The sequence below is a fragment of the Dendrobates tinctorius genome, unplaced genomic scaffold (assembly GCF_039654945.1).
Source record: "Dendrobates tinctorius isolate UK_male_01 unplaced genomic scaffold, ASM3965494v1 ptg000094l, whole genome shotgun sequence".
In the NCBI taxonomy this organism is placed as follows: domain Eukaryota; kingdom Metazoa; phylum Chordata; class Amphibia; order Anura; family Dendrobatidae; genus Dendrobates; species Dendrobates tinctorius.
The window spans coordinates 1,676,314-1,914,169 of record NW_027361762.1 but is presented as its reverse complement, the minus strand read 5'-3'; the positions used below and the strand labels follow the sequence as shown (position 1 = coordinate 1,914,169).

The following is a 237,856-nucleotide window of genomic DNA, read 5'->3' as shown; positions in this document are numbered from 1 at the left end:
GGCGCTGCCATCATCGTGTATGGTTGTCTAGAGAAGGACATCCCTCTTGTCCTTGTACTTGACCACCAGCAGGTGGTCGCTACATTGGGCCCTGCTCTCACCTTTTCGGAGCATCTGCCCAAGTAGCGTCTTCGGGAGGCCTCTCTGATTTTTGCGGACAGTACCGCAAGCTGCGGTACCTCGCGCAGAGAGGGATTTGTAGAGTGGGACACTGGTATAAAAGTTATCAGTGTAGAGGTGATACAGTTGTGGCCAAAAGTATTGACACCCCTGCAATTCTGTCAGATAATACACAGTTTCTTCCTGAAAATGATTGCAAACACAAATTCTTTGGTATTATTATCTTCATTTAATTTGTCTTAAATGAAAAAACACAAAAAGAATTGACGTAAAGCCAAATTGGATATAATTCCACACCAAACATAAAAAAGAGGGTGGACAAAAGTATTGGCACTGTTCGAAAAATCATGTGATGCTTCTCTAATTTGTGTAATTAACAGCACCTGTAACTTACCTGTGGCACCTAACAGGTGTTGGCAATAACTAAATGACACTTGCAGCCAGTTGACATGGATTAAAGTTGACTCAACCTCTGTCCTGTGTCTTTGTGTGTACCACATTGAGCATGGAGAAAAGAAAGAAGACCAAAGAACTGTCTGAGGACTTGAGAAACCAAATTGTGAGGAAGCATGAGCAATCTCAAGGCTACAAGTCCATCTCCAAAGACCTGAATGTTCCTGTGTCTACAGTGCGCTGTGTCATCAAGAAGTTTTTAGCCCATGGCACCGTGGCTAACCTCCCTAGATGTGGACGGAAAAGAAAAATTGACAAGAGATTTCAACGCAAGATTGTGCGGATGTTGGATAAAGAACCTCGACTAACATCCAAACAAGTTCAAGCTACCCTGCAGTCCGAGGGTACAACAGTGTCAACCCGTACTATCCGTTGGCGTCTGATTGAAAAGGGACTGTATGGTAGGAGACCCAGGAAGACCCCACTTCTTACCCCGAGACATAAAAAAGCCAGGCTGGAGTTTGCCAAAACTTACCTGAAAAAGCCTAAAATGTTTTGGAAGAATGTTCTCTGGTCAGATGAGACAAAAGTAGAGCTTTTTGGGCAAAGGCATCAACAGAGTTTACAGGAGAAAAAAAGAGGCATTCAAAGAAAAGAACACGGTCCCTACAGGCAAACATGGCGGAGGTTCCCTGATGTTTTGGGGTTGCTTTGCGGCCTCTGGCACTGGACTGCTTGACCGTGTGCATGGCATTATGAAGTCTGAAGACTACCAACAAATTTTGCAGCATAATGTAGGACCCAGTGTGAGAAAGCTGGGTCTTCCTCAGAGGTCATGGGTCTTCCAGCAGGACAAGGACCCAAAAAGCACTAGAAAATGGTTTGAGAGAAAGCACTGGAGACTTCTAAGGTGGCCAGCAATGAGTCCAGACCTGAATCCCATAGAACACCTGTGGAGAGATCTAAAAATGGCAGTTTGGAGAAGGCACCCTTCAAATATCAGGGACCTGGAGCAGTTTGCCAAAGAAGAATGGTCTAAAATTCCAGCAGAGCATTGTAAGAAACTCATTGATAGTTACCGGAAGCGGTTGGTCGCAGTTATTTTGGCTAAAGGTTGTGCAACCAAGTGTTAGGCTGAGGGTGCCAATACTTTTGTCTGGCCCATTTTTGGAGTTTTGTGTGAAATGATGTTTTGCTTTTTGCTTCATTCTCTTTTATGTTTTTTGATTTAAGACAAATTAAATGAAGATAATAATACCAAAGAATTTGTGTTTGCAATCATTTTCAGGAAGAAACTGAGTATTATCTGACAGAATTGCAGGGGTGTCAATACTTTTTGGCCACAACTGTAACTGTCATGATCCAGGGTGGATCTGACAGATTAAATGCACAATTAACCTTTTTTTTCCTGTGAGCTGTTTTGCTCAGGGTTGGTTTTGTCCCCTGGTGGCCAGTATGGTCATTGCACTTGTGCTTAGAGATAGTTTTGCCCCGGTGGCCAGTATGGTCATTGCACTGGTGTTTTTTGCCCCTGGTGGTGGTTAGAGTAATTGCACGGGAATCACTAACAGGTGTGTTTGCTCTATAAAGGTGTGTCAGTAGTGCTCACTCACGTTGGTGATATTATTATTGTTGGGCTTTCCAACCATCCTGGGTGAAGGAAGGAGCTGGATGGGGAGCTGGAGGAGAGTCCAGGGCGGCTCATTCAGAGTCCTGGAGAGGCAGCTATGGTGTCAGCGAGGAGTTCGTGTAAAGCGTGGTGGAGTGGCAGCTATGGTGTCAATTAAGAATTCTTGCAAAGCTTGGTGGAGTGGCAGCTATGGTGTAGAGCTGCACTCAGTTTGCTGGACTCGGTTGCTGGACAGCTGCACTCAGGTGCTGGACTCTGTTGCTGTAAAGCTTCACCCAGGTGTTGGACATGGTGGAGGAAGATGCACTCAGGTGTTGGTCTCTGTTGCCAGGAGCAAGTGCATCAGAGCAAAGCTAAGTGTTTCCCTGTTTGTCACTTTTCCTCATGTTGGTGTTAGTGCAGCGGTGGGGCCAGTGCCTGCGCCACCCAGCTCCCTAGCAAGGGATAGGTGTAGGGTGTGCCAGGGCTACAGGTTTCTGAGCGGCGCCTGGTGCGGAAACGGCATAGGGAACGTTAGGAGCGTTAGGGACACTGACTCAGGGGAGTGCAGGAGGTCTCCACATCCCCCCGTTCCCTATCGCAGGGCCCTCTGTTGTAAATGTTTCCCTATCCCCTTTGTCTGGTTGTATTAGTTACCGGCCTGCGGGCCGTGTCACACTGGACAATTACACGTGCCGCGTCCTGTTGTTTCAGTTACCGGCCTGTTGGCCGTGTCACACAGGATGGGGCACATGACATTATCACCAACCCATACAATTTTTTTCTGGGGAGCCTTGGGCCATGTTCGGACCTGTGAGCATTTGCTGCTGGGCCTCACTGAGGTGAGTGAGGAGCTGCATGGTGTGTAAGCAGTTCCAGCAGCAGTAATCAGGGTCTGGGGCCCTTCCCTCTGACTCAACCGGAAAATCAAATAGTGGCTGGCAATGAAGCCCCCTAGAGTTGCTGCTGGGGAGCGGGACTTGCTCATACAGGCGGACGCACCCAAACAGGTGGGTGGAGTTGGTGTCCCCATGGTGCTGTCTGGGGCTCCCCGAGGTGAAGGGGTACGTCCCGGTAGTGAGCAGACTGGTGTTATAGTCCGTGGGGCTCAGGCCAAATCTTCCATACCACGGAAGAATCCGCCCCCTCCTGGTCGTGTGGAGGAAGGCGACCAGGGAGTGTATTTTTCCTCCATATCCAAGACCCCTCCCTCTCCGGTGTGAGCAGCAGGTGTGCTGCGGGGGAGTAGGGGCAAATCTCAACCCTCGCCATTAGCCAACCCTGGGAGGCGCAGACCTCGTGGTGTAAAGGGTTGGATGGTGGTGTTCCCTTGGTGAATAGCAGGGGTGTGAGTGTGGTGATACAGGGGGACGCCTCTGTTGTCAATTTGTCGATCCCAGGATGAGTTCACCGAATTATGACAAACTAATGTGTGGCAATAAATGTTCAGGTCCGGACCTGTGTGTGAACGAGCATGTATGGGTTCCACCAAAAAACATCTATTGGAAGTGTGTTGTGGAGTCTTACCAGCGCATATCAAACATACACATATATAACTCGTTCCCCAGGACGGCGCTTTGGAGATGTGTGGTGCCTCCAGAACTTATATTGCCAATACCAGTGGTGTGTTTGTCATAAACCTGAAGTGCAGGTGGTTGCTGGGGTGAACTCTGGATCTGGGCGTCCCCTCTGTAGGTGGCTCCTGTCATGGTCACGTGTGTCTGGACGCAGCGAGTACCACAAGGCGAACCCATAAGACACCCGTGACCCTGGATACACCGCCTCCAGTTGGGCGAATTTAAATAATAGGACGTGCAGCTGGATACACCGCCTCCAACTGGCGAATTTAGATATTACACGTATACATACAGCAGTCTGGAAACCCTGCCTCCAGTAAGGCAAATTTAAAAAATAAAGGGGGAACCTGGGTAAGGCTGGTTTCACATTTGCGTTAAAACAACGCTGCGCCCTGCGTCGTTAAGCCCCGCCCTGAGCCGGCTCCCTGCCCGCCCCATCCGGGATCACCGCCTACTTTCGCATTTGCACACATGCGATCGGCGCACCCTATCTTTAGCATAGGGTGCGCAGATCATGCGCTGCCAGTGTGAAAGTAGCGTGCTGCACACTTTTGACGGTGCGCCGTGCGCGCCGAAATGCAGCATGTTGCATTTCGGCGCGCACGGCGCACCGTCAAAAGTGCGCAGCACGCTACTTTCACACTGGCAGCGCATGATCTGCGCACCCTATGCTAAAGATAGGGTGCGCCGATCGCATGGGTGCAAATGCGAAAGTAGGCGGTGATCCCGGATGGGGCGGGCAGGGAGCCGGCTCAGGGCGGGGCTTAACGACGCAGGGCGCAGCGTTGTTTTAACGCAAATGTGAAACCAGCCTAACATTAACAATGGTGGGCCCTGCGATAGGGAATAGGGAAGTGGAGACCTCCTGAGCTCCCCTGAGCCAGTGTCCCTGCACTCCTAACGTTCCCTATGCCGATTCCGCATCGGGCACGCAACAGGAACCTAAAACCCCTAGCTCGCCCTGACCTAAACCCTCACTAGGGAATTGGTCGGTGCGGAAACTAATCCCACTACTGCACTAAAACACACATGAGGAAAGATGACAAAACAGGGGAAACACCACTTAGCTTTGCTCTGTTGCGTACGCTCCTAGCAACAGAGCCCAGCACCTGTGTGCATCTTCTCCTCCACCCGGATCCATCACCATAACTGGATCCTTCACCATAGTGCAGCCTTGGAGCAGAGTCCACCACCAGTTGCAGCTGTCCAGTAACAGAGTCCCAAAGATGAGTTCAGCTCCTGCCCAAAAAGTCCAGCATGCTTGAGTCCAGCTCTCAGCAACCAAGTCCCGCATGCTGAGTGCAACTCTCTCCATAGTCGTCACTCCACCCAGCCATGCAAGCACTTCCTGCAAACAACATAAACTGTGACTCCACCACGCCATGCCAGCCCTTCTTGCAGACCACCTAGCTGCCACTCGTCCCCTCTGGCTGGGCTGCGCAGGACTCATGTTCAGCTCATTCTTTCACCCAGGCTTCCTTGTGAATGACTAACACACAATATCACCAACAGTGATTGAACCCACCTGGCTCTCTTTTATAGAGCCTAACACCTGATTTGTAATTAAGTGCACATTAAACCAAAGAAACTACAGTGCACTACCACTCACCACCACCGGGCAACTTAGAATGAACGACACCACGTGTAATAATTCTAATGGCCACCGGGGGCAATCAACCCACTTTGGCACCTAGCCAAAGGAAAAAAAAAGTTCACTTATCCATTTAAACTGTCAGATCCAAGCTGGATCATGACAGCTCCCTGATGAGTAGTTGTCTCGAGGGTTCAGAGGCCCCTCATTAAGGGGAGGTTACTGTCATGATCCAGGGTAGATCTGACAGATTAAATGCACAAGTAACCTTTTTTTTTCCTGTGAGCTGTTTTGCTCAGGGTTGGTTTTGTCCCCCGGTGGCCAGTATGGTCATTGCACTTGTGCTTAGAGATAGTTTTGCCCCGGTGGCCAGTATGGTCATTGCACTGGTGTTTTTAGAGATAGTTTGCCCCCGTGGTGGTTAGAGTAATTGCATCAGAATCACTAACAGGTGTGTTTGCTCTATAAAGGTGTGTCAGTAGTGCTCACTCATGTTGGTGATATTATTATTGTTGGGCTTTCCAACCATCCTGGGTGAAGGAAGGAGCTGGATGGGGAGCTGGAGGAGAGTCCAGGGCGGCTCATTCAGAGTCCTGGAGTGGCAGCTATGGTGTCAGCGAGGAGTTCGTGTAAAGCGTGGTGGAGTGGCAGCTATGGTGTCAGTGAAGAATTCTTGCAAAGCTTGGTGGAGTGGCAGCTATGGTGTAGAGCTGCACTCAGTTTGCTGGACTCTGTTACTGAGAGCTGCACTCAGTTTGTTGGACTTGGTTGCTGGACAGCTACACTCAGGTCCTGGACTCTGTTGCTCCAAGGCGGCACTCAGTGCTGGATGCTGTTGCTGTAAAGCTTCACCCAGGTGTTGGACACGGTGGAGGAAGATGCACTCAGGTGTTGGTCTCTGTTGCCAGGAGCAAGTGAATCAGAACAAAGCTAAGTGTTTCCCTGTTTGTCACTTTTCCTCATGTTGGTGTTAGTACAGCGGTGGGGCCAGTGCCTGCACCACCCAGCTCCCTAGCAAGGGATAGGTGTAGGGTGTGCCAGGGCTACAGGTTCCTGAGCGGCGCGGAACCGGCATAGGGAACGTTAGGGACACTGACTCAGAGGAGTGCAGGAGGTCTCCACGTCCCCCCGTTCCCTATCACAGGGCCCTCCATTGTAAATGTTTCCCTATCCCCTTTGTCTGGTTGTATTAGTTACCGGCCTGCGGGCCGCGTCACACTGGATAATTACACGTGCCGCGTCCTGTTGTTTCAGTTACCAGCCTGTTGGCCGTGTCACACAGGACAGGGCACGTGACAATAACCTTTATCCAGCAGTGGGTGCACCAAATCCCACACAATTTTCCCACTCACTCCCAGGTCAGGAGGACACTCAGGGGGTTCAAACCTGGTGTCCTTTCCTTCGTACACTTTAAACCTGTGGGTGTACCCTGAGGTACTCTCGCACAGCTTTTAGAGTTTGATTCCATACCTGGCCCTCTTACTGGGCAGGTATTGACTGAATCCGAGCCTGCCCTTAAAATGGACCAAGGACTCATCCATGCAGATATTCCTTTGGGGCACGTACACTTCAGCAAACTTTTTGTTGAAGTGTTCGATGACCGGCCGAACTTTGAACAGAAGGTTAAAGTTGGGGTCATCTCGTGCGGGACACTGTGCATTATTGTTATAATGCAGAAACTTGTGGATGGCCTGAAAACGCACCCGGACCATGACCATTCGGAGCACTGGAGTGTTGTATAAAATATCAACACTCCAATATTGTGGAATTTCAGGCTTCTTCAGGATACCCATGTGGAGGACCAGGCCCCAAAACTGCCTCATTTCAACTGCGTCCACAGGAGACCAGTTAGTATAGGATGAACGCGGGTTTTGCTCCAAAAATTGCCGAGCGTACAAATTAGTTTGCTCCACCATGTGGTTAACAAAATCCTCAGAGAAAAAGACTTTGAAAAAGTCAATTTCTGTGAGGCCGATGGTGTCAAACTTGATTCCTGATTCTGCCACAAAATCAGGAATCAGTGGCTCGTAATTTTCGGGGGGCGAGGTCCACACAGGGTCTGCTGAATCAGCTGTGGGCATGGTGGGCGCTGCCTCATCGTCTGTCCTGGAGTGTCTGCGTGGCGGTTCCGCAGGACCCGAAGAGGAAGATGAGGGGAAAGAGGAAGAGGATGAAGAATCCGAAAAATAAAGAAAAGTCGGATCGTCATCCTCGCTATCAGTATCGGAAGCAAGGTAAGAATATGCCTCCTCCATTGAATAGCGCTGTTGGGAGGAACGTGATGGGCTGGACATTTTTTTGTGTAAATATGGTGCTTGGGTGTACTTTATTTATAACTGTGTATGTGGTGGGGGGGCTAGTGATTGGTGCACACTATCCTGTAAGAAAAAGCTAAAAGGAAATGGGGAACAAAATACCTGTGAAAAATAGTCTAAAACAGCAGGTCCTAGATATGATAAGTGAACGGCGTCACTTATCAAAATTTAGTGGCTGCTGGATGTGTGCACAGGGGTGGCTCAAAGGGGGGGAGGTGAAAAAGAAAAATGGAAAACAGCCGGCACGAACTTTGATAAGTGAATTGCGTCACATCAAAATTCGGTGGCTGCTAAATGTGCACACGGAAGCGGCACAAAGGGGGGTAAAAAGAGGGGGCTGGGGGGATTGGGGTGGATGAATAGAGATCGGGCAGGGATCAACAGTTAGGGTTGTAGTTAAGTGGCACAAAAGGGGTGAAAAAATTTAAAACGGCAGGCACAAGCTCTGATAAGTGATGTGCGTCACTTATCAAAGTTTTGCGGCTGCGGGATGTGTGTGCGGAGGTGGCGCAAAGGGGGCTAAGGAAAAAAGCGAGCACGAGTGTTGATCGATGAACTGCGTCACCGATCAACGCTCGGCGGCTGCGCACGGAGGTGGCGCAAAAGTGGGGTGGAGGGGGGTAAAAATAGGGGGATGGGGGATTGGGGTGGATGAAGAGAGATTGGGCAGGGATCAGTTAGGATTGTAGTTAGGTGGCACAAAGGGGGGTGAAAAAAATGAAAAACAGCAGGCACAAGCTCTGATAAGTGATGCGTGTCACTTATCAAAGTTTTGCGGCTGCGGGATGTGTAGGAGGAGGTGTCGCAAAGGGGGCTGAGTGAAAAAAAGCGAGCACGAGTGTTGATCGGTGAACTGCGTCACCGATCAACGCTCGGCGGCTGTGCACGGAGGCGGTGCAAAAGGGGGGGTGGAGAGGGGTAAAAAGGGGGGTCAAGGGGGGTAAAAGGGGGATGAAGATAGATTGGGGGGGTGAAGATAGATTGGGCAGGGGATCAGGTATCAATTAACACTTACAGTTGTAGTGTTCTTTCTTCTTTCTTCTGCAGGGATTGTGATGCTACAAGCTGTGGCACCACAATGCCCAGCACAGGAGCTCTTGCTGCGTCCGACCTCTCTGCAGGAATCCTCAGCTAGAGTGAGGACCCCTGCAGACAGGTTAGACATGTCAGAGGCAGGTCAGGGGCAAGTCACAGAGCGGTCACATCGCTGCTGTGACCTGTGATTGGTGGGATTGAATGATTACAAAGATCCCACCAATCCCTGCTCTGCCTGGTGACCATGGTAACTGCCCAGGATCAGAGCTTACAGCTCCGATTCCTAGGCAGGTCATGGCCAGGTCATCACAAGGGCACAGAGCGGTCACAGCGTGACCGCAGCTGTGCCCTGTGGCTGGCACGATCGCCGATCTAATCGATCGCGCCAACCACTTCCTGCAGGCCCTGCTGGGCCTGTTCTAGGCTCCGGCCTAGGATTGGTGCTATTACAGCACCGATCCGGGCCGGTATCGGCAGGGCACAGCGGCGATATTGCGCCGCTGTGCACTGCGATTGGCGAGATCGATTAGATCGGCGATCTCGCCAATCTGGGGCTTTTGGGGTCCTAGGATCGAGTACAACGGTACTCATTCCTAGCCTAGGATCCTGTTGTTTCAGCCAATCTGATTGGCTGAAACAAAGAGAAGCGCTGTGATTGGCTGTTCTGAATTGAACAGCCAATCACAGCTCACAGAGGGGCGGGCCAGGGCGGAGACTGCGCGGGATGCCAAGGCCATCTATCCTAAGGTAAGATGGCATCGGCATTTTAATGCAATCACCGCGATTTAAGTCGCGATGTCGCATTAAAGGGCATGACGTAATATTCCGTCCATGGGTATTAGGTCCAGGGTCACATGGACGGAATATTACGTCCATTGTAGGAAAGGGGTTAATAAACGTCAAGTTTAAAGAATCATATCTCCTGTGGTCGCTGGATACAACTCTTCTTAAAAAACAGTTTGGGTTTGAGTACCAGAACAGTACCTGGACCTAATTCACTTGAAAGGGGGGGGGGGGGGCAAATCCAATATTTGCCATGCAATTCTGGTGCTTTGCCTGGCTCTTCCCATTTGTCCTGTAGTGGGGGTAAGTGGGGTTCATATTTGTGGGGTTGATGTCACCTTTGTATTGTCCGGTGATGTCAAGCCCATGGATTAGTATTGGAGGGGTGTCTATAGCTGTGGCAAAAATTAAGAGACCACTGCACAGTTTTATAAAAATCAGCTTCTCTACATGTCTGACAGTCATTTAATTCCAGTGTCATTTGAATTCCAACCAGAGTACACCTCATTCTACTTAATGTGCTTCTGACTAGGTGATAATAATAATAATAATCTTTATATAGCGCCAACATATTCCGCAGCGCTTTACAATTTAACAGTTTCAAAACACAAGTCATAAGTAACAATGATAAAACAATACAATAATTAAAGCAAAATTAGACGACCCTGCTTGTGAGAACTTACAATCTATAATGAGGTAGTGGAGATACAAAGTACAGGTGTGTATTTACAGTGATGTATTTACATTGATGGTCCAGGCATCTTGAGGGAGTGAGGGATGGATGGAGATAGTGAATGGGCTACACACGCACACTTACACATAGGAATGACTTTGATTAGTGAACGTGATAGGCCGCTCTGATCAAATGTGTTTTGAGGGAGCGCCTGAAACTTTGCAAATTGTGGATAGTCCTGATTTCTTGGGGTAGAGCATTCCAGAGGATAGGAGTAGCACGGGAGAAGTCTTGGAGTCGGGAGTGGGAGGTACGAATTAGTGCAGAGGTTAGTCGAAAGTCGTTTGCAGCATGCAGCGGTCGGTTAGGTCGATGGACAGAAATGAGGGAGGAGATGTAGGGGGATGCTGCACTGTGGAGAGCTTTGTGGGTGAGAACAAGTACTTTGAATTGGATCCTATAATGAATGGGCAGCCAATGTAAGGACTGGCGAAGAGCGGACGCGTCCGAGTACCGATTAGTCAGATAGATGACCCTGGCTGCTGCATTAAGTATGGACTGGAGAGGGGATAGTCGAGTGACGGGGGGGGGGCAATTAATAGAGCGCTGCAGTAATCCAGGCAGGAGTGGATCAATGCTACAGTGAGGGTTATTGTTGTTTCGATGGTGAGAAAAGGGCAGATTCTAGAGATGTTCTTTAGATGTAAGCGGCAGGAGCGGGCAAGAGATTGTATATGGGATGTGAAGGAGAGATTGGTGTCAAACATAACACCCAAGTAAATTAAATTCACCGCACACTCAAACAGACTTTATGCAACTAGGTGTTCATTTTATTACATGTGGGAGCCAAACAGGAATATAGCACACAGTGGAAGCGATATAAATAAAAGACGTTTCGGCTCAGCCCGAGCCTTTATCATATTATCGCTTATTCCAATATTGGAGGTTTGTATAGGGTGCAGAAGGAGAGGAGAATCTTGTCAGGGATTTTCTATGTTCCAATTAGAAATCGTCCAGACCTGAATAAGTAAGATGCTTCTTTATTTGGTCATGCCGGCATGGAGAGAGAATGACAGCCACACCAGGTGTGGGCCTTCCTCTGTCTAACTAAATACATATTCTTAAGAGTTTAAATAGCAAAGCCGAAAGGGTGTTGTAACATATTGCGTTTGCAGAAATGGCACATACAATTTGCTTAGCTGTTAGCTATCCTTATCTGCGCTACCAGAGAAGTCACGCAGGACATGGAAAACCAGCTAACGTTCACAAAAAGTAACACCCAAAGGTAACACCCATATATACGTAAGCTAAGAAGAGTTTCAAAGTCTAGGCAAATTAAATGGCTTATGCAATCATGTGTATATATTGTATATATATATACTCATACACATATGTATATAGATATATATATATACATATAAATACACGCACATAAAAGAAAGGACTTTATTACAATTATTATAACATTCCCTCAGCTTGTAATAAAATCATTTATCTGTACACATTGGAGACAGATTTCTTTTTGTCAGATTTCACAGAAGATCTTCATACATTCTAGTGGGAGAGTAATATGTTCAGTAGATTTATCATTAAGTCCCCAAATTTTCATTCTTTCTTTGGATTCCAAGGTCTCCATTCCTTGATGCATAATTTTTGTTATGGCAGAGTCAATCAGTCTTTGAACAAGTCCTCTAATGCATAGAATAGCACAGCATCCACAAACAATCAGTACTCCGGCCACGATGGTAAGAGATGTCAACGCAGAAATGAATACTCCGGACCATTTCCCAAACCATCCATCAGTCCAGGAAGTGAATATGTCGTCATATCCAGAGTTCTCAGCTAATTCATTAGACAAGGCAGTCAGTCCATCAAGAGCTTTGGAGATACTCCTATCAGGATCTGTATTAAGGATAAAGGGTGCAACAAAATCCTCCAAACATTTTATATACACCTCCCTTTTCTGCTAAGAGCTTGTCTAATGCCATCCTATTGTACCAAGCTATGAGAGAAGTTGGTCCTAATTGCTCAGCTGTCCCTTTAACTGCATCTCGGGTATAATTAACAAATCTCTGCTGGTTATAGTATAAGTAGTTTATCCAATCTACATTCATTTTTATAATCACCCACCAAATTATGGATTCCCACCAGGCTGCTACCTGGTTCCTAGCCTTGTACTCGTTGGTCACTCCCCTGGGAACTCCAATGTCATCTCTGTAGATACTAGAATGGAAGGATCCTTGCGGAGTTTCACGCTTCTGTCTCTTCCCACTACGTACCTTTGGCCATATCCCTGTAGACAACAGGTGGAACGGCATGATTAGCTGGACCACCGCACAATCCCTTCGGGAACCATGTGGTAGTCTGGCTCTTATGCTTTTATCACCGCATAACCACCATATATCCGCTCTCAGGGTAGTGTGGTCTGACCATATGGCTGAGCACTTGGCCCTGTGGGAGACAATGATCCATTCTCTACAAGAGTCGCCTTGGAGCTCTCCGAAGTCGTGCCCATGCCCTGGAAGACTAAAACAAGTATAGTTACCAGGATTAGCAATCACCTGTGGTGGGATATCCGGTTTCTCAAGTGGAGGATATAAAAATGATAACATTTTACATTTTCCTTCCCTTTCTGAGCAGACATAAGTTTTACTCTATAACTTAATTTTTTAAGCTTTCTGCAATATATTTAAGGCATTCTAACCATTCTTTCTTCTCACAGTCTCTCTCTAGAGCTAGTTTATCTTCATAAGTTAGGTTAGACAATCTAACTATGAACCCTATGGACTCTGTTATGGTTCTCTCTGGCATAGCTTCTTTGGGTCTATGTATGCTATTATTCTGAACTTCTATGTAGAAATATCCTATTGGGTCTGTTCCTGACATATCAGCTCCTATAAACTTTGATCCCTCATCTTAGGGTTTTTTTAAAAGTTCTCAGTGGCTGATTACAATTATACTTATTTGTGTAAGGGGATCTCCTTTTTCCTAATGGAGAATCAGGCTTTAAAATCTATATAGCCATAAGGCTTATACCTATAGTCTCGGCTACAATTGTTCATGCTGCTTTATTCCAGTCATACACATCCATCCCCTCTGCTATTAGAGCTCATAACACAAACATACTTATCAGACTCTGCTAGTTTCACAGCTTGTTCCCTATCTCTGTATCATTTATACAACAGACAGAAATCCACTAACATGGCAGCCTCCTGCCCAATTTCAAAAGTAAGATTTAAAAGTCCTAAATCTGAAACCATTCTACCACCCTGGACTTTCCTCTCCTGCTGGGTCTGTTACCCTCCAATCTCCCATCACTATGGTCACGAAGAATATACATGTGACTAACCCTGATGTACACATCCTAGATCTGACCGTCTTGTCCGGGTAGGGGGATGAATGGGAGACTTCACCAGTTTGAGACAAGCTTTCCCTTGTGTAAAACCTCCCTTTGTAGCTGGACTTTGACAAGCAAGTCAGATCCTACTCTGTCCCTACCTGTCTGACAAGTTTACAGTATGAGAGATGGATCCAGGATCTCCACTCAGCAATCTTGACCACAGTAGGAGAAGTCTACTGGACTTGGTAAGGACCTTCCCACTTAGGATGGTGCTGGTGTTTCTTCTTTATCACCTTCACATGGACCCAGTCTGCAGGTTTCACAATCTCAGGTTTTGTTAGTGGGTTTCCTGGAACAAAACTACGAGTAGAAACTTCTTTGTGAGTTAATATCTTAGCCATATATTCTGCTAATGTACAATCAACTTCCTCATCTATCCTTTTAAAGGATTTTAGCTGAGGTAACAGAAAAGATCTCCCGTATATGACTTCAAAGGCTGTCAGCACTACAAATGTCCGTGTGACATACATATTTAGTACAACCAATAGGAGACAGTGCAACCAATTTTTCCTGTTTCCTGCATGGTCTTTGCCAACCTATTTTTCAAGATCCCACTGTGTCTCTCAACCAGTCCGGCTGAATGAGGATGACAGGCACAGTGGTTTCCCAACTCAATTGACAATGTTTTAGGTAATAATAACATTACTTAGTTTACTATATATTTTCTGGAACCCCAAATCTGGGTATGATTTCCTTTAGAAGGGTCTTCGGTACCATTAATGCACAAGGGTGGACAGCTTCAATCCACCTGCTGAAAGCATCCATAACAAGGCCGGACTTTTTCCCTCACACTTGTTCAATAAAATCCATACAAATGTGTTGGAATAAGTATTCAGGGTGAGGACATCGTCCTCTCTCTGGCCTCAGGTTCCCTTAGGAATTTTTATTTTTTTTTTGCACAAGTAATGCAGATTAAATAAAAATTTTTAATATTTCGTAAAGCTTTAATAGTTAGTAAAGCCATACGTCATAAATACATAAGATGTGATCTCTACCATCCCTCCTGTTGAGACATAGCTTATGCCATGGCTCAATACTGTGACATATCTTAGGAGGTTACTGGGCAGTTTATACATATAGGTCATCTTTAAAGATAACCCCTTTTGTTACTAATTTTTTTTTTCTTTTTTTTTTTTTAAGTACCAATAGCATGTCATCCACATATAAGAGCATCTGGCTACCTTCTGGTGACTCACATTGAGCTAGGTTAGCCGACATTACCTGGAAAACAATAGTAGGTGATTCACAGTACCCTTGTGGGATCCTGGTGAATGTATACTTGCTCCCCTTATATGTGAATGCAAACCAAACATGGCTATCTGGATGTACCAGGATGCTGAAGATGACATTACTGAGATCACTGTAAAGACCTTATATTCCGGCCTCCAGTCATTCAGCAGAGTATGGGGGTCTGGCACTGTGGGGGCTCTTGTTATCACAGCCTCGTTTACAGATGGGGGCGCCCTCCCTACTGGAAACAAGGCCGTGTTACAAGGTGAGCTGGCACAGGGTACAATCACCCCTTTTATCATTCCCACATCTATAGGTCATGAGGACCACAAAGATTCTGGGTATGTGGTCAATTCTTCCTCTAATTCTAGGAAAGGATCAGCATTTCTCACTCATTCCCCCGCCTCGCTGCAGGTGGACACTGGGTTTAGAAATGGTGTTCCATTTTAGTACTTGTGAATATGCCTGCAGTCTGGCATTGTAAAATGAGCCATCACCCAAATCCTCCCATTGTTACTTTCCTTACACTCCAACAAAATCAACAAGGAATTTCCATGATCTACCTTTACATCTGGAGAGGGAAACATGTGGCACGGTGCCTCTAAAAAGTAAAAAACAACAATTTAATTAGTTCTGACAGTTTACAACTGATGGCACAGTTCCCTTTATAATTCCAGTATATGGTGTGCAAAGAACAATCTAGAGCATGAAAATTCTCATATTTTACATCAGGACCCCTGAAATACCTGTAGTACATGGTGCAGTGTAGTTCTTCAGGTGTATGTACATTTGTATACCGTTATCTATTGCTTCCCTGATGAAGGACTCAGTAACTGAGGATGGTCCTGCAGTTATTAGATCTAGACTGTAATAATATCTAGATTCCCCATACCCCTGGAGCACCATTGTCTCAGCCATGGATTTTACCTATAGTCCTGCAGCAGTAGGAATTATTCCCAGGCTCAGGGCTTGCATCATATCCCTCCCACACAATTAATAATATAATCTGTGTAATTGCATTTTTACCTGTGCTGTGGGCCCGGTGTCTCCACAGGCGTAGACAATGGTTCTCTGTGTCTTACCACTCGCTCCTTTTACCATTATGCAGGCAGCAGACAATCCAATAGTCGGTATCTCTTCTGGATGTACTAAGGTTCTAGTGGCTCCTGAATCAACAAGAAAAGTGACCTCATGGCTTCCCACAAGGAGAGTTACTTTTGGAAATACAGTGTTTTATAAATGTATTTCTACTTTAGCCAAATTAAATATTTCCTCTCATTACACCTTTCTTGTACCAAATGTTCACATTTTATGAAACTAAGTTTATCATCAAATACAACCCATCTGTCAAAAGACACATTCAGGGTCTCCTAGTGGCCCCTTCTTATCTCAAAAACACAAACACATTCCACAACAATCCTCATGCTCACAGCTTATCTCCCCACCTCAGGACTGTGTGCTCTGGGTGGTGCCTACTCCTTGTTTGTCAAGACTAAAAAGACATTGACAGGGATCTACAATGTTTACTCTCTATTTGTTATAATATATAAGAGTTAGGCCTACATTGCACATCTGATCTGAAGACTGTTCTCTCTGGATACCTGATAAGAAAGGACCATATCCAGTCTCATTCCAGGGATACCTTCTTGGTACAATCTTAATAATTTTCCAGCCATCAGATGGAATGGACAATAACAATTCTGCCTTACAATGAGGACAAGATCTTAAAATATATTTATCTATGGGATAAAGTCCCATAATGATGTTACATAAAATTCTTAAACACAAGAAAAAGACAAAAAACAAAATAAGGACTATACTAACTATAAACCCTGGAGCACAATGGATTTTTAACCCACTTATAAGAAGTTTGACAAATATCAGTGAAATTCTCATGTCAACAAGAAGATAAGAAACCAATAGCAACAATTCAATTACTGCTACTAATATCCAGGATCTAAATAATGCTCACTGATTACACAATGTCCTAGGTATTTACCAGCTTGTATCTCTATATCTCTATATCTTGCCATCTCCGTCCAATGAAGGCCTGTAAGGGGTGAGTGTGACAACACAGTGTAACAAACATGAAAGTCCCCAAGGAATGGGGTCACGATGATAAATGTGGTCACTGATATGAACGAGATAAATATGCTCACAGTGACTTCTGACCAGTGTAACAGTACAAACACACAACGTACAACAGCTTCCACAGTTGGGGACTGGACTTACACACATACACAGAGACAAAAGACAACAGATTAAAGTTCCCTCGCACTCCTATTCGTGAAGTGCTGAGATAAAGTCCAATGACACCGCCTCTTTATATACAGAGACGTTCCCATCCTTAATATCAGGTATTCAGAGCACCACAGGCGCAAACTCTCCTCAGTGAAACGAGGAGGGTTCAGTCACTCTGTGTTATTAAAAGAAAAACGTATAACAAAACAACATAGAATATTCTCTATGGGGATCAGGTGACGTGTACCTAGGTGATTTATACCACTATAATAACCTGTGATTTGTCTCCAGTCCACACATGACTGTTGACCACGCCTACTGGACTCCCTTATACAGTCAGGATTTTATATTGCAATCCTCATACATTCACTCAAGATAACATTCAAGGAGTCTCATGTGTAACATAAAACATGTATTTATGGCGTTTTAGTTCTATGTAATTTTAAAAGACAGACAAAACAGCACACTTAACAGAAAACAACATTCAAAAAAGTACAGAAGACAAACAATACCGGTAAAAATTCATCTTATACCGGATTCCTTAACCCCTTATTAGCCCTTTTTTTCTTTTTTTTTTTTTTTTAAAACAGCACCCCCTGACATATTGAAAACTTCTGCCAGGTAGTTTATTAACCCTTCAGGTGATTTTCAGGAATTATTGCAAAGTAGTATAGCAGGATACAGCAAGTTGTCAGCTATAGTGGACAGCCGACAACTGCTGGATCGTCACCTGTGTGGGGATGATATTCTCTTATATCTCAGGTCAGTAAAAAGACATATTGGCTGTCATTAAGGGGTTAATCTAACGAGAATCTCCCTCGATTCTCCCATCTAGATCAATTTAACGTGCACACGGAGTTTTTATTCCACAGTAGCCTTCTCACACTGGCTTTGTACCCTTTCAAAAATAAAAATAAATTAAAAAAATAAAGATTATTGTTATTCAGCGGAATATCTTAAAAGAACAAACAACAAACCCCAATCACTATGGAGCTTCGCAACTTACAGGAGTTATTATAACTCCAATTGCATGTAAACCTCCAACTTACAGGAGCCTCTCACAAACCCCAATTGGAAAAGTCTACCAGTTCCCTATTCAATTCCTAAAATAACATTCATCCCATTCAAAAATAAAAAAATAAAGATTACTATTATTCTTCGGAATATTTTACAAGAACAACAAACCCCATTCCTATGGAGCTTAGCAACTTACAGGAGTTCTTATAACTCCAATTGCATGTAAACTTCCAACTTACAGGAGCCTCTCACAAACCCCAATTGGAAAAGTCCACAATCACAGTCCCCATTCAGTTTCAAGAATAACAGTCATAAAATAAAATAAAATTAAAAATTAAAAAACAGAGATTATTATTATTCTACGGAATATCTTACAAGAACAAACAAACCCCATACACTATGGAGCTTAGCAACTTACAGGAGTTCTTATAACTCCAATTGCATGTAAACTTCCAACTTACAGGAGCCTCTCACAAACCCCAATTGGAAACGTCTACAATCACAGTTCCCATTCAATTCCAAGAATAACATTCATACTGGATTAACAAGGTTACTGAATATAATGAAAATTATTAAATGTTCTTACCTGTATTCAGATACAGACGATTCCCAGAGATCCTTAACCCCTTTCTGCCATCCGACGTACTATCCCGTCCATGGGACCTGGGCCCCTATGCCCATGGACGGGATAGTACGTCGGCGCGATCAGCGGCGCCCACGTGGTGAGCGCCGCTGATCGCGGCCGGGTGTCAGCTGATTATCACAGCTGACACCCGGCACAATGTGTCAGGGGCGGTCACGGACCGCCCCCGACACGTTAACCCCTTGCACACCGCGATCAAACATGATCGCGGTGTACCGGGGGTTAAAGGGAAGCATTGGCAGGGAGGGGGCTCCCTCCGTGCTTCCCTGAGCCCCCCACGGCAGCGCAATGTGCAGCGCTGCTGCGGGGGACTCCTTTCCTCCAGGCCCCCGAATCCAAGATGGCGACGGGTGCCTTCGGGGGCCTGAGGAAGCTGGCTTCCTCAGTGCCTGCAAAGCGCAGGCATGAGGAAGCCTTCTGCAGTGCCTGTGTCAGATCGCTGATCTGTCACAGTGATCTGTGATGTGACAGATCAGGGATCTGTCACAGGACAGTGATGTCCCACCTGGGACTATTTAATAAAGTAAAAAAAAAAAGAAAAAAAAAGTGTTAAAATAATTAAAAAAAACTCGCCAAATAAATTAGAAAAAAAAAATTCCCCCAATAAATCCATTTTTTGGAAATAATAAAAAAAAAAACAATAAAAGTACACATATTAGGTATCGCCGCGTCCGTAATGACCCGCCCTATAAAATTGTCCCATTAGGTAACCCCTTTAGCGAACCCCTTAAAAAATAAAAATAAAAAACGAAGCAAAAAATAATGATTTATTATCATACCGCCAAACAAAAAGTATAATAACGCGTGATCAAAAAGACGCATATAAATATCCATGGTACCGCTGAAAACGTCATCTTGTCCCGCAAAAAACGAGCTGCCACACAGCATCATCAGCGAAAAAATAAAAAAGTTATAGCTCGCAGAATAAAGCGATGCAAAAATAATTATTTTAAAATAGTTTTCATTGCATAAAACCGACAAAAAACATAAAAAAACGACCTAAATGAGGTATCGCTGTAACCATACTGACCCAAAGAATAAAACCGCTTTATCAATTTTACCGCACGCGGAACGGTGTAAACGCACCCCCCCAAAAGAAATTCATGAAACGCTGGTTTTTGTTCATTCTGCATCCCAAAAATAGGAATAAAAAGCGAACAAAAAATGTCACATGCCCGAAAATGGTACCAATAAAAACGTCAACTCGTCCCGAAAAAAATAAGACCTCACATGACTCGGTGGGTCAAAATACGGAAAAATTATAGCTCTCAATATGTGGTGATGCAAAAACTATTTTTACAATAAAAAGTGTCTTTTAGCGTGCGACAGCTGCCAAATATAAAAACCGCCATAAATAGTAAATCAAACCCCCCGATATCACCCCCTTAGTTAGGGAAAAATAATAAAATTAAAAAAAAAGTATTTATCTCCATTTTCCCATTAGGGTTAGGGCTAGGGTTAGGGCTAGGGTTAGCGTTAGGGCTAGGGTTAGGGTTAGGGCTAGGGTTAGGGCTAGGGTTAGGGCTAGGGTTAGGGCTCAGATTAGGGTTAGGGGTGTGTTGGGGTTAGGGTTGGAGTTATAATTGGGGGGTTTCCACTGTTTGGGCACATCAGGGGCTCTCCAAATGCAACATGGTGTCTGATCTCAATTCCAGCCAATTCTGAGTTGAAAAAGTCAAATGGTGCTCCTTCCCTTCCAAGCTCTGCCATGCGCCCAAACAGTGTTTTACCCCCACATGTAGGGTATCAGCCTACTCAGGACAAATTGCAAAACAATTTTTGGGGTCCAATTTCTCCTGTTACCCTTAGGAAAATAAAAAATTGGGGGCAAAAATATCATTTTTGTGGAAAAAAATGATTTTTTTATTTTCACGTCCGAGTGTTATAAACTTCTGTGAAGCACTTGGGGGTTCAAAGTGCTCACCACACATCTAGATAAGTTCCGTGGGGGGTCTAGTGTCCAAAATGGGGTCACTTGTGGGGAGTTTCAATAGTTTAGGTACATCAGGGGCTCTCCAAACGCACATGACACCCGCAGACCATTCCATCAAAGTCTGCATTCCAAAACGTCACTGCTTCCCTTCCGAGCCCCGACGTGTGTCCATACAGTAGTTTTCTCCCACATATGGGGTGTCAGCGTACTTAGGCCAAATTGGACAACAACTTTTGGGGGTCCAATTTCTCCTTGGGAAAATGAAAAAATTGGGGACTAATTGATCATGTTTCTGGAAAAAATACGATTTTTTTATTTTCATGCCCTGGCATTATAAACTTCTGTGAAGCCCTTGGGGGTTCAAAGTGCTCACTTCACATCTAGATAAGTTCCTTAGTGGGTCTAGTTTTCAAAATGGGGTAATTTGTGGGGGGTTTCCACTGTTTAGGTACATTAGGGGCTCTCCAAAGGCAACATGACACCCGCAGACCATTCCATCAAAGTCTGCATTCCAAAACGTCACTACTTCCCTTCCGAGCCCCGACATGTGCCCATACAGTAGTTTTCTCCCACATATGGGGTATCAGCATACTCAGGACAAATTGGACAACAACTTTTGGAGTCCAATTTCTCCTGGTACCCTTGGGAAAATAAAAAAATGGTGACTAAAAGATCATGTTTGTGGAAAAAATACGAATTTTTTATTTTCACGCCCGGGCATTATAAACTTCTGTGAAGCCCATGGGGGTTCAAAGTTCTCACCACACATCTAGATAAGTTCCTTAGGGGGTCTAGTTTCCAAAATGGTGTCATTTGTGGGGGGTTTCCACTGTTTTGGTACATCAGGGGTTTTCCAAACGCGACATGGTGTCCGATCTCAATTCCAGCCAAAAACGTCAAATGGCGCTGCTTCCCTTCCGAGCTCTGCCATGCGCCCAAATAGTGGTTTACCCCCACATGTGGGGTATCAGCGTACTCAGGACAAATTGCACAATAACTTTTAGGGTCCTGTTACCCTTGGGAAAATAAAAATTGGGGTGAAAAGATCATTTTTGTGGAAAAAATATGATTTTTTAATTGTACCGCTGTACGTTATAAACTTCTGTAAAGCCCTTGTGGGTTCAAAGTTCTCACCACATATCTAGATAAGTTCCTTGGGGGGTCTAGTTTCCAAAATGGGGTCACTTGTAGGGGGTTTCCACTGTGTAGGTACATCAGGGACTCTCCAAACGTGACATGGCGTCCAATCTGAATTCCAGCCAATTTTGCATTGAAAAAGTCAAACGGCGCTCCTTCCATTCTGAGCTCTGCCATGCGCCGAAACAGTGGTTCCCCCACATATCAGGTATCTGCGTACTCAGGACAAATTGCACAATAACTTTTGCAGTCCAATTTCTCCTGTTACCCTTGGTAAAATAAAAAAAATTGAACCTGAAGTATTTTTTTTATGAAAAAAAGTTAGATGTTCATTTTTTTTTAAATATTCAAAAAAATTCCTGTGACGCACCTAAAGGGTTAATAAACTTCTTGAATGTGGTTTTGAGCACTTTAAGGGGTGCAGTTTTTAGAATGGTGTCACTTTTGGGTATTTTCTATCATATAGACCCCTCAAAGTGGCTTCAAATGTGATGTGGTCCTAAAAATAAAATGGTGTTGTAAAAATGAGAAATCGCTGGTCAACTTTTAACCCTTATAACTTCCTAACAAAAAAAAATTTTGGTTCCAAAATTGTGCTGATGTAAAGTAAACATGTGGGAAATGTTAGTTATCAAGTTTTTTGTGTGCCGTATCTCTGTGATTTAAGGGCATAAAAATTCAAAGTTGGAAAATTGCGAAATTTTCAAAATTTTCGCCAAATTTCCGTTTTTCTCACAAATAAACGCAAGTTATTTGAATGAAATTTTACCACTAACATGAAGTACAATATGTCACGAGAAAACAATGTCAGAATCACCGGGATCCATGGAAGCGTTCCAGAGTTATGACCTCATAAAGGTACAGTGGTCAGAATTGTAAAAATTGGCCCGGTCATGAACGTGCAAACCACCCTTGGGGGTGAAGGGGTTAAACTATAAGAAATCCGTCACTTTCCCTCAGACCGCGATAACTGTTAATGCCCCTGTTGATGCCTAATGTCAAGGCGGAGGACTTACTTAAGGAGTCCCAGACTCCCCCGTGCACGGTTTACAGTACTCACCGGTGAGGGAAAGGTGTTGGATTCCCGGACAACGCACCAAAATGTCAGGGATTTTCTATGTTCCAATTAGAAATCGTCCAGACCTGAATAAGTAAGATGCTTCTTTATTTGGTCATGCTGGCATGGAGAGAGAATGACAGCCACACCAGGTGTGGGCTGTCCTCTGTCTAACTCAATACATATTCTTAAGAGTTTAAATAGCAAAGCCGAAAGGGTGTTGTAACATATTGCGTTTGCAGAAATGGCACATACAATTTGCTTAGCTTTTAGCTATCCTTATCTGCGCTACCAGAGAAGTCACGCAGGACATGGAAAACCAGCTAACGTTCACAAAAAGTAACACCCAAAGGTAACACCCATATACACGTAAGCTAAAAAGAGTTTCAAAGTCTAGGCAAATTAAATGGCTTATGCAATCATGTGTATATATTGCATATATATATATACTCACACACATACACATATGTATATAGATATATATATACATATACATACACGCACATAAAAGAAAGTACTTTATTACAATTATTATAACAAATCTCTCAAGAAGAAATACCAAGATAAATGGCAAATGTGTGCTGAGAGAAGGAAGCGCTCCCGCGCCTGTCAGAGGTGGCGCTTCCTTCCTTTATTTATATCGCTTCCACTGTGTGCTATATTCCTGTTTGGCTCCCACATGTAATAAAATGAACACCTATTTGCATAAAGTCTGTTTGAGTGTGCGGTGAATTTAATTTACTTGTAATTAGGACCTACTGGTCCGTTGCACCTGCACCTCGTCTATATTTGACTAGAGTGCACGCTAACTACCCAGTTTAAACATAACACCCAGACAGCGCGCCTGCTGCTTGGGTGTTATTGTGGTACCACCCACAGAGAGGGAAATGTCAGATTTAGGGAGGTTAGTAGACGGCGGGAGCAGAACAAGTTCAGTTTTGGAGAGGTTGAGTTTCAGACAGAGTGGACATGATGTTGGAGACTGCGGACAGACAGTCACTGGCGTTCTGTAGTACAGCGGGGGTAAGGTCAAGGAATGACGTATATAGTTGTGTGTCATCAGCATAAAGATGGTACTGAAAGCCAAATGTGCTGATGGTCTGTCCAATTGGGGCCATGTAGAGAGAGAAAAGAAGGGGGACAAGGACTGAGCCCTGAGGTCCCCTGACTGCACGAGGAAGAGGAGATGACGTGGAGCCAGAGAACAAAACACTGAAGGAGCGGTCAGAGAGATACGAGGAGAACCAGGAGAGAGCACTGTCCTTAATGCCTAGTGACTGGATCCTAGAGAGTAGGAGATGGTGGTCAACAGTATCGAAAGCTGCAGATAGGTCAAGAAGAATGAGCAGAGAGTGGTCACTGTTACGTTTTGCTGTCAGAAGGTCAATGGTCACTTTGATGAGTGCAGTTTCAGTCAAATGTAGGGGGCGGAAGCCGGACTGTGAAGGGTCTAGAAGGGAGTGAGTGGAGTGGTAACGGGTAAGGCAGGAGTAAACTAGGCACTCCAAAAGTTTGGAGATAAAGGGGAGATTGGAGACTGGTCTGTAGTTGTTTGTGCAGGATGTGTCGAGAGCGGGTTTCTTTAGTAATGGAGTAACAATGGTGTGTTTGAAGGAGGATTGGAAAATGCCTGAGGAGAGGGAGAAATTAAAGATTGTAGTTAGGTGGGTTGTGACAACTGGAGAGACTGGAGGAGATGTGAGGGAATGGGGTCGGAAGTGCATGTAGTCGGACGAGAAGAAGAGAGGAGTCTGGAGACTTCTTCTTCTGTGATGGGATCAAATGTGGAAAGTGAGCCAGGGGCGATGCAGGAAGGGATGGGAGTCACAGCACTTGGTGGTTGGGAGCAGATTTCCTGACGGATATTATCTATTTTTTCTGTAAAGTGGGAGGCCAGGTCATCAGCACAAATGTCTGTGATAGGGGCTTGTGCTTTTGGCCTGAGGAGGGATTGAAAAGTGTCAAAAAGTTTCTTGGGGTTGTTGGCTAGTGAGGAGATCAGGGTGGTGAAGTAGGTCTGTTTGGCGAGGTGAAGGGCAGCGTTATAGGTTCTTAACATAAATTTGAAGTGGATGAAGTCTTCTTGTGTGTGGGTTTTTCTCCATAGGTGTTCAGCACTCCTAGAGCATCGTTGGAGAAGTTGAGTTCGCGATGTGAGCCAGGGCTGTTTTACTCTGTGCTTGGAGGTTCTGAGGGTGAAGGGAGCTACTTGGTCAAGGGTGCTTCTAAGAGTGTCGTTGTAGTGCTGAACAGCTAGATTAGGACAGGAAAAAGAGGAGATTGGGGACAGTGATGAGTGTAGGGAATCTGAAAGTGTCTGAGGGTTAATGGCCTGTAGATTTCTGAATGTGTGGTAGGTAGGAGTGAGCTGGGGTGGGAGAGAATTTGTGAGCGTGAAGGAGAGAATGTTGTGGTCAGAGAGTGGAAGCGGTGAGTTATTTAGGTGGGAGATTGAACAGAGCCGGAAGAAGACCAGATCAATGGTGTTACTGTCCTTGTGTGTCTCAGAGGTTGAAAGCTGCGAGAGGCCTAGAGAGGTGATTAGTGATAGAAGCTGGGATGCAGATGTGGAAGTAGTTCTGGTAATGGGGATATTGAAGTCTCCCAGGATAAGGTTTGGAATTCTGAGGACATGAAGTACGGCAGCCAGGCTGAAAAGTGGTCAAGGAAGTGGGTGGGTGAGCCTGGAGGCCGGTATATGACCGCTACTCTGAGGGAGAGGGGACGGAAGAGTCTGATGGTGTGGACCTCAAAAGAAGGGAATATGAGTGATGGAACTGGGGGGAATGACCTGGAAAGTGCATTGTGGGGCAGGAGTATGCCGACTCCACCACCATGTCTGTTTGTGGGTCTCGGGGAATGAGAGAATTGTAAGCCACCATAGGAAATGGCAGCAGGAGAGACAGTGTCAGAATCCTGAATCCAGGTTTCAGTGAGGGCCAACAGATTAAGAGAGTTGTTCAGAAAGTAGTTGTGTAGGAAAGGAAGCTTGTTACAAACAGACCGTGGATTCCAGAGGGCACAATTAAAAGATGGAGATGAGGGAGTGCAAGTAATATTAATTAGATTATTATGGTTTCGATATGAGGTAGGGTAGAGGTTGAGGTTGGGGGATGGTGGACCAGGGTTGGGGGAGTTGTCCCCTGAAATCAGTAGGAGTAGGAAGGTAAAGAGCAAATAGTTGTTCGAATTGTAAGTAGTTTTTTTCTGTGATGTGTTTGGGCAAGATGGGCTAAGATTTCTCAGGAAGGTGAGGAGTGCATGGAAGCTGTACATGGGAGAGGGAAGTATAGAGGGGCTGATGTGTATGTGTCATGATGGAGGGGGGATGGGGTGGTGAATGTGGATGGCAAGGGAACACAGGAGGATAGAAATAAAGCACATGGATAAAAGAGAGCAAAGTGTGGGTTACTGACTCCTGCCCTGACTAACTGCCATGTATAACTGCCGTTTTCTTGATGCTTTGCTTATAGGATGCTTGCGTGCTGCACCCCACACTGCGTGCTTCCCCTTAGGAACTGCTACATATATAGGCTACACTACAGGGTCAGGACAGAGGGATTGTGTGAGCTGGTTGGGTATAATTTGTCAGCTGGGGCCAGCACTCCAGGGGGTGGTTAGATGATCAAAGGCACTAGACCAGGCTGTGTCAATATGCTATAGCACCTTCCACCTGATAAGATCTAGAGAGGCCCCAGTCACGGATCTAAAGCAGTAAGTATTACATACAGTGCAACAAATGAATTATACCAAAGCTTTAGCAAGCACATTAAAATATGCAGCAAAATGGTAAAGCAGCAGAAGAGAGACAGCAAGCAGAAGTATGGTGTTGTACCATTTGGATATATTGCAGCAGAAAATAGAGGCAGCAGAGGTGGGAAATTGTACCATTCAGGCTGCTTGCTAGCAGTGAATGGAGTAAATACATGCAGGGTGGATCAGTTGATTACCATTTGGATATATTGCAGCAGAAAATAGAGGCAGCAGAGGTGGGAAGTTGTACCATTCAGGCTGCTTGCTAGCAGTGAATGAAGTAAATGCATGCAGGGTGGATCAGTTGATTACCATTTGGATATATTGCAGCAGAAAATAGAGGCAGCAGAGGTGGGAAGTTGTACCATTCAGGCTGCTTGCTAGCAGTGAATGGAGTAAATACATGCAGGGTGGATAGGTGATCTCCTGAACCAAGTCTTATTTAATGAAGGAAAGTATTAAAAACCCTGCTGTGGTGTTAACAATCCTCTTGCAATGGAACAAGTGCTAGTAATATCCCAAAAGTAATAGGAATGAAAAAATAACTTTTAACCATGCCAAAGGAGTTGAAAAGAAAAGTCTTGAGTGAGGAAAAGAAGGGCTCAATTCTGGCTTTACAAGCAGAGGGATACAGTGAGCATCATGTTGCCTCCATCCTTAAAATTTCTAAGACAGCAGTCCATTACAACAAGGTCAAGCAGCAGACATTGGGGACAACAAAGCTACAGACCGGCAGAGGGCGAAATCGACTCTCCGCTGTCCGGGATGACCGTCATCTTATTCGAATGTCACTCGGCAACCGCAGGATGACATTAAGTGATCTACAAAAGGAATGGCAAATGGCAGCTGGGGTGAAGTGCATGGCAAGAACAGTTTGTAACAGGCTCCTAGTGGCAGGGCTCAAGTCATGTAAAGGTAGAAAAAAGCCTTTCATTAATGAGAAGCAAAGGAGAGCCAGGCTGAAGTTTGCCAAAGACTATAAGGATTGGACCATAGAGGACTGGAGTAAGGTAATCTTCTCTGAGGAGTCTAATTTTTCAGCTTTGCCCAACACCTGGTCGGCTAATGGTTAGATGGAGACCTGGAGAGGCGTTATTTTGACCATTTCTCATTTTCTGAAAATAAATACAAAATTTAGTGCTTGGAAATTCAAAGTCATGTTGTCAGTAGTTTATAGAATAAAAGAGCAATTTACATTTTACTCAAAAATATACCTATAAAGAGAAAAATTGGACAAACTGAAAATTTTGCAGTGGTCTCTTAATTTTTGCCAGAGCTGTAAAAGACACTTATCCATTACTAATCCTATAATTATATGGTAAATAAAGACATGCAAAAATGAAGTCCTTTAATTGAAAGAATGACACAGACCTTTAATGAATCTAAATTAAACCATACCCAGGTCATCACCCATTCCACTGAAGCCATTGTCTCCTGTAATAAAAAAACAATCCCTCACCTCTTCACCGTTCTGTCCCACACCGTAATCCATGTCTGGGTATAAACAATTTTCGTGTCTCCCATTTTTTTCCTCATAGATTGTAAGCTTGCGAGCAGGGCCCTCATTCTTCTTGGTATCTGTTATGATCTATGTGATTATTGTTGTGCTGTAATGTCTATTGTCTGTACAAGTCCCCTCTGAAATGTAAAGTGCTGCGGAATATGTCGGCGTTATAGAAATAAAATTTATTATTATTATTATTCAACCTGGAAAGTGCCAAGATGCGACTGTCCAGGCTGAGAACCACTGATGAATGAGCTGCTTTGAGCACAGCATCGGTGGTGACTAGAGTTGAGCGAAACGGGTCGGTCAAATTCAAAAGTCGGCGACTTTCGCTGAAGTCGGGTTTCATGAAACGAAACGCGACCATAGCGTGAGGTTGGCCACGAGGTCGGCAACCCGAGCGCCAAAGTCGCGGTTCAAATGATGCTTCCAGCACCCTTTTTCAGCCAATGATGGAGGACGCATACTGTGGGCAACGCGATGACATAGGCATCGGTCACCACCATCTTTGAGAAGGGCATGCAAGTGATTGGCTGACTTTGTGTGGCGTCACAGGGGCTATAAAAGGGCGTGCACACCGACCGCCATCTTACTTCTGCCGATCTTAGCATTTAGGGAGAGGTTGCTGCTGCTGATTCAGAATAAGGGAGAGCGTTAGGCAGGGAAGAAGAATCAAAAAACTGCTTCTGCTGTTATCGATTTCCACTGTACAACACAACAATTTGTGTGCAGTGACAGGGGAGGCTATATTTTTGTGCATCAGCTCTGTTGGTTATTAGGCTGCCTTATAAGGCTCCCTGATAGCTGCATTGCTGTTTGCTGTGCAAACTGCTTTTTTAAAAGCAAAAATACTTTTCTTCCTCTTTTCTGCACAGTTACCAAACGTTCATTTTTCCACCCTCTTGTGTGCAGTAGTCCTGCTTATTAGGCTGCCTGCGTCCATACTTGGACTGAGAGCATCATTGTCAGCCTCCTAAAATCTCTAGTGAGATCCAAATTCTCACCAATACTACATACACCCTCCACTTTGTCATACACCATCCAATTTCAGCCTGTTACATTGAGGTATAATCTCTACTGGGCCTGAGACAATAGTTCAGCGTCCTCAAATCTCTAGTGAGATTCAAATTCTCACCAATACTACATACACCCTCCACCTTGTCATACTCCATCAAATTTCAGCCTGTTACATTAAGTTGTAATCTCTACTGGGCCTGAGACAATAGTTCAGCGTCCTCAAATCTCTAGTGAGATTCAAATTCTCACCAATACTACATACACCCTCCACCTTGTCATACACCATCCAATTTCAGCCTGTTACATTGAGGTGTAATCTCTACTGGGCCTGAGACAATAGTTCAGCGTCCTCAAATCTCTAGTGAGATTCAAATTCTCGCCAATACTACATACACCCTCCACCTTGTCATACACCATCCAATTTCAGTCTGTTACATTGAGGTGTAATCTCTACTGGGCCTGAGACAATAGTTCAGCGTTCTCAAATCTCTAGTGAGATTCAAATTCTCACCAATACTACATACACCCTCCACCTTGTCATACACCATCCAATTTCAGCCTGTTACATTGAGGTGTAATCTCTACTGGGCCTGAGACAATAGTTCAGCGTCCTCAAATCTCTAGTGAGATTCAAATTCTCACCAATACAACATACACCCTCCACCTTGTCATACACCATCCAATTTCAGCCTGTTACATTGAGGTGTAATCTCTACTGGGCCTGAGACAATAGTTCAGCGTCCTCAAATCTCTAGTGAGATTCAAATTCTCACCAATACTACATACACCCTCCACCTTGTTATACACCATCCAATTTTAGCCTGTTACATTGAGGTGCAATCTCTACTGGGCCTGAGACAATAGTTCAGCGTCCTCAAATCTCTAGTGAGATTCAAATTCTCACCAATACAACATACACCCTCCACCTTGTCATACACCATCCAATTTCAGCCTGTTACATTGAGGTGCAATCTCTACTGGGCCTGAGACAATAATTCAGCGTCCTAAAATCTCTAGTGAGATTCAAATTCTCACCAATACTACATACACCTTCTACCTTGTTTTACAGTACCATATAGCTGGTGGTATTTTGGGTACATTTTCACAAAAATGAGGAAGTATGGTGTAAGAGGCCGTGGAAGTGGGCGGGGGTTGCCAGCTGGTCCTGATGGTGGTGGTGTTGGTGGTGCATCTGTTGGTAGTGGCAAAAGCACAATAGCACCTAAGGCAGGAGGTGTTGAGCCTGCGTCATCGTCTGGCTCCACAAGGCCTCGAAGGCTCCCTTTTCTGGGAGTAGGTAAACCGCTTTTAAAGCCGGAGCTTCAGGAACAAGTTTTGGCTTACATTGCTGACACAGCCTCCAGCTCTATCGCATCTTCTTCTGAAGTTTCAAAAAATAAAAGCACTGAGTCGTCAGTGGAGGCTCCTGGTCAGGAACACCACCTTTCCTTGTGTCCTTCATCCCTACCAAAAGTGAAGGATGCGGCAGGCCACACTGCAGATTACTCCATGGAGCTCTTTTCACATACCATGCCTGGGTTAGCAAGTGAAATCGTGAATTCCCCAGTCCAAGATGAATCTGACATGGAGTGCACTGATGCACAGCCACTGCTAGATTTTTCTGCTGATACATTCACTCAGAGCACTACATTGTCCTCACAGTGTACTGAGGCAGAACCAGACCCTGATTAAACTCAGGTGCCCCTTCCCGCATACTATACCACCTTACACGGTGACACAGAGGAAGGTGCACATGAAATTGAAGAGGAGGTGATGGATAACCCGGTTGTTGACCCAGATTGGCATCCATTGGGGGAAGAGGGTGCCGCTGCCAATAGCTCAGAAGAGGAGGAGGAGGATCGGCAGCAAGCAACGACATTGCAACAGCTGTTATCTGGCAGGACCGTAGCAGTCCAAAAACGGGTTACAAAAACCAAAAAAGTTGCAGGACAGCTTGGCCAGATGCTCAAATTAGCACAGCGTGCAAGGCCTCAAAATGTCTTCCATAGTAGGAAGAGTGCAGTGTGGCACTTGTTTGAACAAAATCCTAATGATCAGGCAAAAGTTATCTGTAAGAAGTGCGCAAAGACCTTTAGCCAAGGGAAAAGTCTGAGAAATTTGAATACCAGTTGCATGCTTAGACCTTTAACCACCATGCACTTGCAAGCGTGGACGGACTACCAAACCTCACGTACCACATGTGCACCTGCTCCGAATGAAGGTAGTCAGAAACGCTACATCGCTTCCCCCACTGTAAGCCCACCGGTTAGCACACCACCAGCAGCAAATGTCGAGGTATCGTCGCAAGGGCAAATCAGTCATGGAATCACAATGTTATTGCTACGAAAGACTGAATCTAGGCCATCAGCAACACCACCAACACCATCACCATCACCATCCCTCTCTCAGTCCGCCATGTCCACCGCTAGTTCCACCATATGCAGCTCTCAAGTCCAGCTCACCCTACCAGAGACTCTGAGTAGGACAAGAAAGTACTCATCCTCTCATCCATGTACACTGGCTTTAAATGCCCACATTGCCAAACTAATCTTGTTAGAGATGATGCCCTACCGGTTGGTTGAAAGCAAAGCTTTCCGCGAGCTCATGGCCTATGCAGTACCATGCTATGACCTACCCAGTCGGCACTTCTTTTCGCGAAAAGCCATCCCAGCCCTCCACGTGCATGTGAAATACCGCATTGTCCATGCACTCAAGCAATCAGTGAGTGGAAAGGTGCACCTCACAACAGATGCATGGTCCAGTAGGCATGGCCAGGGCCGTTACTTGTCCATCACTGCGCACTGGGTTAATGTTGTGGATGCAGGGTCCACAGGGGACAGCGGCGGTGGGACAGTGCTGCCTAGCCCACGGTATAGAAAACAGTTGACTGTAGGCTTTCGACCCTCCTCCTCCTGCAGAAGCGAAAGCTCGTCCACAGAGCGCAGTCGCACTCCATCCGCAGCTGCCAGTGTTGCACACGAGGTGTCCCACTATCGAACAGTTAGTGGTAAGCGTCAGCAGGCTGTGTTGAAGATGATGTGTTTGGGCGACAACAGACACACCGCGGAGGTACTGTCCGACTACTTGCAGCGACATACTGAGTCATGGCTGGGCAGTCTACATCTTGTGGCAGGCAAGGTAGTTAGTGATAACGGCCGGAATTTTGTGGCAGCCATAGCCCTTTCAAAACTCAGCCACATACCTTGCCTGGCTCACACCTTGAACCTGGTGGTGCAGTGCTTCCTCAATAATTATCCAGAGTTAAAAGCCCTGCTCCATAAGGTACGAAGACGGTGCTCGCACATCCGCCGGTCGCCCGTACACTCCAGTCGTATGCAGAAGCTGCAGCGATTGCTCCACCTTCCCAAGCACCACCTAATTATCGACATTGCAACAAGGTGGAACTCCACTCTGCACATGGTTGAGAGGCTGTGCGAACAGAGGCAGGCTGTAATTCATTTGTGGGAGGATACACGGTCAGGCAGTTTGCGGGCAGACATGGAGTTGTCTGGTGTGCAGTGGTCGAAGCTGAAACCTCTGTAAAGTCCTTCAGTGTTTTTAGGAATGCACATGGCTGGTAAGTGCAGACGACGCCATCATAAGCATGAGCATCCCACTTATGCGTCTGCTCCTGCAAACTTTGACGCACATTAAGGTGCAAGCGTCTGCAGCCGAGGAGGAAGAGGAAGAGGGAAGCCTTGATGACAGTCAGCCAATGTCTGCTCAGGGAAGTCTCGTGGACGAGGTGGAGGAAGAGGAGGAGGAGGATGTTGGGGATGATTATTTAGGGGAGGAGGATGCTTCTCAGGGGGCAAGACAAAATGTTGGCGTGGCAAGGTCAGGTACAGGGTTTGTGCGTGACTGGAGGGATGTTGATTTGCCAGAAAGTGCTCCTCCACAAAGCACTCGCAGTGCATCATTGACACCTGGAACATTGGCCCACATGTCTGATTATGCCTTGCAGATTCTAAAAAGGGACCCCCGCATTGCCAAAATGATGAACGATGACGACTACTGGTTGGCCAGCATCTTGGATCCACGCTATAAAGGCAAATTCCAAAACATCATGCCACAGGAGAACCTAGAGCTAATATTGGCTAACAAACAAGCAACTCTGGTAAACCGTTTGTCTGAGGCATTCCCAGCACACAGCGGCGGTGATGTTTCTCCCACGAGCCGTACGGGCCGGGGGCAGCTTGGCAGAGGTGTTCATGGTGCACACAGCAGAAGTGGCGTTGGAGACAGGGGTTTCATGACAATGTTGTGGACTGATTTTTTTTTAATTAAAATGAACCATGCATGGGTTTCAAAAGATTTTGTCCCACCCTCCCCTGCTGACACGTAGGTTGCCAGAAAAATGGCTCGCTATTGTCCTCCTCTTCGGCGGACTTCTCCAATTACTCCATTTGCAGCTGCTGAATGTCCAATAACATATGCCATTTTTTCCACCTCCCTAACTGGACTGCCTCCCCCCACAAGGCCGGGGTCACCACCTGGCGCATGCACCCGTGCGAGTGCCGTTGCCCTGGACAGGTGGGTGGGCACACTCTTGGGCAAAGGCACTGGCACAGGGTCCCTCATAGTACAATCAAGTGTCTCTGACGGTGGGGGTGCACACCAGCCGTCAGACACCCCGGCGTACTATGAGGGGCCCTGTGCCAGTACCGCCGGCCACGAGTGGGCCCCCCCTGCTTGCGCAGGGCACCAGCACTTGCAATACTTCCCTCTCCCTGCTCCACCACTGTGTAGTCTGGCCTGTTAAATACTTTGTCGGACTCCGGAAATATACACGCAGATTTTTAATGTTTAAACTATGCTATCCAGTGATACTGTACCCTTTCTCAACTTTCTACAATCACGTCGAATCCACACTGGGCCTGAGAACTTCTGAGTTTGCCTCCTGATTAGAGATGAGCGGTGTTCGAGTCGACCTGTTGGCCAAGTTAAAATTCCAGCTGTATTGGGCGGTGTTCGAGCCGTTCGTCAAACTCGAACACTTTGCTTAAAATTCGGCTGTTCGAGGTTCCGTTCGAGAACGGTTCGTTCACCAAAAGCGTAACTTCATTTTCACATCAATAATGGTTTCAATGTTAATTGACTGTTTCATGGCATAGTAGCGGTGTGTGGTAGCAAGCAGTGTAGTGCATCTGTTAAGGAGCTACACCGTGTGTGTTTCTAATAATTTTTTACCGCATCTTGTCCAGAAAATCCTTTAGGGCCTTGTAGCACTGTCTGCTACTCAGCAGCGGAGCCCACCAGTGAACCTAGCTATGTCGCCTGTTTATGAAAGAACCAGTTTTTGACTGCATTTAGCAGAGTTAATACTTTGGGACTAGTAACTGTGTCAGCTACTCATCAGAGGAGCCCACCCGTGAACCAAGCTGTGCCGCCTGTTTATGTAAGAACCATTTTTTAACTCCATTTAGCCCAGTGAATACTTTGGGACTAGTACCGGTGTCTACTGCTCAGCAGAGGAGCCCACCTGTGAACCTAGCTATGCCGCCTGTTTATGTAAGCACTGTCTGCTACTCAGCAGAGTTGCCCACCCGTGAACCAAGCTATGCCGCCTGTTTATGTAAGAACTGCGTGCTACTCAGCACAGGAGCCCAGCTGTTAAGCAAGCTACAGCACCTGTGGCTTGGACACTTAATTTTTCAATTCTTTCTGGAATGCCGGTTGACCTGCACTTACTGGGAAATCCTCACTCGCGGGGAAGAATTGGAATCCCAGATCCCCATCACTAATGGTGTTCAGCGGGTTATCTGCACCTGTAAGCGACACACGCTGGTCCTTTCAGTGTAGCGCTCATGCAGCCCCGGACATGTAAGGGCATGACAGACCTGTTATTGCTCGATCTCACGTGCCAAAACCTCGCGTGTCCCTCTAGTAAGCTTGACGCGTACCGCGGGGGCATGCCGGAGTCTCGTTCGTTAACGGAATTAAGCTGACAAATCGCTAGCACAACTAAAAACGGACATCCACCACTACCCACTGAATCGACAAAGCTTGCAATCTGTCCATCTTTTCTGTAGCTGGCATGGTTGAGGTTTCCCGGGTGGAGTCCAATTAAGCCACAGGCTCCACTCCTGGTGGTGCCCTTCTGGACATTCCTTTAAGGTTCAGCTTTGCAGCCATACTGCCCCCGGAAACCAAACACTTTGCCTTCATGGACACTGTTCGGAGGTTCGTGGGAATAACGCCTCCCGATCAGCATTTGGCATAATTTATGGTGGGAAGTCCGACGGTATATGATCGTCTTCGATTTCAGATTTTTATTTTTTTTTGTATGTTACATTTTTATTTCAGCCTTTCTTGACTTCATAAGGGCATGAGATGCCTATATCTGTGTATCCTCCTCCTCCTTTTACTCCTCCACCTCTTTTCTATATGTAGTTGCCCTTTTCCATATGTTATTTTTGTACTCTGAGCATTTTGTCTGCTTTGGGACACCTTTTAAGGTGTTTTGTAATTGTTTTCTATGTGTTTGTATCTGTTTGTGCTTGCCTGCCATTGCTTTCAATGGTGTTCGACGGTGGTCGACGAACTTGCCCCCTGTTCGACGAACCAAAACGAACTCGAACACTAGCGGGGTGGCTCAACACTATGCCTGATATCTTGACGTACATTTTTAATGTTTAAAATATGTTATATATACCTGTATCTGGTGATACTGTACCCTTTCTGCCAGGAAGTCCTCCTCCACCCACCGCTCTAAGTGTATCATTGACACCTGGAACATTGTCCCACATGTGTGATTATTTCTTGTGGATCTTCTTGTTATATTGTGGTGTGATCCATCCTGAGTGTGTGACAGTCTGTGGGTTAGTCCTGCAATTTAGATGTACATTTAAAAATTGCCCCAACACTAGTGGATACAGCTCTACGCTTGTGATACATTACCCATTTCCTGCTTTTTATATTCTGGTCTAATCCAAACGGACCAAGTGAGAGTTATTTTCAGACTGTGGAAATAAATACTGAGATTGACAACAATGACCCCTACACTGTGTACAGCTGTACTCTTCAGATCCATTACCGTTTTACGGCTTTTTATATTGTGTTGTAATCCATACTGAGCCTGAGAGAGTCTGTGTTTGCCTCCTGAAATATCTACAGAGATTTGGAATGTTTAAACTATACTATATATACCTGCTATCTGATGATATTGTACATTTTTTCTACTTTTTATATTCTTGGCTAATCCATACTGAGCCTGTGAGCGTCTCTGTGTGACTGATGGAATATATAGGGAGATAGACAATTATCCTTTGACTGTATAGAGCTGTACGCTTCTGATACAGTACCTATATCTGATGTTATTTTGGGTACATTTTCTCCAAAATTTTGAAGTATGGTGTAAGAGGACGTGGGCGTGGGGGGGCCAGCTGGTGCTGATGGTGGTGGTGCATCTTCTGTAGTGGCAAAAGCACAATAACAGCTAAGGCAGGAGGTGTTGAGCCTGCGCCTTGGTCTGGCTCTGGAACGCCTGGAAGGCTACCTTTTCTGGGAGTAGGTTAACCACTTTTAAAGCCGGAGCATCAGGAACTGGTTTTGTCTTACATTGCCGAAACAGACTCCAGCAAATATGCCCTCCTCTTCTGAAGTTTCAAAAAATGCAAGCACTGAGTCGTCAAGTGCTGGCTCCTGGTCAGGAAGAACCCCTTTCCTTGTGTCCTTCACCCCCACCTACAGTAAATGATGCAGCAGGCCACACTTCACATTAGTCCATGTAGCTCTTTCTATCATACCATGCCTGGGTTATCAAGTCAAATTGTGAATTCCCCAGTCCAAGATGAATCTGACATGGAGTTTGGGTGGCCAGCCAGTGCAATGGGGTTAATCGGTACCAGGCCGGTGTCTCAGAGGGATGTGTCACGTTGGTGGTGATGACCCGTTCCGTGGCCCTGGGCGTCCATGCAAAGGGGTGAATAACGTTTATAGGTGAATGATACGTGACGCCACCTGTGGTTTCTGATCAGATTGACCCACGCTGCAGTGTCGCTTCTCTAGGACAGATGCAGCTAAGACGTAGAAGCCCTGCACAGGTAGGGCCGTAGTCGCAGGGCAGATGAAAGAGTTGGTAGATGGTGTGCAGTGCAGGATGTAGCAGAGCCGTGCGCCAGGCGCAGGAGAAAGATGACAGACACAGTCGTGCAGTTCCTTTACCTGTAGTTGGTAAGTGCCGACCAGGACCCAGAGTACAGATGGAGGAGTTGGTCAGCCTGGAAGCAAATTTGGAATTCTCTCTCTGCAGATAGGTAGTGTGGCCTCCGTTCTAGCGCTTATCTGAGGTACTCACAGTACTGAGTTCACTGAAGTTCCCCCTGTTGACTCTCTTTTGGAACTTTCTCGTATGGCAGGCAGCCATAGCCTTTTCCTTCTGGCTCACACACGTCGCTGCTGGGGCCTCCCAGCCTTAGTTGGGAACAGAGCATTTACAGCTGCTACTTCCTCCGGTTTCTGCTGCAGGACCGTCAGTGTCCCTACAAACTCGGAGACCGGAATCCGGACCATGCGCTCCAGCTTGGAGTGAGCCTTAACTCAATTCATCCTCCAGCTCCCCTTTTCATGTCCAAACACTTCCCCTTCCCTTCACAGACTGCCCTAACTTACCTCCTCCCGACCACAGAGAGCAGCTCCTCAGCAGTCAGGTTCAGAGGTCTCCCTGCTGGCCTGGAGTGGGAACTGTGTTGTGTGTTGGTTGAACTGCTAGAGAGATCCTTTGCTGCTTCCAAGCATGACATCACACTCCCTAGGAGGAAGGTAATGCCACTGTGGCGACCGTACTCCCGGGGGCGTCACAAGTGCACTGATGCCCAGCCACTGCTAGATGATTCTGCTGGTACATTGACCCAGACCACTACTTTCCCCTCGCACTCTACACAGCCAGAATCTGACCCTGATGAAACTCAGGTTCCCCTTCCCGCATACTATACCACCTTACATGGTGACAAAGAGGAAGGTGCAGATGAAAGTGCAGGTTACTTGAGCAGGTGGGGGGGGCATACTCATGGGCGATGGCACTGGCACAGGGCCCCTCATAGTACGCAAAAGTGTCTCTGCCAGTGGGAGGGCCCTCCACCCGCCGTCAGACACACCGCTGTTATGAATGAGTCACCGTAGGAGGCAAAAGCAGAAATACAAGCTAAGTCCAGAAAACCAGAGAAGTTGGCAACTATCAGATTGCAGACCCCTGAACCTATCAACACAACTAGCAGTAGCCGTGGGGGGTTCCTACGATGCCCTAGACCCCTCGATCACAGCCGGAGAATTAAATAAGCCTAAAGAAAGAAAGGGGAAATCTAAACTGCCCCAGAGCAGACCCCAAAGCAATAGGCAGCCCCCAACATATAATGACGGTGAAGCAAGATGAAAACACTAACACAGACAGAAAGATAGACTGAGCAAAGACGGGGCCCAAAACTACCTAGATAGGAAAGGACAGGAAGGCTGCAGTCTGCAATCTGCCAAAACCCTATCAAAGACATAAGCCAACAAGCTGATATGAAAAAGGCCCTGAAGCAGCTAGGCTTCAAAAACTAAATCAGCACTCAGGTATTTTCAGAAGACAGAGCTAAAGGAATTCAGCACACCCCAGCAGGGAATGGCAGAAATCCAGAAAAACAAAGCAAAACAAAGTCAAAGCACCAAAGCAAAAGGCCGAGCAGCAAACTTAGCTTTAGAGGAGCAGGAATTCAGACTGGTCTCCAAGGATCCCACAGAGAAATCACCCGCAGGGCAGAAGGGCGTCGGCAGCCTTATATTCAGTCAGTAACTCCACTCAGCCAGTCATCATCATCAGCCTTAGGTGTTTGATAATCAGGCTCACTACCTTTCTTTACCAGAAGAGGGAGTTCCTCGGGCCTCAGTAATGAACGGGAAAATGAACTCACAACAGTACCTCCCCCTTGAGGAGGGGTCACCGAACCCTCAACTACGCCACCAGGGCGATCAGGGTGAGCCCGATGAAAGGCACGCACCAATCTTTTGGCATGAATATCAGAGGCAGGGACCCAGGAATTATCCTCCTGACCATAACCCTTCCACTTAACCAAATACTGGAGTCTCCGTCTAGCCAGACGGGAATCCAGTACTTTCTCTACCTCATATTCCATGTTACCTTCAACCAATACAGGGTCTGGAGGTGCCACCCCCGGGACAACAGGTTCAACAAACCTCTTCAACAAAGATTTATGGAACACATTATGGATTTTAAATGTGACAGGAAGAGCCAAACGAAAAGAGACCGGATTCATAATCTCCACAATCTTGTAAGGTCCAATAAATCTAGGCTTAAACTTAGGAGAAGCCACCTTCATAGCAATATTTTTTCATGATAACCACACCATATCACCAACCTTAAACTGGGGACCAATGGTCCTATGTCGGTTGGAAAACCGCTGGGCCTTTTCCTGGGAGAGAGATAACTTATCCACCACTTGGTCCCAAATCTGGTGCATTCTCTCCACCACAGTGTCAACACCTGGGCAGGCAGAGGGCTCCACCTGCCCTGAAGAAAATCAAGGATGAAACCCAAAGTTACAAAAAAAAGGTGACATCAAAGAGGCAGAACTGGCTCTATTATTTAAAGCAAATTCGGCCAAGGGCAAAAATGAAACCCAATCATCCTGATCAGCAGAAATAAAACATCTCAAATATGACTCCAAGGTCTGGTTTGTTCTCTCTGTCTGCCCATTGGTCTGAGGGTCAAAAGCAGAGGAGAAGGACAACTGAATTCCCAGCCTGGAACAGAAAGTTCTCCAAAATCTAGACACAAACTGGACTCCTCTGTCAGACACAATGTTCTCAGGAATCCCGTGCAAGCGAACCACCTGTTGTAAAAACAGGGCACCAACTCAGAGGAAGACGGCAACTTAGGGAGTGGTACAAGATGAACCATCTTAGAGAACCTATCACAAATCACCCAAATAACAGTCATCCTTTGAGAGACAGGCATATCAGAGATGAAATCCATTGAAATATGGGTCCATGGCCTCTTGGGGACAGGCAAAGGCATCAACAACCCACTAGAGCGAGAACACGATTTAGACCGGGAGCACGTCCCACAGGACTGCACAAAATTCCTGACATCACGAGACAAGGAGGGCCTCCAAAAAAAACGACTCACCAGATCTCTAGTACCAAAAATACCTGGATGACCAGCCAAAGCAGAGCAATGAACTTCAGACATCACTCTCTTCTTCCACTGGTCAGGAACATACAACTTTCCACTGGGACAACGCTCAGGTTTGTCCTCCTGGAACTCTTCCAGAGTACGTCTCAAATCGGGCGAGATGGCAGAAAGAACTACCCCTTCGCCTAAGATGGTAGCAGGCTTGGTCACCACAGGAGAAACAGCAAAGAAGCTCCTAGAGAGGGCGTCTGCCTTGACATTCTTTGTTCCAGGAAGAAAAGAAACTACAAAATCAAAACGTGTAAAAAACAAGGCCCACCTAGCCTGTCTAGGGTTCAAGCGCTTAGCCGACTCTAGGTAAATCAAATTCTTGTGGTCAGTGAGGACCACGACTTGATGCTTAGCTCCCTCCAACCAATGTCTCCACTCCTCAAATGCCCATTTCATGGCCAACAGTTCCCTATTCCCCACATCATAATTACGTTCAGATGGAGAGAACTTTCGGGAAAAGAAAGCACAGGGATTCATTTTAGATGTTACAGGATCCTTTTGGGACAAAACAGCTCCTGCACCAATCTCAGAAGCATCCACCTCTACCTGGAATGGAAGTGAGACATCAGGTTGCCGCAAAACCGGGGCGGAGGTGAATCTTCGCTTCAGCTCCTGAAAGGAAGATACAGCCTCCGGAGACCAATTTAACACATCAGCACCTTTCTTAGTCAAATCAGTCAATGGCTTGGCAATACTAGAAAATTTTGCTATAAATTTCCGATAAAAATTAGCAAAACCCAAAAACTTCTGGAGGGCCTTCAAAGAAGTGGGCTGAACCCAATCGTAAATGGCCTGTACCTTGGCCGGGTCCATTTCAGTAGTTGACGGGGACAAAATAAATCCCAAAAAAGAAATCCTCTGTACTCCAAAAAGGCATTTAGATCCTTTGACATACAGGGAATTCTCCCTCAAGATCCGGAACACAGTCCGAATATGTTCCACATGAGAATCCCAATCCTTGGAGAAGATCAAAATATCATCCAGATAGATATTCAAAAATTTATCGACAAAATCTCGGAAAATATCGTTCATGAAGCACTGTAAGACAGAAGGGGCATTAGTGAGCCCAAAAGGCATCACCAGGTACTCAAAATGTCCCTCCGGAGTATTAAACGCCGTCTTCCATTCATCCCCATGTTTAATGCGAATAAGATTATGCGCCCCCCTGAGGTCAAGCTTGGTAAACCAGCAAGCACCTTTAACTCTGGAGAATAGATCAGAAATCAGGGGTAACGGATACTGATATTTAACAGTAATTTTGTTGAGGGCACGATAATCAATACAAGGTCTTAATGATCCATCCTTTTTGGCTACAAAAAAAAAACGGCACCTAAGGGTGACGAGGATGGTCTAATATGACCCTTCTCCAACGCCTCCTTAATATAGGATCGCATAGCCTCGTGCTCGGGTACAGATAAATTGAAGAGCCGACCCTTGGGAAATTTACACCCCGGGCTCAGTTCAATTGCACAGTCATAACTCCTATGAGGAGGCAGAGACGCAGACTCATTCTCACTAAATACATCATAAAAGTCCGCCAAATAATCAGGAACATCATGCGACTGAGGAGAGGTGGAAAACACCAGAGCCTCACTAAAGGCACACCGACAACCCCAACTCACCACAGACACAGATTTCCAATCCAAAACTGGATTATGAATTTGTAACCAGGGAAACCCCAGAACAATAGTATCATGCAGATTATGCAACACCAAAAATCTGCAATTTTCTTGATGGTCTGGGGCGACCCGCATTACCACCTGGGTCCAAAACTGAGGTTTATTTTTAGCCAAAGGAGTAGCATCAATCCCCCTCAAAGGGATAGGCGTCTGCAGAGGTGTAATCGGAAATCCACAACGTTTAGCAAAATCCAAGTCCATTAGGTTTAGGGCTGCTCCCGAATTCACAAAAGCCTTGGCGGAAAATGTGGACAGGGAGCAGATCAGAGTAATAGCCAGAAGAAACTTAGGTTGAACACCCCCATCAGAAAACGTGTGTGCAAAGCGTTTCTCTCGTTTAGGACAGACAGAAATAATATGCGAGGCATCTCCACAGAAAAAACACAACTTATTACGCCTTCTGAACTCCTGACACTGCTCTCTGGAAAAAACTCTATCACATTGCATAGGTTCAGACATTTGTTCAACAGGTGGCAACACCTCTCGTGCAGCTTTGCGTTCGCGCAAATGCCGATCAACCTGAATGGCTAATGACATAGAATCGTCAAGACCAGAGGGAACAGGAAATCCCACCATAGTATCTTTTATGGCTTCTGACAACCCCTTCCGAAAGAGAGCAGCCAAGGCATTATCATTCCAGGTAGTAAGTACTGCCCACTTTCGGAATTTTTGACAGTACAATTCTGCAGAATCACGACCCTGGTTCAATGCCAGCAGGGTCTTTTCAGCCTGATCAATGGCATTAGGTTCGTCATACAACAACCCCAAGGCCTGAAAAAATGCGTTCACATTAGTCAGAATAGGATCATCTGGTTTCAAAGAAAACGCCCAATCCTGGGGATCGCCACGCAGCAAAGAGATGACAATTTTAACCTGCTGCGCGGAGCTCCCTGACGAGTTAGGCTTCTATGCAAAAAATAATTTACAATTATTTTTGAAATTCAAAAATTTAGACCGATCCCCAAAAAATACATCAGGTGTAGGAATCTTTGGTTCAGCAGCATGTGAATGAGCAAGGTAGGCGGAAATTCCCCGCACTTCCGCAGCGAGCTGCTCCACACGATCAGACAATTGCTTTATCTCCATTGAGAGAAAAAAAAGATTCCCCCTAAGGCCTCAGAGATATAGAGGAAAAAATATACACACTTTTTTTTTACAATTCTTTCCTGCTATTAAGTACCCTAGGATCTGCGGTATGGCGGGTGATTCTGTTATGAATGAGTCACCGTAGGAGGCAAAAGCAGAAATACAAGCTAAGTCCAGAAAACCAGAGAAGTTGGCAACTATCAGATTGCAGAACCTATCAACACAACTAGCAGTAGCCGTGGGGGGTTCCTACGATGCCCTAGACCCCTCAATCACAGCCGGAGAATTAAATAAGCCTAAAGAAAGAAAGGGGAAATCTAAACTGCCCCAGAGCAGACCCCAAAGCAATAGGCAGCCCCCAACATATAATGACGGTGAAGCAAGATGAAAACACTAACACAGACAGAAAGATAGACTGAGCAAAGACGGGGCCCAAAACTACCTAGATAGGAAAGGACAGGAAGGCTGCTGTCTGCAATCTGCCAAAACCCTATCAAAGACATAAGCCAACAAGCTGATATGAAAAAGGCCCTGAAGCACCTAGGCTTCAAAAACTAAATCAGCACTCAGGTATTTTCAGAAGACAGAGCTAAAGGAATTCAGCACACCCCAGCAGGGAATGGCAGAAATCCAGAAAAACAAAGCAAAACAAAGTCAAAGCACCAAAGCAAAAGGCCGAGCAGCAAGCTTCGCTTTAGAGGAGCAGGAATTCAGACTGGTCTCCAAGGATCCCACAGAGAAATCACCCACAGGGCAGAAGGGCGTCGGCAGCCTTATATCCAGTCAGTAACTCCACTCAGCCAGTCATCATCATCAGCCTCAGGTGTTTGATAATCAGGCTCACTACCTTTCTTTACCAGAAGAGGGAGTTCCTTGGGCCTCAGTAATGAAGGGGAAAATGAACTCACAACACACCGCCGTACTATGAGAGGCCCTGTGCCAGTGCCCTCGCCAACAAGTGGGCCCCCCCCTGCTTGCTCAGGATCACAGCACTTGCAAAGTTGAAATACTTACCTCTCCCTGCTCCACCACCGTGACGTCTTCCGTGTTTCCTGACAGTGACATTCTGGTCAGAGAGCACGATGACATCACGTCTGTACGCCCTCTGTCTAAACAGTCCAAGTGCAGTGAGATGGAAGATGGGGACGACGAGGAGTCCAGACTAGTACAGGGATTCTCTAGCGAAGAGACTTATTTAATTGTTTTCAATGTTGGGACAGCAATTTTTGGGGAGCACTGTACTCTGGAGAATGATATATGAGGCCCACCATACACTGGAGCATTCCAAAGGTGGACATCAGACACTGGAGCAGCATTTACAGGGCCCATTATACACTGAAGCATTAGAAATGGGCCCCATTATATATGGAGCATTATTTGGGCCCAAAAGACAGTGGAGCTTCATCCATGGGGACCAACATATACTGTAGCATTATGTGGAGCTCAACATATACTGTATGGAACATTATAAGGGACCAATGATTCTGTATGGAGAAATATATGGACCTCATTACTCTGTATAGCGCACTATGCGTTGGCCATAATACTGTATGGAGTAATATACTGTCCGTTTTTGGAGCTATTGGAGAATTTAAAATGGATATCAGTCATGAGATGTAAGAAGTGAAGTATTTTTCATTGTACTATACCGCTATTTCTCTGCCGTATCAGAGGATCATGAATTGTGGCATGTGTTAAAGGAGCCGAGTGACACTCTTTGGCCCAGGGTCCACGAAAATCTGGAGCCAGTCCTACCCCCCCACTACTTTAGCCAAATAACCCCCAGTTTTCAATGCCTAACTATTATTATAAAGTAAATTAAGGTTGACAAGCTTAAGTAATAAGAATTGATGTTTTTGGCATTAAAATTGGCACTGTAGGTGTGTTTCCTGTCCTCCACTAACTGCCGACCTTGGTTCCCCATTGACTTGCATTGGGTTTCGTGTTTCAGTCGGCCTTTGACTTTTCACGATAAATCGGCCGATTGCGTTCGACCCGACTTTTGAGAAAGTTGGGTTTCATGAAACCCAACTCGACCCGAAAAAAGGCAAAATCGCTCATCCCTAGTGGTGACGTCATCAAGTTTACCGCGGGTCACTGATGCTGCATTCTCAGCAGGGCTGAGCTGTGGTGACCGCGGTCAGATCATAGGTAGCACCGTGAGAAAGTCTCACGGTGCAGTGCTGAGCTCAGAGAGTTCATAGCAGTTCAGTTTGAGAAACTTCTCCAGGTGAACTGTGGTGAACTCACCGCAGCACAGAAAGGCGTTTTCTCACTCCCCCCTTCTCCACACAGCCCCTCATCATCATCTTCCCTATGCAGTCCCACCCAAGTTACATCAACCCTTTCCAGAATACATCCTCAGAGAACTCAGGTCCATTGTGCAGCCCCTCAGTCCTCTCCTCACACGGCTCCATGGTGCAGCCCAGCAGTCCTCTCCTCACATGGCTCCATGGTGCAGCCCCTCAGTCGTCTCCTCACACCGCTCCATGGTGCAGCCCCTCAGTTCTCTCCTCACACCGCTCCATGGTGCAGCCTGTCATTCCCCTCCTCTCTAGCAGCGTCAGCACATCGCTGCTTCCTGCAATCAGGTCTTCACTGGACTGTAGAAGGCCCTGCCCCTTCCGAAGACATTATTTCCATCCAAAAATCAACTCCGTTCTAGATGCTCCTGTGCTGTGTCTGCAGTTTCACAGTCTAGTCTGTGTTGGCTTTGGCATGAGTGCGTTATTCCATACCCAGTGCCGGTCGCCTGCACTGCTCAGCAACAAGTGACGTGCAGTGAGGGCTTTCTCATCACCTATTGCTTCCGGCTTCTATTTATCTCATCGAGTGCTCCACAGCTGAGAGAGCGGTGAGCACAATAAGATCAATAGAAGCTGGCAGCAGCAGATGATGATGAGAAAACCCTCACTGCACGTCACTTGTTACTGACGAAGACAACCCCGAAACGCACGTCGGGGTGGGCGCATCCCAGGGAACTCCATCGTCACATGAGGCATTGCACTAAGCACTTCACTCCTTTTTACCCCTATGTGACTTATTAATGCATTTTTTGCTCTCATTATTGCACTGAATCCATTGTGATCTTGTTATTTAATTATTGTTGCACAGTTACTATATTGTTTGCTATGGCACTTTATTCATTTTTATCAAGTCTTTTTATATATACATTTATATTGTTGAGCATTATTTTGCACTTTGCTTATCTTTACATGCCCTAGTATTTACTTCATTTTTATCATTGTATTTCTATGTCCCCTGTGTTGTGCCCCTTTTGGCATTAATTTCCTGCCACTTTTTATATTTTTTTATACTCGCTTGAATAAAGTTTGCTATTATTGGACATCATTTTGTTTTTTTCGGTTTTTTATTTTTGACAATACCCCATAGATTCTCTATGGGGTTAAGGCCAGGTGAGTTTGCTGGCCAATCAAGCACAGAAATACTGTTTTTACACCAGGCATTGGTAGTTTTGGCAGTGTGGACAGGTGCCATATCCTGCTGGAGAATTAAATTTCCATCTTCAAAAAGCTTGCAGGCAGAAGGAAGCATGAAGTGCTCTAAAATTTCCTGGAAGACGGCTGCGCTGACTTTGGTCTTGATAAAACACAGTGGACCTACACCAGCAGATGACATGGCTCCCCAAACCATCACTGATTGTGGAAACTTCACACTAGACCTCAAGCAGCTTGGATTGTGGCCTCTCCACTTTTCCTTCAGACTCTGGGACCTTGATTTCCAAATGAATTGCAAAATTTACTTTTATCTGAAAACAACACCTTGGACCTCTGAGCAACGGTCCCGTTCTTTTTCTCCTTGGCCCAGGTAAGACATTTCTGGTGTTGTCTATTGGTCACGAGTGGCTTGACACAAGGAATGTGATACTTATTGTCCATGTCCTGGATACGGCTGTGTGTGGTGGCTCTTGAAGCAATGACTCCAGCTGCAGTCCACTCCTTGTGAATCTCCTCCAAACTTTTGAATGGCCTTTTCTTAACAATCCCTTCAATGCTACGGCTATCCCAGATGCTTGTGCACCTTTTTTACCAAGCTTTCTCCGTCCACTTAACTATCCATTAATATGCTTGGATACAGCACTCTGTGAACAGCCAGCTTCTTTAGCAATGGCCTTTTGTGGCTTACCCTCCTTGTGGAGTGTGTCAATGACTGCCTTCTGGACATCTGTCAAGTCAGCAGACCTTTTTGGGTAAGTGCACACGTTGCGGATTATTATTCTGCAGAGAATCCGCATCTCTTGGCAGAAAACATTGTTTTTTGCTGTGAAGATTTGGTTTTCGAAATTCTACCTTGGAGACAGAGAGAGAGCGAGAGATATTTTCCGCAGCATGTGCTCAGCATTTTTACATTTCCCATTCATTAACATTATGTGCACAATGCACTGCGGATTTGGTGCAAATCTGTGCATCCAAAACTGTTGTGAGTTCATTTTCCCCTTCGTCACTTAGGTCTGGTGAACTCCCTATTCTGGTGAAGGAAGGTAATGAGCCTGATTATCAGGCACCTGAGCCTGATGAGGATGACTGGCTGAGTGGAGTCACGGACTGGATATAAGGCTGCCGACGCCCTTCTGCCCTGCGGGTGATTTCTCTGTGGACTTCTAGGACACCAGTCTGATTCCTTCTCCTCTAAAGCTGTTTTCTGCTTGCCTTTTAGCATTAGTGTTTGGTTTTTGTTTTCCTTGCTTTTCTGGATTCTGCCATTCCCTGCTGGGGTGAGCTGAATCTCCTTTTGCCTGTAGCTCTGTCTTCAGAATATTCCTGAGTACTGACATAGCTTTTTTGAAGCCTAGCGTCTTCAGGGCCTTTTTCACTGTAAGTCTGTTGGCTCTTATTTTCATAGGGTTTTTCACGGATTGCAGAGAGCAGCCTTCCTGTCCTTTTCTATCTAGTTAGTTTTGGCCCCGTCTTTGCTCAGTCTATCTTTCTGCCTGTGTTAGTGTTTTCATCTTGCTTCACCGTCATTATATGTTGGGGGCTGCCTATTGCTTTGGGGTCTGCTCTGGGGCAGTTTAGATTTCCCTTTCTTCCTTTAGGCCTATTTATTTCTCCGGCTGTGATCGAGGGGTCTAGGGCATCGTAGGAACCCCCCACGGCTACTGCTAGTTGTGTTGATAGGTTCAGGGGTCTGCAATCCGATAGCTGCCAACTTCTCTGGTTTTCTGGACTTAGTTAGCATTTCTGTTTTTGCCTCCTACGGTGACTCAATCATAACACAAAACGCTGCGGAAACGCATCAAAATCCGCAACGAGTGCACATAGCCTCTCTCTCAGCAAAAAACGCAATGTAACCCGCATCAATTCCGCAGGAAAACTGCAAGCGTTTTCTGCCATGAGATGAGGATTCTCTGCAGAAAATTCCGCAAGCTAATATGCAACGTGTGCACATATCCTTGAACGCTTAGGAAGCCTTTGCAGTTGTTTTTGTTATGTATTCTAATTTACTGAGAAATGAGTTCTGAGTATTCATTGGCTGCCTGTAAGCCATATTCATCAACATTAACTTAAATAAACACTTGAACTAGATCACTCTGTCATGACCCTGTCCAAACCATGACAACATCGTTTTCCTGATATGTACCTTCTTTAATGGTTCAATTTATCCATAAAAATATCCATGTCAAGCAACATATACGGTTAAATAGACGTGTTTTCAACAACTTTACATGACTGTGCGTCCTATATGGACATAATGGACATATCTTTTGGACACTAGTATGTTTGATCAGTAATCCTATGCACCTTACCACAATTATCCTTCTCTCCTCTCTACAATAAATTTTAAGTCCCCAATAGCATCACAATGAATTGTGAAATGGGGAGGATGCTATCAGGGGCTTAGCACCCTCCTCCACCACTCAATTCATTTTACATCCATGTTTAATGTCCTCCTCCCCGTTTGCAAGTCCATTATACATCCCACTTCCTCCCATCCCAATTCCCCACATCACTCATTGTCCTCCTCCCCCCTGCATCCCATCATTGTCCTCTCCCCCACCTCCATCATTGGCCTCTCTACCACCCCATCGCTCTCTCCACCACTCCAAAATTGCCCTTCCCCAGCATTCCCCTCTCCCCCACCCTCATCACTGCCCTCTCCACCACCTCCTTCATTGCTCTGTCCACCACCTCCATCAATACCCTATCCACCACTGCCATGCAATGATGGGGTGGGAGAAGACATTATCAGGTACTGAGCATCCTCCGCCACCTCTCAATTCATTGCACGTCCCTGGCAGAGTCTTCTCCCACCTTTCAATTCATCATTCCCATCATTGTACTCCCCACCACCTCTATCATTACCCTCTCCACCACCCCAATCATTGTTCTCCCCTACCATCCCCATCATTGCCCTCTCCACCACCTCCATTATTACCTTCTCCCCACCACCATTACACCCTCCACCAACTCCATCATTGCCCTCTCTTCCCCACCCCCAATATTGCCCTCTCCATCATTGCTCTCTCTACCACCTCCATCATTGTTCTCTCCCACCACCCCCATCATTGCCCTCTCTACCACCTCCATCATTGTTCACCCCCACCACCTCCATATACACACACACCTCTCCACAAGTTCCCCAGCAGCATCATCGTTGCCGGAAGCTTCTATCTGACACAGATGCGCCCTGAATGCTGACGTCATCGAGACATGTGGCCGTGTCAGTTAGGAAGCGCAGGCAGGAAGCAAACAGATCCCTGTAGGCTGCAGAGCTGCAGGGATTGCTCCCTGCCCACCGCAAATGAGGGCAATCTGCCCAGGGGTCCCCCTGGAAACTCAGGGTCAGAGAAACAGGCCAGATTGCCCTCATTATTAGCTGTCCTGCAGGGGCCCCTCCTCCGCCGGGCCCCGATGCAGCTGCACCAGCTATACATGCAGTATGTCCGCCTCTGGTACACCTTAAAAAGCATAACAGATCAGAGGCTCCTCCAACTCCCTCTTCTGTTGCAGTCTCAGCCTCTTCTTGTTGCTGACAATCAACAGGGCCACCTACCTCCCTGCAAAGAGAGGATGTAACAGCATCTCCTTCACCACCTGTGTCCACAAGCATCCCCACACCATCCCATGGAAGTTTTCAGGTTTCCATCCCCCCAATCCTCAAGAGAAAGAGTAGATACCCCCTATCCACCCACGAGCAATAGTCCTGAATGACAGCATTTAAAAATGACTGGACTTTGAAATGCTGCAATTTTGGCTTGTGGAGACAGTTTTAAAAAACTGATGATGGTGGTTGTCCCACTGTACGTTGTGTTCCTAGCCGCCACTACTTTTCTAGGCGGGTCATCTCTGCCCTGCACAAAAATGTTAGACCAAATCAAGTGTGAAAGAAGCGATCCAGCTGAGTGCTCTGGTGATTTATTGAATGCTGTTCAAACAACAGTCCAGTTAACGCTGGACTTCTATACAAATCAAGTGTGCACTGCGCAATGCCATCAGTGGTAACATCCACATAATCACAGATACGTGGACTAGTAAGCACAGCCAAGGACATTACATTTCCCTAACTGCTCACTGGGTAAATGTAGAGATGGCTGGGCAGAGGCAGAAGGCGTTCTAGCTTATGTCCTAACACCACATAGTATTGCTGCACGTTTATCTGTCCAGGTTGTCCTCTCCTCCTACGCTTCTTCCTCTACTGCCTCCTCATTCGGTCACAAGAAACCTTCACCACCAACTTGAGCACAGCCTGGGGGAAATGAAGGCAGGCTGTTTTTAAACTCCTCTGTTTGGGGGACAAATCCTACAACGCGCAGAAGCTGTAGACTGGCATGAAACAACAGACGAGTTGTTGGTGTCGGTGAACCTCAAGCCTGGCCTGGTCATGTTTGATAAGCAGCAAAATCTCATAGCAGCTCTGGGCCTAGCCAGTTTGATGTGCATCCCTTGCCTGGCGCATGTGCTAAACTTAGTGGTGCAGAGCATCCTGAAAAACTACCCACACATGTCGGAGCTGCTGGTCAAAGTGGAAGCAATGTGCATGCGCTTTCTGCATTCTCACCCTGCTGCTTGCCTGTCTGCGCTGCAGCGTCACTTCTGCCTTCCTGGTCTCTGGCTGATTTGCGATGTACCAACAAAGTGGAACTCCACCTTGCATATGCTAGAGAGACTTTGCAAGTAGCAGCAGGCAATATTGGAGTTTCAGCTGCAGCACGCGTGGCCGAGTCACAATGTGGAACACCCCCACTTCACCACCAATAAATGAGCCACCATGTGGGACGTGTGTGCTGTGTTGCGCTGCTTTGAATATCCCACCAATATGACCAATGCTGATGATGCCATCATCAATGTTACTATACCACTTTTGTGCCTGCTGGAAAAAACAATTCGGGCCATGTTGGATGAAGTGGTGGTACAGGGGGAGGAGCAGAGCTAATTTACATGGTTATCAGACATGTTGTCCAAACAAGGCTTGGAGGGTGTTTTACTGTCCCAACCTTGGTCAGTTACCCAACTGTAGGGGACAGTTTGGGAGGATGATGATGATGAGGCAGGGAGGAGGAACAACTGTGTTCACAGCAGGGTGGCATTCAGCTCACTGGCCTTGCTGGAGCACAGACTATATGCCTCACACCGAGGACAGCTTGTCATGGTCTCTGGGCAGCCTGGCACACGTGAGCCAATAAATGCTGCATTGCCTGCAGATTGACCGCTGAGTTGCTCGTATTGTTTCCAGTGCGGATTACTAGGTGGCTACCCTGATGAATCCCCGCTTCAAGGACAATGCACCATCATTACTTCCGTCATTTGAAAGGGATCGCAAAATGTGTTAATACAAGCATACGCTGGTAGAAAAACTACTAATGATAGTAGGGCTCAGTTGTACAAGGCAGAGACGGAGGAGGAAGTCGCCAACGCAGCTGGGGCACAAACAGAACCTCGCAAGGCAGGGTCAGCAAGGTCAAAATGTGGCAAAACTTTACGAGCACACCACAACAACCGGCACCACCATCTGATACAGTCCATATTAGCAGGAGGCAGCGTTAGAGCAACATGGTGGAAGAGTAAGTGTCCACACATCTCCATGTACTAACAGATGGGTCTGCGCCATGTAACTTCTGAGACTCCAAATTGGACACATGGCCTGAGCTTGCCCTTTATGCCCTGGTCTTCCTTCGGGAAGTGTAGTGTTGGAACATGTGTTTAGCATGGCAGGCGGTGTCATCAAAGACAGGCGTATCCACCTCTCCACATCCAACATGGGGCAGCTAAATAAAACTCAAAATGAACAAGGTATGGAGCCCACAGGACTTGTCCATACCTTTGTATGACTAGACAGCTATAACAGCCGCACGCAGCCAGCCTTCAACATTATTTGCCACTTGTTTCATTTTGGGGGTCTCCTCCACAAATAAAAAACACAAAAAACTGTGCTGGATACTTCCTCCTCCACCTCTTGAACCTATACCACCATGTCCACCTCGTAGTGCAGGACAGTATTAAGTTTTGAATGTGCGCAGTTTTACAAACACTCCCTATGTGTACTCTCACCCGTGTAAGTGATAGTACCGTGTGTAACCAAAAGTTTTTATAATCTTCAACTGAGTTGGTGGGAGTGATGTGTGTGTGTAAACATATTTTTCTATTCTTAGGCAACCATGCCTGTATTAGTGCTGCTGTACCAAAAGGCCAAAGCATTGGAGAGTCATCCTAAGGGAAAGTGGCTGGGACTGGTGGTAGCAAGCTTCGCAGCAGACCGCTATCTATATACAAAATCAAACTTTTAGCTTTTTATCTGATCTACCAAACGTTACAGAAAATTAAAGTTTGGCTCTGTGGGTGAAATGTGTAAGCTGTTAATGTAGGGGTACAGTGCCCCATGCTCTGTGGGTGAAATGTGTAAGCTGTACATGTAGGGGTACAGTGCCCCATGCTCTGTGCGTGAAATTTATAAGCTAATAATGTAGGGGTACAGTGCCCCATGCTCTGTGGGTGAAATGTGTAAGCTGTTAATGTAGGGGTACAGTGCCCCATGCTCCGTGGGTGAAATGTGTAAGCTGTTAATGTAGGGGTACAGTGCCCCATGCTCCGTAGGTGAAATGTGTAAGCTGTTAATGTAGGGGTACAGTGCCCCATGCTCCATGGGTGAAATGTGTAAGCTGATTATGTAGGGGTACAGTGCCTCATGCTCTGTGCGTGAAATTTGTAAGCTAATAATGTACGGGTACTGTGCCCCATGCTCCTTGGTGAAATGTGTAAGCTGTTAATGTAGGAGTACAGTGCCCCATGCTCTGTGGGTGAAATGTGTAAGCTGTTAATGTAGGGGTACCGTGCCCCATGCTCTGTGGGTGAAATTTGTAAGCTAATAATGTAGGCGTACTGTGACCCATGCTCTGTGCGTGAAATTTGTAAGCTGCTTATGTAGGGGTACAGTGCCGCATGCTCTGTGGGTGAAATTTGTAAGCTGAAAATGTAGGAGTACTATGCACCATGCTCGAAATTTGTAAGCTAATAATGTAGGAGTACTGTGCCCCATGCTCTGTGCGTGAAATTTGTAAGCTGCTAATGTACAGGTACTGTGCCCCATGCTCCGTGCATGAAATTTGTAAGATGCTAATGTACAGGTACTGTGCCCCATGCTCCGTGAAATTTTTAACTGGACTAGAAGTAGCGTGCCTCAGTCTCTGTGAGGGCACTGTTAATATTTTAAGGTTATTCATTTACATCCTATTTTACCATGATTGCTATGGTGGCAGAACCCCTTTAAGTCATTTCCCTATTCACATTTGTTTGCAGGGAAGTGCCCTGCTCTTATCCCCATTTAAGCTCCCTTTGCACACCCTAGCCCTGACTATGACCATTTTACAGCAATAGCAATTTTAAAGCCCTGAAGTTCGGTTACCCATTGATTTCCATTAGGTTCAGGGTCAAGGTCAAGTTTGGACCCAAACCAAACTTTGTACTATATGTTTGTTGAACCCGAACATCCACAGGTTCACTCATCTCTAATTGTGAATGAGGGTAATGTAATATTTGGATGTAGCTGAACAGTGGGCTCCAGAGCCCATGTTAAATGGTGGTCCCTTAGCACCTCCGTCCAACACTTTATACAGGCAAACGTCTTAGTAAATTTACCCCAAAATGTCACAAGTCTTTACATTTTCTTAACCAAATATTGACTAGTTGAGGTACTTTAGTGTGGACATGTTAACTTGCAAATGATTAAAAAACTAATAGCATTATTTGAATCACGTGAAAATGTACTAGAACCATATGGCTGCTGACACAGTAATTGTGACTTGTATATGAACTGTTGAATTGTAAAGCGCTGTGGAATATGTTGGCGCTATATAAAGATTATTATTGTTACCACTATAGGGTCACTATTAAATATGGTGTCACAATATGGTGTCACAATAGGACCACTATTATGCTGTCACTATAAGGCCACTATTACATATGGTGTCACTGTTTGGCTAATATTACACAGCTGCGGTGAAAAAATCAGATTATATCTTAATTACCCACACGACTATGTTTAGCAAACCAAGAAGACTTGACTTTTTATCTGTATGTTGGCTTTTGGATTTACGTGTTGATTTCTGGTGGGACAAGAAGAGACTTTGGTATGTGTAAACCTGGAATATTGACTTGTAAGCTGATATTTGAAATAGCATAGTGTGCGCTTATCCTTGATGAATAGTGATGTCTACTGATATGCTAATTATACATTGTCTAGCCCAGATAGTTTGTTGATTTTTAAAACAGAGGAGAAAAATCTGCAAATAGATTACATAATCAAACAAGGCAACTTGGTCGTCACCATTCTTCTTATCTGTGTGGGTGGGCTAAAGGACACTGGGTAAATCTAAAAATAGGTTACATTGTGATGAGGTCAGCTTACGCTGAGTCGATTTCTTTAGAGTGGACCCTCTGGGTCATGGCACCCACCCACTTAGGGCGAGCTGACCTTGTGAGGAACCACCCCCTATACAGGGAGTGTCAGGGGCAAGACCAAGGGGGTGAGCCACCACGACTGCTGGAACCAGACAACCGGCTCAAGTAGACACTAGGTACGAGTGTCTGACGACAAAGGACGTGCAGGAAACAAGACAAGACAATATGTGAATTCAAGGTATCTTCATTAAGGCAAATTCAGGATAACATTAAGTGCAAAGCGTGATAACAGGCAAACACAGCAAGGTGCGTGCATGGCACGCCAAGGTCCATGGCATGGTACGTGCCAGAAGGTAAGCCCGGTTACCGGCAAGGACACGATGGCATCGGACTCCGGACAGCTGGCAAGGATCAGGGCATCAGGCTGCGGACACCAGCTCCGGACATCAGGCCGCAGTCTTCATGCTTACGATCTAAAGCAGTGATGGCAAGTTCCGGGAATCCAGCAGGCAAACCAGGGTACAGGCAAGGAGGCACGACAGATCTCCAGACATGGTGCGTGTTAGGGAACACGTCGAGGTCCAAGGCAAGATTCCAGGCAGGGTGCGTGCTAGGGGCACACCAGGGTCCAGGGCAAGGTGCGTGTGTAGGAGACACGCCAGGTTTAACGTGCAAAGTACAGTGCGTGTGTAGGGGACACGCCAGGTTTCAAAGTTCAACATACGAGACGTGTGTAGAGACATGCCAAGGTTCAAAGTCCAAGGCAAGGTCCTTCGCGTGCCGATAGACATGCCAGGGTCAGAGTACAAAGCAAGGTCCTGCGCGTGCCGAGGGACACACCAGGGACAGGGTTCAAGGCAGAGTCCTGCACGTGCAGATGGGCACGCCAGGGTCAGGGTTAAAAGCAGAGTCCTGTGCATGCAGAGGGGCACGCCAGGGTATAGGCTAGGACCTGTGCGTGCTAGAGGGCACGACAGGGTACATGGCAAGACCTGCGCGTACTTTTACAGAAGCACGGGGATGTATGCCACGGGGCAGGCGAGGGCCTGCGCGTGCTAATAGAGGAGCACGCAAACACAGTGCAGAGACAGCGTGAGTGCAAGGAAGCACAGAGAGCATGGCTGGCGCACTGGCTAGCTGGTCGGGCTGCAGCACAGACAGGCGGGCAAGACTCCAGCGAACCCGGCTGGGACATAACAGGCGACACAGCTGTCACTGACCGACGAGCATGACTGAGGCACAAGCAGACGGGCACAGCTGAGGCACAAACAGGAGGCTAGGAAGGCCAGGTGCATGCAAAGAGCACACGAAGAAACAAGGCAACGCAAGAAACAAGGTAAGACAAGGTACAGGGCAAGGAGCAGGACGTAGGCAGAAACACAGAGTCAGGTCAGAGCGAGAACAGAGCTAGCAGCGGAGTGTAGGCCGAAGCCCAGAGCTGGGTCAAGGGGGAGACCTTGAGACCAGACATGGAATGTGCAAGAGAGCACCATAAGACAGAGTAAGGAAAACCAGGCAGAGACAGAGAACGTGGAAGTACTACAAGGCAAAGCATGGCAAGGACAAGACATAGCAAAAACAGGCAAAGACAGAGAACATCGGAAGGACTACAAGTCCAAGCATGAGAGACAAAACATGGCACAAAGGACAACACAAGACATGGCACAGGACAAGAGGCAGAATACAAGCACAGAGCGTGTGCAGAGACGCACGACAGGGTTGAGTGCAGGGGCACAGAATACAAAGAGCGACCGAGCAGACCAAGCAGCCATGCAGGGAAGCAACACGATACTCAGGCCCCAACCATAGGAAGGGGCGGTCTGATATAATGTAGGGCATTAGCACCTGCACTTCCGGGTCAGGCCCTGGGGAGAACTTCCGGTTCAGGTCATCCTCCAGGATCATAGAGCGTTGCTAGATCAGACTGGGTTGGACCATAGAGAAGGTCACATGATCAGGGGCTCCACAAACTGAGAGGTTAGCTGAGTCAGGCAGTGCTGGAACATAGGAAAGGTCACATGATCAGGGGCTCCAGGAATACAGAAAGGATTGCAGAATCAGAGCAGACACAGATGGTTACCTAGCAACGGCGTGCAGCCATGAGGTAAGGCGCGCGTGCACACTGCTCCGGGCATCTTGCAGCACAACAGTCGCGAGGTGCGTGTGCACACTGCTTCCAGGGATCTTGCAGCATGAGACATAACGGGCATGAGAATTGAGTGCACGTGCACACTGCTCCAGGGGTCATGCGGCACAACAGATATGGCGGGCATGACAGGCATAATGGACATGGCGGGCATGACATACATGCTTCTGTATAAAGAGACTCAGAGACAGAGAGTAACACAGCCGGACATTCTGCAAAACACCCAACGGACGAGAGACAGGACTGCAGCAAATCCATTATGGCACCATCACGAGGGACATGGATCTATCATTCTATGGGAAACTACCTAGGGATTTTAAGCTCTGGTTGGAAGGATACAGATCTCCTCCATTGACCATCACTGAACCATGGATACATTTGGAGAAAGCCAGGATTGGGACCCGCTGGTCGCCTGGCTCCATGGAGATGTTTGGATAAGCCAGGTGATGACTCTCGTGTCAACTGGCTTTGAACCTTGTATGGAATCAATGGACTGTCATCTCCCTATGCTTGTCGTTACCTCCTCTGTGTGTGTGCACCACAGATGGAGTAGCGACCCTGGGAGCTCTGACCTAACATCTGCCATTATCCCAGCTGGTTAGCGGAAGGGTGAGACTCTGTAATGTTCACCATCTTGGTGAATTTATGTGTTATCTGCCTGTTTTGTGGCTCAATTAAGCATTGCTATCCTGTTTTACTCACACTGCGTTGTCTGGGTAGCGTTATGCCGATGTCAACGGGAGAGTGGGCATTAGGCGGAACTATCCCTGGTCCATGCGGTTCCGGCTAGCAGACTTGGGCGCCCGCCGACCACTCGTATCCCAACAGTTGCCCCCTAGTGATACCATTACATATGGTGTCACTCTAGGACCAATATTACCCATAGAGCTACTAGGGGGCCACTATTACATATGGTGTCACTGTAGGGCCAATAATACACCTGGTGGCACTAGGGGGCCACTATTACATGTAGTGTCACTGTAAGGCTAAGTTCACATTTGTGTACCGGGGCTTTGTGGAGGGCTGCGTACTTCCCCCGTTAAGCCCCGCCTGCTTCCGCATACTTCTGCATGTGTCCTGCGTACCTATCTTTAACATTAGGTATGCAGGACATGCGGATGTGTCGATTTGACGTGCCCGCCGTCTGCACAAAAATGCAACATGTTGTGTTTGTCAGTGCGTCAAAACGCGCACGGACGCAACCGCATACATCCGCATGTCCTGCGTACCCAATGTTAAAGATAGGTACGCAGGACGCATGTAGAAGTAGGTGGGGCTGTGTGAAGCCCCCTTTACTCATAATTTTTCGTTTTTAAGGGGTCCTTCTTCCTGCAGCTCCAGGGAACAGCTATGGGGGCATCTTTTGCCCCCTCCTATGCCAACCTGTTCCTGGGGCTGTGGGAGAGGGATTTCCTCCTGTCAGATCGTCCGTCAACAACAGAACGCGTCCTTTCCTGGACGCGGTACATTGATGACATTTTGCTGATCTAGCAGGGCTCAAAAGAATTCCTACAAGAGTTCATGTCATAAAAATGTGACTATGATGCCATTTAATTCTTAGATGTGACATTAACGAGACATACTAATGGTGAGATACAAACTGACATTTTTTGTAAACCAACCTCTACAAATATGCTACTGCATGCCTCCTCTTCACACCCTAAGCATATGATTCAATCTATCCCCACGGGCCAATTCCTGTGCCTCCGGAGACTATGTTCCACCCATGCGATTTTGCAGCACAGGCGGAGGACCTGAAACCAGGGCTGTGGAGTCGGTAAGCCAAACCTGCGACTCCGACTCAGACTCCTCAATTTCCCTTACACCGACTCTGACTCCAACTCCGACTCCACGACTCCGACTCCCACACATATTGCTTATATTTAAGTGAAAAATTTATTGTAGTACAATGTGAACCTCAGACATTTAATCATTTTTATGATCCAATAATCAAGATATTTAGATAGAACAGAATATATATTGGTGTACTACCCGGTTTTCATTCTTTTTGGTACAGATACGATATGGATAGACAGATATGGATAAATGGATTGAGTAACATTATCTATGAGCTCAAAAACCTTTCAGGTGATGCAGTTTTTTAAAAAGATGATCAACTTTTGCAGCTGAAAAACGTATCCTCAAAAAACACAGGAAAAACGCTGTGTGTGAATGTAGCCTTAGATCAGGAATATAACAGCCATTTATAGGACATTTCATAACTTTCCCAAACTCCTATGAAAAAATATTCAGCACATCCTGCATTGAATTACTGTACCCAATTTATTATATATTTTAGGAGTCGGAGTCGGTCCATTTTATACTGACTCCAACTCCGACTCCGACTCCACCAAAATGAGCACCGACTCCGACTCCGACTCCACGACTCCGACTCCACAGCCCTGCCTGAAACGACGGCTAAAAGAACGCTGCTATTTTAACCACATGATTAAAAAAAGCCTATAATAGGGCAAAGCATTCTTCTACAGTAGACATGCCCTCCTATATGAATCCAGGGCAAGTAAGGTCCAGGACATTGTTCGGTTCGTTACTAACTTTCACTCCCAATTTCCGCTCATGAGGAGAGCACTGGATAAATCCTGGCTTATTTTAAAGGCAGATCCTGTTATCTCCAGATTTTTACCTGAGAAGGCTGCTACATATGGTGTCCCTGTAGGGCCAATATTCCACATGGTGTCATAAGGGCGCCACTATTGCATATGGTGTCACTGTAGGGCCAATATTACACATGGTGACAATTACTAGGAGGCCACTATTGCATATGGTGTCACTGTAGGGCCAATATTACACGTGGTGGCACTAGAGGGCTACTATTACATATGGTGGGCCACTATGACATATTGTGTCACTGTAGGGCCAATATTACACATGGTGCAAATAGGGGGCCACTATCACTTATGGTGTCACTGTAGGGACACTATTACAAATGGTGTCACTTTAGGGCCAATATTACATTTGGTGCCACTAGGGGGCCACTATTACATATGGTGTCACTGTAGGGCCATTATTTCATATGGTGCCACTAGGGAGCCACTATTACATATGGTGTCACTGTAGGGCCACTATTTCATATGGTGCCACTAGGGGGCCACTATTACATATGGTGTCACTGTAGGGCCACTATTTCATATGGTGCCACTAGGGGGCCACTATTACATACGGTGTCACTGTAGGGCCACTATTTCATATGGTGCCACTAGGGAGCCACTATTACATACGGTGTCACTGTAGGGCCACTATTTCACATGGTGCCACTAGGGGGCCACTATTACATACGGTGTCACTGTAGGGCCACTATTTCATATGGTGCCACTAGGGAGCCACTATTTCATATGGTGTCACTAGGGACCACTATTACTTATGGTGCCTTTCTTGTGGATTATCTGCTTAGCCACATCCACAGTACAGTAAAAGTAATTAACATTTCTATGGCAAACCAGTGAAAAACATCATGGACAAATGTTTTGAGAATACAGTGAGCAAAGAATATAGGAATAAAAACAGAAACAAGCGTCAAAATGAAAATCACATTTAATATGTTCTTAACAACCTAACAAAGTAAAATACAACCATATTGACAAATTGTGGCTCAAAAAACTATCACAGTACAAGTTGTGGCTGTTTTTTTTCCCCAAGTGTTCTCCTAAGATAACGGATGTAATATATGAACCTTACATGTGCACAGTGTGTTAGACTTACGTGGACTTTTGTCCTGTGATGGAACGTCTTGCCTTTTGGTTGAAGAAACGCAGAATACTTTTACCATTTCCACACGTTCCTACTAATAACAAGCCGTCCGCCAGTATACCGCCAATATGCACCCAGTTTTGGGGTTTGCACAGTATATAGAGTTGTGGGCAAAATTATTGCTTGTCATAAAAAAGTCAATATGTACAGAAATAAGTGACTATGTAACAACAGTGCATCAGTAGGGTACTAATAGCCTGCCCAAATACAATGCAACTAAAGCTGGAGCTGTTCACACACATGCACTTATGTCAGAAGAGAATGAAGACGAAACATGGTATCTGACATGGCCAGAATGAGGAGCAGATCTGCGGCCCCCAGGAGCTGCCACTCACAGGTACTGTGCTGTACAGGGCTGTGGTGTCCGCAGTAAGAGCAGATTGGTGGTGGTGACGGATCCACCGGTGATCAGATATTAGTCGCCTTTCCTAAGCAGATGTGAACAATATAATAGTAGTGGAAGACCCCTGTAAAATTCAGGTGTCAATAATGCTGACCACAACCGTAACAATCTTCATACAAACTAATGTGCTCTTTTTTTTTTTTAAAGGGTTTGGAGAAAACAAACCCCTCAAACCTTTTGATCAAGATGGGATTTGACGGCTTCTTCTAGGTCTGTAAACTTGTAATTTGGCCCAAAAAATACAATGTGTATGCAAAAATTTGAAATTTTATTGTGCAAATATCACTTTTACATTTAAGAATAATCCTAAAATTGTGGGGATAGGTTGGGAAAGGAAGACAATCTACAGTAACAGATCATGTATATAGTCTTCGGACAAAAAAAACTGACTGCAGTGACTGTTGGGATTCAATGAGTTGAATACAAGTCACATAGGAGGTCTTCATTAATGTCATTTAAAGGGATCCAATACTAAAGGTATAGCATATGTATTGTGTACCATTACAAGCTCTATAATTACTAACATGGCTGTTGTGAGTTCATTTTCCCCTCCGTCACTGAGGCCTGGTGAACTCCCTATTCTAGTGAAGGAAGGTAGTGAGCCTGATTATCAGGCACCTGGGACTAATGAAGACGATTGGCTGAGTGGAGTCACTGACTGGATTTAAGGCAGCCTACGCCCTTTCTGTCCTGCGGGTGATTTCTTTGTGGACTCTTGGACACCAGTCTGATTCCTGCTCTCCTAAAGCTAAGTTTTCTGTTTTGCCTTTTTGCATCTAAGATTTGTTTTTCTTGCTTTTTGGATTCTGCCACTCCCTGCTGGAGTGTGCAGTGTTCCTAGAGCTCTGTCTTCTGAAAGTTCCTGAGTGCTGATTTAGTTTTTGAAGCTTAGTTGCTTCAGGGCCATTTTTATATCAGCTTGTTAGCTTTTGTCTCTGATAGGGTTTTGGCAGATTGCAGACAGCAGCCTTCCTATCCGTTCCTATCTAGGTAGTTTTTGGGCCCCGTCTTTGCTCAGCCTGTCTTTCTGTGTGTTTTCATCTTGCTTCACCGTCATTATATGTGGGGGGCTGCCTATTGCTTTGGGGTCTGCTCTGGGGCAGTTAGATTTCCCCTTTCCTTCTTTAGGCCTATGTATCTCTCCGGCTGTGATCGAGGGGTCTAGGTCATCGTAGGAACCCCCCCACGGCTACTGCTAGTTGTGTTGATAGGTTCAGGGGTCTGCAATCTGATAGTTGCCAACTTCTCCGGTTTTCAGGACAAGCTAGCATTTCTGTTTTGCCTCCTACGGTGACTCAATCATAACACATGGCTGTAGAAGCACAGATGCTCCAGTCTGCTGACAGCCGGTCCATCCCAGGTCCTATGCTCGGAGCTTGGGTGGGCTTGTGACTATAGTGGTTTGGCTGACTGATTATTCCAACAGCCAAGTCAGACCCCTTCTCTGTGATGAGAATCATCATGTTTTAAATCAAAGACCCCACACTCTGTATTCGAGACCACGGTAGTTCGGGGCCAAAAATAATTTCTGTGTAAATCCGTGTGTCCCAACCAGTTCTCTTGGAATGTGGACACTAGCGGGAACACTTTTATGGGAATGGGCCAATTATATTCTCCTGTGTTGACGACATTTGTGTGGAGAGGTGCTTGGATTATGTGCTTCATGTGAAAGAAATGATGATGCTGAAGTGAACCGTGTTTTATCTTAGAAAGAACCTCAAGAACATCCTTAATCTAACATTGCTTTGACGAAGCCCTCACACATATACGGGGAGGCCCAAAAGGAAGTGTAGAGTTGAATCACTGCAATTCTCTGGGATTCTATGTGTATGTATACATGGACACACCAATGGAATTCTTTCTTTGGGGTGTAGAACATAGTAAGGTGTTTGAGAGGAAGCCACAGACTGGACGAATTAAGAGTCAATGTTGGAAGCAGTAACAGACATTGATACTGAGCGGAATTTATGTGGCACTGGGTGTCGCTATGTACTGGACGGGGTCCATGAATATTCCATCACGGACAGAAGACGTCTCAGGAGTGTTCGGTGTAAGAAGGAATGTCCTAAAATGCAAATAACCTCCTTCTGTTGTGTGTCGGTCTGAGTCTACCGATAATCTGTAATTTCATTGATACATTATACAGTATATCTACTGCACCTTTGGGCCTCCCTGTATTATTTGGCTCTATAATTTAATCACATTGGTAGATTATCACCATTTGAAACATTTTTTTATTTGTAGTTAATATATATGTTTTAAAGGAAACAACGGATTGAAATGATAGCAACTCCAAAAAGGTAGAAAAGTATAATGAACATCTCTATGGAATATGACTAAACTAGCAGTTATTCTTTACACCATTATAACCTCACAATACAGATGAAAACCACATTGTAAATATATAAATAAACACAATTAAAGTAATTTACCAAAACCCCCAAGTATATGCACGCTGTGCTAATTTTTTTCTCCTTTATTACATAACGTCGCGGAAAGTTATTTACTTACAAGATGCCATATCTTAGAAACTTTGACACCACTGGCTCCAAGTGCAGCAGTTTATTATTGATCCAGAAGGCAATCAGGTCGTTTCTTTCCCTTTTACCCCCTGCCGCGGGCGGCTGCAATGTCCCTGCTGGTGGCTTTAGGCAGCACCGGTAGCGTTTTGGTCACCATCACGTCTGCACTCCAGAATCCCATATGATTAATACGATAAATAGGACAAATTAATAAATCTTTCAAGAACAGAGTAAGCATTCTCCCATTACTACATTTTGTCCAAGCTGTTGCTCCATACATCCTTCAAAATAAAATTGCAGTCAGTTACTGAAGGGGACGCACCGCACATTGTGTTGGCCCTGACAAAACTCAATCTCTGATAAAGAGTACAAAACAGAGTGCAAATATGGTTGGATGGTATGCTTTCAAGTGTGACCATGGCCATAAATATGAAATAGGAAACATGCATGCTCATCTGAACCGAGCATGCATATTTATTTCAATGGGGAGAGCCAACCGACAGCACGTTGACGTCCATTATGCCTGATCCCCTTTTTTCCCTGTCTTATGCTCTTTGGAAACAGTTGGCAGACAACCAGACATGATACCACTGGCCAAACTATTGTCACAAGCGTATGACTAGTATTAAGGCATGTTCACACATATTGGAGTGGAAAATCTGCACTGTATTAGAACATCAGCCAAATGGATGGGATCTTACCAATGTCTTCTAATGTCTTACCCTCCAGAAGTAACAAATTGGCTCAAACTGAGCAACGTTGTAATAAAAAAAATATTCTTAAATAAATGTTCCTTATTATGGAAACATTCAAAATCTCTTTAAGAAAAATCTCTCATTCAGTATTAACTAGCATGTCGTCTGCGCCATCATTGAGGTTGTGTGCTTCAGTTCATTTACATGATATGTTTTACCATTATATCCCACAAGACAACTAATTGTTTTGAGTCTTGTATATATTGCTCAATTTTATCCATTTGTTTTTGGGACAAAGGTGGGAGGAATGTACAACGATCACAAGCTTTCAATAAGAAATGTCAGTGTAAACGTACAGCTCCACAATATTACAAAACTGATTAAATAGAAGCTTACTTATAGGATAAAAACAAAACCACTTGTTTCATCTGAGAACAGAATCCTAAAATCGAAAGAATTCCAAAGCTTCCGTGTCTTGTACCAGCCACACACAATCCTATTGTTATACTTTATTCTAGCTTTATGACCCCTATGCACATTAGAGAAAAAGTTGGTTGAATGCTCAAATGTCAGAAAGACGACTACGTTTAGTGTGTGTGGACTGGTGGAGAGTGCATACAGATTAAGTTGGGGAAAACATGGGTTAAACATGTTTGACTTCAACAGTCAAACCGATTGTCAGGGGAGAGAAGCTGCTGCCACAAGCAGGATATTACACACCTATTCTCATTGAAGACACATGCACACTCTGCTGACCGGAGCGTACATGTATATAAAGGAGTTGGCAAAAATAGCTGTGAAGACAGATTATTACATTACTGAGATAGATGATGAAAGATGCTACGAATAAGGTTATATTACATATATACGGGAAGACGTAGGGGAAGGGATGAGCTAGCAGCAGAGACTCTCCCTCCTCTACATAGAATCTTGTGTCTCTAGCTCCTCCCTCCTCTACATAGAATCTCATCAGTACTAACTGTCATCTAGATCAGTAATGTAATAATCTGCTTTCACTGAATACAGAATTTACCTGGGAATTGAGAATTTTGCAAATGAAAGAAGCAGATTTCACAAAGCTTCTTATTTTCATGTGCAGTATTGATTTCTGAAATAAAAATTAAAATGACGGTTACTTTTTAGGGTGAGTGCACACGCTGCGGATTCTGCTGCGGGTTTTTTCCCGCGGAAACGCAGGTAAAACCGCAGGTAAAGTGACCTGCGGTTTTGCTGCGGTTTGGCCTGCGGTTTTGCCCTGCGGTTTCACACCTCTACTATGTTAAAGGTGTGAAACCGCAGCAGAATCCGCAGAAACAATTGACATGCTGCGGAAAAAAAACGCAGCTTTTCCGCAGGTAAAAAACCGCAGCGTGAGCACTGCAGTTTTGAAAACCCATAGGCTAACATGGTGAAGTACCATGTCTGCGGAACTGCTGCAGTTCTGCAGGACCAAAACCGCAGCAAAACCGCAGCGTGTGCACATACCCTTAAGTAGGGAAAACGAAAAACTCTCCAATAGAGAAAGCGTTTCTTGAAGAGGTTTCCCCTTGAAAATGCATTATTTTTGAATGCCTCAAAAAAAAAACAAAAAAAAACAACTAATTGTGCAAAAACCTTAATGTCTCCTGCAGCATTTCAGGGTATGAATATATTTCAATTGTAGCTAAAAAAAACAACACAATTCCACTTTTACTTGGCAGCTGCCAATCAAGCACTTTGTATCGTTCTATGCAGCGAACATCAGCAAATTGTGCCAGAGAAAGGCAGCAAAACGATCACTATCAATGGTAAACCGGGGGTTTAAGGGATTTCCCACAAGATCACATGCGCTTAATCAAAGTTCTCCATGTGTATGGGAATAACAGAGACATCTGAGTGCAGCCGCCATGTGCGACCATGCCCATCAGTTTAATTCTGGCTGCAATGAGGAGGAACTGGGATCAGACCCTTACGTTTAGTGATTGGGGAGGGTCTCAACACTGCGACTTCCAGCAATTACACGTCTATCACATATCCCAGGGATGGCTAATAAATCTTTCATGGGAAAATGAAGCGTATAATAGTCACACACTGCAGGAAAATTGTGCTCAGTGTTAAAAAATCCAAGGTTTTGCAAATTTGGGTCTTTTTTCTTGCACCAAAGTAAAAACATGAGATAACCACGAGGCTACGCATTCACACATAGCAGCTTTGTTGTGGTTTTGCCACAATTTCTACAATGCAGAATGTGACCTAAATATGTCACATCTATGTCTCACATTGGAAGAATGGTAAAAAATAACCTACTATTGCTTTAGGCAGATATCTGAACCAAGGGACATCCTCCATACTCTGTAGCGGATAGCTGTCAACCCTCCATCTCATTAGCAGATGGCTGACTGCCCTCCATAATCAGTAGCAGTTAGGTGTCAGCCCTCCATACACAGTAGATGGATGTCAGCCCACCATACACAGTAGCAAGTGGGTGTCAACCTTCCATACACAGTATCAGATGTGGGTCAGCCCACAATACACAGTGATGGGTGTCTGCCCTCCATACACAGTGATGGGTGTCAGCCCTCCATACACAGTAGATGGGCATCAGCTTACCAATGCTTCAACTGGCAGCTACATTGCCAATTCTCCTAAACAAGGGGTCAGTCACTCTGCCGAGCGTTCCTGTGTTCTCTATGAGAAAGCCGCTGTCAGACATCTCTGGCGGCTACTTATCCCCTTGAGAACAAAGAGGTTTGTAGTCAGCATATGGACGTGCCGGATCCTTCATTTCCAGACTATGAATTGTCTGGGACCCCATAGACATTAGCTATTGGTGGGTTCAGCCGACATTAGTCTAATGTGTATGGGGTTGACATGATAAATAAGAGAAGCTCCTTCAAAATTCCTTGAAACAATTTTACAGGTTGAATCATCTTGTAAGTGATCAATAAACTTGCCGATAATTCATATTCAGCATTCTTGGCGCACAGAACCGCTGGCACATCTTCTGCTTGTGGCTAAATCCAGTGTTAGAGCAGTGTCTGCAGATCTTGGTTCAGGCAGTTGTCACGTTGGCACATGTATTGTTCTATAAGGCTTCCTCCGCTCGACGCACAATGCTACCCAGCGTTATAACTCTGACCGAGAGCGCGTTATCCGAGGACCTTTCCTGATCTCCTTCCGCTTCTCTTCCTTACGCCTCCGTTTCTCTTCTTCTTTTAAAGCTTTCTGAAAAGCATCTGTATTGGGTAAAAACTAAGAAAAATACATAAACTATTAAAGAACAATCACAACATTTTCTGTGACAAAATTGATGAGACATTATATAGCAGGATTAGATCCTCCTCGGTATGGCACTATAAACACCATTCAGCAGCTACCGGGAGGAAAACATGTAAAAGTACAAATCCATTCACAAGGCATCTGCAGTGCGTATGTGATGTACGCCCCACAGACACTGAACGCCTAGCGCCGATGCAGCCGATATAGGAAGCTGCTGAACGCCCTCATTTGGTGTTTGAAATGCTTTTTATATCAGACAACCCCTTTAAGAAGTATTCCTTCCCACAGTCTGTGCTTTGTGTTTGTTGTTGGCACCTCCTTCAGTGCATGCTGGTACTAGGGGGTCCCAGCCCTATGTTTAGTGGATGGTGGGTGCGTTCCTGGTTTATGTATAGGCTTAAAGAGCATATCTTCAAGATTACTTCTGCACTATGTTTTGCGGTATCTGTCGTCAAGATGTGAAAGCGCCAGTATGCATCAACTCACCTGATGGTGGATAACAAGTAGCTGGCCTTGCATACATGAATGAAGGCAATGTCGTTTTTGCCAGAACCTAAAATGCTTTGACAGAGGGCTGCAGCTCGCATAGTCTCAGAGTTTTTAAGGTTGAAAATAGACTTAGTTCATCAAGTTCAACTCATAGCCTAACAAGCTGATCCAGAGAAAGGCAAAACCCCATGGGGCAGACACTAATAGCTCCATGTTAGGGGAAAAATTCCTCCTGACCCCACATATGGCAATCAGACTACTTCCCTTGATCAATGCCCCATCACAGAATCTAGTGTCCATAACCTGTAAGATTATATTTTTCAAGAAAGGCACCCAGGCCCTTCTTGAATTTTAGCTATGAATCACCCATTACAACATCATACGGCGGAGAGTTCCATAGTCTCACTGCTTTTACTGTAAAGAATCTGTATAAGATCGCCCCTAAGCCTCCATTTTTCCAAAATGAAGAACCCCAAGTTTGATAACCTGTCTTGGTACTGCAGGCCACTCATTCCCTTCGTCACTCTACTCTGCACCCGCTCAACTTCAGCCATGTCCTTTTTATACACTGGAGCCCACAATCGTACACAGTATTCACTCTGCCATGCTGAGAATTGTTTGGTTGTGTGTATGTAACATTGACAAGGATAATCCACTGTAGTGGAAAATAGAGGGAACCACACAATTGTATGTTTATGTCCCCTGGGGTCCAGAGGGGGGAATGCTCTTTATTTAGAAACACAAGAGAACATATTGGAATGTTTTTCTTAATAACTGGATACCCATATCCAATCTTCTGTACTGTTCCATATAGAGAGGCTTCCTCAGTCACCTCCCTGCACCGCAATGGCAGGAATCATTGTGTGTGTAACACTGGCAGGCGTAATACAGTAGTAGACAGCACAAACCGCACACTCTGGGTCACTATTCCATACCGGAAGAAAAAAATATAAAAAAGGCGGGTGAACACTGATCTGGCTTCCATCTGGTGACTAGTAGCCTAAAGGGCCTGTCACACTAAGCGATATCTCTAGCAATATCACTATAACATGTGACGTTATAGCGATATTGCTAGTGATATGGCTGTGTCTGATACCTATGACCGGCTCCCCCGCTGGTTATCGCTGATCGCGCGAGAACAGGCTGGACTGTTTCTCGTCGTCAGCTTCCTGCGGCGCTTCCTGTGGAGAGACGAGCGTGGAGCCGGGCGGGAGGACGCAGGATCGCCTAGTGTGACAGGTAAGTAACGACCCCCGTCCCCAGCGATGTCGCTGGTGAGATCTGCCTGTGTGGCAGCTCACTAGCGACCACTTAGCGATGTACCAGCGATCCTGACCGCGTCATATCGCTGGTGCATCGCTAAGTGTGACAGTACCTTAAGCGCAGGTTTAGCGCAGGTTTAGCGCATGTGTCAGTAGATTTCAAGATGCCAGGAGCAAGCACCACAGCAAGACACAATGTGGACATTTGCTTCCTTCTCGTTTAGATAAAGCCGGCAGTACCCACTGAACACTGACGGGGGACACCAAAGAGCAGGCATGTTCTTAAAGAGCTGCCAACAAGTGGGACAATTGGGGTTTTCTAATTATCAAAAAACATTTTCAAATGCAAAGTTAAAAAAGGTTTTCTGGATTTGGACACCCTCTGTCCCCTGGCTGCAGTTTGTTTAAAAAAAACCAAAAAAAAACCCTGTTCCTTACTCATCATTCCAGGGTCCAGTTCTGAATCTCTACTGATCACGTTGTCTGATCTTGTCTGCAGCACTAAATCACATCGCTAGTGCTGCAGCCAATCATTGAACTTAGTGACTCAGCATAAGACAGTCACTGTGTTCAATGATTGGCTGCAGACGAGACCAAACACTGAGTGCTGGATTCAAGTAGGGAGAGTAAAGCCAGTTTGTTTGTTTTTTTAACTTCTGCTGGGGGACAGGTGTTTTCTGAAATTGTATAAGGAATTCATGAGCCATCGATAACAGCCAGAATGAGGAATGGTGATAAAGAGCAGGTCTGACTCTGAAGAACCCACCTCGTCCAGGCATAAAACATACTGTATATTCAATTCATTCAATAGGAACTTTATTATGCCTTTAAGCCCTTATTGCTGAGCCCCTACTGTGATCTATAGTGGAAGGAAAATGTAACACAAACTCAATAATATGGATTGTCCCATGTATTCAACAAGAATAAATATACGGCAAATCGACATATTGTAAGAGGGAAAACAAAACTTACTTCCATGTTTTCAGTTCTAAAAGGATTTCGATAATCTGGAGACTTTTCACTGATGCCCAACTCTTGAGACATCTAAAATAAGAGATGAAGTGTAACGGCAAAGCTGTCAGATAAGCCATGTGCAGATACAGCAATGGGACCTGCTCTCAATGAAATCTACTACAAACACAATTCACACTGTATGGTGAGAATACTACACAGGTGGAAGCATGAGCTAACTGGAATCACAGATATGTCTACATGCACAAACACAGAGAAGGAGGTCGTCATAGTAGGTTAAGACATACCAGGCCAAGAAGCTGTGAATGTGGACCGTCATCAAAGATGCCACTCAGGTTACAAAAGCCGATACCCCACCGAATCAGGTTGTTCCAGTTGGAATTTCGATCAAAGTAATGGTGAACGATCTTAGGAAAGCGTAGAACGACATCACCAAAGAATGCAGAATTCTCCACAGTGTGTGAATAGGCTGCAACCGTCATACACAAAGAAGGTGGCAAATAGAAGATAATTACAAGGTCGAATACTAAACATTGCCAAAACTTAAGAATTATTTAAGGGAGTTGTAAAGATATATATCTTTGTACCGTGTTAGCCAGTAGATAGAAGAATATTCAGGATTGAGAGTCCTCAGTGATTGATACCTTTTAATGGCTAACTGAAAAGATGGTAACACATTGCAAGCTTTCGAGACTACTCAGGTCTCTTCATCAGGCATAGACTAATACAACATCTGAAGAATCACATATGTGCTCAGCCGTATATAGTCATATACGGCTGAGCACATTACATTTTTTAAAAGATAACGGATACCATAACTAAAAATAAAAAAAAATAAAAAATCAGTTTTTAACTTTAAGTTACTTATCATTCAATAAAAACATTAGAAGTAGAAAGTGACACAAAATAGAAATACGTACCTTTTAGCTCTCAGTGACCTTTATTTACACAGTTATGTTATATCTCTTGCTAACAAAGTGCCACAGATCTATAAGGGAGCCTGTCACCTGACTTGTGCTTCCAAATCCACGGGCAGCATGTACCCCAGAATCCCTGCACAACTGCAGCCAGGTATGTTACTCTGACACACTGCTCCCACCACGGCTCTACGTGATTGACAGGTCCCTTGCTATTGGGAAAGCCATCAATCACCTCTAGGAGTGCTGGGAGAAGCTGGATGGGGCAGTGCTGGACAAGTCTGGTCTCAGACTATGTTCCCCGGCTGGAACTGCCAATTACATGTTATACCTGCATGCCAGCAGACAGACATTGCACGCACTCACTATCTAGACTCTCTATCAATAGGTCTCCTGGGATCTGGGAGGAAACTGCAGAAAGCAGAGAGAACATAAGAACTAACAACAGATCTTGTTTTTGGTGGGATTTGAGCTCAGGACCCCAGTATTGCAAAGAAACAATGCTACCCACTGAGCCACCGTACTGTCCAACAAGCTTTCGGCTAAATTCCCACAATGAGTAAAGTGAGTGAGATTTATGGAAATCTCATACCCACATTAAATATCGAGAAGTTTCCAAAACAAAGCAGGAGACCTAAACCACAGCAGAAAAAAATAGGTGATAAAAACGCATGTAAAAAAAAACTAAACCCATATCCTAATTTGTGAGGAAATGATACAGAAAATCTGCAACATCAAAAACTCAAAAATATTCATCGTGGTAACTGATATGTAAGGATATCTTACTACTGTTGGACATTCACAAGAATAAAGATAAAAAAAAGTTTTCAACTTGATGTAATGAATGGCTTCAAACTTATCAACGAGCCACATGCCGCCATCTCTCTTACCATCTTTAATTTTTTCATCCGCAGGGAATGGGCCATCAGGATGTACTCCTGCTGCAATCAGAACAACGCGCGAGTCCTCCAGCACCTGTTACAGGAAATCGTACAATTGTGGAGCTTTCATGAGTCAACGTGGCACAGAAAATTCCATCACAATTGGGGTATGGTTAGGAAATTCATCACGGGCTATGACATTGATATCTAGTCCAGCCAGCCTTTAATGTCCTCCCAAGCCAAAAAATAATGTACGTACAAATAAATGTAACTAAACTCTATAAAGACACCATTGCTTGTGAGGTTTTGTTATCGTTATTTTATGCGGCCAATAAGTCATAATTATATGTTAAAAACAACATGCAGCTGCCACTAGAGCACACATCAAACTCTGGGCCATGGGCCAAATCTTCCCCACAGGGTGATCATATTTGGCCCGCGACGACAGTACTGCACTCCAATTATACTATATGGAGGACTAAGTGGGGCCATTATACTGTACAGACTACGTGGGGCCCATTATTCTGTATGGATGACTATATGGGGCCAATTATATTACATGGAGGACTGTGCGGCCCATTATACTTTATGAAGAACTATGTAAGGTCCATTATACTGTAAGGAGGACTATGTAAGGTCCATTATACTGTATGGAGGACTATGTAGGGCACATTATTCTGTATGGAGGACTATGTGGTGCCCGTTATTCTGTATTGAGGACTAAGTGGGGTCTATTACACTGTGTGGAGGACTATGTAACGCCCATTATACTGTGTGGACGAGTATGTGGGGCCCATTATACTGTGTGGAGGACTATGAGGGGCTAATTAAACAGTGTGGCGGACTATGCAGGGCCAATTAAACTGTGTGGAGGGCTGTGTTCGGATCACAGTTGGCACATCACACTGTGTTGAGGTCAAAATACTTTGCTGGGAGCTACAGTAGGGTCTTCTTACAGTGTACGTGGAAGGTACTGTGGAGGAATTCACTGTGGGGGTATCATTATACTGTGCTTGAGGGGCAATTTTGTTGGCATCATACTTTATTTGTATTATTAATTCAAGGTTTTTATCCTTTGTTATTGCATATTTAAATTAGGCCATTGGCCCATATGCTTTTTACTGCCCTTACATAACATATATTATTCCATTATATCCCATTTCTGATTATATGTTTATTTTATTCTAAGATCTTTTTTATTAAAATGTACATTGTTAGTGGGACAACCTCTTTAGGTTTGTTTCTATACGAAGAGGTTCATCGTTATATTTAATGATAAGGAAGAACATCCTCAATTGTAGACATTTTTTTTTAATATATATCAAGGCTGTGCCATGACTTTGTCTAAGATTTTTAATTTGGCACTCTGTGTATTTGAGTTTGACATCCCTGCCTTAAGCGCCCGTTACACATAGCGATATCGCTAGCAATATCGCTGTAACATCACCGATTTTGTGACGCAGCAGCGATATTGCTAGCGATATCGCTATATGTGATACTTACCTCCGACCGGCTCCCCCGCTGATTATCGCTGATCACGCGAGAACGTCCTGGACCATTTCTCGTCGGGCACTTCCTGCTGGGCTTCCTGTGGCGCCGACGAGAGACGCGTGGACGCGGGCGGGAGGACGTCAGGATCGCCTCGTCTGACAGGTAAGTAGCGACCCCCGACCCCTGCTATGTCGCTGGTGAGATCTGCCTGTGTGGCAGCTCACTAGCGACCACTTAGCGATCCATATCGTTGTCGGGATCGCTGGTGCATCGCTAAGTGTAACGGTACCCTTAGGGTATGTGCACACGCTGCGGATTGGGGTGCGGATTTGGCCACACAGATTTTGTAAAATCCGCAGGTAAATCTGCAGGTCAAAAGACCTGCGGTTTTACCTGCGGATTGCTCTGCGGTTTTTCATCTCCTCAATGGAGGAGATGGCAAACCGCAGCGGAATCCGCAGAAAGAATTGACATGTCAATTCTTTCTGCGGTTTCAAAACCTCAGAAAAAACGTGCAGAAAAATCCGCACCGTCTACACTGCGGTTTTTTATTCCCATAGGGAATAATGGTACTGTACACCAAATCCGCTGCGGAACCGTAGCAGAATCCGCAGCGTGTGCACACACCCTTAGAGGGAAAAGTAAATGCACATCCCTACAAAAAGACATTACACAATCAGTGCCCTCTAGTGGTAGCTGATGGAAATCTCACAGTTCACTAGTGATTTAGTAGTGATGAGGACCACACTCTCTTCAAACAAAACTTAAGTGCTTCTCACTAAATTAGAATATCATCATAAAGTTAATTTATTTAAGCTCTTCAATACAAAAAGTAAAACTCATATTATATAGAGTCATTAGAAACAGAGTGATCTATTTCAAGTGTTTATTTCTGTTAATGTTGATGATTATAGTTTACAGCCAATGAAAACCCAAAAGTCATTATCTCAGGAAATTAGAATAATTAACATACAACACATACAAAGCGTTTTAAAAGGTCCCTTAAGGTACTGTCACACTTAGCGATGCACCAGCGATCCCGACCAGCGATATGACGCGGTCAGGATCGCTGGTGCATCGCTAAGTGGTCGCTAGTGAGCTTCCACACAGGCAGATCTCACCAGTGACATCGCTGGGGACGGGGGTCGCTACTTACCTGTCACACTAGGCGATCCTGCGTCCTCCCGCCCGGCTCCACGCTCATCGTCACAGCAGGAAGCCTCAGCAGAAAGCTGACAACGAGAAACAGTCCAGCCTGTTCTCGCGCGATCAGCGATAAGCAGCGGGGGAGCGGGTCGTAGGTAAGAATCAGACACAGCGATATCGCTAGCAATATCGCTATAACGTCACAAGTCTTTAGCCCTTTAGTCTGTTTCAGTAGGCTCCACAATCATGGGGAAGACTGCTGACTTGACAGATGTCCAGAAGGCAGTCATTGACACACTCCACAAGGAGGGTAAGTCACAAAAGGTCATTGCTAAAGAAGCTGGCTGTTCACAGGGTGCTGCATGCAAGCATAGTAATGGAAAGTTTAAGTGGAAGGAAAAAGTGTGGTAGAAAAAGGTGCACAAGCAACCGGGATAATTGCAACCTTGAAAAGATTGTTAAGAAAAGGCCATTCAAAAATGTGGGGGAGGTTCACAAGGAGTGGACTGCTGCTGGAGTCATTGCTTCAAGAGCTACCATACACAGACGTATCCAGGACATGGGCTACAAGTGTCACATTCCTTGTGTCAAGCCACTCATGACCAATAGACAACGCCAGAAGCGTCTTACATGGGCCAGAACTGGACTGATACTCAGTGGTCCAAGAGTCATGGTTTGCTGGTGAGTGGGTTGGATGTGTTAAGGGTTAACCCGGATGGCCTCCTTTTGGTTTTCTCTGAGGCTTTTTATAGCCTCATTGTGGGGCCATCCTTTGTCGGTTATACTTTGACCCTTGGCTGAGTGTGTGACCCCTGTGTGCCTGTGCTATAGCGTGTTTGTATGGTTCTGAACCAGTTCTGTCCCCCGTTGTGAGTTTGCCTTTTGATTCTGTACTGTGTATCTACTTCTCTGGTTTCTGACTCTTGCTACGTCCCTGACTATTCCTGATTAGCCTGCTCCTTGTGTACTGCGCTGCCTCTCTCATTTACTGACCTCGGCTTGTCTTGGATTTCGCCTCCCTCTGGTGCCCCGCCCTTTCCCTGGTGTCTGGTAGCCCCCTTTCCCCTCTTCTCCAGGGTCCCTGTAGCATCCTGCACGCATCTCCAGCAGCAGGACGCTAAGCCCCACCCCCTGTGGTCACGTGACTGCAGGTCCTGTCAGTACACTCACCACCAGGCGTTCTGTTCACTCCAGCCCTGCTGTATTGCTGTCATCTTGCCCAGCTCCCAGACGCTGTAAGAACAGCTGTCACAGGCCATCAGTGGCTCCGGGCTCTCACTGTCAGGGCTGCTGAAACCGCTGGTAAGTGCCCACCTGGCGATTTCTCCTGATACCAAGGTGTTGTTTTCAGATGAAAGTAAATTTTGCATTACATTTGGAAATCAAGGTCCCAGAGTCTGGAGGAAGAGTGGAGAGGCCACAATCCAAGCTGCTTGAGATCTAGTGTGAAGTTTCCACAATCAGTGATGGTTTGGGGAGCCATGTCATCTGCTGGTGTATGTCCACTGTATTTGATCAAAACCAAAGTCAGCACAGCCGTCTACCAGGAAATTTTAGAGCACTTCATGCTTCCCTCTGCCAACAAGCTTTTTGGAGATAGAAATTTCATTTTCCAGCAGGACTTGGCACCTGTCCACACTGACAAAAATACCAATACCTGGTTTACAAACAACAGTATCACTGTGCTTGATTGGCCAGCAAACTCGCCTGACCTTAACCTATAGAGAATCTATGGGGTATTGTCAAGAGGAGGATGAGAGAAACCAGAGCCAACAATTTAGACGAGCTGAAGACCGCTATCAAAGCAACCTGGGCTTCCATAACACCTCAGCAGTGCCACAGGCTGATCGCCTCCATGACACGCCGCATTGATGCAGTAATTGATGGAAAAGGAGCCCCGACCAAGTATTGAGTACATTTACTGAACATACATTTCAGTAGGCCAACATTTCGGATTTTAAAATAATTTTTCAAGCTGGTGTTATAAAGTATTCTAATTTACTGAGATAATGACTTTTGGGTTTTCATTGTCTGTAATTCATAATCAACAACATTGACAGAAATAACACTTGAAATAGATCACTGTTTGTAATGACTCTATATAATCGAGTATATGAGTTTCACTTTTTGTATTAAAGAACTGAAATAAATTAACTTTTTGATGATATTCTAATTTAGTGAGAAGCACTTGTATATAATCATCCACAGGACACTGAAAGGGGTTGTCCATCCCACTGCAAAGATTCACATATACAGTGGGAAAAATAAGTATGTGCTATACTGCCGATTTTGCAAGTTTTCTCACATACAAAGAATGGAGAGGTCTGCAATTTTTATCGTAGGTACACTTCAACTGTGAGACACAATCTTAAAAAAATATCCAGAAAATCACATTAAATCAATTAGTATTTTATTGCATTAAATAAGTATTTGATACAATAGGCAAAAAACAGAACTTAATATTTGGTACAGAAACTATTGTTTGCAATTACAGAGGTCAGATGTTTCCTGTAGTTCTTGACCAAGTTTGCACACACTGCAGCAGGGATTTTGGCCCCCTCCCTCCATACAGATCTTCTCCAGATCTTTCAGGTTTCGTGGCTGTCACTGGGCAAGAATCAGTTTCCGCTCCCTCCAAAGATTTTCTATTGGGTTCAAGTCTGGACACTGACTAGGCCACTCCAGAACCTTGAAATGCTTCTTATGGAACCATCCCTTAGTTTCGCTGGCTGTGTGTTTTGGGTCATTGTCATGATGGAAGATCCAGCCATGACTCATCTTCAATGCTCTTACTGAGGGAAGGAGGTTGATGGCCAAAATCTCACGATACCTGACTCCATTCATCCTAACTTCAATAAGGTGCAGTGGTCCTGTCCCATTTGCAGAAAAGCATTCCCAATGTATGATGTTTCCCCTACCATGCTTCACAGTTGGGATGGTGTTCTTGGGGTGTACCTTCTTCCTCCACACTCGGCAAGTGGAGTTGACACCATAAAGTTCTATTTTGGTCTCATCTGACCACATGACCTTCTCTCATGCCTCCTCTGGATCATCCAGATGGTTATTGGCAGACTTCAAATGGGTGTGGACATGTGATGGTGTGAGAAGGAGGACCTTGCATGACCTGAAGTATTTTAATCCATGACTGTGTAGTGTGTTACGGAGACTGTGTAACTAACGGTAATGTTTGAGACTGTGGTCCCAGCTCTCTTCAGGTCCCAGCTCTCTTCAGGTCCTCAAGTGTAGTTCTAGGCTGATTTCTGACCTTTCTCAGAATTATCCTTACCCCACAAGGTGAGATCTTACATGAAGCCACAGACCGAGGAAAAATGACAGTCATCTTCATCTTGAGTTTATTCCATTTTCTAATAATTGCACCAACAGTTGTTGCTTTCTCACCAAGCTGCTTGCCTATTGTCCTGTAGCCCATCCCAGCCTTGGGCGGGTCTACAATTTTGTCCCTGGTGTCCTTAGACAGCTCTTTGGTCTTGGCCATAGTGGAAAGGTTGCAGTGTGATTGATTGAGTGAGTGTGTGGACAGTTGTCTTTTATACAGGTAACAAGTTCAAACAGTTGCAATTAATACAGGTAATGAGTGTGGAGTAGGAGGGCTTCTTAAAGAAAAACTAACAGGTATGTGAGAACCAGAATTCTTGCTGGTTGGTAGGTGATCAAAAATTTATTTCATGGAAAAAATGCAGTTTAATTATTTAAAAATCATACAATGTGATTTTCTGGTTTTTATTCCTAGATTCTGTCTCTAACAGTTGAAGTGTTCCTACAATAAAAATTACAGACCTCTCCATTTTTTGTAGGTGGAAACCTTACAAAATTGGCAGTATATCAAATACTTATTTTCCCCACTGGTCACACTGTTTGGATTCCGCTTTGCTTGCTGGTCTGAGCAGTCTGCATGTCATCTCAAGTATGTGCTTTACATATCTGTGGTCATGTGCTAACTAAATTCTAATTCGCTAATCCAAACAGAGCAAGGAACCATAGGCCAAAGAAGTAACATTAAATCATCTAAAATAATCTAAAATAAAGCAATAAAAAATGGAGATACAAATACAAAAAAGGTACTGCCTACTTAGGTAGCATACCCATACCTAAATAGACCAGTGTCGTCGAACAAAGACTATATGAAAAACATGGCTGCCACAAACCTGCCATAAGAGTAATCCTAAGTGCAAAGCCTTTAAACAAGGTTCAACTACAGCCACAAATACTTAACCATGTTCAATGCAACCAGCATCAGGAATGTAAAAGAGCAGGTCATTATAATTCGCAATTCTAGTCCACTACATACATGCGTGGTCAAAATTGTAGCTACCCCTCGTTTAATGACAGAAAAACCCACAATGGTGACAGAAATTACTTGAATCTGCCAAAAGTAATAATAAATAAAAAATCTATGAAAATGAACAAATGAAAGTCAGACATTGCTTTTGAACCATGCTTCCACAGAATTAAAAAAAAATAACTCATGAAATAGACAAGGACAGAAATGATGGTACCCCTGAAAATAATGTGACAAAAGGGACATGTTAAATCAAGGCGTGTCCACTAATCAGCATCACAGGTGTCTACAATCTTGGAATCAGTGAGTGGGCCTGTATAGAGGGCTACAGATACACACTCTGCTGTTTGGCGACATGGTGTGTATCACACTCAACATGGGCCAGAGGAAGCGAAGGAAAGAGTTTTCTCAGGAGATTAGAAAGAAAATTTAGACAAACATGTTAAAGGTAAAAGTTATAAGACCATCTCCAAGCAGCTTGATGTTCCTGTGACTAGAGTTGCACATATTATTCAGAAATTTATGCTCCATGGGACTGTAGCCAACCTCCCTTGACGTGGCCGCAGGAGGAAAATTGATGACAAATCAAAGAGACGGATAATACGAATGGTAACAAAAGAGCCCAGAAAAACTTCTAAACAGATTAAAGGTGAACTTCAAGTTCAACAAACATCAGTGTCAGATCGCACCATCCGTCCTTGTATGAGCCAAAGTGGACTTCATGGGAGACTACCAAGGAGGACACCATTTTTAGAAAAAAAAATCATAAAAAAGCCAGACTGGAATTTGCCAAACTACATGTTGACAAACCACAAAGCTTCTGAGAGAATGTCCAATGGACAGATGAGACAAAAGTGGAACTTTTTGGCAAGGAACATCAGCTCTATGTTTACAGATGGAAAACTGAAGCATATCAAGAAAAGAACACTGTCCCTACTGTGAAACATGGAGGAGGCTCTGTTATGTTCTGGGGCTGCTTTGCTGCATCTGGCACAGGGTGTCTAGAATCTGTGCAGGGTACAATGAAATCTCAAGACTATCAAGGGATTCTAGAGAGAAAGGTGCTGCCCAGTGTCAGAAAGCTTGGTCTCAGTTTCAGGTAATTGGTCTTGCAACAGGATAATGAGCCAAAACACACAGCTAAAAACACCCAAGAATGGTTAAGAGGAAAACAATGGACTATTCTGAAGTGGCCTTCTATCAGACCTGGCCTAAATCCTGTTGAGCATCTTTGGAAAGAGCTGAAACATGACGTCTGGAAAAAGCAACCTTCAAACACGAGACAACTGGAGCAGATGTCAAGGAGGGGGCCAAAATACCTGTCGAGAGGTGCAGGAATCGTTTGACTGCAGTGATTGCCTCAAAAGGTTGTGCAACAAAATATTAAGTTAAGGGTACCATCATTTCTGTCCAGGCCTATTTCATGAGTTTTATTTTAATTTAAATTCTGTGGAAGCATGGTTGAAAAGCAATGTCTGACTCATTTGCTCATTTTCATAGATTTTTGATTTATTATTACTTTTGTCAGATTCAAGTTATTTCTGTGAACATTGCAGGTTTTTCTGTCACTAAACGAGGGGTACCAATTTTGACAACATGTGTAGAGGTAAATATACAGGCAATGCATTCAAAGTCTACTTGCTAATACTTGCAAATCAACAAAATAGAAACAGCTGACCGGCACCGCCAACAGAGCTCACACCGCCGGATAAATTCAAAGTGCAGGAGTTGCAGCCGGCAAATAACCCAAAACCCGCAGGTGCTCATTCATGAGAAAGAACATATCCATGATGCAGATCACAAGAAAAATTGAATGGAACTCACCGGGTAAAATATGCAAGGCTTTATTAGGAAATCTTCAAGGGGAGAACGGGAGCTAAAAAAACAGGAGCGACGACAATCGTTTTGCGCAAGGTGCGCTTCCACAGGTCACCTTGCGCGAAACAATCGTCGTCGCTCCTGTCTTTTTAAGCTCCCGTTGAAGATTTCCTAATAAAGCCTTGCATATTTTACCCAGTGAGTGCCATTCAATTTTTCTTGTGATCTACTTGCTAATACTGATTATGCTGTAAAATATATATATTTGCTGGACATGCAAATGGAAATATACATATCAATACATACATTAAATAAGGTATGTGCAAAATATAAAGGTAACCAGCTCACCTGCTTTCTTGGCTAGTAGTGGTGCGTGGAAGCTCGGATATTTCGTGAAGCCACCCATGGGGTAAATCAATAATAAAAAAAGTTTCCAGCTTCCAAATATACAAAAATTTACTCAAGGTATAAGAACAAGGATAAACGGACATGCCCCATCATAGCGGAAAGACACAGCAACGCGGATCGAACAATATGTTCTTTTTCAAGCCAAGCTTTTAAAGTGACATGTGTGCATAGGTAAAAGAGGGCATGCGACCTAGTCAGACAGTGCAGATCCCTAACGCGCGTTTTGAATGCACCTTCTTCCTGGAATTTTTTTTTTTTTATTGCTCTATTTTAGATTATTTGTTAATAAAAATGATTTAATGTTACTTCTTTGGCCTATGCTTCCTTGCTCGGTTTGGATTAGTTTATATTTGTGAAGTGCCATAAATCTAAGACACTTGCTGGTAGGTTTATATAGATTATAATTCGCTCAGACCGCACATATGAAAATCGTATACTCATCATCACTTGACGACCCCTCACAAGGATATCTCACACTATTCGGATTCAGAAGATGAATTCATCGCTTGCCAAAAATTTGCATTGTGCTGGACAATCCCTTTAAAAGGTTCAGTTTTTACAAATGAAAGGAAACCCATCATGTCTAGAATCACTATTCACCTGCAGATATAGGGTCATTTTGCAGATAAAGGGTCATTTTGCAGATAAATAGCATTAAAATCCTGCCACCTGTTTCAATACTGGAGCAGCGGCTACAGGGAGAAAATACAGTTAAATTCCTTTAGAATCTGCTCCCTTCCTGTCATCAGGTGATGCAGGTAGCGGATACTGCTCACTATAAAAGGAAAGTGGCTATTATCATTTCCCAGCATCCTGATTGACAGTCTACCCTATACACATACGCTGCACAGCAGGATGTCAATCAGAGTTACATCCACGCTCACTGTATAGAGAAGGGTGAGTGTAACCGCTCCTATCACTGGACAGGAGCAAATGCAGGGAGGACATAAGTTCCTTTTCTCCCTGTAGCCACTGCTCCAATAAGGCAAACAGGAAGGATGGTGACAATATTTACTGTAGACTAACCTACAATGTGCAAGTAAATAATATTTCTGGACATGACAGATTCCCTTTAGTCTCTCTTAGACTGTGATCTAAGAATTTTTGGAAGAACTGTCCTGAGTACAGGACCAGCCAAGGGTTCTCTGACATTAGCACCTGCATCTTAGCCATATATGAGGCTGTGGAGTTGGGGGTGAGGAGACCCCCGGCCTGTCCATGTGTCAGGTCTGTGGGACAGAGATGTGAGAAACCGGCCTTAGTAGTGAAACTGCACGAGCCAGTGAGCTCAGTGATTGGCTGAAGGCAGTGTGTCAATGCAATATTACCACTGCTGCCATTCAACAAAGACTAAAGTAGTTGTGGACACTCAGCACTGGAGCCAAAGAGGACAAGTAGAGGTCAGGATTATTTTATTTTTTTACACACACACCAGTGAGCCTTGAGGCTAAAGTGATCTGAAATGAGACTACCCTGTGTACTGAAGATATATATTACATATACGCATAATATAGCAGCAACTGTCAAAAACACTGAGGACATATTACTAGAATCATGTTGATTGGCCAATTTTACTAAAAAATGAAGATGTAACAACCAAACCCCAAGAACAGGGTGAGAATTTCATATTTTTCACCACTTCCCCGCACTGGAAATCCCCATTTTTTAGTACATTCTCAGTGCTAAAATGACTGGTGTCAACACAAACTACGACATGTCACTAAAAACAAGCCCTCATATGTCTATTCCGCAAGAAAAATATAAAAGTTATGGCTCTGCAAAGAATGGAAAGAAAGCACAAAAACAAAAAATAGCCTGTTAGGGAGGGGAAATACAGGACATGCCACAAATGTCAGATAGTCCTAGTGGTGGAATCTCATGTATGGGAGTTCTGGACATTACAGCCTTTGTGCGGCCACCTCTACACATCACGTGGCCTGTTACAGGGACCATTCTCAATCTGACAAATCTATCATCCACTTATAGAATATCTTTTCATGCTGATTTTTTTTTTGTGTTTTTTATTCATGCTTTTTTTGCTTATATTTTCACTTAAATAATTTTTTTTTTCATGGCTGGTTTATTTTCTATATTTTTTATTTTAAAATTGTCTTTCTTTTCTAGGCTCACAACGGGAGGAGGACCTCGCCCTGGACGATGACGAGCTCATCCGTCTAGTCCAGGAGCGAGTCCCGCTGTGGGACACCCGTCACCAACTGCACTCGGACAACGTGGTGATCCGGCGGCTCTGGAACGAGGTGGCCGCATCGCTGGTGGATGGCTGGGACAACGCCTCTCCCCAGGTCCGCAAGGATTTTCGTAAGTATTTAAATGCAGTGTGATGCAGCAGTGATCTTGGCCGGGATCACCCAACTGTGTGTGATGCTAGTAACTCCATGGAGTTTCTAGCATCACACACAGTTGGGTGATCACGGCCTCCAGTGCATACTCTTATTTTTTTTTTTGTTTTTACCCACAGTGAACAAAGTCAGAACCCGTTGGCGCTCGATGAAGGACCGCTTCAACAGGGATATCCGTCAGGAGAAGCAGGTTCGCAGTGGTGCTGCGGCAGGGACCGGCATGAAATACAGATATCATCGTGCCTTGGCCTTTTTAAGACCGGTCCTTGCCTCCCGAACGTAAGTATTTTCTAGTTGTATTGTGTTTTATTCTGTGCTTTTCTATTCCACAGGAGTTGGCGATTGTTAATTTATGCTAGTAATTTCTTTCTTTTCTTTTCACAGCACCTGGAGCAGCACCCTGCAACCTGGGCCCGAAGCGGTCCTTCATCAAGCTGCCCCGGACCCGTCCCAGCCATCCATCAGCGAAGAAGCACCTTGCAGGTCTGCACCACAGTCATCTGGAGACCAGGAAGCTGGTCGCTCAGGTGTTCCCCTGTCCCAGGTCTCTGCCACTGGTTTTGCGGGCACTTCCCGCCAGCAGTGGCAGAGGACCTCGGACAGGCCTGTCATGCCCGAGTTCGTTGAATTGAGCTCGGTCTTTCAGAGTAGCCTCAAGGCACTCTCCGATAGACTTGAGAGTGGTTTCCTCCTTTTGGACCAACGCTACAAGTCTATCGAGGGTCGCCTTGAGCGCCTGGAAGTCGACCTCGCCAGACCAGCGCATCATTTCTATACACAAATAGCTCGGGACACGGTGGAATACCTTACCCCTGAACTCCAGTTGACTGTCATGCAGGCCTGCAACAATGCTTTTATGCAGGCTATGCAGCAGAGTAGATATATGCAGCAGTCAGCGGTGGCATTTCCACCTGTGCCACCGCTGACTCGATTCACAGCATTACCTACTTCTGCTGCATATCACTGCACGGCTACCACACTTCCAAGCCACGCCGGACACCAATATACCGCCCCAAGTCCGAGTGCAGCTGGACACTTCCCCGCCAACACCATGCCAAGCGCTGCTCCTGCCTGGCCCACCACTGCTGCCGCCACCACCACCACCACCACCGGATGGCCTGTCGTCGCCACCCCTGCCTGGAGCGCCACCACCACCACCCGGAGCACCACCCCTGACTGGGGCAACACCGCCGCCACCACCATCACCACCACCGGGAGGACCACCCCGGTATGGACCGCCACCACCACCACCACTTCTGAGCAGCATCAGCTGGGGACCCGCATTCACTATTTACGGCCCCTGCCAGGACATCCACCACCACCACCAGCATGCTACAGCAGCTACAGGATCCTGGTAGGCGGTCCACAAGCTCCAGGCGGTCCCCCAGCTCCAGCCGGTCCACGGCCTCCAGGCGGTCCACAGGCTCAAGGCGGTCCCCGGGGTTGAGCCACTCCTCAGGCTCCAGGCGCTCCAGGCAGGACAGCAGCACGCCGACGGGCCACCATCATAAAAAAAAAAAAAAAGAGGAGGACTCTAACCCTCCCTACTCCCTCACCTCCCACTTGCAAACTTTCCTTGCCACTGCTGCCTTCCCCCACTTCTTTGGTTCCTCCTTCCCCTAGAACCCCTTCCTCCACCCTAAGCCGTTCCTCATCCCTCCACACCCCCCAGTTTCCACCAACTGACCCCAAGTAAATTTTTTTTTTAAATCTTAAATTCTTTTATTTAAATAAAGTTTAACGTTTGATTTGAAAAAATTGTTTGGTTATTGTGTCTTTCGCCGCCTGCACACACTGCGCCGTACACTTTATGTTTTTGACACCTCATAGCTCCAGTACTGACACATGTTTCTTGTGTCAGTCCTGGAGAAATGTGATGTCAAAAACACAAATATATGACTTGTATTTTCATCCACCAGGCTCTTCAGTCTGCTAATATTGGTCAGATTGATGGTGGAGGGTGCAAGGCATATCTATTCTCACCTTTCCAAGTGTCGTAAAGAGTGAATTGAGGATGGTGTGTTTTGCCCATCCCCATTTCACTCTTTGTGACACAAGGCCAGGGGATCCTAGATACCTTGTTATGAACCACATCATCTATACAGTCTGTGGCAAATAGACTGAATAGATTATGGAGAAATTACAGGCCAAATCTACAAATACCCTGGCCTGGTGTCATAACTATTTAGCACACCTGGCCAGGTGAGTATACCTATGAGTTGTAATCTGCAGCGTCGCTTCAGTCTTCATTATCTATTGCACACAGACTGTAGAGATGCTGGAGGTTAACTCCTATGTGTATTCACCTGGCCAGGTGTCCAAAATTTCTGAAGTTAGGATGTGTTTTTTGGGGGCATCATCAATTCATCATGACACCAGGCCAGGGGATTGTAAAAGTTGTATAAACCTTTATCATCTCTCCAGTCTGCGTTCGACAGTGGAGATACTAAAACTAATAGTTTTAATCACATGGTCAGTTATCAGACAGAGTGATGGTTGTTACTGCATCCCAAAATCAATATACTTAGGCCAGGTGATATAAATATTAGTTGTATTATCTACACCTTCTCGCCAATATGCCTTATGAACACGGACTGGAGAAATGAGGAAGGTCATACAACTTTTATATGTAGGGTCACCTGGTCAGGAGTCCTAGTAAAGTCAGGAAGCACAGCATCCTGATTTCACTGGACACCTGGGCAGGCGAGTAGTGGAGTGTATTAAGACACAGTACACTGGGTACAGGAAAGAAAAAAAAAAACGGTATTTTATTATTGACAAACAACAAAGCTATTACACCATTTGATCCTGCCATGCTACACGACCCACATCGGATAAGAAGAAGTCCGCAAATTGGTCCCTCATTTGGGAAACTTCGACTGATGACGGAAGAGGATGCTGATTAAAATCTGGCAAAGGGTTGGCAGCAGGTTCATCCATGTCAACGTTCGGCCGCTCCTTTGCCATAACAAAATTGTGCAGAACCACGCACGCCTTCACCACCTCATCCACTGTTTCAAGTTTGAGATTGATGGCGGTGCTGAGAATTCACCATCTGGACACTAGAATGCCAAAGGCACACTCTACAGTCCTGCGTGCCCTCGTAAGCCTGTAGTTGAATACTTTCTTGGAGTGGTCCAAGTCACGGCTGGAGTACGGCTTGAGCAGGTTTTGGCACATCTGAAATGCCTCATCCCCAACCACTACAAATGGAAAGTGGAGCTTGGGTTTGGGGAAGAGGCCGTGCCAGTGGAAAATTGAACTGGTTGCCGTACAACCTCCGGCCCATATCAGAGTTTTTAAAAGTCTGGGAATCGTTGCCCCGTCCGAATGCCCCTATGTCTACCGCCACAAACCGGCAGTCTGCATCCGCAATGGCCATGAGTACTGTCGAAAAGTACTTCTTGTAGTTGTAGTACTCAGAGCCACTTCTTGCCGGTTTTGTGATGCGGATGTGCTTCCCGTCCACCGCTCCTAGGCAGTTCGGGAAATTGCAGACTGCCCAGAATTTGTCCGCTATTTGAAGTCACTTTTCGGCGGTGGGCAAGGGCAGAAACTTCGGACACAGAACATCCCACAGAGCCCTGCAGGTGTCGGCAACAATCCCGGATAAAGTGGAGATTCCCAGCCGGTACTGGAAATGCAGGGATGAAAGACTCTCTCCAGTTGCCAGGAACCTGCAAAACATAAAAAGAAAAAAAATTATATCTCTGTCTAGGGTATTAATAAAAACACTGAAAATAAAAAGTACATGGCATAACTATTTTGCATGTTTTTTAATACAACATAGCAGAAAAACATTTTATAAAGGCTTGTGGTTAGTACATGACAGAAGAAAAACCATTATGCAAAAAAGCAATTTCCCAAAAATAATGTTAAAATTCATTACCAAAAAACACAGAATTTTTTAGCCAACCAAAAAAAAAAAAATTTAAAAAAAACATGCAAACATAAAAACATTACATACCGTAAGGTGACGAGGAGCCTTTCTTTGGGAGGAATGGCACGCCGGAGCTGAGTGTCCCGTCTCCGGATGATTCCTTCAACCATACCCAGCAAGTCCAGGAAGCTTTGCTGGGACTTCCGGGTATACTCTGCAAATTTCTCCTGGTTTTCCTGGAGCTCGCTGTACAGCGTGTGATACGCTCCACGGCTTTCCCGGAGTTCAATTATTGGATGCCTCCAAAACCGATGCCGCTGCCGTCTGTGCTGTCTCTCCCTCTCCCTTTGTTGCTGGCAAGAAAAGGCATACGCCTGGAGACAGCGCAATGTCAAGATCCAACTTGAATCGGAAATTATCCAGACGCAGGTCCATCTTGACACCGGAAACAGCAGCAAAATCTGAGGAATTCATATTACAGGGTCTATATAAAACATTCCAATAACACACGCCCACTGGTGTCCCATTGGTGTAATCTGTTTCTATTGTTTTTCAAGGATTGTGAAATGTCACACCTAAAAACGCATGCGTCAAAAAAACGCAAACGCATGCAAAAACGCATGTAAAATGCAAGAAACGCTGCGTTTTTTTGACGCATCAGCGAACGCATGACGCTTACAAAATGCGCGTTTGTATTGCATTTGCATGCGTTTTTCGTTGCGTTTTTTATGCGCACGATGCGCTGCGCAAAAAAACGCTAATGTGAAACTAGCGAACATTAAAGTTGTGTTCACAAAGCTATGATTCCATGATTTTCGCCACTGCTGTTGTAGTACTGTATTTTTTTGCTGCGATTTTGGCAAACACTGACAAAACAATGCGATTTCGCCATGATTGCTGAATAAAAACTATGTGGCCGCAATGTGTGAGCACAGCCTGAAGTCCTGCTTACTGAGGCACTGCAGCTGGTGCCTACAACTGGCTGTGCCTGTTACTACAGCGCATCCTACTCATCTAGCAGGTCAGATCCCAGCCATGGAGCCGAAGAGAACCCCCTTTAATAAATTGGGATTTCAGTCAGTGTTTAATACATTTAGACTATTTGTGAAAACCTATTAAAAGCATTGTATTCTTACATCTTTTGTACTAAAATAACTCCATGACTGTAAGGAATGCATTCACACCACCCAATTTGCAGTGTTAAAAGAGCAATGATAAGGGGGTTTTACACTAAGCGATATCGCTAGCAATATCGCTAAAACGTCACTGGTTTTGTAACGTTATATCGATATTGCTAGCGATATCGCTATGTGTGATACTTACCAGCGACCGGCTCCCCCGCTGTCCATCGCTGATCGCGCGAGAATGTCCGGCTCCATTTCTCATCGGGGGCTTCCTGCTGAGACTTCCTGCTGTGACGACGAGCGACGCGTGGAGGCGGGCGGGAGGACGTCAGGATCGCTGTGTGTGAAAGGTGAGTATCGTCCGCTGCGTCGCTGCTGCATCGCTGTGAGATCTTTCTGTATGAAAGCTCACTAGCGATCATTTAGCGATGCACCAGCGATCCTGACCGGGTCGGATCGCTGGTCGGATCGCTGGTGCATCGCTAAATGTAAAAGGGCCTATAGGTAAATATCTACCAACTGGTGGTCATTTAACAGCCTGTTTACATAGGCTAACCGCACCTCAGATACACACTGAACGATCTGTAATAAGCTGTGCAGTGTGAATATGCTGCCACTGTTCCCAGAAGCGCAGGGCCTGTTAACAAAGGACAACGTGCTGCTAAAAACAATGATCTCCTGTGCAGCACAATAGATCATTTCACAGGCAAATTAGTGTTTTGCTTCTTTTTTGGGCAATTGGTCAGGAATGACCCGGCGGTCCGATGTGCCATCTCGGTGGCTGCATTTTGCCGCCTCCGGAGAGTGAGTAAGCTGCTTTGTACTGGCTATCAAGCTGACAGCCGGCTCTGAGAAGGTGTTGTCCTCCGACTCCCAGCAATCAATTGTACCCACTTATCTCAGAACGCAAGCACTTCTGGGTCTGAACGACATCAGCAGTGCGACCACATAATTTCTCAAGCTGCTGATGTCACTTTCCAGGGCAGCAGAAGTGCAGTGAATGTCTGAGTCAGGGGATTAGTGTGAACAAAGTATGAGGAGTGAGGGGGATTAGTGCAGACACAATCTGAGGAGTGAGGGGGATTAGTGCAGACCCAGTATGAGGAGTGAGGGGGATTAGTGCAGACACAGTAAGAGAAGTGAGGGGGATTAGTGCAGACATAGTCTGAGGAGTGAGGGGGATTAGTGCAGACACAGTCTGAGGAGTGAGGGGGATTAGTGCAGACACAGTCTGAGGAGTGAGGGGGATTAGTGCAGACACAGTCTGAGGAGTGAGGGGGATTAGTGCAGACACAGTCTGAGGAGTGAGGGGGATTAGTGCAGACACAGTATGAGGAGTGAGGGGGATTAGCGCAGACACAGTATGAGGAGTGAGGGGGATTAGTGCAGACAGAGTATGAGGAGCGGATTGCGCAGACACAGTAGAAGGAGCGGATGGCATTAATGCAGACTGAGTATGAGGAGAGAGGGAGGGATTGGTGCAGACACAGTATGAGGAGCTATGGGGGGGATCTGTGTGGACACATTATAAGGAGCAGGGTGTGGTTTGACACAGACACTGAAAAGATGAAGGGGATTTGTGCAGACAGTATTAGGAGGGGGGATTAGTGCAGATACAGTATGAGGTGCAGAGTTCGGGATTTGTGAGAACACAGCATTAGGAGTGGGGTGTGTTTTGGTGTGGACACACTGAGGAGGGGTTTGAGAGGGATTTGTGCAAACCTAGTACAAGGACGAGGGGGGGGGTGGAGGACTGATGCAGACAGTATAAGGAGTGGGGAATTATTTCCAAGGGCGCCAATAAACCTAGGTACATCTCTGTGACTGGCAGCCTGTTTACACTGCACGATTATCATGAAAAGAGCGTTCTGAGATCGATAGTTCACAATATTCTTGTAGTACAAATGCACATGAAGACCCATGACAGTCTATACTGTTGAATGTGATACAAAAAAGAGAACTTTTATACAGTCTGGTTGCCCACACAATCAGAGGTAGCATGGCACATGCATTAAATGGTGTGGAAAGAATCTCACCTTGAAAAGACCCTTCAACATTATGTCAATAATCTTGTACTGCTGGTTGACATCATTTAGTTCAATTAGGTTATTGAGGGCATTGATCTGATCCTTCCTCTTCACCTCAAAAAGCTTCTTATCTACAATCTGTCAAGGCCTAAATAGCAGGAATAAATCTTTCCAGAAAAGTCAGTCACATCGTACAATACAGTCTGTAAGAATAAACCTTCATGTATTTCTCCTTATGTGATAAAGACATTACTCATGCTACCTAAACTGCGGACAGCACAAACCAGGCTGCAGGCTTGTAGCCAGGTATATTATCCTCAGACGTGCTCCAGAACTTCAGAGAGAGAAAGTATTTAGAAGATCCGGCTGTATTCTCCTAGCGCTGCTGCGGATGACTGACAGGTCTCTGCTATAGCGAGAGAAGTGTCAATCACCTAAACCAATGCCGGGAGAACATGGATGGGGTTAGGGCAGGACTAGTCAGATCAGAAGATTTGAGCTTATCATTTTAACTGTATTCTCACTGAAACACCAGAGCAATCCTGCATCCAGAGTCTGGTTCATGCTGCCCGCAGTTAGGTAGCATGAATCACATTACATGTTTCCTTTAAGCCCTTGTTCACATCACATTTTTTGTTTTTATTTAATGTATATGACAAGAAGAGCTCCTTCTATAAATTCCTTAAAGGCATTGTCCACTGTAAAGCTACAAGCCAGGATTCTACGATGCTAGCGTCAGGAGTGAGCGGTGATGTGATATACATAATTCTAGCCACATTCCAACTTGCATTGAGTAATGCTGGGCACGTCTAGTCAGTATGTGTCCGCATGTATGCAAATCACATTCATGCAATCACAAGTCCACCGCCGACACTGGAGAATCCTCACAGTGTACAACGCGCACGATGTGAGGATCCACAAGTCTTCAGTCACATAGAGTGACTGCAAACTTGTAGCTTAAGGGCGGGAAACTCTTTTTAACAGAGGCTATGATGGATGCCTAAGGCCTCTTTCACACATCCGGTTTGTGCCATCAGGCACAATCCGGCATGTGTGTAAAAAAACGGATCCGGTTTTTTTTACCGCCGGATGCGTTTTTTTGTCATTGAGAAGCACATGCGCCGGATCGCGCCGCATGTGCTTCCGTTTGTTCCGGTTTTTACCGGATCCGGCTGAATTTCTCTGTCCGGCGGCCGGACAGGACGGGTGCTGCAGCGTTTTTTTGTCCGGCGAAAAAAGCCGGACATGGACGTATGCGGCCCTTCCGGCTCTGCGGGACAATGTTTCTCAATGGCACATTCCGGCCGCCGGATCAGACTTCTACCTGATCCGGCCACCGCATGCACGGTTTTACCCTGTGCGCATGCCCGGATATCTCTCTCTCTCTTTAACCCGTTCTCTCTCTCTCATACCCTGGTCTCTCTCTCTCTCTTTCATATCCCGTTCTCTCTCTCTCTCTTTCATGCCCCGTTCTCTCTCTCTCTCTTTCATACCCCGTTCTCTCTCTCTCTCTCTTTCATGCCCCGTTCTCTCTCTCTCTTTCATACCCTGTTCTCTCTCTCTCTTTCATACCATGTTCTCTCTCTTTTTCATACCCCGTTCACCGGCTCCTGGATCCTTTTCTTCCCTGGTGACCCCTTTGCAACATAGCCGTGTCAGGCGCCGTAAGATGCGCCGCATATACTTCCGGTCCCTCCGTTCACGGCTGGATCCGGCACTCCATCTTTTTGCCGCATGGCGCCGGAATGCCACCGACGGACATGTGAAAGTAGCCTAACAGTGACAGCTGTTAATCATAGGCTGTGACATCCATGTTGGAAAAAAAAATAATAAGTAAACCACACAAGTTTATTACACTCTGCTCAAAGAATTACAAAAACCTTGGTTTTAGCAAAAAATGTGTTTACCAAGTACCTAATGTTATTTATATGCACTACTGCTTTTACTTACAGCAGGGTATATGTTCATTTTGTTTCTGCCTTAGGTTTTGTCTGTTGAATAGCCAGTGTGAACATGCTCCTACATGTTGAATGTATACCAACTTATACTCCAGTTCATTTCTTCCAGTCATGCTTTAGGTTCTTGCACTCAGTGCAGGTAAGGGTGCGACCTCCATTGCTTTGAGCTGGCCATAACGATTATCGTATATACTCGTGTATAAGCCGACCCGTGTACAAGCCGACCCCCCTAATTTTGTCACAGACAACTGGGATAACTTATTGACTCGCGTATAAGCCGAGGGTGGAAAATGCCGAAGCTATTGCCCTTATAATGCTGCACAGTGAGCGGCCCCTTACAATGATGCACAGTTATTAGTGGCCCCTTATAATGCTGCACAGTGAGTGGCCCCTTACAATGATGCACAGTTATTAGTGGCCCCTTATAATGCTGCACAGTGAGGGGCCCCTTACAATGATGCACAGTTATTAGTGGCCCCTTATAATGCTGCACAGTGAGCGGCCCCTTACAATGATGCACAGTTATTAGTGGCCCCTTACAATGATGCACAGTTATTAGTGGCCCCTTATAATGCTGCACAGTGAGCGGCCCCTTACAATGATGCACAGTTATTAGTGGCCCCTTATAATGCTGCACAGTGAGCGGCCCCTTACAATGATGCACAGTTATTAGTGGCCCCTTATAATGCTGCACAGTGAGCGGCCCCTTACAATGATGCACGGTTATTAGTGGCCCCTTACAATTATGCACAGTTATTAGTGGCCCCTTATAATGCTGCACAGTGAGCGGCCCCTTACAATGATGCACAGTTATTAGTGGCCCCTTACAATGATGCACAGTTATTAGTGGCCCCTTACAATGATGCACAGTGAGCGGCCCCTTACAATGATGCACAGTTATTAGTGGCCCCTTACAATGCTGCACAGTGAGCGGCCCCTTACAATGATGCACAGTTATTAGTGGCCCCTTACAATGCTGCACAGTGAGCGGCCCCTTACAATGATGCACAATTATTAGTGGCCCCTTACAATGATGCACAATTATTAGTGGCCCCTTACAATGATGCACTGTTATTAGTGGCCCCTTATAATGCTGCACAGTGAGTGGCCCCTTACAATGATGCACAGTTATTAGTGGCCCCTTATAATGCTGCACAGTGAGGGGCCCCTTACAATGATGCAGTTATTAGTGGCCCCTTATAATGCTGCACAGTGAGCGGCCCCTTACAATGATGCACAGTTATTAGTGGCCCCTTATAATGCTGCACAGTGAGCGGCCCCTTACAATGATGCACAGTTATTAGTGGCCCCTTACAATGATGCACAGTTATTAGTGGCCCCTTACAATGATGCACAGTGAGCGGCCCCTTACAATGATGCACAGTTATTAGTGGCCCCTTACAATGCTGCACAGTGAGCGGCCCCTTACAATGATGCACAATTATTAGTGGCCCCTTACAATGATGCACAATTATTAGTGGCCCCTTACAATGATGCACAGTGAGTGGCCCCTTACAATGATGCACAGTTATTAGTGGCCCCTTATAATGCTGCACAGTGAGTGGCCCCTTACAATGATGCACAGTTATTAGTGGCCCCTTATAATGCTGCACAGTGAGGGGCCCCTTACAATGATGCAGTTATTAGTGGCCCCTTATAATGCTGCACAGTGAGCGGTCCCTTACAATGATGCACAGTTATTAGTGGCCCCTTATAATGCTGCACAGTGAGCGGCCCCTTACAATGATGCACAGTTATTAGTGGCCCCTTATAATGCTGCACAGTGAGCGGCCCCTTACAATGATGCACAGTTATTAGTGGCCCCTTACAATGATGCACAGTTATTAGTGGCCCCTTACAATGATGCACAGTGAGCGGCCCCTTACAATGATGCACAGTTATTAGTGGCCCCTTACAATGCTGCACAGTGAGCGGCCCCTTACAATGATGCAGTTATTAGTGGCCCCTTACAATGATGCACAATTATTAGTGGCCCCTTACAATGCTGCACAGTGAGCGGCCCCTTACAATGATGCAGTTATTAGTGGCCCCTTACAATGATGCACAATTATTAGTGGCCCCTTACAATGATGCACTGTTATTAGTGGCCCCTTATAATGCTGCACAGTGAGCGGCCCCTTACAATGCTGCACAGTGAGCGGCCCCTTACAATGATGCACAGTTATTAGTGGCCCCTTATAATGCTGCACAGTGAGCGGCCCCTTACAATGATGCACAGTTATTAGTGGCCCCTTATAATGCTGCTGCCGCTGCCTCAATTAAAAAAAAAAATCTATATACTCACCTCGTCCCTGCTGCTGCAGCTGCTGCTCCTCAGCGTTGCCGGCTCTGCACAGTGACTGTTCAGGCAGAGGGCGCTTGCTAACTATGTCATGGTGCCCTCTGACCTGAACGTCACTGCCAGAGGAAGAAAGACAGCTGAGCGACAAGCATCGGTGGAACGGGGGACAGGTGAATATGGCTCCCTCCGCTATACTCACCTCTCCTAGCATGTCTCTTGCAGCCCCCGTGCTTATTCCATCTTCTCAGCCGCACAGTTATGCGCATATGTAATGAGCGGCACCACGTGACCGCTGAAAGCAGGAAGAAACAGCGCCGAGAAGATGGAATAAGCACGGGGGGCTGCAAGAGACATGCTAGTAGAGGTGAATATGATCCCCTACACCCCCACCCGGCCGACCCCCGGCATAAGACTCGTGTATAAGCCGAGAGGGGGACTTTCAGCCCCCAAAAATGGGCTGAATAGCTGGGCTTACACGCGAGTATATATGGTATATAGCTTTCCTTGGCTGCATGCCAATAGTTGGGCCCCAATCCTGCTTGGCCCTTATTCACATTGAGGTCATTTTTAACACATGGTCAGGTTTAATACTAGAGGTTAGGACCGTCCCGACTGGGTACACCTTGGCACTGGTGGGATGACTGACGCTTTTTTCGATCAAAAACAATGCTTACGATGTGACCTATGTAATTTATTTGCACTATTGCTTTTTACTTACAGCAGGTATATGTTCATTTTGTGTCTATCTTAGGTCTCGATGAATCTACTTCACTGTTCCAAACTTTCTTTTTTTTGCATGAAGGGCTTCATGCAGACCGTCAGTATTATTCGTGTACACCAAAGAACAGTACCGGTGTCAGAGGTTTTTTCACCAAGTTAAACAAGGACAGAAAACAGATTACACCCCAAGACCATGTATGTGCTGCTCACGTTTTTCACGGACCCATAGACTTATATTGGCACTTTTCATGCGTGCTGCTGGAGAAACACAGACATGTCTCTGTGTGTTTTGCACGGACACACAGCCCGCAAAAAAACCCCAAACATGGATATCTGAACGGCCCCATAGACTAAATGGGTATGTGTTGTATCCGTGAAAAATAGGGATAGAATAAGTATGCGCCACACGGACATCAGAATGAGGCCTAATGATGTATCCCGGCCAGGCGGAGGTCATATGGACACGCTTCTGGCCTTTGACTAAAGTCTGGGGCTACACGGCGACCTTAGTCGCAACACGACGCATGGCCAAAGATTGCTACAGTCATGGACAAAAGTGTGAAAAATGAGGATGAATGAACTCATCCAGATCCAGATCAATATCCAACACCGTTGAGAAACGTGATGGTGTCTCCGCACAGTGATTCTAGAGCAATGCCCCCCATCCCTTAAGGGAAATATGTAAAAATATGCAAAACACAAACCGCGGAGACACCATCACATGTTTCTCAACGCAAGCAATGACTAGCCAGGTCTTTCCCCGGGAAGGAACAACCACGGGAAGGGCAGTCTCCAATGAAGGAAACCACCTATGCCAAAACATGGTATCCATCCACAGACAGCTGTTTCGGGGTATTGCCCCTCATCAGTGTGGAGTAGGAAACTGGCTGGTAGGAGCAATGCCTAGTAGAAGACTGTGAAAAATGAGGATGAATGAACTCATGGAGATCAACATCCAACACTGCGGAGACACCATCACATGTTTCTCAACGCAGTGATTCTAGAGCAATGCCCCCATCCCTTATGGGAAATATGTAAAAATATGCAAAACACAAGTCACGGAGACACCAAAATGACCTGGCTAGTCATTGCTTGCGTTGAGAAACATGTGATGGTGTCTCCGCTGCTTGTGTTTTGCATGGACAAAAGTGTGGGCACCCTTCAAATTGTTCCAGAAAATTAAGTATTTCTCCCAGAAAATTATTGCAATTACACATTTCATACATGTTTATTTCCTTTGTGTCTATTGGAACAACACAAAAAAGGCGAAAAAATGGCAAATTGCACATAAAACTCACAAAACCCCAAAAATGGGTTAGACAAAATTGTTGGCACCCTCATCTTACAATTTGGTTGCACACCCTTTGGGATAAATAACTGCAATCAATCGCTTCCTATAACCATCAGCACACTTCTTACACCTCTGAACTGGAATTTGGAGGATTATGCATTTGCAAACTGCTCATATTTTCCGGAACAATGTCAAAGGTGCCAACACTTTCGGCCATGACTGTATGTATCACTGCTGCATCGCAGTGCAATACAAGTGAATGGGGTCTCATTGTTCCAGAAAATTAAGTATTTCTCCCAGAAAATTATTGCAATTACACATTTCATACATGTTTATTTCCTTTGTGTCTATTGGAACAACACAAAAAAGGCGAAAAAATGGCAAATTGCACATAAAACTCACAAAACCCCAAAAATGGGTTAGACAAAATTGTTGGCACCCTCATCTTACAATTTGGTTGCACACCCTTTGGGATAAATAACTGCAATCAATCGCTTCCTATAACCATCAGCAAGCTTCTTACACCTCTGAACTGGAATTTGGAGGATTATGCATTTGCAAACTGCTCATATTTTCCGGAACAATGTCAAAGGTGCCAACACTTTCGGCCATGACTGTATGTATCACTGCTGCATCGCAGTGCAATACAAGTGAATGGGGTCTCATTGTAACCCCTAAATTACCCTGACCAGCAAAATCAAGTTGCAAAAAAAATTAATATGGGATAGCGTTGGATTTTTTAGACTAACTTGTCGTGGTTGCAGTACTGCAGGTGGCGCATTGCTGCCTCATTCACTTGCATTGCGTTGTGATGTAGCAGTGACACAGCGAGCTGCCGTGTCCCTCCAGCAGAATTTCACCTCCTACTTTGTGCATCTATGTACAGGTGATGGTTCAAAAAGGAAAAATAAAAAAGACAAATTCTTCTTAAAGCATTTAGCGCATGGTGCAATAACAGTTCCCTAAACGAGCTAATTAATATCGTGTTGTATCTGCTTTCCAACTGCGCTCCGCTCAAGGAAAAAGTGAAAGATGTACTCCTTCTCAAATTAAAAGACATATGCGTGCATTTTAGAATCCGGATACACTTTGTGACAGTCTTTGGGTTATTATAGCTCAGATGGGCGCCGTCTAATTATCCGGTTCTGTAATGCTGCCACTTAATTGCTAATAATCTTAGTACCAAGAAGATATTTAGGATGTTGACTGCCAAAAATATGTTATTCTTGTGATATAAGTGTGAATCCCTAATATATACAGGGAGTCTTATTACTGTAATATTGTGTCAGATCTAAGAATTAACACATGTGCCAAAATATTCGGGACCATGAAACAACGTTCTTGTGTTGGGAAGACGACATACTGATCTTACGCCCTGGAGGGAACTGTGATTGGTAAAGAGTAAAGGGATACAGATTTCAAACGCCGTGTCTTTCTTCTGTTTGTTTGTCTCCGAGCTGTTCCCCAAGGACAGCACCGCCAGCAGCAAAAAACTCAATACTTGGCACGGATCCATCATAGGCCCTGCAAGACAGGGGAGAACAGAGACTGAGTGATCACAGAAAAGGATGACAAGCACGCAACGCACTCCAGTCATTCCGCCACGTCAGAAGTCTTTGTGTGTACATGAGGAGTAACAATATCTGGCGATTATGTGAATTGTAGTCTGTATTTTACCCCCTTTGCAGTCTCGTTCTCTGACTGAGCTGTTGGGTGGAGACCACCAGCTATGGTGTCTCCCCTACACAGCACACACAGACTACAGTGACTCGTAAGTCAATAGAAAGAAGCAACAATATGGGCCCAATCCATTAAAGCTTTTGCACCAGTACTCTGGCATTAAAAGGATTGAAAAGTTGCAATTTTTTTGTGCAACACGAGGCTGCGCTAAAATGTTGCAACTTTTGGCATTCTCCATTCAGTTCTGACAAAGAAGGGGGTCGCTGGGGCAGGACTGGGTCGTGGTGATGAGCAGCGGCGTTCATTGATCCACAAATCTTACTTCAGTAGGGACTAGAGTAGCAATTGCGGCAAGACACACAGATATGTATGCCACTGATCCGATGCTCCCAAATTATGAAGAGGCATATGTCTGACTCCTGCACACCTGGAAACGTTCATAAAAATTTCAAAAGTTGCAAAACTTAGGCGCAACTCTGAGTTGAATTTTCACAGTAGTGTGAAAGCTTTTATGAATCAGGTCTTTGTGTCTCCGATGACTAGTCTGAGGCCTGACCCAAGCTACTTCTCCCCACCCCAATTCTGTTGACTGATAGACTTCTCCCTTTGTTAAACTGGTGCAGGGAAGAAGCTACTGGAGAACTTCTTTGGACTAGTCAGTCAGGACACACAGTCTCCGCCTGGATTTTCAAATTGTACGTACTCAAACACTGCAGCAGCATAAAACATACCTAACTGCAGTCGTGCCGCCCAAGTTCTGATTCATGCTGCCCATGGTTCGAGCAAAGAGAAACCGACATGCTTCGGATCTGAATATGTCGCATGTCATTCTCCGCGGGTGATCCACAGGCACACATACACACTTAGAAATTCCATCCACTATGCATAAATATGCAGCGTCAAAACCGCAGCAATTCCTGAACGTGGGAACAACCCATACATCTCCATGTGGAGAGATCGGCATTTCCCAACAGCACACTAGCAATCCACAGGCTGTCAGGATAGCTCCTTCAGCTTGTCTTGGCATTTTAGAAGCAGGGTTGACCACTCCACTGTGCCTGCCTTTACATCTTTATTCTCCCTGTAATTTTCCTCTTTTTCTTGTACTTTCTTACCCCCCATTCTCTGCACCCACATTAACTGTAGGTATGGATGCCTATATAATATTGCTGGACTTCTAGGTTACGTGAAAGGGTTAAGAGTTACCAGACTTTGGAAAGCTGTGCTTATTTGCAATTCTGTTGCATCCCTACCCTAAGTACTAAGATTATCTTAAAACATTCCAGGCAAACTAGTGTAATTAGTCATTATGCGAGTCTTCACAAACGGGTGGTTCTGATTTCACTTGAAGTCTATATTTGTCTGTAGGTGTCATCTGCCTATTCCACCACCACACGTACCGCACAACATGCATATGGTAGTTACTCAAGCAGTGGTGTAACTTGTGGGCCTCGATGAAAAAATCTCCAACAGGACCCCCAACTACTGCAGGTCTTAGGCTGGATTCACATTAGCGTTTTTTTTTTGCGCAGCGCATCGTGCGCGTCCATGCGCATGCGTCATGCGTACCTATGTTTAACATGGCGCGTGCATGGTCTTGCGTTTGCACGCGTTCGTATGCGTTTTCATGTGCATGTGTTTTTTCAAGGTGTGCGCCTAGGCGCGCCAGATACAACCTGTTGCATTTTTGGGTCTGCCGAAAGGAGTCAAAAAAACGCTTGCGCATGGAATTCGACAAAATACCGCATTACAGTCTATGGGAACACAGGCGTGCGCATGGACATGCGTTTGCCTGCGTTTTCGTGCGCATGTGTTTTTGGCATAAAAATGTGCAGACACTGGTTTTAACCCCTAGAGAACGAATGCGCACTAAAACGCAAACGCATGCAAAAACAAGTGATGCTTTTTTTGCATGCGGTTCTATTGCGCACGATGCTCTGCGCAAAAAAACGCTAATGTGAAATTATCCTTAGTACTAGTCTTCACATGAGTAAGTACAATACCTAAGCCCATTTCCTTCAAACAAGGAGCGTGCAACACTCCATATACTTAATCTATCATATGAATCATGTCACAATTATGTAACATACAGATCAAGAGTGACACAAAGTATCATGAATTTTATTAGAACTTATTTAAAAAAATTTTAAATAAACATCACATATACAGTACAGACCAAAAGTTTGGACACACCTCCTCATTCAAAGCGTTTTCTTTATTTTCATGACTATGAAAATTGTAGATTCACTCTGAAGGCATGAAAACTATGAATTAACACATGTGGAATTATACAATTAACAAAAAAGTGTGAAACAACTGAAAATATGTCTTATATTCTAGGTTCTTCAAAGTAGCCACCTTTTGCTTTGATTACTGCTTTGCACACTCTTGGCATTCTCTTGATGACCTTCAAGAGGTAGTCACCGGAAATGGTTTTCACTTCACAGGTGTTCCCTGTCATGTTTAATAAGTGGGATTTCTTGCCTTATAAATGAGGTTGGGACCATCAGTTGTGTTGTGCAGAAGTCTGGTGGATACACAGGTGATAGTCCTACTGAATAGACTGTTATAATTTGTATTATGGCAAGAAAAAAGCAGCTAAGAAAAACGAGTGGCCATCATTACTTTAAGAAATGAAGGTCAGTCAGTCCAAAAAATTGGGAAAACTAGACTCTAGAGCCTTGAGGTTAGAGCTTGTGCCTACTTTTATTACTTTAGCATATTACCTGCTTTTTGTAAATTGCACTCCTTTATTGATGGTCTTTTGAGAACTTGTAAGACTCTTTAAGGCTATGCTTGGCATATAAGAGACCCTGCAGTTAACATGGAAAGCAGATAGAGTGACAGACCATGGACTCCACAATGTCTCTTGTAGTTCCACCAAAGAATTAGAAGAGGGTGCGTTGTGCTGTCCTGAAAATATGGTGCTCTGCAAAAGTTCCAACTTGTGCGCCAAACATAAATTCACAACCTATTCCACTGTATGGTGTGTACAGCTGTTCACACCACAGTCAGCAGTGAGTTCAAAACGGCTTCCAAGAAGATGAGCTGCAGTACCCAGGAATGGCCACTAGAGCGCGCACATACCGCTGGAGCTGTTTTCAGCTGATCAGTGGGGGAGGGGCTGTGTCTACCAGATCTGATATTGATGACTTACACTATGTCAACCTGGACAACCCCTTTAAGATAAAACATTGCCAATAAACTGATGTTTGCATTACACATGGAGGGGCTGTGTAAACTTCACAGATCTGACAGTCTGTGTCCATGGACAAAGTCATTATAGTCAGTTGTTAGGTGGAGTCTGTAAGGGACTGGACTGTTCTTACCAGTTGGAATAGTTTTTCTGGTTAACTCATAAGGCACTACATTTTTCACATGAATTTCCAGCATAGTTTCTACGCAGAAATCCTGTTCACAAGCATTGAAAATATTCTACCCAGATTATACTACTCAAACAAGAGGGAAGGAAACAGCTCACCCGAGGAAAGGAAGTCCCAAATGCACAGAAAAAAACTTTTAGTAAGACAAGTCTTCTCATAAAAAAAGTAGAAAAATCCATCTAGACAGTCCTTAAAAAAAAAATCAAAATTTATTGTATGTGCATTAATATCTAATCCATCACTACTAGAAAAAGGCAGATGTGTTTCAGAAATTGCATTTACTCCTTGAAAGCAGCATTGCATTGAAAAGTATCTGTGGTTTTCTAGTGGTAATGGATTGGTAATGGACTGTAGGGTTTCTACGAACTTGGTTGCATTTTGAGGTAGACACGGGAAACGGGTTTATGTAAAACGTCCAGGCTGGTTTATTAAGACTGCATAAACCGCTCAGGAAGACAAAATAAAAACAGCCTTTTCAGGCACAAAGTGAAAACAAAGTAAGTAGTCCATACAGTAGTGCAGGTTCTGGATCACAAACTCCTTGGAGAAGTCTGGTGGCACCAACACTGGCTGTTTACACAGGGCTAGCTTCAGTTCCTGAAAAGCTGACAAAGCTTCTGGAGACCACCTAGCCACAGCTCACTTTGTCCCTTTTTAGGAGGTTCGTCAGAGGGGCGGATAGCATGGCGAAGTTAGGGATAAAATGGCGGCAGTAGCCACAATGCCAAGGAATGCTTCGACTTGCTTCTTTGAGAGAGGTAGTGGCCAACTCTAGATAGTGTCAACTTTATTTGGGGCTTGATTTCGCTCCTGTCCTCAACATAGCCAAAGTATTTGGCCTCTTCCATCCCCATGGCACATTTCTTTTAGGTTTACGGAAAACCTCGGCTTCTTTAGAGCATTAAGTATCGCCTGGAATTTGCTCAGATGGATTCCCCAATTCTGGCTGAAAATGACGAGGTCATCCAGGTAGGCCGCTGCGTACTTCTTATAGGAAGCTAGGATCTGGTCCTTGCATTCTCTGTAAGGTTCCCGAAGCTTCTTGCAACCTAAATGGCATTATTGTGTACTGGAAACGTGCATCTTCTCCTTGTCATCTTTTTATAAGGGAATTTTCTAATACCCTTTCATGAAGTCAAGGGTGATAATGTATCGGGCCGGCCCTAATCTTTCAATCAGTTCATCAACACGAAGCTTTGAATACGTATTGAACTTAGAGAGTTCATTCAGCTTCCTGTAGTCATTGTAAAACAGTCACTCTCCTTCTGGTTTCGGCATTAAGATTATGGGACTAGACCAACCACTCATATTCTCTTCAATGACTCCCAGGTTCAGCATCCGCTTCACCTCCTTGAGACTACCTCTCGGTGGACTTCAGGGATCCAATACAGCTTCAAATTTACCCAAACGTGAGGTTCTTTGAGAACCTCATGCTCTATGACCTGGGTACAACCTGGCAATTCTGAGAACACGTCTCTGTCCTGATGTTGCAACTCTCGGCACTGCTGCTTTTGGGCATGTGACAAAGTCTCTGGTTACATGGACATCTTTCACATTGTCTTCAATTTCGCAAGCAAACAAAGGTCTTTCATGGGTTCTCCATCTTGACACGCCTGGTAAAGTTGATGTGGTAGACGTGGTACAGCTTTCTTCTCCCTGGGTGGTGGATTTCATAGTTGTCCTAGTCTACCTTTTCGTCACTTCATAGGGGCCCTGCTACTTGGTCAGAAATTTTCTCTCCATTCTAGGTACCAGCTCTAGTACCCGATCCCCAGGGTTGAAATGTCTCACCCTTGCAAACCTACTGTACACCCTCTTGGGCTCGGACAAGGTGCTCTTTCACAATGGGCAGCACCTCAGCAATCCTTTCTTGCATCTGGTCCACGTTTGATTAAACTCCTGTAGGGTGTGGATTCTAGTTCCCAGGTCTCAGTTGCTACATCCAGAAGTCTACGGGGGTGTCAGCCATACAACAGATCAAATAGAGAGAAACCAGTAGAGACTTGTGGGACTACTCTGATGGAGAAAAACAGGTACAGCAGTAGACAGTCCATGTGTCAGCCGTCCTTTTTTACGACCTTCTTTAATATGGTCTTCAAGGTTTTATTAAACCTTTCCAATAGAAAATCCATCTGTCGATGGTAGATTGGGGTCCGGAGTTGTGTATTTTGCATAACTCTGTCATCATCTTTGACATTAACGGAGTCCCTTGATCCGTTAGAATTTCCTAAGGCAGCCCCACTCTGGAATATGGGCCAACTACCGAGCTATGCATTTGGTGGAGGCGCTTATGGTACTCCCTTACGGTACAGTGTAGCATAGTCCAAGCCCACCAGGATATACTGATACCATCTGGCGGACTTGATCAGAGGTCCTACTAAATCCAGAACTATGCGATCAAAGGGGAACTCAATGACAGGCAATGGCACCAAAGGACTACGCATGTAAGACACCGGGGAGGTCAGTTGGCAAATGGGACAGGACCTACAATAGTTCATGATTTCTCTGTGAAAACTAGGGCAGTAGAACTTCTGGAGAATCTATTCCTGGGGTTTGTCTAATCGCAGATGAACACCTAGCACAGGAGTATGGTCCAAGTCTAACACCTTGCATCTGTAGGGCCCTGGTACCAGTAATTGCTCGATCAGCTCACCTCTCTGATTGGCAGCAGACGTCAAAATATGGGTATCTGGTGTTGGACTCTGGCTCTTGGACAACACCATTAAGTACAGTCACATTATCAAATTCCTTTAAGTGTTAAGTCACTGAGTTGGGCGGGTCCAAAGTTTCCTCTGACACCTTCAGCTCAGGGATGTTGGCTTCAAGGGATGATGCTTCATTTTCATCATCTTCATTGTCGATAAGCACACAAAAGGGAAAACAATCAGCTGCGGCCTTCAAACTATAGAAAACCCTTTTAAAAAAATAACTGTTATTACGTTCCAAATATAAAAGACAAAAAATCTTAATACCCACTAATAAGTGAAGGTGGAAGTGTGCATACTAATAATACAAATGAAATGAAATAGGGCTAAGGTAGGCAGAGGGGGAAGTAGATAGTATTATTAGTATGCACACTTGCACCTTCACTTGTTAGTGGGTATTAAGATTTTTTGTCTTTTATATTTGGAACTTAAAATATTTTTAAAAAGGGTTTTCTATAGTTAGCCATCCTTATCACCCTTTACTATATCTCATTGTGTAAGACCAGCTGCGGCCTTCAATAAGATTTCTTTAAGGGCAACCTGACTCTCCCGAGCAACCAGGCAACCTCGCTTTCCCCCACAACTCCCAGAATAAAACAAAGTCCCACACTATTATTTTACGGTTAATAGGTCCCTGACAACTACAATGTTAGGAGTTTGGGTGCCAGAGATTGTGTTTATGACCACACAGGTCATAGGATAATTTTTAGCATCCCCATGGATACACTATACACCCACCACCTTCCCAGGAACCAGACGGTGAAGAAATGTGGCCCATACCACGGTTACCAAACTCCCTGAGTCCAATAGACCAGTAAATGACACCCCGTTCGCCGACACTGGACATGCCTGCGGCCCTTCACCAGGTTGAGGGTCAGCACTGCAGGCAGGGTATAAATAATATGAGCAGAGACGATCTATGCTGATGTCCATTGGCTCGGTGGTCATGTGGCAACGGGTGGCTATGTGTGTGACAATTCCAACAAATAACATTAGATGGGGCCTTTGGCAACAACTCAGATACTTCCTGTGCCCTTGGATGCCCCCAGATGTGGCTCTATTTCCCTTCTTTTGGGCATCAGTATGGAGTTGTTAAGACCCCTTGCTTCTCCAAGGAACTCTAGATCACCTCCTCCATTTCGTCTGACCGCGCTTTCACTAATACAGTCGCCTTCACACAGGACATGCGGTTTCCCCGCAGCAGTCACTAGTGCTCCTTGGGAATCTTACCCGCATTTCTAGCACCAATTGTAGGCTTCCTACTTAGTAGGCTGCGTTTTGAGGAAAGCTACGTGAAGCTTTTTCAGTAAAATGTCTGGGCTGGTTTACTAAGACTCCATAAACTGCTCAAGATAACAAAATAAAAACAGCCTTTTCCAGCACAAAGTGAAAACATAAAGTAAATAGTCCATACTGTAGTGCGGGTTAAGGTACTGTCACACTTAGCGATGTACCAGTGATCCCGACCAGCCATATGACGCGGTCAGGATCGCTGGTACATCGCTAAGTGGTCGCTAGTGAGCTGCCACACAGGCAGATCTCACCAGCAACATCGCTGGGGACGGGGGTCGCTACTTACCTGTCACACTAGGCGATCCTGCGTCCTCCTGCCCGGCTCCACGCATCGCTCGTCTCTCCACAGGAAGCGCCGCAGGAAGCTGACGACGAGAAGCGGTCCAGGACGTTCTCGCGCGATCAGCGATAATCAGCGGGGGAGCGGGTCGTAGGTAAGTATCAGACATAGCGATATCGCTAGCAATATCGCTATAACGTCACAAGTTATAGCGATATTGCTAGCGATATCGCTTAGTGTGACAGTACCTTTAGTGTCAAGCTCTTTAGTCCTTAGCAAAGACAAACACTGGAGGCCTGAACACTTCCACTTGCAGACACTGAATGAGACAACTATTAACTCTCTCGGCATTATACGTGCTAGAGCCTGCTTTTCTGGGCTAACATCACCAAGGCTACTAACCTCAGAGATACATATTTCCTCTTGACAACATGTCCGGTGGCTATTTTACAGGACATACAATAAATTTGGATATTATAAAAGGACCCGCTCACTAGATTTTCTACTTTTTTTTCTGCCTAAAGAAGCATTGCCATCTATATTTTTTTATTAAATGTATGTATAGGCATGTATTGTAGTGCCAGTGTGGTAATATGTGGCAAGTACCAACCGCAGCTCTCTCCGGGATCCATCGCCATTCTAGTCCTCTACAGGCTCTCTGGGTTACACTGTGGAGCAGTGAGTCACAGGAGGCAGGAGCCAGCGGCTGCAGCTGTAACTGTGCCATCGCAGCACATGATCGCTTGGCTGCAGGAGCTGCTGGAAGCTGGAACAAAATGCTGCGAGGGCGCGCAGGGAAGGTAAGTGGGAGGTGTTTTTTTATGCTTTTCTCGTGGTGGGCCATGCACACAAAGATAGGGATAAAGAACCCAGGCATACCAGGATATGGATGAGGAGCCATGCAGACAAGGACGGGGATAAGGAGCCATGCAGACAAGGATAGGGATGAGGAGCCATGCATACCAGGATAGCGATGAGGAGGCCATGCATACCAGGATAGGGATGAGGAAGCCATGCATATCAGAATAGGGATGAGGGAACAATATATACCAGGATAGGGATGAGGAGGCCATGCATACAAGGATAGGGATGAGGAGCCATGCAGACAAGGATATGGATGAGGAACCATGCAGACAAGGAAATGGATGAGGAGCCATGCATACAATAGGGATGAGGAGCCATGCAGACAAGGAAGGGGATAAGGAGCCATGCAGACAAGGACGGGGATAAGAAGCCATGCAGACCAGGACGGGGATAAGAAGCCATGCAGACCAGGACGGGGATAAGAAGCCATGCAGACCAGGACGGGGATAAGAAGCCATGCAGACCAGGACGGGGATAAGAAGCCATGCAGACCAGGACGGGGATAAGAAGCCATGCAGACCAGGACGGGGATAAGAAGCCATGCAGACAAGGACAGGGATAAGGAGCCATGCATACCAGGACAGGGATGAGGAGCCATGCACACAAGGACGGGGATAAGGAGCCATGCACACAAGGACGGGGATAAGGAGCCATGCAGACAAGGATGGGGATGAGGAGCCATGCAGACAAGGATGGGTATAAGGAGCCATACATACAAGGATGGGTATAAGGAGCCATACATACAAGGATGGGTATAAGGAGCCATACATACAAGGATGGGTATAAGGAGCCATGCATACCAGGACAGGGATGAGGAGCCATGCATACAAGGATAGGAATGAGGAAACATGCATACAAGGACAGGGATGAGTTGACAACGCATATCCGGCTTATTCTCTAATCAATACGTTTTCCCAGTTTTTCGTGGCAAAATTAGGAGCCTCCTCTTAGGCTGTGTGCACACGCTGCGGATTAGGTGCGGATTCATCCGCGCGGATTTTGTAAAATCCGCAGGTGAAACCGCAGGTCAAAATACCTGCGGTTTTATCTGCGGATTGCTCTGCGGTTTTGCCCTGCGGTTTTTCATCTCCTCAATGGAGGAGATGGCAAACCGCAGCAGAATCCTCAGAAAGAATTGACATGTCAATTCTTTCTGCGGATTGAAAACCGCAGATAATCCGCGCGGAAAATTCCGCACCGTCTGCATTGCGGTTTTTGATTCCCATAGGGAATCATGGTACTGTACACCGCAGCAAAATCCGCAGCGTGTGCACACACCCTTATACTCAGGACTTACACACGAGTATATACGGTACACTGTCAGAGACTGTCGGCTCACGAATAGAGGTACAGAGTGAGCCATCTGGTTGGAATTGCAGTGACGTCACTGAGAACAGGAGCAGAATGGTGTTGGATCCTGATCCTGGAGAAAGCAACGGTAGGAGAGTATATTAATACACTCACACTATTATAGACACATATACACACATTTAATTAAAAAAATATATACCATACTTCTAGAAGCAGATTCACATGTGAAAGCAGAGAATGACAATTGGGCAAGTCAGTGTCACTAATCCAAGAGTCAGTTCAGATTTCAACTGCAGAAATTCAACCCTCAGGGACATATACTGAAGGATTCCCTCATATAATAATTCTGTCCTCTTTTGCTATAATGCTACGGCATCGCTTTTGATGGGCCCGCTCTCACATGCCATCTGTCAGCTCTTTAGGGGTCTACAGACTATTTTATCATGTGCCCCATAAGCGGTGAGGCTATACCAATGGTGCAACCTGTGCAAACACACAGGAGACCAAGTGGTAAGGTGGCTACTAGCACCTCCAAAGAAGCACATAAATTGGTAAATTATGACGAGCTACTGAACTGCAAAGGGTCCATATATTGGTTCTGCACAGGGGCCCTCTTCAGTCTGTGTCCGCCCCTGCCCCAGGATATACATGTTGAATAGAATGAAAATAGAAAAGAAAATCTTTACATGCAATGACGTCTGTTACAAGTTCCATAGCGAAAGTCAGCATTCCAACTAGCAGGAAATACCGGAAACTCCAGCATCACAACTGTGTAGCCATGTTGGATGATTATATTTGAAGAGATCCATAGCGTGAGACTCCTACTAAACCTGTTACATTGGGTGGGGTCCAGGATGCGAGACCCTTACTCACACTCCTTACGCTCAGATGATAACTCGCTGATTTCAGTGACGCATGAGCTCTGTTCTGTTCGCAGGTTTTTATCTTGTAGCACTGAAAAAGATCAAGACTCCTATCAAGAACCTCAACGAGGCCTCATCCACCAGATCTGATCTCTATTTTCTGACATGTACAGTATATACAATGGGGAAAATAAGTATGTGATACACTGACGATTGTGCAATCAATCACACTCCAACTTCTCCACTATGGTCAAGACAAAAGACCTGTCTAAGGACACCAGGGACAAAATTATAGACATGCACACTTCTGGGATGGGCTACAGGACAATAGGCAACAACTGTTGGCACAAAAGTATTAAAAAAATGGAAGAAACACAAGATGACTATCAATATTCCTTGTTAGCAATAAACTTGGCACTCAAATTGTGAAAAAAGTAAGTTCCATTTATTTTGCATCCAGACACAATGTTGTCATTAAACGTTTTCGTTCTGCCACTGGACCTTCATCAGAATAGTCTTTTAGCTGGTACTAGAACATACATAAAATGAAAGAGACATAAAATTACATGTCAAATAATGCTGAAGTATAAAGGTTTAAATCATACATAATTATTTTGTGTCAAGAAAAATAGGCAACTAGAATGTGACAACGGCCACGGAAACCATATCCCAGCGAGCCGTATATTAAAGCGTTAAGGAAAAATGGAGTAGTGCTAAAAGGCATGGAAAAAAAATTATAAATCTCCATAACTATAATAAAGGATATACAGTATGTGCTTCCAAAGTGGTGTTGTTTAGAAAAGGAGGTCCTTGGGCACCTGGTTCAAATAATGGAGGTATACTAGAGATGCTTCTAGAGTGGTTATGAAATAGGCGCCTGAAAAATGAAGATTATATACACATTAGAATTTATTTTATCTTATGTCTCTTTCATTTTATGTATGTTCCAGTACCAGTTAAAAGACTATTCTGATGAAGGTCCAGTGGTGGACCGAAAACATTTAATGACAACATTGTGCCTGGATGCAAAATAAATGGAACTTTCCTTTTTCACAATTTGAGTGCCAAGTTTATTGTTAATAATTGTATGACGGGCTGGACACCCTACTTGAGCACCTACAACTAATCATCATACGAGTGCCGTGTTTCTTTGCATTAATATTGTCAATCTTCCTTGGTCTGGGGCTCAATGTAAGATCTCACCTTGTGGGGGAAAGATAATTCTGAGGAAGGTCAGGAATCAGACCAGAACTACACGGAAGGACCTGGTCAATAACCTGAAGAAAGCTGGGACCACAGTCTCAAATATCACTTTTAATAACACTCTATGCTGAAATGGATTAAAATCCTGCAGGTAAAGTCCCCCTGCTTACGCCAGCACATGTCCAGGCCCATTTGAAGTTCACCAGTAACAATCTAGATGATCCAGAGGAGGCATGGAAGAAGGTTATGTGGTCAGAAGACAACAAAATATAACTTTTTTGGTATCAACTTCACTTGTCATATTCGGAGGAAGAAGGATGAGTAGAACCCCAAAAACACTGTGACCACCATGAAGCATGGTGGGGGAAACGTCATACTTTGGGGGTGCTTTTCTGCAAAGGGGACAGGATGACTGCACCACATTGAAGGGAGGATAGATGGGGTCATGTGTTGTGATATTTTGACCAACTACCTCCTTCTCTTAGTAACAGCATTGAGGATGGGTTGTGGCTGGGTCTTCCAGCATGACAAACACACAGTCAGGGAAACTAAGGAGTGGCTTTGTAAGAAGCATATCAAGGTCCGTAAGTGGCCTAGCCAGTCTCCAGACCTGAACCCAATAGAAAATTTTTGGAGGGAGCTAAAAATCAATGTTGCCCAGGAACGGCCCTGAAACCTGAAAGATCTGGAGAAGATCTGTATGGAGGAGTGGGACAAAATCCCTGCTGCAGTGTGTGCAAACTTGGTCAAGAACTACAGGAAGCGTCTGACCTCTGTAATTGCAAACAAAGGTTTCTGTTTTTCTATAGTATCAAATACTTATTTCATGCAATAAAAAGCAAATGAATTATGTAAAAATCATACAATGTGATTTTCTGGATTTTTATTTATAGATTCTGTCTCTCACAGGAGAATTGTACCTACAATAAAAATTAAGAATGGAATCTCCAGCGCTGGACTTCAGTTAAAAATACATCATTTATTGTAAATTCTTAAAATAGAACAGAAGACCACCAGAGACCCCATCTGCCTGTATGTCCTTATCCATACTTTTTTCTGTTCTATTTTAAGAATTTACAATAAATGATGTATTTTTAACTGAAGTCCAGCGCTGGAGATTCCATTCTTCATTTTGCTTCAGTCAACACCCCTGATCAAGGTGACTCCGTGCGCAGGAGGATTATGGATCGCAACCGAGACTGGTGAGCTGACCTCCCTTCATTTTCCCTATCCTTCTATAATTACAATAAAAATTACAGACCTCTCCATTCTTGGTAGGTGGGAAAGTTTGCAAAATCGGCAGTTTATCAAATATTTATTTTCCCCAAAGTACATAGCACAACAGAAAAATCTGAGCCTGGAGCACAGAGTACTGTGTATTACTACTAGTATATAGATGGGTAGAAAGGTGTGTAATATACAGCACTGTTTTATTACTCTGTATATACAGTTGTGCTCAAAAGTTTACATACCATGGCAGAATTTTTGCTTTCTTGGCCTTTTTTCAGAGAATATGAATGATAACACCAAAACTTTTTCTCCACTCATGGTTAGTGGTTGGGTGAATCCATTTATTGTCAAACTACTGTGTTTTCTCTTTTTAAATCATAATGACAACCCAAAACATCCAAATGATACTGATCAATAGTTTACATACCCTGATGATTTTGGCCTGATAACATATACAGAAGTTGACACAAATGGGTCTGAATGGCTATTAAAAGGTAACATCCTCGCCTGTGACTTGTTTGCTTGTAATCAGCGTGGGTGCATAAAAGCTGAGTGAGTTTCTGGGATCCAGACAGACTCTTGCATCTTTCATCCAGCCACTGACGTTTCTGGATTGTGAGTCATAGAGAAAGCAAAAGAATTGTCAACGGATCTACAGGAAAAGGTAGCTGAACTGTATAAAACAGGAAAGGGATACAAAAAGATATCCAAGGAAATGATAATGCCAGTCAGCAGAGTTCAAACTGTGATTAACAAATGGAAAATCAGGGGCTCTGTAAAAACAAAACCACGATCAGGTAGACCAGCAAAAATTTTGCCCACAACTAACAGGAAAATTGTTCAGGATACAAAGAAAAACCCACAAATAACATCAGCTGAAATAGTGAACTCTCTGAAAAGATGCATGACAAGGAGGCTCTTGAAGAAAAATGGGCTGTATGGTCGAGTCGCCAGAAGAAAGCCATTACTCCGCAAATGCCACAGAGTATTTTGACTACAATATGCAAAACAGCACAGAGACAAGCCTCAAAACTCCTAGAACAAGGTAATTTGTAGTGAGGAGACCAAAATTGAACTTTTTCGCCACAACCATAAAAGTTACATTTGGAGAGAGTTCAACAAGGCCTATGATGAAAGGAACACCATTCTTAATGAAAAGCACAGAGTTGGATAGCTGATGTTTTGGGGATGTGTGAGCTACAAAGGCACAAAAAACTTGGTCAAAGATGAAAGAAAGATGAATGCAGCGCGTTATCCGCAAATACTGGAGGCAAATTTGCAATCATCAGCCCGGAAGCTGCACATGGGACATACTTGGACGTTCCAACATGACAACGATCCAAAACACAAAGCCAAGTCGACCTGTCATTGGCTACAGTAGAACAAAGTGAAGGTTCTGGAGTGGCTATCTCAGTCTCCTGACCTCAATGTCATTGAGCCACTCTGGAGAGATCTCAAGTGCGCTGTTCATGCTAAACAGCCCAGGAATTTACAGGAACTGGAGGCTTTTTGGCAAGAAGAGTGGGCAGCTTTACCATTTGAGAAAATAAAGGGTCCAGGACCCGTTGAAGCGCTCGAGTAGCGCGAAACGGCCGTTGTCAGCCTTTCTTGCACTCCTTATGTCACTCCCCCGACTTGACATGTTCATGATATGTCAATAAATCAGTGAAACTTTCATCTCGATGAGTGCGACCTCTTCTCTCTGCATGGGTATCCACATTTAGGCTGTGTGCCCACGATGCGATTTTTAAGCGTTTTTTGCCGAGATTTTCGGTGCGAAAACGCTGTGAAAACATTTAAAAATCTTGTACATGACGCACCCCATGCATTCCTATGGCATTCCGCACATGCTGTGCTAATGCTGCGCTTTTTTCCGCTGCGGAATCGCATCGCGGAAAAAATGGCAGCATGATCATTCTTTTGTGCGGAATCGCAAAGAATTGCCGCGATTCCGCACCCATAGGAATGCATGAGAATCGCTTACTTCCCGCATGTGGCTATGCCCGCCATGCGGGAAGTTAAGCGTCTCATGTGCGGTTGGTACCCACGGTGTGGAGGCGAGGAGACTGTCCTCCAGGCCCTGGGTACCATACCCCTGTAAAAAAAGAATAAAAAATCGGGGTATATTTACCTTCCGACGTCCCGCGCTGCATTCCCGGGCCTCAGCGTTCCCAGAAATGCCTTGCGGCAAGGTCCTGTGATGATGTGGTCTCGCGAGATCGCTATAGTAACGCAAGACCGCATAGGCGGCCTCAATAGTAAAAAGCTGGTTACACTTGTCAAACACTATGTTTGACGAGTGTGACCAACCTGTCAATCACTTTCCAAGAGATGCTTCAAATCGCTTGCAAAGTGCTTGAGAAAATCGCGGTGAAATCGAGCGGGGGAAAAAACGCGCGATTTCTGGGAAGGAGTCCGGTTTTCATTGTGCGTTTTAAAACGCTACGTGGGCCCATAGCCTAAAATTGGATGAAGGGTTTGGGAGCTTCAGCTCCTTAACATGTGCCACCCTGTTTTTAAAGGGACCAAAAAGTAATTGGACAATTGACTCCAAGGCTATTTCATGGACAGGTGTGGGCAATCCCTTCGTTATGTCATTCTCAATTAAGCAGATAAAAGGCCTGGAGTTGATCTGAGGTGTGGTGCTTGCATTTGGAAGGTTTTGCTGTGAAGGAAACATGCGGTCAAAGGTGCTCTCCATGCAGGTGAAACAAGCCATCCTTAAGCTGCAAAAACAGAAAAAAACCATCCGTGAAATTGCTACAACATTAAGAGTGGCAAAATCTACAGTTTGGTACATCCTGAGAAAGAAAGAAAGAAAGAAAGAAAGAAAGAAAGAAAGAAAGAAAGAAAGCAAACATTGGTGAACTCATCAATGCAAAAAGACCTGGGCGCCCACGGAAGACAACAGTGGTGGATGATCGCAGAATAGTCTCCATAGCGAAGAGAAACCCCTTCACAACAGCCAACCAAGTGAACAACACTCTCCAGGAGGTAGGCGTATCAATATCCAAATCTACCATAAAGAGAAGACTGCATGAAAGTAAATACAGAGGGTTCACTGCACGGTGCAAGCCACTCATAAGCATCAGGTATAAAAAGGCTAGACTGGACTTTGCTAAAAAACATCTAAAAAAGCCAGCACAGTTCTGGAAGAAGATTCTTTGGACAGATGAAACCAAGATCAACCTCTACCAGAATGATGGAAAGAGAAAAGTATGGCGAAGGTGTGGTACAGCTCATGATCCAAAGCATATCACATCATCTGTAAAACACAGCGGAGGCAGTGTGATGGCTTGGGCATGCATGGCTGCCAGTGGCACTGGGTCACTAGTGTTTATTGATGATGTGACACAGGACAGAAGCAGCCAAATGAATTCTTAGGTATTCAGAGCCATACTGTGTGCTCAGATCCAGCCAAATGCAGCCAAACTGATTGGTCGTTGTTTCATACTACAGATGGACAATTAACCCAAAGCATAAAGCCAAAGCAACCCAGGAGTTTATTAAAGCAAAGAAGTGGAATATTCTTGAATGGCCAAGTCAGTCACCTGATCTCAACCCAACTGAGCATGCATTTCACTTGTTAAAGACTAAACTTCAGACAGAAAGGCCCACAAACAAACAGCAACTGAAAACCACCGCAGTGAAGGCCTGGCAGAGCATCAAAAAGGAGGAAACACAGCGTCTGGTGATGTCCATCAGTTCAAGACTTCAGGCAGTCATTGCCAACAAAGGGTTTTCAACCAAGTACTAGAAATGAACATTGTATTTACAATTATCTAATCTGTCCAATTACTTTTGGTCCCTTTAAAAACAGGGTGGCACATGTTAAGGAGCTGAAACTCCTAAACCCTTCATCCAATTGTAATGTGGATACCCTCAAATGAAAGCTGAAAGTCTGAACTTCAACTGCATCTGAATTGTTTTGTTTAAAATTCATTGTGGTAATGTCTAGAACCAAAATTAGAAAAATGTTGTCTCTGTCCAAATATATATGTACATTACCCCTCAAAAGTTTGGACACCAGTTGGTTAAATTCTTCTTTTAAAAACTTGTACATTGTAGATTCAGAATGAAGTCAGCAAAACCACAAAGTAGCACATATGGAAACAAAGAGTAAAGATACACGTGTGAAACAAACCTGGATGTGCTAAAACTCAGATTCCAGATAGTACGCCCCCATTTAGGCTGGGGCCTGACTAGCGAATCACATCTGATGTGACACTGCTTCGAGTGATCTGAGTGTCAGTACTCTGTGCTCCGTTACCTCGCATGAGAGCATCAGAGCACAGGTGCGGAGGAGACGGAGAAATTAATTTCTCCATCTCCTTTGCTGCTGATGTCAGTGGGAATCGCACTGCACTCAGGTGATATCCGAGTGCAGTGCAATGTTTCACAGGCAACTATAAACGTATTTGGGTGCATGTGATCCGAATTCACCATGCTGCAATTTTTTTCCTATCCGACTGGAGCAGTAAAAAAAATGCAATTGAGAAGTTGACCAGAACCATAGGATTAAATTGGTAGGAATGCAATAAGATTTTTAATCAGTTTGCATTTGTACGATTAAATCGCAACTGGGAGCGAGCCCTTAGGCCGGAATCACACTACAGCGAGATACGGCCGAGTCTCGCAGGTTAAAACCAAGCTCTGGCACCGGCACTCTGGAGCGTGCAGCTCCATGTATTGCTGTGCGGCTGCACGCTCCGCTCCGGAGTGCCGGCGCCAGAGCTTGGTTTTAACCTGCGAGACTCGGCCGTATCTCGCTGTGTGTGATCCCGGCCTTACTGTGATGGCAGCTTTACCCCCTTTCGCATTCTCTTAGAAGCTTCATCAGGTCATCACCGGGAATGGCTTCCAACAATGTGAAGAAGTTCCCAGAGAAGCTGAGCACTTGTAGCTGCTTTGTGTTCACTCTGCGTCCAACTCATCCCAAACTATCTCAGTTGGGTTCGACCCTTCGGACACAATTTAAATGGCTACTAGAATATTTCAATTAACTATTAATTATTGTGATAATATTGTATTCATATTGCCTCCTCAGAGACACATCAAATGTCAAGGCTCCTTAAAGGGAATCTGTCACCCTTTTTTTTGGACTATGAGCTGCCAGCACCAACATCAGGGGCTTAGCTACAGCATTCTGTAATGCTGTAGATAACCCCCCGATGTAACCTGAAAGATAAGAAAAAAGAGTTAGACTATACTCACCAGGGCTGTGGAGTCGGAGTCGGAGTCGTGGAGTCGGAGTCGGTGCTCATTTTGGTGGAGTCGGAGTTGGAGTCGGTATAAAATGGACCGACTCCTAAAATATATAATAAATTGGGTACAGTAATTCAATGCAGGATGTGCTGAATATTTTTTCATAGGAGTTTGGGAAAGTTATGAAATGTCCTATAAATGACTGTTCTATTCCTGATCTAAGGCTACATTCACACACAGCGTTTTTCCTGTGTTTTTTGAGGATACGTTTTTCAGCTGCAAAAGCTGATCATCTTTTTAAAAAACTGCATCACCTGAAAGGTTTTTGAGCTCATAGATAATGTTTTCAATAGCAAAAGCAGATTAGAAATCTGCTCTATCCATTTATCCATATCTTTCTATCCATATCGTATCTGTACCAAAAAGAATGAAAACCGGGTAGTACACCAATATATATTCTGTTCTATCTAAATATCTTGATTATTGGATCATAAAAATGATTAAATGTCTGAGGTTCACATTGTACTACAATAAATTTTTCAAGCAATATGTGTGGGAGTCGGAGTCGTGGAGTCGGAGTCGGTGTAAGGGAAATTGAGGAGTCGGAGTCGCAGGTTTGGCTTACCGACTCCACAGCCCTGATACTCACCCAGGGGTGGTCCTGGTCGGGTTTTGGTCTGATGGGTGTCGCGGTCCGGTCCGGCGCCTCCCATCTTCATACGATGTCGTCCTCTTCTTCCCTTCCTGCGCACTGCAGTATTCTGCTCTGGCCTCAACAGGGCAGAGCAATGCACCTGCGCCGGAGCCACGACAGGAAGGGAAGAAGAGGACGACATCGTATGAAGATGGGAGGAGCCAGACTGCAACAACCATTAGACCAAAACCGAACCAGGACCACCCCTGGGTGAGTATAATCTAAGGGTACCGTTACACATAGCGATGCACCAGCGATCCCGACAACGATATGGATCGCTGGTGCATCGCTAAGTGGTCGCTAGTGAGCTGCCACACAGGCAGATCTCACCAGCGACATCGCAGGGGTCGGGGGTCGCTACTTACCTGTCAGACGTGGCGATCCTGACGTGCTCCCGCCCGCGTCCACGCGTCGCTCGTCGTCACAGCAGGAAGCAGACGACGAGAAATGGTCCAGGACATTCTCGCGCGACGAGCGGGGGAGCCGGACGGAGGAAAGTATCACATGTAGCGATATTGCTAGCAATATCGCTGCTACGTCACAAAATCGGTGACTTTACAGCGATATTGCTTGCGATATCGCAGTGTGTAACAGGGGCTTAACTCCTTTTTCTTATCTTTCAGGTTACATTGGAGGCTTATCTAAAGCATTACAGAATGCTGTAGATAAGCCCCTGAGGTCCATGCCGGCAGATCATAGTCCAAAAAAAGGGTGACAGATTCCCTTTAAAAGGTCGAAATGGACCTTTAGGAATTTTACCTATTTCCTTCCAATAGATGGCGCTAGATTTCAAGTCCATTTCCTCTTGGAAGATGCAATATTCATAATTAATTTCCAAGAGGAGCACTGCAAGGCTTATTAGTCTCCTCCCTCTGAAATGCCATGATAGACATGTCACTTCCCACAGGGAGAAATGTTACACCTTAGATCCATGTGACAATAATGGTGATGAGCCCCCATGGCACGGTTTTCATACTGCTGCACTTAGCAGTTATTCCTTCTACCTACTTCTCGGTAACGTACAGCACGTATATTATCGGAAGGCACACCTGTATAACGTAAAGCACGGGGTATTATCGACATACACAGATGTGTCATGTACAGCGCCGGGATAACTCAGTACACAGATGTGTCCAGCGCCGGGATCACTCAGTACAAAGATGTGTCCAGCGTCGGGATCACTCAGTACAAAGATGTGTCCAGCGCCGGGATCACTCAGTACACAGATGTGTCCAGCGCCGGGATCACTCAGTACACAGATGTGTCCAGAGCCGGGATCACTCAGTACACAAATGTGCACAGCGCCGGGATCACTCAGTACACAGATGTGTACAGCGCCGGGATCACTCAGTACACAGATGTGTACAGCGCCGGGATCACTCAGTACACAGATGTGTACAGCGCCGGGATCACTCAGTACACAGATGTGTACAGCGCCGGGATCACTCAGTACACAGATGTGTACAGCGCCGGGATCACTCAGTACACAGATGTGTACAGCGCCGGGATCACTCAGTACACAGATGTGTACAGCGCCGGGATCACTCAGTACACAGATGTGTACAGCGCCGGGATCACTCAGTACACAGATGTGTACAGCGCCGGGATCACTCAGTATACAGATGTGTACAGCGCCGGGATCACTCAGTACACAGATGTGTACAGCGCCGGGATCACTCAGTACACAGATGTGTACAACGCCGGGATCACTCAGTACACAGATGTGTACAGCGCCGGGATCACTCAGTACACAGATGTGTACAGCGCCGGGATCACTCAGTACACAGATGTGTACAGCGCCGGGATCACTCAGTACACAGATGTGTACAGCGCCGGGATCACTCAGTACACAGATGTGTACAGCGCCGGGATCACTCAGTACACAGATGTGTACAGCGCCGGGATCACTCAGTACACAGATGTGTACAGCGCCGGGATCACTCAGTACACAGATGTGTACAGCGCCGGGATCACTCAGTACACAGATGTGTACAGCGCCGGGATCACTCAGTATACAGATGTGTACAGCGCCGGGATCACTCAGTACACAGATGTGTACAGCGCCGGGATCACTCAGTACACAGATGTGTACAACGCCGGGATCACTCAGTACACAGATGTGTACAGCGCCGGGATCACTCAGTACACAGATGTGTACAGCGCCGGGATCACTCAGTACACAGATGTGTACAGCGCCGGGATCACTCAGTACACAGATGTGTACAGCGCCGGGATCACTCAGTACACAGATGTGTACAGCGCCGGGATCACTCAGTACACAGATGTGTACAGCGCCGGGATCACTCAGTACACAGATGTGCATAGCGCGAGGATGACTCAGTACACAGATGTGCACAGCGCCAGGATGACTCAGTACACAGATGTGCACAGCGCCGGGATGACTCAGAACACAGATGTGCACAGTGCCATGATCACTCAGTACACAGATGTGTCATGTATAGTGCCGGTATCATTCAGTACACAGATGTGTACAGCGCCGGTATCACTCAGTACACAGATGTGCACAGCGCCGGTATCACTCAGTACACAGATGCATCATGTACAGCGCCGGTATCACTAAGTACACAGATGTGCACAGCACCGGTATCACTCAGGACACATGTGTACAGCGCCGGCATCACTCAGTACACAGATGTGTACAGCGCCGGCATCACTCAGTACACAGATGTGTACAGCGCCGGCATCACTCAGTACACAGATGAGTACAGCGCCGGCATCACTCAGTACACAGATGTGTACAGCGCCAGCATCACTCAGTACACAGATGTGCATAGCGCCGGGATCACTCAGTACACAGATGTGCACAGCGCCTGGATGACAGTACACAGATGTGCACAGCGCCGAGATGACTCAGTACACAGATGGGCACAGCGCCGGTATCACTCAGTACACAGATGTGTACAGCGCCGGTATCACTCAGTACACAGATGTGCACAGCGCCGGTATCACTCAGTACACAGATGTGTACAGCGACGGGATAACTCAGTACACAGATGTGTACAGTGCCAGGATCACTCAGCACACAGATGTGCACAGCGCCGGGATGACTCAGTACACAGATGTGCACAGCGCCGGTATCACTCAGTACACAGATGTGTCATGTATAGCGCCGGGATCACTCGGTACACAGATGTGTACAGCGCCGGGATCACTCAGTACACAGATGTGTACAGCGCCGGGATCACTCAGTACACAGATGTGTACAGCGCCGGGATCACTCAGTACACAGATGTGTACAGCGCCGGGATCACTCAGTACACAGATGTGTACAGCGCCGGGATCACTCAGTACACAGATGTGTACAGCGCCGGGATCACTCAGTACACAGATGTGTACAGCGCCGGGATCACTCAGTACACAGATGTGTACAGCGCCGGGATCACTCAGTACACAGATGTGTACAGAGCCGGGATCACTCAGTACACAGATGTGTACAGCGCCGGGATCACTCAGTACACAGATGTGTACAGCGCCGGGATCACTCAGTACACAGATGTGTACAGCGCCGGGATCACTCAGTACACAGATGTGTACAGCGCCGGGATCACTCAGTACACAGATGTGTACAGCGCCGGGATCACTCAGTACACAGATGTTTACAGCGCCGGCATCACTCAGTACACAGATGTGCATAGCGCGAGGATGACTCAGTACACAGATGTGCACAGCGCCAGGATCACTCAGTACAGAGATATGCACAGCGCCTGGATGACAGTACACAGATGTGCACAGCGCCGAGATTACTCAGTACACAGATGTGTCATGTATAGCGCCAGTATAACTTGGTACACAGATGTGTACAGCACCGGTATCACTCAGAACACAGATGTGCACAGCGCCGGTATCACTCAGTACACAGATGTGCACAGCGCCGGGATCACTCAGTACACAGATGTGCACAGCGCCGGTATCACTCAGTACACAGATGTGTCATGTATAGCGCCGGGATCACTCAGTACACAGATGTGTACAGCGCCGGTATCACTCAGTACACAGATGTGTACAGCGCCGGGATCACTCAGTACACAGATGTGTACAGCGCCGGGATCACTCAGTACACAGATGTGTACAGCGCCGGGATCACTCAGTACACAGATGTGTACAGCGCCAGGATGACTCAGTACACAGATGTACAGAGCGCTGGGATCACTCAGTACACAGATGTGTCAAGTATAGCGCCGGGATCACTCAGTACACAGATGTGTACAGCTTCGGTATCACTCAGTACACAGATGTGTACAGCGCCGGGATCACTCAGTACACAGATGTGTACAGCTTCGGTATCACTCAGTACACAGATGTGTACAGCGCCAGGATGACTCAGTACACAGATGTGCAGAGCGCTGGGATCACTAAGTACACAGATGTGCATAGCGCGAGGATGACTCAGTACACAGATGTGCACAGCGCCAGGATGACTCAGTACACAGATGTGCACAGAGCCGGGATGAATCAGTACACAGATGTGCACAGTGCCATGATAACTCAGTACACAGATGTGTCATGTATAGTGCCGGTATCATTCAGTACACAGATGTGTACAGCGCCGGTATCACTCAGTACACAGATGTGCACAGCGCCGGTATCACTCAGTACACAGATGCATCATGTACAGCGCCGGTATCACTCAGTACACAGATGTGCACAGCACCGGTATCACTCAGGACACATGTGTACAGCGCCGGCATCACTCAGTACACAGATGTGTACAGCGCCGGCATCACTCAGTACACAGATGTGTACAGCGCCGGCATCACTCAGTACACAGATGTGTACAGCGCCGGCATCACTCAGTACACAGATGTGTACAGCGCCGGCATCACTCAGTACACAGATGTGTACAGCGCCAGCATCACTCAGTACACAGATGTGCACAGCGCCGGGATCACTCAGTACACAGATGTGCACAGCGCCTGGATGACAGTACACAGATGTGCACAGCGCCGAGATGACTCAGTCCACAGATGTGTCATGTATAGCGCCAGTATAACTTGGTACACAGAGGTGTACAGCGCCAGTATCACTCAGAACACAGATGTGCACAGCGCCGGTATCACTCAGTACACAGATGTGTACAGCGCCGGTATCACTCAGTACACAGATGTGTACAGCGCCGGTATCACTCAGTACACAGATGTGCACAGCGCCGGGATCACTCAGTACACAGATGTGTACAGCGACGGGATAACTCAGTACACAGATGTGTACAGCGCCAGGATCACTCAGCACACAGATGTGCACAGCGCCGGGATGACTCAGTACACAGATGTGCACAGCGCCGGTATCACTCAGTACACAGATGTGTCATGTATAGCGCCGGGATCACTCAGTACACAGATGTGTACAGCGCCGGTATCACTCAGTACACAGATGTGTCATGTACAGCGCCGGTATCACTCAGTACACAAACGTGCACAGCGCCGGGATCACTCAGTACACAGATGTGTCATGTATAGCGCCAGTATAACTTGGTACACATATGTGTACAGCGCCGGTATCACTCAGTACACAGATGTGTACAGCGCCGGTATCACTCAGTACACAGATGTGCACAGCGCCGGGATCACTCAGTACACAGATGTGCACAGCGCCGGGATGACTCAGTACACAGATGTGCACAGCGCCGGGATGACTCAGTACACAGATGTGCACAGCGCCGGTATCACTCAGTACACAGATGTGTCACGTATAGCGCCGGGATCACTCAGTACACAGATGTGAACAGGGCCGGTATCACTCAGTACACAGATGTGTCATGTACAGCGCCGGTATCACTCAGTACACAGATGTGTCATGTACAGCGCCGGGATCACTCAGTACACAGATGTGTCATGTACAGCGCCGGGATCACTCAGTACACAGGTGTGCACAGTGCCGGGATCACTCAGTACACAGATGTGTACAGCGCCAGGATCACTCAGCACACAGATGTGCACAGCGCTAGTATCACTCAGTACACAGATGTGTCATGTATAGCGCCAGGATCACTCAGTACACAGATGTGTACAGCGCTGGGATCACTCAGTACACAGATGTGCATAGCGCTAGGATGACTCAGTACACAGATGTGCACAGCGCCAGGATGACTCAGTACACAGATGTGCACAGCGCCGGGATGACTCAGTACACAGATGTGCACAGTGCCATGATCACTCAGTACACAGATGTGTCATGTATAGTGCCGGTATCATTCAGTACACAGATGTGTACAGCGCGGGCATCACTCAGTACACAGATGTGTACAGCGCCGGCATCACGCAGTACACAGATGAGTACAGCGCCGGCATCACTCAGTACACAGATGTGTACAGCGCCGGCATCACTCAGTACACAGATGAGTACAGCGCCGGCATCACTCAGTACACAGATGTGTACAGCGCCAGCATCACTCAGTACACAGATGTGCACAGCGCCGGTATCACTCAGTACACAGATGTGTCATGTATAGCGCCGGGATCACTCAGTACACAGATGTGTACAGCGCCGGTATCACTCAGTACACAGATGTGTCATGTACAGCGCCGGTATCACTCAGTACACAAACGTGCACAGCGCCGGGATCACTCAGTACACAGATGTGTCATGTATAGCGCCAGTATAACTTGGTACACAGATGTGTACAGCGCCGGTATCACTCAGTACACAGATGTGTACAGCGCCGGTATGACTCAGTACACAGATGTGCACAGCGCCGGGATCACTCAGTACACAGATGTGCACAGTGCCGGGATGACTCAGTACACAGATGTGCACAGCGCCGGGATGACTCAGTACACAGATGTGCACAGCGCCGGTATCACTCAGTACACAGATGTGTCATGTATAGCGCCGGGATCACTCAGTACACAGATGTGAACAGCGCCGGTATCACTCAGTACACAGATGTGTCATGTACAGCGCCGGGATCACTCAGTACACAGATGTGTCATGTACAGCGCCGGGATCACTCAGTACACAGATGTGTCATGTACAGCGCCGGGATCACTCAGTACACAGATGTGTCATGTACAGCGCCGGGATCACTCAGTACACAGGTGTGCACAGCTCCGGGGTCACTCAGTACACAGATGTGCACAGTGCCGGGATCACTCAGTACACAGATGTGTACAGCGCCAGGATCACTCAGCACACAGATGTGCACAGCGTCAGTATCACTCAGTACACAGATGTGTCATGTATAGCGCCAGGATCACTCAGTACACAGATGTGTACAGCGCCGGTATCACTCAGTACACAGATGTGTACAGCGCTGGGATCACTCAGTACACAGATGTGTACAGCGCCAGGATGACTCAGTACACAGATGTGCACAGCGCCAGGATGACTCAGTACACAGATGTGTACTGCGCCGGTATCACTCAGTACACAGATGTGTACAGCGCTGGGATCACTCAGTACACAGATGTGCATAGCGCTAGGATGACTCAGTACACAGATGTGCACAGCGCCAGGATGACTCAGTACACAGATGTGCACAGTGCCAGGATGACTCAGTACACAGATGTGCACAGTGCCATGATCACTCAGTACACAGATGTGTCATGTATAGTGCCGGTATCATTCAGTACACAGATGTGTACAGCGCCGGTGTCACTCAGTACACAGATGTGCACAGCGCCGGGATCACTCAGTACACAGATGTGTACAGTGCCGGTATCACTCAGTACACAGATGTGTACAGCGCCGGTATCACTCAATACACAGATGTGTACAGCGCCGGTATCACTCAATACACAGATGTGTCATGTATAGCACCGGGATCACTCAGTACACAGATGTGCACAGCTCCGGGATCACTCATTACACAGATGTGTCATGTATAGCGCCGGGATCACTCAGTACAGAGATGTGTACAGTGCCGAGATCACTCAGTACACAGATGTGCACAGCGCCGGTATCACTCAGTACACAGATGTGCACAGCGCCGGGATCACTAAGTACACAGATGTGTACAGTGCCGGTATCACTCAGTACACAAATGTGTCATGTATAGCGCCGGTATAACTCAGTACACAGATGTGCACAGCTCCGGGATCACTCATTACACAGATGTGTCATGTATAGCGCCGGGATCACTCAGTACACAGATGTGTCATGTATAGCGCCGGGATCACTCAGTACACAGATGTGCACAGCGCCGGGATCACTCAGTACACAGATGTGCACAGCGCCGGGATCACTCAGTACACAGATGTGCACAGCTCCGGGATCACTCAGTACACAGATGTGCACAGCTCCGGGATCACTCAGTACACAGATGTGCACAGCTCCGGGATCACTCAGTACACAGATGTGCACAGCGCCGGGATCATTCAGTACACAGATGTGCACAGCACCGGGATCACTCAGTACACAGATGTGCACAGCACCGGGATCACTCAGTACACAGATGTGCACAGCGCCGGGATCACTCAGTACACAGATGTGCACAGCGCCGGGATCACTCAGTACACAGATGTGTACAGCGCCAGTATCACTCAGTACACAGATGTGTCATGTACAGCGCCGGTATCATTCAGTACACAGACGTGCACAGCGCCGGGATCACTCAGTACACAGATGTGTCATGTATAGCGCCGGTATCACTTAGTACACAGATGTGTACAGCGCCGGAATCACTCAGTACACAGATGTGCACAGCGCCGGGATCACTTAGTACACAGATGTGCACAGCTCCGGGGTCAATCAGTACACAGATGTGTCATGTGTAGCGCCGGGATCACTCAGTACACAGATGTGCACAGCTCTGGGATCACTCAGTACACAGATGTGTCATGTATAGCGTCGGGATCACTCAGTACACAGATGTGCACAGCTCCGGGGTCACTTAGTACACAGATGTGCACAGCTCCGGGATCACTCAGTACACAGATGTGTACAGCGCCTGTATCACTCAGTACACAGATGTGTACAGCGCCGAGATCATTCAGTACACAGATGTGCACAGCGTCGGTATCACTCAGTACACAGATGTGCACAGCACCGGGATCACTCAGTACACAGATGTGCACAGCGCCGGGATCACTCAGTACACAGATGTGCACAGCGCCGGGATCACTCAGTACACAGATGTGCACAGCACCGGGATCACTCAGTACACAGATGTGCACAGCACCGGGATCACTCAGTACACAGATGTGTCATATATAGCGCCGGGATCACTCAGAACACAGATGTGCACAGCTCCGGGGTCACTCAGTAAACAGATGTGTACAGCGCCTGTATCACTCAGTACACAGATGTGCACAGCGCCGGGATCACTCAGTACACAGATGTGTCATGTATAGCGACGGGATCACTCAGTACACAGATGTGCACAGCTCCGGGGTCACTCAGTAAACAGATGTGTACAGCGCCTGTATCACTCAGTACACAGATGTGCACAGCGCCGGGATCACTCAGTACACAGATGTGCACAGCTCCGGGATCACTCAGTACACAGATGTGTACAGCGCCGGTATCAATCAGTACACAGATGTGTACAGCGCCGGTATCACTCAGTACACAGATGTGTACAGCGTCGGTATCACTCAGTACACAGATGTGTACAGCGTCGGTATCACTCAGCACACAGATGTGCACAGTGCCGGGATCACTCAGTACACAGATGTGCACAACGCCGGGATCACTCAGTACACAGATGTGCACAGCTCCGGGATCACTCAGTACACAGATGTGTCATGTACAGCGCCGGGATCACTCAGTACACAGATGTGCACAGCTCTGGGATCACTCAGTACACAGATTTGTCATGTATAGCGCCGGGATCACTCAGTACACAGATGTGCACAGCTCCGGGATCAGTCAGTACACAGATGTGCACAGCTCCGGGTTCAGTCAGTACACAGATGTGCACAGCTCCGGGATCACTCAGTACACAGATGTGCACAGCTCCAGGATCACTCAGTACACAGATGTGTCATGTATAGCGCCGGGGTCACTCAGCACACAGATGTGCACAGCTCTGGGATCACTCAGTACACAGATGTTCAAAGCACCGGGATCACTCAGTACACAGTTGTGTACAGCGCCGGTGTCACTCAGTACACAGATGTGTACAGCGCCGGTATCACTCAGTACACAAATGTGCACAGCGCCGGGATCACTCAGTACACAAATGTGCACAGCTCCGGGGTCACTCAGTACACAGATGTGAATAGCACTGGGATCACTCAGTACACAGATGTGCACAGCACCGGGATCACTCAGTACACAGATGTGTCATGTACAGCGCCAGGATCACTCAGTACACAGATGTGTCATGTATAGCGCCGGGATCACTCAGTACACAGATGTGTCATGTATAGCGCCAGGATCACTCAGTACACAAATGTGCACAGCACCGGGATCACTCAGTACACAGATGTGCACAGCACCGGGATCACTCAGTACACAGATGTGTCATGTACAGCGCCGGGATCACTCAGTACACAGATGTGCACAGCTCCGGGATCACTCAGTACACAGATGTTCACATCTCCGGGATCACTCAGTACAAAGATGTGCACAGCGCCGGGGTCACTCAGTACACAAATGTGCACAGCACCGGGTGTCATGATTTGTAGTCTTGCCCTGTCCTGTATTTTGTATAATAGGTCATTTAACTTTCCTCTGATTCATTTGCTGTAAATTAACCATGTCTCCTTCCCCCAATACTTTGCAATGTCTTGTGATGTACCTGGACCATAATCTAATTTAGGCTTGTGTCAACAGCTAGTGGAACTTTGGCTATTGTTTTCCTAAGCAGAAGATAACCTACAATACACATCCTGTAGACTAAGTGGAGCCCTTACATTTCTAGAATCTTCTGATGGACCAAACCATTGAATAGTAGGTGTGACCCCTACCCCCCTTCAGATGGACTGATCCCAGGAGCCCTGACAATACATTCTTGCTTTAAGATCAGATGTGAGTTGGATGCTAAAAGAGAAGGATGAGGCTGTCTGAGGAAGCTTCGGCCTCTGTGTGATCGTGGTGGATTTCTGGGACTCTTAAAGGACTATGGTTTTGTGATCTGGCACAAGGATTGTCGGGAGGTGCCCCCGAATCAGTTTCCTGTGGACTTATTTTGGGACTCTGCAAATTACCTTCGTGTTGTTCCTGTTTTTTGGTCAATAAATCTGTTGGATTATTCCCAGGCCTGTTGTCCCTCCTTGCTCTGGAGAATACTCCCGTCACAAACTGGTTGGTAGCGGTGGGATCAGAGCAGAAGAAATGGAGGACAACGGCCCATCAACTTCTGGAACCAGAGCCTCAGAGTACAAGAACTGGACTGCAAAGAACCTACAAACAAAGGCCCGTGAACTGGGAGTCAGCTGCAAGGGACTCTCCAAGGAGCAGCTGATTGAAGCTTTGGAAGCAGTTCGCCTGCAAGATGATGCTGAGGAAGGATCCTCACAGCAAAGAGAGGAAAGGCGGCAGTCGGAGGTAAATACCCAAAAAAGTCAGTGGGTTGTGTGGTACGAGGAGGAGATGGCCTTACTGGGAGAAGAGGCTACCATAGAAGATAAGAGGGAGGTCATGCGCACAGCCAAGGAGAGGCAGCGCAGGATGGAGGAGAGGGCAATGCTGGAGAGGGAGATCGCTTTGGAGGCAGCGAGAAGCTCCAGACAGACTGTACCCACAGCATCCCCCATGAGGGAACTCCCCAGAGTGTCCCGCAAAGACTTCAAGCCGTTTAATGAGGCTTCCGGTGACATTGAGGGCTTCTTCCTGGACTTTGAGCATCAGTGTCGATTAATGGAAGTCCCGGAAAGGGAGCACGTCCGACATCTTGTGGGGCTCTTAGAGGGTGGAGCTGCCGCAGCCTATAGAGCTATGGACCCTCGGTGGAACTGTGAGTATGCAGAGATTAAACGGACTGTTCTAGAACATTATGCTGTGACCCCAGACACTTACAGGACCCAGTTTCGTACTTTAGCCTGTAATGAGGAAGTGTCTTTCAAGATGTATGCCCACAGACTCAAACAAATATGTAATCGCTGGCTGGAGGCAGAGGAGGCCTTAACCTGGAACACCTGTCTCCAGGTTATCCTAAAAGAACAATTTTTTGCCCAGTGCCCCGCTGAGATCAGGGAATGGGTGCGTGAGAGGAAACCTGCTACAGTGGAAGAAGCTGCATCTCTCGCTGATGAGGCTCTCACCATCAAGCCTCGGTGGAGAGTTCTGTTGGAGGATGGAGAGAGGCCTACCAGCTCCACAACACCGGTGGCCCCCAGTTCTTCTGTCCCCATTGTTCCCCGTTCCTCTGAGCCACCACCTCGTGTTGATACCTGTGTTAATGTGCCTCCTGTTGCTTCCACTGCGTTTTCTGGAATACGACGAGGAGAGGAAGTAGCAGAGCGCAGGTGTTATGGTTGTGGGCATCCGGGGCATCTGCAGGCCTCATGTCCAGCCAGCTCATGGAGGAATCGTCCTCAAACCCCTACAGCACCTTCAGGTGGGAGCCGACCGGCAGGTTCCCTTACTCCTCGCCCAAGAGGACGCATTGGATGGAGTGAGACACAGCACAGATGCTATCGATGTGGGCAGCCTGGGCATCTGCAAGCCTCCTGCCCAGCTGTTCAAATGAGGATTGATCCTGTACCCAATCATATTATTAATTATGTACAGCCAAGTGCCATGGAGGAAGACGTGTCACCACTAAGTGAGGACTGGCCTAGTGCCTCACCCACCCATGTTGCACCACTAGGAGTTTATGGTGTGCGACCCGCAGCTATGACGACTTCAGCTCATCGAGGTAAGCACTTGCAGGAGGTCGTGCTGGATGGACAAAGACTTGTTGGATTTTGTGACTCAGGAGCTTTCCTCACGCTGGCTGATCCCCGAGTGGTTCGGCCTGAGGCAATCCATAGAGGACCTGGAATTGTCATTGAACTGGCTGGTGGACAATGGAGGACTATTCCCACAGCCACTGTGGATCTGAACTTTGGTTTTGGGGTCAGGCGATGTTTGGTTGGGGTGATGGGTGGTCTGCCTGCAGCTGTTCTCCTGGGCAATGATGTGGGAAAGCTACGATGCCAATTCGTGGCTGCATGAAGCCACATGTAAGTTACGCCATGCCTGTGTGTACTTAACCAGTGACCTGTAGAGGTCCCTAGTACGTACACAAATTAGGAGGGGAAGGGATTGTCATGATTTGTAGTCTTGCCCTGTCCTGTATTTTGTATAATAGGTCATTTAACTTTCCTCTGATTCATTTGCTGTAAATTAACCATGTCTCCTTCCCCCAATACTTTGCAATGTCTTGTGATGTACCTGGACCATAATCTAATTTAGGCTTGTGTCAACAGCTAGTGGAACTTTGGCTATTGTTTTCCTAAGCAGAAGATAACCTACAATACACATCCTGTAGACTAAGTGGAGCCCTTACATTTCTAGAATCTTCTGATGGACCAAACCATTGAATAGTAGGTGTGACCCCTACCCCCCTTCAGATGGACTGATCCCAGGAGCCCTGACAATACATTCTTGCTTTAAGATCAGATGTGAGTTGGATGCTAAAAGAGAAGGATGAGGCTGTCTGAGGAAGCTTCGGCCTCTGTGTGATCGTGGTGGATTTCTGGGACTCTTAAAGGACTATGGTTTTGTGATCTGGCACAAGGATTGTCGGGAGGTGCCCCCGAATCAGTTTCCTGTGGACTTATTTTGGGACTCTGCAAATTACCTTCGTGTTGTTCCTGTTTTTTGGTCAATAAATCTGTTGGATTATTCCCAGGCCTGTTGTCCCTCCTTGCTCTGGAGAATACTCCCGTCACACCGGGATCACTCAGTACACAGATGTGCACAGCTCCGGGATCACTCAGTACACAGATGTGTCATGTACAGCGCCGGTATCACTCAGTACACAGATGTGCACAGCACCGGTATCACTCAGTACACAGATGTGTACAGCGCCGGGATGACTCAGTACACAGATGTGCACAGCGCCGGTATCACTCAGTACACAGATGTGCAAACCGCCGGGATCACTTAGTACACAGATGTGCACAGCGCCTGGATGACAGTACACAGATGTGCACAGCGCCGAGATGACTCAGTACACAGATGTGTCATGTATATCACCAGTATAACTTGGTACACAGATGTGTACAGCTCCGGTATAATTCAGTACACAGATGTGTACAGCGCTGGTATCACTCAGTACACAGATGTGTACAGCACCGGGATCACTCAGTACACAGATGTGTCATGTATAGCGCTGGGATCACTCAGTACACAGATGTGCACAGCTCCGGGATCACTCAGTACACAGATGTGCACAGCTCCGGGATCACTCAGTACACAGATGTGCACAGCTCCGGGATCACTCAGTACACAGATGTGTCATGTATAGCACCGGGATCACTCAGTGCACAGATGTGCACAGCTCCGGGATCACTCAGTACATAGATGTGTACAGCGCCGGTAACACTCAGTACACAGATGTGTACAGCGCCGGTATCCCTCAGTACACAGATGTGCACAGCGTCGGGATCACTCAGTACACAGATGTGTACAGCGCCGGTATCATTCAGTACACAAATGTGTACAGCGCCGGTATCACTCAGTACACAGATGTGCACAGCGCCAGTATCACTCAGTACACAGATGTGCACAGCGCCAGTATCACTCAGTACACAGATGTGCACAGCGCCGGGATCACTCAGTACACAAATGTGCACAGCTCCGGGATCACTCAGTACACAGATGTGTCATGTATAGCGCCGGGATCACTCTGTCCACAGATGTGTCATGTATAGCGCCGGGATCACACAGTACACAGATGTGTCAAGTATAGCGCCGGGATCACTCAGTACACAGATGTGTACAACGCCGGGATCACTCAGTACACAGATGTGCAGAGCTCCGGGGTCACTCAGTACACAGATGTGCACAGCTCCCGGTTCACACAGTACACAGATGTGCACAGAGCCAGTATCACTAAGTACACAGATGTGTACAGCTCCGGGGTCACTCAGTGCACAGATGTGCACAGCTCCGGGGTCACTCAGTGCACAGATGTGTACAGCGCCGGTATCACTCAGTACACAGATGTGCACAGCGCCAGTATCACTCAGTACACAGATGTGTACAGAGTCGGTATCACTCACTACACAGATGTGCACAGCGCCGGGATCACTCAGTACACAGATGTGCACAGCTCTGGGATCACTCAGTACACAGATGTGTCATGTATAGCGCCGGGAATACTCAGTACACAGATGTGCACAGCTCCGGGATCACTCAGTACACAGATGTGTCATGTATAGCGCCGGGATCACTCAGTACACAGATGTGTCATGTATAGCGCCGGGATCACTCAGTACACAGATGTGCACAGCGCCGGTATCACTCAGTACACAAATGTGCACAGCTCCGGGGTCACTCAGTACACAGGTGTGCACAGCTCCGGGATCACTCAGTACACAGATGTGCACAGCTCCGGGATTACTCAGAACACAGATGTGCACAGCGCCGGGATCACTCAGTACACAGATGTGCACAGCGCCGGGATCACTCAGTACACAGATGTGTACAGCGCCGGGATCACTCAGTACACAGATGTGTACAGCGCCGGGATCACTCAGTACACAGATGTGTACAGCGCCGGGATCACTCAGTACACAGATGTGTACAGCGCCGGCATCACTCAGTCCACAGATGTGCACACCGCCGGGATCACTCAGTACAGAGATATGCACAGCGCCTGGATGACAGTACACAGATGTGCACAGCGCCGAGATTACTCAGTACACAGATGTGTCATGTATAGCGCCAGTATAACTTGGTACACAGATGTGTACAGCACCGGTATCACTCAGAACACAGATGTGCACAGCGCCGGTATCACTCAGTACACAGATGTGCACAGCGCCGGGATCACTCAGTACACAGATGTGCACAGCGCCGGTATCACTCAGTACACAGATGTGTCATGTATAGCGCCGGGATCACTCAGTACACAGATGTGTACAGCGCCGGTATCACTCAGTACACAGATGTGTACAGCGCCGGGATCACTCAGTACACAGATGTGTACAGCGCCGGGATCACTCAGAACACAGATGTGTACAGCGCCGGGATCACTCAGTACACAGATGTGTACAGCGCCAGGATGACTCAGTACACAGATGTGCAGAGCGCTGGGATCACTCAGTACACAGATGTGTCAAGTATAGCGCCGGGATCACTCAGTACACAGATGTGTACAGCTTCGGTATCACTCAGTACACAGATGTGTACAGCGCCGGGATCACTCAGTACACAGATGTGTACAGCTTCGGTATCACTCAGTACACAGATGTGTACAGCGCCAGGATGACTCAGTACACAGATGTGCAGAGCGCTGGGATCACTAAGTACACAGATGTGCATAGCGCGAGGATGACTCAGTACACAGATGTGCACAGCGCCAGGATGACTCAGTACACAGATGTGCACAGCGCCGGGATGACTCAGTACACAGATGTGCACAGTGCCATGATCACTCAGTACACAGATGTGTCATGTATAGTGCCGGTATCATTCAGTACACAGATGTGTACAGCGCCGGTATCACTCAGTACACAGATGTGCACAGCGCCGGTATCACTCAGTACACAGATGCATCATGTACAGCGCCGGTATCACTCAGTACACAGATGTGCACAGCACCGGTATCACTCAGGACACATGTGTACAGCGCCGGCATCACTCAGTACACAGATGTGTACAGCGCCGGCATCACTCAGTACACAGATGTGTACAGCGCCGGCATCACTCAGTACACAGATGAGTACAGCGACGGCATCACTCAGTACACAGATGTGTACAGCGCCAGCATCACTCAGTACACAGATGTGCACAGCGCCGGGATCACTCAGTACACAGATGTGCACAGCGCCTGGATGACAGTACACAGATGTGCACAGCGCCGAGATGACTCAGTCCACAGATGTGTCATGTATAGCGCCAGTATAACTTGGTACACAGATGTGTACAGCGCCGGTATCACTCAGAACACAGATGTGCACAGCGCCGGTATCACTCAGTACACAGATGTGTACAGCGCCGGTATCACTCAGTACACAGATGTGCACAGCGCCGGGATCACTCAGTACACAGATATGTACAGCGACGGGATAACTCAGTACACAGATGTGTACAGCGCCAGGATCACTCAGCACACAGATGTGCACAGCGCCGGTATCACTCAGTACACAGATGTGTCATGTATAGCGCCGGGATCACTCAGTACACAGATGTGTACAGCGCCGGTATCACTCAGTACACAGATGTGTCATGTACAGCGCCGGTATCACTCAGTACACAAACGTGCACAGCGCCGGGATCACTCAGTACACAGATGTGTCATGTATAGCGCCAGTATAACTTGGTACACAGATGTGTACAGCGCCGGTATCACTCAGTACACAGATGTGTACAGCGCCGGTATCACTCAGTACACAGATGTGCACAGCGCCGGGATCACTCAGTACACAGATGTGCACAGTGCCGGGATGACTCAGTACACAGATGTGCACAGCGCCGGGATGACTCAGTACACAGATGTGCACAGCGCCGGTATCACTCAGTACACAGATGTGTCATGTATAGCGCCGGGATCACTCAGTACACAGATGTGAACAGCGCCGGTATCACTCAGTACACAGATGTGTCATGTACAGCGCCGGTATCACTCAGTACACAGATGTGTCATGTACAGCGCCGGGATCACTCAGTACACAGATGTGTCATGTACAGCGCCGGGATCACTCAGTACACAGGTGTGCACAGCTCCGGGGTAACTCAGTACACAGATGTGCACAGTGCCGGGATCACTCAGTACACAGATGTGTACAGCGCCAGGATCACTCAGCACACAGATGTGCACAGCGCCAGTATCACTCAGTACACAGATGTGTCATGTATAGCGCCAGGATCACTCAGTACACAGATGTGTACAGCGCCGGTATCACTCAGTACACAGATGTGTACAGCGCTGGGATAACTCAGTACACAGATGTGTACAGCGCCAGGATGACTCAGTACACAGATGTGCACAGCGCCAGGATGACTCAGTACACAGATGTGTACTGCGCCGGTATCACTCAGTACACAGATGTGTACAGCGCTGGGATCACTCAGTACACAGATGTGCATAGCGCTAGGATGACTCAGTACACAGATGTGCACAGCGCCAGGATGACTCAGTACACAGATGTGCACAGCGCCGGGATGACTCAGTACACAGATGTGCACAGTGCCATGATCACTCAGTACACAGATGTGTCATGTATAGTGCCGGTATCATTCAGTACACAGATGTGTACAGCGCCGGTGTCACTCAGTACACAGATGTGCACAGCGCCGGGATCACTCAGTACACAGATGTGTACAGTGCCGGTATCACTCAGTACACAGATGTGTACAGCGCCGGTATCACTCAATACACAGATGTGTACAGCGCCGGTATCACTCAGTACACAAATGTGTCATGTATAGCGCCGGTATCACTCAGTACACAGATGTGCACAGCTCCGGGATCACTCATTACACAGATGTGTCATGTATAGCGCCGGGATCACTCAGTACAGAGATGTGTACAGTGCCGAGATCACTCAGTACACAGATGTGCACAGCGCCGGTATCACTCAGTACACAGATGTGCACAGCGCCGGGATCACTCAGTACACAGATGTGTACAGTGCCGGTATCACTCAGTACACAGATGTGTACAGCGCCGGTATCACTCAATACACAGATGTGTACAGCGCCGGTATCACTCAGTACACAAATGTGTCATGTATAGCTCCGGTATCACGCAGTACACAGATGTGCACAGCTCCGGGATCACTCATTACACAGATGTGTCATGTATAGCGCCGGGATCACTCAGTACACAGATGTGTCATGTATAGCGCCGGGATCACTCAGTACACAGATGTGCACAGCGCCGGGATCACTCAGTACACAGATGTGCACAGCTCCGGGATCACTCAGTACACAGATGTGCACAGCTCCGGGATCACTCAGTACACAGATGTGCACAGCTCCGGGATCACTCAGTACACAGATGTGCACAGCGCCGGGGTCACTCAGTACACAGATGTGCACAGCGCCGGGGTCACTCAGTACACAGATGTGCACAGCGCCGGGGTCACTCAGTACACAGATGTGTACAGCGCCTGTATCACTCAGTACACAAATGTGCACAGCGCCGGGATCACTCAGTACACAGATGTGCACAGCGCTGGGATCATTCAGTACACAGATGTGCACAGCACCGGGATCACTCAGTACACAGATGTGCACAGCACCGGGATCACTCAGTACACAGATGTGTCATGTATAGCCCCGGGATCACTCAGTACACAGATGTGTACAGCGCCGGGATCACTCAGTACACAGATGTGTACAGCGCCAGTATCACTCAGTACACAGATGTGTCATGTACAGCGCCGGTATCATTCAGTACACAGACGTGCACAGCGCCGGGATCACTCAGTACACAGATGTGTCATGTATAGCGCCGGGATCACTCAGTACACAGATGTGCAGAGCTCCGGGGTCACTCAGTACACAGATGTGTACAGCGCCAGTATCAATCAGTACACAGATGTGTCATGTACAACGACGGTATCACTAAGTACACAGACCTGCACAGCGCCGGGATCACTCAGTACACAGATGTGTCATGTATAGCGCTGGGATCACTCAGTACACAGATGTGCACAGCGCCGTGATCACTCAGTACACAGATGTGCACAGCGCCGGGATCACTCAGCACACAGATGTGCACAGCGCCGGTATCACTCAGTACACAGATGTGCACAGCGCCGGGATCACTCAGTACACAGATGTGCACAGCGCCGGGATCACTCAGTACACAGATGTGTACAGCGCCGGAATCACTCAGTACACAGATGTGCACAGCGCCGGGATCACTTAGTACACAGATGTGCACAGCTCCGGGGTCAATCAGTACACAGATGTGTCATGTGTAGCGCCGGGATCACTCAGTACACAGATGTGCACAGCTCTGGGATCACTCAGTACACAGATGTGTCATGTATAGCGTCGGGATCACTCAGTACACAGATGTGCACAGCTCCGGGGTCACTTAGTACACAGATGTGCACAGCTCCGGGATCACTCAGTACACAGATGTGTACAGCGCCTGTATCACTCAGTACACAGATGCTTACAGCGCCAGGATCACTCAGTACAGAGATGTGTACAGCGCCGAGATCATTCAGTACACAGATGTGCACAGCGTCGGTATCACTCAGTACACAGATGTGCACAGCGCCGGGATCACTCAGTACACAGATGTGCACAGCGCCGGGATCACTCAGTACACAGATGTGCACAGCGCCGGGATCACTCAGTACACAGATGTGCACAGCGCCGGGATCACTCAGTATACAGATGTGCACAGCGCCGGGATCACTCAGTACACAGATGTGCACAGCGCCGGGATCACTCAGTACACAGATGTGCACAGCGCCGGGTTCACTCAGTACACAGATGTGCACAGCGCCGGGATCACTCAGTACACAGATGTGCACAGCGCCGAGATCACTCAGTACACAGATGTGCACAGCGCCGAGATCACTCAGTACACAGATGTGCACAGCTCCGGGATCACTCAGTACACAGATGTGCACAGCTCCGGGATCACTCAGTACACAGATGTGCACAGCACCGGGATCACTCAGTACACAGATGTGTCATATATAGCGCCGGGATCACTCAGAACACAGATGTGCACAGCTCCGGGGTCACTCAGTAAACAGATGTGTACAGCGCCTGTATCACTCAGTACACAGATGTGCACAGCGCCGGGATCACTCAGTACACAGATGTGTCATGTATAGCGACGGGATCACTCAGTACACAGATGTGCACAGCTCCGGGGTCACTCAGTAAACAGATGTGTACAGCGCCTGTATCACTCAGTACACAGATGTGCACAGCGCCGGGATCACTCAGTACACAGATGTGCACAGCGCCGGAATCACTCAGTACACAGATGTGTACAGCGCCGGTATCAATCAGTACACAGATGTGTACAGCGCCGGTATCACTCAGTACACAGATGTGTACAGCGTCGGTATCACTCAGTACACAGATGTGTACAGCGTCGGTATCACTCAGCACACAGATGTGCACAGCGCCGGGATCACTCAGTACACAGATGTGCACAGCGCCGGGATCACTCAGTACACAGATGTGCACAGCTCCGGGATCACTCAGTACACAGATGTGTCATGTATAGCGCCGGGATCACTCAGTACACAGATGTGCACAGCTCTGGGATCACTCAGTACACAGATTTGTCATGTATAGCGCCGGGATCACTCAGTACACAGATGTGCACAGCTCCGGGATCAGTCAGTACACAGATGTGCACAGCTACGGGATCACTCAGTACACAGATGTGCACAGCTCCAGGATCACTCAGTACACAGATGTGTCATGTATAGCGCCGGGGTCACTCAGTACACAGATGTGCACAGCTCTGTGATCACTCAGTACACAGATGTGCACAGTTGTGTACAGCGCCGGTGTCACTCAGTACACAGATGTGTACAGCGCCGGTATCACTCAGTACACAAATGTGCACAGCGCCGGGATCACTCAGTACACAAATGTGCACAGCTCCGGGGTCACTCAGTACACAGATGTGAACAGCACTGGGATCACTCAGTACACAGATGTGTCATGTATAGCGCCGGGATCACTCAGTACAAAGATGTGTCATGGATAGCGCCAGGATCACTCAGTACACAGATGTGTCATGTATAGCTCCGGGATCACTCAGTACACAGATGTGCACAGCGCCGGGGTCACTCAGTACACAAATGTGCACAGCACCGGGATCACTCAGTACACAGATGTGCACAGCACCGGGATCACTCAGTACACAGATGTGTCATGTATAGCGCCGGGATCACTCAGTACACAGATGTGCACAGCTCCGGGATCACTCAGTACACAGATGTTCACAACTCCGGGATCACTCAGTACACAGATGTGCACAGCGCCGGGGTCACTCAGTACACAAATGTGCACAGCACCGGGATCACTCAGTACACAGATGTGCACAGCTCCGGGATCACTCAGTACACAGATGTGTCATGTATAGCGCCGGGATCACTCAGTACACAGATGTGCACAGCTCCGGGATCACTCAGTACACAGATGTGTCATGTACAGCGCCGGTATCACTCAGTACACAGATGTGCACAGCACCGGTATCACTCAGTACACAGATGTGTACAGCATTGGGATCACTCAGTACACAGATGTGCACAGCGCCTGGATGACAGTACACAGATGTGCACAGCGCCGAGATGACTCAGTACACAGATGTGTCATGTATATCACCAGTATAACTTGGTACACAGATGTGTACAGCTCCGGTATAATTCAGTACACAGATGTGTACAGCGCTGGTATCACTCAGTACACAGATGTGTACAGCGCCGGGATCACTCAGTACACAGATGTGTCATGTATAGCGCTGGGATCACTCAGTACACAGATGTGCACAGCTCCGGGATCACTCAGTACACAGATGTGCACAGCTCCGGGATCACTCAGTACACAGATGTGCACAGCTCCGGGATCACTCAGTACACAGATGTGTCATGTATAGCACCGGGATCACTCAGTGCACAGATGTGCACAGCTCCGGGATCACTCAGTACATAGATGTGTACAGCGCCGGTAACACTCAGTACACAGATGTGTACAGCGCCGGTATCCCTCAGTACACAGATGTGCACAGCGTCGGGATCACTCAGTACACAGATGTGTACAGCGCCGGTATCATTCAGTACACAAATGTGTACAGCGCCGGTATCACTCAGTACACAGATTGCACAGCGCCAGTATCACTCAGTACACAGATGTGCACAGCGCCGGGATCACTCAGTACACAAATGTGCACAGCTCTGGGATCACTCAGTACACAGATGTGTCATGTATAGCGCCGGGATCACTCTGTCCACAGATGTGTCATGTATAGCGCCGGGATCACTCTGTCCACAGATGTGTCATGTATAGCGCCGGGATCACACAGTACACAGATGTGTCAAGTATAGCGCCGGGATCACTCAGTACACAGATGTGCACAGCGCCGGGATCACTCAGTACACAGATGCATCATGTACAGCGCCGGTATCACTCAGGACACAGATGTGCACAGCACCGGTATCACTGAGGACACAGATGTGTACAGCGCCGGCATCACTCAGTACACAGATGTGTACAGCGCCGGCATCACTCAGTACACAGATGTGTACAGCGCCGGCATCACTCAGTACACAGATGTGTACAGCGCCGGCATCACTCAGTACACAGATGAGTACAGCGCCGGCATCACTCAGTACACAGATGTGTACAGCGCCGGCATCACTCAGTACACAGATGTGCACAACGCCGGGATCACTCAGTACACAGATGTGCACAGCGCCTGGATGACAGTACACAGATGTGCACAGCGCCGAGATGACTCAGGACACAGATGTGTCATGTATAGCGCCAGTATAACTTGGTACACAGATGTGTACAGCGCCGGTATCACTCAGAACACAGATGTGCACAGCGCCGTTATCACTCAGTACACAGATGTGTACAGCGCCGGTATCACTCAGGACACAGATGTGCACAGCGCCGGGATGACTCAGTACACAGATGTGCACAGCGCCGGTATCACTCAGTACACAGATGTGTCATGTATAGCGCCGGGATCACTCAGTACACAGATGTGTACAGCGCCGGTATCACTCAGTACACAGATGTGTCATGTACAGCGCCGGTATCACTCAGTACACAGACGTGCACAGCGCCTGGATCACTCAGTACACAGATGTGTCATGTATAGCGCCAGTATAACTTGGTACACAGATGTGTACAGCGCCGGTATCACTCAGTACACAGATGTGTACAGCGCCGGTATCACTCAGTACACAGATGTGCACAGCGCCGGGATCACTCAGTACACAGATGTGCACAGTGCCGGGATGACTCAGTACACAGATGTGCACAGCGCCGGGATGACTCAGTACACAGATGTGCACAGCGCCGGCATCACTCAGTACACAGATGTGTCATGTATAGCGCCGGGATCACTCAGTACACAGATGTGAACAGCGCCGGTATCACTCAGTACACAGATGTGTCATGTACAGCGCCGGTATCACTCAGTACACAGACGTGCACAGCGCCGGGATCACTCAGTACACAGATGTGTCATGTATAGCGCCGGGATCACTCAGTACACAGGTGTGCACAGCTCTGGGGTCACTCAGTACACAGATGTGCACAGTGCCAGGATCACTCCGCACACAGATGTGCACAGCACCGGGTTGACTCAGTACACAGATGTGCACAGCACCAGTATCACTCAGTACACAGATGTGTCATGTATAGCGCCAGGATCACTCAGTACACAGATGTGTACAGCGCCGGTATCACTCAGTACACAGATGTATACAGCGCTGGGATCACTCAGTACACAGATGTGTCATGTATAGTGCCGGTATCATTCAGTACACAGATGTGTACAGCGCCGGTATCACTCAGTAGACAGATGTGCACAGCGCCGGTATCACTCAGTACACAGATGCATCATGTACAGCGCCAGTATCACTCAGTACACAGATGTGCACAGCACCGGTATCACTCAGGACACAGATGTGTACAGCGCCGGCATCACTCAGTACACAGATGTATACAGCGCCGGCATCACTCAGTACACAGATGTGTACAGCGCCGGCATCACTCAGTACACAGATGTGCACACCGCCGGGATCACTCAGTACACAGATGTGTCATGTATAGCGCCGGGATCACTCAGTACACAGATGTGTACAGCGCCGTTATCACTCAGTACACAGATGTGTCATGTACAGCGCCGGTATCACTCAGTACACAGACTTGCACTGCGCCGGGATCACTCAGTACACAGATGTGTCATGTATAGCGCCGGGATCACTCAGTACACAGGTGTGCACAGCTCCGGGGTCACTCAGTACACAGATGTGTACAGCGCCGGTATCACTCAGTACACAGATGTGTACAGCGCCGGTATCACTCAATACACAGATGTGTACAGCGCCGGTATCACTCAATACACAAATGTGTCATGTATAGCGCCGGTATCACTCAGTACACAGATGTGCACAGCTCCGGGATCACTCAGTACACAGATGTGTCATGTATAGCGCCGGGATCACTCAGTACACAGATGTGTCATGTATAGCGCCGGGATCACTCAGTACACAGATGTGTCATGTATAGCGCCGGGATCACTCAGTACACAGATGTGCACAGCTCCGGGATCACTCAGTACACAGATGTGCACAGCTCCGGGATCACTCAGTACACAGATGTGCACAGCTCCGGGAACACTCAGTACACAGATGTGCACAGCTCCGGGATCACTCAGTACACAGATGTGCACAGCGCCGGGGTCACTCAGTACACAGATGTGCACAGCTCCGGGGTCACTCAGTACACAGATGTGTACAGCGCCTGTATCACTCAGTACACAAATGTGCACAGCGCCGGGATCACTCAGTACACAGATGTGCACAGCGCCGGGATCATTCAGTACACAGATGTGCACAGCACCGGGATCACTCAGTACACAGATGTGCACAGCACCGGGATCACTCAGTACACAGATGTGTCATGTATAGCGCCGGGATCACTCAGTACACAGATGTGCACAGCGCCGGGATCACTCAGTACACAGATGTGCACAGCTCCGGGGTCACTCAGTACACAGATGTGCACAGCTCCGGGGTCACTCAGTACACAGATGTGCACAGCTCCGGGGTCACTCAGTACAGAGATGTATACAGCGCCGAGATCATTCAGTACACAGATGTGCACAGCGCCGGGATCACTCAGTACACAGATGTGCACAGCGCCGGGATCACTCAGTACACAGATGTGCACAGCGCCGAGATCACTCAGTACACAGATGTGCACAGCGCCGAGATCACTCAGTACACAGATGTGCACAGCACCGGGATCACTCAGTACACAGATGTGTCATGTATAGCGCCGGGATCACTCAGTACACAGATGTGCACAGCGCCGGGGTCACTCAGTACACAGATGTGCACAGCGCCGGGATCACTCAGCACACAGATGTGCACAGCGCCGGGATCACTCAGTACACAGATGTGTCATGTATAGCGCCGGGATCACTCAGTACACAGATGTGAACAGCGCCGGTATCACTCAGTACACAGATGTGTCATGTACAGCGCCGGTATCACTCAGTACACAGACGTGCACAGCGCCGGGATCACTCAGTACACAGATGTGTCATGTATAGCGCCGGGATCACTCAGTACACAGGTGTGCACAGCTCTGGGGTCACTCAGTACACAGATGTGTACAGCGCCAGGATCACTCAGCACACAGATGTGCACAGCGCCGGGTTGACTCAGTACACAGATGTGCACAGCACCAGTATCACTCAGTACACAGATGTGTCATGTATAGCGCCAGGATCACTCAGTACACAGATGTGTACAGCGCCGGTATCACTCAGTACACAGATGTGTACAGCGCTGGGATCACTCAGTACACAGATGTGTACAGCGCCAGGATGACAAAGTACACAGATGTGCAGAGCGCTGGGATCACTCAGTACACAGATGTGCATAGCGCTAGGATGACTCAGTACACAGATGTGCACAGCGCCAGGATGACTCAGTACACAGATGTGCACAGCGCCGGGATGACTCAGTACACAGATGTGCACAGTGCCATGATCACTCAGTACACAGATGTGTCATGTATAGTGCCGGTATCATTCAGTACACAGATGTGTACAGCGCCGGTATCACTCAGTACACAGATGTGCACAGCGCCGGTATCACTCAGTACACAGATGCATCATGTACAGCGCCAGTATCACTCAGTACACAGATGTGCACAGCACCGGTATCACTCAGGACACAGATGTGTACAGCGCCGGCATCACTCAGTACACAGATGTGTACAGCGCTGGCATCACTCAGTACACAGATGTGTCATGTATAGCGCCGGGATCACTCAGTATACAGATGTGTACAGCGCCGTTATCACTCAGTACACAGATGTGTCATGTATAGCGCCGGTATCACTCAGTACACAGACTTGCACTGCGCCGGGATCACTCAGTACACAGATGTGTCATGTATAGCGCCGGGATCACTCAGTACACAGGTGTGCACAGCTCCGGGGTCACTCAGTACACAGATGTGTACAGCGCCGGTATCACTCAGTACACAGATGTGTACAGCGCCGGTATCACTCAATACACAGATGTGTACAGCGCCGGTATCACTCAGTACACAAATGTGTCATGTATAGGCCGGTATCACTCAGTACACAGATGTGCACAGCTCCGGGATCACTCAGTACACAGATGTGTCATGTATAGCGCCGGGATCACTCAGTATACAGATGTGTCATGTATAGCGCCGGGATCACTCAGTACACAGATGTGCACAGTGCCGGGATCACTCAGTACACAGATGTGCACAGCTCCGGGATCACTCAGTACACAGATGTGCACAGCTCCGGGATCACTCAGTACACAGATGTGCACAGCGCCGGGGTCACTCAGTACACAGATGTGCACAGCTCCGGGGTCACTCAGTACACAGATGTGTACAGCGCCTGTATCACTCAGTACACAAATGTACACAGCGCCGGGATCACTCAGTACACAGATGTGCACAGCGCCGGGATCATTCAGTACACAGATGTGCACAGCACCGGGATCACTCAGTACACAGATGTGCACAGCACCGGGATCACTCAGTACACAGATGTGTCATGTATAGCGCCGGGATCACTCAGTACACAGATGTGCACAGCGCCGGGATCACTCAGTACACAGATGTGCACAGCTCCGGGGTCACTCAGTACACAGATGTGCACAGCTCCGGGGTCACTCAGTACACAGATGCTTACAGCGCCGGGATCACTCAGTACACAGATGTTAACAGCGCCGGGATCACTCAGTATACAGATGTGCACAGCGCCGGGATCACTCAGTACACAGATGTGCACAGCGCCGGGATCACTCAGTACACAGATGTGCACAGCGCCGGGATCACTCAGTACACAGATGTGCACAGCGCCGAGATCACTCAGTACACAGATGTGCACAGCGCCGAGATCACTCAGTACACAGATGTGCACAGCGCCGAGATCACTCAGTACACAGATGTGCACAGCACCGGGATCACTCAGTACACAGATGTGTCATGTATAGCGCCAGGATCACTCAGTACACAGATGTGCACAACTCCGGGGTCACTCAGTAAACAGATGTGTACAGCGCCTGTATCACTCAGCACACAGATGTGCACAGCGCCGGGATCACTCAGTACACAGATGTGCACAGCGCCGGGATCACTCAGTACACAGATGTGCACAACTCCGGGGTCACTCAGTAAACAGATGTGCACAGCGCCGGGATCACTCAGCACACAGATGTGCACAGCGCCGGGATCACTCAGTACACAGATGTGTCATGTATAGCGACGGGATCACTCAGTACACAGATGTGCACAGCTCTGGGGTCACTCAGTAAACAGATGTGTACAGCGCCTGTATCACTCAGTACACAGATGTGCACAGCGCCGGGATCACTCAGTACACAGATGTGCACAGCGCCGGGATCACTCAGTACACAGATGTGTACAGCGCCGGTATCACTCAGTACACAGATGTGTACAGCGCAGGTATCACTCAGTACACAGATGTGTACAGCGTCGGAATCACTCAGGACACAGATGTGCACAGCGCCGGGATCACTCAGTACACAGATGTGCACAGCGCCGGGATCACTCAGTACACAGATGTGCACAGCTCCGGGATCACTCAGTACATAGATGTGTCATGTATAGCGCCGGGATCACTCAGTACACAGATGTGCACAGCTCTGGGATCACTCAGTACACAGATTTGTCATGTATAGCGCCGGGATCACTCAGTACACAGATGTGCACAGCTCTGGGATCACTCAGTACACAGATGTGTACAGCGCCGGGATTACTCAGTACACAGATGTGTACAGCGCCGGGATCACTCAGTACACAGATGTGTACAGCGCCGGTATCACTCAGTACACAGATGTGCAAAGCGCCGGGATCACTCAGTACACAGATGTGCAAAGCGCCGGGATCACTCAGTACACAGTTGTGTACAGCGCCGGTGTCACTCAGTACACAGATGTGTACAGCGCCGGGATCACTCAGTACACAAATGTGCACAGCTCCGGGGTCACTCAGTACACAAATGTGCACAGCTCCGGGGTCACTCAGTACACAAATGTGCACAGCACTGGGATCACTCAGTACACAGATGTGTCATGTATAGCGTCGGGATCACTCAGTAAAAAGATGTGTCATGTATAGCGCCGGGATCACTCAGTACACAGATGTGTCATGTATAGCGCCGGGATCACTCAGTACACAAATGTGCACAGCACCGGGATCACGCAGTACACAGATGTGCACAGCAGCGGGACCACTCAGTACACAGATGTGTCATGTATAGCGCTGGGATCACTCAGTACACAGATGTGCACAGCTCCGGGATCACTCAGTACACAGATGTTCACAACTCCGGGATCACTCAGTACACAGATGTGCACAGCTCCGGGATCACTCAGTACACAGATGTGTCATGTATAGCGCCGGGATCACTCAGTACACAGATGTGCACAGCTCCGGGATCACTCAGTACACAGATGTGTCATGTACAGCTCCGGTATCACTAAGTACACAGATGTGCACAGCACCGGTATCACTCAGTACACAGATGTGTCATGTATAGCGCCGGTATCACTCAGTACACAGACTTGCACTGCGCCGGGATCACTCAGTACACAGATGTGTCATGTATAGCGCCGGGATCACTCAGTACACAGGTGTGCACAGCTCCGGGGTCACTCAGTACACAGATGTGTACAGCGCCGGTATCACTCAGTACACAGATGTGTACAGCGCCGGTATCACTCAATACACAGATGTGTACAGCGCCGGTATCACTCAGTACACAAATGTGTCATGTATAGCGCCGGTATCACTCAGTACACAGATGTGCACAGCTCCGGGATCACTCAGTACACAGATGTGTCATGTATAGCGCCGGGATCACTCAGTATACAGATGTGTCATGTATAGCGCCGGGATAACTCAGTACACAGATGTGCACAGCTCCGGGATCACTCAGTACACAGATGTGCACAGCTCCGGGATCACTCAGTACACAGATGTGCACAGCTCCGGGATCACTCAGTACACAGATGTGCACAGCGCCGGGGTCACTCAGTACACAGATGTGCACAGCTCCGGGGTCACTCAGTACACAGATGTGTACAGCGCCTGTATCACTCAGTACACAAATGTGCACAGCGCCGGGATCACTCAGTACACAGATGTGCACAGCGCCGGGATCATTCAGTACACAGATGTGCACAGCACCGGGATCACTCAGTACACAGATGTGCACAGCACCGGGATCACTCAGTACACAGATGTGTCATGTATAGCGCCGGGATCACTCAGTACACAGATGTGCACAGCGCCGGGATCACTCAGTACACAGATGTGCACAGCTCCGGGGTCACTCAGTACACAGATGTGCACAGCTCCGGGGTCACTCAGTACACAGATGTGCACAGCTCCGGGGTCACTCAGTACACAGATGTGCACAGCTCCGGGGTCACTCAGTACACAGATGTGCACAGCTCCGGGGTCACTCAGTACACAGATGCTTACAGCGCCGGGATCACTCAGTACACAGATGTGAACAGCGCCGGGATCACTCAGTATACAGATGTGCACAGCGCCGGGATCACTCAGTACACAGATGTGCACAGCGCCGGGATCACTCAGTACACAGATGTGCACAGCGCCGGGATCACTCAGTACACAGATGTGCACAGCGCCGAGATCACTCAGTACACAGATGTGCACAGCGCCGAGATCACTCAGTACACAGATGTGCACAGCGCCGAAATCACTCAGTACACAGATGTGCACAGCACCGGGATCACTCAGTACACAGATGTGTCATGTATAGCGCCGGGATCACTCAGTACACAGATGTGCACAACTCCGGGGTCACTCAGTAAACAGATGTGTACAGCGCCTGTATCACTCAGCACACAGATGTGCACAGCGCCGGGATCACTCAGTACACAGATGTGCACAGCGCCGGGATCACTCAGTACACAGATGTGCACAACTCCGGGGTCACTCAGTAAACAGATGTGCACAGCGCCGGGATCACTCAGCACACAGATGTGCACAGCGCCGGGATCACTCAGTACACAGATGTGTCATGTATAGCGACGGGATCACTCAGTACACAGATGTGCACAGCTCTGGGGTCACTCAGTAAACAGATGTGTACAGCGCCTGTATCACTCAGTACACAGATGTGCACAGCGCCGGGATCACTCAGTACACAGATGTGCACAGCGCCGGGATCACTCAGTACACAGATGTGTACAGCGCCGGTATCACTCAGTACACAGATGTGTACAGCGCCGGTATCACTCAGTACACAGATGTGTACAGCGTCGGTATCACTCAGCACACAGATGTGCACAGCGCCGGGATCACTCAGTACACAGATGTGCACAGCGCCGGGATCACTCAGTACACAGATGTGCACAGCTCCGGGATCACTCAGTACACAGATGTGTCATGTATAGCGCCGGGATCACTGAGTACACAGATGTGCACAGCTCTGGGATCACTCAGTACACAGATTTGTCATGTATAGCGCCGGGATCACTCAGTACACAGATGTGCACAGCTCTGGGATCACTCAGTACACAGATGTGTACAGCGCCGGGATCACTCAGTACACAGATGTGTACAGCGCCGGTATCACTCAGTACACAGATGTGTACAGCGCCGGTATCACTCAGTACACAGATGTGCAAAGCGCCGGGATCACTCAGTACACAGATGTGCAAAGCGCCGGGATCACTCAGTACACAGTTGTGTACAGCGCCGGTGTCACTCAGTACACAGATGTGTACAGCGCCGGGATCACTCAGTACACAAATGTGCACAGCTCCGGGGTCACTCAGTACACAAATGTGCACAGCTCCGGGGTCACTCAGTACACAAATGTGCACAGCACTGGGATCACTCAGTACACAGATGTGTCATGTATAGCGCCGGGATCACTCAGTACAAAGATGTGTCATGTATAGCGCCGGGATCACTCAGTACACAGATGTGTCATGTATAGCGCCGGGATCACTCAGTACACAAATGTGCACAGCACCGGGATCACGCAGTACACAGATGTGCACAGCAGCGGGATCACTCAGTACACAGATGTGTCATGTATAGCGCCGGGATCACTCAGTACACAGATGTGCACAGCTCCGGGATCACTCAGTACACAGATGTTCACAACTCCGGGATCACTCAGTACACAGATGTGCACAGCTCCGGGATCACTCAGTACACAGATGTGTCATGTATAGCGCCGGGATCACTCAGTACACAGATGTGCACAGCTCCGGGATCACTCAGTACACAGATGTGTCATGTACAGCTCCGGTATCACTAAGTACACAGATGTGCACAGCACCGGTATCACTCAGTACACAGATGTGTACAGCGCCGGGATCACTCAGTACACAAATGTGCACAGCTCCGGGGTCACTCAGTACACAGATGTGAACAGCACTGGGATCACTCAGTAAACAGATGTGTCATGTATAGAGCCGGGATCACTCAGTACAAAGATGTGTCATGTATAGCGCCAGGATCACTCAGTACACAGATGTGTCATGTATAGCGCCGGGATCACTCAGTTCACAGATGTGCACAGCGCCGTGGTCACTCAGTACACAAATGTGCACAGCACCGGGATCACTCAGTACACAGATGTGCACAGCACCGGGATCACTCAGTACACAGATGTGCACAGCACCGGGATCACTCAGTACACAGATGTTCACAACTCCGGGATCACTCAGTACACAGATGTTCACAACTCCGGGATCACTCAGTACACAGATGTTCACAACTCCGGGATCACTCAGTACACAGATGTGCACAGCGCCGGTATCACTCAGTACACAGATGTGCACAGCGCCGGTATCACTCAGTACACAGATCACTCAGTACACAGATGTGCACAGCACTGGTATCACTCAGTACACAGATGTGCACAGCGCCGGGATCACTCAGTACACAGATGTGCACAGCGCCGTGATCACTCAGTACACAGATGTGCACAGCGCCGGGATCACTCAGTACACAGATGTGTACAGCGCCGGGATCACTCAGTACACAGATGTGCACAGCGCCGGGATCACTTAGTACACAGATGTGCACAGCTCCGGGATCACTCAGTACACAGATGTGTCATATGTAGCGCCGGGATCACTCAGTAGACAGATGTGCACAGCTCCGGGATCACTCAGTACACAGATGCTTACAGCGCCGGGATCACTCAGTACACAGATGTGCACAGCGCCGGTATCAGTCAGTACACAGATGTGTACAGCGCAGGTATCACTCAGTACACAGATGTGCACAGCGCCGGGATCACTCAGTACACAGATGTGCACAGCGCCGGGATCACTCAGTACACATATGTGTCATGTACAGCGCCGGGATCACTCAGTACACAGGTGTGCACAGCTCCGGGGTCACTCAGTACACAGATGTGCACAGCTCCGGGATCACTCAGTACACAGATGTGTCATGTATAGCGCTGGGATCACTCAGTACACAGATGTGCACAGCGCCGGGATCACTCAGTACACAGATGCTTACAGCGCCGGGATAACTCAGTACAGAGATGTGTACAGCGCCGAGATCACTCAGTACACAGATGTGCACAGCGCCGGTATCACTCAGTATACAGATGTGCACAGCGCCGGTATCACTCAGTACACAGATGTGCACAGCACTGGTATCACTTAGTACACAGATGTGCACAGCTCCGGGATCACTCAGTACACAGATGTGTCATATGTAGCGCCGGGATCACTCAGTACACAATGTGCACAGCTCCGGGATCACTCAGTACACAGATGCTTACAGCGCCGGGATCACTCAGTACACAGATGTGCACAGCGCCGGGATCACTCAGTACACAGATGTGCACAGCGCCGGGATCACTCAGTACACAGATGTGCACAACGCCGGTATCACTCAGTACACAGATGTGTACAGCGCCGAGATCACTCAGTACACAGATGTGTACAGCGCCGAGATCACTCAGTACACAGATGTGTACAGCGCCGAGATCCCTCAGTACACAGATGTGCACAGCGCCGGTATCGCTCAGTACACAGATGTGCACAGCGCCGGTATCACTCAGTACACAGATGTGCACAGCGCCGGTATCACTCAGTACACAGATGTGTACAGCGCCGGGATCACTCAGTACACAGATGTGCACAGCGCCGGGATCACTCAGTACACAGATGTGCACAGCGCCGGGATCACTCAGTACACAGATGCTTACAGCGCCGGGATAACTCAGTACAGAGATGTGTACAGCGCCGAGATCACTCAGTACACAGATGTGCACAGCGCCGGTATCACTCAGTACACAGATGTGCACAGCGCCGGTATCACTCAGTACACAGATGTGCACAGCACTGGTATCACTTAGTACACAGATGTGCACAGCTCCGGGATCACTCAGTACACAGATGCTTACAGCGCCGGGATCACTCAGTATACAGATGTGCACAGCGCCGGGATCACTCAGTACACAGATGTGTACAGCGCCGAGATCAATAAGTACACAGATGTGCACAACGCCGGTATCACTCAGTACACAGATGTGTACAGCGCCGAGATCACTCAGTACACAGATGTGTACAGCGCCGAGATCACTCAGTACACAGATGTGCACAGCGCCGGTATCGCTCAGTACACAGATGTGCACAGCGCCGGTATCACTCAGTACACAGATGTGTACAGCGCCGGGATCACTCAGTACACAGATGTGCACAGCGCCGGGATCACTCAGTACACAGATGTGCACAGCGCCGGGATCACTCAGTACACAGATGTGCACAGCGCCGGGATCACTCAGTACAGAGATGTGTACAGCGCCGAGATAACTCAGTACACAGATGTGCACAGCGCCGGTATCACTCAGTACACAGATGTGCACAGCGCCGGTATCACTCAGTACACAGATGTGCACAGCACTGGTATCACTTAGTACACAGATGTGCACAGCTCCGGGATCACTCAGTACACAGATGTGTCATATGTAGCGCCGGGATCACTCAGTACACAGATGTGCACAGCTCCGGGATCACTCAGTACACAGATGCTTACAGCGCCGGGATCACTCAGTACACAGATGTGCACAGCGCCGGGATCACTCAGTACACAGATGTGTACAGCGCCGAGATCAATCAGTACACAGATGTGCACAACGCCGGTATCACTCAGTACACAGATGTGTACAGCGCCGAGATCACTCAGTACACAGATGTGTACAGCGCCGAGATCACTCAGTACACAGATGTGTACAGCGCCGAGATCACTCAGTACACAGATGTGCACAGCGCCGAGATCACTCAGTACACAGATGTGCACAGCGCCGAGATCACTCAGTACACAGATGTGCACAGCGCCGGGATCACGCTGTACACAGATGTGCACAGCTCCGGGGTCACTCAGTACACAGATGTGCACAGCTCCGGGGTCACTCAGTACACAGATGTGCACAGCTCCGGGGTCACTCAGTACACAGATGTGCACAGCTCCGGGGTCACTCAGTACACAGATGTGCACAGCTCCGGGGTCACTCAGTACACAGATGTGCACAGCTCCGGGATCACTCAGTACACAGATGTGCACAGCGCCGGGATCACTCAGTACACAGATGTGCACAGCGCCGGGATCACTCAGTACACAGATGTGCACAGCGCCGGGATCACTCAGTACAGAGATGTGTACAGCGCCGAGATAACTCAGTACACAGATGTGCACAGCGCCGGTATCACTCAGTACACAGATGTGCACAGCGCCGGTATCACTCAGTACACAGATGTGCACAGCACTGGTATCACTTAGTACACAGATGTGCACAGCTCCGGGATCACTCAGTACACAGATGTGTCATATGTAGCGCCGGGATCACTCAGTACACAGATGTGCACAGCTCCGGGATCACTCAGTACACAGATGCTTACAGCGCCGGGATCACTCAGTACACAGATGTGCACAGCGCCGGGATCACTCAGTACACAGATGTGTACAGCGCCGAGATCAATCAGTACACAGATGTGCACAACGCCGGTATCACTCAGTACACAGATGTGTACAGCGCCGAGATCACTCAGTACACAGATGTGTACAGCGCCGAGATCACTCAGTACACAGATGTGTACAGCGCCGAGATCACTCAGTACACAGATGTGCACAGCGCCGAGATCACTCAGTACACAGATGTGCACAGCGCCGAGATCACTCAGTACACAGATGTGCACAGCTCCGGGGTCACTCAGTACACAGATGTGCACAGCTCCGGGGTCACTCAGTACACAGATGTGCACAGCTCCGGGGTCACTCAGTACACAGATGTGCACAGCTCCGGGGTCACTCAGTACACAGATGTGCACAGCTCCGGGGTCACTCAGTACACAGATGTGCACAGCTCCGGGGTCACTCAGTACACAGATGTGCACAGCTCCGGGGTCACTCAGTACACAGATGTGCACAGCTCCGGGGTCACTCAGTACACAGATGTGCACAGCTCCGGGGTCACTCAGTACACAGATGTGCACAGCTCCGGGGTCACTCAGTACACAGATGTGCACAGCTCCGGGGTCACTCAGTACACAGATGTGCACAGCTCCGGGGTCACTCAGTACACAGATGTGCACAGCTCCGGGGTCACTCAGTACACAGATGTGCACAGCTCCGGGGTCACTCAGTACACAGATGTGCACAGCTCCGGGGTCACTCAGTACACAGATGTGCACAGCTCCGGGGTCACTCAGTACACAGATGTGCACAGCTCCGGGGTCACTCAGTACACAGATGTGCACAGCTCCGGGGTCACTCAGTACACAGATGTGCACAGCTCCGGGGTCACTCAGTACACAGATGTGCACAGCTCCGGGGTCACTCAGTACACAGATGTGCACAGCTCCGGGGTCACTCAGTACACAGATGTGCACAGCTCCGGGGTCACTCAGTACACAGATGTGCACAGCTCCGGGGTCACTCAGTACACAGATGTGCACAGCTCCGGGGTCACTCAGTACACAGATGTGCACAGCTCCGGGGTCACTCAGTACACAGATGTGCACAGCTCCGGGGTCACTCAGTACACAGATGTGCACAGCTCCGGGGTCACTCAGTACACAGATGTGCACAGCTCCGGGGTCACTCAGTACACAGATGTGCACAGCTCCGGGGTCACTCAGTACACAGATGTGCACAGCTCCGGGGTCACTCAGTACACAGATGTGCACAGCTCCGGGGTCACTCAGTACACAGATGTGCACAGCTCCGGGGTCACTCAGTACACAGATGTGCACAGCTCCGGGGTCACTCAGTACACAGATGTGCACAGCTCCGGGGTCACTCAGTACACAGATGTGCACAGCTCCGGGGTCACTCAGTACACAGATGTGCACAGCTCCGGGGTCACTCAGTACACAGATGTGCACAGCGCCGGGATCACTCAGTACACAGATGTGCACAGCGCCGGGAACACTCAATACACAGATGTGCACAGCGCCGGGATCACTCAGTACACAGATGTGCACAGCGCCGGGATCACTCAGTACACAGATGTGCACAGCGCCGGGATCACTCAGTACACAGATGCTTACAGCGTCGGCATAACTCAGTACAGAGATGCGTACAGCGCCGAGATCACTCAGTACACAGATGTGCACAGCGCCGGTATCACTCAGTACACAGATGTGCACAGCGCCGGTATCACTCAGTACACAGATGTGCACAGCGCCGGTATCACTCAGTACACAGATGTGCACAGCGCCGGTATCACTCAGTACACAGATGTGCACAGCGCCGGTATCACTCAGTACACAGATGTGCACAGCGCCGGTATCACTCAGTACACAGATGTGCACAGCGCCGGTATCACTCAGTACACAGATGTGCACAGCGCCGGTATCACTCAGTACACAGATGTGCACAGCGCCGGTATCACTTAGTACACAGATGTGCACAGCGCCGGTATCACTCAGTACACAGATGTGCACAGCGCTGGTATCACTCAGTACACAGATGTGCACAGCGCCGGGATCACTCAGTACACAGATGTGCACAGCGCCGGGATCACTCAGTACACAGATGTGCACAGCGCCGGAATCACTCAGTACACAGATGTGCACAGCGCCGGAATCACTCAGTACACAGATGTGCACAGCTCCGGGATCACTCAGTACACAGATGTGTCATATGTAGCGCCGGGATCACTCAGTACACAGATGTGCACAGCTCCGGGATCACTCAGTACACAGATGTGTCATGTATAGCGCCGGGATCACTCAGTACACAGATGTGCACAGCACCGGGATCACTCAGTACACAGATGTGCAGAGCTCCGGGGTCACTCAGTACACAGATGTGCACAGCGCCTGTATCACTCAGTACACAGATGTGCACAGCGCCGGAATCACTCAGTACACAGATGTGCACAGCGCCGGAATCACTCAGTACACAGATGTGCACAGCGCCGGAATCACTCAGTACACAGATGTGCACAGCGCCGGGATCACTCAGTACACAGATGCGCACAGCTCCGGGATCACTTAGTTCACAGATGTGCACAGCTCCGGGATCACTTAGTACACAGATGTGCACAGCTCCGGGGTCAATCTGTAGACAGATGTGTCATGTGTAGCGCCGGGATCACTCAGTACACAGATGTGCACAGCTCCGGGATCACTCAGTACACAGATGTGTCATGTATAGCGCTGGGATCACTCAGTACACAGATGTGCACAGCGCCGGGATCACTCAGTACAGATGTGCAGAGCTCCGGGGTAACTTAGTACACAGATGTGCACAGCTGCGGGATCACTCAGTATACAGATGTGTACAGCGCCTGTATCACTCAGTACACAGATGTGCACAGCGCCGGGATCACTCAGTACACAGATGTGCACAGCTCCGGGATCACTCAGTACACAGATGTGCACAGCTCCGGGATCACTCAGTACACAGATGTGCACAGCGCCGGGATCACTCATGTCATGATTTGTAGTCTTGCCCTGTCCTGTATTTTGTATAATAGGTCATTTAACTTTCCTCTGATTCATTTGCTGTAAATTAACCATGTCTCCTTCCCCCAATACTTTGCAATGTCTTGTGATGTACCTGGACCATAATCTAATTTAGGCTTGTGTCAACAGCTAGTGGAACTTTGGCTATTGTTTTCCTAAGCAGAAGATAACCTACAATACACATCCTGTAGACTAAGTGGAGCCCTTACATTTCTAGAATCTTCTGATGGACCAAACCATTGAATAGTAGGTGTGACCCCTACCCCCCTTCAGATGGACTGATCCCAGGAGCCCTGACAATACATTCTTGCTTTAAGATCAGATGTGAGTTGGATGCTAAAAGAGAAGGATGAGGCTGTCTGAGGAAGCTTCGGCCTCTGTGTGATCGTGGTGGATTTCTGGGACTCTTAAAGGACTATGGTTTTGTGATCTGGCACAAGGATTGTCGGGAGGTGCCCCCGAATCAGTTTCCTGTGGACTTATTTTGGGACTCTGCAAATTACCTTCGTGTTGTTCCTGTTTTTTGGTCAATAAATCTGTTGGATTATTCCCAGGCCTGTTGTCCCTCCTTGCTCTGGAGAATACTCCCGTCACAAACTGGTTGGCAGCGGTGGGATCAGAGCAGAAGAAATGGAGGACAACGGCCCATCAACTTCTGGAACCAGAGCCTCAGAGTACAAGAACTGGACTGCAAAGAACCTACAAACAAAGGCCCGTGAACTGGGAGTCAGCTGCAAGGGACTCTCCAAGGAGCAGCTGATTGAAGCTTTGGAAGCAGTTCGCCTGCAAGATGATGCTGAGGAAGGATCCTCACAGCAAAGAGAGGAAAGGCGGCAGTCGGAGGTAAATACCCAAAAAAGTCAGTGGGTTGTGTGGTACGAGGAGGAGATGGCCTTACTGGGAGAAGAGGCTACCATAGAAGATAAGAGGGAGGTCATGCGCACAGCCAAGGAGAGGCAGCGCAGGATGGAGGAGAGGGCAATGCTGGAGAGGGAGATCGCTTTGGAGGCAGCGAGAAGCTCCAGACAGACTGTACCCACAGCATCCCCCATGAGGGAACTCCCCAGAGTGTCCCGCAAAGACTTCAAGCCGTTTAATGAGGCTTCCGGTGACATTGAGGGCTTCTTCCTGGACTTTGAGCATCAGTGTCGATTAATGGAAGTCCCGGAAAGGGAGCGCGTCCGACATCTTGTGGGGCTCTTAGAGGGTGGAGCTGACGCAGCCTATAGAGCTATGGACCCTCGGTGGAACTGTGAGTATGCAGAGATTAAACGGACTGTTCTAGAACATTATGCTGTGACCCCAGACACTTACAGGACCCAGTTTCGTACTTTAGCCTGTAATGAGGAAGTGTCTTTCAAGATGTATGCCCACAGACTCAAACAAATATGTAATCGCTGGCTGGAGGCAGAGGAGGCCTTAACCTGGAACACCTGTCTCCAGGTTATCCTAAAAGAACAATTTTTTGCCCAGTGCCCCGCTGGGATCAGGGAATGGGTGCGTGAGAGGAAACCTGCTACAGTGGAAGAAGCTGCATCTCTCGCTGATGAGGCTCTCACCATCAAGCCTCGGTGGAGAGTTCTGTTGGAGGATGGAGAGAGGCCTACCAGCTCCACAACACCGGTGGCCCCCAGTTCTTCTGTCCCCATTGTTCCCCATTCCTCTGAGCCACCACCTCGTGTTGATACCTGTGTTAATGTGCCTCCTGTTGCTTCCACTGCGTTTTCTGGAATACGACGAGGAGAGGAAGTAGCAGAGCGCAGGTGTTATGGTTGTGGGCATCCGGGGCATCTGCAGGCCTCATGTCCAGCCAGCTCATGGAGGAATCGTCCTCAAACCCCTACAGCACCTTCAGGTGGGAGCCGACCGGCAGGTTCCCTTACTCCTCGCCCAAGAGGACGCATTGGATGGAGTGAGACACAGCACAGATGCTATCGATGTGGGCAGCCTGGGCATCTGCAAGCCTCCTGCCCAGCTGTTCAAATGAGGATTGATCCTGTACCCAATCATATTATTAATTATGTACAGCCAAGTGCCATGGAGGAAGACGTGTCACCACTAAGTGAGGACTGGCCTAGTGCCTCACCCACCCATGTTGCACCACTAGGAGTTTATGGTGTGCGACCCGCAGCTATGACGACTTCAGCTCATCGAGGTAAGCACTTGCAGGAGGTCGTGCTGGATGGACAAAGACTTGTTGGATTTTGTGACTCAGGAGCTTTCCTCACGCTGGCTGATCCCCGAGTGGTTCGGCCTGAGGCAATCCATAGAGGACCTGGAATTGTCATTGAACTGGCTGGTGGACAATGGAGGACTATTCCCACAGCCACTGTGGATCTGAACTTTGGTTTTGGGGTCAGGCGATGTTTGGTTGGGGTGATGGGTGGTCTGCCTGCAGCTGTTCTCCTGGGCAATGATGTGGGAAAGCTACGATGCCAATTCGTGGCTGCATGAAGCCACATGTAAGTTACGCCATGCCTGTGTGTACTTAACCAGTGACCTGTAGAGGTCCCTAGTACGTACACAAATTAGGAGGGGAAGGGATTGTCATGATTTGTAGTCTTGCCCTGTCCTGTATTTTGTATAATAGGTCATTTAACTTTCCTCTGATTCATTTGCTGTAAATTAACCATGTCTCCTTCCCCCAATACTTTGCAATGTCTTGTGATGTACCTGGACCATAATCTAATTTAGGCTTGTGTCAACAGCTAGTGGAACTTTGGCTACTGTTTTCCTAAGCAGAAGATAACCTACAATACACATCCTGTAGACTAAGTGGAGCCCTTACATTTCTAGAATCTTCTGATGGACCAAACCATTGAATAGTAGGTGTGACCCCTACCCCCCTTCAGATGGACTGATCCCAGGAGCCCTGACAATACATTCTTGCTTTAAGATCAGATGTGAGTTGGATGCTAAAAGAGAAGGATGAGGCTGTCTGAGGAAGCTTCGGCCTCTGTGTGATCGTGGTGGATTTCTGGGACTCTTAAAGGACTATGGTTTTGTGATCTGGCACAAGGATTGTCGGGAGGTGCCCCCGAATCAGTTTCCTGTGGACTTATTTTGGGACTCTGCAAATTACCTTCGTGTTGTTCCTGTTTTTTGGTCAATAAATCTGTTGGATTATTCCCAGGCCTGTTGTCCCTCCTTGCTCTGGAGAATACTCCCGTCACAACTCAGTACACAGATGTGTCATGTATAGCGTCGGGATCACTCAGTACACAGATGTGCACAGCTCTGGGGTCACTCAGTACACAGATGTGCACAGCGTCGGGATCACTCAGTACACAGATGTGCACTGCGCCGGGATCACTCAGTACAGAGATGTGCACAGCTCCGGGGTCACTCAGTACACAGATGTGCACAGCGCCGGGATCACTCAGCACACAGATGTGCACAGCGCCGGGATCACTCAGTACACAGATGTGTCATGTATAGCCCCGGGATCACTCAGTACACAGATGTGTACAGCGCCGGGATCACTCAGTACACAGATGTGCACAGCGCCGGGATCACTCAGTACACAGATGTGCACAGCGCCGGGATCACTCAGTACACAGATGTGCACAGCGCCCGGATCACTCAGTACACAGATGTGCACAGCGCCCGGATCACTCAGTACACAGATGTGCACAGCGCCGGGGTCACTCAGTACACAGATGTGCACAGCGCCGGGGTCACTCAGTACACAGATGTGCACAGCGCCGGGGTCACTCAGTACACAGATGTGCACAGCGCCGGGGTCACTCAGTACACAGATGTGCACAGCGCCGGGGTCACTCAGTACACAGATGTGCACAGCTCCGGGGTCACTCAGGTCACAGATGTGCACAGCGCCGGGATCACTCAGTCCACAGATGTGCACAGCGCCGGGATCACTCAGTCCACAGATGTGCACAGCGCCGGGATCACTCAGTACACAGATGTGTCATGTATAGCCCCGGGATCACTCAGTACACAGATGTGTACAGCGCCGGGATCACTCAGTACACAGATGTGCACAGCTCCGGGATCACTCAGTACACAGATGTGCACAGCGCCGGGATCACTCAGTACACAGATGTGCACAGCGCCCGGATCACTCAGTACACAGATGTGCACAGCGCCCGGATCACTCAGTACACAGATGTGCACAGCGCCCGGATCACTCAGTACACAGATGTGCACAGCTCCGGGGTCACTCAGTACACAGATGTGCACAGCGCCGGGGTCACTCAGTACACAGATGTGCACAGCGCCGGGGTCACTCAGTACACAGATGTGCACAGCGCCGGGGTCACTCAGTACACAGATGTGCACAGCGCCGGGGTCACTCAGTACACAGATGTGCACAGCGCCGGGGTCACTCAGTACACAGATGTGCACAGCTCCGGGGTCACTCAGGTCACAGATGTGCACAGCGCCGGGATCACTCAGGTCACAGATGTGCACAGCGCCGGGATCACTCAGTCCACAGATGTGCACAGCTCCGGGATCACTCAGTACACAGATGTGCACAGCTCCGGGATCACTCAGTACACACATGTGCACAGCGCCGGGGTCACTCAGTACACACATGTGCACAGCTCCGGGGTCACTCAGTACACACATGTGCACAGCTCCGGGGTCACTCAGTACACACATGTGCACAGCGCCGGGGTCACTCAGTACACACATGTGCACAGCGCCGGGGTCACTCAGTACACACATGTGCACAGCGCCGGGGTCACTCAGTACACACATGTGTCATGTATAGCGCCGGGATCACTCAGTACACAGATGTGCACAGCGCTGGTATCACTCAGTACACAGATGTGCACAGCTCCGGGGTCACTCAGTACACAGATGTGCATAGCTTCAGGGTCACTCAGTACACAGATGTGCACAGCTCCGGGGTCACTCAGTACACAGATGTGTCATGTATAGCGCCGGGATCACTCAGTACACAGATGTTCACAGCGCCGGGGTCACTCAGTACACAGATGTGCACAGCGCCGGGGTCACTCAGTACACAGATGTGCACAGCGCCGGGGTCACTCAGTACACAGATGTGCACAGCGCCGGGGTCACTCAGTACACAGATGTGCACAGCGCCGGGATCACTCAGTACACAGATGTGCACAGCGCCGGGATCACTCAGTACACAGATGTGTCATGTATAGCGCCGGGATCACTCAGTACACAGATGTGCACAGCGCCGGGGTCACTCAGTACACAGATGTGCACAGCTCCGGGGTCACTCAGTACACAGATGTGCACAGCTCCGGGGTCACTCAGTACACAAATGTGCACAGCGCCGGGGTCACTCAGTACACAAATGTGCACAGCGCCGGGGTCACTCAGTACACAGATGTGCACAGCGCCGGGGTCACTCAGTACACAGATGTGCACAGCGCCGGGGTCACTCAGTACACAGATGTGCACAGCGCCGGGGTCACTCAGTACACAGATGTGCACAGCGCCGGGGTCACTCAGTACACAGATGTGCACAGCGCCGGGGTCACTCAGTACACAGATGTGCACAGCGCCGGGGTCACTCAGTACACAGATGTGCACAGCTCCGGGGTCACTCAGTACACAGATGTGCACAGCTCCGGGGTCACTCAGTACACAGATGTGCACAGCTCCGGGGTCACTCAGTACACAGATGTGTCATGTATAGCGCCGGGATCACTCAGTACACAGATGTGCACAGCGCTGGTATCACTCAGTACACAGATGTGTCATGTATAGCGCCGGGAATACTCAGTACACAGATGTGCACAGCGCCGGGGTCACTCAGTACACAGATGTGCACAGCGCCGGGGTCACTCAGTACACAGATGTGCACAGCGCCGGGGTCACTCAGTACACAGATGTGCACAGCGCCGGGGTCACTCAGTACACAGATGTGCACAGCGCCGGGGTCACTCAGTACACAGATGTGCACAGCGCCGGGGTCACTCAGTACACAGATGTGCACAGCGCCGGGGTCACTCAGTACACAGATGTGCACAGCGCCGGGGTCACTCAGTACACAGATGTGCACAGCGCCGGGGTCACTCAGTACACAGATGTGCACAGCGCCGGGGTCACTCAGTACACAGATGTGCACAGCGCCGGGGTCACTCAGTACACAGATGTGCACAGCGCCGGCGTCACTCAGTACACAGATGTGCACAGCGCCGGCGTCACTCAGTACACAGATGTGCACAGCTCCGGGGTCACTCAGTACACAGATGTGCACAGCGCCAGGGTCACTCAGTACACAGATGTGCACAGCGCCGGGGTCACTCAGTACACAGATGTGCACAGCGCCGGGGTCACTCAGTACACAGATGTGCACAGCTCCGGGGTCACTCAGTACACAGATGTGTCATGTATAGCGCCGGGATCACTCAGTACACAGATGTGCACAGCGCTGGTATCACTCAGTACACAGATGTGCACAGCTCCGGGGTCACTCAGTACACAGATGTGCATAGCTTCAGGGTCACTCAGTACACAGATGTGCACAGCTCCGGGGTCACTCAGTACACAGATGTGTCATGTATAGCGCCGGGATCACTCAGTACACAGATGTTCACAGCGCCGGGGTCACTCAGTACACAGATGTGCACAGCTCCGGGGTCACTCAGTACACAGATGTGCACAGCTCCGGGATCACTCAGTACACAGATGTGCACAGCGCCGGGATCACTCAGTACACAGATGTGCACAGCGCCGGGATCACTCAGTACACAGATGTGTCATGTATAGCGCCGGGATCACTCAGTACACAGATGTGCACAGCGCCGGGGTCACTCAGTACACAGATGTGCACAGCGCCGGGGTCACTCAGTACACAGATGTGCACAGCGCCGGGGTCACTCAGTACACAGATGTGCACAGCGCCGGGGTCACTCAGTACACAGATGTGCACAGCGCCGGGGTCACTCAGTACACAGATGTGCACAGCGCCGGGGTCACTCAGTACACAGATGTGCACAGCGCCGGGGTCACTCAGTACACAGATGTGCACAGCGCCGGGGTCACTCAGTACACAGACGTGCACAGCGCCGGGGTCACTCAGTACACAGACGTGCACAGCGCCGGGGTCACTCAGTACACAAACGTGCACAGCTCCGGGGTCACTCAGTACACAGATGTGCACAGCTCCGGGGTCACTCAGTACACAGATGTGCACAGCTCCGGGGTCACTCAGTACACAGATGTGTCATGTATAGCGCCGGGATCACTCAGTACACAGATGTGCACAGCGCTGGTATCACTCAGTACACAGATGTGTCATGTATAGCGCCGGGAATACTCAGTACACAGATGTGCACAGCTCCGGAGTCACTCAGTACACAGATGTGCACAGCGCCGGGGTCACTCAGTACACACATGTGCACAGCGCCGGGGTCACTCAGTACACACATGTGCACAGCGCCGGGGTCACTCAGTACACACATGTGCACAGCGCCGGGGTCACTCAGTACACACATGTGCACAGCGCCGGGGTCACTCAGTACACACATGTGCACAGCGCCGGGGTCACTCAGTACACACATGTGCACAGCGCCGGGGTCACTCAGTACACACATGTGCACAGCGCCGGGGTCACTCAGTACACAGATGTGCACAGCGCCAGGGTCACTCAGTACACAGATGTGCACAGCGCCGGGGTCACTCAGTACACAGATGTGCACAGCGCCGGGGTCACTCAGTACACAGATGTGCACAGCTCCGGGGTCACTCAGTACACAGATGTGTCATGTATAGCGCCGGGATCACTCAGTACACAGATGTGCACAGCGCTGGTATCACTCAGTACACAGATGTGCACAGCTCCGGGGTCACTCAGTACACAGATGTGCATAGCTTCAGGGTCACTCAGTACACAGATGTGCACAGCTCCGGGGTCACTCAGTACACAGATGTGTCATGTATAGCGCCGGGATCACTCAGTACACAGATGTTCACAGCGCCGGGGTCACTCAGTACACAGATGTGCACAGCTCCGGGGTCACTCAGTACACAGATGTGCACAGCTCCGGGATCACTCAGTACACAGATGTGCACAGCGCCGGGATCACTCAGTACACAGATGTGCACAGCGCCGGGATCACTCAGTACACAGATGTGTCATGTATAGCGCCGGGATCACTCAGTACACAGATGTGCACAGCGCCGGGGTCACTCAGTACACAGATGTGCACAGCGCCGGGGTCACTCAGTACACAGATGTGCACAGCGCCGGGGTCACTCAGTACACAGATGTGCACAGCGCCGGGGTCACTCAGTACACAGATGTGCACAGCGCCGGGGTCACTCAGTACACAGATGTGCACAGCGCCGGGGTCACTCAGTACACAGATGTGCACAGCGCCGGGGTCACTCAGTACACAGATGTGCACAGCGCCGGGGTCACTCAGTACACAGACGTGCACAGCGCCGGGGTCACTCAGTACACAGACGTGCACAGCGCCGGGGTCACTCAGTACACAAACGTGCACAGCTCCGGGGTCACTCAGTACACAGATGTGCACAGCTCCGGGGTCACTCAGTACACAGATGTGCACAGCTCCGGGGTCACTCAGTACACAGATGTGTCATGTATAGCGCCGGGATCACTCAGTACACAGATGTGCACAGCGCTGGTATCACTCAGTACACAGATGTGTCATGTATAGCGCCGGGAATACTCAGTACACAGATGTGCACAGCTCCGGAGTCACTCAGTACACAGATGTGCACAGCGCCGGGGTCACTCAGTACACACATGTGCACAGCGCCGGGGTCACTCAGTACACACATGTGCACAGCGCCGGGGTCACTCAGTACACACATGTGCACAGCGCCGGGGTCACTCAGTACACACATGTGCACAGCGCCGGGGTCACTCAGTACACACATGTGCACAGCGCCGGGGTCACTCAGTACACACATGTGCACAGCGCCGGGGTCACTCAGTACACACATGTGCACAGCGCCGGGGTCACTCAGTACACACATGTGCACAGCGCCGGGGTCACTCAGTACACACATGTGCACAGCGCCGGGGTCACTCAGTACACACATGTGCACAGCGCCGGGGTCACTCAGTACACACATGTGCACAGCGCCGGGGTCACTCAGTACACACATGTGCACAGCGCCGGGGTCACTCAGTACACACATGTGCACAGCGCCGGGGTCACTCAGTACACACATGTGCACAGCGCCGGGGTCACTCAGTACACACATGTGCACAGCGCCGGGGTCACTCAGTACACACATGTGCACAGCGCCGGGGTCACTCAGTACACACATGTGCACAGCGCCGGGGTCACTCAGTACACACATGTGCACAGCGCCGGGGTCACTCAGTACACACATGTGCACAGCGCCGGGGTCACTCAGTACACACATGTGCACAGCGCCGGGGTCACTCAGTACACACATGTGCACAGCGCCGGGGTCACTCAGTACACACATGTGCACAGCGCCGGGGTCACTCAGTACACACATGTGCACAGCGCCGGGGTCACTCAGTACACACATGTGCACAGCGCCGGGGTCACTCAGTACACACATGTGCACAGCGCCGGGGTCACTCAGTACACACATGTGCACAGCGCCGGGGTCACTCAGTACACACATGTGCACAGCGCCGGGGTCACTCAGTACACACATGTGCACAGCGCCGGGGTCACTCAGTACACACATGTGCACAGCGCCGGGGTCACTCAGTACACACATGTGCACAGCGCCGGGGTCACTCAGTACACACATGTGCACAGCGCCGGGGTCACTCAGTACACACATGTGCACAGCGCCGGGGTCACTCAGTACACACATGTGCACAGCGCCGGGGTCACTCAGTACACACATGTGCACAGCGCCGGGGTCACTCAGTACACACATGTGCACAGCGCCGGGGTCACTCAGTACACACATGTGCACAGCGCCGGGGTCACTCAGTACACACATGTGCACAGCGCCGGGGTCACTCAGTACACACATGTGCACAGCGCCGGGGTCACTCAGTACACACATGTGCACAGCGCCGGGGTCACTCAGTACACACATGTGCACAGCGCCGGGGTCACTCAGTACACACATGTGCACAGCGCCGGGGTCACTCAGTACACACATGTGCACAGCGCCGGGGTCACTCAGTACACACATGTGCACAGCGCCGGGGTCACTCAGTACACACATGTGCACAGCGCCGGGGTCACTCAGTACACACATGTGCACAGCGCCGGGGTCACTCAGTACACACATGTGCACAGCGCCGGGGTCACTCAGTACACACATGTGCACAGCGCCGGGGTCACTCAGTACACACATGTGCACAGCGCCGGGGTCACTCAGTACACACATGTGCACAGCGCCGGGGTCACTCAGTACACACATGTGCACAGCGCCGGGGTCACTCAGTACACACATGTGCACAGCGCCGGGGTCACTCAGTACACACATGTGCACAGCGCCGGGGTCACTCAGTACACACATGTGCACAGCGCCGGGGTCACTCAGTACACACATGTGCACAGCGCCGGGGTCACTCAGTACACACATGTGCACAGCGCCGGGGTCACTCAGTACACACATGTGCACAGCGCCGGGGTCACTCAGTACACACATGTGCACAGCGCCGGGGTCACTCAGTACACACATGTGCACAGCGCCGGGGTCACTCAGTACACACATGTGCACAGCGCCGGGGTCACTCAGTACACACATGTGCACAGCGCCGGGGTCACTCAGTACACACATGTGCACAGCGCCGGGGTCACTCAGTACACACATGTGCACAGCGCCGGGGTCACTCAGTACACACATGTGCACAGCGCCGGGGTCACTCAGTACACACATGTGCACAGCGCCGGGGTCACTCAGTACACACATGTGCACAGCGCCGGGGTCACTCAGTACACACATGTGCACAGCGCCGGGGTCACTCAGTACACACATGTGCACAGCGCCGGGGTCACTCAGTACACACATGTGCACAGCGCCGGGGTCACTCAGTACACACATGTGCACAGCGCCGGGGTCACTCAGTACACACATGTGCACAGCGCCGGGGTCACTCAGTACACACATGTGCACAGCGCCGGGGTCACTCAGTACACACATGTGCACAGCGCCGGGGTCACTCAGTACACACATGTGCACAGCGCCGGGGTCACTCAGTACACACATGTGCACAGCGCCGGGGTCACTCAGTACACACATGTGCACAGCGCCGGGGTCACTCAGTACACACATGTGCACAGCGCCGGGGTCACTCAGTACACACATGTGCACAGCGCCGGGGTCACTCAGTACACACATGTGCACAGCGCCGGGGTCACTCAGTACACACATGTGCACAGCGCCGGGGTCACTCAGTACACACATGTGCACAGCGCCGGGGTCACTCAGTACACACATGTGCACAGCGCCGGGGTCACTCAGTACACACATGTGCACAGCGCCGGGGTCACTCAGTACACACATGTGCACAGCGCCGGGGTCACTCAGTACACACATGTGCACAGCGCCGGGGTCACTCAGTACACACATGTGCACAGCGCCGGGGTCACTCAGTACACACATGTGCACAGCGCCGGGGTCACTCAGTACACACATGTGCACAGCGCCGGGGTCACTCAGTACACACATGTGCACAGCGCCGGGGTCACTCAGTACACACATGTGCACAGCGCCGGGGTCACTCAGTACACACATGTGCACAGCGCCGGGGTCACTCAGTACACACATGTGCACAGCGCCGGGGTCACTCAGTACACACATGTGCACAGCGCCGGGGTCACTCAGTACACACATGTGCACAGCGCCGGGGTCACTCAGTACACACATGTGCACAGCGCCGGGGTCACTCAGTACACACATGTGCACAGCGCCGGGGTCACTCAGTACACACATGTGCACAGCGCCGGGATCACTCAGTACACAGATGTGTCATGTATAGCGCCGGGGTCACTCAGTACACAGATGTGCACAGCTCCGGGGTCACTCAGTACACAGATGTGCACAGCTCCGGGGTCACTCAGTACACAGATGTGCACAGCTCCGGGGTCACTCAGTACACAGATGTGCACAGCTCCGGGGTCACTCAGTACACAGATGTGCACAGCGCCGGGGTCACTCAGTACACAGATGTGCACAGCGCCGGGGTCACTCAGTACACAGATGTGCACAGCGCCGGGGTCACTCAGTACACAGATGTGCACAGCGCCGGGGTCACTCAGTACACAGATGTGCACAGCGCCGGGGTCACTCAGTACACAGATGTGCACAGCGCCGGGGTCACTCAGTACACAGATGTGCACAGCGCCGGGGTCACTCAGTACACAGATGTGCACAGCGCCGGGGTCACTCAGTACACAGATGTGCACAGCGCCGGGGTCACTCAGTACACAGATGTGCACAGCGCCGGGGTCACTCAGTACACAGATGTGCACAGCTCCGGGGTCACTCAGTACACAGATGTGCACAGCTCCGGGGTCACTCAGTACACAGATGTGTCATGTATAGCGCCGGGATCACTCAGTACACAGCGCTGGTATCACTCAGTACACAGATGTGTCATGTATAGCGCCGGGAATATTCAGTACACAGATGTGCACAGCGCCGGGGTCACTCAGTACACAGATGTGCACAGCGCCGGGGTCACTCAGTACACAGATGTGCACAGCGCCGGGGTCACTCAGTACACAGATGTGCACAGCGCCGGGGTCACTCAGTACACAGATGTGCACAGCGCCGGCGTCACTCAGTACACAGATGTGCACAGCGCCGGCGTCACTCAGTACACAGATGTGCACAGCGCCGGCGTCACTCAGTACACAGATGTGCACAGCGCCGGCGTCACTCAGTACACAGATGTGCACAGCGCCGGCGTCACTCAGTACACAGATGTGCACAGCGCCGGCGTCACTCAGTACACAGATGTGCACAGCGCCGGGGTCACTCAGTACACAGATGTGCACAGCGCCGGGGTCACTCAGTACACAGATGTGCACAGCGCCGGGGTCACTCAGTACACAGATGTGCACAGCGCCGGGGTCACTCAGTACACAGATGTGCACAGCTCCGGGGTCACTCAGTACACAGATGTGCACAGCTCCGGGGTCACTCAGTACACAGATGTGTCATGTATAGCGCCGGGATCACTCAGTACACAGATGTGCACAGCGCTGGTATCACTCAGTACACAGATGTGCACAGCTCCGGGGTCACTCAGTACACAGATGTGCATAGCTTCAGGGTCACTCAGTACACAGATGTGCACAGCTCCGGGGTCACTCAGTACACAGATGTGTCATGTATAGCGCCGGGATCACTCAGTACACAGATGTTCACAGCGCCGGGGTCACTCAGTACACAGATGTGCACAGCTCCGGGGTCACTCAGTACACAGATGTGCACAGCTCCGGGATCACTCAGTACACAGATGTGCACAGCGCCGGGATCACTCAGTACACAGATGTGCACAGCGCCGGGATCACTCAGTACACAGATGTGTCATGTATAGCGCCGGGATCACTCAGTACACAGATGTGCACAGCGCCGGGGTCACTCAGTACACAGATGTGCACAGCTCCGGGGTCACTCAGTACACAGATGTGCACAGCGCCGGGGTCACTCAGTACACAGATGTGCACAGCGCCGGGGTCACTCAGTACACAGATGTGCACAGCGCCGGGGTCACTCAGTACACAGATGTGCACAGCGCCGGGGTCACTCAGTACACAGATGTGCACAGCTCCGGGGTCACTCAGTACACAGATGTGTCATGTATAGCGCCGGGATCACTCAGTACACAGATGTGCACAGCGCTGGTATCACTCAGTACACAGATGTGTCATGTATAGCGCCGGGAATACTCAGTACACAGATGTGCACAGCGCCGGGGTCACTCAGTACACAGATGTGCACAGCGCCGGGGTCACTCAGTACACAGATGTGCACAGCGCCGGGGTCACTCAGTACACAGATGTGCACAGCGCCGGGGTCACTCAGTACACAGATGTGCACAGCGCCGGGGTCACTCAGTACACAGATGTGCACAGCGCCGGCGTCACTCAGTACACAGATGTGCACAGCGCCGGCGTCACTCAGTACACAGATGTGCACAGCTCCGGGGTCACTCAGTACACAGATGTGCACAGCGCCGGGGTCACTCAGTACACAGATGTGCACAGCGCCGGGGTCACTCAGTACACAGATGTGCACAGCGCCGGGGTCACTCAGTACACAGATGTGCACAGTGCCGGGGTCACTCAGTACACAGATGTGCACAGCGCCGGGGTCACTCAGTACACAGATGTGCACAGCGCCGGGGTCACTCAGTACACAGATGTGCACAGCGCCGGGGTCACTCAGTACACAGATGTGCACAGCGCCGGGGTCACTCAGTACACAGATGTGCACAGCGCCGGGGTCACTCAGTACACAGATGTGCACAGCGCCGGGGTCACTCAGTACACAGATGTGCACAGCGCCGGGGTCACTCAGTACACAGATGTGCACAGCGCCGGGGTCACTCAGTACACAGATGTGCACAGCGCCGGGGTCACTCAGTACACAGATGTGCACAGCGCCGGGGTCACTCAGTACACAGATGTGCACAGCTCCGGGGTCACTCAGTACACAGATGTGTCATGTATAGCGCCGGGATCACTCAGTACACAGATGTGCACAGCGCTGGTATCACTCAGTACACAGATGTGCACAGCTCCGGGGTCACTCAGTACACAGATGTGCATAGCTTCAGGGTCACTCAGTACACAGATGTGCACAGCTCCGGGGTCACTCAGTACACAGATGTGTCATGTATAGCGCCGGGATCACTCAGTACACAGATGTTCACAGCGCCGGGGTCACTCAGTACACAGATGTGCACAGCTCCGGGGTCACTCAGTACACAGATGTGCACAGCTCCGGGATCACTCAGTACACAGATGTGCACAGCGCCAGGATCACTCAGTACACAGATGTGCACAGCGCCGGGATCACTCAGTACACAGATGTGTCATGTATAGCGCCGGGGTCACTCAGTACACAGATGTGCACAGCGCCGGGGTCACTCAGTACACAGATGTGCACAGCGCCGGGGTCACTCAGTACACAGATGTGCACAGCGCCGGGGTCACTCAGTACACAGATGTGCACAGCGCCGGGGTCACTCAGTACACAGATGTGCACAGCGCCGGGGTCACTCAGTACACAGATGTGCACAGCGCCGGGGTCACTCAGTACACAGATGTGCACAGCGCCGGGGTCACTCAGTACACAGATGTGCACAGCGCCGGGGTCACTCAGTACACAGATGTGCACAGCTCCGGGGTCACTCAGTACACAGATGTGCACAGCTCCGGGGTCACTCAGTACACAGATGTGCACAGCTCCGGGGTCACTCAGTACACAGCTCCGGGGTCACTCAGTACACAGATGTGTCATGTATAGCGCCGGGATCACTCAGTACACAGATGTGCACAGCGCTGGTATCACTCAGTACACAGATGTGTCATGTATAGCGCCGGGGTCACTCAGTACACAGATGTGCACAGCGCCGGGGTCACTCAGTACACAGATGTGCACAGCGCCGGGGTCACTCAGTACACAGATGTGCACAGCGCCGGGGTCACTCAGTACACAGATGTGCACAGCGCCGGGGTCACTCAGTACACAGATGTGCACAGCGCCGGGGTCACTCAGTACACAGATGTGCACAGCGCCGGGGTCACTCAGTACACAGATGTGCACAGCGCCGGGGTCACTCAGTACACAGATGTGCACAGCGCCGGCGTCACTCAGTACACAGATGTGCACAGCGCCGGCGTCACTCAGTACACAGATGTGCACAGCGCCGGCGTCACTCAGTTCACAGATGTGCACAGCTCCGGCGTCACTCAGTTCACAGATGTGCACAGCTCCGGGGTCACTCAGTACACAGATGTGCACAGCTCCGGGGTCACTCAGTACACAGATGTGCACAGCGCCGGGGTCACTCAGTACACAGATGTGCACAGCGCCGGGGTCACTCAGTACACAGATGTGCACAGCGCCGGGGTCACTCAGTACACAGATGTGCACAGCGCCGGGGTCACTCAGTACACAGATGTGCACAGCGCCGGGGTCACTCAGTACACAGATGTGCACAGCGCCGGGGTCACTCAGTACACAGATGTGCACAGCGCCGGGGTCACTCAGTACACAGATGTGCACAGCGCCGGGGTCACTCAGTACACAGATGTGCACAGCGCCGGGGTCACTCAGTACACAGATGTGCACAGCGCCGGGGTCACTCAGTACACAGATGTGCACAGCGCCGGGGTCACTCAGTACACAGATGTGCACAGCGCCGGGGTCACTCAGTACACAGATGTGCACAGCGCCGGGGTCACTCAGTACACAGATGTGCACAGCTCCGGGGTCACTCAGTACACAGATGTGTCATGTATAGCGCCGGGATCACTCAGTACACAGATGTGCACAGCGCTGGTATCACTCAGTACACAGATGTGTCATGTATAGCGCCGGGAATACTCAGTACACAGATGTGCACAGCTCCGGAGTCACTCAGTACACAGATGTGCACAGCGCCGGGGTCACTCAGTACACAGATGTGCACAGCGCCGGGGTCACTCAGTACACAGATGTGCACAGCGCCGGGGTCACTCAGTACACAGATGTGCACAGCGCCGGGGTCACTCAGTACACACATGTGCACAGCGCCGGGGTCACTCAGTACACACATGTGCACAGCGCCGGGGTCACTCAGTACACACATGTGCACAGCGCCGGGGTCACTCAGTACACACATGTGCACAGCGCCGGGGTCACTCAGTACACACATGTGCACAGCGCCGGGGTCACTCAGTACACACATGTGCACAGCGCCGGGGTCACTCAGTACACACATGTGCACAGCGCCGGGGTCACTCAGTACACACATGTGCACAGCGCCGGGGTCACTCAGTACACACATGTGCACAGCGCCGGGGTCACTCAGTACACACATGTGCACAGCGCCGGGGTCACTCAGTACACACATGTGCACAGCGCCGGGGTCACTCAGTACACACATGTGCACAGCGCCGGGGTCACTCAGTACACACATGTGCACAGCGCCGGGGTCACTCAGTACACACATGTGCACAGCGCCGGGGTCACTCAGTACACACATGTGCACAGCGCCGGGGTCACTCAGTACACACATGTGCACAGCGCCGGGGTCACTCAGTACACACATGTGCACAGCGCCGGGGTCACTCAGTACACACATGTGCACAGCTCCGGGGTCACTCAGTACACACATGTGCACAGCTCCGGGGTCACTCAGTACACACATGTGCACAGCTCCGGGGTCACTCAGTACACACATGTGCACAGCTCCGGGGTCACTCAGTACACACATGTGCACAGCTCCGGGGTCACTCAGTACACACATGTGCACAGCTCCGGGGTCACTCAGTACACACATGTGCACAGCTCCGGGGTCACTCAGTACACACATGTGCACAGCTCCGGGGTCACTCAGTACACACATGTGCACAGCTCCGGGGTCACTCAGTACACACATGTGCACAGCTCCGGGGTCACTCAGTACACACATGTGCACAGCTCCGGGGTCACTCAGTACACACATGTGCACAGCTCCGGGGTCACTCAGTACACAGATGTGCACAGCGCCGGGGTCACTCAGTACACAGATGTGCACAGCGCCGGGGTCACTCAGTACACAGATGTGCACAGCGCCGGGGTCACTCAGTACACAGATGTGCACAGCGCCGGGGTCACTCAGTACACAGACGTGCACAGCGCCGGGGTCACTCAGTACACAGACGTGCACAGCGCCGGGGTCACTCAGTACACAGACGTGCACAGCGCCGGGGTCACTCAGTACACAAACGTGCACAGCTCCGGGGTCACTCAGTACACAGATGTGCACAGCTCCGGGGTCACTCAGTACACAGATGTGCACAGCTCCGGGGTCACTCAGTACACAGATGTGTCATGTATAGCGCCGGGATCACTCAGTACACAGATGTGCACAGCGCTGGTATCACTCAGTACACAGATGTGTCATGTATAGCGCCGGGAATACTCAGTACACAGATGTGCACAGCTCCGGAGTCACTCAGTACACAGATGTGCACAGCGCCGGGGTCACTCAGTACACACATGTGCACAGCGCCGGGGTCACTCAGTACACACATGTGCACAGCGCCGGGGTCACTCAGTACACACATGTGCACAGCGCCGGGGTCACTCAGTACACACATGTGCACAGCGCCGGGGTCACTCAGTACACACATGTGCACAGCGCCGGGGTCACTCAGTACACACATGTGCACAGCGCCGGGGTCACTCAGTACACACATGTGCACAGCGCCGGGGTCACTCAGTACACACATGTGCACAGCGCCGGGGTCACTCAGTACACACATGTGCACAGCGCCGGGGTCACTCAGTACACACATGTGCACAGCGCCGGGGTCACTCAGTACACACATGTGCACAGCGCCGGGGTCACTCAGTACACACATGTGCACAGCGCCGGGGTCACTCAGTACACACATGTGCACAGCGCCGGGGTCACTCAGTACACACATGTGCACAGCGCCGGGGTCACTCAGTACACACATGTGCACAGCGCCGGGGTCACTCAGTACACACATGTGCACAGCGCCGGGGTCACTCAGTACACACATGTGCACAGCGCCGGGGTCACTCAGTACACACATGTGCACAGCGCCGGGGTCACTCAGTACACACATGTGCACAGCGCCGGGGTCACTCAGTACACACATGTGCACAGCGCCGGGGTCACTCAGTACACACATGTGCACAGCGCCGGGGTCACTCAGTACACACATGTGCACAGCGCCGGGGTCACTCAGTACACACATGTGCACAGCGCCGGGGTCACTCAGTACACACATGTGCACAGCGCCGGGGTCACTCAGTACACACATGTGCACAGCGCCGGGGTCACTCAGTACACACATGTGCACAGCGCCGGGGTCACTCAGTACACACATGTGCACAGCGCCGGGGTCACTCAGTACACACATGTGCACAGCGCCGGGGTCACTCAGTACACACATGTGCACAGCGCCGGGGTCACTCAGTACACACATGTGCACAGCGCCGGGGTCACTCAGTACACACATGTGCACAGCGCCGGGGTCACTCAGTACACACATGTGCACAGCGCCGGGGTCACTCAGTACACACATGTGCACAGCGCCGGGGTCACTCAGTACACACATGTGCACAGCGCCGGGGTCACTCAGTACACACATGTGCACAGCGCCGGGGTCACTCAGTACACACATGTGCACAGCGCCGGGGTCACTCAGTACACACATGTGCACAGCGCCGGGGTCACTCAGTACACACATGTGCACAGCGCCGGGGTCACTCAGTACACACATGTGCACAGCGCCGGGGTCACTCAGTACACACATGTGCACAGCGCCGGGGTCACTCAGTACACACATGTGCACAGCGCCGGGGTCACTCAGTACACACATGTGCACAGCGCCGGGGTCACTCAGTACACACATGTGCACAGCGCCGGGGTCACTCAGTACACACATGTGCACAGCGCCGGGGTCACTCAGTACACACATGTGCACAGCGCCGGGGTCACTCAGTACACACATGTGCACAGCGCCGGGGTCACTCAGTACACACATGTGCACAGCGCCGGGGTCACTCAGTACACACATGTGCACAGCGCCGGGGTCACTCAGTACACACATGTGCACAGCGCCGGGGTCACTCAGTACACACATGTGCACAGCGCCGGGGTCACTCAGTACACACATGTGCACAGCGCCGGGGTCACTCAGTACACACATGTGCACAGCGCCGGGGTCACTCAGTACACACATGTGCACAGCGCCGGGGTCACTCAGTACACACATGTGCACAGCGCCGGGGTCACTCAGTACACACATGTGCACAGCGCCGGGGTCACTCAGTACACACATGTGCACAGCGCCGGGGTCACTCAGTACACACATGTGCACAGCGCCGGGGTCACTCAGTACACACATGTGCACAGCGCCGGGGTCACTCAGTACACACATGTGCACAGCGCCGGGGTCACTCAGTACACACATGTGCACAGCGCCGGGGTCACTCAGTACACACATGTGCACAGCGCCGGGGTCACTCAGTACACACATGTGCACAGCGCCGGGGTCACTCAGTACACACATGTGCACAGCGCCGGGGTCACTCAGTACACACATGTGCACAGCGCCGGGGTCACTCAGTACACACATGTGCACAGCGCCGGGGTCACTCAGTACACACATGTGCACAGCGCCGGGGTCACTCAGTACACACATGTGCACAGCGCCGGGGTCACTCAGTACACACATGTGCACAGCGCCGGGGTCACTCAGTACACACATGTGCACAGCGCCGGGGTCACTCAGTACACACATGTGCACAGCGCCGGGGTCACTCAGTACACACATGTGCACAGCGCCGGGGTCACTCAGTACACACATGTGCACAGCGCCGGGGTCACTCAGTACACACATGTGCACAGCGCCGGGGTCACTCAGTACACACATGTGCACAGCGCCGGGGTCACTCAGTACACACATGTGCACAGCGCCGGGGTCACTCAGTACACACATGTGCACAGCGCCGGGGTCACTCAGTACACACATGTGCACAGCGCCGGGGTCACTCAGTACACACATGTGCACAGCGCCGGGGTCACTCAGTACACACATGTGCACAGCGCCGGGGTCACTCAGTACACACATGTGCACAGCGCCGGGGTCACTCAGTACACACATGTGCACAGCGCCGGGGTCACTCAGTACACACATGTGCACAGCGCCGGGGTCACTCAGTACACACATGTGCACAGCGCCGGGGTCACTCAGTACACACATGTGCACAGCGCCGGGGTCACTCAGTACACACATGTGCACAGCGCCGGGGTCACTCAGTACACACATGTGCACAGCGCCGGGGTCACTCAGTACACACATGTGCACAGCGCCGGGGTCACTCAGTACACACATGTGCACAGCGCCGGGGTCACTCAGTACACACATGTGCACAGCGCCGGGGTCACTCAGTACACACATGTGCACAGCGCCGGGGTCACTCAGTACACACATGTGCACAGCGCCGGGGTCACTCAGTACACACATGTGCACAGCGCCGGGGTCACTCAGTACACACATGTGCACAGCGCCGGGGTCACTCAGTACACACATGTGCACAGCGCCGGGGTCACTCAGTACACACATGTGCACAGCGCCGGGGTCACTCAGTACACACATGTGCACAGCGCCGGGGTCACTCAGTACACACATGTGCACAGCGCCGGGATCACTCAGTACACAGATGTGTCATGTATAGCGCCGGGGTCACTCAGTACACAGATGTGCACAGCTCCGGGGTCACTCAGTACACAGATGTGCACAGCTCCGGGGTCACTCAGTACACAGATGTGCACAGCTCCGGGGTCACTCAGTACACAGATGTGCACAGCTCCGGGGTCACTCAGTACACAGATGTGCACAGCGCCGGGGTCACTCAGTACACAGATGTGCACAGCGCCGGGGTCACTCAGTACACAGATGTGCACAGCGCCGGGGTCACTCAGTACACAGATGTGCACAGCGCCGGGGTCACTCAGTACACAGATGTGCACAGCGCCGGGGTCACTCAGTACACAGATGTGCACAGCGCCGGGGTCACTCAGTACACAGATGTGCACAGCGCCGGGGTCACTCAGTACACAGATGTGCACAGCGCCGGGGTCACTCAGTACACAGATGTGCACAGCGCCGGGGTCACTCAGTACACAGATGTGCACAGCGCCGGGGTCACTCAGTACACAGATGTGCACAGCGCCGGGGTCACTCAGTACACAGATGTGCACAGCTCCGGGGTCACTCAGTACACAGATGTGCACAGCTCCGGGGTCACTCAGTACACAGATGTGTCATGTATAGCGCCGGGATCACTCAGTACACAGCGCTGGTATCACTCAGTACACAGATGTGTCATGTATAGCGCCGGGAATATTCAGTACACAGATGTGCACAGCGCCGGGGTCACTCAGTACACAGATGTGCACAGCGCCGGGGTCACTCAGTACACAGATGTGCACAGCGCCGGGGTCACTCAGTACACAGATGTGCACAGCGCCGGGGTCACTCAGTACACAGATGTGCACAGCGCCGGCGTCACTCAGTACACAGATGTGCACAGCGCCGGCGTCACTCAGTACACAGATGTGCACAGCGCCGGCGTCACTCAGTACACAGATGTGCACAGCGCCGGCGTCACTCAGTACACAGATGTGCACAGCGCCGGCGTCACTCAGTACACAGATGTGCACAGCGCCGGCGTCACTCAGTACACAGATGTGCACAGCGCCGGGGTCACTCAGTACACAGATGTGCACAGCGCCGGGGTCACTCAGTACACAGATGTGCACAGCGCCGGGGTCACTCAGTACACAGATGTGCACAGCGCCGGGGTCACTCAGTACACAGATGTGCACAGCTCCGGGGTCACTCAGTACACAGATGTGCACAGCTCCGGGGTCACTCAGTACACAGATGTGTCATGTATAGCGCCGGGATCACTCAGTACACAGATGTGCACAGCGCTGGTATCACTCAGTACACAGATGTGCACAGCTCCGGGGTCACTCAGTACACAGATGTGCATAGCTTCAGGGTCACTCAGTACACAGATGTGCACAGCTCCGGGGTCACTCAGTACACAGATGTGTCATGTATAGCGCCGGGATCACTCAGTACACAGATGTTCACAGCGCCGGGGTCACTCAGTACACAGATGTGCACAGCTCCGGGGTCACTCAGTACACAGATGTGCACAGCTCCGGGATCACTCAGTACACAGATGTGCACAGCGCCGGGATCACTCAGTACACAGATGTGCACAGCGCCGGGATCACTCAGTACACAGATGTGTCATGTATAGCGCCGGGATCACTCAGTACACAGATGTGCACAGCGCCGGGGTCACTCAGTACACAGATGTGCACAGCTCCGGGGTCACTCAGTACACAGATGTGCACAGCGCCGGGGTCACTCAGTACACAGATGTGCACAGCGCCGGGGTCACTCAGTACACAGATGTGCACAGCGCCGGGGTCACTCAGTACACAGATGTGCACAGCGCCGGGGTCACTCAGTACACAGATGTGCACAGCTCCGGGGTCACTCAGTACACAGATGTGTCATGTATAGCGCCGGGATCACTCAGTACACAGATGTGCACAGCGCTGGTATCACTCAGTACACAGATGTGTCATGTATAGCGCCGGGAATACTCAGTACACAGATGTGCACAGCGCCGGGGTCACTCAGTACACAGATGTGCACAGCGCCGGGGTCACTCAGTACACAGATGTGCACAGCGCCGGGGTCACTCAGTACACAGATGTGCACAGCGCCGGGGTCACTCAGTACACAGATGTGCACAGCGCCGGGGTCACTCAGTACACAGATGTGCACAGCGCCGGCGTCACTCAGTACACAGATGTGCACAGCGCCGGCGTCACTCAGTACACAGATGTGCACAGCTCCGGGGTCACTCAGTACACAGATGTGCACAGCGCCGGGGTCACTCAGTACACAGATGTGCACAGCGCCGGGGTCACTCAGTACACAGATGTGCACAGCGCCGGGGTCACTCAGTACACAGATGTGCACAGCGCCGGGGTCACTCAGTACACAGATGTGCACAGCGCCGGGGTCACTCAGTACACAGATGTGCACAGCGCCGGGGTCACTCAGTACACAGATGTGCACAGCGCCGGGGTCACTCAGTACACAGATGTGCACAGCGCCGGGGTCACTCAGTACACAGATGTGCACAGCGCCGGGGTCACTCAGTACACAGATGTGCACAGCGCCGGGGTCACTCAGTACACAGATGTGCACAGCGCCGGGGTCACTCAGTACACAGATGTGCACAGCGCCGGGGTCACTCAGTACACAGATGTGCACAGCGCCGGGGTCACTCAGTACACAGATGTGCACAGCGCCGGGGTCACTCAGTACACAGATGTGCACAGCTCCGGGGTCACTCAGTACACAGATGTGTCATGTATAGCGCCGGGATCACTCAGTACACAGATGTGCACAGCGCTGGTATCACTCAGTACACAGATGTGCACAGCTCCGGGGTCACTCAGTACACAGATGTGCATAGCTTCAGGGTCACTCAGTACACAGATGTGCACAGCTCCGGGGTCACTCAGTACACAGATGTGTCATGTATAGCGCCGGGATCACTCAGTACACAGATGTTCACAGCGCCGGGGTCACTCAGTACACAGATGTGCACAGCTCCGGGGTCACTCAGTACACAGATGTGCACAGCTCCGGGATCACTCAGTACACAGATGTGCACAGCGCCAGGATCACTCAGTACACAGATGTGCACAGCGCCGGGATCACTCAGTACACAGATGTGTCATGTATAGCGCCGGGGTCACTCAGTACACAGATGTGCACAGCGCCGGGGTCACTCAGTACACAGATGTGCACAGCGCCGGGGTCACTCAGTACACAGATGTGCACAGCGCCGGGGTCACTCAGTACACAGATGTGCACAGCGCCGGGGTCACTCAGTACACAGATGTGCACAGCGCCGGGGTCACTCAGTACACAGATGTGCACAGCGCCGGGGTCACTCAGTACACAGATGTGCACAGCGCCGGGGTCACTCAGTACACAGATGTGCACAGCGCCGGGGTCACTCAGTACACAGATGTGCACAGCTCCGGGGTCACTCAGTACACAGATGTGCACAGCTCCGGGGTCACTCAGTACACAGATGTGCACAGCTCCGGGGTCACTCAGTACACAGCTCCGGGGTCACTCAGTACACAGATGTGTCATGTATAGCGCCGGGATCACTCAGTACACAGATGTGCACAGCGCTGGTATCACTCAGTACACAGATGTGTCATGTATAGCGCCGGGGTCACTCAGTACACAGATGTGCACAGCGCCGGGGTCACTCAGTACACAGATGTGCACAGCGCCGGGGTCACTCAGTACACAGATGTGCACAGCGCCGGGGTCACTCAGTACACAGATGTGCACAGCGCCGGGGTCACTCAGTACACAGATGTGCACAGCGCCGGGGTCACTCAGTACACAGATGTGCACAGCGCCGGGGTCACTCAGTACACAGATGTGCACAGCGCCGGGGTCACTCAGTACACAGATGTGCACAGCGCCGGCGTCACTCAGTACACAGATGTGCACAGCGCCGGCGTCACTCAGTACACAGATGTGCACAGCGCCGGCGTCACTCAGTTCACAGATGTGCACAGCTCCGGCGTCACTCAGTTCACAGATGTGCACAGCTCCGGGGTCACTCAGTACACAGATGTGCACAGCTCCGGGGTCACTCAGTACACAGATGTGCACAGCGCCGGGGTCACTCAGTACACAGATGTGCACAGCGCCGGGGTCACTCAGTACACAGATGTGCACAGCGCCGGGGTCACTCAGTACACAGATGTGCACAGCGCCGGGGTCACTCAGTACACAGATGTGCACAGCGCCGGGGTCACTCAGTACACAGATGTGCACAGCGCCGGGGTCACTCAGTACACAGATGTGCACAGCGCCGGGGTCACTCAGTACACAGATGTGCACAGCGCCGGGGTCACTCAGTACACAGATGTGCACAGCGCCGGGGTCACTCAGTACACAGATGTGCACAGCGCCGGGGTCACTCAGTACACAGATGTGCACAGCGCCGGGGTCACTCAGTACACAGATGTGCACAGCGCCGGGGTCACTCAGTACACAGATGTGCACAGCGCCGGGGTCACTCAGTACACAGATGTGCACAGCTCCGGGGTCACTCAGTACACAGATGTGTCATGTATAGCGCCGGGATCACTCAGTACACAGATGTGCACAGCGCTGGTATCACTCAGTACACAGATGTGTCATGTATAGCGCCGGGAATACTCAGTACACAGATGTGCACAGCTCCGGAGTCACTCAGTACACAGATGTGCACAGCGCCGGGGTCACTCAGTACACAGATGTGCACAGCGCCGGGGTCACTCAGTACACAGATGTGCACAGCGCCGGGGTCACTCAGTACACAGATGTGCACAGCGCCGGGGTCACTCAGTACACACATGTGCACAGCGCCGGGGTCACTCAGTACACACATGTGCACAGCGCCGGGGTCACTCAGTACACACATGTGCACAGCGCCGGGGTCACTCAGTACACACATGTGCACAGCGCCGGGGTCACTCAGTACACACATGTGCACAGCGCCGGGGTCACTCAGTACACACATGTGCACAGCGCCGGGGTCACTCAGTACACACATGTGCACAGCGCCGGGGTCACTCAGTACACACATGTGCACAGCGCCGGGGTCACTCAGTACACACATGTGCACAGCGCCGGGGTCACTCAGTACACACATGTGCACAGCGCCGGGGTCACTCAGTACACACATGTGCACAGCGCCGGGGTCACTCAGTACACACATGTGCACAGCGCCGGGGTCACTCAGTACACACATGTGCACAGCGCCGGGGTCACTCAGTACACACATGTGCACAGCGCCGGGGTCACTCAGTACACACATGTGCACAGCGCCGGGGTCACTCAGTACACACATGTGCACAGCGCCGGGGTCACTCAGTACACACATGTGCACAGCGCCGGGGTCACTCAGTACACACATGTGCACAGCGCCGGGGTCACTCAGTACACACATGTGCACAGCGCCGGGGTCACTCAGTACACACATGTGCACAGCTCCGGGGTCACTCAGTACACACATGTGCACAGCTCCGGGGTCACTCAGTACACACATGTGCACAGCTCCGGGGTCACTCAGTACACACATGTGCACAGCTCCGGGGTCACTCAGTACACACATGTGCACAGCTCCGGGGTCACTCAGTACACACATGTGCACAGCTCCGGGGTCACTCAGTACACACATGTGCACAGCTCCGGGGTCACTCAGTACACACATGTGCACAGCTCCGGGGTCACTCAGTACACACATGTGCACAGCTCCGGGGTCACTCAGTACACACATGTGCACAGCTCCGGGGTCACTCAGTACACACATGTGCACAGCTCCGGGGTCACTCAGTACACACATGTGCACAGCTCCGGGGTCACTCAGTACACAGATGTGCACAGCGCCGGGGTCACTCAGTACACAGATGTGCACAGCGCCGGGGTCACTCAGTACACAGATGTGTCATGTATAGCGCCGGGATCACTCAGTACACAGATGTGCACAGCGCTGGTATCACTCAGTACACAGATGTGCACAGCTCCGGGGTCACTCAGTACACAGATGTGCATAGCTTCAGGGTCACTCAGTACACAGATGTGCACAGCTCCGGGGTCACTCAGTACACAGATGTGTCATGTATAGCGCCGGGATCACTCAGTACACAGATGTTCACAGCGCCGGGGTCACTCAGTACACAGATGTGCACAGCTCCGGGATCACTCAGTACACAGATGTGCACAGCGCCGGGGTCACTCAGTACACAGATGTGCACAGCGCCGGGATCACTCAGTACACAGATGTGTCATGTATAGCGCCGGGATCACTCAGTACACAGATGTGCACAGCGCCGGGGTCACTCAGTACACAGATGTGCACAGCGCCGGGGTCACTCAGTACACAGATGTGCACAGCGCCGGGGTCACTCAGTACACAGATGTGCACAGCGCCGGGGTCACTCAGTACACAGATGTGCACAGCGCCGGGGTCACTCAGTACACAGATGTGCACAGCGCCGGGGTCACTCAGTACACAGATGTGCACAGCGCCGGGGTCACTCAGTACACAGATGTGCACAGCGCCGGGGTCACTCAGTACACAGATGTGCACAGCTCCGGGGTCACTCAGTACACAGATGTGCACAGCTCCGGGGTCACTCAGTACACAGATGTGCACAGCTCCGGGGTCACTCAGTACACAGATGTGCACAGCTCCGGGGTCACTCAGTACACAGATGTGCACAGCTCCGGGGTCACTCAGTACACAGATGTGCACAGCGCTGGTATCACTCAGTACACAGATGTGTCATGTATAGCGCCGGGAATACTCAGTACACAGATGTGCACAGCGCCGGGGTCACTCAGTACACAGATGTGCACAGCGCCGGGGTCACTCAGTACACAGATGTGCACAGCGCCGGGGTCACTCAGTACACAGATGTGCACAGCGCCGGCGTCACTCAGTACACAGATGTGCACAGCGCCGGCGTCACTCAGTACACAGATGTGCACAGCGCCGGCGTCACTCAGTACACAGATGTGCACAGCGCCGGCGTCACTCAGTACACAGATGTGCACAGCGCCGGCGTCACTCAGTACACAGATGTGCACAGCGCCGGCGTCACTCAGTACACAGATGTGCACAGCGCCGGCGTCACTCAGTACACAGATGTGCACAGCGCCGGCGTCACTCAGTACACAGATGTGCACAGCGCCGGGGTCACTCAGTACACAGATGTGCACAGCGCCGGGGTCACTCAGTACACAGATGTGCACAGCGCCGGGGTCACTCAGTACACAGATGTGCACAGCGCCGGGGTCACTCAGTACACAGATGTGCACAGCTCCGGGGTCACTCAGTACACAGATGTGCACAGCTCCGGGGTCACTCAGTACACAGATGTGTCATGTATAGCGCCGGGATCACTCAGTACACAGATGTGCACAGCGCTGGTATCACTCAGTACACAGATGTGCACAGCTCCGGGGTCACTCAGTACACAGATGTGCACAGCGCCGGGGTCACTCAGTACACAGATGTGCACAGCGCCGGGGTCACTCAGTACACAGATGTGCACAGCGCCGGGGTCACTCAGTACACAGATGTGCACAGCTCCGGGGTCACTCAGTACACAGATGTGTCATGTATAGCGCCGGGATCACTCAGTACACAGATGTGCACAGCGCTGGTATCACTCAGTACACAGATGTGTCATGTATAGCGCCGGGAATACTCAGTACACAGATGTGCACAGCGCCGGGGTCACTCAGTACACAGATGTGCACAGCGCCGGGGTCACTCAGTACACAGATGTGCACAGCGCCGGGGTCACTCAGTACACAGATGTGCACAGCGCCGGGGTCACTCAGTACACAGATGTGCACAGCGCCGGGGTCACTCAGTACACAGATGTGCACAGCGCCGGGGTCACTCAGTACACAGATGTGCACAGCGCCGGCGTCACTCAGTACACAGATGTGCACAGCGCCGGCGTCACTCAGTACACAGATGTGCACAGCGCCGGCGTCACTCAGTACACAGATGTGCACAGCGCCGGCGTCACTCAGTACACAGATGTGCACAGCTCCGGGGTCACTCAGTACACAGATGTGCACAGCTCCGGGGTCACTCAGTACACAGATGTGCACAGCGCCGGGGTCACTCAGTACACGGATGTGCACAGCGCCGGGGTCACTCAGTACACGGATGTGCACAGCGCCGGGGTCACTCAGTACACAGATGTGCACAGCTCCGGGGTCACTCAGTACACAGATGTGCACAGCGCCGGGGTCACTCAGTACACAGATGTGCACAGCTCCGGGGTCACTCAGTACACAGATGTGCACAGCTCCGGGGTCACTCAGTACACAGCCCCGCACTGTCAGCAGCTCAGGGCAGAGATCCGCCTGGTTACCCCGGCTGTGAGCAGTGTCTGCCCCAGCGCCCGGTCTCAGGACATGTGTCGGCCACTCGCTCCCCGCTGGGCACTGACCTTCCAGCATCCGGAGCCGTGTGCGCGGAGGTAGCGATGACTCCTCACTCCCTGCGGGCTGTCATGCTGCTTGTTACCAGGGCAGTAGTGTCGATGCCTGATCCCAGTAAGCGAAATGACCTGATGACGTCATAATCACGTGTTCAGTCACGTGTCCGTAGAGGGGGCGTGGCTTGTCGTTTCGGTATTATTTTGCTATGATGAGACGTGTCTACCCTTGAGGCGCCATTAGGGCCTGTGTGTGCGGTGTACGCTGCCGGCCGGAGGACGGCGCTGTGCGCTATGGTCAGTGCTACACAGTGTCCTGCAGTGCTGTGCACTAGAGCCTTGTAAACATTATACACATGCACAGTGCCTCCTCAGAGAGGGAGGGAGCTAGAACTCTAGCGCCACCTATTGGAAGAGGCAACCCTAAGCATCATTATCAAACTCATTACTAGGACAACCCAAAATGCCTATACTTTCCCCAGTACCATTCCCGCAGCAGGGTTGGACTGGGGTGTCTGGAGCCCACCAAGGGAATGGACTCTAGGGTCCCACCCTACAGCTCTGGCAAAAATTAAGGCAAAGTTCACACGTTGCGGAACTCCCACGGAAGTTACCGCAAGAATTCCGGAATTCCATTCCGGGGGAAGATTGCATTTTAAATTCCAGCGATTTTCCCGCGGAAAAACTAGCGGTTTGCAAGCGCAATTAGCTTGCAGAATTGCTAGCGTTATCCAAGCGATCTGTAGCATCGCTTGGAAAACTGATTGACAGGTTGGTCACACTCGTCAAACATAGTGTTTGACGAGTATGACCAACTTTTTACTATTGAGGCCGCCTATGCGGCATGAGTAGTAAAAGATAGAATGTAAAAAAAAATTAAAAAAAATCGGGTTATATTCACCTTTCGGCCCCCCGTGCAGAGTCCCCAGGCCTCTGCGATGCTCCGGCAGGTCCCGTTCCCAGTGATGCATTGCGGCAATGACCTTTGATGACGTCGCGGTCCGTACAGGGCCCAGACTATGGCCAGGCACTCCTCGATGGTGGAGTATGCCACTTCCCTCTGCAAAAGTTTCCGGCTCAGGTACAACACGGGGTGCTCTTGGTTCCCTGAGTCGACCTGGCTGAGCACAGCACCGAGGCCAAACTCGCTGGCGTCGGTCTGTACCAGGAATGGTGACTGCTGTCGACTGTTTTCAACACTGGAGAGTTGCACAGGGCTGTTTTCAAAGCTTGGAAGGCCACCTCGCAGCCAGCCGTCCAGTTAACTGTTTGGGGTAGCCTCTGCTTGGTGAGATCCGTCAAGGGTTTTGCAAGGGCGCTATAATCCTATACGAACCGCCTATAGTATGCTGCAGTGCCCAAGAAGGACTTCAACTGTTTCTTGCTCCTGGGGGTGGGCCAGGACACGATTGCGTCCACTTTCTCTGGTTCTGGACTCATGGAACCCCCGCCTACTCGGTGCCCCAGGTAGTGGACCTCGCTCATGCCAATTTGGCACTTTCCGGGCTTGATGGTCAGACCTGCCTGGTGAAGACGCTTGAGCACCTCCTGGAGGTGCTGAAGGTGTTCCTCCCAGGTGTAACTAAAGACGGCAATGTCATCCAGGTACGCCACTGCGTACTCCTCCAGTCCCTGAAGCAGGTGGTTGACCATCCGCTGGAAAGCGACGGGCATTTTTCATGCCGAAGGGCATGACCATGGACTCGTACAGTCCAAAAGGGGTGATAAAGGCAGATTTCTCCTGCGCCTCAGGGCAATCTGCCAGTATCCCCTACTCAAATCCAAGATGGATATGTATTTTGCATTTGCCAACCACTCAAGCAGATCCTCGATACGCGGCATCGGGTGTGCATCAGAGGTTGTGATGGCGTTGAGCCCCCTGTAGTCCACGCAGAACCAGGTTATCTGATCCTTTTTAGGCACGAGAACTACAGGTGAGGCCCACACGCGCTTGGACTGTCGAATCACCCCCAGCTGTAACATCTCATTGATCTCTTGGCACATGACCTGTGGCACCTCCTCATAGATCTGATAAGGTGGTTGTCGTAGTGGGGCATGATTCCCGGTGTCCACCTCATGAACCGCTAACTCCGTCCTCCCAGGTCGGTTGGAGAACACGGCCCAGAAGGGTTCCAGGGTGTCCAACAGCTGCGACCACTGGGGTACGGTTAAGGAGGCACTTACTGTTAGGCGTCAGGTTCCTGCGGCGCTTCAGCCGGAATCCAAATCCTCACATTCTGCGGTCTCCCATTGTCTCTCGACCGCAGAGGATATTGCTCAGCAATCACTGCGTCCCAGACACCCTGCCCAGACCTGCTATGTGGGTCTGGCTATTGCTGCTACTTTTGGGTCAGCAATGGCAATGCAGGCTGCTCAGTAGCAAATCGCTCCAGAGGCTGTCCCTCCGCCGCTCTACTGAGCATGCTCACAAGACGATCTCCCATTGGAGATCGGGAGTCACATGCCCAGGTCCTTCTCGTGAGCTGATCGGTCCATCACAGGGATCTGAAAGCTTCCGGAAGATCCTGGCTATAAAAGGTTCACATGGCCGCTCTGCCATGCGCTAGTGTAGTCTCTAGTTGCTAACTGTGTGAATGGTGATGGATGCATGAACCTGCGAATGACTCATTAAGATCCCCTCCCTCTGATATTACGAATGTGTACAGGGACTTAGAGTCAGTGCCAGCCAGTGGCTAGCTACAAGCCACAGTACCATCATCAACAGTGCTAGCATCCGACAGTGCGCCTGCTACCGGGCATTGTCGCATAGCGGCTGTGTCAGTCGCTGCACTGCAGTCTGCAGCTCCCCATGACATCCGCAGTAGCGACTCCGCACGCACGGTAGGTCTAGACGGACTCTGACCCTCTGCCTTGAGCCCAGCTCCTGTGACCATATACCATGCGTGCACTTCTCTGAGATCTGTCAGTCCAACAGGCTCAGTATTTAAGTTAACGCTTTAGCATCTCTGTGAGGTTTAACAGAGTATGCCTTGTGCACACTGGGTGACGTTCAACCCGAGTGCGATATACCGCCATATTCAGTGTCTGCCATTAGCTAACAGCAGTGTTTATGTGACACCCCAGAGTCCGGTTGTCACAGTTAAATCTAAGATGTGAAGTCATGCTTGGAGGCAGAAAGGGGCCCCCATGCCAGGTAATAGATTAAATCACAAATTCCTGCTGCAGGTCAGAAAAGGGTGATGCCTTATAAATTCTGGACAGCAGAGGGAGTTGGTGAGTCAGCTAGAAGTGAGCTGAGGGAGTTGTCATGGAAACGAGAGCAGCTGTGAGGAGAAATGACAAGGCAGCTAAAATGTGAGGTAAAAAGATCTTTCTGGAAAGTCCAGTCAGTTCAGGAGAGGGAGCTGAGCTGACAAGAGGGAAAGGACACGAGCAGAGATGGAGAGGCTCTGGGAAAGCTAAAACTGCATATACAGACCCCTGAGCGAAGCGCTAATAGGAAGAAAAGGAACGTCAGAGTCCTGGGTGGACAGGAGCTGTATGTCCTGCCACCGAATCTGAAAGTACAGGGAATTGTAAATTCCTGTGCGACATTGAACACCTGAGGGCACGGCAGCGGATAAGGAGCCCGGGGCCGACGGCGCCGACGGTGAAAAGGACGGTACCCGTGGAATAGGCTCATGCTGACAGCCGTACAGGTTAGTGAAATCATCACGCAATTGAGGGTCGCAGCATAGTTATAAACAGCGGAGACCCACACACAAAGCGCAGAAGGAAGGTCCTAAATCCCCACCTGGCAAGGTGGATCCCCTGAATGCCTCCAGGCGAGCCGGACCCATTCCATCACCTGTATATGGTACTCCGGATTACAACCACTTTCAAGTAAAAGGTAAAGAAACTGCAACTCTCTGTGTCTCTCATTTCTCTGCACCCCAACATTCACAGCCATTTTGACTATTAATTTATCATCTATGCCCTGGGACTATTGCTCTACCTGTGGAGAGCTATTTTCACCTCAGCTGCGACACACCAACAGTCTCAAGGGAACAACACCGCAGCGCTGGTCACCTCTGACCAGAATACCACAGGTGGCGTCACGTATTTCACCATCTATAAACTTTATCTTCATTTTTTACCACCCTTCAATATCACACATCTTTTCCCTATTTTATTTACTGGATGCCCCAGGGCCACGGACCGGGTCGCCGCCGTGACACCGTCCCCCTTTGAAGTCAACAGGCCCGGTACCGAGTACCCCCAGGCACCGTGGGGCGCTTCATTTACACCTTCTGCACGGTGAACCCCGGGCGGCCAACGCACTTTTCGTTATTTTATATTTAGTGCGTTCCGCCATCCCTAACATTACACTTGCTCCAGTGTCTGGCTAGTAATGGCGGACCAGCAGCAGCTTCTGCAGTACATTCGGCAGCTGGAGGGCAGGTTGGCTACTCTCGAGAGTGCCACCTCAGCTGCGAAGTTTACTGAGGCTGCTGCCCAGGCAGTCGTGGATTGACTGTTAGAGAGACCCATCATTGCCTCCAAGCCTGGCATTACCCTCCCTTGGAGGAAGGCAAAGCCACTGTGGCGGCCATACTCCTGGGGGGCGCCACATTCCCCCCTAGTGCAAGTCAGCACTCCTTGGCTGAACAAAAACATGAACATATAAACAGTTACAATAATAATTGTACAAGATTTAAAAATGGAAAAGTTACAAAAACCAAGTGCTTCAAAAATGGTCCTATGATGATAAGTCCAAGCATCAATGTCCATGGACCATTCCTGGGCAAATGGTGGAATATTTACAAGGAAAGTTTTTGACCACACACAAGTCCTGTGGTTCAGTGTCCATAAAACAAAACTGGAAAGTTCCAAAGGAAACTCTTACAGGTTACCTGTAGGCACAAAACTTAAAAAAAACAGTTACATATTTACACATACACAATTTCAACACTTACATTTATTTTGCTATAAGCGATATCTGATGGGCGGTATACCTTGTGTAGTGCGGGTAGACCTGCGTAAGACTGGTGTAGTGGGTAATGTACTGGATACACTACTGGGTAGTATTCTCCTACCGACTCTTGGACTCACCAGGGGCATGACAGATTCACCACTAGCAGGGCGAGGGTTCTCTGGCTCCACTGCTGGTGTGGCATCTGCTACCGGATTTTCCTGATTTTCAGGATTCTCTGGAGTCACTTCTTCCCGGGCTACCACTTGGGGAAATATCAACACGGGCACCACTATAGCATCGTTTACTTTAGTCCAATTCGCTGGGAATTTTCCCAAGCACGGTGCTGACCTTCTCTTCTTCCACTATGGGTTGGATGTTATCTGGTTCTTCTTTTCTTTCTTTTAACTGGTCAGGGCATAACTTCAAATGATCTCTCGATACCGCTGCTGAGGTCTCTCCTCCATCTTTACTAACAAGGCATACCTTAGTATTATCAAAATTTGAGGGCAGAATGGTATAAGGTTCAGCTTCCCACTGATCATCCAATTTGTGCAATCTTCTCTTTCTTTTCAAGACTTGCTCTCCCGGTGACAAAGGAACGGCAGGTGCATTTCGATTGTAAAGCTTCTCCTGCTTTTGTCTTGCCTGAGCCAGACTCCTTTCCACGCATTCTTGAACTCTCCTGTACTGTTGCTGCCTCTCCGTGTCCCAATCAGCATCTGGTGACACTACTTCAGGTGTCAGGACTCCCATGTCTAAGTCAATAGGCAGCTTACCAGGTCTTGCTCTCATTAAGTAGGCTGAGGTACAGTTGGTAGAGTTCACGGGAATATGGTTGTAGAGGTCTACCAGATCGGGCAACTTCTCTGGCCACAGATTCCTCTCCTCCAAGGGCAAAGTCTTCAGGAGGTCAATCACTACCTGGTTCATCTTCTCGCACATGCCATTGGTCTGTGGGTGGTACGGTGTTGTCCGGATCTTCTTACAACCATACAGGTTACAGAATTCTTGGAACACTTCCGCCTCGAAAGCTGGACCTTGATCCGTAAGCACTCTTTCAGGATACCCATGTGGTCTACAGAAGTGCTGTTGGAATGCTCGGGCTGCCGTCCTGGCCATCTGATCTTTGACAGGCACAACTACCAGGAATCTTCAGTAGTGGTCCACAATGGTAAGAGCATAGATATAGCCTGACCGGCTTGGAACCAGCTTCACATGGTCCAGGGCTACCAACTCAAGGGGCTGTCTGGTGATGATTGCCTGTAGAGGAGCTCTCTGGCTGTCCCGATCCTTTCTGCGCAGGTTACATTGTCCACACTCCCGGCACCACCTCTCAATGGCTCTCCTCATACCAGCCCAGTAGAACCTCTCTCGGAGCAATGCTTCCAACTTCTTCCATCCGAAGTGTCCAGCTCCATTGTGGTATGCTTCCAGGACCATTGATGCCTCTCTCTTTGGGACTATCACCTGCCAAACCAGCTCATGAGTGCGGGCATTGATACTCCTCCGACACAGCTTCCCTTCATAAATGAACAGCCGGCCTCTCTCCTTCCACAACTGCTGAGTTTCTTCAGGAGCATCCGACTCTGGACGTGAGTCAGCTCGTCAGCAGCTCCTTCACCAGGCGGACTGCAGGGTCACTATCTTGCGTTTCTGCCCAGTCATGATGGGGTAATGGATTGAGGGTGACCTCCTTCAAGCCAGACCATTGGTTCCTCACTCCTTGAGCATTTTGGGCCGCAAGTGGCCTGTGGAAGGGAGGTAGCTCTATCTCTTCAAGAGCCTCAGGGTCTTCTGCATCTGGTAGGTTAGGCATTCTGGACAGCGCATCAGCATTGGCATTCTTGTGCCCTGCCCGGTACTTGATGGTAAACTCATAGTTAGATAGCCGAGCCATCCATCGCTGTTCCAGTGCACCTAGTCTTGAAGTGTCCAAGTGAGTCAACGGATTGTTGTCCATGAAGATAGTATACTTGGCGGAGGCTAGGTAATGTTTGAACCTTTCGGTGACAGCCCAGACTATGGCAAGGAACTCCAGCTTGGAAGAACTGTAGTTATCAGGGTTCCTTTCAGTGGGGCGCAGCTTCCTGCTGGCGTAGGAGATCACTCTTTCTTTCCCATTCTGTACCTGCGACAGTACTGCGCCTAGTCCCACATTGCTAGCATCTGTGTACAGCACAAAGGGTTTGTCATAATCTGTGTAGGCCAGAACCTCGTCACCTGTGAGAGCCATCTTCAGCAGAGTGAAGGATCTCTCCAACTCTTCAGTCCATTCAAAGGTGGAATTTTTCTGTTTGGTCTTCTTGGACTGTCCCACCAGAAGGTTTTGCATAGGGGTGGCTATTTCGGTAAAGCCTTTGATAAATCTTCGGTAGTAGCCTACCAGTCCAAGGAATTGGCGTACTTCAGGAAGGTTGCTGGGCTTCGGCCAGTCCCGGATGACTGTGACCTTGTCAGGATCTGGTGCCACACCTTCTGCACTGACCACATGACCGAGGTACTGCACCTTGGGCTTCAGGAGGTGGCACTTGGAGGGCTTCACCTTCAGGACAAAATTGGACAAAGCTTCAAACACTTCAGCCAGGTGTTCCAGATGATCTTCATAGGTTTTGGAGAAAACAATGACATCATCCAGATACAACAGGACCGTCTCAAAGTTCATGTGTCCCAGGCAGCACTCCATCAGCCGTTGAAATGTTCCTGGAGCAGTGCAGAGCCCAAATGGCATATAATTGAAATCACAGAGACCCATTGGAGTGGTAAATGCTGTTTTCTCCTTGTCTGCCTCTGCCAAGGGAACCTGCCAAGATGAGATCCAAGACTGGTGAGATCCAAGGTGGAACAGTAATTAGCAGTTTTAAGTGCAGCTAATGATTCCTCAATTCTTTAGAGTTGTGGCCAAAAGTATTGACACCCCTGCAATTCTGTCAGATAATACTCAGTTTCTTCCTGAAAATGATTGCAAACACAAATTCTTTGATATTATTATCTTCATTTAATTTGTCTTAAATGAAAAAAACACAAAAATAATTGTCCTAAAGCCAAATTGGATATAATTCCACACCAAACATAAAAAAGAGGGTGGACAAATGTATTGGCACTGTTCGAAAAATCATGTGATGCTTCTCTAATTTGTGTAATTAACAGCACCTGTAACTTACCTGTGGCACCTACCAGGTGTTGGCAATAACTAAATCACATTTGCATCCAGTTGATATGGATTAAAGTTGACTCAACCTCTGTCCTGTGTCCTTGTGTGTACCACATTGAGCATGGAGAAATGAAAGAAGACCAAAGAACTGTCTGAGGACTCGAGAAACCAAATTGTGAGGAAGCATGAGCAATCTCAAGGCTACAAATCCATCGCCAAAGACCTGAATGTTCCTGTGTCTACCGTGCGCAGTGTCATCAAGAAGTTTAAAGCCCATGGCACTGTGGCTAACCTCCCTAGATGTGGATGTAAAGGAAAAATTGACAAGAGATTTCAATGCAAGATTGTGCGGATGTTGGATAAAGAACCTCGACTAACATCCAAACAAGTTCAAGCTGCCCTGCAGTTCGAGGGTACAACAGTGTCAACCCGTACTCTCCGTCAGCGTCTGAATGAAAAGGGACTGTATAGTAGGAGACCCAGGAAGACCCCACTTCTTACCCCGAGACATAAAAAAGCCAGGCTGGAGTTTGCCAAAACTTACCTGAAAAAGCCTAAAACGTTTTGGAAGAATGTTCTCTGGTCAGATGAGGCAAAAGTAGAGCTTTTTGGGCAAAGGCATCAACATAGAGTTTACAGGAGCAAAAAAGAGGCATTCAAAGAAAAGAACACGGTCCCTACAGTCAAACATGGCGGAGGTTCCCTGATGTTTTGGGGTTGCTTTGCTGCCTCTGGCACTGGACTGCTTGACCGTGTGCATGGCGTTATGAAGTCTGAAGACTACCAACAAATTTTGCAGCATAATGTAGGGCCCAGTGTGAGAAAGCTGGGTCTCCCTCAGAGGTCATGGGTCTTCCAGCAGGACAATGCCCCAAAACACACTTCAAAAAGCACTAGAAAATGGTTTGAGAGAAAGCACTGGAGACTTCTAAGGTGGCCAGCAATGAGTCCAGACCTGAATCCCATAGAACACCTGTGGAGAGATCTAAAAATGGCAGTTTGGAGAAGGCACCCTTCAAATATCAGGGACCTGGAGCAGTTTGGCAACGAAGAATGGTCTAAAATTCCAGCAGATGATTGTAAGAAACTCATTGATGGTTACCGGAAGCGGTTGGTCGCAGTTATTTTGGCTAAAGGTTGTGCAACCAAGTATTAGGCTGAGGGTGCCAATACTTTTGTCTGGCCTATTTTTGGAGTTTTGTGTGAAATGATCAGTGTTTTGCTTTTTGCTTCATTCTCTTTTGTGTTTTTTCATTTAAGACAACTTAAATGAAGATAATAATACCAAAGAATTTGTGTTTGCAATCATTTTCAGGAAGAAACCGAGTATTATCTGACAGAATTGCAGGGGTGTCAATACTTTTGTCCACAACTGTATGTGTAATGCTGTTAATTTTCCTGTAATCAACACACATTCTCATGGTACCATCCTTTTTGTTTACAAACACTATTGGAGCTGCCCAGGGGCTACAACTGTCTCTGATGACCCCTGCCTCCTTCATCTCCCTCAACATACTCTTAGCACGCTGGTATTGTGTTGTGGGTATATGTTTGTACCTCTCCTTTATGGGTGGATGGTCTCCAGTGGGGATATGATGTTGAACCCCTTTTGCCTGCCCAAAATCTAGTGGGTGTTTGCTGAATACCCGCTCATACTCTTGTGTCACTCTGTAAACCCCATTTTTCTGGTATGAAGGTGTAGAGTCAGTTCCCACCTGCAGTTGCCGACACCACTCCTCTGGCTGCTTCACAGAGCCATTGTCCTCCACCTGATCGGATGAGACCAAGGGTTCTACTGCCTGCAAAGAGTTGTTATTAACGGTGAGCAGCTTAGCAACTGTGGCGTACCGAGGTATTGTGGCTTCCTCTTCCCCACAATTCAAAAGGCGTACAGGTACTCTCCCCTTTCGTATGTCAACCACCCCTCTGGCTGTCAGGACAGTGGGCCTGCTCTCGGAGTATACTGGTTCTACCAACGCCTGGTAATCTCTCCCTCTAAGACCTATAGCTGCCTGACACCAAACCAACATTTCACATCTGGGGGGTATTTCAATGGGGAAGGGGTCACTCACTTTGACACTGCCAATTTCTCCGCCAGAGAGTTCTCCCTTTTGTCTTTGCATCAGGGCTCTGATCTCCTTCTGCAGGACTCGTTCACTGGAACCAGCAGTCTCAGCCACCTGTTGCAACAAGACAATAACCTCGGATAGACAGTTTTCAATTACATTTGTACCAAGAGTCATAATGGGATTACATTCACGTCGATCAATATCAACAACTATTAAACCTTGAGACTTTAGCTCTACCCGACCCACTTTAACAGTAATCTCTTTACATCCAATCTGCGGCAAAGACTGACCATTACTGGCAACTACTGTCAGTTCATCAGTGGGGCCACTGGTAAGTTCTGAATCAGCCCAATACCTCTTGTACAGAATGTATGGCATAGTGGTCACCTGGGAGCCAGTGTCCAGCAAAGCGTTCATGGGGATGCCGTCAATCACCACAGGAAGGATCGGTCTCCCTCCCACATACTTGGCTCTCCAGTTCCTTGGGCCTGGGGATCCTATTCCTGGGGGTTGGCCCTCTGCCCCAGGGGTTGCTCGTTTAAAGGACAATATCTTGCAAGATGACCGGCCTTGTAGCAACAACGACAGATGGGATGTCCGTCCTGGTCATAGCGATTGTTGTTCCTCCCTCGAAGTAGCGGTGCTCTCCTCCGCCGGAGCCACGGGACATCCTCTGGACTGGAAGCAAGGTGGATTTTTTTCTTTGGAGGACACTTGTAGGGACTGCACGGTTTTCGTAAGTGCAGCCATCCCTTTGGTCAGCTCCTGGACCTGAAGACGCAGCTCCTCAGTTGGATCTTTATCCAGAGTCTGTGCATCAGCCTCCACAGGGATGGAAGGAAAAGATGTTGCTTCCTGATGGTAGGTGATCGCTGGGCGCCTAGGGGGCGCTGGACGGCTGTCAGTGGACTCCTGCAGTACCCAAATAGCCCTGTCCTTAAAATCAGCAAAGTCCAGATCAGGGTTTTGCAGGGTTATAATACGCAACTGTCCTCTGTGGGTACTGGATAGGAGTCCTTCAATGAACTGCTCCTTTAACAGTTTATCTTCCTCCTTCACACTGTCAGGATCAACTTGCTTAACGGCTCGCAGCGCCTCCTGCAGGTTGAGAGCATAATCCCTGATACTGTCCTGCACCTTCTGTTTACAGCCAAAGAACCTCATCTTGATTTCAGCTGCAGTGTGGGTGTCAAAGGTGCTTCTCAGCTTGGCCAGGATCTTTGCAACAGTCTCTTTATCAGTGTCCTGCCAGGCTTTCACCTCTCTCTGTGCTGCACCCGTTAGCTGTCCAATCAGGATATTCACTTTCTGGCTTTCAGACAGACGGTATGCTTTAAACAAACTGCACAGTCTCTCTTTAAATTCACTCAGGGCATGCGACTCACCCGAGTACTGCGGTAGCCAGGCCGCTCCTGGTATGTATTGCATAGACAGCAGCATTATGGAGACCGCTGCGGCGGGCGCTCCTTCTGGTGGTGCTGCAGGGTTGGCAACGGCGCCTGCCGCTGCATCGCCGTTTGGCGCAGACATCCTCTCCCCCCCTAGTTAACGTTAGCCAGGGCCGGGGGTTATGGGAGCTCACCGGCGGCCGCTTCACATGCCCGACGCTCCGGCTGTAGGCCTCAGCTCCTCCTCTTCTCGCGCGCTGTCCTCTCTTCCCACGCGGCACTTCACTTCTTCGCGCTCTGTGGCAGGCTCCGCCCACGAATGCCTGCCCCTTCTTCACCCCGCGCACGCCAAGCAGCACGGCAATGGCGGCAATTGGTGCCAATTTCACACACAGTCTTTTTGCACAAACACAGTCTATGGCACACAGGACCAGGGGGGTACCGGGCTCCGTAATCCTGTTTGTGACGCCAAGTTGGGTCACCCTCCCAGGGCTGTGGGGTACTCGGTACCGGGCCGATGTCGGGGGAATGTGTCACAGCAGCGGTGACCCGGTCCGTGGCCCTGGGCGCCCAAGTAATGGGGAAATGTAGTTAATGGAATGGAATAGTTCGTGACTCCACCTGTGGTGCTCGGCAAGGGAGGTGTTAAGCCGACGCTGCATGCAGATCCGCTGGGACTGATGGTAGGGTGCAGCAAGGATGTAAAAGCTCCCCACAGGTGAAGCTATAGTCCCAGGGCAGTGTAGAGGTGGTTGGCACAGGGATGTAGCAGTGCCGTAAGGGTAGGAAGCAGACAAGACACAGCGAGGTGCAATTTCTGTACCTTTACTTGATAACTGCAGTCCAGGGTCCTGATTACAGATGGTATTGGAGCAGGCTAGCCTGGAAGCAATTCAGGGATTCTCTCTTAGCAGATGGGCTGTGCAGTCTCCTTCCTAGCGCTTGGTTGAATGAAGTACTCCTAGTACTGAATTACACTGAAGTTCCTCCTGTCAGATGTTCTCAAGAACCTTACTTGCATGGCAGACAGCTGTAGCCTATCTCGGGGGATCCTTTCTCCTGAGTCCCAGCTCTCTATCCAAGCTGCTGTTGTGCCCTCAAGTCTTAGATGGGAGTAGGGCATTTACAGCCTCCTACTCCTCTGGTATCTGTTGTAGGACCATTAGTATCTGTACAACCATGGAGACCATGCTCCAGTTCATGCGCTCACTGTGAGGGAGCTCTCTTTTCCTAGCTCAACCTCCAGCTTCTCTCTCCACGTCTGCACACTTCACCCTCCGCAGACTCACACTGACCACTCCTTCCTCTTGGCCCTCAGAGAGCACTCCTCCCCTTAATTCCAGTTCAGAGCTCCCCCTGCTGGCCTGGAGTGGAACCGTGTTGCATGTATGGATTGACTGCGAGAGAGACCCATCATTGCCTCCAAGCCTGGCATTACCCTCCCCTGGAGGAAGGCAAAGCCACTGTGGCGGCCATACTCCTGGGGGCGCCAAAAAAACGCCTGCCGACACACATCGGCGCCCCGCTCCAACTTCTGCTCCTGGCGACTTAGCTATCCCTGACGCCTTCCACGTGTCCCTTCTCAAACCTGTTCACATGTCCCAGTTTTCCGAGTCATCTGCCGGGACATCAGACTTGTCTTCGGACGAGCCTGAGGCCTATGCCTCTGTGGGACACAAGGTGGTACATGGCAAAAGCTTTATTTGGTGGATTGGAAGGCTCAGAAGGGGAGGGGCCCTAGGAGGGGGTTGGTGTTAGGTGTTGGGTTCCTGCGACACTTCAGCAGGAATTCAGAGCCTCACATTCTGCGGTCTCCCATTGTCTCTCGACCGCAGAGGAGATTGCTCAGCAATCCCTGCGTCCCAGACAGACTATGTCCCAGACCTGCTATGTGGGTCTGGCTATTGCTGCCACCTTTGGGTCAGCAATGGCAATGCAGGCTGCTCAGTAGCAAATCGCTCCAGAGGCTAAGTCCCTCCGCCGCTCTACTGAGCATGCTCATCAGACGATCTCCCATTGGAGATCGGGAGTCACGTGCCCAGGTCCTTCTCGTGATCTGATTGGTCCATCACAGGGATCTGGAAGCTTCCGGAAGGTCCCGGCTATAAAATGTTCCCATGGCCTCTCGGCCATGCGCTAGTGTAGTCTCTAGTTGCTAACTGTGAATGGTGATAGATGCATGAACCTGCGAATGACTCATTGAGATCCCCTCCCTCTGATATTACGAATGTGTACAGGGACTTAGACTTAGAGTCAGCGCCAGCCAGTGGCAAGCTACAAGCCACAGCACCATCATCAACAGTGCTAGCGTCCGACAGTGCGCCTGCTACCGGGCATTGTCGCATAGCGGCTGTGTCAGTCGCCGCTCTGCAGTCTGCAGCTCCACTTGGCATCTGTAGTAGCGATGCTGCATGCACGGTAGGTCTAGACGGACTCTAACCCTCTGCCTTGAGCCCAGCTCCTGTGACCATATACCATGCATGCACTTCTCTGAGATCTGTCAGCCCAACAGGCTCAGTATTTAAGTTAACGCTTTAGCGTCTCTGTGAGGTTTAACAGAGTACGCCCTGTGCACACTGGGTGACGTTCAACCCGTGTGCGATATACCACCATATTCAGTGTCTGCCATTAGCTAGCAGCAGTGTTTACACCTTCTGCACGGTGGACCCCGGGCGGCGAACGCACTTTACGTTATTTTATACTAGCTGAAGAGCCCGGCGCTGCCCGGGCATAGTAACTAACTGTGGATAGTTATAACAAATTATAATTATCCTCCATCCCATAGTCCCGTGCCTATATAGCCAACATACCTATCCTCCATCCCATAGTTGAGTGCCCATATACCCATCACACATCCTCCATCCCATAGTTCCATGCCCATATACCCATCATACATATTCTCCATCCCATAGTCCCATGCCCATATACCCATCATACATATTCGCCATCCCATAGTCGAGTGCCCATATACCCATCACACATCCTTCATCTCATAGTCCCATATACCCATCATACATATCCACCATCCCATAGGCCCGTGCCAACATACCCATCATACATATCCACCATCCCATATTCGAGTGCCCATATACCCATCACACAACCTCCATCCCATAGTCCCATGCCCATATACCCATCACACATCCTCCATCCCATAGTCCCATGTCCATATACCCATCATACATATTCGCCATCCCATAGTCGAGTGCCCATATACACAATCACACATCCTTCATCTCATAGTCCCATGCCCATATACCCATCATACATATCCGCCATCCCATAGTCCCGTGCCCATATACCCGTCATACATATCCTCCATCCCATAGTCCAGTGCCCATATACCGATCACACATCCTCCATCCCATAGTCAACCATTATGGCATCATAATGAGCGGCGGGGCTTGCAACCTATGATGACATCAACGTCACCATGGCAACCATTATGACATCATAATGACGGGCGGGGCGTGATACACACACATACTTTTTCCCCATTATGTAGATACGGGCAAAATTGTTTGGTGAATTGGAACGTGCGGGGTTAAAATTTCGCCTCACAACATAGCCTAGGACGCTCTCGGGGTCCAGACGTGTGACTGTGCCAAGTTTTGTGGCTGTAGCTGCGACAGTGCGGATGCCAATCCTGGACATACACACACACACACACACACACACACACACACACACACACACACACACACACACACACACACACACATACATACATACACACACTTGAGCTTTATATAATAGATTTAGTGCATTCCGCCGTCCCTAACACTAACCTCCATGTCCTCAATGGACCCATTGGCCTTGGCTTGGGCCAGCATATCCAGGAGGGAATCTTCCTCCCCATCCTCGGGCAGGTTGCAGACCGGTAGGACGTAGGCTTCACGTTCGTGGTGAGCCTTCAGCATGTTGACGTGAAAGGCCTTGCACCTACCCCAAGCATGGTCAAGCGTGACCACGTAGGTAACCGGGTTGAGCTGTTGGTGGACGAAGTATGGGCCTTCCCAGGCTGCCTGAAGCTTATCCGCTGGTACAGGGACCAGCATCCACACCTTTTGACCCACCTGGTCGGTCCGCTCCTGGGCGTTCTGGTCGTACCAGTGCTTCTGGTCAGCCTGAGCCTGCGTCATGTTGTCATGCCCCAACTGCGTCAAAGTCTGCATCTTGTCACGGAAGCGCATGACATAATCCAAGATGGACACTTCAGAGGGGTTCGGCTCATCTTCCCAGGATTCTCTTATCAACCCAAGGGGTCCCCGGACTCGCCTGTCATACAGGAGCTTGAAGGGGGAGAACCCCGTCGAGGCCTGCGGAACTTCTCTGTAAGCGAATAGCAGGTGTGGGAGGTACCGCTCCCGGTTGCGCCCTTGGGTCTCAACCAGCATGCGGAGCATCTGTTTGAGGGTACCGTTGAAGCGTTCACACAAACCATTGATCTGTGGGTGATAAGCACTCGATACCAGGTGCCTCACCTGCATTTTCTCACAGAGAGCCTCCATTAAGTGAGACATGAATTGGGTCCCTTGATCGGTAAGCATCTCCTTGGGAAATCCTACCCTTGAAAAGATGGTAACCAGTGCATCAGCCACATTATCTGCCCTGGTTGAAGACAGAGCTACTGCCTCTGGGTACTGGGTAGCGTAGTCTACCACGGTGAGATGTATTGCTTTCCAGAGCTGCTGGGGACGGCCAGCAGGCCCACAATGTCCACCGCGATTCTCTGGAAAGGGTCCTCTATCACTGGCAAAGGGATAAGGGGAGCCTTAAGAGCACACCCCACCTTATCCACTCTTTGACAGGTGGCACAGGAGCGGCAGTAGTTTGTTACGTCTGTCCCCATCTTGGGCCAATAGAAGTGTTGAGACAGCCGTGCCTTAGTTTTGCTGACCTCCAAGTGTCCAGCAAGTGGAATCTCATGGGCAATCCGCAACAACTCAGTTCTGAACTGATATGGGACGACCAGCTGTCTTTCCCTCAACCACTCCTTTTGGGATTCTCCGGGTACTGTCTTCCGGTACAACCTTCCTCGTTCCCAGAACACCCTCTCCTTATCAGGCATGGAGGTGGTCGTCTTGGCGAGGTCTCTCAATTTCTCCAGGCTCGCATCTGAGTGCAGAGCGGCCTGGAACTCCTGGCTGGAGGCAGCCAGAAGTGATGTCAGGGTTCCTTCCTCACTGGGACCCTCTGGAACCTGCTCTGGGTTCACCTCTGGTTCAGTCTCTCCTGTAGTGGAAGAGGGTCTGGAAGGCAGGGCGCTACCTGCGTTCCGGGCACTCTGACTGCGTGTGACAGCGGCTATGTATGCTGTCTCCCCGGGGATTTCTACAGACCCACCAGCCGGCGCTGCTATGGGCTCTACCTCCCTGTCCACCCCCAACGCTTCAGGAGCAGTGCTACCTACAGTATGTACCAGTTACCTTCCTCGGTGGCACTGGTCAGTTGCGTGGCATCACCTTCCTCACGGTTCCCATGCACCTCCCCATTTCCTTGAGCACCGTTGCTTGCTCCTGCCAGGGGTCCCTCAGCCATCTCACTTCGCAGAGCGATATGGCTGAGCCCTTCAGTACCTGTGGACACATCTACCATTTCATAGAAATGGTTAGCAGGTTTAGTTGGCACAGATACATCATCATCAACATTAGAGTTGAGCGACTTTTGGTTTTTTAGGGTCGAGTTTCGTTTCGTGAAACCCGACTTTTCCAAAAGTCGGGTCGAGCAAGATCGGCCGATTATAGGGAAAAGTCGGGGTCGTCCCGAAACACGAAACCCAATGTAAGTCAATGGGGAATAAAAGTCGGCAGTGAGAGGAGGACAGGAAACACACCTACAGTGCTCATTTGAATGCCAAAAGCATCAATTCTTCTTACTTAAGCTTGTCAACCTTAATTAACTTCATAATACAAGTTACGCACTGAAAAATGGGGGTTATTTGGCTAAAGTTGTGGGGGGGTAGGGCTGGCTCCAGGTTTTCATGTGCCCTGGGCGAAAGAGCGCCCCTTTAACACATACCACAACTCATCATGCTCCGATACGGCAGAGAAATAGCGGTATAGTACAATGAAAAATACTTCACTTTTTACATCTCATGACGAGGCCCATCTATTTCTCCATACAGAATCATTGGTCCCATATAATGTTTGAAACAGTATATGATGAGCTCCACATAATGCTACAGTATATGTTGGTCCCCATGGATGAAGCTCCACTGTCTTATGGGCCCAAATAATGATCCAAACATAATGGGCCCCATTTCTAATGCTCTAGTGTATAATGGGCCCTGTAAATGCTGCTCCAGTGTCTGATGTCCACCTTTGGAATGTTCCAGTGTATGGTGGGCCCCATCTATCATTCTCCAGAGTATAGTGCTCCCCAAAAATTGCTGTCCCAACATTGAAAACAATCAAATAAGTCTCCTCGCTAGGGAGTCCCTGTACTAGTCTGGACTCCTCGTCGTCCCCATCTTCCATCTCACTGCACAGTATTTCAACCTTGCAAGTGCTGTGATCCTGAGCAAGCAGGGGGGGCCCACTCGTTGGCGACGGCACTGGCACAGGGCCCCTGATAGTACGGTGGTGTGTCTGATGGCGGGTGGGCCGAACCTGCACTTTCATCTGCAGCTTCCTCTTTGTCACCGTGTAAGATGGAACTGTATATGGGAAGGGTAACCTGAGTTTCATCAGGGTCAGATTCAGGCCGTGTAGCGTGCGAGGGGAATGTAGTGGTCTGGGTCAATGTACCAGCAGATTCATCGAGAAGTGGCTGGGCATCAGTGCACTTGTGTCACCCCCAGGAGTACGGTCGCCACAGTGGCATTACCTTCCTCCTAGGGAGTGTGATGTCATGCTTGGGAGCAACGAAGGATCTCTATAGCAGGTTAACTGATTGGGCGGCGTTATTCCCACGAGTCATGACCCTCCAAACAGCGTTCATGAAGGCAAAGTGTTTGTTTTACGTGGGCAGTATGGTTGCAAAGCTGAACCTTAAAGGAATGTCCAGAAGGGCACCACCAGGAGTGGAGCCTACTGTTAAATTCGACTCCACCTGGGAAACCTCAACCATGCCAGCTACAGAACAGATGCACACATTGCAAGCTTAATTCCGTTAACGAACGAGACTCCGTCATGCCCCGCGGTCCGAGTCCGGCTTACTAGAGGGACACGTGAGGCTCTGGCACATGAGATTGGCCAATAACTGGTGTGTCATGCCCTTACATGTCCGTGGCTGCATGTGCGCTACACTGAAAAGGCCAGCGTTTGTCGCTTACAGGTGCAGATAACCCGCTGAACAACGTTAGTGATGGGGATCACTGATTACAATTATTACCCGCGAACAATGATTTCCCAGTAAGTGCAGGTCAACTGCAGTTCCGGAATTAGGCCTAACCGTCATTCCTGAAAAAATGAAAAACTTACGTGTGCAAACCACAGGTGCTGTAGCTTGCTTAACAGCTCGCCAGCCGTTCTCACGCCCAGTATGGATTACACGTGATTGCACAAAGGTGAGAAAGGGTACCGTATCCCCGGATAACATGTATGGATAGCGTACACATTCAAAATATATGTCTATACATCAGGAGGCAGGCTCAGACGGTGTTAGGCCCAGTATGGCTTGCACGTGTTTGCACAAAGGTGAGAAAGGGTACCGTATCCCTGGATAACATGTATGGATAGCGTACACATTCAAAATATATGTCTATACATCAGGAGGCAGGCTCAGACGGTGTTAGGCCCAGTATGGATTACACGTGATTGCACAAAGGTGAGAAAGGGTACCGTATCCCCGGATAACATGTATGGATAGCGTACACATTCAAAATATATGTCTATACATCAGGAGGCAGGCTCAGACGGTGTTAGGCCCAGTATGGCTTGCACGTGATTGCACAAAGGTGAGAAAGGGTACCGTATCCCCGGATAACATGTATGGATAGCGTACACATTCAAAATATATGTCTATACATCAGGAGGCAGGCTCAGACGGTGTTAGGCCCAGTATGGATTGCACGTGATTGCACAAAGGTGAGAAAGGGTACCGTATCCCAGGATAACATGTATGGATAGCGTACACATTCAAAATATATGTCTATACATCAGGAGGCAGGCTCAGACGGTGTTAGGCCCAGTATGGCTTGCACGTGATTGCACAAAGGTGAGAAAGGGTACCGTATCCCCGGATAACATGTATGGATAGCGTACACATTAAAAATATATGTCTATACATCAGGAGGCAGGCTCAGACGGTGTTAGGCCCAGTATGGATTGCACGTGATTGCACAAAGGTGAGAAAGGGTACCGTATCCCCGGATAACATGTATGGATAGCGTACACATTCAAAATATATGTCTATACATCAGGAGGCAGGCTCAGACGGTGTCAGGCACAGTATGGATTTGACGGCGCAGACTACACAGCAGAGGAGCAGGGAGAGGTAAAGATTGCAAATGATGGGGCCCTGCCCAAGCAAGGGGGGCCCACTCGTGGGCGTCGGTACTGGCACTGGGCCCCTCATAGTACGGTGGTGTGTCTGACGGCGGGTGTGCACCACCACCGTCAGAGACACTTGATTGCACTATGAGGGACCCTGTGCCAGTGCCCGTGCCCAAGAGTCGGCCTACCCACCTGTCCAGGGCAATGGCACTCGCACGGTGTCGTGCATTAGGTGGTGACCCCGGCCATGGGTGGGGGAGGCAGCACAGTTAGGGCATTTTAGAAAGTGGCATATGTTGATGTTGGACATTCAGCTGATGCAAAAGGCGAAATAGGTCAAGTCCCAGGAAGAGGTGGACCAAAGCAAGGCATTTTTCTGTCACCCTATGTGTCATCAGGGGAAGGTGGGACAAAATCCTTGGAAACTCATGCATGGTTGATTTTAATGAAGGTTAGATCATCCACATTTTGGGTTGACAGACGGGTCCTTTTTTCTGTCAGGATTGATCCAGCTGCACTGAAGACTCTTTCCGATAGCACACTTGCAGCTGGGCAAGCGAGCTCCTGTAAGGCATATTGTGCCAATTCAGGCCAGGTGTCCAGTTTAGCGGCCCAATAGTCAAAGGGGAATGACCTGTGTGGGAGAACATCGATATGGGAGGAAAAGTAGTTTGTAACCATAGTTGACAACTGCTGTCTCCTGTCACTTTCCATTGATGCAGTATTACCAGTTGTGTGAGCGGTACTTGAAAAATCAGTCCACAACATTGTCATGAAACCCCTGTCTCCAACGCCACTTCTGCTGTGTGCACCATGAACACCTCTGCCAAGCTGCCCCCGGCCCGTACGGCTCGTGTGAGAACCATCACCGCTGCTGTGTGCTGGGAATGCCTCAAGCAACCGATTTACCAGAGTTGCTTGTTTATTAGCCAATATTAGGTCAAGGTTCTCCTGTGGCATGATGTTTTGTAATTTGCCCTTATAGCGTGGATCCAGGATGCTGGCCAACCAGTAGTCGTCATCGTTCATCATTTTGGCAATGCGGGGGTCCCTTTTTAGGATCTGCAAGGCATAATCTGACATGTGGGCCAATGTTCCCGGTGTCAATGATGCACTGCAAGTGCTGGGTGGAGGAGCACTTTCTGGCAAATCCACATCCCTCCAGTCACGCACAAACCCTGTACCAGACCTTGCCACGCCAGCATTTTCACTTGCCCCATGAGATGCATCCTCCTCCCCTAAGTAATCATCCCCATCATCATCCTCCTCCTCCTCTTCTTCCTCCACCTCGTCCAGGAGAGGTCCCTGAGCAGACAATGGCTGAATGTCATCAAGGATTCCCTCCTCCTCTTCCTCCTCATCAACATTGGCTGCAGACGCCTGCTCCTTAAGGTGCGTCAAAGTTTGCATGAGCAGACGCATAAGTGGGATGCTCATGCTTAGGATGGCGTCGTCTGCGCTTACCAGCCGTGTCATTCCTCAAAACACTGAAGGACTTTACAGAGGTCTTTCAGCTTCGACCACTGCACACCTGTCAACTCCATGTCTGCTCTCAAAGTGCCTGGCCGTGTATCCTCCCACAAATGCATTACAGCCTGCCTCTGCTCGCACAGCCGCTCCACCATGTGCAGGGTAGAGTTCCACCTTGTTGCAATGTCGATAATGAGGCGGTGGTTGGGAAGGTGGAGCAATCGCTGCAGCTTCTGCATACGAACGGTGTGTACAGGTGACCGGCGGATGTGCTCGCACAGTCTTCGCACCTTCTGGAGCAGGGCTGTTAACTCCGGATAATTTTTGAGGAAGCACTGCACCACCAGGTTCAAGGTGTGAGCCAAGCAAGGTATGTGGCTGAGTTTTGAAAGGGCTATGGCTGCCACAAAATTACGGCCGTTATCACTAACTACCTTGCCTGCCTCAAGATGTACACTGCCCAGCCATGACTCAGTTTGTCGCTTCAAGTACTCGGCCAGCACCTCGGCGGTGTGTCTGTCGCCCAAACACATCATCTGCAACACAGCCTGCTGACGCTTTCCACTAGCTGCTCGATAGGGGGACACCTCGTGTGCAACAGTGGCAGCTGCAGATGGAGTGCTCGTACGACTGCGCTCTGTGGACGAGCTTTCGCTTCTGGAGGAGGAGGAGGAGGAGGGTCGAACGCCTACAGCCAACTGTTTCCTCTACCGTGGGCTAGGCAGCACTGTCCCACCACCGCTGTCCCCTGTGGACCCTGCATCCACCACATTAACCCAGTGCGCAGTGATGGACACGTAACGGCCCTGGCCATGCCGACTGGACCATGCATCAGTTGTGAGGTGCACCTTTCCACTCACTGACTGCTTGAGTGCATGGACAATGCGATCTTTTACATGATGGTGGAGGGCTGGGATGGCTTTGCGAGAGAAGAAGTGGTGACTGGGTAGGTCATAGCGTGGTACTGCATAGGCCATGAGTTCGCGGAAAGCTGCGCTTTCCACCAACCGATAGGGCATCATCTCAAACGAGATTAGTTTGGCAATGTGGGCGTTCAAACCCAGTGTACGCGGATGAGAGACTGAGTACTTTCTTGACCTACTCATAGTGTCTGGGAGGGTGAGCTGGACTTGAGAGCTGCATATGGTGGAAGTAGCGGTGGACAGGGCGGACTGAGAGAGGGTTGATGATGGTGATGGAGTTGGTGTTCTTTCTGATGGCCTAGATTCAGTATTTCGTTGATATAACAGTGGGATTCCCTGACTTCTGTGGCCTTGCAACGACACCTCAACATTTGCTGCTGTGCTAACCGGTGGGCTTACAGTGGGGGAAACAATGTAGCGTTGTTGACTACCTTCTTTGTGATCAGTTGCACATGTGGCACTTGAGGTTTGGTGTTGTGTCCACGCTTGCAAGTGCATGCTGGTTAAATGTCTAAGCATGCAACTGGTATTCAAATTTTTCAGATTTTTCCCTCGGCTAAAGGTCTTTGCGCACTTCTTACAGATAACCTTGGCCTGATCATGAGGATTTTGTTAAAAAAAGTGCCGCACTGCACTCTTCCTACTTTGGCCGACATTTTGCGGCCTAGCACGCTGTGATCTTTTGACCCTCTGGACAAGCTATCCAGCAACTCTTTTGATTTTTGGAACCTGTCTTTGGAGTGCTCCGGGCCTGCCAGATAACAGCTGTTGCGATGTCGATGTCTGCTGTGGATGCGCCTCCTCATCTGAGCTTCCAATAGGAAGCAGCACCCTCTTCCCCCAAGGGATGCCAATCTGGGTCAACAACTGGGTCATCCATCACCTCCTCTTCAATGTCATGTGCACCTTCCTCTGTGTCACCGTGTATGGTGGTATAGTGTGCGGGAAGGGGCACCTGAGTCTCATCAGAGTCAGAATCTGGCTCTGTACACTGCGAGGACAATGTAGTGCTCTGAGTGAATGTACCAGCAGAATCATCTATCAGCGGCTGTGCATCAGTGCACTCCATGTCAGATTCATCTTGGCCTGGGTAATTCACCATTTCACTTGATAATCCAGGCATGGTATGTGAAAACAGCTCCATGGAGTAATCAGTAGTATGGCCTGCGTCATCCTTCAATCTTGGTTGGGGTGAAGGACACAAGGAAAGGTGTGGTTCATGAACATGAGCCTCCAATGACGACTCAGTGCTTTTATTTTTTACAACTTCAGAAGAGGAGGCGATAGAGCTGGAGGCTGAGTCAGCAATGTAAGACAAAACTTTTTCCTGAAGCTCTGGCTTTAAAAGCGGTTTGCCAACTCCTAGAAAACTAAGCCTTCGAGGCCTTGTGGAGCCAGACGATAACGCAGGCTCAACACCTCCTGCATTCGGTCCTATTTTGCTTTTGCCACTACCATCAGATCCACCACCAACACCATCATTACCAGCTGCCAACCCCCGCCCAATTCCACAGCCTCTTCCACCAGCCTTCCTCATTTTTGGTAGAAATGTAGACAAAATCCAACAAACTATATAGTAATGTAAAACAAGGTACAAGTTGTCTATAGGACAGGGGAGATTTTGAATTTCTGCAGACACTTGTGGACACTGGACACTTTTGGATTGTGTGAGGCCCACTGAATATCACAGCGCTATGTCACTGGCTCGATGTCGCAGGTGTGAAAAATGTCACTAGACGATAAGGGAGATTTTGAATTTCTGCACATACTAGTGGACACTGGACACTTTTGGATTGTGTGAGGCCCACTGAATATCAGAGCGCTATGTCGCAGGCTCGATGGCACAGGTGTGAAAAAAGTGACTACAGGATCACAGAGATTTTGAATTTCTGCACACACTAGTGGACACTGGACACTTTTGGATTGTGTGAGGCCCACTGAATATCAGAGCGCTATGTCACAGGCTCGATGGCACAGGTGTGAAAAAAGTGACTACAGGATAAGGGAGATTTTGAATTTCTGCACACACTAGTGGACACTGGACACTTTTGGATTGTGTGAGGCCCACTGAATATCAGAGCGCTATGTCACAGGCTCGATGGCACAGGTGTGAAAAAAGTGACTACAGGATAAGGGAGATTTTGAATTTCTGCACACACTAGTGGACACTGGACACTTTTGGATTGTGTGAGGCCCACTGAATATCAGTGCGCTATGTCACAGGCTCGATGGCACAGGTGTGAAAAAAGTGACAACAGGATAAGGGAGATTTTGAATTTCTGCACACACTAGTGGACACTGGACACTTTTGGATTGTGTGAGGCCCACTGAATATCAGAGCGCTATGTCACAGGCTCGATGGCACAGGTGTGAAAATAGTGACTACAGGATAAGGGAGATTTTGAATTTCTGCACACACTAGTGGACACTGGACACTTTTGGATTGTGTGAGGCCCACTGAATATCAGAGCGCTATGTCACAGGCTCGATGGCACAGGTGTGAAAATAGTGACTACAGGATAAGGGAGATTTTGAATTTCTGCACACACTAGTGGACACTGGACACTTTTGGATTGTGTGAGGCCCACTGAATATCAGAGCGCTATGTCACAGGCTCGATGGCACAGGTGTGAAAAAAGTGACTACAGGATAAGGGAGATTTTGAATTTCTGCACACACTAGTGGACACTGGACACTTTTGGATTGTGTGAGGCCCACTGAATATCAGAGCGCTATGTCACAGGCTCGATGGCACAGGTGTGAAAAAAGTGACTACAGGATAAGGGAGATTTTGAATTTCTACACACACTAGTGGACACTGGACACTTTTGGATTGTGTGAGGCCCACTGAATATCAGAGCGCTATGTCACAGGCTCGATGGAACAGGTGTGAAAAAAGTGACTACAGGATAAGGGAGATTTTGAATTTCTGCACACACTAGTGGACACTGGACACTTTTGGATTGTGTGAGGCCCACTGAATATCAGAGTGCTATGTCACAGGCTCGATGGCACAGGTGTGAAAAAAGTGACTACAGGATCACAGAGATTTTGAATTTCTGCACACACTAGTGGACACTGGACACTTTTGGATTGTGTGAGGCCCACTGAATATCAGAGCGCTATGTCACAGGCTCGATGGCACAGGTGTGAAAAAAGTGACTACAGGATAAGGGAGATTTTGAATTTCTGCACACACTAGTGGACACTGGACACTTTTGGATTGTGTGAGGCCCACTGAATATCAGAGCGCTATGTCACAGGCTCGATGGCACAGGTGTGAAAAAAGTGACTACAGGATAAGGGAGATTTTGAATTTCTGCACACACTAGTGGACACTGGACACTTTTGGATTGTGTGAGGCCCACTGAATATCAGAGCGCTATGTCGCAGGCTCGATGGCACAGGTGTGAAAAAAGTGACTACAGGATAAGGGAGATTTTGAATTTCTGCACACACTAGTGGACACTGGACACTTTTGGATTGTGTGAGGCCCACTGAATATCAGAGCGCTATGTCGCAGGCTCGATGGCACAGGTGTGAAAAAAGTGACTACAGGATAAGGGAGATTTTGAATTTCTGCACACACTAGTGGACACTGGACACTTTTGGATTGTGTGAGGCCCACTGAATATCAGAGCGCTATGTCACAGGCTCGATGGGACAGGTGTGAAAAAAGTGACTACAGGATAAGGGAGATTTTGAATTTCTGCACACACTAGTGGACACTGGACACTTTTGGATTGTGTGAGGCCCACTGAATATCAGAGCGCTATGTCACAGGCAGAAATTGGCTAGTGTATCACAAACTACAAGGTGTATGTAGAATTGGGCAGAATAGGAATCTCCCTAGAGTGTAGGTCTGTAAGAACGGTACAAGTCCTCCACTTATCCTTCCACAGTGACACACAGATAGCTTCACTGTGGCTGTGATAACAGCCGTTACACGGTACTGTGTGAGGAGCGTACACCGCTGTATGGTGTGAAAAAATGCACGCTCAGTACCTCAGCAGGACAAAAAAAAAAATTGGGATTGCTTTTAAAAAAGCAGTTTGCAGAGCAGTGGGTAAACAGCAATGCAGCTGTCAGGAAGCCTTAGAAGGCAGCCTAACAACCAACACCGCTGATCCACCACAATATAGCCTCCCCTTGCACTGCACACACAGTGACTGGTGTGTTGTACAGGCAAAATCACTAGCAGCAGAAGCAGTTTTTTTTTCTTCTTCCCTGCCTAACGCTCTCCCTACAGAATCAGCAACCTCTCCCTATGCTAAGATCGGCAGAAGTAAGATGGCGGTCGGCGTGCACGCCTTTTTATAACCCCTGTGACGCCCACCAAAGCAAGCCAATCACTTGCATGTCCTTCTGAAACATGGTGGTGACCCCTGCCTATGTCATCACATTGCCCACAGTGTCCGTGGATCCTGATTGGCTGAAAAAGAGCGCAAAACAAACTTTTGAAACACGACTTTGGCGCGTAAGTCGCTGACCTCGTGGCCGACCTCATCCTAGGGTCGGGTTTCGTTTCATGAAACCCGACTTTGCCAAAAGTCGGCGACTTTTGAAATTTTTCGACCCGTTTCGCTCAACTCTAATCAGCATCATTCCTAGGAAAAGAATGGTTATCAGTTTTGTTTGGTACATTTACATCACCATTAGCATCATTCCTGGGGAAAGAATGGTTATTAGTTGCATCATTACTCATCAAGGCATTGACAGGTAACACATTCAGTTTCCCATCATCATTATCATCATCATCAGGGTTATCGTCACCCTTATTATCAAATTGGGGAGGGGTGTCAGGGACATAGAATGCAACCATCCTCCCCGAATCAGTCCCCAATAAAACATCAGTGGGCAGGTTTTCGGACACTCCCACTTCCCTCACCCCGCTCCCAGCACACCAATCAAGAAAAACCTGGGCCACTGGCAAGGGACCGCAGGTGCCCCCAATCCTGGTGACGCTCAGGGTTTTCCCCTCAATGAACTCTTCAGGGGCCGCCAGTCCAGGACGGATGAGGGTTCGTTCAGCTCCGGTGTCCTTGAGACTTGTAGCAAGATGGGCCCCCTCCTGGACTTGTTGAACGTTGTCATCAATCCTCCCAACCACACCTCCCACCAAAAGAACAGAGTCATTGGACCCAGAGGCCTTGGCTGGGGGGTTCTTCTGCGTCTGTGGACAGGTGGCAGTGAGATGACCAGTCCGATTGCAGGAAAAACACCTGCGAGGGTCTGATGCAGGCCTGGCGTTGGCAACAGGAACAGGGCCTCCGGAAGGATGGCTGGCATGGGCACTGGGGTTGGTTGCAGGCTTACCCCCTCTCCAGTTGGCGGTGACTGGCCTCCGTGTCTCTGGCATCCGGTTGGCCTCATAGTTGTTGGCGATCTGCGCAGCTTTGTCCTCATTCATCGGTTCTCGGTTCAGGATGAACTGTCGGACCTCAGCTGGGCAAAGATGCAGGAACTGGTCTTTGATCATCAGGTCCTTCAGCAGGTCAAACATATCAACTGACAGTCCATGCATCCACTGGTCAAAGTGTGTCCTGAGTCCTTGCACCACATCGCTATAACTATCGTGTGGGCTAGGTTGGAGGTTCCGGAACTTCTTTCGGTATACCTCAGGTGTCAGCCGGTATTTGGCAATCAGGGCCTGCTTGATGGCATCATAGTCGTCATCATCTTCTACCCAGAGAGAAACAAACGCCTCCAGGGCTTTTCCTTTTAGCCCTGGGGTCAAATTCCATGGCCCACTGGTCCTTACGCAGCTGTTACTGTCTGCAGGCTTTCTCAAATTCCCGCAGAAACGTGTCCAAGTCTCCATCCTTTTCCATCATGGGAAAATGCTCTGGCCGGGGTCTGGTCTAGGAGTCTGATTGCTGCTGGGCTCACTGCTCTGGGCTGGGGGGGCCATCTCCAGTTCATGGTCTCTCTGAGCTTGGGCCTCCCGCTGCTGAGCCTCTCGCTGGGCTTGGCGCTCGGCTCTTTCGGCCTCCCACTCGCCTCTCTGGGCCCGGGCCTCTCGCTCGGCTCTCTGCTCTTCTCGAGCTTGCTGGATAAGCTGCAGACGTCCCACATGGTCTTTGGCTGGGAGTTGCTGTAGGGCCATTTGCAGATAGCGGTCCATAACTTCCTGGCTGCCGGTTGTGCCGGCCTGCACCAGCTGCACCTCTGCGGCTGCACCATCGGCACTGGTGCTGCATTCTGTATTCGCTGGGCCCAGGCTCGCCTCCCATCGCACCAGCTCAGTGATCAACTGGTCTCTGGTTTTGTCGGCGGCATCAATCTGGTTTGCCGTGTACAGGGCCATCTGGGCATCCTTGCTCAGCCGCTTATAATAGGCTGCTCCCCGCGTAGCCATGGTTGCCAAATAAAAGATAGGATAGAATAACGAGGGGGGAGGGGATACTTGCAAGTACACACAATTGTTCTCCAAAACCTGTGACGCAGGATTCCCGCAGAAACCATGCAGGTTTTTAGTGAGAGGAATATTTGCTCAAACCAGATCACTAATGCTCTATGATCATCCCACTGCTGCCACCAATATGTCACCATCCCACCCGCTGACACCGATATGTCACGGACGGAGGGATGCGACGCATTGCCGACACATGGCTATCACAGGCACAGGTGGGCTTATCTTAGTTATCCCACCGCTTGCACCATGTGATAAAACAGGAAGCTAGTCTTGCCCTAACAATTTATCGCAGGGGGGGTTATTTTGGATGTCCCACCACTGCTAACAATATTCCACGAACTGCGGGGATTTATGTATATCCCACTTTTCAGCTCCACTTTGGAACTCGCAGCTCTCCGGCTCCCCCCTTACCCTCAGGTCAGTCAGGGAACTACACCTGGGATAATTGGTTGCCGGCCGGCTGCTCCAATGAGGTCTGGCCACCCGGCATGCTACAGTGAGGGAATTAAAATGCTCTGGCCACAGCCACCCAATTAGCTTATAAAATCCCTTTCTGTCACAGTCAGCAGTACCCGGTACCCAGACCACACTTCGCCGCCACCAGCTCCGGATTTCTCTGATTAAGATTTAAACTTAATAGAGGGGTTTGAAGCCAACCCAATTCAGTAGCATAATTATCTTAAAGGCACGTAAATTCATTTTTAGAGCATGGAGACAGAGCTAATAAGTTTTATATTTTATTCCCAAAGGCAGGCAGTGTTACAAAGATAAAAAGGTTTTACAAAGTTGAGACATTCGATATGTACAATGCAAATATAAAATAATCGGGATTAAAAAAAGGAGAGATTAACACTTACATTTGCTTAGATGGACTTAGGCTAACCATGTGGGGAGCGGGGCCAGACGTCTCCCTGTATCTGGGATCCTAGCAGCACGGAATCTCCAGCAAGAGTGCCCTCCCAACTCAGTGAGCGTGCTCTATAGTTCTGGGTCATGACATCATAACAGGGGGGGTCGGGTGATGGTCCTCCCTGTTATGAATGGGTCACCGACGAGAAAAAAGCAAAACAAGCTAAGTCACAGAAAACCCGAGAGGTTGGTAACTATGCAGATTGCAGATCCCTGATCTTACCACACAAGTAGCAGTAGCCGTGGAGCGTGCCTACGATGTTCCTAGACGCCTCGTCACGGCCGGAGGACTAAATAAGCCTAAAGCAAGAAAATGGAAAACTAACTGCCTCAGAGCAGACCCCAAAGGAATAGATAGCCCCCACACATGTATTGATGGTGAAACAAGATGAAGGCACAAAGACAGGCAGGAAAATAGGCTGAGCAAATGATGTGGCCCAAACTAACTAGACAGGAAAGGAAAGGAAAGGCACTGTCTACAACCTGCAAAAAACCCTACAAAAATAATGTCCAACACTTCTGATAGCAAAATTAACCCTGAAGTCACTAGACTTCTTCCACTATATCAGCTCTCTGAAATATTCTGAGACAGAGCAAAAAGAGACCGAACTAGTAAGGGACAAAAAGCCAATTGGCAAAATACTGATAAATAAGAGTGGAAATTCAGCACAGCCAGCAGCCGGGGCTGGCTGATCACACAAAAAACTGAATAATGTTTTCTGCTAATGTTCAAGTGTGAACATTAGCAGAAAAACTTAGCTTTAGATGACAGGAACAGAGCTGAAAACCAAGAGCTGACAAGCCAGAAGGAATCACCAGCAACTGAATAAGGCGTCGGCTGTCTTAAATCCAATCTGAGACTCCTGAGATCCAATCGTCATCCTCATTCTCAGGTGGTAGATCTCCACCGATCAAAGCAGCCTCACTACCTCCCGTTACCACCAGAGGGAGTCTGGAAGGAGAACTCACAACTGGTGAACCAGAGAATGAACTCACAACAGTACCCCCCCTTTGAGCAGGGGTCACCGAACCCTCATCCACGCCACCAGGCCGATCAGGATGGGCCCGGTGAAAAGCACGAACCAATCTATTGGCATGAATATCGGAGGCAGAGACCCAAGAATTATCCTCCTGACCAGAACCCTTCCATTTGACCAAATACTGGAGTCTCCATCTAATCAAACGAGAATGCAATATTTTCTCTACCTCATATTCCACATTGACTTCAACCAACACAGGGTTAACAGAGATTTGTGAAATACGTTATGGATCTTGAACGTAACTGGAAGAGCCAATCAAAACGAAGCAGGATTAAGAATTTCCAAAATCTTATAAGGACCAATAAATTTTGTCTTAAATTTAGGAGATGCAACCTTCATAGGAATATTCTTAGACGACAACCAAACCATATCACCCACTTTAAACCAGGGACCAATGGTCCTAGGCCGGTTGGAAAATCGCTGGGCCTTTTCCTGAGAGAGTGACAACTTATCCACCACTTGGTCCCATATCTGCTGCATTCTCTTAACCACAGTGTCCACACCTGGGCAGGACGAAGATTCCACTTGCCCTGAAGAGAATCGAGGATGAAACCCAAAATTATAGAAAAAGGGTGACATCAAAGTGGCAGAACTAGCTCTATTGTTCAGTTCGAATTCGGCCAAGGGCAAAAATGAGACCCAATCATCCTGATCAGCAGATATAAAACATCTCAAATAAGTCTGTCACAGTCTGTCCATTGGTCTGGGGATGAAACGCGGAGGAGAAGGATAACTGAATTCCCAGATTGGAACAAAAGGCTTTCCAGAATCTGGAAATAAACTGGACTCCTCTGTCGAACACAATGTTCTCAGGTAAACCATGTAACCGAACCACCTGTTGTAAAAACAAGGGCACCAACTCAGCAGAAGATGGCAACTTTGGGAGTGGTACAAGATGGACCATCTTCGAAAATCTATCACAAATCACCCAGATAACAGTCATTCTCTGAGAGACAGGAAGATCAGAAATAAAATCCATTAAAATATGGGTCCATGGCCTCTTGGGCACCGGCAAGGGCATCAGCAACCCACTAGAACGAGAACAGGGTTTAGACCGAGAACAAGTCCCACAGGACTGTACAAAATTCCTGACGTCACGAGATAAGGCAGGCCACCAAAAGGACCGACTCACCAAATCTCTGGTACCAAAAATACCTGGATGACCAGCCAATGCGGAGCAATGAATTTCAGACATCACTCTCTTTCTCCACTGGTCAGGAACATACAATTTTCCCATAGGGCAACGCTCAGGTTTATCCTCCTGAAATTCCTCTAGGGCGCGTCTCAAATCAGGCGAAATGGCAGAAAGAACTACCCCCTCACCAAGGATGGTAGTAGGCTCGGTCACACTAAGAGAATCGGCAAAGAAACTCCTAGAAAGGGCGTCTGCCTTAACATTCTTAGTGCCCGGAAGAAAAGAGACCATAAAATTAAAACGCGTGAAAAACAAGGCCCATCTAGCCTGTCTAGGATTCAAGCGTTTGGCCGACTCCAGATAAATCAAATTCTTGTGATCGGTGAGGACCACAACTTGATGTCTAGCTCCCTCCAACCAATGTCTCCACTCCTCAAATGCCCACTTCATGGCCAACAATTCCCGATTCCCCACGTCATAGTTGCGTTCAGATGGGGAGAACTTTCGAGAAAAGAAGGCACAGGGATTCATCTTAGAAGTCACAGGGTCTTTTTGGGACAAAACAGCTCCTGCGCCAATCTCAGAAGCATCTACCTCCAACTGAAATGGAAGTGAGACATCAGGTTGCCGTAAAACTGGAGCTGAAGTAAATCTCCGCTTAAGCTCCTGAAATTCTGAGATAGCCTCAGGAGACCAATTCAGCACATCAGCGCCCTTCTTGGTCAGATCAGTCAGTGGTTTGACAATACCAGAAAAATTACCTATAAATTTGCGATAGAAATTAGCAAAACCCAAAAACTTCTGGAGGGCCATCAAAGAAGTAGGCTGAACCCAATCATAAATGGCCTGTACCTTGGCCGGGTCCATTTCAATAGTCGATGGAGATAAGATAAATCCCAAAAATGAAATCCTCTGTACACCAAAGAGGCATTTCGATCCCTTAATAAACAGGGAATTCTCCCTCAAAATCCGGAACACAGTCCGGACGTGTTCCACATGAGAATCCCAATCACTAGAAAAGATCAAAATATCATCCAGATAGATGATCAAAAACTTATCCCCAAAGTCACGGAAAATATCATTCATGAAGCACTGGAAGACAGAAGGGGCATTAGTGAGCCCAAAAGGCATCAACAGGTACTCAAAATGTCCCTCCGGAGTATTAAACGCCGTCTTCCATTCATCCCAATGCTTGATGCGAATAAGATTATACGCCCCCCCTGAGGTCAAGCTTAGTAAACCAGCAGGCACTCTTAACTCTTGAGAATAAATCAGACATCAGAGGTAACGGGTACTGATATTTAACCGTCATCTTGTTTAGGAAACGCAATACACGGTCTTAATGAACCATCTTTCTTGGCCACAAAAAAACCCCCAGCACCTAAAGGTGACGAGGATGGTCTAATATGACCCTTCTCCAATGACTCCTTAATATCGGATCGCATAGCATCATGTTCGGGTACTGATAAGTTGAAAAGCCGACCCTTGGGAAATTTACACCCAGGCATCAACTCAATTGCACAGTCATAACTCCTATGAGGAGGCAAAGACGCAGACTTGCTCTCACTAAATACATCAGAAAAATCAGCTAGATAATCAGGAATATCATGAGACTGAGGAGAGGTGGAGAAAACAGGAGCATCCCTAAGAACACACTGACAACCCCAACTCACCACAGACCCAGATTTCCAATCCAAAACTGGATTATGAGTTTGCAACCAAGGAAAACCCAGAACAATAGTATCATGCAAATTATACAGCACCAAAAATTTACAATTTTCTTGGTGGTCTGGGGCAACTCGCATTGTCACCTGGGTCCAAAACTGAGGTTTATTCTCCGCCAAAGGAGTAGCATCAATATCCCTCAAAGGAATAGGCGTCCACAGAGACGTCATGGAAAAACCACAACGGTTAGCAAAGTCCAAATCCATCAGATTCAACGCTGCTCCTGAATCCACAAAAGCCTTCGTGGAAAACGTGGATAAGGAGCAGATCAGAGTAATTGCCAAAAGAAACTTAGGTTGTATACTGCCCACAGCAAATGTGTGTGCAAAACGTTTCTCTCGTTTTGGGCAGACAGAAATAATATGAGAGGCGTCTCCACAGAAAAAACACAGCTTATTACGCCTTCTAAACTCCTGACATTGCGCCCTAGACAAAACGCCATCACATTGCATAGGTTCAGACGTTTGTTCAAAAGGTGGCAGCGACTCCCATGTAGTTTTATGCTCACGTAAACGCCGATCAACTTGAATGGCTAATGACATAGAATCATCCAGACCAGAGGGAACAGGAAATCCCACCATAACATCTTTTACGATCTCTGATAAACCCTTCCGAAAGAGAGCTGCCAATGCACTATCATTCCATGTAGTAAGGACCACCCACTTTCGGAATTTTTGACAGTATAACTCTGCAGAATCCTTACCCTGGTTTAATGCCAACAGGGTTCTCTCAGCTTGATCAACAGCATTAGGTTCATCATACAACAACCCCAAGGCTTGAAAAAACGCATCCACATTAGTCAGAATAGGATTTTCAGGTGTCAGAGAAAAAGCCCAATCCTGGGGATCGCCGCGCAGCAAGGAGATGACAATTTTAACCTGCTGCACAGAGCTCCCCGATGAGTTAGGCTTCAAGGCCAGAAATAATTTCCACTTATTCTTAAAATTCAGAAATTTAGACCTATCCCCAGAAAACACATCAGGAGTAGGGATCTTAGGTTCAGCAGCATGTGACTGAATGAGGTAGGTGGAAATTCCCTGCACTTCAGCAGCCAGCTGCTCCACACGATCAGACAATTGCTTAATCTCCATTAGGAAAAAGAAAAAAAAAATCCTCCTACGGCCCCAGAGAAAAAAAGAGGAAAAAATATAAAAAAAATTCGGACACTTTTTTTAACAACTTAATCTACTATTGGTGATAATTTGAATCTCACTATAGATTTGAAGATGCAGAACTATTGTCTCAGGCCCAGGAGAGATTACACCTCAATGTAACAGGCTGAAATTGGATGGTGTATGACAAAGTGGAGGGTGTTATGAGTTCATTTTCCCCTTCACCATTGAGGTCTGATGAACTCCCTCTTCTGGTGAAGTAAGGTAGTGAGGCTGATTACCAAGCACCTGAGCTGGTAGAGGATGACTGGGCGACGGGGATTTCTGACTGGATATAAGGCAGCCGACGCCCTTCTGCCTCGCTGGTGATTTCTCTGAGGGATTCTAGGAGACCAGTCTGATTCCTGCTCCTCAAAAGCTAAGTTCTCTGCTTTGCCGTTTTGCATTTGTGTTTTGGTTTTATTTTGCCTTGTTTTTCTGGATTCTGCCATTCCCTGCTGGGGTGAGCTGAATTCCTTTTCGTCTGTTTGCTCTGTCTTCAGAAAATACCTGAGTACTGACATAGTCTTTTTGAAGCCTAGCATCTTCAGGGGTTTTTTCCCCGTCAGTCTGTTGGCTCTTATTTTGATAGGGTTTTTCGCGGATTGCAGACAGCAGCATTCCTATCCTGTCCTATCTAGTTAGCTTGGGCCTCATCATTTGCTCAACCTATCTTTCTATCTGTGTTAGTGTTTTTTCTTCTTGCTTCACCGTCATTATATGTTGGGGCTGCCTATTGCTTTGGGGTCTGCTCTGGGGCAGTTTAGATTTCCCTTTCTGTCTTTAGGCTAGGCAGTTCTCCGGCTGTGATCGAGGGGTCTAGGGCATCGTAGGAGCCCCCCACGGCTACTGCTAGTTGTTGTTGATAGGTTCAGGGGTCTGCAATCCGATAGCTGCCAACTTCTCTGGTTTTCTGGACTTAGCTAGCATTTCTGTTTTTGCCTCCTACGGTGACTCATTCATAACAGAATCACCAGCAGGGCAGAAGGGCATCGGCTGCCTTATATCCAGTCAGAAATCCCCATCGCCCAGTCATCCTCTACCAGCTCAGGTGCTTGGTAATCAGCCTCACTACCTTCCTTCAACAGAAGAGGGAGTTCATCAGACCTCAATGGTGAAGGGGAAAATGAACTCATAACAGTTTTTTTTTCTGTTATGAATGAGTCACCGTAGGAGGCAAAAACAGAAATGCTAGCTAAGTCCAGAAAACCAGAGAAGTTGGCAGCTATCGGATTGCAGACCCCTGAACCTATCAACAACAACTAGCAGTAGCCGTGGGGGGTTCCTACGATGCCCTAGACCCCTCGATCACAGCCGGAGAACTGCCTAGCCTAAAGACAGAAAGGGAAATCTAAACTGCCCCAGAGCAGACCCCAAAGCAATAGGCAGCCCCCAACATATAATGATGGTGAAGCAAGAAGAAAAAACACTAACACAGATAGAAAGATAGGCTGAGCAAATGATAAGGCCCAAGCTAACTAGATAGGACAGGATAGGAAAGCTGCTGTCTGCAATCCGCGAGAAACCCTATCAAAATAAGAGCCAACAGACTGACGGGGAAAAAAGCCCTGAAGACGCTAGGCTTCAAAAAGGCTATGTCAGTACTCAGGTATTTTCTGAAGACAGAGCAAACAGACAAAAAGGAATTCAGCTCACCCCAGCAGGGAATGGCAGAATCCAGAAAAGCAAGGCAAAATAAAACCAAAACACAAATGCAAAAAGGCAAAGCAGAGAACATAGCTTTTGAGGAGCAGGAATCAGACTGGTCTCTTAGAATCCCTCAGAGAAATCACCAGCGAGGCAGAAGGGCGTCGGCTGCCTTATATCCAGTCAGAAATCCCCGTCGCCCAGTCATCCTCTACCAGCTCAGGTGCTTGGTAATCAGCCTCACTACCTTCCTTCACCAGAAGAGGGAGTTCATCAGACCTCAATGGTGAAGGGGAAAATTAACTCATAACAGGAGGGTGTCTATAGGATTGGTGAGAATTTGACTCTCACTATAGATTTGAGGACGCAGAACTATTGTGTGAGGCCCAGGAGAGATTACACCTCAATGTAACAGGCTGAAATTGGATGGTGTATGACAAGGTGGAGGGTGTCTATAGGATGGGTGAGAATTTGAATCTCACTATAGATTTGAGGACGCTGAACTATTGTCTCAGGCCCAGGAGAGATTAAACCTCAATGTAACAGGCTGAAATTGGATGGTGTATGACAAGGTGGAGGATGTCTATAGGATTGGTGAGAATTTGAATCTCACTATAGATTTGAGGACGTTGAACTATTGTCTCAGGCCCAGGAGAGATTACACCTCAATGTAAAAGGCTGAAATTGGATGGTGTATGACAAGGTGGAGGGTGTCTATAGGATTGGTGAGAATTTGAATCTCACTATAGATTTGAGGACGCAGAACTGTTGTCTCAGGCCCAGGAGAGATTACACCTCAATGTAACAGGCTGAAATTGGATGGTGTATGACAAGGTGGAGGGTGTCTATAGGATTGGTGAGGATTTGAATCTCACTATAGATTTGAGGATGCTGAGCTATTGTCTCAGGCCCAGGAGAAATTACACCTCAATGTAACAGGCTGAAATTGGATGGTGTATGACAAGGTGGAGGGTGTCTATACGATTGGTGAGAATTTGAATCTCACTATAGATTTGAGGACGCTGAACTATTGTCTCAGGCCCAGGAGAGATTACACCTCAATGTAAAAGGCTGAAATTGGATGGTGTATGACAAGGTGGAGTGTGTCTATAGGATTGGTGAGAATTTGAATCTCACTATAGATTTGAGGACGCAGAACTATTGTCTCAGGCCCAGGAGAGATTACACCTCAATGTAACAGGCTGAAATTGGATGGTGTATGACAAGGTGGAGGGTGTCTATAGGATTAGTGAGAATTTGGATCTCACTAGAGGTTTATGGACGCTGAACTATTGTCTCAGGCCCAGTAGAGATTACACCTCAATGTAACAGGCTGAAATTGGATGGTGTATGACAAGGTGGAGGGTGTCTATAGGATTGGTGAGAATTTGGATTTCACTAGAGATTTGAAGACGCTGACAATGATGCTCAGTCCAAGTATGGACGCAGGCAGCCTAATAAGCAGGACTGCTGCACACACAAAAGGGTGGAAAAATGAACGCTTGGTAACTGCAGAAAAGAGTAAGAAAAGTATTTTTGCTTTTAAAAAACAGTTTGCACAGCAGTGTGCAAACAGCAATGCAGCTATCAGGGAACCTTATAAGGCAGCCTAATAACCAACAGAGCTGATGCACAAAAATAGAGCCTCCCCTGTCACTGCACACAAAGTGTTGTGTTGTAAGTGGAAATCGCTAACAGCAGAAGCAGTTTTTTGGTTCTTCTTCCCTGCCTAACGTTCTCCCTTATTCTGAATCAGCAGCAGCAACCTCTCCCTAATGCTAAGATCGGCAGAAGTAAGATGGCGGTCGGCGTGAACGCCCTTTTATAGCCCCTGTGACGCCACACAAAGCCAGCCAATCACTTGCATGCCTTTCTCAAAGATGGTGATGACCGATGCCTATGTCATCGTGTTGCTCACAGTGTGCGTCCTCCATCATTGTCTGAAAAAGGGCGCTGGAAGCATCATTTGAAACGCGACTTTGGCGCTTTGGTCGCCGACCTCGTGGCCGACCTCACGCTATGGTCGGGTTTCGTTTCATGAAACCCGACTTCAGCGAAAGTCGCCGACTTTTGAATATGACCGACCCGTTTCGCTCAACTCTACTTTGGAGTCATTTGTCTGGAAATAGTGCTTCAGTTCAGATTTAACCTTTGCAACTACTCCATCATTCAGTAATAACGACTTATTCAATCGCCACCTGAAGGCTGATCTAACCTGATGAGAGAGTGCTAGTTGTAGAGAAATAGGCGCGTGGTCAGACCATGTGATTAGGCCTATGTCCGCAGATATACACCTCCAGAGGACAGCACTGTCTATCAAGAAATGATCTATCCTGCTGTATGTACGATGTCGGAAGGAATAGAATATATAGTCCCTTTCACTCGCATGGGAGTATCTTTAGAAATCTTGATAGTGATATTCATGTGCTAGCAATCTTAGCTCCCTCCAACTTCGCCTTTTTCCTTGTGAACAATCCAAATTTCTATCCATAGGGAGATTAAAACCCCACATACTATTTTTCCCACTTGTTCCATTTTGGAAATTTTTTTGAAAACTTTCCTCAGAAAAGAATGTTGTGACTCTTTAAGAGCATAAACAGCCGTTATAGTGTGGGGTTCACCATTACGGGTGCATACAAGAATCAGAAATCTACCCGCCGGGTCTGCATATCTCTGCATGCAATTAAAGGCCACTGTATGCTTCACCATAATACACCCCCCCGCCTTCTTATTAGAGTTATTGGCGAAAAATATATGTGGGAAATGAGGATGGTGAACCCTACAATTATCCTTCTCTAGCAAATGTGTCTCCTGCAGACAAACGATGTTAGCCCGAGATTTCCTTACTTCCCTCCACAACATGGATCGTTTACCAGGGGCGTTTAGCCCTTTCACAGTTAATGATAAGAGCTGCACACTCATGATTGTAAACGTGGGTGAAATACTTTTGCATAAATGTATATATTAATTTTGCCTGAGGGGTGTATACTGGCTGTCACATAATTATATCCTATAAGCATATATTCCATCACACTTAAGCTACCAAAGTAGACGCGCCTGAAAAAACAAAAAAAATAGACAAATAAAAAGAGAAAAAAGGAAAAAATTGTAACACATAACCATGAACCGGAATCCTGGCGGACACCAGGTACTGATCAACATAGGTCGGATGTGGTGCAGAATCAAAATCTGCAAAGGGCAAGGTGAAACAGTCACAGTCCAGGAGTCCAAACAGAGAAAGGACCCGTCAGCGAGCTCCGGTCATCCCGACCACGGCCCTTCCCTCATTTGAAGCCGGAATCCAGTCTGGAACAATTCTTTTCTCCCCTGCAGACTGATGTCTAGGTGGCAGTGGAATCTTCCAACTTGTCAGCTTATCTTCTGCTTGTTTAGGAAATGAACATGTCACCGTGTGACTCCATACATGATGATCAATTATACAGGATTAAATCCCCATTTATACTTAATGTTGCCATCTCTGAGGGTCTTGTGGGTCGCCCACCCAGGGCCGTGGGGTACTCTGTACCGGGCCGGTGTCAGGGGAATGTGTCACAGCAGCGGTGACCCGGTCCGTGGCCCTGGGCGCCCAAGTAATGGGGGAATGTAGTTAATGGAATGGAATAATTCGTGACGCCACCTGTGGTGCTCAGCAAGGGAGGTGTTAAGACGACTCTGCATGCAGAACCCTCCGGGACAGATGGTGTGGTGCAGCAATGATGGTATAGCCCTCCACAGGCAGGGCTGTTGTCCCAGGGCAGTGTAGATGTGGGGACACTTAGGTAGTGTAGTGTGTTAAATCTTATTAGTTATGGATTTATATTAGTTATGGATTTATATATATTAGTTATGGAGTTGTATTCTTATCACACTCAGTTCTGTACATTGCTTTAGCTGACATGACATAGGCTATTTTTGTAAGCTTGGCTCATGGTAAATGTCAAACTCCATATATACCGAGATCACGTGCTTTAAGAGACGTATATAATTCATGGCTAACTGTAGAGGTCGCTCGTTCCTTCCCTCACCATCATGAGACACAGACATCTCTGCTCGGACATAACTGAACAACTGGTATGTAACTTTACTACGAAGAAGCCTAAGAGAGACAGAGGCCATTTGCCATGTGGGATCTCAGAGAAAGAAGGTGACAAGCTTTTGCAATGAACTAACGGACAATCTCTCTTTCACCTATTTTTATATTTTTCTGTAATAATCTTTTCTTTGATGGAAGAATCCAAATAAACCACTACATTTTTATCTGGTAACTAGTCCTGAGTATTTACAAGAATACACATTATTTTACATTGGAGAGCCAGGCAGATCTGCATTTTTGTATTTTTTTTGTGGATTTCCCTCAACTTGCCCAAAAGGGGGATTGAACTTTGCTAACGTCAGTCATATGTGCAAGTTATCAGGAACTCCACTACTCACAAAAATCAGACAGAACCTAGAAGTGGGGACTAAGAATTGCCAGATAGATTGAGAAGTACTACAAGTGCCAAAGTGCCAGACGTGCTGAAGCCAGACGTGTGAAGACCGGAGCCCAGCATTGTCCATCAAAGGAACAAGCTGAGACATTTCAAGGTAAAAGAAATAAAATGGATGTCATTAATTCTTATGCTAAGCAGAGTAAATTGAAATTTAAGTCTGTAGATGAGTCTAATGTAGACGTTTTATGGCTCAGCTTATATGCCGAGTGTGAAAAAGAGAATCAGAAGTTAGATTCTAAGTTTTTCAACAGAGAAAGAGATAAATTAAAAAATATTCTACAGATGGTAGATATATTTCATAGATCTGTGTCAGAGAAATCCAAAAATGATTGTGTGAAGGAAAATAGTGATGTTCCCGAGATACATTGTAATGTAGAAAAGCAGTTACAAGATGAAAGGCAAATAGTAGCAGCTGCCATTCAAGGTGACCTTGCAGACGTGGAACAAGTTGGAGAAGTAGGAGGAGACTTCAGAACTGACATAGATGACGTACAAGGGAAAGACGTACCATTAAAAATAGACGACTCACAGGCCCAACTCCGAAGTAACGTAAGAAAAAGTTTGCTAAAAATATGCAAAATCATTCCTGCATATGATAACAAAATCCATGTTTGTAGAAACTCAGAGGTTTTTGAAAGCTGTGTTGACAAATTTGATTTATCTAACGAGGAGAAGAATCAGTTGTTCAAAATGTGGATCCCTGTAAATTTTGCTAGGAGATTGACTTTAACCCCTTCACCCCCAAGGGTGGTTTGCACGTTCATGACCGGGCCAATTTTTACAATTCTGACCACTGTACCTTTATGAGGTCATAACTCTCGAACGCTTCCATGGATCCCGGTGATTCTGACATTGTTTTCTCGTGACATATTGTACTTCATGTTAGTGGTAAAATTTCATTCAAATAACTTGCGTTTATTTGTGAGAAAAACGGAAATTTGGCGAAAATTTTGAAAATTTCGCAATTTTCCAACTTTGAATTTTTATGCCCTTAAATCACAGAGATAAGGCACACAAAAAACTTGATAACTAACATTTCCCACATGTTTACTTTACATCAGCACAATTTTGGAACCAAAATTTTTTTTTGTTAGGAAGTTATAAGGGTTAAAAGTTGACCAGCGATTTCTCATTTTTACAACACCATTTTATTTTTAGGACCACATCACATTTGAAGCCACTTTGAGGGGTCTATATGATAGAAAATACACAAAAGTGACACCATTCTAAAAACTGCACCCCTTAAGGTGCTCAAAACCACATTCAAGAAGTTTATTAACCCTTTAGGTGCGTCACAGGAATTTTTTTGAATATTTAAAAAAAAATGAACATCTAACTTTTTTTCATAAAAAAAATACTTCAGGTTCAATTTTTTTTATTTTACCAAGGGTAACAGGAGAAATTGAACTGCAAAAGTTATTGTTCAATTTGTCCTGAGTACGCAGATACCTGATATGTGGGGGGGAACGACTGTTTCGGCGCATGGCAGAGCTCAGAATGGAAGGTGCGCCGTTTGACTTTTTCAATGCAAAATTGGCTGGAATTCAGATTGGACGCCATGTCACGTTTGGAGAGTCCCTGATGTACCTAAACAGTGGAAACCCCCTACAAGTGACCCCATTTTGGAAACTAGACCCCCCAAGGAACTTATCTAGATATGTGGTGAGAACTTTGAACCCACAAGGGCTTTACAGAAGTTTATAACGTACAGCGGTACAATTAAAAAATCATATTTTTTCCACAAAAATGATCTTTTCACCCCAATTTTTATTTTCCCAAGGGTAACAGGACCCTAAAAGTTATTGTGCAATTTGTCCTGAGTACGCTGATACCCCACATGTGGGGGTAAATCACTATTTGGGCGCATGGCAGAGCTCGGAAGGGAAGCAGCGCCATTTGACGTTTTTGGCTGGAATTGAGATCGGACACCATGTCGCGTTTGGAAAACCCCTGATGTACCAAAACAGTGGAAACCCCCCACAAATGACACCATTTTGGAAACTAGACACCCTAAGGAACTTATCTAGATGTGTGGTGAGAACTTTGAACCCCCATGGGCTTCACAGAAGTTTATAACATAAAGCCATACAATTAAAAAATCATATTTTTTCCACAAAAATGATCTTTTCACCCTCAATTCTTATTTTTCCAAGGGTAACAGGACCCTAAAAGTTATTGTGCAATTTGTCCTGAGTACGCTGATACCCCACATGTGGGGGTAAACCACTATTTGGGGGCATGGCAGAGCTCGGAAGGGAAGCAGCGCCATTTGACGTTTTTGGCTGGAATTGAGATCGGAAACCATGTCGCGTTTGGAAAACTCCTGATGTACCAAAACAGTGGAACCCCCCACAAATGACACCATTTTGGAAACTAGACCCCCTAAGGAACTTATCTAGATGTGTGGTGAGCACTTTGACCCCCCCAGTGCTTCACAGAAGTTTACAACGCCCGGGCGTGAAAATAAAAAATTCGTATTTTTTCCACAAACATGATCTTTTAGTCACCATTTTTTTATTTTCCCAAGGGTACCAGGAGAAATTGGACCCCAAAAGTTGTTGTCCAATTTGTCCTGAGTATGCTGATACCCCATATGTGGGAGAAAACTACTGTATGGGCACACGTCGGGGCTCGGAAGGGAAGTAGTGACGTTTTGGAATGCAGACTTTGATGGAATGGTCTGCGGGTGTGATATTGCCTTTGGAGAGCCCCTAATGTACCTAAACAGTGGAAACCCCCCACAAATGACACCATTTTGTAAACTAGACCCCCCAAGGAACTTATCTAGATGTGTGGTGAGCACTTTGACCCCCCCAGTGCTTCACAGAAGTTTACAACGCCCGGGCGTGAAAATAAAAAATTCGTATTTTTTCCACAAACATGATCTTTTAGTCACCATTTTTTTATTTTCCCAAGGGTACCAGGAGAAATTGGACCCCAAAAGTTGTTTTCCAATTTGTCCTGAGTACGCTGCTACCCCATATGTGGGAGAAAACTACTGTATGGGCACACGTCAGGGCTCGGAAGGGAAGTAGTGACGTTTTGGAATGCAGACTTTGATGGAATGGTCTGCGGGTGTCATGTTGCCTTTGGAGAGCCCCTAATGTACCTAAACAGTGGAAACCCCCCACAAATGACACCATTTTGTAAACTAGACCCCCCAAGGAACTTATCTAGATGTGTGGTGAGCACTTTAACCCCCCCAGTGCTTCACAGAAGTTTACAACGCCCGGGCGTGAAAATAAAAAATTCGTATTTTTTCCACAAACATGATCTTTTAGTCACCATTTTTTTTATTTTCCCAAGGGTACCAGGAGAAATTGGACCCCAAAAGTTGTTGTCCAATTTGTCCTGAGTACGCTGACACCCCATATGTGGGAGAAAACTACTGTATGGACACACGTCGGGGCTCGGAAGGGAAGCAGTGACGTTTTGGAACGCAGACTTTGATGGAATGGTCTGCGGGTGTCATGTGCGTTTGGAGAGCCCCTGATGTACCTAAACTATTGAAACTCCCCACAAGTGACCCCATTTTGGACACTAGACCCCCCACGGAACTTATCTAGATGTGTGGTGAGCACTTTGAACCCCCAAGTGCTTCACAGAAGTTTATAACACTCGGACGTGAAAATAAAAAAATCATTTTTTTTCCACAAAAATGATATTTTTGCCCCCAATTTTTTATTTTCCTAAGGGTAACAGGAGAAATTGGACCCCAAAAATTGTTTTGCAATTTGTCCTGAGTAGGCTGATACCCTACATGAGGGGGTAAAACACTGTTTGGGCGCATAGCAGAGCTTGGAAGGGAAGGAGCACCATTTGACTTTTTCAACTCAGAATTGGCTGGAATTGAGATCAGACGCCATGTTGCATTTGGAGAGCCCCTGATGTGCCCAAACAGTGGAAACCCCCAATTCTAACTCCAACCCGAACCCCAACACGCCCCTAACCCTAGCCCTAACCCTAGCCCTAACCCTAGCCCTAACCCTAGCCCTAGCCCTAGCCCTAACCCTAACCCTAGCCCTAACCCTAACCCTAGCCCTAACCCTAACCTAACCCTACCCCAACACACCCCTAGCCCTAACCCTAGCCCTAGCCCTGGAAAAATGGAAATAAATACATTTTTTTTATTTTATTATTTTTCCCTAACTAAAGGGGTGATAACGGGGGGTTTGATTTACTATTTATGGCGGTTTTTATGTTTGGCGGCTGTCGCACGCTAAAAGACGCTTTTTATTGTAAAAATAGTTTTTGCATCACCACATATTGAGAGCTATAATTTTTCCGTATTTTGACCCACCGAGTCATGTGAGGTCTTATTTTTTGCGGGACGAGTTGACGTTTTTATTGGTACCATTTTCGGGCACGTGAAATTTTTTGATCGCTTTTTATTCCGATTTTTGGGACGCAGAATGAACAAAAACCAGCGTTTCATGAATTTCTTTTGGGGGGGTGCGTTTACACCGTTCCGCGTGCGGTAAAATTGATAAAGCGCTTTTATTCTTCGGGTCAGTACGGTTACAGCGATACCTCATTTAGGTCGTTTTTTTATGTTTTTGTCGGTTTTATGCAATGAAAACTATTTTATATAAAAAATAATTATTTTTGCATCGCTTTATTCTGCGAGTTATAACTTTTTTATTTTTTTGCTGATGATGCTGTGTGGCGGCTTGTTTTTTGCGGGACAAGATGACGTTTTCAGCGGTACCATGGATATTTATATGCGTCTTTTTGATCTCGCGTTATTGCACTTTTTGTTTGGCGGTATGATAATAAATCATTATTTTTTGCTTCGTTTTTTATTTTTATTTTTTAAGGGGTTCGCTAAAGGGGTTAACTAATGGGACAGTTTTATAGGGCAGGTCGTTACGGACGCGGCGATACCTAATATGTGTACATTTATTGTTTTTTTTTTTTATTATTTTAAAAAAATGAATTTATTGGGGAATATTTTTTTTTTTTTTTTACTAATTTATTTGGCGATTTTTTTAAATTTATTTTTACACTTTTTTTTAAATTTTTTTTTACTTTATTACATAGTCCCAGGTGGGACATCACTGTCCTGTGACAGATCGCTGATCTGTCACATCACAGATCACTGTGACAGATCAGCAATCTGTCACAGGCAGTGCACAAGGCTTCCTCATGCCTGCGCTTTGCAGGCACTGAGGAAGCCAGCTTCCCCAGGCCCCCGAAGGCCCCCGTCGCCATCTTGGATTCGGGGGCCTGGAGGATAGGAGTCCCCCGCAGCAGCGCTGCACATTGCGCTGCCGTGGGGGGCTCAGGGAAGCACGGAGGGAGCCCCCTCCCTGCCGATGCTTCCCTTTAACTCCCGGTACACCGCGATCGCGTTTGATCGCGGTGTGCAAGGGGTTAATGTGTCGGGGGCGGTCCGTGAGCGCCCCTGACACATTGTGCCGGGTGTCAGCTGTGATAATCAGCTGACACCCGGCCGCGATCAGCGGCGCTCACCACGTGGGCGCCGCTGATCGCGGTAGACGTACTATCCCGTCCCCGGTCATACGGGCCCGGGTACCGTGGACGGGATAGTACGTCTCATGTCAGGAAGGGGTTAAAGTTATCTGGTGAAAAACATGATAATTTATCTGATAAGGATAGATTACAAATTCTCATTTTTTGTTCAAATGAAAATCATCCAGATATTGATATTCTTCAAAAATTAAGGATTGGTCGGAAGGAATGTACTTTTACGTTTATGTCCATATATGAACGTCTGTACAAAATGCTGAGTGAGAATGTCAAAACACAGTCCCTCATAAGGAGTTTTGTAAGCAAATTTTGGTTTTTAAATCCTGCATCTCGTGTTATTGCGTCACAAAAAGATTCTTTATTGGAATGTGCGCAATCCCTTGATTTTGCCAGAAAACACGAGAATCGTGAAAGGAAAGTAAATTGTGCTATTTTTGTGAAGACAGGCAGAGTAAAATCTTATCAGAAGCCTGTATTAGCAAAGCCTTCTAAAATGAATTTTCCCCAAAATCAAATCTATGAAGAACGAACAAAATCACATGTTATAAGCCATATGGAATGATGCAAAGGATCACCGAAAAGACACAGACTGAGTTAAGAAAAATGATGAGTTCTGATCTTCTTTCTGTAAAAAAGATGGCCGAATTTGACAGACAGAAGCATGTGGTGAGAAGCATGTGGTGAGTGACATCATTGACTTTGCGCTGAAGGGTTCATCTGAGCAGCTCAGAAAATCCGGTAACTTCAAAGTAGCAAGAATATTTAAAGACATCTTTTACAGGGAAAGAGTGGGTGTAGGAATTGGCTAAAAAAGTAATTATATGTTGTGTAAAAGTGTTATACAATGTATTAGTTATATGTAATTATTTTATAGAGTATAATCCTGTAGTTCTATGGTTTGTGGATAAGATACATATTCATACAGTATATACAGTATATAGTGTTTATAGAAGTAATCTACTTCAGTAATAATATTTAGAATTATGAATATGATATTAACCTTATCTTTTATTTTTCCTTAGAATTTTCATTTCAAAGCAGGACTTAATCGGGAAAAATTCTCTTACAAGGATTTATGCCTTTATTTACACAGGAAGTTGCAATAATTGCATGATTTTATATTTAACACTTAAAAGAAAATAACTAACTGCATTTTAAAATGTGTTCTGTGTGTGCCTTTACTGCATGGCTTGACTGAGTACCACAGCATGTGAAATTTGAACTTTGTTCTAATAATAGGTATACCAGTATACCATGTCCCTGTTCTTTAGGAAAATAATTTTTAGGGGGTCTCAACTTTTGCAAACCAATGGAATTTTTTTCCAGGCCTAAATGTCAAGTATAGCTATACAACATATATTTATGTCATGTGTATTTGGGGAATACTCAAAGAAATATTAAGACTAATTTTAAATAGTTTACAATGCATTGATAATTTGGGTTAAAATACGTGTATTCATCACACATTCGTATGTGGGATAATATGTGACACAGTCTGAGTGACAGTGACTGAGTGTATGAGCAGCTGCTGAGCGAGTAATGTGATACGTTTGTATGTGAGGCCTCAGGAATCTGAATGCAAGAGAGAAAGAAAAAAACCCAAAAGCTTATCTTTAGAAGAAATATGCAGATCAGTTAAATTATTAGAATATTAGGATATATAATGAAATATTATCTACACAACATATATTTCTATATTTCTATAGTAATTATTATTTCTTGATTTAGTTAATTGTGGATAAGTGCAATCGCACATCAAAATGGTTTATGAAGAAAATCTACATTTGAATTAATTTTTCCAAAGGATAATTTTATGATATTCAAATTAATTTTAATGGTTACACATCTTTAGACAAATAATGATATAAGCAAGTATAAATTCACATCATTTATAAATTAATTATTTTTAATTTTGGTTTTGATAAATGAATTATTTCATAAAACAATATTTTTTGGTATTAAGGGGGAAAATGTGTTTTTGATCCTGACTACATCATCACATTTGATTAATACCTCTTCTTCACACATTTTACTAAAGAACAAATATTAATAAGGTACAATGGTATAATATTGGGTATAATAACATTAGGTATTATAAAGAGTAATTTCTTAACATTGAGAAGAATTATATGCAAAGTTGCATAATTTGAATATTTTGGTAACTCAAGTTTATGACAATTATGAAATAATCCAGATCATGGAAATATTAAGGGTATATGTTACTGAAGACATAACTACTCTGCATCAACATAAAGGCCTTATTCTTATTCTTATTTTTATTTTTATTCTTATTCTTATTTTTAATTTTCAATTTTTTAATCTATTTTTATTTTAATTCTTAAATTTTTATTTTTTCTTTCATCATGATGATATGGTTCTATTACAAAGGAAAATGTTTCACTTCTGAGTTATATGCAACAATTCTTTTATTCATTCATTTGCTCACTCATATATTCTTATTTTGGTTCATGGCTATACATTCCTACATATTATTAGTATAATAAATATATTCCTTATTAATAAAGATGAAAACACTAGTTACATAAAACACACTGACACCTATGGGTTGAAAAAGGTAATTACACCTATGACATAAAAAAATGTTCTATCACATGAAAAAATATGGATAATAATGTATTATCACTTATTATTGGTTTATTATTTCAAACATTGAAATCCATATATGGTACAAATTCTGATAATAATTATATAGATATTACTGATTGCTATGGTACGCTGTAATATAGGTTACGAAAATTACCAGATTTGGTATAGAATAGGGAATGAAGACTTCAAGCAAGATACTGAAATTACGTTAATAAAGACTTTTCATATTTCTAAACTTGATTGAATTCTTATCAGTTGCAAGAAGAAGAATGCCGCTATCCAGAAGTCCCAGAAGGTAACAAAGCTATGATTTCTGAGTAATAGACTGTGTTAATTACAAATGCAGTATCCATCACTGACAGCCACAAGTGCAGTATCCACCACTGACAGTCACAATTAAAGTGTCTAACCTGACAACCAGAGGACGATGATCCTATGATGCTGAGATGAACGGTGTTATCACGCTCTTACCAAGTTCCGGAGGTTTCCAATCACCTGAAAAGCTGGTGAACAATAAGGTAATTGTCAGGAAGCTACAACCCTGACATATGTCCTGTGCATTAGGACAAGGACTGGTTATGGTGCTATGTTTAGCAAGGAAGAGTCATTTTAACCCTTGCTTTGCTGACCAAAGACGTCACACCTGTTCAAAGACCAGTGCCGATGAAGGATTCCAGAATATCCAAGGCGAGCCAATGTAAGCCCAGGTTTTTAAAGGTGACACTGCACAGATATTAAAGCTGCATTTCATCTATAGACTTTGTTTCCTCATCAACATTTGAATTTAAGGACTTTGATTTTATACACAACACAATTTCTACAACATCTATATGCTATAGAAAAACTGTGTTTTTAAAAGAATCAAGAAGAAGACAGAAGACATCAAAATGAAGACCAGATGACATCAGATGATGATGACTGGACCTGAGTTGCTTCAATTTAGATTTAGGGAAGTATAATTATACATATTGTATATGAATATTGTTCACGGCTTACCATAACATGAATTCACATCAATTATGTCATTGAGTACTTATAACGGTAATCTGATGTTATTGATATTAAATTATTTTGTCAAAGAAGAAGAAAAGAAGAAAAAATCTCATTATATTTTGAGGGTTCCAATTAATGTCTGTCTCCCTCAAAAGGGGGAATTGTTAAATCTTATTAGTTATGGATTTATATTAGTTATGGATTTATATATATTAGTTATGGAGTTGTATTCTTATCACACTCAGTTCTGTACATTGCTTTAGCTGACATAACATAGGCTATTTTTGTAAGCTTGGCTCATGGTAAATGTCAAACTCCATATATACCGAGATCACGTGCTTTAAGAGACGTATATAATTCATGGCTAACTGTAGAGGTCGCTCGTTCCTTCCCTCACCATCATGAGACACAGACATCTCTGCTCGGACATAACTGAACAACTGGTATGTAACTTTACTACGAAGAAGCCTAAGAGAGACAGAGGCCATTTGCCATGTGGGATCTCAGAGAAAGAAGGTGACAAGCTTTTGCAATGAACTAATGGACAATCTCTCTTTCACCTATTTTTATATTTTTCTGTAATAATCTTTTCTTTGATGGAAGAATCCAAATAAACCACTACATTTTTATCTGGTAACTAGTCCTGAGTATTTACAAGAATACACATTATTTTACATAGTGTCCGGCGCAGGGGGATGTAGCAGTGTCAGGCAGACGGACGCAGGAAGGAATGGAGGACACCAGGGCATGTAGTTCCAAAGCTTTACTCACAGTCAGTAGTGCCTGCTTCTGTGCTGTGTCCTCCGGGTCAAGGACCCAGCCAACTCCCAGGCAAAATGGAAAGCTCCCCTCCACACTCCGCCATCTGATGTGCCTTTCCTGAACGTCTCCTCTATAGCGCCTTTAAGTGTGAAGATCTCCAGTACCGTGGTACGCTGGAGTTCCTCCTGACAGGTGTTCCCAAGAACTCTACTTGTACGGCAGACAGCTGTAGCCTGCTTCGGGGACTCCCTTCTCCTGAGTCCCGGCTCTCTATCCAATTGCTGTTGTGCCCCAAGTCTTAGATGGGAGTAGTGCATTTACAGTAAACTACTCCACCAGTGTCTGCTGCAGAACCATAAGTGTCCATACAACCTCGGGGACTGGGCCCCGGCCTTGCGCTGAGAACATATAGGCAGGGTTCCTCTTC

General features: G+C 48.3%; 1 protein-coding gene across 1 annotated transcript; it reads right to left on the bottom strand.

Annotated features, from left to right (window-relative positions):
• Nucleotides 1-60,513: 60,513 nt before the first annotated feature.
• On the bottom strand, nucleotides 60,514-186,869 carry CCDC134 (coiled-coil domain containing 134). Its single transcript, XM_073586640.1, has 7 exons — nucleotides 186,724-186,869; nucleotides 98,385-98,495; nucleotides 90,710-90,831; nucleotides 72,156-72,240; nucleotides 70,636-70,817; nucleotides 70,349-70,420; nucleotides 60,514-67,598 (listed from the first exon to the last, which is right to left on the bottom strand). The coding sequence occupies exons 1-7, from the start codon at nucleotides 186,731-186,733 to the stop codon at nucleotides 67,473-67,475; spliced, it is 708 nt and encodes a 235-aa protein (XP_073442741.1). The 5' UTR covers nucleotides 186,734-186,869; the 3' UTR covers nucleotides 60,514-67,472.
• Between the last annotated feature and the right edge of the window lie 50,987 nt (nucleotides 186,870-237,856).

Excerpts from the sequence above, each read along its gene's own strand:
- CCDC134 (XM_073586640.1), bottom strand. Across the intron at positions 72,241-90,709 it reads TGTTGAAGGGTCTTTTCAAG|GTGCTGGAGGACTCGCGCGT; the intron begins GTGAGATTCTTT and ends TTCCTGTAACAG. Across the intron at positions 70,421-70,635 it reads ATTCACAGCTTCTTGGCCTG|ATGTCTCAAGAGTTGGGCAT; the intron begins GTATGTCTTAAC and ends CTCTTATTTTAG.